Source organism: Coregonus clupeaformis, unplaced genomic scaffold (genome assembly GCF_020615455.1).
Source record: "Coregonus clupeaformis isolate EN_2021a unplaced genomic scaffold, ASM2061545v1 scaf0477, whole genome shotgun sequence".
In the NCBI taxonomy this organism is placed as follows: domain Eukaryota; kingdom Metazoa; phylum Chordata; class Actinopteri; order Salmoniformes; family Salmonidae; genus Coregonus; species Coregonus clupeaformis.
The window spans coordinates 227-288,584 of record NW_025533932.1 but is presented as its reverse complement, the minus strand read 5'-3'; the positions used below and the strand labels follow the sequence as shown (position 1 = coordinate 288,584).

The following is a 288,358-nucleotide window of genomic DNA, read 5'->3' as shown; positions in this document are numbered from 1 at the left end:
TTGTCGTTCTTTGTGAGTGAACATTTCTCAGTAGCAAATTATACGGCCCTCGCTGTATTTATCTACTGTTGGCCTACTCGGTCCAAGCCATGTTTGTACCGAGGCAAATACAATTTGACAGGACTGTGTTAAATGACAGCTGCCATTTTGGTTGCAGAATGCTTATCAAATGTTCAGGAATCGCTTGGGAAATTAATGATTCACATGTCGGGAATTTATTATTTTGAAGGAAAATTCAAGTCTTTTTTTGTGGAATCGATTTAAAGACTCAAGTATTATTATTTTCTTATTTTATAAACGTTTATAAACGTAGACTCCCGAGTGGCGCAGTGGTCTAAGGCACTGCATCGCAGTGCTAGCTGTGCCACTAGAGATCCTGGTTCGAATCCAGGCTCTGTCGTAGCCGGCCGCGACCGGGAGACCCATGGGGCGGCGCACAATTTGCCCAGCGTCGTCCAGGGTAGGGGAGGGAATGGCCGGCAGGGATGTAGCTCAGTTGGTAGAGCATGGTGTTTGCATCGCCAGGGTTGTGGGTTCGATTCCCACGGGGGGGGGGGGCAGTATGAAAAATAAAATAATGTATGCAACTGTAAGTCGCTCTAGATAAGAGCGTCTGCTAAATGACTAAAATGTAATGTAAATGTTGTAAAAAAAAATATATTAAAAAAAACACAAAACGAAACTTAAATTAGAAACTTTGCCTCCTACACTAACTGAAATAAAATAAATACCATGTTAAATTATTGAGCTGGCTAAACTCAGCTTGTTAGGACAGACTGACCAGAAAAGTTTAAATTACATATGATCTTGGAATTGATTCTGAAATCTGAATGAGATTCATCTTTCAAATGAAAAAAAAAATATGATTATGTCGTAAGCGTTTACCAAGTGGTAAAGGGTCCATTTGGCTGCGTTTACACAGGCAGCCCAATTCAGATCTTTTGCCCAGTTATTGGCAAAAGAGCCGATCTGAATGGTCAAAAGACCAATTAGTGGAAAGAAGAATCAGAATTGGGCTGCCTGTGTAAACGCAGCCATAGGGACCCATGTTGTAGCCCACATGGGTTTGTCCATGTCTTGGCAAAAGGTTAACCCAACTAGGTACCAGCTAAGATGACCATTTAGAGCCCTTGGATAAAGCAGAAATGTTGCACTAGATCAGTAGCCTAAATAATTTATGTTTTCTTTTCACAGCTACCTATGAACAGGCCTTGATCAATTTTAAAAAGGCAGAGGAGACTTCTGATCTGCAGACACTCAGACATGGATGAAGAAGAGTCAGGACCTGACAGTGGTAACACAGCAACAGCAGCACTGATTGAGGGGCTAATTTCCCTATGAATACTATCCCGGATGTGGAGGCGATGGCGCAAAAGTTACTCGACACAGCTTTTCTGAATGGAGTGTAAGGTGCTATGAAAGGGATGTTGATAAGTTACTTTCCTGAGGATGGCTCACCCCTCACAGTTCTGGGTGACTTTAACCTCCCTACGTCTGCCTTTGACTCATTTCTCTCTGCCTCCTTCTTTCTACTCCTTTCCTCTTTTGACCTCACCCTCTCACCGTCACCCCCTACTCACAAGGCAGGCAATACGCTTGACCTCATCTTTACTAGATGCTGTTCTTCTACTAATCTCACTGCAACTCCCCTCCAAGACTCCGACCACTACTTTGTATCCTTTTCTCTCTCGCTCTCCTCCAACACTACTCACTCTGCCCCTACTCAGATGGTAATGTGCCGTCGCAACCTTCGCTCTCTCTCTCCTCTTCCATCCTATCATCTCTTCCCTCTGCTAAATCCTTCTCCCTCCGATCTCCTGATTCTGCCTACTCAACCCTCCTCTCCTCCCTTTCTGCATCTTTTGACTCTCTATGTCCCCTATCCTCCTGGCCGGCTCGGTCCTCCCCTCCTGCTCCGTGGCTTGACGACTCATTGCGAGCTCACAGAAGAGGGCTCCGGGCAGCCGAGCGGAAATGGAGGAAAACTAGACTCCCTGCGGACCTGTCATCTTTTCACTCCCTCCTCTCTACATTCTCTTCCTCTGTTTCCGCTAGCAAAGCCACTTTCTACCACTCTAAATTTCAAGCCTCTGCCTCTAACCCTAGGAAGCTCTTTGCCACCTTCTCCTCCCTGCTGAATCCTCCTCCTCCTCCCCCTCCCTCCTCCCACTCTGTGGATGACTTCGATCAACCATTTTGAAAAGAAGGTTGACGACATCCGATCCTCATTTATTAAGTCAAATGACACCGCTGGTCCTGCTCACACTGCCCTACCCTATGCTTTGACTTCTTTCTCCCCTCTCTCTCCAGATGAAATCTTGCGACTTGTGACGGCCGGCCGCCCAACAACCTGCCTGCTTGACCCTATCCCCTCCTCTCTTCTCCAGACCATTTCCGGAGACCTTCTCCCTTACCTCACCTCACTCATCAACTCATCCTTGACCACTGGCCATGTCCCTTCCATCTTCAAGAGAGCGAGAGTTGCACCCCTCCTCAAAAAACCTACACTTGATCCCTCCGATGTCAACAACTACAGACCAGTATCCCTTCTTTCTTTTCTCTCCAAAACTCTTGAGCGTGCCGTCTCTAGCCAACTCTCCTGCTATCTCTCTCAGAATTACCTTCAAGACTGGTCATTCAACTGAGACTGCTCTTCTCTGTGTCGTGGAGGCTCTCCACACTGCTAAAGCTAACTCTCTCTCCTCTGCTCTTATCATTCTAGACCTATCCGCTGCCTTTGATACTGTGAACCATCAGATCCTCCTCTCCACCCTCTCCGAGTTGGGCATCTCCGGCGCTGCTCACTCTTGGATTGCGTCCTACCTGACAGGTCGCTCCTACCAGGTGGCGTGGCGAGAATCTGTCTCCACACCACATGCTCTCACCACTGGTGTCCCCCAGGGCTCAGTTCTAGGCCCTCTCCTATTCTCTCTATACACCAAGTCACTTGGCTCTGTCATATCCTCACATGGTCTCTCCTATCATTGCTACGCAGACGACACACAATTCATTTTCTCCTTTCCCCCTTCCGATAACCAGGTGGCGAATCGCATCTCTGCATGTCTGGCAGACATATCAGTGTGGATGTCGGATCACCGCCTCAAGCTGAACCTCGGCAAGACAGAGCTGCTCCTCCTCCCGGGGAAGGACTGCCCGCTCCATGATCTCGCCATCACGGTTGACAACTCCATTGTGTCCTCCTCCCAGAGTGCAAAGAGCCTTGGCGTGACCCTGGACAACACCCTGTCGTTCTCCGCTAACATCAAAGTGGTGAGCCGATCCTGCAGGTTCATGCTCTACAACATTCGTAGAGTACGACCCTACCTTACACAGAAAGCGGCACAGGTCCTAATCCAGGCACTTGTCATCTCCCGTCTGGATTACTGCAACTCGCTGTTGGCTGGGCTCCCTGCCTGTGCCATTAAACCCCTACAACTTATCCAGAACGCCTCAGCCCGTCTGGTGTTCGACCTTCCCAAGTTCTCTCATGTCACCCCGCTCCTCCGCACACTCCACTGGCTTCCAGTTGAGGCTCGCATCTACTACAAGACCATGGTGCTTGCCTACGGAGCTGTGAGGGGAACGGCACCTCCTTACCTTCAGGCTCTGATCAGAACCTACACCCAAACGAGGGCACTACGTTCATCCACCTCTGGCCTGCTAGCTCCCCTACCTCTACAGAAGCACAGTTCCCGCTCAGCCCAGTCAAAGCTATTTGCTGCTCTGGCACCCCAATGGTGGAACAAGCTTCCCCACGACGCCAGGACAGCGGAGTCACTGACCACCTTCCGGAGACACTTGAATCCCTACCTCTTTAAAGAATACCTGGAATAGTATAAAGTCATCCTTCTACCCCCCCCCCCCCACCCCCCCATAAAAAAAAGAAGAAAAAAAGTGGTTGTCCCACTTGCTATCATAAGTTTAATGCACCAATTTCTAAGTCGCTCTGGATAAGAGCGTCTGCTAAATGATGTAAATGTAAATGTTTTACAAAAAAAAAACAATTGTAGTATTTTATTAGTCCATTGTTAATACAATACAAAAAATTGTGTATGTAAGCAATCACATTTTCATGATAGCAAACTTTCAGTACAGTGCAAAAAGTGTGATGATGCAAATGACCAAAATGATCATTGCATATGATTTGCATCATCATCACACTTTTTGCTTTGTACTGCAGTGTTTCCCAATCCTGGTCCTGGGGACCCAAAAGGTTGCACATTTTTGTTTTTGCCCTAACACTCACACACTTGATTCAACTGAGCAACTCATCATCAAGCCTTTGAATTGAATAAGGTATGTGAGTGCGGCAAAAACAAAAATGTGCACCCCAAGGGACCAGGCTTGAGGAAAACTGCTGTACTGAATGTCCTCTAGCTTGAGAACTTCACTGCTGACATGCACATTTCTGGGATTGTATACAGGGTGAGGAAACCAATGTGTACATTTTGTAATTTGATTGAACTATCGCTTTACTCAGAGTTCCTGCATTGCATTTGATCTGAGTATGTGCTATAAATAAATATTTATATATTTTATAAAGAACTGCTTTTGTCATCTCTTAAGAAAGCGTGCTTGGGCAGCAGCATCTGGGGCCTACATGGAGACTGAGAACAATCCCAGGTGGACAGCCCAATTGAAAATCACATTCACAGCCTACCTATTGCCCATATACTGTAGGTCTCACTACACACCCATCCTTTACCCAGATGTAACCCATTTGGGTAAACCACTTGGGCAACTTATGAAGCTTAACATTAACCCACATAAAGCCCAGCATGGCAACCACATATGGGGCCAACATGGATAATAAGGACAAAACTTTGTGGGTCCTAAGTGGTAATCCTATTTGGGGCCCACATGTTAAAACCATTCTTCAACCCATGTAGGATTAAAACTTGTGGCCCCTGTGGGTAAAAGCACATTTGGCCACTGGAGTCCCTCAAGAAGCCCAAAATGAACCCACATATAGCCCAACATGGCAACCACATGTGGAGCCAACGTGGATACTGAGGACAAAACTCTGTGGGTCATAAGTGGTTATCCTATTTTGGGCCCACATGTTAAAACCGTTCTTTAACCCATGTAGGCTAAAAACTTGGGGCCCCTGTGGGTAAGAACACATTTGCCCACTGGGGTCCCTCAAGAATCCCAAAATGGCAACCACATGTGGGGCCAACTTTCTGGGTCTCTGTTGGGTTTCCTTCATGGGGCCTGTGGAACAGCCCTTCGACGAGAAGGTGTCCATATGTTTTTGGCCATGTAGTGAATGTAACAGAGCCCCCACTGGGATAACGTTCTAATGAGAGTACTGCCACCATGTGGGGATAAACTGAAATAGCACAACATCCTTTTAATTCAAAAGGCTTTATTGGCATGGGAAACATGTTTACATTGCCAAAGCAAGTGAAATAGATAATAAATAAAAGTGAAATAAACAATCAAAAACGAACAGTAAACATTACACACAAAAGTTTCAAAATAGAGACATTTAAAATGTCATTATGCCTGTGTACAGTCTTATAACGATGTGCAAAAAGTTAAAGTACAAAAGGGAAAATAAATAAACATATGGGTTGTATTTACAATGGTGTTCTTCACTGGTTGCCCTTTTCTTGTGGCAACCGGTCACAAATGTTGCTGCTGTGATCGCACACTGTGGTATTTCACCCAATAGATAAGGGAGTTTATCAAAATTTGATTTGTTTTTTAATTCTTTGTGGGTCAGTGTAATCTGAGGGAAATACAGTGGCTAGCGAAAGTATTCACCACCAACCCCCCCCACTTGGCATTTTTCCTATTTTGTTGCCTTACAACCTGGAATTAAAATATATTTTTTGGGGGGTTTGTATCATTTGATTTACACAACATGCCTACCACTTTGAAGATGCAAAATATTTTTTGTGTGTGGAACAAACATGAAATAAGACAAAAAAACAGAACTTGAGCATGCATAACTATTCACCCCCCTTCACGGCAAAACTGCTCCAGCTCCTTCAAGTTGGATGGGTTCCGCTGGTGTATAGCAATCTTTAAGTCATACCACAGATTCTCAATTGGATTGAGGTCTGGGCTTTGACTAGGCCATTCCAATACATTTAAATGTTTCCCCTTAAACCACTCAAGTGTTGCTTTAGCAGTATACTTAGGGTCATTGTCTTGCTGGAAGGTGAACCTCTGTCCCAGTCTCAAATCTCTGGAAGACTGAAACAGAATTTCCCTATGTTTAGCGCCATCCATCATTCCTTCAATTCTGACCAGTTTCCAAGTCCCTGCCGATGAAAAACATCCCCACAGCATGATGCTGCCACCACCATGCTTCACTATGGGAATGGTGTTCTCGTGGTGATGAGAGGTGTTGGGTTTGCGCCAGACATTGCGTTTTCCTTGATGGCCAAAAAGCTTAATTTTAGTCTCATCTGACCAGAGTACCTTCTTCCATATGTTTGGGGAGTCTCCCACATGCCTTTTGGCGAACACCAAACGTGTTTGTTTATTTTTTTCTTTAAGCAATGGCTTTTTTCTGGCCACACTTCCGTAAATCCCAGCTCTGTGGAGTGTACGGCTTAAAGTAGTCCTATGGACAGATACTCCAATCTCCGCTGTGGATCTTTGCAGCTCCTTCAGGGTTATCTTTGGTATCTTTGTTGCCTCTCTGATTAATGCCCTCCTTGCCTGGTCTGTGAGTTTTGGTGGGCGGCCCTCTCTTGGCAGGTTTGTTGTGGTGCCATATTCTTTCAATTTTTTCATAATGGATTTAATGGTGCTCTGTGGGATGTTCAAAGTTTCAGATATTTTTTTATAACCCAACCCTGATCTGTACTTCTCCACAACTTTGTCCCTGACCTGTTTGGAGAGCTCCTTGGTCTTCATGGTGCCGCTTGCTTGGTGGTGCCCCTTGCTTGGTGGTGTTGCAGACTCTGGGGCCTTTCAGAACAGGTGTATATATACTGAGATCATGTGACAGATCATGTGACACTAAGATTGCACACAGGTGGACTTTATTTAACTAATTATGTGACTTCTGAAGGTAATTGGTTGCACCAGATCTTATTTAGGGGCTTCATAGCAAAGGGGGTGAATACATATGCACGCACCACTTTGAGCAGTTTGAGCTACTCCAGGAAGTGACATTGCAGTCTAGCTCAGTGCTGCCCCTCTTATTGAGAAACTCCAGTTGAAGTTCAACCGGGGTACTGCAGGCTGCCATTGGCAAGTCAATTATCCTCATATCTTCTTCTGTGTGATGTTTAAATAATCGGTTCAAGGACATACATCTGGTGTAGTAGAAGCAATTATTGGTACCATGATTGTCTTGGACACATGTTTTTATTTACACGAAGATTGACCACGAAGATTGCCGTTTTTCCATTCACTATAATGGGGGGATCCTGTTTTCATGAAAACAATGCCTGCAGTACCGCGGTTGGCCTTGAACTTCCATGGCTTCAATGATAGGCGGCAGTCGTTCTCCACTTAGGCGGTAGTTCTATGAGGGAACCACCAGTGGGCGTACTAGGCTTCTAAATAAAACAGAGGCTTTGAGCCCAGTTCTGTTTCCCCCTTCTCCTCCCCCCTAATGGATTGGGGAAAAAAGTAATAAATAATGCTTTCCAGCCAACATTTCACTGTTTTTATTTTATTTTGTATCTTTATCTTTAACTCTGCATTGTTGGAAAAGGACATGTAGGTATTTCATTGTTAGTCTACACCTGTTGAAGGATTGTATACTTCAGAGAGAAGAGGAAGAAACCGAACTGACCTGGACCTCTGACAATATATTTCAAGGCAGAAAATTACTTAAGTATATGGTTTCTTTAGAACTACAGTACCAGGTAGAAAGGAAAACCAGCAATACTTCAGCTTAAGGGCTAGTATATAAATACACCTGGACTAGGAACTTATCAGACTAAGCTACAGTTGTTTACAAGCATTTCGAGACACCCGCAATAACATCTGCTAAATATGTGTATGTGACCGATAAAATTTGATTTTTTCCTCTTCCTCCTGTGGCCTTGGTTGAAACGTCTGCCTGTTCACATCCCAAGCTCTGAGGCCATCGTCCTCCCACCACTCTCTCTTCCCCCAACAAATACTGTACTTTCCATAATATTTTGGCAGGGTTAGATACAGTATGTTATCATAAGTTATGAGAAAGAGATGTTGGGGGAGATGGAGCGAGAGGGGGTCCATATTTTCCAATAACTGCTAGGGAGGGATTTCTGTAGAGAGAGGGAGAGGGGTGGGGGGGTCCGTTGATGTCCCATGAGTTTAAATACTTCTGAGGTTTAATGTAGATCCAATTTGGTTACATCTAACCTCAACTAGGGAGGGAGGATAGAGAGAGAGGGTGTGAGAAAAGGAGCAAGAGAAAAAGAGAGAGAGAGGCAACTGCATTTTACACTCAAAGCGTGGGAAATGTTTTGTTGCGTGTCCCTAGCGGAAAGGGAAAACTGTGCTATCCCCTGACCTTGGTCTCCATGGGGTTTAGATGCTCTATCCTCTGTGGATCACAGAGAGACCCAGAGAGACCATCTCATAGGCCATTTCTCTGTTATGTCATTCAACTCATCATAAGACACAAAAAACGCTCAAATATCCTCAAATATGTATGTATGACTTCCTACTGAGTGCCTGTTCGTCACAGATATGTTCCATATAAGCCCACTCACAACATCAACAATGCAAAAACCTACAAAAACAGTCTATACTTAATTCAAGAAAATGTGTATTTATTTTTTTCAAAATTGAAATTCCTATGTTAACCTGAACCTGTTGGCTAACCATATCTCATTCCACAGGCTCAGTGTTAGATGAAGAGTGGCAGGTGCCTGGACTGCTGTGACCTCAGCAAAGCTTTGACTTGGCCTCTCCTCTCTAAGATCAACTAACACTCTGACTGAGTCTCCACTTTCATGTTCTCTGCTATTCATCCCCTCCTCTTTACTCTGTACCTGCGTGTGAAATCCATTCTGCGCTCCCCTGAGAACATTCTCTTCCCTCTCTGAATCGAGGCACCCTTGATGTGGAACACAGTGATGAATATGAAGTCAGAAACAGACTGATGCTTTCTGGGCGATTGCACAAACCCAGCAGCAGGTTATTTGTTGTTGTTTAGCTCTCCAACATCAATCTCAGTGTTCTTTGCACGTTGCTCAATGTTTAGGATTTAGAAAAATAACTGTCAGGCTTAATCTGCTCAATTCTGATACCAGGGAATATTTCTACACAATAGGTCTTGGTAATCAAGACCATATATTGAGAGGAAAATCTGGCTTTCTTGCTTTGCTAGCTATAGTACAGTACATCTTTATAATAGGGAGAATAGCGAGAGACTACATGAAGTGTTTTCAAGTCTTGTAGCCCAAACAAAGGGTGAAGTCTCTCCTGTGAAAATATGATTTTGCTCAATACCTCAGATCTCATCTGATGTACCATAGTCCAAAAAGTATGCAGTTCTGGCCCACACAGTTTATTTAGTCAAATCTCTGTTAGATGTGTTCCTCTGTGTAAACCCCTCCTCCCTCTCCATGTCAGCCAGCCAAACACTATAGATTACAGTGAGGTCCATAGGCTACAGGGTATTTATAATTCCCACAAAGGGGCTGTTACACAAGCATCACTCAGCCTTTCGTTCCCCTCGCCATCTCCAAGATCACACAAGTGGTCACCTCAGACTGCAGCCATTTTCCATAATAACTTCAGTGTCAAGTTTGGATTGGCCGTTTTCTGTTGCGCCTCTTAAAAGCTTAGGGTAAGCAGTCTGATCTGCCTACTTCTTCTGCTAAACCAAACACATCAAGACTTCAGGCCCAGATTGAATGTTTTGCCATAATCATCCTCATTATTATGTGGCGAGACATTGGCTTCATCAGTGGAAGTCTTCTGATTATCATTAGTGCATTTTGTCCTTGATAACAACACACAGAAAATAAGTGATATCAGGAGGTGCCATTCCTGTTTCTTACCCTGTATGCTTGGTTTTTGGTTCTTGCTCATGATTGCTACTACAATCAACAGCATTAGTGCCTACCAAATATACAGTAACTATACACTCGCTTATACATTATGCCTGTGGAACAAAGTTCATATTTATCCTACTGACAAAGTGCTCCACAGTACAAATCAATTAGTGCCTAATGGCATCTATAAACTACTTACAGTGCATTCGGAAAGTATTCAGACCCCTTGACTTTTTCCACATTTTGTTACGTTACAGCCTTATTCTAAAATGGATTAAATTGTTTTTATTCCTCATCAATCTACACACAATACCCCATAATGACAAATCAAAAACAGGTTTTTAGAAAATACGGAAATATAACATTTACATAAGTATTCAGACCCTTTACTCATTACTTTGTTGAAGCACCTTTAGCAGTGATTACAGCCTCGAGTATTCTTGGGTATGACGCTACAAGCTTGGCACACCTGTATTTGGGGAGTTTCTCCCATTTTTCTCTGCAGATCCTCTCAAGCTTTGTCAGGTTGGATGGGGAGCGTCGCTGCACAGCTATTTTCAGGTCTCTCCAGAGATGTTCGATCGTGTTCAAGTCCAGGCTCTGACTTGGCCACTCAAGGACATTCAGAGACTTGTGTGTGTAGATTGATGAGGGAAAAAAATTATTTCATCAATTTTAGAATAAGTCTGTAACGTAACAAAATGTGGAAAAAGTCAAGGGGTCTGAATACTTTCCAAATGCACTGTATATCTCTATAACAATGCTCTTATAATAGAGCCACTTAAAATGCTTTAGACTTACACCGTCCTTTAATGTGTGGTGTAAACTAATTTTTCTCTCAATGAGGATTCATTTATTTCTCTAAGGAGAGGAATGATAATTAATATATCTATTTATCTCCTGTTCTGTATTTAGCTCCGGCTACAGTTGCAGAATGGAAAAGAGAGAGAGGCATTCGCAAATCATTTCTGCAATTCTTTTCTTCCCCTTCTCCGGAAAATACTTTGCAAATAAACCTCCTTTATCTAAGCAATTAATGGTGCTGTGGGAAAAGCCATTTAATTTCCTCTTTCTTCTGGCCTGTGATAGCATACCGGAGAAACAGGACACCTTTATAGGAATCCACCCAAGCCTGCCTAGCCTGTGTCCTGGATCAAGTCCAGTCCAGTTTGGGACAGTTTGGAAGTGTGGAGATCACTGGTGTAGCACACACCCACACGCTTTGGGGGCCCCAACCCCCATCCTCTTTTTTTTCTGGTTGGTGTCCCCCCGGAGATCAGGCCCCGTAGATAGTATATGAACATGTCATAAGCCATGATTTTGTAATACAATTTTTTATTACAGGAAATGAACTCTAAAACAACAACATTTTCACTCAGCCTCATCGCAAAATGTGTAGAATATCATGAGATTAGCTATAAAACTAACTAACTAACTAACCAAGGAGGAAGTAAAACGTCAGAGGGCCAGTCTTAGAGCCACACTAAGGCATTCAAGGAGTCATAAAAAGACCGGAAATTACAGCAGGATTGGTGCTCTGTGGTATTTCTGGAGAAATGTCAACGTGAGATTACACTCGCCTTCCTGTTTTGTCAAACACTCTTGCACTGTTATATTCAGATTTCCCAGGAAACCAGTGATTATGGCAAATACCACGGCTTATTGCACTTAAACGACCAAATAACAACATGACTATTAATATTAAGTGGAGATTTTTGGAAAAGGGTCTTGGTTTAGAGAGATTATAGCTGGACAACTTGTTATTTCTTCAGATCTCTTAGAAGTGAGGTGAGTTTAGAAATAATTATATAGTTCTATAAATATTCACGCAGGTGTTCTGCCTACTCTTTGATGTGTGATTGTGATGGCATTCCAAATATTGTACGAAGATTAAAGTCAGATTTCATCCAAACTGCAATCAATAACGCGGTTATATAACATATGATGACCTCATTCACATGATGTAACCGAAGTTTAGATCCCCTGCTGCCAATATTACAGTTATTGAATCATCATCTTAGTGATAGAGCATAACGTGAGGGTTGAAATACTTGGCCTCGCTTTATATTACAAGACCATGTATTTGCTAGTTTAACTAACTACCATGTAGTATGTAGTTACTATGTAATTACACCGTTTGAATCACCACTTATTCATTGTGACCAAATCGTTTTTAACGCATCATTACCATTTTACAGAATCCTGTCTAATTGCCCTCCATATAAGCCCATACTGTATGTGGAATGACAACTAACACAATGACATCCCAACCAGTGGGGTTGCATGGCAGTGTTTTCCCTTGGCAGACCTTTCTTTGGGTCATTACATCCCTAAGCTGAGCATAGAGCATATGTCCATGGAACAAACAAACTGCCCGGCTGCCAACTGGTCTATGTTTATTTGAACTGCATTATAACGATCGTCTCTGGCCTTAGTACATATCCGTCAAGTACTTTTATTTACACTTGGTGAACTTGGGCTTCCAGTAAAGTCTGTAATTAAAAAACAACGTTTTTGTGGTTTTGTATGCTTATATGGTCTCTGATCCGTTACCACTGATGTTGCTGCCTAGAGCACACAAACACTTTCCAAACAAGCTGGCTTTTGATGAGCTGCCACTAACAGAGAACATTTGTTTCTTTTTTTCTCTTCCCCCATCTGCCTGACACAGTGCTGCTGTTCTACTGAGGTGGGGAAAAGTGGTGAAAACGTATTGTTCACCATGTCATCAAGATAAGCCAAGCTGCTTGGCGCCACTTTATGGTCCACTTGAGAACATGCTAGATTACATTTTGTTATCAACAATACTGAACCAATTTCCCTCTCTCCAGTTTCCCTTTCTACTAAATAATGTCTGTCAACAGTCCAATCTGTCACTGTTGATGTCTGGAGGTCTATAGATTAGATCGATAGCCTACATGTTCTATAGACAACATAGCACACAAGGAGCAAAGACAAGTTAGCAAGTCTCAACGAATCTGGTCAAAATAAAGTTCTATGGCCTTTGTTAATGTAACTCAGGGTAAAACGTTATCAAGAAAGTTTTATATTTCAGTAGAACAATGTTAAGCCCCTTGTTTATGTAACTGATGTGGTCCTGGTTTGTTTGGGACAGGAACGGCACCTTCTCCTCCTATTCAGGAAACTGGCATCTGTTTTCTGTGTGCTCTCCAAATATCCCTCCCTGCCAAGCAGCCTGGTCTCTATAGCATGGCTACTGGCTGTAAATCACGTTCCATCATTGTTTTAGTCCCTAGCTTGGATCCTATTCAGCAGTAGTGGAAAAAGTACCCAATTGTCATACTTGAGTAAAAGTAAAGATAATTTAATAGAAAATGACTCAAGGAAAAGTGAAAGTCACCCAGTAAAATCATACTTGAGGAAAAGTCTAAAAGTATTTGGTTTTAAATATACTTAAGTATCAAAAGTAAAAGTATAAATTATTTCAAATTCCTTATATTAAGCAAACCAGACAGCACCATTTTCTTGTTTTTTTAAATTTACGGATAGCCAGGGGCACGCTCCAACACTCAGACATAATTTACAAACGAAGCATGTGAGTCCGCCAGATCAGAGGCAGTAGGGATGACCAGGGATGTTCTCTTGATAAGTGTGTGAATTAGGCAATTTTCCTGTCCTGCTAAGCATTCAAAATGTGACAAGTACTTTTGGGTGCCAGAGAAAATGTATGGAGTAAAAAGTACATAATTTTCTTTAGGAATGTAGTGAAGTAAAAGTTTTCAAAAATATAAATAGTAAAGTAAAGTACAGATACCCCAAAAAAACTACTTAAGTAGTACTTTCAAGTATTTTTACTTAAGTATTTTACAACAAATGTTCTCCAGCATCTCTGAGCCAAATTAAGGGTTCTCTTTTTTTCATTGTACCCAGAATGTTCTTCAGACAGTAGAAGGATCAGACTGTATGTAATGGCATGTTTGTTTACTTGTTCTTTGAGTATCATGAGTGTGTAATTGCAATTTTCCATGTTCTTCTCAGAGGATTCCTCACATCAGATTTGGAGGGATTGTTTACTTTCAATGTACTGTAAACATACAGATGAAGCGTAAATGGTACCAAGGGACTGATTTACTGCATTATGGTCATTTGTTCAAAGCAACTACCGGTTAGCATATATTGAATATATGTTGGACTTGTGGCAATCTAACCTCTAAAATGCCAGCACCATGATCCAACCAACCATGCTAATGTCAGCCATGGTTATTGTGTGAGAAGTTGTCACAAGTTACATTGCATAAGCTTTATCAGATCAGTGTTTTTGACACAGTCAGTCATATATAGAGGTCTATAGAGCCTGTCTCCATTCCTGATTTCTGTAACCGTTAGCTTACCTGTGAAATATTGACATGAACTCAGAAACACTAGGGCCAGCTCTGACTGCATGTGTGGGCATGGATGTGGGTATGCAGACCCGAGAGCCACTGCGGCCTCTCATGGTGAGTTCAGCTTTTTGGTGGCCCCCACCCCCATCAAAGTTGCCCATCCCTGGTCTAGAGGGTGTATTGCATGTGTTAACTTCATGCAGGAGAGAGCCAGCCATAACGATACCCACGGACAGACAGGCAGACAGAGAGGGAGAGAGAGACAAGATAGTGAGAAGAACCTCTCCAAGCTCTTAGAGTTCATAGACTGATGATCTGTCATAGTGTGAATCAATCTGAATTATTATACACTGAGTGTACAAAACATTGGGAACCTGCTCATTCAATGACACTAACCAGGTTTCCATCCAACCTTTTCATGCGAGTAAAGTATGTCGGATAAAAACACTTAATGACAGGCCTGATGGAAACATAATATTTTTCGGTAAACTTTCCAAATGTCGATAAAAGAGTGGGCACACTCGCTATTTTATAGGTATAACTGTCGTAACGAATGAGATACCAAAATATTCTGGACATTCCTTTTTTTCCAGAACTTGGGCTGTTGTTGCAACGCATGCACTATCACAACAGCTGTTCATCACTTGACTGTCATTTGGAAAATTCCTTCCTGGATCAGATGGTGATGTGTTAAAATATCACTGTGTAACTAATCACCAGGACATCAAATGCGCATCCAACAAGTATTAAGCATAATTATTGAATCACCACGTTAATGACAGTAATGATTGAGGTTTTAAGTATCAAGGTGAGTCTTTAGGTTAGAGGCATTCCATTTTGCAATCGCAAACATAATTTTGGATTTGTGTGCCCATGAAACTGTTTTTACCCCATAACATAAAGAGACACGAAATGTTATGTAGTTACACTGCATTTCTGATATCTCTATACAAAAAAACTGTCAGACAGCTACAGCGGCTTGGCATTTTTCCTATTTTGTTGCCTTACAACCTGGAATTAAAATTGATTTTTTGGCGGTTTGTATCATTTGATTTACACAACATGCCTACGACTTTGAAGATGCAAAATATTTTTTTCTGTGAAACAAACAATAAATAATAATAAGAAAAAATACAGAACTTGAGCTTGCATAACTATTCACCCCCGTTGTGGTGCCATATTCTTTCAATTTTTTTAATAATGGATTTAATGTTGCTCTGTGGGATGTTCAAAGTTTCGGATATTTTTTTATAACCCAACCCTGATCCGTACTTCTCCACAACTTTGTCCCTGACCTGTTTGGAGAGCTCCTTGGTCTTCATGGTGCCGCTTGCTTGGTGGTGCCCCTTGCTTAGTGGTGTTGCAGACTCTGGGACCTTTCAGAACAGGTGTATATATACTGAGATCATGTGACACTTAGATTGCACACAGGTGGACTTTATTTAACTAATTATGTGACTTCTGAAGGTAATTGGTTGCACCAGATCTTATTTTGGGGCTTCATAGCAAAGGGGGTGAATACATATGCACGCACCACGTTTCCGTTATTTATTTTTTAGCATTTTTTGAAACAAGTTATTTTTTTCATTTCACTTCACCAATTTGGACTATTTTGTGTATGTCCATTACATGAAATCCAAATAAAAATCCATTTCAATTACAGGTTGTAATGCAACAAAATAGGAAAAATGCCAAGGGGGATGCATACTTTTGCAAGGCACTGTAGATCCAGGATTCTTACAGGGTTCAAGTTCAATGTCAAATTTAACTGATTAATGCATAATATATGACATAACGACAACTTACACTGCCATAAATGCAAGGACAGAAAAGTAATGTTTTATGTCACATGATTATGGACAAATCCATTTAGACACCAACCATGCATGATAAAGGCTTAAATCAACTCATTAATTTTATTGAATATAGCTAAGATCCCCTCTTATATCTTAATGTAATGACACGAAAAACATTTGCAGATTATTATCAATGACTTATCAACAACTGTAACACGTTTTCCAGTGTAGGAAATCATCACTGGTACCCTAGTTTATAGAATTACACATACAGTATATATATATACACAAATAGGCTGTTTGAAAAGATTTGAATGCTAAGCAACCTGCATACACATTGTTTGAAGTACAATAGACCAACATAGCTACTGTAGTAGGTCAAAGCTGTGTGCTGGAAAACCTTGGAAAAGCATGGGTGGAGTAGGCATTGTCATGCTCGTTAATTACCTTTCTTTTTTTGGGCTCCAGACCAATGCCTACTTCTCACTTAAAACATTGTTTTGTGTTTTTAATTTCCATGGTTTTTACACCGGAAGGTGATTATACAAATTATACAACATTTCCACGTGCAAAAGGTGTCTTTCCTAAATGTAGTTTCTGCTTCAAATGATGTAAAAAAATAAAAATAAAAGTGTTTTGTCTAACATAATTTATTGTCCAGGGCCCGGTTTCCCAAAAGCATCCTAAAGCTATGTTCATCGTTACAAACTTGTTAAGGCACATTGTTAAATCCCAGAGCTGTTTCCCAAAACCATCATTACTAAAGTAGCACTTCAAAACACTCGTAATTTTCCAACTACTTAAGACCACCCATAGAATAGCTAACTGGGTCTTTAGATGCTTTTTTGTCCTTACGCGTCAATTTATACACAGAAGATCTCCGCTAAACATAAACATCTTGATTTTATCTGTCAATCTGTGACCACTGATAACTTCAGAACGAAGTTGACTACAATCCAAAGTTGCCAATGTCTGCAATTGTTATAAACAAGCAAAGGGTAAAAATATGCTTCAAATGAAAACCGAGATGACTGCATTAAAAGATAAATAGAGTAGGCTATATAGGCCTATATATTTAAATCATATTGAAATCAATTTAATGTTCAATCAACAACATGTGCACAATAATGTGCCAAATATTAAATTTAGTGCATAGCCTAAGCATTAGAATAAGCCACCTCAATATTTGCAGCCATAGGTAATAATTTATTTATAGGAGCTGATCCGTCGTCAGTAAGATAAGATTTGAATGGCAGCACTGATCCTTGAGCAGCACTGCCTTTCTTTCAATCCTATCAGTATCGACACATGCTCTAACTATGCACTTATTGAAAGTTCTCCCTACGTGGTGTTGTGGGAAAAGCATGTGAGTTCCTCGGTCATTATAGAAACGATACATCCTTAAAACACTCGTAAGCTTAAATTACATCACTATCGGGAAACCGGGCCCAGGCAATTAATTCATGGGCATGGCTGTTTACATTTATGCAAAACATATGGATTCTCCCTTTAAAGAGGAGAGGGGGGTGAATATCAACAGCTGCTTTAAATTAAACACATACCAGTTCCTGTAAGTGACTTTTAAAGTACTGAAGAAGTTGGCTGAGTGAGCATTTGGAAAGAAATCCTACCCAAAATCTGGGGGAGGCCCCCCAGAACCCACTCCAGTTTTTTACTTGTTGATGGCTACTTCCCACTAAGGGAACCTACGGTGAGGTCTTTTGGACCTCTTTTTTTTTTACATATTTTTTTGGTCCTGTCCTGACCGGCCGTCTTTTTTTTGTGTATTTCTTTGGTGCAGTCTGGACTGTCCTTGATTTCAAAGTCCACGGACGGGACTCCCTAAAAACATGCCACTTCGATACAAGTTACTTTTCGTAGCAGGTTAGGAGAGCATTTTCGAAACATAGATGTCTGTGTTTGGTTTAGATTTGGTCCGGTGCGAATTTTAGTTCAACGTCCACAAACGTCCCGATGGTACCAAATCTGAACCAATCATAGACATCTATGTTTCACAAGTTTGGACAGCACAGTACAGTAGAGTAGTGGTTCTCAAACCTCTCCATGGGGACCCCAGGCAGTTCCACATAATTGATCTATTCCAGAGATAGCACACCTGAAACATCTGGGGGTCCCAGAGGAGAGGTTTGAGAACCACTGTAGTAGAGTACATCAGAGTGCAGTACATTATAGTACAGTAAAAAAAAGTAGAGAAAGTATTTTCAACATTCATTCAGAACTGAAAATGAACCTGATTTCCATAGCTAAATATACCTAGCTAGCTAGCTTCCTTTGCTTGTAACTTGCTTCTCATCCGACTGGTGTTAGCTAGCTAGCTAGCTACAGCTGCTGTTGCACTGCAACCAAGTGGCTGGTCCCGGTTTTAGAACTCTGAGATTCTGCTGAAAAGATGTTAGCATTGTCAGAAATACTCCAAAAAGGTAGCGCATCGTTGGTTCTTAATGGGCAGAAATGAGCATTTTAGAGCGATAAATTATAAATTGTATAAAAAATGTTGCACCTACAAATGTAGAAAATGTCCAATGGTCCCTTTATGGACGCTATAGTCTCGTTTTAATCCAACATCTAGAAGTTGAGCTAGGTAGACGCAGAAAATACTCTGAAAACTCAATTGCTAACAGCCCTTTAAAAAAATCCAGAATGTGGTTTTTGGTAACGGCTGAACGGCTCATGACGAGAGGTGGGGAGTGTGTTGTGTACCTCCAATCAAGTTGATTTGCAAATTTCCATAAAGCTTGGTGTCATATTCGCTTAAATATGATGGTAGGGAGAATTGAATTTAACATTGAGCTTCAACCAATGCCTAAACTATTATGGGGGCTAATAATGTACAGTGGGGAATTTTTTTTTTTTTTTAATTTTTTTTTTTTTAAATCAAATCAAATTTTATTGGTCACATGCGCCGAATACAACAGGTGCAGACATTACAGTGAAATGCTTACTTACAGCCCTTAACCAACAGTGCATTTATTTTAAACAAAAAAAGTAAGAATAAAACAACAACAAAAAAGTGTTGAGAAAAAAAGAGCAGAAGTAAAATAAAGTGACAGTAGGGAGGCTATATATACAGGGGGGTACCGTTGCAGAGTCAATGTGCGGGGGCACCGGCTAGTTGAGGTAGTTGAGGTAATATGTACATGTGGGTAGAGTTAAAGTGACTATGCATAAATACTTAACAGAGTAGCAGCAGCGTAAAAAAGGATGGGGTGGGGGGGCAGTGCAAATAGTCCGGGTAGCCATGATTAGCTGTTCAGGAGTCTTATGGCTTGGGGGTAGAAGCTGTTGAGAAGTCTTTTGCACCTAGACTTGGCACTCCGGTACCGCTTACCGTGCGGTAGCAGAGAGAACAGTCTATGACTAGGGTGGCTGGAGTCTTTGACAATTTTGAGGGCCTTCCTCTGACACCGCCTGGTATAGAGGTCCTGGATGGCAGGAAGCTTTGCCCCAGTGATGTACTGGGCCGTACGCACCACCCTCTGTAGTGCCTTGCGGTCGGAGGCCAAGCAGTTGCCATACCAGGCGGTGATGCAACCAGTCAGGATGCTCTCGATGGTGCAGCTGTAGAATCTGAGGACCCATGCCAAATCTTTTTAGTCTCCTGAGGGGGAATAGGCTTTGTCGTGCCCTCTTCACGACTGTCTTGGTGTGTTTGGACCATGATAGTTCGTTGGTGATGTGGACACCAAGGAACTTGAAGCTCTCAACCTGTTCCACTACAGCCCCGTCGATGAGAATGGGGGCGTGCTCAGTCCTCTTTTTTTTCCTGTAGTCCACAATCATCTCCTTTGTCTTGGTCACGTTGAGGGAGAGGTTGTTGTCCTGGCACCACACGGCCAGATCTCTGACCTCCTCCCTATAGGCTGTCTCATCGTTGTCGGTGATCAGGCCTACCACTGTTGTGTCGTCGGCAAACTTAATGATGGTGTTGGAGTCGTGCCTGGCCATGCAGTCATGGGTGAACAGAGAGTACAGGAGGGGACTGAGCACGCACCCCTGAGGGGCCCCCCATGTTGAGGATCAGTGTGGCAGATGTGTTGTTACCTACCCTTACCACCTGGGGGCGGCCCGTCAGGAAGTCCAGGATCCAGTTGCAGAGGGAGGTGTTTAGTCCCAGGATCCTTAGCTTAGTGATGAGCTTAGAGGGCACTATGGTGTTGAATGCTGAGCTGTAGTCAATGAATAGCATTCTCACGTAGGTGTTCCTCTTGTCCAGGTGGGAAAGGGCAGTGTGGAGTGCGATAGAGATTGCATCATCTGTGGATCTGTTGGGGCGGTATGCAAATTGGAGTGGGTCTAGGGTTTCTGGGATAATGCTGTTGATGTGAGCCATGACCAGTCTTTCAAAGCACTTCATGGCTACAGACGTCAGTGCTACGGGTCGGTAGTCATTTAGGCAGGTTATCTTAGAGTCCTTGGGCACGGGGACTATGGTGGTCTGCTTGAAACATGTTGGTATTACAGACTCAGTCAGGGACATGTTGAAAATGTCAGTGAAGACACTTGCCAGTTGGTCAGCACATGCTCGGAGTACACGTCCTGGTAATCCGTCTGGCCCTGCGGCCTTGTGAATGTTGACCTGCTTAAAAGTCTTACTCACATCGGCTACGGAGAGCGTGATCACATAGTCATCCGGAACAGCTGGTGCTCTCATGCATGCTTCAGTGTTGCTTGCCTCGAGCGAGCATAGAAGTGGTTTAGCTCGTCTGGTAGGCTTGTGTCACTGGGCAGCTCGCGGCTGTGCTTCCCTTTGTAGTCTGTAATAGTTTTCAAGCCCTGCCACATCCGACGAGCGTCAGAGCCAGTGTAGTATGATTCAATCTTAGACCTGTATTGACTCTTTGCCTATTTGATGGTTCGTCGGAGGTCATAGCGGGATTTCTTATAAGCGTCCGGGTTAGAGTCCCGTTCCTTGAAAGCGGCAGCTCTACCCTTTAGCTCAGTGCGGATGTTTCCTGTAATCCATGGCTTCTGGTTGGGGTATGTACGTACGGTCACTGTGGAGACGACATCATCGATGCACTTATTGATGAAGCCAGTGACTGATGTGGTGTACTCCTCAATGCTGTCTGAAGAATCCCGGAACATGTTCCAGTCTGTGCTAGCAAAACAGTCCTGTAGCTTAGCATCTGCGTCATCTGACCACTTTTTTATTAACCGAGTCACTGGTGCTTCCTGCTTTAGTTTTTGCTTATAAGCAGGAATCAGGAGGATAGAGTTATGGTCAGATTTGCCAAATGGAGGGCGAGGGAGAGCTTTGTATGCGTCTCTGTGTGTGGAGTAAAGGTGGTCTAGAGTTTTTTCCCCTCTGGTTGCACATTTAACATGCTGGTAGAAATTAGGTAGAACGGATTTAAGTTTCCCTGCATTAAAGTCCCCGGCCACTAGGAGCGCTGCATCTGGATGAGCGTTTTCCTGTTGATTAATGGCCTTGTACAACTCATTCAGTGCAATCTTAATGCCAGCATTGGTTTGTGGTGGTAAATAGACAGCTATGAAAAATATAGATGAAAACTCTCTTGGTAAATAGTGTGGTCTACAGCTTATCATAAGATACTCTACCTCAGGCGAGCAAAACCTCGAGACTTCCTTAGTATTTGATTTTGTGCACCAGCTGTTGTTTACAAATATACACAGACCGCCACCTCTTGTCTTACCAGAGTCAGCCGTTCTGTCCTGCCGATGTAGCGTATAGCCTGCTAGCTGAATGTTATCATTGTTGTCGTTCAGCCACGACTCCGTGAAACATAAGATATTACAGTTTTTAATGTCCCGTTGGTAGGATAACCGTAATCTTAAATCGTCCATTTTATTTTCAAAAGATTGAACGTTGGCTAATAGGATTGATGGAAGAGGCAGTTTACTCGCTCGCCGTCGGATCCTTACAAGGCACCCCGATCTGCGTCCGCGATATCTCCGTCTCTTCCTCACGCGAATGACGGGGATTTGGGCCTTGTCGGGTGTCTGTATGATATCCTTCGCGGCCGCCTCGTTGAAGAAAAAATATTCGTCCAATCCGAGGTGAGTAATCGCTGTCCTGATATCCAGAAGCTCTTTTTGGTTATAAGAGACGATGGCAGAAACATTATGTACAAAATAAATTACAAATAACGCGGAAAAACACACATAATAGTACAATTGGTTAGAGGGCTGTAAAACTGCAGCCATCTTCTCCGGCGCTCTTCTTCTCAGCCACCAATTGTGCAAGTTCTCCCACTTAAAAAGATGAGAGAGGCCTGTAATTTTCATCATAGGTACACGTCAACTGTGACAGACAAATTGAGAGAAAAAAATCCAGAAAATCACATTGTAGGATTTTTAATGAATTTATTTGCAAATTATGGTGGAAAATAAGTATTTGGTCACCTACAAACAAGCAAGATTTCTGGCTCTCACAGACCTGTAACTTCTTCTTTAAGAGGCTCCTCTGTCCTCCACTCGTTACCTGTATTAATGGCACCTGTTTGAACTTGTTATCAGTATAAAAGACACCTGTCCACAACCTCAAACAGTCACACTCCAAACTCCACTCTGGCCAAGACCAAAGAGCTGTCAAAGGACACCAGAAACAAAATTGTAGACCTGCACCAGGCTGGGAAGACTGAATCTGTCACAAGCCGGGCTAGAAACTCCGGTCTCAGATGTGGAGAGCTGGGGGTACTACCCCTTAGCCACAGAGGAGGTGTTGTAGGACCCAAATGAAACACCCAAGGCAATACTCCAGGCAAGTAGATTTAATGTTCCAAAACAGGAGGCAAAACAAAACAACTCCACGAGGGGAGAAAAACAAACTAAAGATAACTTTGAACAACTTACTAGGACATACACGGTGGGACAAAGCAGGAGACACATAGTCAGGACGCAATAACCAAGTGAGAAACAAGGGGAAAACACACAGCTAAAATACACAAGGGGAAACAAGGCACAGGTGACCTGGATCAAGCTAATTAGGACACATGAGGAAGAACTAAGGCAGAGGGGAACACAGATGACCTCTAGAGGCCCGGAGACAAACAGGAGGCAGGAAGCTGACACACACGAGGAAGAACTAAGGCAGAGGGGGAACACAGATGACCTCTAGAGGCCCGGAGACAAACAGGAGGCAGGAAGCTGACAGGACCCCCTCCTCTAGGAACGACTCCTGACGTTCCTTCCAGAACACCCTGGCCCCAGGGTGCGAAAATCTCGGATCAAACCTGGGTCCAGGATGTCCCTGGCTGGAACCCAGGAGCGCTCCTCCGGCCCGTAGCCCTCCCAGTCCACCAGATACTGCAGAGAGTTCTGGACCCTCCGGGAGTCCAGTATCCGGCGGACTGTGTAGGCTGGCTGGCCGTCAATGATCCTGGGAGGTGGCGGGGGTCTGCGTGGGGGGGCAAAGGGAGAAGACAAGACAGGTTTAAGGAGTGAAACATGGAAAGTGGGGTTAACTCTAAGGGAGCGAGGGAGAACCAAACGATACGACACAGGGTTAACCTTTCTAGCAATGCGGAAAGGCCCGATGTATCTCTGGGAAAGCTTCCTGGATTCGACCCGGAGGGGCAGGTTCTTAGTGGCCAACCAAACTCTCTGACCAGCTCGGAAACTAGGGGCCGTCCGGCGGTGGCGATTAGCCTGACTTTGGTATCTCTGGGAGGTCCGAAGGAGGGCACGCCTGGCCTTCTTCCAGGTCCGCCTACAGCGTTGGACAAAGCGCTGGGCCGAGGGAACACCAACTTGCGCCTCCTCCTCTGGAAACAATGGAGGGTTGTAACCGAACTGGCATTCGAAGGGGGACAATCCGGTGGCTGAGGACTGGAGGGTGTTGTGGGCATATTCAGCCCAAATGATATAGGTGGCCCAAGACGTGGGATTACTGGCCGCCATACACCGCAGGGTGGTCTCCAGATCCTGATTAATCCGTTCCGTTTGGCCATTAGACTCTGGATGGAACTCCGACGATAGGCTGGCTGTGGCCCCAACAAGCCTGCAGAAGGCCCCCAAAACCGGGACGAGAATTGGGGACCTCGGTCAGAGACCACGTCCAGGGGAATACCAAATATCCGGAAGACATGGTTCATGAGGAGCTCAGCAGTCTCCTTAGCCGAGGGCAGCTTGGGCAGGGGAATAAACCGGGCAGCCTTAGAGAACCGGTCTACCACCACTAGGATGACGGTGTTGCCCTGGGATAGAGGAAGTCCCGTAACAAAGTCCAGAGAAAGGTGTGACCATGGCCTTCGAGGAACAGGTAAGGGATGGAGCAGTCCCTGGGGTCGCTGGCGTGTCGACTTTCCCTGGTTGCACACAGGGCAGGCCTCAACATAGACCTGCACGTCCTTCTTGATGGACGGCCACCAAAACCGCCGTCGGAGGAACTCCAGTGTGCGAGCACTGCCTGGATGGCATGTCAAGGGCGACTCATGACCCCACTGCAAGACGCGGCCCCGAACAGAGAGAGGGAACGTACAGGCGACCGGGCAGGACCACCGCCTGAATCGGGCTCCTGGACAAGAGCTTCTCGTACCCCTCTTTCTAGTTCCCACTGAAGAGGTGCGACGATCCTAGACCTCGGAATAATCGATGCCAAGGGCTTCTCTTGTAACTCGGGAGAATAGACTCGAGACAGAGCATCCGGCTTGACGTTCTTGGTGCCAGGTCGGTAAGTCAGGAGGAACTGGAATCGATTAAAGAAAAGGGACCATCGTGCTTGCCGAGGGTTCATCCGCTTAGCCTGTTGGAGATATTCCAGGTTCTTGTGGTCTGTGAGAACCTGGAAAGGGTGCTGAGCCCCCTCAAGCCAATGGCGCCACTCTTCCAATGCCAGTTTTACCGCAAGCAACTCTAGATCCCCCACGTGGTAGTTGCGCTCGGCCTCAGACAGGCGGCGAGACATAAAGGCACAAGGGTGTAATCTCCCATCCGCACCCCTCTGTGACAGGACGGCTCCCACCCCCACCTCTGAGGCGTCCACCTCCACCACGAAAGGTCTCTCTGGGTCAGGGGTCACCAGAATCGGAGCAGACGTGAAGCGGCGCTTGAGATCCTCGAAGGCCCCTGCTGCTTCCGGACCCCAGTGAATCTTGGTCCCTCCTCCCTTGGTAAGCGTCGTCAAGGGGGCTACCACCGAGCTGAAATTCTTAATGAACTTCCGATAGAAGTTAGAAAAGCCAATGAACCGTTGAACCTCCTTGACCGTGGCAGGTGTGGGCCAATCGTGGACCGCCTTGACCTTCTTGGGATCCATCTCTAGGTGCCCGGGAGTGACAATAAACCCGAGAAACTGAGTCTGAGAAACATGAAATTCACACTTCTCAGGCTTAACGTAGAGGTGATTGTCAAGGAGCCTCTGGAGAACCCTGCTAACATGCCCCTCATGCTCCTTCAGTGACCTCGAGAAGATGAGGATATCGTCCAGGTACACGAAGACGAACAGATTAAGCATATCCCGGAGAACATCATTAATCAGGGCTTGGAATACTGCGGGGGCATTGGTGAGCCCGAACGGCATCACCCGATATTCATAGTGCCCCGTGGGCGTGTTGAACGCCGTCTTCCATTCGTCTCCTTGCCGGATCCGCACGAGATGGTAAGCATTGCGGAGATCCAGCTTAGTAAAAATGGAAGCCCCTTGAAGCAGCTCAAAAGCAGTGGCCATGAGAGGAAGGGGGTATCGATTCCGAACCGTGATCTTGTTGAGTCCCCGGTAATCAATACAAGGCCTAAGACCCCCGTCTTTCTTTTCAACAAAAGAAGCCCGCCCCAGCCGGGGAAGTAGAGGCATAGATGAGGCCGGCTGCCAAGGACTCCTTAATGTAGGTGTCCATAGCTGCGTGCTCGGGGGAGGACAAGGAAAAGATCCGACCTCTAGGAGGGCAGCACCCAGGGAGTAGATCAATGGCACAGTCATACGTGCGATGAGGCGGTAAGGAAGTAGCCCGGGCCTTGCTGAACACTGCCTTGAACCGATGGTAAACACTGGGGACTCGGGAGACGTCAACAGACTCTTGAAACTGGGTACTAGGGGCTGAGGGACTCTGAAGCATGCAGGTGAGTTGGCAGGCGGGACCCCAGCTTAGAATGGTGCCCGTAGGCCAGTCGATCTGGGGATTATGTCTGCATAGCCAAGGGTGACCCAGGATAATAGGATACTCGGGAGAGTCAATGAGATAGAAGGTCTCCTCCTGCTGGTGTTGAGAGATGGTAAGTCGCAGGAACTGAGTCGCCTCGGTAACCTTTCCTGGTTCCAGAGGTCTGCCATCTAAGGCTGTAACTGCCTGGGGTTGAGGAAGTAGTTGGGTAGGGATCTTAAGTTCCTTAGCCAAGGTTACATCCAGGAAATCACCTGCGGCACCGGAATCGATCATAGCCTGGACCCGATGCTGGTGGCCCCCCCAGGACAGAGTGGCTGGAATAGCCAGGACAGCGTTAGTAGGAGGCGCTCTAACTCTCCCCATCACAGCCCTCCTGTAGCTGGGCGGGGACAGGCGTTTCCCGAAAGCTCGGGGCAAGTGGAGCGGAAGTGGCCGGCAACCCCGCAGTAGAGGCACCCGACGTTCCCTCATGCGACGTTCCCTTTCGTTGGGAGAAAGCCTGGAACGGCCTAACTGCATGCTCTCCGGGGAATCCTGGAGCAGTTCAGGAGCCGGGAAGCTCTGAATGACGGAGTCCAAACAGGAGAAACAGAGCTGCTCAGAGGAACTTGGGAATGAGACACCTGACGGCGAGCCGTTCTCCGCTCTCTTAGACGATTGTCCAGGCGGATGGCCAAGGCTATGAGGGACTCGAGATCACCAGCTGGTTCTCGGGTGGCTAACTCATCTTGAAGGGGCTCAGATAACCCTCCCTGAAAGCAGACCCTCAGCGCTTCATCATTCCATCCGCTCCTTGTTGCTATGGTCCGGAAATCAATGGCAAAATCTGCCGTGCTTCGGGGCCCCTGACGGAGAGACAGTAGGCGCTTGGAAGCCTCCCGCCCACTGACAGGATGATCGAACACCCGCTTGAACTCTTCTACAAATGCAGCGTGGGAGTCACAACAGGCCTCCTGGGACTGCCACACCGCAGAAGCCCAGGCGAGCGCCTTGTCTGAAAGAAGGGTAATGATGTAGGCAATCTTGGAACGGTCTGTGGGAAAACTTGAGGGTTGGAGCTCGAAGGTGAGGGAGCATTGGGTGAGGAAACCCTGGCAAGAGCTTGGATCCCCAGAAAAGGGCTTGGGAGGTGGTAGTCGGGGGCTCCGCCAACCGAGACGACCTGTCGTCACTGGGGGGTGACCTGGGGGAAGGGAGAGGACCAGGGAGGCGTTCAAAGAGCTGGCGGAGGGAACTCATCATTTCGGCCAGGAGTTGAGAATGACTAGCCATCAGCTCCTCTTGTCGGCTGAGAACGGCTTCATGGCGCTGGAAAGAAGCCTCATGTCGAGTGATCACCGCCAACAGGTCCGGGGAACTGAGTGTTTCTGGGTCCATGATTGACTTGGTTATTCTGTCACAAGCCGGGCTAGAAACTCCGGTCTCAGATGTGGAGAGCTGGGGGTACTACCCCTTAGCCACAGAGGAGGTGTTGTAGGACCCAAATGAAACACCCAAGGCAATACTCCAGGCAAGTAGATTTAATGTTCCAAAACAGGAGGCAAAACAAAACAACTCCACGAGGGAGAAAAACAAACTAAAGATAACTTTGAACAACTTACTAGGACATACACGGTGGGACAAAGCAGGAGACACATAGTCAGGACGCAATAACTAAGTGAGAAACAAGGGGAAAACACACAGCTAAAATACACAAGGGGGAACAAGGCACAGGTGACCTGGATCAAGCTAATTAGGACACATGAGGAAGAACTAAGGCAGAGGGGAACACAGATGACCTCTAGAGGCCCGGAGACAAACAGGAGGCAGGAAGCTGACACACACGAGGAAGAACTAAGGCAGAGGGGAACACAGATGACCTCTAGAGGCCCGGAGACAAACAGGAGGCAGGAAGCTGACAGAATCTGCAATAGGTAAGCAGCTTGGTTTGAAGAAATCAACTGTGGGAGCAATTATTAGGAAATGGAAGACTTACAAGACCACTGATAATCTCCCTCGATCTGGGGCTCCACGCAAGATCTCACCCCGTGGGGTCAAAATGATCACAAGAACGGTGAGCAAAAAACCCAGAACCACACGGGGGGGCCTAGTGAATGACCTGCAGAGAGCTGGGACCAAAGTAACAAAGCCTACCATCAGTAACACACTACGCCGCCAGGGACTCAAATCCTGCAGTGCGAGACGTGTCCCCCTGCTTAAGCCAGTACATGTCCAGGCCCGTCTGAAGTTTGCTAGAGTGCATTTAGATGATCCAGAAGAGGATTGGGAGAATGTCATATGGTCAGATGAAACCAAAATAGAACTTTTTGGTAAAAACTCAACTTGTTGTGTTTGGAGGACAAAGAATGCTGAGTTGCATCCAAAGAACACCATACCTACTGTGAAGCATGGGGGTGGAAACATCATGCTTTGGGGCTGTTTTTCTGCAAAGGAACCAGGACGACTGATCCGTGTAAAGGAAAGAATGAATGGGGCCATGTATCGTGAGATTTTGAGTGAAAACCTCCTTCCATCAGCAAGGGCATTGAAGATGAAACGTGGCTGGGTCTTTCAGCATGACAATGATCCCAAACACACCGCCCGGACAACGAAGGAGTGGCTTCGTAAGAAGCATTTCAAGGTCCTGGAGTGGCCTAGCCATTCTCCAGATCTCAACCCCATAGAAAATCTTTGGAGGGAGTTGAAAGTCCGTGTTGCCCAGCGACAGCCCCAAAATATCACTCCTCTAGAGGAGATCTACATGGAGGAATGGGCCAAAATACCAGCAACAGTGTGTGAAAACCTTGTGAAGACTTACAGAAAACGTTTGACCTGTGTCATTGCCAACAAAGGGTATATAACAAAGTATTGAGAAACTTTTGTTATTGACCAAATACTTATTTTCCACCATAATTTGCAAATAAATTCATAAAAAATCCTTCAATGTGATTTTCTGGATTTTTTTTCTCATTTTGTCTGTCATAGTTGACGTGTACCTATGATGAAAATTACAGGCCTCTCTCATCTTTTTAAGTGGGAGAACTTGCACAATTGGTGGCTGACTAAATACTTTTTTCCCCACTGTACATTTGATGGCTTCAAGTCCAACCCTCTGTCTACTGAGAGTAGTTCATGCCAGAGTTGGCATGGGAAAGTCAACCTCCAAAGTGAACAAGCCTTTTTTGCATTACTGTGCATTAGTAACCATGGCTATCAGCTATATGGCAATGGGAACTTAACATCCCATTGTTCAGAGGTCAGTCTACTTGCTAGTGCCAAAGAAAGCTGGAGAGCGTGTGTGTGGTCTCTATGTCTATGCATACCATTACTCGTCAATGGGGAAATGCAATCACTGTTTACCACTGACTTCTTGATTACAGCATGGTCAGTTACATTTGTCACACTGTCTAATCAACACAACGTTCCAAACAATTCAACACACAACTACTTTACATCGTTGTATTTGCATCAAATTATCAACTTCTTCTAACATGAGGCCCTAACATGAGTATGAAAAATGTATGCACTCACTAACTGTATGTCGCTCTGGATAAGAGCGTCTGCTAAATGACAAAACATTTAAATGTAAAAAATGTCCAGATCTCTTGTAATGAATTTGGACAAAAAATGACTGTCTCTATCTCCCATATGGATTATAAGGTTTGGTCTTTCACCTTGTTTTTTAAAATGGCTGTAGATGGGATATCTGTGACTGAACGTTTCCTATTTATAGCTAATGATGTTTGCTTTGTGTGATGGTTGAAAAGGCCAAGCATACACTGCTCAAATAGATCATGTTTATCTGAAAACATGTTTCTCCAGCTCCACTGGAGTTCGGGCCAGTCCTGGGACCCCTTGTTTGCAGTCTATACTTAAAGTTGAATTCACAACCATGTTTTGCTAATTGAGAAAGATAATCAAAGTAATGGTAACACTTTATTTGAAAGGTCCATAATAAACCATTTATAAGGCATTTACAAACAGTTTGCTCACCATTTATTAAATCATTACTCCGACATTTGTAAATGTTAGTAAGCTAGTTATTCACACATGTATATATATTTCCTTAAACATTCTGTTTTGTGTGATAAATGTTTTACCAGGTACTAAAGGAATGTCTACCAATGGCATGCCCATCTTTCATCTTTTTGTGAGAAATTACGATGATTACAGTTCCCTGTAGCTCAGTTGGTAGAGCATGGCGCTTGCAACGCCAGGGTTGTGGGTTCGTTTCCCACGGGGGGCCAGTATGAAAATGTATGCACTCACTAACTGTAAGTCGCTCTGGATAAGAGCGTCTGCTAAATGACTAATATAACATTTATAATGTATAGATAGAGCTCACTTTAGATTTGGCACTGCAAAAATACTTTACTAATGATCAGTAAACGGTTTATACATTAATTTTTTTATTTAACTAGGCAAGTCAGTTAAGAACACATTTTTATTTACGGCCTACACTGGCCAAACCCGGACGACGCTGGGCCAATTGTGCGCCGCCCTATGGGACTCCCAATCACGGCCGGTTGTGATACAGCCTGGAATCGAACCAGGGGGTCTGTAGAGACGCCTCAAGCACTGAAATGCAGTGCCTTAGACTGCTGCGCCACTCGGGAGCCCATAAATGTGGGAGTACTGATTAATAAATGGTGAACACACAATGTATAAGTGCCTTTGTTTATTAAGGACCCTTTAAATAAAGTTTTACCAAAGTAATCTTGATTTGTGTTAAAAGGGATACTTCAGTATTTATCTACTTCCCTAGAGTCAGATAAACTCATGGATACACTTTTACCAAAGTAATCTTGATTTGTGTTTAAAGGGATACTTCAGGATTTATCTACTTCCCCAGAGTCAGATGAACTCGTTGATACACTTTTCATGTCTCTGTGTTCAGTATGACGGAAGTTAGAGGTAATTCCGCGAGCCAATTCTAATAGAGTTAGCACAATGAATGGAAGTCTATGGGTATCTACTGCACTCTAAAAATTAGGAGTTCAACAAGGCTTCTTCTGAAATCCTCAAAGTTCTTCGAAGAACCTTAGGGTTCTTGGCACTGAAAATGGCCCCCAAAAGATTCTTCCAAGAACCCCATAGGAGGTGGGGTTCATCGAGGAACCTCCTTAGTTGGTGGGGGTTCTTGTAGGAACCTAACTGCCCAACTGAAACATTCCGATTTGAAAGGACAGCAGGTGCAGGCACTTAACTGAAAAATGTAAAGATCTCCACAATTTAAAGTGGGGTTTGTCCCTTATATGATCTAAATTGATATTGTTTAATTATGATACCATCTATCTTTTCATATTTGTGCCAATCTTTCTAAAACAGAAAATGGACACAATTCAATGGATATCAATCAACAAAGAGGTAAGAATATGTAGGCTATAAGAATATGTTGAAGACTAGCTGTATTGGATGCAGATGACTGAACTGCTCACTTTTGTGTCTGTGTCTGCAGGTATTCAGACGAGGAGGCATACAAAGGTATGTCAATTGGTATTGGTATGTTATGCAGATCACATTTACCATCCTCCTCCCTTACCTCTTCAATGAATATCCCATAGGCCTCTACAATATGGCAAGGTATGTGTATGAAAACCATTATAATTTTTTTTTTTTTTTTTCATTCACATTCACCACAAAAACAAAGGTATGTATTGTGTTGTGTGCATGTTTTGTTAATCATCTGTATAAGTACTATTTTTTGGATTCACAGACTTCACCCTCCCTACACTTCTGATGAATATAACACTGAAACCTGTTAGATCACCATGCACTGCAAAATCATTCTGGCTATGGATACGGAGAACATCAACACATCAACATCAACAAGCCAGAGGATATACACATTGGACTTGGGGCTCTGCTGGGAGTTTACCTCATATTTGGATATTTTTATTCTGCTTTGCCACTAAAATCATAATACACTGAGAACTAAAATGTTGTGTCATTGTTATGCATATTATTAATAATAATAATAATAATAATAATAGGGGATGGGGGGTAGTTCAAAAATCAACCCCAAATGGTTCTTCAAAAGGTTCTTCGAGGATCCATTAAAAGGGGTTATTTCAATTTGAAGAACCCCTGAAAGGATACTCGAGGAACCTTTTATTTTTAGTGTAGCATGGATTTTGTCAAATGAATTACTTGACACACCTGATCAATGGTTGAGTTCAGTGAAACTTTTTTATCTTTGTAAATGTAAGCATCTGATCCCAGATCTGTGGTTAGGGACTAACCTCCACTTCCAGCCATCCCAGTTCTAGCAGACCACTTCTCATCCAGCCGACCCTGACTCCTCTTCCTGCAGTCGCAGACATCCGTTTCATTGGCTCTTGTCCCAAAGCCAATAGGCTCTCTGTATATAAACTCCCCAAGAGTGCTGAAGGACAAAGTCAAAAAGAAAAAGGACTCTGAATCTTACGGTGGTGGACTCACTCAACAAAACATCTAAAAGGAAAACTTCACAAAATGTGTAAAGGATTAGCTGCGTTGCCCCAAACATGTCGGATAAGGTGAGATAACATAAGCATTATACTCTTCTGTTCCCTGAAAGGGTAATCTCTCCTATTCTTGCCTGAAATAAGACCAGAGAAATCACATTCACAACATTTCTCAGTTGATTTCTTAGTCAGAAAATGTTTGCTCTATATTCAAAATCAGATTTCTGTATTTTTCATTTTTTCTGAGCTCTTTTTAGTATGGTTGAAGTTATTGACAGACGCTGCATGGTAATCTAGATTGTGAATATAGTTTGCTCTTCATTGCAAAAGATGTTAGACAAATGGAAAGTTTAAAGTTGATTAAATACTTGATTAAACATTTTCAACTGTCCAAAATGTTACACGTTTCCAGTTGCTGAGATAAAGGTATGGTTTCATGATCTGATAAGATCTTAATACCTGAATGATAGCATTTTGCTGACTATATTCCCAACTGCAGCAGGGACATTTAGCCAAATGTAAAAGCAAAACAGAGGTACAGTATTTGCTCTTTGTCATCCTCTGGTCATGAACTTATTAAGCAGCATAAGTGGCCAAAAATAGAAAGCGGAATCAGTATGATATACTGCACTGCCCTGTTTCTGTGAAATGGGTTGATTAATTCAGTATTCATGCATATGATGTCGAACACTTAAACAACACATCCTAGATCTGAATGAATGAAATAATCTTTATAAATCTAAATACTTTTTTCTTTACATAGTTGAATGTGCTGACAACAAAATCACACAAAAATTATCAATGGAAATCAAATGTATCAACCCATGGAGGTCTGGATTTGGAGTCACCCTCAAAATTAAAGTAACTTTTATATTGAGTTATAGATTTCCTAAATCAGACTATTATTTTGAGAAGTCTTTTTATGATATAGTAGGAAGTTCATAAATAACCTATGGCAATAAAAGACTCAATGAAAATCTCTTAGGTGTTAAAATGGTTCTTAAGTTTAATTTTTTTAAATCCCTGATAATGCAGGGCTGTTTTTCCAACAGACATTCCCTGAAAGCCGCTCATTAGTAAAACAATTAGAACAGTTACCAGTTAATCAAAAACCCTGAATTTAACGATACAGTATATTATCCTTTTCATGGGGGATTTTTTTTAAATTACACATAGTTACTTGGAGATGTCCTAAAAAATTTATTATTATTAAAAGTTGCCTAGACCAATCCTAGACCAATGATAACACGTCTAAAAATTGTAACACATTTTTTTCTTCTTCATGTGGGTTATCCTGATTGAGAATGGCAATGCCCTGAACTCCTGGGCAAACACTTAATTGCAGCTCTGGTTAGAATAAATATTCTGTAGAAACCCATGGAAATGTGCGGTCTGTCATAGTTAGGGTTGTATAATTCCTGGAAACTTTCAATAAATTCCCAGGATTTCTGGAAATGAAGGATCCCGGAGTCAGGAGGGAATAAGCAGGAAATCTGGAATCCTCCTACCAGGATTTCTGGAAAACCAGGGAATTTATTGAAAGTTCCTGGAATTTTGCAACCCTACACTCTTAGAAAAATTGTGCTATCTAGAACCTAAAAGGGTTCTTTGGCAGTCCCCATAGGAGAACCCTTTGAAGAACCCTTTTTGGTTCCAGGTATAACCCTATTGGGTTCCATGTAGAACCCTTTTCCCAGAGGGTTCTACATGGAACCCAAAAGAGTTCTACTTGGAACCAAAAAGGATTCTACCTGGAACTAAAAAGGGTTCCTCCTATGGGGACAGCCAAAGAACCCTTTTGGAACCCTTTTTTCTAAGAGTGTAGATGTAGTTGGGTGTCATGCCCGGTCAGGAACAACAAGGTCTGTCTTGCTAACAAGTGGCTGCATGTGTGTCTGCATGTGTGGCTGTGGTTTTAGTTGAGCCCATCTATTGATCGCTGACTTCATGGATCGATTAAAGTAACAAAGAGGAATCAACTACATGAGGCTCACCACGTCATGAATTATTGATCAGACTTTGTTTTGTTTAGTTGTCTCTGCTGTTTTTCTAACCTGAGTAATGGGAGCAGTAGATAATGATAAAGGTGGGTATTCTATTCAAAGTATTTTTGGTTTACTCATTTAAATGTCCTCTTTGTATAAAACGTATTTTGATTATTGCCTTTTTGCAAATAGCAAGTAAAATTGCTATGTGTGTTATTGTGTCCACAACATAGTGTCCAGCTTTTTTTCTGTCTTTTCTACTCTCTTTTAGTTTGAGATGGCTTAGAAGTGGGTCTTTTGATTATTATGATTAATAGTTAGCATAATAGGCTGATTGAAGATTAAAATCAAAAGTCATATTATAAAAATTGCATCACCTTTTTTAGCCCTTTTACATTTCATGATTACATTATAGTGTAATCTAACTCCTGACACTGTGCCATTGAAAACAAAGGCTACATCACAGGACCTCTACTAATGGGTCTGATTAATCTGAGGATGGGGTTGTGTTATCCTGGGTTGGAAAGGGTACATTTAAGATCCAAAAAATGTATATGTAGGCCTAGTTTAAGATTAGTCCCTCCTTTTTGAGGTTTGGTATGTATTTTGCTCTGTTGCTGATTGCTGTTCAACTTGTATTGTATTGAACTTGATTGATTGGTTATAGCTATCTGTGTCTCACTTGGTTTTTCTGAATACAATCTTCATTAGCCAAAGTCATTACCAGGGTTGTTATACTGTTCTAATTCATGAATGTGTGCCATTTAAAACATTACAGCATCCTCCTTAATGGCCTTATTTCCTCATGTCTTGCCTTTCTTAGGGCTAAAGAGATCAAGTCTAAGTTGGGGGTTCTCCTCCAGAAGCCTGAGAATGGCATTGACCTGATCATCCCATACCCAGAGAAACCAGAGAAGAAGCCAGAGAAGCTTCAGAAGTGAGTAGCACAGACAGTCCTCGCACACACGGACATTAACAGGAACACATTCTCTCTCGCTTGCGTGTGTGAACACACCTTATCGCTACATGGTCTGTCAGTTACATCCCTGACTCAGATTCAATCAATTTTCAAGTGGTAATTTTACTTCAAGTGCTCCTCAAAGGAGTGAAACGTTTAGGCCTTACTCTACTTCAAACAGTGTCAAATAGACAATTGTAAATTGCTTCCATGATTTGATGCTTGGCTTTCCTCTCCAGATCTTACTTAGAGAGAGAGGGAGAGCTTGTCTCCGTGCCTGTGGAATGTCAGTATGCATGTTAGCCTCATATTTGATAGCCGTGCATGTGCAGAGACCACTGCATGTATCAGATGGAGAGTTCAAAGGTTGAGACATCTCCATCCCAGGCACTGGAACTGACAAGACCTAGATACTGGTTGTTTATCACTAAAATTAATATACTATACTATATGTGTTCAGTCTCTACAGTTATTCTACAGGGAAATAATTGATTGTATGTATGATTATGGAAAGTGAGTGTTGAAGGAGGAGGAGAGAGAGAACGAGGGGGAGAGAACATCCTGTGAATGTCACAGTGATCTTTATATATTAAATAGTCTCGAAATTGACCATAAAAGCATTGCATACTGCTGCTGTGTCTACCACTTAATTGCGTAACCTCTTACATAATGGATGTTTGCAAGCTATTTTCCCCACTAGCTCAGTAGAACAGTCATCAATAAAGATGAGATGCAGAGATGCTGCAGGGCTCTTTCTCATTAGTGTGCGTGTGTGTGTGTGTGTGTGTGTGTGTGTGTGTGTGTGTGTGTGTGTGTGTGTGTGTGTGTGTGTGTGTGTGTGTGTGTGTGTGTGTGTGTGTGTGTGTGTGTGTGTGTTAGGAAGAGGGCAATCGAGGACCTCAATGACCTTACAGGGAGCAGTAGTATTAAGAGGCTGTGAGTGACAAACTGCTGACCCTGGGGATAAAACACTCTGGGTGGGATTCTCTGAATCCAGCTGTTAATATGGCCTTCTGATAATGGACTGACTTGGTGAAGGTGAATAGGCAGGAAATATGTTCCAACCAAAGGCTAGTATTGTTTGGGCCTTTCAGAAAATAAGTTATTCTCCTTCTTTGGCTAGTAAGGACTGACCATGCTCATTTGCTTGTCTCTTGTTAAATCAAGGATATGGTGATTGACTATAATATGTGGGTGTTGTGTGACTGTAATATTGTGTTGGTGTGTTGTACAGGCCCATTCCTGAGGAGGCTTCTCAGTGGCGTGAGTCGCTGGACCATGTGCTGACCAACAGCTGTGAGTATGCCTAGATATACAGGAATGCACGCGCAAGCACTCTCACACACACCAAATAAGTCCTTACGAAAAGCCATGAGGTCTTGTGGAAAACTATATGTTTCTTCACCCCATCATATGAAAATGTACGAGTCATGCCAAATACAGAGCAGACAGACTAGAATAGGATTACAGTAACTCTGATGGTATTGTTTACAGTAACTTGGATGGTATTCACTCTCGTTATCCAGATCCAGAGAAGTAACATTTCATAATCCATCTGTGGACATAACGTCTATATTATGTAATAAATGACACCTGTGTCTAAAATTAAACTGCTGGAATATATGCCTTCCTCAAAGGCCTGGTCTAAATGTTCCAGAGTGGTGCATTCCTCCAGGCTGTGTGTGTGTGTGTGTGTGTGTGTGTGTGTGTGTGTGTGTGTGTGTGTGTGTGTGTGTGTGTGTGTGTGTGTGTGTGTGTGTGTTATGTGTGTGTGTGTGTGTGTGTGTGTGTGTGTGTGTGTGTGTGTGTGTGTGTGTGTGTGTGTGTGTGTGTGTGTGTGTGTGTGTGTGTGTGTGTGTGTGTGTGTGTGTGCACGCGAATGACCAGACACAGTGCTTCAGTCTGCTTGTTTATATTTGTGTCGGTAGAGATAATGAGCTCACATTCACACACTGGGAAGCATTATTTACTCAGTTGGTTAGAGTAATGATCTGCTGGTGGTGGTATGTAAACTGCTCTGCAGCACACAGAAGATTATTGATGTCGACACAACAGACAAAGCAAAATAATATAATATAATGCTCAGGGATGCTTCAATAAATGCAATCACTTCCCCATAAATGATAAGACGGTATTATGCCAGGAATCTCTCCTTACTCACAACATACAGTGCATTCGGTAAGTATTCAGACCCCTTGACTTTTTCCACATTTTATTACGTTACAGCCTTATTCTAGAATTGATTAAATTGTAATTTTTTTCCTCATCAATCTACAAACAATGCCCCATGATGACGAAGCAAAAACAGGTTTTTAGAATTTTTTGTAAATATATAAAAATGAAAAAAATGAAATATCACATTTACGTAAGTATTCAGACCCTTTACTCAGTACTTTGTTGAAGCACCTTTGGCAGCGATTACAGCCTCAAGTCTTCTTGGATGTGACGCTACAAGCGTGGCACACCTGTATTTGAGGAGTTTCTCCCATTCTTCTCTGCAGATCCTCTCAAGCTTTGTCAGGTTGGATGGGGAGCATCGCTACACAGCTATTTTCAGGTCTCTCCAGAGATGTTCAATCGGGTTCAAGTCCGGGCTCTGGCTGGGCCACTCAAGAACATTCAGAGACTTGTCCCGAAGCCACTCCTGTGTTGTCTTGGCAGTGTGCTTAGGGTTGCTGTCCTGTTGAAAGGTGAACCTTCGTCCCAGTCTGAGGTCCTGAGCACTCTGGAGCAGGTTTTCATCAAGGATCTCTCTGTTCTTTGCTCCGTCCATCGTTCCCTCGATCCTGACTAGTCTCCCAGTCCCTACCGCTCAAAAACATCCCCACAGCATGATGCTGCCACCGCCATGCTTCACCGTAGGGATGGTGCCAGGTTTCCTCCAGACGTGACGCTTGGCATTCAGGCCAAAGAGTTCAATCTTGGTTTCATCAGACCAGAGAATCTTGTTTCTCATGATCTGAGAGTCTTTAGGTGCCTTTTGGCAAACTCAAAGTGGGATGTCATGTGCGTTTTACTGAGGAGTGGCTTCCGTTTGGCCACTCTACCATAAAGGCCTGATTGGTGGAGTGCTGCAGAGATGGTGGTCCTTCGGGAAGGTTCTCCCATCTCCACAGAGGAACTCTGGAGCTCTGTCAGAGTGACTATCGGGTTCTTAGTCACCTCCCTGACCAAGGCCCTTCTTCCCCGATTGCTCAGTTTGGCCGGGCGGCCAGCTCTAGGAAGAGTCTTGGTGGTTCCAAACTTCTTCCATTTAAGAATGATGGAGGCCACTGTGTTCTTGGGGACCTTCAATGCTGCAGAAATTTTTTGGTACTCTTCCCCAGATCTGTGCCTCGACCCAATCCTGTCTCTGAGCTCTACCGACAATTCCTTCAACCTCATGGCTTGGTTTTTGCTCTGACATGCACTGTCAACTGTGGGACCTTATATAGACAGGTGTGTGCCTTTCCAAATAATTTCCAATCAATTGAATTTACCACAGGTGGACTCCAATCAAGTGTAGAAACATCTCAAGGATGATCAATGGAAACAGGATGCACCTGAGCTCAATTTCGAGTCTTATAGCAAAGGGTCTGAATACTTATGTATGTTTTTATACATTTTATATATATATATATATATACATCTGAAAAACTTTCTAAAAATCAGCTTTCGCTTTGTCATTATGGAGTATTGTGTGTAGATTGATGATGAAAAACATTTATTTAATCAATTTTAGAATAAGGCTGTGTAACGTAACAAAATGTGGAAAAACTCAAAGGGTCTGAATACTTTCCGAATGCACTCTACATCTGTAAATCATATACTCATCTGGGATCAGATATGTACAGTGCTTACGTACATAAATACATTATTTAGTGGGTTGTAATGTTACCACATGCTTTGATCTTAGTGTATGGTAGTAGCCTACACACACACACACACACACATCAGATTAACCCAGTGGTGCAACTCCTCTGAGCAGCCCCATCAATCTCCTCTCCAGTAAAACTCATAGCTTGTAGAGGCGCTATGAAGCTATGAGAGGTTAAGGCTGTTATTGTAACATCCCCAGACAGAGATCAGCTCAAAACTAAAGTGATTAATTACCCAGGAGCTGGAAACTGCTGTGCTCTGATTATTTCTCTAATGATGGACATTTGACATTAACATTACAGTTAATATGGATGTGGTTTCCCCCTGAGTATCCGCTCATGGGGTTTAAGCAGACAATCATATTCAGAACTTGTTCATAAAGGAACTTCATTTAATTCACAATTCACACTCAATCATAATATTGGCGTACTCGCGGGAAGGCCACGTATAACTATCGGAAGGCACCCGCGCGCACACACATAACTTTGACAAAACAGGTGCTCTGGTCCAAGGCAACTAACAACAGGAATGCCGGGAAGCTGTGAAATATCTAGCTAGCTAGCTACCTCCTCATTTGACTGAAGACTAAGCTACTACCTTGCATTCAGGCAACCTAGCTAGCTAGCTACATTGCAAACTCTTAGTTAATGTTAGCCCTCGTGGGATATCAGAAAATAGTTAGCTAGCTAGCTAGTGATTAGGTTAGCTTAGTCATCTAACTAGCTAGCTAAAGAAAAACATTTGGTATAACCACCAAGTCATGTAAAATGTGTCAAATAATTGATTTCCTCACATTAGCTAGCTAAATTGCTTTCTCAAACAGGTTTCCAATTATTGGATCCTCAGTTCCCCTGTTGCACCTCTGGCTCCAAAATCTAAATGAATGTTGGATCTTTGAACCACCACCTAAGTGTTCCATCATTTGCTAAATTGCGTTAATTTTAGTTTGTGACATTTGGAGGGTGTGGTTAACAAAAACTAAGAATTTCCAAATGTTTGTTTGAAAGTATTTTGCAGTTTGAGTTTAAAAAAAGAATTTGTTTGTTCAACAAAACTCATCTTGAAAATATTTATGGCCGCCATGCACGTCCTGTACATTTTAGTTTAGACATGAAGTGCTTCCTATGTGGCAACGATAAATGTACAGTTTCTTCTCACATTCAATGTAGGAATTCTACCTGGGACCCACAAGCCACAAATAACCTTTATTTTAAAGTGTAGACTAAAGCACATTTGACACAGATGAGGAGCTCCAAGAACTAAACCGCAAACAATCACATTTGATGGAAATAAATAAAGTGAAGTGGCTGGATCACTGTGCTGGTACTGAAGATCTCGTACAACGCTGTGTACTACTCCCTTCACAGAACAGCGCAAACTGGCTCTAACCAGAATAGAAAGAGGAGAGGGAGGCCCCGGTGCACAACTGAGCAAGAGGACAAATACATTAGAGTGTCTAGTTTGAGAAACAGACGCCTCACAGGTCCTCAACTTTTTTCACCTTTATTTAACCAGGTAAGCCAGTTAAGAACAAGTTCTCATTTACAACTACGACCTGGCCAAGATAAAGCAAAGCAGTGCGATAAAAACAACAACACAGAGTTACATATGGGGTAAACAAAACATAAAGTCAAAAATACAACAGAAAATATACAGTGGGGGAAAAAAGTATTTAGTCAGCAACCAATTGTGCAAGTTCTCCCACTTAAAAAGATGAGAGAGGCCTGTAATTTTCATCATAGGTACACGTCAACTATGACAGACAAAATGAGTAAAGAAAATCCTGAAAATCACATTGTAGGATTTTTTATGAATTTATTTGCAAATTATGGTGGAAAATAAGTATTTGGTCAATAACAAAAGTTTCTCAATACTTTGTTATATACCCTTTGTTGGCAATGACACAGGTCAAACGTTTTCTGTAAGTCTTCACAGGGTTTTCACACACTGTTGCTGGTATGTTGGCCCATTCCTCCATGCAGATCTCCTCTAGAGCAGTGATGTTTTGGGGCTGTCGCTGGGCAACACAGACTTTCAACTCCCTCCAAAGATTTTCTATGGGGTTGAGATCTGGAGACTGGCTAGGCCACTCCAGGACCTTGAAATGCTTCTTACGAAGCCACTCCTTCATTGCCGGGCGGTGTGTTTGGGATCATTGTCATGCTGAAAGACCCAGCCACATTTCATCTTCAATGCCCTTGCTGATGGAAGGAGGTTTTCACTCAAAATCTCACGATACATGGCCCCATTCATTCTTTCCTTTACACGGATCAGTCGTCCTGGTCCCTTTGCAGAAAAACAGCCCCAAAGCATGATGTTCTTTGGATGCAACTCAGCATTCTTTGTCCTCCAAACACGACGAGTTGAGTTTTTACCAAAAAGTTCTATTTTGGTTTCATCTGACCATATGGCATTCTCCCAATCCTCTTCTGGATCATCCAAATGCACTCTAGCAAACTTGAGACGGGCCTGGACATGTACTGGCTTAAGCAGGGGGACACGTCTGGCACTGCAGGATTTGAGTCCCTGGTGGCGTAGTGTGTTACTGATGGTAGGCTTTGTTACTTTGGTCCCAGCTCTCTGCAGGTCATTCACTAGGTCCCCCCGTGTGGTTCTGGGATTTTTGCTCACCGTTCTTGTGATCATTTTGACCCCACGGGGTGAGATCTTGCGTGGAGCCCCAGATCGAGGGAGATTATCAGTGGTCTTGTATGTCTTCCATTTCCTAATAATTGCTCCCACAGTTGATTTCTTCAAACCAAGTTGCTTACCTATTGCAGATTCAGTCTTCCCAGCCTGGTGCAGGTCTACAATTTTGTTTCTGGTGTCCTTTGACAGCTCTTTGGTCTTGGCCATAGTGGAGTTTGGAGTGTGACTGTTTGAGGTTGTGGACAGGTGTCTTTTATACTGATAACAAGTTCAAACAGGTGCCATTAATACAGGTAACGAGTGGAGGACAGAGGAGCCTCTTAAAGAAGAAGTTACAGGTCTGTGAGAGCCAGAAATCTTGCTTGTTTGTAGGTGACCAAATACTTATTTTCCACCATAATTTGCAAATAAATTCATGAAAAATCCTACAATGTGATTTTCTGGATTTTTTTCTCTCAATTTGTCTGTCATAGTTGACGTGTACTTATGATGAAAATTACAGGCCTCTCTCATCTTTTTAAGTGGGAGAACTTGCACAATTGGTGGCTGACTAAATACTTTTTTCCCCCACTGTATATACAGTGTGTGCGAATGGAGGTAAGGCAATAAATAGGCCATAGTGCGAAATAGTTACAATTTCGTATTAACACTGGAATGATAGATGTGCAAAAGATGATGTGCAAATAGAGATACTGGGGTGCAAATTAGCAAAATAAATAACAATATGGGGATGAGGTAGTTGGGTGGGCTAATTTCAGAAAGACTGTGTACAGGTGCAGTGATCGGTAAGCTGCTCTGACAACTGATGCTTAAAGTTAGTGAGGGAGATAAGAGTCTCCAGGTTCAGAGATTTTTGCAGTTTGTTCCAGTCATTGGCAGCAGAGAACTGGAAGGAATGGCGGCCAAAGGAGGTGTTGGCTTTGCCGATGACCAGTGAGATATATCTGCTGGAGCGCAGACTACGGGTGGGTGTTGCTATGGTGACCAGTGAGCTAAGATAAGACGGGGATTTGCCTAGCAGTGATTTATAGATGACCTGGAGCCAGTGGGTTTGGCGACGAATATGTAGTGAGGGCCAGCCAACAAGAGCGTACAGGTCACAATTGTGGGTAGTATATGGGGCTTTGGTGACAAAACGGATGGCACTGTGATAGACTACATCCAATTTGCTGAGTAGAGTGTTGGAGGCTATTTTGTAAATGACATCGCCGAAGTCAAGGATCGGTAGGATAGTCAGTTTTACGAGGGCATGTTTGGCAGCATGAGTGAAGGAGGCTTTGTTGCGAAATAGGAAGCCGATTCTAGATCTAACTTTTGATTGGAGATGCTTAATGTGAGTCTGGAAGGAGAGTTTACAGTCTAACCAGACACCTAGGTATTTGTAGTTGTCCACATACTCTAGGTCAGACCCGCCGAGAGTAGTGATTCTAGTCGGGTGGGCGGGTGCAAGCAGCGTTCGGTTGAAGAGCATGCATTTAGTTTTACTAGTGTTTAAGAGCAGTTGGAGGCTACGGATGGAGTGTTGTATGGCGTTGAAGCTCGTTTGGAGGTTTGTTAACACAGTGTCCAATGAAGGGCCAGATGTATACAAAATGGTGTCGTCCGCATAGAGGTGGATCCGAGCGTCACCAGCAGCAAGAGCGACATCATTGATATACACAGAGAATAGAGTCGGCCCGAGAATTGAACCCTGTGGCACCCCCATAGAGACGGCCAGAGGTCCAGACTACAGGCCCTCCGATTTGACACATTGAACTCTATCTGAGAAGTAGTTGGTGAACCAGGCGAGGCAGTCATTAGATAAACCAAGGCTATTTAGTCTGCCAATAAGAATGCGGTGGTTGACAGAGTCGAAAGCCTTGGCCAGGTCGATGAAGATGGCTGCGCAGTACTGTCTTTTATCGATCGCGTTTATAATATCGTTTAGGACCTTGAGCATGGCTGAGGTGCACCCATGACCAGCTCGGAAACCGGATTGCATAGCGGAGAAGGTACGGTGGGATTCGAAATGGTCGGTGATCTGTTTGTTAAATTGGCTTTCAAATACTTTCGAAAGGCAGGGCAGGATCGATAAAGGTCTATAACAGTTTGGAACTAGAGTGTCACCCCCTTTGAAGAGGGGGATGACCGTGGCAGCTTTCCAATCTCTGGGGATCTCAGACATTACGAAAGAGAGGTTGAACAGGCTAGTAATAGGGGTTGCGACAATTTCGGTGGCTAATTTTAGAAAGAAAGGGTCCAGATTGTCTAGCCCAGATGATTTGTAGGGGTTCAGATTTTGCAGCTCTTTCAGAACATCAGCAGTCTGAATTTGTGTGAAGAAGAAGCAGGGGGGGCATGGGCAAGTTGCAGCGGAGGGTGCAGAGCTGGTGTCCGGGGTAGTGGTAACCAGGTGGAAAGCATGGCCAGCCGTAGCAAAATGCTTGTTGAAATTCTCAATTCTTGTAGATTTATCGGTGGTGACAGTGTTTCCTAGCCTCAGTGCAGTGGGCAGTTGGGAGGAGGTGCTCTTATTTTCCATGGACTTTACAGTGTCCCAAAACTTTTTGGAATTAGTGCTACAGGATGCACATTTCTGTTTGAAAAAGCTAGCCTTTGCTTTCCTAACTGATTGTGCATATTTGTTCCTGACTTCCCTAAAAAGTTGCATATCGCGGGTGCTGTTCGATGCTAATGCAGTACGCCACAGGATATTTTTGTGCTGGTCAAGGGCAGTCAAGTCTCAGAAGAACCAGGGGCTTTATCTGTTCTTAGTTCTGAATTTTTTGAATGGGGCATGCTTATTTAAGATTGAGAGGAAAGCACTTTTAAAGAACAACCAGGCATCCTCTACTGACAGAATGAGGTCAATATCCATCCAGGATACCCGGGCCAGGTCAATTAGAAAGGCCTGCTCGCTAAAGTGTTTTAGGGAGCGTTTGACAGTGATGAGGGGTGGTCATTTGATCGCGGACCCATTACGGACGCAGGCAATAAGGCAGTGATCGCTGATATCCTGGTTGAAGACAGCGGAGGTGTATTTAGAGGGTAAATTTGTCAGGATGATATCTATGAGGGTGCCCATGTTTACAGATTTAGGGTTGTACCTGGTAGGTTCGTTGATAATTTGTGTGAGATTGAGGGCATCTAGTTTAGATTGTAGGTTGGCCGGGGTGTTAAGCATATTCCAGTTTAGGTCACCAAGCAGTACGAACTCTGAGGATAGATGGGGGGCAATCAGTTCACATATGGTGTCCAGGGCACAGCTCGGGGCTGAGGGGGGTCTGTAGCAAGCGGCAACAGTGAGAGACTTATTTCTGGAAAGGTGGATTTTTAGAAGTAGAAGCTCAAACTGTTTCGGCACAGACCTGGATAGTACGATATTGCTCTGCAGGCTATCTCTACAGTAGATTGCAACCCCAACCCCTTTGGCAGTTCTATCGAGACGGAAAATGTTGTAGTTGGGGATGGAAATGTCTGAATTTTTGGTGGCCTTCCTAAGCCAGGATTCAGACACTGCTAGAACATCAGGGTTGGCGGAGTGTGCTAACGCAGTGAATAACTCAAACTTAGGGAGGAGGCTTCGGATGTTAACGTGCAAGAAACCAAGGCTTTTACGATTACAGAAGTCAAGAAATGATAACGCCTGGGGAGTAGGAGTGATTCTGGGGGCTACAGGGCCTGGGTTAACCTCTACATCTGTCACGGATTCGGCCGAGGCTGCTCCTCCTCCTTGCTTGGGCAGGCTTCGGCGTTCGTCGTCCCCGGAGTACTAGCTGCCACCGTTGAATGTTATCGATGTTTGTTTGGTTTTGTCTTCCTTGTACACCTGTTTCCATTTAGTGTTCATTATGTCCCCTATAAGTTTCTCGTTTTGTTTGTAGTTAGTTGTGTGTAATTGTACGCCTGTCTGTTGGGGTTTGTTGGTTTTTGCATTCTCGTGTTCAAGAGTAGTTTCGCACTGTTTGCGCATCTCTTGTATTTAGTGTTTTACGCACAGTCTGCGTATCACTCGCCTCCGTCGTTTCAGGCTCTTTATTTTGTATTTGTCCTTTTCCTGACTAGTAAAGTCTGTTTGGATTAAGCTTCTGTGTCCTGCGCCTGACTCCACCACCACATCGACATCAGTACCACTGACAGAATTACACACCATTATGGAGTCAGCAGGAGCAGCAGCCGCACCCGAGTCGCTGGAGGATCAAGTCAGCGGTCAAGACGCCAGGATCCAGCAACTCGGATCCGCCCTGCATGAGGTGATCAACACTCTGCACCGATGGGAGACCGGAGGAGTGCCCACACCTCCTCCAACCTTACCACCACCATCGGTCAGTCCTCCCATCCCAGCTCTGGAATCCAGTGGGATTCGGCTCTCGCTCCCGAGGGCGTATGATGGCACCGCAGCCGGGTGTCAGGGGTTCCTCCTGCAGGTGGAACTATACCTGGCCACCATACACCCGGCGCCCTCGGGATACCAGAGCGTTTCCGCCCTCATCTCCTGTCTCTCCGGCAAGGCGTTGGAGTGGGCCAACGCCGAATGGAGGGGAATAGATGCCGCCACCATCACCTACGCGGAGTTCTCCCGCCGCTTCAGGGCAGTGTTCGACCATCCACCTGAGGGGAAAGCGGCGGGGTAGCGTCTATTCCACCGCCGACAGGGGAAGAGGAGCGCACAGGAGTTCGCCCTGGAATTCCGGACTCTAGCGGCGGATAAGGGGTGGAATGAGCGGGCCCTCATCGACCACTATCGATGCAGTCTACGGGAGGACGTTCGTCGAGAGCTGGCCTGCAGGGACACCAACCTATCTTTCGACCAGTTGGTGGACATGTCCATCCGTCTCGATACCCTGCTGGCCACCCGCGGACGTCCCGAGTTGGGGCCGTCCATTCCACCCTCCAGCACCTCCGAGCTGAGCCCTATGGAGCTCGGGGGTGCTGGCGCTAGAGAGAGGAGGAGAGGGAGCCCGAGGGGGGCCGTCCCCTGCACCAACTGTGGCCGTGGAGGGCACACTGCGGCTAGGTGCTGGGGAGGGTCTCCAGGGGGACGGGACAACAGGCCACGCACTGGGGAGTCATTTCAGGTGAGTAGGCGCCCCACTTACCCAGAGCTCTCTGTTGTTCACTTATGTATACCTGTAAGATTTCCTCAGGTTGCACCTCATTCCCAGCATAAGGCGCTAGTCGATTCAGGCGCAGCTGGGAATTTTGTTGATCGGAATTTTTGTGTAAGGTTAGGGATTCCCCTCCTTCCTGTTGATACTCCCTTCCCTGTCCATGCACTAGATAGCCGCCCGTTGGGATCGGGGTTGATTAGAGAGGTCACAGCACCACTTAAGATGAGTACGCAGGGGGTTCATGAGGAAACTATTCAGTTATATTTGATCGACTCTCCTGCGTATCCTCTGGTGCTGGGGCTTCCCTGGTTAATTACCCATAATCCCTCCATTTTGTGGCAACAGAGGGCTCTCAAGGAGTGGTCTGCCCAGTGTGTAGGGCGATGTCTAGGTGTTTCCGTGGGGGCGACCTCGGTGGAGAGTCCGAACCAAGTGCCCGCAATGCACATTCCCCCTGAGTATGAGGATTTAGCACTCGTGTTTAGCAAAACGAGGGCGACGCGGTTGCCTCCTCATAGACAGGGGGATTGTGCGATAGACCTCCAGACAGGAGCAGCGCTTCCGCGGAGCCATGTGTATCCTCTGTCTCAAGAGGAGAAGGTGGCTATGGAGACAAACACATATGGCCCTCCACTTCCCCTGCGTCCTCAAGTTTCTTTTTTGTGAAGAAGAAGGATGGAGGGTTGCGCCCGTGTATTGATTACCGTAGTCTCAATCAGATCACTGTGAAATACAGTTATCCACTCCCTCTGATTGCGAGTATGACGGAATCATTACACAGAGCGCGTTTCTTCACCAAACTGGATCTCAGGAGCGCCTACAACTTGGTGCGCATTAGGGAGGGAGATGAATGGAAGACAGCATTTAGTACCACCTCGGGTCATTATGAGTATCTCGTCATGCCATACGGGTTAATGAATGCTCCTTCAGTCTTCCAATCCTTTGTGGACGAGATCTTCCGGGACATGCATGTGCAAGGTGTGGTAGTGTACATTGACGACATTCTAGTGTACTCTTCTACACGAGCCGAGCATGTAGCCCTGGTGCGCCGAGTGTTGGGGAGGCTGTTGGAGCACGACTTGTATGTCAAGGCAGCGAAATGTCTGTTTTTCCAGGAGCCTGTCTCCTTTTTGGGTTATCGGTTGTCCGCGTCAGGGGTGAAGATGGAGGTTGACCGTGTGTCAGCCGTGCGTAATTGGCAAACCCCAACCACGGTTAAAGAGGTGCAGCAGTTTTGGGGTTTTGCCAATTACTACCGGAGGTTTATCTGGGGTTTTGGACAGGTGGCAGCTCCCATAACTTCCCTGCTGAAGGGGGGCCCGGTGCGTTTGCAGTGGTCAGCTGAGGCGGACAGGGCATTTGGGAGACTGAAGGACCTGTTCACTTCGGCTCCGGTGCTGGCGCATCCGGACCCCGCTTTACCATTCCAGGTAGAGGTGGACGCGTCAGAGGCCGGTATTGGGGCCGTACTGTCGCAACGGTCCGGCACGCCACCTAAACTCCGCCCCTGTGCTTTTTATTCCAAGAAGCTCAGCCCAGCGGAGTGAAATTATGACGTAGGGGACAGGGAGCTGTTAGCCGTGGTACAGGCCCTAAAGGTGTGGAGGCATTGGCTTGAGGGGGCTCAACACCCTTTTCTCATTTTGACTGACCACCGTAACCTGGAGTACATCCGGGCAGCTAGGAGATTGAACCCTCGTCAGGCTCGGTGGAACATGTTTCTAACCCGGTTCGTATTTAAAATAACTTACATCCCTGGGTCCCAGAACGGTAAGGCAGACGCCCTGTCCCGGCGGTATGACACAGAGGAGAGGTCCATTGAGCCCACTCCCATACTGCCAGAGTCTTGTCTGGTGGCACCGGTGGTGTGGGAGGTCGATGCGGAAATCGAGCGGGCGTTGCGTACCGACCCTAGTCCCCCAGAGTGTCCTGTGGGTCGGACGTACGTTCCGCTCAAGGTTCGGGATTGTCTGATTTATTGGGCTCATACGTCCCCCTCCTCTGGACATCCAGGTATTGGCCAGACAGTGCACTGCCTTAGCGCTAAGTACTGGTGGCCAACGTTAGCTAGGGATGTGAGGGTTTATGTCTCCTCCTGCTCGGTGTGCGCCCAGTGTAAGGCGCCTAGACACCTGCCCAGGGGGAAGTTACAACCCCTGCCCGTTCCACAACGGCCATGGTCTCACCTCTCGGTGGATTTTGTTACAGACCTTCCCCCATCTCAGGGGAATACCACTATACTGGTCATTGTGGATCGGTTCTCTAAGGCCTGTCGTCTCCTCCCAATGCCGGGTCTCCCTACTGCCCTACAAACTGCTGAGGCACTGTTCACCCACGTCTTTCGGCACTACGGGGTGCCCGAGGATATAGTGTCTGATCGAGGTCCCCAGTTCACCTCCAGAGTCTGGAGGGCGTTCATGGAGCGCTTGGGGGTCTCGGTGAGCCTTACCTCGGGGTACCACCCAGAGAGCAATGGGCAGGTAGAAAGAGTGAACCAGGATGTGGGTAGGTTTCTGAGATCTTATTGCCAGGGCCGGCCGGAGGAGTGGGCGAGGTATATCCCCTGGGCAGAGATGGCACAGAACTCTCTCCGCCACTCCTCCACCAACCTAACCCCTTTCCAGTGTGTGCTAGGGTATCAGCCGGTTCTGGCACCATGGCATCAGAGCCAGATCGAGGCTCCTGCGGTGGATGAGTGGGTGCGGCGCTCGGAGGAGACGTGGAACGCTGCACACGTCCATCTGCAGCGAGCCATCCGTCGACAAAAGGCGAGCGCCGATCTCCACCGCAGTGAGGGTCCTGGAGATCGAGTCTGGCTCTCGACTCGAAACCTGCCCCTCCGCCTGCCCTGCCGGAAGCTGGGTCGGCGGTTTGTGGGGCCATTTAAAGTCCTGAGGAGATTGAACGAGGTGTGTTACAGGTTACAACTGCCTATTGATTATCACATTAACCCCTCGTTCCATGTGTCTCTTCTCAGGCCGGTGGTAGCTGGTCCACTCCAGGACTGTGAGATAAGAGAGACTCCTCCACCCCCACTGGACATCGAGGGGGCTCCGGCGTACACAGTCCGGTCCATCTTGGATTCGAGACGTCGGATGGGGGGTCTCCAATATCTCGTGGAGTGGGAGGGGTACGGCCCGGAGGAACGGTGCTGGGTGCCGAGGAGGGACATCTTAGATCCATCCCTCCTGACTAAGTTCCACCGTGGTCATCCCACGCGCCCTGCTCCGCGTCCTCCTGGTCATCCCCGAGGCTGGGGTCGGCGCACGGCTGGAGCCGAGCGTCAAGGGGGGGGTACTGTCACGGATTCGGCCGAGGCTGCTCCTCCTCCTTGCTCGGGCAGGCTTCTGCGTTTGTCGTCCCCGGAGTACTAGCTGCCACCGTTGAATGTTATCGATGTTTGTTTGGTTTTGTCTTCCTTGTACACCTGTTTCCATTTAGTTTTCATTATGTCCCCTATAAGTTTCTCGTTTTGTTTGTAGTTAGTTGTGTGTAATTGTACGCCTGTCTGTTGGGGTTTGTTGGTTTTTGCATTCTCGTGTTCAAGAGTAGTTTCGCACTGTTTGCGCATCTCTTGTATTTAGTGTTTTACGCACGGTCTGCGTATCACTCGCCTCCGTCGTTTGAGGCTCTTTATTTTGTATTTGTCCTTTTCCTGACTAGTAAAGTCTGTTTGGATTAAGCTTCTGTGTCCTGCGCCTGACTCCACCACCACATCGACATCAGTACCACTGACAACATCACCAGAGGAACAGAGGAGGAGTAGAATAAGGATATTGCTAAAGGCTTTAAGTACTGGTCTTCTACTGCGTTGGGTACAGAGAAAAAAAGGGAAAGGTTTCCGGGCGTTGTAGAATAGATTCAGGGCATTATGCACAGAAAAGGATATGGAAGGATATGAGTACAGTGGAGGTAAACCTAAGCGTTGGGTAACGATGAAAGAGATAGCATCACTGGAGGCACCGATTGAGTCGGTCTCCACGTGTATGGGGGGTGGGACAAAGGAGCTATCTAAGGCAGGTTTAGCTGGGCTGGGGGATCTACAGTGAAATAGGACAATAAGAAATAACCAAAACAGCAATAAGCAAGGCATATTGACATGGGAGAGAGGCATAAAGCAATCACAGGTGTAATTCGAGAGAGCTAAGACAACAGCTGGTAATAGCGACAAAGTTTGGGCTGAGGCTAAACATAAACAGGATGCGGTACCGTAAAAAGGAACAGTCCAGCAGGCATCAGCTGTATAGCTGAGTTATCATAAGGTCCGGTGAACAGCAATAGGATAGTTCGGAGGTAGATTCAGGGGCTGCTATAGCACTAGCGAGCAAGAGGCCACGGCTAGCGTGTGCTAGCGGGCCGGGGCTAGCAGATGGATCTCCGTGGTCGACGTCGTAATGGGAAGCTTGTTGTAACCACATCAGACGATTTCATCGGCAGACCAGTCGTGTAGGATCGGCGGGGCTCCGTGTCAACACTAGGAGGTCCCGTCCGGTTAACAGAGAGGTAGATAGCCGGGAGATGGGCCTGGCTCAAGGCTAACTCAAGGCTGATTAGCCAACCACAAACGTCCATTTGGTTGCAGCTAGCTAGTAGTGATGAATCCGGTGTTAAAGGTTCAGTGATTCCGGCAGAAAAACCGATATGTCAGGGTCGATAACGCGCTGTGCAGACAGTGCAGACTGGCCAAATAATAGTCCAGGCTAGAGCTGGCTGGCAGGTAGGTAGTGCAGTACCCGCAAAACACCAGTCTCAACGTCAATAGTGAAGAGGCGACTCCGGGATGCTGACCTTCTAGGCAGAGTTCAAAAGAAAAAGCCATATCTCAGATTGCCCATCTTAATCTTTTCATTTTATTGGCCAGTCTGAGATATGTATTTTTCTTTGCACTGTTCTGTGAAGGGAGTAGTACACAGCATTGTACAAGATCTTCAGTTTCTTTGCAATTTCTCGCATGGAATAGACTTCATTTCTCAGAACAAGAATAGACTGACGAGTTTCAGAAGAAAGTTCTTTGTTTCTGGCCATTTTGAGCCTGTAATCGAATCCACAATTGCTGATGCTCCAGATACTCAACTAGTCTCAAGAAGGCCAGTTCTATTGCTTCTTTAATCAGCACAACCATTTTCAGCTGTGCTAACATAATTGCAAAATAGTTTTCTAATGATCAATTAGCCTTTTAAAATGATAAACTTGGATTAGCAAACACAACGTGTCATTGGAACACAGGACTGATGTTTGCTGATAATGGGCCTCTGTTCTCTCTCTCTTTCTCCATCTCTCTCTTCATCTCCAAGATGGCCTGGCCATGTTCCGTAGCTTCCTGCGCTCTGAGTTCAGTGAGGAGAACATTGAGTTCTGGGTGGCCTGCGAGGACTTCAAGAAGACCAAGTCTCCCATGAAGATGGCTGTGAAGGCCAAGAAGATCTATGAGGACTTCATCCAGACCGAGGGACCCAGAGAGGTGACAGAAAATGTGGCCAGCAAATCTGTGGTTGTATTTGTTGTGGAAGCCCAGACTTACCTTTGCCTTTCTGTCGCCCTCTCTCTCTCTCTCTCTCTCTCTCTCTCTCTCTCTCTCTCTCTCTCTCTCTCTCTCTCTCTCTCTCTCTCTCCCGCTCTCTCTCTCTCTCTCTCTCTCTCTCTCTCTCTCTCTCTCTCTCTCTCTCTCTCTCTCTCTCTCTCTCTCTCTCTCTCTCTCTCTCTCTCTCTCTCTCTCTCTCTCTCTCTCTCTCTCTCTCTCTCTCTCTCTCTCTCTCTCTCTCTGTCTCTCTGTCTCTCTCTCTCTCTCTCTCTCTGTCTCTCTCTCTTCCTCCCTCCAGGTGAACATTGATCATTACACCAAGGATGTGACCCTGAGGAACCTGGTTGATCTTTCCCCCGTGACCTTTGACCTGGCCCAGAAGAGAATTTATGCTCTGATGGAGAAGGACTCCTTCGGCCGCTTCCTGAGATCTGAGCAGTACCAGGAGCTGGTCAAATAAGGAGATGGTCGCAGAATAAGGGTCAATTCCAAACCAATTGGATATCATTTGAAGTGGTTGAAATTAGGCCTTTTTAAAATAATTTGATGGAATTGACCCAGGCGAGACTGCAGGTTTGATAACTAAGGACCATCATAAAGATTGATCTAATTCTAGACCAACTTGAATCCATATTTCAAATGACTTCTATATTTGTCTTATCTACCTGCAGCCAATCAAAATGTCACACGTCAATTCAAAATGTAAAGAGTGTAGAACATACAATGTGACAGTATTTGTTAAATGCTTGAGAGACAAACAAACCATCAATCAATTAAACAGTGATTTAAACAAATACATTGGAACATCACAATCTCTTGGGAAGATAAACCAAAGGTCATAAATATTGCAGAGAAAATCTCTCGCAATGATTTTGTCCCATCTTCTAAATAAAAAGGAAGATCCTAGACAGACAGATAGACAGACCATATTTGTACGTCATAGCTTTCCCAGGAAACAAACAGAAGTGGCTTTCAAAGTTTCAGGAGGGAACAATCTGACCTCTGCCTTGAGACTCTTAGTGACACATGCAGTACCCATCAAGTGTTCTAAATGGAGGGGAAATGGTGAGGGACTTGGCCACTCTAGCATTCACACAGCCAAGTGGTAAACAGTTTATAAACAACAGACATAGAAACCAAGTGTCTTGAGTAGCTGTGAGTTGGCTCCAACATGCTCTAAGGCCATCCTTGGGATCAGTGGTAGGCAGTTTGTTCAGTGGGTCACGGGCCACTGTTTTGTAAGTTGCTAAGATGGGAATACCAAGTAGGAGTGGATCTCAGAAAATAAAAGAACTCAGTATTTTCTCCAGGTAATTATTTTATACCCATTTGAACTTATTGAAAGTAGGCATAAATTCATTCCATCTTAGGTCATTTCAGCCAGTCATTTCACCTACAGATAGTCATGAAGCAAAGGAGATGAGGAAAGGACACATATGCAATACAACAACATTATAACGTTTAGGGACTTTACTACACTAACCAAAGGGAAATATATGCACTCCATTATTGACTAATCTTATCCAGTATTCCAGCTTTCAGCATTTTTGTCACTCACCATTCACTATAATAACTAGACTTCACAGCTTTCATAGTCGGAGAAGAAGATGGTTTTGAGGGTGGAGGAGGTATTTTGTTATGCAAAGGGTCTCTCAGTCCCATGTAGTATTAATATATAATTACCTTACAGTGTGTTTCTATAATGCTCTTGCATGTTTTTATGTATTTGAGGAGTGCAGCTGTCATAGCCATATCATTGAAGTACTATTACACAAATACTCAATACCTTAATAAGTCCTTATTGTTGCCCCATACAGCATAATTTGACTTGCTGCAACACTGCAGGTCAGGAGTTGACAATTATGGTCATTATAATTAACTGATTTTCCAATTTATGTTCATTTGAAGCTAAAGTGACAAAATGTTAGATCACATACTTTGTAATCACTTGACATCATATAGTAATTTAGAGTTTAGTAACAATACCAACACAAAAAAAACATGTTTCTAAAGTGGCATTGATAAGGGTATCCAGTTGCATAGATTGGCCAATCTACTGCTATTGCCCAAGATGTCATGCCTTCAGTGAAAACACTCAATGAAAACATCAGTAAGGACTTATGTGGTGCTAAATTAATATCTGACGCATAAAGCCTGTGCATGTATTATTTGTAGTCAACAACATAAAAGGCATCAATACATTAAATTCCTGAAGATGTATTTATTTTTCTATGTAAATACAGTATCTACCAGTATTTAGTAGTATTTGTGTTGATTAAGTTATTCACGACTACCCCACTGGAATGAATGGGTGTTGTGGCCAAGAGAGCACTTGGGTCCAGGAGTATCCAGGAGAGAACTGTGTCTTTTCATTGTCATAAAAGAGAAAACATCTGACTATCTATTGTCACTCTGTTTTTGTTATCCAATATTGGAGTATTTCTTACACTTTTTGTGATCACAAGTTTATCATTTACTGAAAACATCTCTCAACATAGTACCCAAGAGAAGGCCTACACAAGGATTACACAAGCGTATTTGTTTCTTATAAACACCAAGTGTTTGTGTGATGACATAAGGGATATTTATTACACTCATACATACAAATAACCATTTAAAACCCTAGAGGAGAGATGAGGATGATAAATCCCATTGAAAATAAACACCCACTATGAAATTGTCCAACAACAAAACACGCAGCTTCCTGAGGCAGAGTTAGCTAACGTCCTTACTCTTGACTTCTCTTTTTCCCACACGGAGAGAGAGAGTGTTTTTCTTCTTCAGAAAAAAGTGCGTCAGTCGGACCCGGGAGGAGTGCATCGTTCGCCGGCGAGCTAATGAAAATGTCAGATTAGCGAGGGGAAACAGAGAGGAAGCAGATGCACTCTGGGAGATACAGCCAACACAAACAGTGTTAAGTCCTAACATGTACACACTCCTTATTACGGTCACAGTTCCTAGAATCACTCGGAGAAGGGTTGTGATGGCCCCTTGGGGGCATCGGTGAACCTGATAAACATCTCGTTGGGTTTCTCTCTTTTCTTTTACATGTTCACTTCTTACACAGTAGCGGGTTCTGTCACGTGTTGACATTTACCCAAAGTTAGGTCATTGGAAAATATCAAGAATATCAGTCAGACATCTTGGTAAATCTTTATAATATAAATTTCATGAGCAAACCAACCCATTGTTTATAAGGAGTGTAAATACTATTAAAAGCCAGACCAGACAACATGACTTTATAATGTTAAGAAATAGCCGACATCTCTTTTTACTGCCTGGCCAAGCAACACCACTACCATTCCATGAACCATGCAGGCCCCCAGCCATATGTCCAAATATATACACAGAGGGTACACACAATGCTGGCCTGGAGATGACAACCCACACACCATGGACATGGGCAGATAGCACCTCAATGCTTCTTATGGTCATCTGTTATACTGTTATACCATGCAACATGAAGAGATGGGTGATTACGACAAAAGCTAGGATTACCGAAACCTGAATCCTGCTTTAATAAATTATGTATTTACAAACGTAAGAAAAAGAGCTTTGCCTTCTCTCCTCATTTGAACTTTTGAACTGCTCCTAGTCTCTTAGTCTCTAGAAGCACAAGCTGTCTCATCCTACAGCATACAGTGAGGAAACTTCTCAGCTGAATTTATTCATCTGTCAAGGAACATCACCATCAAGACTTGGGAAGAAAACTAAACTGTGCTTCCTAGGGTCGCTAAGTTTAGATCCCATTGATGGATAGTGACCATAAACCTCAATATAATTGTAACACTTTATTTGGATAGTCCATCTGTAGATGCTCTACAGACTATCTACAGACTATCAGTAACATTTCAACTAACTATCTACTAACCCTAGCCCAAACATTAACCCTTATCCTAACACTAAACTTAACCCTAACCGTAACCTTTGCAAGCAGTGGCTTATCAACAGATAGTTGGTTGATAGTATGACCATCTGTAGAGCGTCTACAGATGAACTATTCAAATAAAGTGTGACCAATATGATTGATGTTTACAATAGCTTTCTGAGAGCATAGTGAGCTTCTTACTCACTTGGCTCCACTTCAAAGACTAGAATGTTCTGTCCCTTTCACTGACATAGTCTGTAACATATGCAGGCACACACACACACACACACACACACACACACAGACACACACACACACACTGAGGTTATTCATACCTGATAACTCTGTGGCAATAACTCCAGAACTTTCTCATGAATGCTCTGAAAACAGTTCGGGTTTAAACACTGACAGTAAAATAGCAATGAATAATTTTATGAAAGATGAAAGACAGAACAAACAGCACATTTGAACTTCATTCTTATTAATTCAGATTCATATTGTCAAGAGCCAGGGGGCAAAGGAGCCGGGGGCAGGGGGGACATGTCCTCCCAGAGTAAGGCTCCAGAGCTGCAGGCCCCCAGAACTCCAGAGATGCAGAGCTGCAGCCTGGAGGAGTCAGTGTGATGACATTACTAACACCAGGCCCTCTCTGTTACTCTGTAACAGACCTGCATGGCTTCTGTCCTGCCTGCAGCTACAGAGACACAGAGAGGAGAGGAAACAGAGGGAAAGAGAACAGAGAGAGGAAGCGAGAACCGAGGGAGAGAAAGAGAAAGAGAGAGAGAATAATTGGGAAAAAAGAGAGAGAACAGAAGAGATAGGTTACCAATGACATAGAGATTATCCATGCATCCAGAGCCCCACGAAGCACTCTAGCATAGGGTTGTGGCGGTCATTAAATTTTGTCAGCAGGTGATTGTCAAGCAAATAACTGCCGGTCTCACAGTAATTGACCGTTAATTAACATAAACAAGTTTAGCATCTCCTGGCTTCCACGCATAGTCTACAAGCCACTGATGCAGACCTTTGGAACATCTACATTTAAAAAAGTATAATAAATCAATTTAATATAGCCTACACCATCACAATAAATCCATTATTTATTTTAGACAGGTCTAAAGAAACATGATATGAAGACAATGTATTCTATTTCAGACGAACAGAATAGCATACTCTGAGTTAGGCCCTGATATGGCTATGCCATATGGCTGTGGGCTACACTAGTTCATTTAGCAGACAAGATTTGCTTAGAATTCATTAGTATTCTTTTTTATTATTTTATAGTATAAAGAATACAATTGAACATAGCCTAATAAAATAGAAAGGATATTTTCTCCAAATGATTTCAAAGGAAATGCGCACATGCGGCTATTCTGTATTGAGAGGTTAACAAAGAAACTGGTCCTCTTATATGCTTAATTTAGAGTTAAATATGCATCTTTAGTTGTGATACAAACATTGGGCTATATGTTTTGATTTTTAATACATTCTAAGGCTGCATGATGGGACTCTAATGATGATTTGAAAAAAGTTGCATGAAAGACATGAGCATGTTTCTTGTTCAAGCTGCTTACACTTCGTCAGTCTCACATTCACAATATGACAAGCACTTGATAATATTCTCACCAGGCCTCGAATTTCCCGGCAGCGTCCCCCTTGTGTGGCCACAATGCCCCCTAAAAAAATCCATACCTTTGCGGCCAAAGTGGCCGTTGTGTACGGTGGCCGGGAAGTGCAAAGCAACATTACAAAGAATGAAACACTTTTACAAAGCTCGAGACAAATTTACATTTTGGAAAACAAATTTACATTTTGGAAAACAAATTTACATTTTGGAAAACAAATTTACATTTTATAAAACAAATTTACATTTTATAAAACACATTTACATTTTAGAAAACAAATTTACATTTTAGAAAACAAATTAACAAGACGCAAAACACTTTTACCAGTCCCGAAACAAATTTACAAATGACAGATTCGTCACGGAAAGGGAATGTACCATATACCGGAAGTGACGAGCGTGGTCTTTTCGTGTTTTTGTTGTGGAGTTTATAGCGTCAAAGAAGTTTATGGTGACCGCCCGAACATGGACTGCGGCCGAGGGATGTTTTGCCCGTTTTGTGGCAAACACATGAACAGCTTAACGCGGTTTTGCTTTACGTGTGGTCGGTGTTTGGAGTTTTTAAAGGACGCGGACCAGACGGAAACACCAGACATACTGCATCATTGCGTTCAATATTTTAACGAGGGTCACTCGTACGCTGTAATCGTGGACATGATGTCAAGTCTACACGGTGTAAACATCAGCTTGAGGACTCTTAAAAGTAAACTGAACGAAGCCGGGTTGTACCGCAGAAAGGATTATTCCTCGCCAAACGCCGTGAGTAACGCCATCAGATTTGAACTTCGTGGACCTGGACAACTACTCAATGGGACCTAACTATATGTGGCACGCAGATGGTTATGACAAACTTAAGCCATTCGGTTTGGCCATTTCGGGATGCATAGATGGATTTTCACGTAAAGTATTGTGGCTTCAATGTGGACCAACAAATAATAACCCAACAGTGATTGCTCACTATTTCATGTCATGTGTGCGAAACCTCGGTGTCATCCCCATGAGACTGAGGACTGATTGCGGCACTGAGAACGGCATAATGGCTGCAATTCAATGTACCCTACGCCACCATCACAGTGACTACTACTCTGGAGCGTCCAGCCACATGTACGGCTCATCTATAAATAACCAGCGTATTGAGTCCTGGTGGTCTATATTTAGAAAGGGAAGGTGAGTTGTCTTCATAAAGGGTCATTGCATCTTTTGGTCATTCGATTTTCTTCTCAGGAACGATTAATGAAAAACGAGCACAATAATTATCAATACAAATTTGTAAAGCAAATCCTGCCCGTCAGGAAAAGTAGCTGTTCCTGAAAAGCAAATCGAATGACCAAAAGATGCACAGACCATACATTTCATTATAACTAACCTTTATTATTTATAGTATAACTAAACATTTGTATCCATTTCTATAGGTCTCAGTTCTGGATGGAGTTATTTGCCGACCTTAGAGATGCCGGATACTTCAACGGGAGTCATGAGCATCAATGCCTATTGAGATATTGCTTTGGTGATGTTATTCAGAAGGACTTGGATGAGTGTGTGAGACTGTGGAACAGCCACAGGATTCGCCCTTCCAGAACAGCAGCATGTCCAGGAGGAGTGCCCAATGAACTCTACTACTTACCACACAGGTGATACATTGGTGATAATAAACAGATAAAAGCATTAATGTAACGTTTTAGCTTAAATGAAAATAAATGCAATTATGTATTCTATTTAACATAGGTTTGGCTCCAGAGACTGCGGATTTCAAAGTGAACAAGCTGAACTGGATGCCCTTCCTGAGGCTAGCCTGTCAATGACTCCTTGTGGGGACCCAAACATGCAGGAGTACTTGGACTTTGCCATGGAACACAATCAGTTACAGAAGCCAGACAACTGGGAGTCTGCATCCGAACTGTACATGAAACTAAAAGAAATGGCTCAGCTATGAAATGATCAAAAAAGGGAGGGTTTTTTGTAGTGGTGGAATACTGCTGTCTGTCTGAACACAATATTTATGAATCTGTCACCCAAAGCTTAATTGTTTTTAAGTGTGAAGTAAATTAATCAAAAATAGTAATCAGTATTTATTACACTTTTGTAGTATTGAGAGTAATGGATCTAAAACATTTTCAAAATGTTTACTGTGAGAAAAGAACATGCTCACATACAGTAACATTATAAAAACAACTTTGGCAACTGCACTTTAAAAGTGCACCTTTAATAGGGTTGGGCATCAAGAACCAATTCCTACTTGGAATAGTTAAAAATTACGATTCCATCGGAATTGTTTCTTTATTGGAATCGTTTTGGAGGATTGGGTTTCAAATCTGATCATGGGTTCCAAATTTAACATGCGCAAGTTTTGGTTTCTGTAGCGGCCAGGTGCTTGTTGTGTTGCAGCCATGGAGCACAGTAAGCGGTGCTCTAGTGTGGCTTTATTTTACATTGAAAAAGCCCCGTCAAACTGCAACCCACCTTTGAATCAAAATAAAACTTTCCTCTTATTTGTGAAATAAGCATGTGACCCGTTTCAACTCCACCACTCAAAGAATCGGAATCGAGAATCGATAAGAACCGGAATCAAAAGGAAGAATCGGAATTGGAATCAGAATTGTTAAAATCTAAATGATGCCCAACCCTAACCTTTAACAACAACAACTTTTTCAGAGTCTTAACTCTAGGGGTCATCCATCATATAGCTTAGAAACAGCCGAATCCTGGACTATTTTGAATTCCAAAGTCCATTTGTGACTTAAACAAAGTGTATGAGTCTAGGAGTGGTAATCTCAAGGAGTTTGAACATGTATTTGCCATTGGGAACGCAGAGTCCTCCAGGAACTCTATTTGAGGCAGTGGTTCCAAGCCAGATGGGGGAAGTGAAGACAGCCCAGTAGCAAACATCAAAACATCTTCCACAGACACAGCAGCCTGGCCTTCTGCAAAGAAAAACAATTCAGATACATCACTGCCATGTGTTTTCTTAACTAGTTATAAAAAACAAACTAACAAATCTTCACAATCAAGGAGATAGTCTGCCCAGTAGGCCATGGTTTGACTTTCTTTAAGTCTTCGATTACTCCCCGAAGGACTGATGTCATGTTTGAAGAGTCTCTCAAGTTCAAAAGCAGTGAGTCGCCTTTCAGAGTGGCACATGACAGGGGCCATCAAAGTAGGGTGTTGCTGTAGTGCAGTCAAAAACTCCAGGGTTGAAAGACCATCTCTGAATCTACAGAGTGAACACAAACATTGTTTCACTGCTGTGTAGTGCCAATTGAATTTAAAATTATCTAAAGAAAACTATTAAATATTCTCTTCTCTACAATTACTATCCACCTTAACATTGTTGAAAATTGATTTCAAAAACCCTATTTTTGCATTGCACATTAAACGTATAACACACAGAAACAAAAGACTGGAATGACACAGACGGATGGGTGGCTTGAGCACTCACACGATGCCTTCAGAAAGTCTACACACCCATTGCACTTTTTCACAACTTTGTTTCGTTATAGATTCAATTTAAAATAGTAATATTAATATTTTTCCTCATCAGCCTACACACAATACATCATAATGACAAAGCAAAAACAAGTTTTTAGAAATTGTAGCAAATTTAATAAAAATTAAAAACTGGAATATCACATTCGCACAAGTTAATTAACCATTTTCTCAGTACACTGTTGAAGCACCTTTGGAAGTAATTCCAGCCTGGATTCCTCGTGTATGAAGCTACAGGCTTTACACACAACATCACCACACTCTTTATATCTGATTTTCAGGGACATTTACAAGAGATACTAAAACCTCTCTGCATGTCAGGATCTTTATGAGAACTGAGGGCAGAAATAGATCCATATGTAAATGACACTGCTACAGTATGGAGCAGGTGGTTGGATAAACAGCAGCAAGTCATCAAGGGTTTGATGGGTAAAGTGAGCCTCAAACCATCACTCTGCTGCCAGATGTGCAGCAGAGGTGGATGGATCACTTTAAGGGGTAACTGGACTGATTTTCCTCTATGGAAGAGTTAGTCAGGAGGAGAAACCTAAGATCTAATTTCTGTTTTTGCTTTGTCATTATGATGTATTGTGTGTAGATTGATGAGGAAAAGGATTTAAATATATTTTAAATTGAATCTATAAAGGTGTGCAGACTTAATGAAGGCACTGTAGTTTGACACAGAATGAAGTGACATCACATATCCGTTGAAATACACTAAGGTACAAATTCTGATTAAGGACAAATTGATAACAGATATACATACTTGCATAAACCAAAGATGGGGACCATGAGGCATTTCAAACAAAAAATTCATACATAAATAAATAAAAATCTCATCACTACAAATATCATCTTACCTGTCAATTACAGATGAGTTGCGGTCAATGATATACCATTGGAGGTAGTCTGACACGATTTCTTTATTTTCTTCCACAGTAGCCACATGTCTCAGACAACCTGCTGTCTGTAACATTGTGCTGTGTCTCATCATACATTCCTGCAGAGCATCCAATGAAGCAGCATTCTCAATCTGAAAGACATGAAAATGGGCAAAAACACTCCAGTCAATAACTGTATGCACTGTATCTCCTTGCCTATTTTTTTAATAACGTACATAGCAAGGTGTAATCTTACACTATCAAAAACTAATAAATTAATTAAATATATTCCGCACGTGATATAGGAAGTAAACATTGTCTCAAAAACACTGCAGTAAGTATGAAAAACTCTGCCCTACCATACCCTTATGCTATTCTCACCTCTTGCAAATCTTTCCCTATTTCTTCATCAGTTATTAAATTATTTGTTGCTTTGAATGAAGGCTGGCCTGCAAGATAATGTACAAGATCTTCTGACAGGAAATGGGGTCTGTAACGATCCCGGCAGTCTGAGTCGGGTCCTGTCTGGTGACTAGTTTTTCTGTTCGTGATCTCCAGTTTCCCGAGGGTTCGGGAACGCTCCGGGGAGCTCTCTTGATTTCCGCACCTGCATCCCATCAGCAATCTGCACACCTGGTCCTGATCATCACCCTTCTTAGGCTCTGGCCTAACATCCAGTCCCTGCCGGATCGTTAGCCATGAACAGTACGTTTACCAGAGTATCAGTCTTTGAGCCTAGCGTTAGTTTTTGTTGTTTTTGCACCGTGTTGGTTTGTTGCTTACTTACCCCGTTTTGTTCCATCTGCAGTCACCCGTCCGGAACCTTCATCCAACCTCTGCCTGGTGGTCGGCGGCTGCCGACCCAGGATGGGATCAACCACTGCACCCCCAACAACTAATCAACGCCGCCCGCTCTGTTCCCGGATTATTCAGCATCACTCTTGAATTTGTAATAAACACTCACCTTCGTTTCAACTTACCTTGTCCTGGTCTGCTTCTGGGTTCTGGCTTAGCAACTCGTGACAGAACGATCCGGCCAGTAATGAACCCAGCGGACCTGGACTCTGTTCGCCATGCCATTACCCATCAGGAGAAGATGTTGGGCCATCATAGCACGGTACTACAGGAGATCGCGTTGTCAGTTCGGAACCTTTCTACCGGTCTGACGGAGGTCCAGAACCAACGCAAGTTTCCGGTGGAGGATCCACTACCGGTTTCACCCATCTCGCCTGCCGCTTCTGGAGCTGTGTCCTTCCGTGAGCCCAAGGTTCCGACGCCGGATAGATATGAGGGGGAGCTGGGAAGATGCCGTTCCTTCCTTATGCAGTGTGGATTAGTGTTCGATCTACAGCCCTACTCTTATGCCACAGACAAGGCTAGGATAGCCTTTGTGATTGCGTTGCTGCGTGGTCGAGCGCTGGAGTGGGCTTCAGCCGTTTGGGAACGACAAGACCCCTGCATGGCTTCATACCAGGGGTTCACGGCCGAGATGAGGAAGCTCTTCGACCATTCCGTCCGAGGAGGGGACGCAGCTAGGCGCCTGTTTTCGCTTCACCAAGGAACTCGCAGCGTGGCCGACTTCGTGATCGAGTTCAAGACGTTGGCTGTGGAGAGTGGGTGGAACGAGGAGTCTCTGCAAGCGGCCTTTTACCAGGGTCTGTCGGAGCAGCTCAAGGATGAGTTGATCTCCTATCCGGAGCCTAGTGACCTGGACAGCTTGGTAGCCTTGTCTATTCGGGTGGATAATCGAGTCCGAGAGCGAAGGAGGGAGAAGCAATGGGGTCCGTCCAATCGATCAGCTTCTCAGTTCCCAGTCGGGTCGGGTGGTGGACCAGAACACGTCGATCATTCTCCACCACAAAGGATTGGTGGAGAGGTCCTCTCTCCCGATTCTGAACCCATGCAAGTGGGGCGGCACGGGTTAACCAAGGAGGAGCGTCAACATAGACGTAAGACCAACTGCTGCCTCTACTGTGGTAGCTCGGGACATTACATCTCCACTTGTTCCCGGCGGTCGTCAAACTGCCCGGCTCGCTAAAGTTGGGAGGACTTTTAGCGAGCCAGTTTCAACCTCTCAGTACCTCTGTCAGACCCCGTTTCCCGGCTACCCTTGTGAACAGGAATCAGAGCTTAGCGATTAACGCTTTTATCGATTCAGGTGCCGATGGAAGCTTTCTTGATGCCGAGTTGGTGGAACAGCTGGGGCTTTCCAAGGAGCAATTGCCGGAAGCCATTGAAGCGACCACTCTGAACGGCAGTAGTCTGGCACGTATCACGATGAGGACTGAACCGGTTAAGATGCGGTTGTCGGGGAATCATTCTGAGATGATTTCATTCTTCATTCTGCCGTCTTCCCATGTTCCTCTGGTCCTTGGATACCCCTGGCTGAAGGAACACAATCCCACGTTCGATTGGGTGACGGGCAAGGTAACGAGTTGGAGCCTTGATTGTCATGCTAACTGTCTCAAGACTGCCTGCCCCCATTCGGTTCCCAGTCAGGTGATTGAGGCTAAACCCCCAGATTTGTCCCTGGTTCCCGAGACATATCACGATTTGGGGGAAGTTTTCAGTAAGCAGAGGGCTCTGTCACTCCCTCCCCACCGACCATATGATTGTGCCATCAACCTGTTCCCTGGAGCTGTCTACCCCAAGGGAAGGTTATACAGTATCTCCCGACCTGAACGTGAGGCTTTGGAGACCTACATCAAGGAGTCCCTAGCTGCTGGTCTCGTTCGTCCCTCGTCATCACCCCTGGGGGCAGGATTCTTCTTTGTGGGTAAGAAGGATGGCTCTCTTCGACCGTGTATTGATTATCGGGGGTTGAATGACATCACGGTCAAGAACAAGTATCCCCTGCCCTTGATGAGTTCTGCCTTCGACTCCTTACAGGGTGCTACGGTGTTCACCAAGCTAGACCTACGCAATGCGTATCACATGGTCCGGATCAGAGAGGGGGACGAGTGGTTGGACGGGTTTCAATACACCGATGGGTCACTTCGAGTATCAGGTGATGCCGTTTGGACTGACCAATGCTCCAGCGGTATTCCAGAGTATGGTGAAACGACGTCCTGAGAGATATGATCGGTCTCTTTGTGTTTGTTTACCTGGATGACATTCTGATCTTCTCGAAGGAACCTTCCGACCCACGTCCAGCATGTCCGGCAGGTTCTGCAGCGATTGTTGGAGAATCGCCTGTTCGTGAAGGCCGAGAAGTGCGAGTTTCACGCCCACACGACATCCTTTCTCGGGTACATCATCTCCAGGGGAGAGATTAGGATGGACCAGGAGAAGGTTAGAGCGGTTCTGGAATGGGCCCAGCCCGGTACGAGATTGCAGCTCCAGAGATTTTTGGGGTTTGCGAATTTCTACCGCAGATTCATCCGGGATTACAGCCGTGTGGCCGCTCCGTTAACTGCCTTGACTTCCAGTATCAGGACCTTCAAGTGGAATCCGGAGGCGGATCGAAGCGTTTCTGGATTTGAAGAGGCGATTCACCAACGCACCGATTCTCTCTCAACCGGACACGGCCCGTCAGTTCGTCGTTGAAGTGGACGCGTCTGATGTGGGAGTTGGCGCCATCCTGTCGCAGCGATGCTCCACGGACAGTAAACTCCATCCCTGCGCCTACTACTCTCGTCGCCTTTCGCCTGCGGAGAGGAATTACGATGTGGGTAACTGGGAGCTTCTCGCGGTGAAACTTGCCTTGGAGGAGTGGCGCCACTGGTTGGAGGGGGCGGAGCAACCGTTTATTGTCTGGACTGACCACAAGAATCTTGCTTACGTGCAATCGGCTAAACGTCTCAACTCCCGTCAGGCCAGGTGGGCGTTGTTTTTCGGACGATTCAAGTTTTCCCTGACGTTCCGACCTGGATCTAAGAACGGCAAGGCGGACGCCTTGTCCCGGATGTTCTCCAAGACGGAGGAGAGTGGGTCCAAGACCGAGACAATTCTCCCCCGGAACTGCGTCGTGGGAGCAGTTATGTGGAAGATTGAGGAGGAGGTGCTGGCGGCCCTTCGGACTCAGCCCGGTCCCGTAACGGTCCACCCGGTCGGTTGTTTGTGCCTGAGTCGGTTCGTCCTGCTGTCCTCAAATGGTCCCACGCCAGCAAGATGGCTTGTCACCCTGGCGTGGCTCGGACAATGGCGTTTCTTCGCAGACGTTTTTGGTGGCCTGCCATGGCCGAGGATACTCGGGGTTTTGTTGCTGCCTGTCCAGTGTGTGCGCAGAATAAGAGTACCAATCGGCCCAGCTCTGGACTACTTCACCCCCTTCCTATTCCCCGGCGACCATGGTCGCATCTGGCCCTGGACTTCGTCACTGGGTTGCCCGCTTCTGAGGGGAACACGGTCGTTCTGACTATCGTGGACAGATTCAGCAAGTTCGCCCACTTTGTGCCAATTGCCAAGCTTCCCTCTGCCTCGGAGACGTCCGAGATCCTGGTTAGGGAGGTTTTCAGGGTCCACGGTTTGCCCAGTGATATCGTTTCCGACCGTGGCCCTCAGTTTACCTCTGCTGTCTGGAAGTCCTTCTGTTTGGCCATTGGAGCTACAGTCAGTCTCACATCTGGTTTTCACCCCCAATCCAATGGTCAGGCGGAGAGAGCCAACCAGAAGATGGAATCCACGCTACGCTGTCTGGTCTCTTCCAACCCCACCTCCTGGGTCTCTCAGTTGCCTTGGGTTGAGTATGCCCACAATACTCTCCCTACATCTGCCACTGGGATGTCTCCCTTCCAGTGCCTGTATGGCTACCAACCTCCCCTGTTCCCTTCTCAGGAGAAGGAGCTCTCAGTGCCTTCTGTTCAGGCCCATATTCGTCGTTGCCACCGGACCTGGCATCGGGCCAGAAAGGCACTCCTTAGAGTTTCGGACCGGTATCAGCTCCAGGCGAATCGTCGCCGGATCCCGCTCCCACCTATACCATCGGAGATAGGGTTTGGTTGGCCACACGGGATCTTCCGTTACGGACTGAGTCTAGGAAGTTGTTACCGAAGTTCATTGGTCCGTTTGTGGTGGAGAAGGTGATCAATCCAGTGGCAGTTCGACTCAAACTACCGAGGACGCTCAGAGTCCATCCCACCTTTCATGTCTCCTGCCTCAAGCCTGTCTTCCTCAGTCCTCTGTTGCCTCCTCCGCCTCCTCCTCCTCCTCCTCGGATGATCGGAGGTGGTCCTGCCTACACGGTGCGTCGCATCATGGATTCCAGACGGCGGGGCCGGGGTTTCCAGTATCTCGTGGACTGGGAGGGGTATGGTCCTGAAGAGAGGAGTTGGATTCCGCGGCGACAGGTCCTAGATGCTGACCTCATCAGTGACTTCTACCGCCTCCATCCTGGCGCTCCGGGAGTCCGCCCGGTGGCGTTCGGTCGGAGGGGGGGTACTGTAACGATCCCGGCAGTCTGAGTCGGGTCCTGTCTGGTGACTAGTTTTTCTGTTCGTGATCTCCAGTTTCCCGAGGGTTCGGGAAACGCTCCGGGGAGCTCTCTTGATTTCCGCACCTGCATCCCATCAGCAATCTGCACACCTGGTCCTGATCATCACCCTTCTTAGGCTCTGGCCTAACATCCAGTCCCTGCCGGATCGTTAGCCATGAACAGTAGGTTTACCAGAGTATCAGTCTTTGAGCCTAGCGTTAGTTTTTGTTGTTTTTGCACCGTGTTGGTTTGTTGCTTACTTACCCCCGTTTTGTTCCATCTGCAGTCACCCGTCCGGAACCTTCATCCAACCTCTGCCTGGTGGTCGGCGGCTGCCGACCCAGGATGGGATCAACCACTGCACCCCCAACAACTAATCAACGCCGCCCGCTCTGTTCCCCGGATTATTCAGCATCACTCTTGAATTTGTAATAAACACTCACCTTCGTTTCAACTTACCTTGTCCTGGTCTGCTTCTGGGTTCTGGCTTAGCAACTCGTGACAGGGTCCTGGACCTCCATGCACAACTGACACAGCAATCATCTTTCCTGCCAAGTAGTATTCATCCTCCCTAACAGCTGTGAATGAATTCATATTGCAAAATTAAAACAATGCATTACTGTATATACTGTAATATGCAAGCATATGTCATGTGATATATCTGGTCAATGAGCATTAACCAACCATTAGTAGCCTATAGTACACATCCAACCAATATGCATACCCTTTGCATTGTAGACCAAGAACCGATGTCCTTCTGGTCCATCAAAAATGGGCCGGTCTTTTAGGTGTTTCATCAGTAGAGTTAAAAACTCTCGTCTTGGACCACCAGTGTCAATTCCCTCTTCCAGAACACCAGTATCATCAGTAAATTTCACCAGCATGTCACAGGTTTCAGAATATGTTGTACGCTTGAAACCTCTGACTGCCCCATCCCAAACATTATCCCTTGAGATGTAAAACCGGCTGACTTTTTTATGATCAATAGGAAGAGACAGGTTTGCTACGATGTCAGGTAATGCAATGTCCGTCTCCTCCCTGTAATGACAAAAAGTTAATTCATTTGTGGATATTCCAGATATACAAGAACTATTGTACAGTGAAAAAACTGGAGTGCTATAGTCAAAAGCATATTACATTGCTGTGTGTTGGAAATTCTTCACATTGACAGCAACCGGCTCTTCGTCCTCCTGCTCAACATTTGGTGAATACAGGTCTGTGTATTTACTGTTGGGAAATTGCCATTTCCATGTTAAAACATCTTACAAACAAAAATGTCTTCCCCATGTAATCAGTTCAATACATTTAAATTATGTCAGTCATTATCTTTTCTTTTTTTTTTTTACTTACCTGTAGCAAGACATTTTCTCTGGATTTGCTTCCGGTGGATCCAGATCCTCAGCATCAGATATTACTATCTGAAAAAAAGATTAAAATGTCTGAAACAACAACACTGAAAGCAAGAAATGTCATGCTGCCACACTCTGCCTTATTACCTGTCCAGGCTGAATTGTTGATTGTCCTGGTGCATCTCTGAAACATGATAAAACATATTAAAATGATTAGCTCCATGATAAAGGCTATAATGTAGCTTTGAGTAGCATGTAGTAGTAGAGGGAACAGAAAGATGTATTAAAAAAAAAGATTATTTTGAGAACATGTGGATAGGAGCGTTTCCTGGACTCAAATCTGAGTTAGTTTGAGTTTCTTTTTTAAAGGAAAAGGTATAAAATAAAAGAAAGCTCAAACTACTATTTTTTAACTATTAAAATGCTTGTATTGCAAGTGGCCAAGCCATACAGAACCAATTTAAAAGAACTTTAATGCGTTTTTGCATCTAGCCTTCGTCAGCGAGTCAAACAGATGAAATGAGAGACAATGGGTCTTTTCTAGTGTCCAAGGTGTTCTGGGCTAGAGTAGGTGTTGTAGACATCTTAAAACCAGTAGGTGTCCTTCAGGCCTACAATAGTCAAATCATGTAAACATTATGTATATGGATGTGTCCCATGTTTCCTATTGGTGGATTACCACTAGAAAAAACCCAGTGTCTCTCATTACATCTATTTGACTCCCTGACAAAGGCTAGATGCCGAAACGTGTTGGAGTTCTTTAAGTTGGTTCTGGATGACCGTGCCACTTCAGTAAAGGCCTATAGTACCTATGCAGGATCGACAGTGATGTGGGACATATGAATGGACAGTGGATACCCCCCACTTCATTCTCACGTGTTTTTTTTAATGGTTTGGTTAATTTTTGTTTATTCAACTGCAAGAGCAACTGTATTTCAGTGGGTTTATTCTGTAAAGCTCTGCTCACACAGGCAGCTGTGGGTCCTTTAGGTAGGGGAGCGAGGGGGCACCGCAGTCAGTTACAGAAACAGCTGATAGCATGTAGCAACGTTGAGCTTATGTGCAGCAATATAAATGTATGTATAATGTGTATGTGAATAAGTAGTGAAATATCTGCTAGTAGTTTTATCAGTTTTGTGAGTTAAATAAAAAAAAAGGTGAAATTGCACTTTACCTGGTAGTGAAAGCACTGTAGCCCAACAAAATATGAATTATTATTGCACGTGTGAAAATTCCTTTGTGTCCAAGTGTGCAACACCTACCTTTCATCGTCCAGCTTGTGTTTGGGAGTACTTCGATTTTGTGGTTCAAAAACCTGAGAGGAAACGGATAAAATGATCAACAACTTTCAACAGGTTCCATTATTTTTCCATTACCACATACAGTATATATCAATGCTGAATGGTTGTCTGTGTTACTGTATAATAGTTACTGCAAAATAATCAAAACAAGCCTTTTTCCACTAAAATATTGACCAGGACATTGATTTTATGCTTAAAATCCAATGTACATCTAATTAATAAATTATATGAAAATGAATAAATACAAACATACATAAACATTGTAAAAAAGAGAAATAACTGATGTACCAAAGCGTCAGCACGATTGAGTTCAGCTGTGCTCCTTGTTGTGATGACAATTTCAGAATCAGAGTCTGAGGTATCATCCACTGAAAAAAATAATTCAAACAACCATTATCTATCCTCCAGCAGAGTATCTAAATATGTAAAAATATTGAATCATGAGATCCACTAACCTCTTTTATAGTGTTTTTCTAGGCAAATGAAAAAAGTGATCCTGGAATATGCCTTTCCTATTTCCTTTTTATATTCTGCCAATTTGAATGGCCTTTCTGACCCAGGCACATGAACCACCTCTGAGCAGTCTGGATACAAAAGGACATAAGGTCCTTCGTGCATGTCCTTGTTAAATGTTGTCATTTTCTGGACAGCTTGTTTCAGTAGATCAGGTGCTGCTACCTCTGGGTCTGTAAATAACTGTAGTGTTTTCCCTCTTAGAGGTTTTAAATCAGTTCCACTTGGCACCATCAATCCTACGTTTATCTAGTAAAATAACAAAGATATAATTAATGTATACATAGGTAAAATAAATACACACAAATACATATAGAGCATTGCAAAATTGTATAGGACGGTCAGTACACCTTACCTGGACGTGTTTTCTTTCTTTAGGCCTATATCTTCCTTTTGGCCCATAGTTAAAAGACTGTCGTTCTTTTGATTTCGAGCTTCTGTACTCCATGAACTGTTTGTATGATGGGCATGGTTGTTCTGCAGAAATGGACAGAGTTCCGAAACAGAAAGTTAGAAGCCGCTCAAAAAATCATTAGCGTTACTGTCCTTAGATAGCTAGCGTTTTGGTTTTGCTAAACTTACTTTGCATAGCACTGTCCGGCTGTCGAGACGTCCCCTGTGTTTCCAATGTTTCCGTCTTGTCCGCGTCCTTTAAAAACTCCAAACACCGACCACACGTAAAGCAAAACCGCGTTAAGCTGTTCATGTGTTTGCCACAAAACGGGCAAAACATCCCTCGGCCGCAGTCCATGTTCGGGCGGTCACCATAAACTTCTTTGACGCCATAAACTCCACAACAAAAACACGAAAAGACCACGCTCGTCACTTCCGGTATATGGTACATTCCCTTTCCGTGACGAATCTGTCGTTTGTAAATTTGTTTCGGGACTGGTAAAAGTGTTTTGCGTCTTGTTAATTTGTTTTCTAAAATGTAAATTTGTTTTATAAAATGTAAATTTGTTTTATAAAATGTAAATTTGTTTTATAAAATGTAAATTTGTTTTCCAAAATGTAAATTTGTTTTCCAAAATGTAAATTTGTTTTCCAAAATGTAAATTTGTTTTATAAAATGTAAATTTGTTTTATAAAATGTAAATTTGTTTTCCAAAATGTAAATTTGTCTCGAGCTTTGTAAAAGTGTTTCATTCTTTGTAATGTTGCTTTGCACTTCCCGGCCACCGTAGTTGTGCCCTTAAGCTGAATATAATAATTATAATTCCCTTCTCCCGGCTGTCGTGCTCCGAAGCGCCTCTCACTCACATGGCTCTCTCAGATATCTCGATTCTTATTAGCCAATGCCCGTCACGTGATCGGGTCCTTCTCACAGGCATTTCAGCTAAGAAGTAGGCTACAAGTGAATGACGACAGACACATCGGGGACGCAACTGCGCGTGTCCCTCTTATCGAATTCCGAGGCGCATATTGAAGATGTTACAACTGTCCACATTTAGCCTACTTTTCGTCAGCTAACAAGATGAGTAGGCCTAACGAACAGCAAAAGCACTAGCCTATGTCAATCTACTATCTATCCCCCATAGTACAAAAGTTGACCAGAAAGTGCAAGAAGTGCAAGAAATACGTATTCAAAACATAGTCTGGGACCGTTGTAGGATGCGATAGATCCCAAATTAATACAACCACTCACATCAAAAAACCTTTTAAAAGCAATGAGGCTGATGCAACAGATCAGAACGTTTAGCTTAAAATGTTGATAAACTATTAGGCTATTTCTTCACATTATAAGCACAGCAATGTGCACAAGGCAGTAGTCTATAAGCATGAATGTTCCAAAATGCAATCAATTAGCAGGAAAACACTGTTCTCGAAAGTGACTGCAAATGTGATTATGCATGTAATGCTTTCTTATAAAGGTGCATTTTTATGGTGAAAATTATCTTCCCCAAACTTAAAACCCACGCGCAGCCTGTGTATGCCAGTTATTTGGCCACTTTAGTTGCGATACAAACCTTATCAAAACATATAGGCCTATGGGCTAGGCTACATGAGGTGTGCGACTATGATTAGAAAAAGCCGCAAAAAAAAAGGCTTGCGCTGTGTCTTGCCTTAATGCACAAGCTGGGCATCATTCACAAATAATAATACATAATTTACAAGTGATAGGCTAATATTGTCACCCATCAGACTATTCTTGATTTAATCTTGTCTTTACATTTGCTAAATAATATATGTGTGAAATTAGTTTTGATTTAGAATGGACCATTATAATGCACCTGTCTCGGAACAGGGGCATGGGGGGAAAAAATACATGTAATCTATGCACTTAAATAATGAATGGAGGACGCTTTTCCAGTGGTTCATTTTCATGCCATCCAGGTAGGCTATACTCCTGTTGTAAAGCGAAGCAATGTGCTTAACAATAGGAAAGTTGATAAATAAATCTAGTAGGCCGCATAGCCTATAGAAAGCTGATGGAATCCTCCTCTTTTTAATAGAGGCCATCAAAACTCTGTTTTCTCACACAATTGCATAGCGTAGCCTATAGAAATGTTGCGCAACATGAGCTTATGGGCTCTCATAAAGTGTTTGATTAGATTTTCGATTACATTTGCATTGATGTCAGAGTGTTTAGAGGGACAATAGAGTGCTGAGTACCAGGCAGTTAGCAAGTTTGGTAGGCTACTAATGACCATCAGCAGCATCAGAGCTTGGAGAAGCCTAATTACTGTGACTAAACAGTCAAGTGGAATTTGACTGCCATCATGACTCGTGACTGCCAGTGTGGCGGTAATACGATCACCGTAACAGCCCTACTCTGGCACATCCTCATTATTGGTGCATCTAATCAAACGAATGTCACAAACACAGACAAACACCCCTTCCATCCACCCACAAACAAACAAACGTCTACCCACCAGCGGTGTTGATAGGAAATTGTCCTAATGATTTTCGTCTAATATCTTCGACGGTCTGTTTTTATTCTCTTCCGTTGAGAAGAAGAGGTCAATGGTACTGCCACTGAATGTTAATAGAATATGATAGCAAGTTTGATCTTGGCTTGATTGTAGATACATTTTCAGGAGATATTGTACACAATGATCTGAGCATTTTCTGTAAAACAGATCTCCTCCCGATGATGATACTTTTTGTACAGCAGGTTTCTGGTCCTCCTGAAACATTGTTTACTACTTTTTGACCAAACTTGGTCACTTATCCACCCATTATTTTTCCCATTCCACTGCCACCCACAGGATACTTATGAGTTTTTTTTTACTTCTGAAAGTGGGTCAGTCATGTTTAGTTAGACCATTCTCACCTTATTTCTGTATGCAAAAAAAACATATCATCCAACTTGTATTGACACCCACGACTGGCACTACATTCGTTTTTTTTATTTAAATCTGTGTTAATGCTACGATTGTTTTGTGGGTTAGAGAGTCTGTTTGGGCTTGGCGATGCATCAGAGACTAATTGTGTGTTTAGTGTTCTAATGTTGATTATGTTATTGTATCTGGATCAGTGAACGCAGACCTGATAGACAGGTAGACACACACAGGTAGAACCCTTACAAAACAAAACACATGTCAAATTTGCAGTTTAACCTGTGGAAGAGCTGTTTTCACATGCTGACCTTAAACTTCACATGAAACCATATTTTCACATGTATTCAATTTAGAGTTCACATGTTAACACCACCTTTTCATATGTGAGGAGAATAAGATGTTTTCACCTCATATGTGAATTGCTGTTTCAAAACTTCCATATGAAATGAGGTTTCACATTTTCAAAACTTCCACTTGACAATCGGATATGCAGTTTCATATGTGAAAATCTTACTTTCACATGTGGAAACACATTAAAAAATATTATGTGCAGTTATACATGTGAAAGTGAAAATCTAATTTGCAGTTTCACCTGTAAGAAAACTCCACATTTACTCCAATGTTTGTAAACAAAGTAAATAAACAAACACTGTATAGTTTAAAAACATGGTTAAAACTATAATCTTTAAAACATGGAGGGTCAGTCCTTGCATCCATAGCGCAGTCTTTGCATTTCTGCAGCCCCATCCTTCAGCTTTTTACCGAAACTGTGGCGGGGAGCCTACTTTTTATTGTTTCATTTAAGGATTGCCGGAACAAACACCTTTAATAGAGTAATAGTGTTATTTTATGGTGCAATCCTCTAGTGAGTGAGTTTTATTTTGCAAAACTTCTGAAGTCAAGCACTAAATTCTTAGTATTACAAACTAAATAATTATATTGTAATTAAAATATAAACCCAAAAGTATTGATAGCAAAATGAGGAGCAGGGTAATAAATGACTACAACTTGCCTCAACCCAGCTAGCATGTTTGGTTCCTTGGAAGTTGTAGGAACGTGTATTTTTGGTTTCAGACTGGTTACGAGAATGAAGCCCTATGTTTCCTGACTGGTAAAACATGTTTTTTTAACATTCTGAGAACAGTAGCGAACCTCCTAGACTGTTCTGGGAATGTTTCTTTTTAGGTTGCAGGGAGATTTTACTCGAGTTCCTTGACAGTTTTCCTGGGAGTGTCACGATTTAAACTGAATATGAACCCAAATGCAGACAACTACACCGAGCCAGAGAAGGTTTAACAGGTTTATTTCAAAGTGAAATTGTCCAGGTTTCCAAAAATAGGGGAAGAGCAAGTCCAGGTCTACAGGCAGGGTAACAGATCCAGGGTTCTGAGCAGGAGTGGTACCGTAACGTCCTAGTGTCCGTGGTGAGTCCAAATGTGAGGTCCAGTAGTGGAAAGCAGGATGGTGGTGGCAGGAGTGAAGCGGAGGCAGGAGTCAGGTTCCAATAATCTGTGGCACAGGAGAAATATAAATAGAACAGGCCAAAAACACAAAGCGCGAAAACAAGCAGGTTGCGTCAGCAGCGAGACTAACATGGTCGTCTTGACTATGATCTGACGATGAGTGGCAAGTTTGACCGGGTCTTTAAGGCTGAGGTGATTATGGTGAATGAGCTGCAGCTGGAACCCTGACTCCCGCACACCAGACTTCACTCCTGCAATTAAGAACAGACAGAGGGGAGGGGGAGAGCCGAGAGAGAGAGCTACCTAGCAGCAGTAGGCCTAACAGGGAGATTTTATTAACGCTCTGAGAAGGGAAATTATAGTTTATTTTAAGGTAATTAAATAACAATCTGAGAACATTCTCTAAATCTTTTGTTACTGTCACACCCTGACTTATGGGACTCTTGAATGTTGAGTCAGGGTGTGGAGTTCTATGTTGTATATTCTATGTTTAGTTCTAGTTGTTCTACTTCTATGTTTGGCCGGGTGTAATTCCCAATCAGAGGCAGCTGTCACTCATTGTCTCTGATTGGGATCATACTTAAGTAGCCTGTTTGTTATCATTAGTTGTGGGATCTTGTTCCGTGTAGAGGCTTGTATTGTGTTTAGCCTGAGGACTTCACGTTACGTGGGTTTATCGTTATAATAAACATGTATTTCACGCTGCGCTTTGGTCTGACCCGTCCTTCAACGAACGTGACAGTTATGGTTATTAGTGAAAGTTTTATTAACACTAAGAAATACATTTAAAGATTATTTTGAGGTTTTTGAATAACTTCCTTAAATGTTTGACTGAATGTTCTAGCTTATTTTAGGTTAACTTTTTTGAACTCCAAGCACAGATAGGACAAATGGAAATTAATTTGCTTAGAAATTAATCATGCAAGCACATTTCTTTTTGATTGTGACACGGCATCAGTGAGATTCAAACCTTTGATCTTTTGTTCCCTATCCATGGAATTAGTCCACTGCGCCACCAGGATGGAGCTAGCATGCCATGTTTATTTTTTTTAAGCATACAAAGTTGTTCATTTTAGTCTATTCAAACAGACCCCATTTCAAAGGAAACAAGCACTCATTAAGATCAAGTGTGACCAATAAGTAGGCACTGAGCTTATTGATGTTAATGTGTGATGTTAATTTTTTTGAACATTCCAAGAATATTGGCAAGAACTGACATAAAGGAGAACCATAAATCTTCTGAATGTTCTGAGGACATCGCTTAAGTCCAGCGGCGATTTTAGTATGTAAATCTTGGTGGGGCAAACTCCCCCCAAAAACGGATTATGCATGCCAGCAAAGCCACTTCACAACACAACACTAAACAATACATTAATTGGACTATAACGGTGACATATTTATTGTACAAGATCTTCAGTTTCTTGGCAATTTCTCGCATGGAATAGCCTTCATTTCTCAGAACAAGAATAGACTGACGAGTTTCAGAAGAAAGTTCTTTGTTTCTGGCCATTTTGATCCTGTAATCGAACCCACAATTGCAGATGCTCCAGATACTCAACTAGTCTCAAGAAGGCCAGTTTTATTGCTTCTTTAATCAGCACAACAGTTTTCAGCTGTGCTAACATAATTGCAAAAGGGTTTTCTAATGATCAAGTAGCCTTTTAAAATGATAAACTTGGATTAGCAAACACAACGTGCCATTGGAACACAGGACTGATGGTTGCTGATAATGGGCCTCTGTATGCCTATGTAGATTTAAAACATTAACAATGTCTACACTGTATTTCTGATCAATTTGATGTTATTTTAATGGACAAAAAAAATTGCTTTTCTTTCAAAAACAAGGACATTTCTAAGTGACCCCAAACTTTTGAACGGTAGTGTAACTCTATGGCAGCACCCAAGGAGCTTGAATTTCCGAGCTCTCCCCTGTAGATTTTGAGGTGACATAGTGTCCCCATGAGTGAATGAACACTGAGCCAATCATGGCGCAACTAGAGAACATTACCAATCCCTACGCTCCGTATTTTCCCCTGGCTGCCCCACCACCACAGAAAGCACTGAGCTATGCTGAAATAACTGCATTTTGGAGCTGCCTTACTCAAGAAAGCAAAAAAAATACCATGTTTGTATGCGGCTTTATTAACTCACAGATTATTTATTTTTGTACATTGTTTGCAAACTGATATGTGACACTTATTAATGCCAAAATAACATCCAAAACAGGTATACAGGTGGGGCTCGAAACAGGTGGGGTTCTGAGGAAACCTGTGGGAAACATTATGCTGAAGTACTGAAATTCCCACAGAATTTACAATGGAAATGTACTTTTAATCCGTCTGTTTGCATATTTCAAGACATGGCATATGAGGTTGCCGTGAGATACCCGATGGGTTGGACGATACTTTTCTCGTCAATCATTTAAAAAATTACATATACAGTACCAGTCAAAAGTTTGGAAACACCTACTCATTCCAGGGTTTGTCTTTATTTTTACTATTTTCTACATTGTAGAATAATAGTGAAGACATCAAAACTATGAAATAACACCTATGGAATCATGTAGTAGCCAAAAAAGTGTTAAAGAAATAAATATATATTTTACATTTGAGATTCTTCAAATAGCCACCCTTTGCCTTGATGACAGTTTTGCACACTCTTGGCATTCTCTCAACCAGCTTCACCTGGAATGCTTTTCCAACAGTTTTGAAGGAGTTCCCACATATCCTGAGCACTTGTTGGCTGCTTTTCCTTCACTCTGCGGTCCGACTCATCCCAAACCATCTCAATTGGGTTGAGGTAGGGGGGTTGTGGAGGCCAAGTCATCTGATGCAGCACTCCATCCCTCTCCTTCTTGGTAAAATAGCCCTTACACAGCCTGGAGGTGTGTTGGGTCATTGTCCTGTTGAAAAACAAATGATAGTCCCACTAAGCCCAAACTAGATGGGATGGCTGTGGTAGCCATGCTGGTTAAGTGTGCCTTGAATTCTAAATAAATTACAGACAGTGTCACCAGCAAAGCACCCCCACACCATAACACCTCCTCCTCCATGCTTTACGGAGTAAAATACACATGCGGAGATCATCATCTCACAAAGACACGGTGGTTGGAACAAAAAATCTCAAATTTGGACTCCAGACTAAAGGACAAATTTCCACCGTTCTAATGTCCATTGCTTGTGGGTCTTGGCCCAAACAAGTCTCTTCTTATTATTGGTGTCCTTTAGTAATGGTTTCTTTGCAGCAATTCGACCATGAAGGCCTGATTCACACAGTCTCCTCTGAACAGCTGATGTTGAGATGTGTCTGTTACTTGAACTCTGTGAAGCATTTATTTGGGCTGCAATTTCTGAGGCTGGTAACTCTAATGAACTTATCCTCTGCAGCAGAGGTAACTCTGGGTCTTCCATTCCTGTGGCGGTCCTCATGAGAGCCAGTTTCATCATAGCGCTTGATGGTTTTTGCGACTGCACTTGAAGAAATTTCAAAGTTCTTGAAATGTTCCAGATTGACTGACCTTCATATCTTAAAGTAATGATGGACTGTAGTTTCTCTTTGCTTATTTGAGCTGTTCTTGCCATAATATGGACTTGGTCTTTCACCAAATAGGGCTATCTTCTGTATACCACCCCTACCTTGTCACAACACAACTGATTGGCTCAAACACATTAAAGAAGGAAAGAAATTCCACAAATTAACTTTTCACAAGGCACACCTGTTAATTGAAATGCATTCCAGGTGACTACCTCATGAAGCTGGTTGAGAGAATGCCAAGAGTGTGCAAAGCTGTCATCAAGGCAAAGGGTGGCTACTTTGAGGAATCTCAAATATTAAATATATTTAGATTTGTTTAACACTTTTTGGTTACTACATGATTCCATATGAATTATTTTATAGTTTTGATGTCTTCACTGTTATTCTACAAAGTAGAAAATAGTAAAAATAAAGAAAAACCCTTGAATGAGTAGGTGTGTCCAAACTTTTGACTGGTACTGTATATATATATATATATATATATATATATATATATATATATATATATATATTATAACCGCCAATCCCAGGAGGATTCAGGATCCCGCTTTCAATGATTGTAGACTGCCTGCTGCTGCTCTGCTAATCGTCAGATGGGGGGAGGAGTGGAGGTAGGGGGCACACGTGGGTAACTGGGGGGCGCTGCCTTGGGTAACTGATTAATAAAAATTAAAAAATAAACAGCATAATAAATATATGTGACTGGTCAATTTTGTGAGTCTGGCTGGGCCCAAGCCCATAGGGGGCCCAAGAGACAAAACAAATAAAAAAGTAAATTACATTATTATATATTTTTTTATCCAACCACAAGAGCTCGCTCTCAATGTTCAAATTACACCAGATAGCATAATTTACCACAGAAGATCAATGTTTTCAAGCACATCCAGTAGCGGTGCTTGGGTAGAATCGCTTGGGAATCCAAGCCAGAGAAAAAAGCCATTTTACAACCTCTGTGTTGTTATAATTGCGTTGTTTGCTCTATAACCTGTTAGTTCATATGCCTCGCCACTGTGATATATAGGCCGAAGGCCGAGACAATAAGAAGACACAGTGGCAGAATAAATTCAACCACAACTTTGTTTAATCACAAAACCGGAGAGCAACATCTGTCTGGTGCATTCCACAAAGCATATTGCATGTAACAAACAGTTACATGACCTAAAGTATGGTCAATCAAATTAATGTTTTTGACATTTTCGGACTACTAAACAACTCTTGATTTAGAACACAGGAGAGTTACCGCAAGTCGCTAAGAAAACAGGAGCTGCCTCCACTATTCCAGCACCATTTCAATTTCAACATTTCAACATCATCAAATCACCTATGCTTAGTCTAATACAGTGACAACTGAAAGCTTCCAAAAACAATTTAGTACAATCAACAAACTTTTTCACTCGGGGCCCCCCTTCCAGCATTGGGGAACATCCCGCACCCCCATGCACGCATGTGCACGCACCACGTCTATTTCTATGGGCACAAGCACTGTTCATGACAGAAACTGTTCACACCCCTCTTGTTGGTGGAGAGAATCTTGCAGGTTTAAAGCTTATTTCCTGCAATTCTACACATTTTGTCATGGGGTACAAAGAACATTATGCATTTTTAAAGCACATTTTCTTGCAATTCTATACATTCTCCCATGTCTAATGTGTATTTGAGTGACTAAAAAATTACAACAATATCTACGGGCAAAAAAACCTAAATCACTTTTTTTTTGCTGACATGGGCTAGTTGATCTGGACATTTCTGACAAGTTATAAATAGCTCTCTAAGGTATGCAATGACTAACATGACAAGAGGAACTGATGATGTACTACCCAATTTCGAAATTGCACCTTGTGTATTCTACTATTACATCTTTCAAAAGTAAGTTTAAAGCCGGACTGAGTTCCTTTAAAAAAAATGTACTTTTTTTGGGGGGGGATCCCGCGCCCCCCGTGCCATTACATGACCCCCCGCTGTGCTAGGCTACCTGGCTAAAATGCTTGCTCACTAGCTTAACTTTCTTTCATGGGCAACGATTAGCCAGCTAGTTAACATTAGCCTACTACATCTAGCTACATCCTCTCAGGCCAGAGGCACAAGGATGAATTTATGGTTGGATCAGAATCGCTGTTATAATCATTGGCTAGTACTGAAAATTAAGTAAAACCACAAGTCCAAATCCCTATCTCTGTCCGTGGCTAATTTAGGAAAGGGTGAATTTTAGCTAGCTAGCTAGCCACCGGAGGACAACAACACAACTTGATGCAACAATTCAAGTTTTTTTTTCTGTCAGTGACGTTTAGCTTGATGTGATGTGATAGGTGAGAAGCCAAATCCAAACTGGCTTCCCTTGACACTTTTTTTTGTTGCACTAGAAGGATTCACAGTTGAGCTCACTCAGTTTAACCCAATGCTGATTGGCTATTATTGTATTTAATAATTTTTATCAAGGGAGGTCAAATGCTCACTGGATTCCCTTGCATTCAATGCTATGGGTGGCAACAATATCATAGTCTTTTTGACCAGACAGCATCAGATAGATGGGCTACACATGTAGAGACAGAGGGGCGCTGTTTCGCTCGCTTAGATGCATTCTCCGGTGAGATACATTCAGCCTCTTGCTAATTGAAGGAAAATTATGACACACAGAGAGATGATAGATACTTTATTTTACATATATCTTTTCTTTTTTTAATGGTCAATGTTTTGGGGATGCCTGGCTTCCCTTGGCATCCATGAATACATGCCACTGAGCACATACAGGTAACTGACAAAATAAAGGAAACACCAACATAGCAACTTAAAAGGGTGTTTGGCCACCACAAGCTGCCAGAACAGCTTCAATACATCTTGACATAGATTCTACATATGGACCTAAATCATAACAGGAAAATATACCCTACATAATATATTATTTGCATCCTTCATTTCCTCAAGTGTTTCCTTTTTGTTTGTCAGTTACCGGTTGCCTACATTCGGGAAGGTCGCAATTTGGCCAGCATGCACGCCAAATATACAGCCATAGACATATAATCCATAGAAGGGTTTTGGAACCTCTTACACTGGCAATTTGACTATTAAACTTATGGATACACTAGCAATGGCTGCCAGTCTTGACTTGATTAACACGTGTGCCTTGTTAAAAGTTAATTTGTGGAATTTATTTTCTTCTTAATGCGTTTGAGCAAATCAGTTGTGTTGTGACAAGGTAGGGGTGGTATACAGAAGATAGCCCTATTTGGTAAAAGACCAAGTCCATATTATGGCAAGAACAGCTCAAATAAGCAAAGAGAAACGACAGTCCATCATTACTTTAACATTTACATTTACATTTTCGTCATTTAGCAGACGCCCTTATCCAGAGCGACTTACAAATTGGTGCATTCACCTTATGATAGCCAGTGGGACAACCACTTTACCATTTTTTTTTATTTTTTTTTTGGGGGTGGGGGTGGGGTAAGGGGGGGTAGAAGGATTACTTCATCCTATCCCAGGTATTCCTTAAAGAGGTGGGGTTTCAAGTGTCTCCGGAAGGTGGTGAGTGACTCCGCTGTCCTGGCGTCGTGAGGGAACAAGTTTAAGACATGAAGGTCAGTCAATACGGAACATTTCAAGAACTTTGAAAGTTTCTTCAAGTGCAGTCGCAGAAACCATCAAGCGCTATGATGAAACTGGCTCTCATGAGGACCGCCACAGGAATGGAAGACCCAGAGTTACCTCTGCTGCAGAGGATAAGTTCATTAGAGTTACCAGCCTCAGAAATGTCAGCCCAAATAAATGCTTCACAGAGTTCAAGTAAATGACACATCTCAACATCAACTGTTCAGAGGAGACTGTGTGAATCAGGCCTTCATGGTCGAATTGCTGCAAAGAAACCACTACTAAAGGACACCAATAAGAAGAAGAGACTTGTTTGTGCCAAGAAACACGAGCAATGGACATTAGACCGGTGGAAATGTGTCCTTTGGTCTGGAGTCCAAATGTGAGATTTTTGCTTCCAACTGCGTGGCTTTGTGAGACAAGGTGTGGGTGAACGGATGATCTCCGCATGTGTGTTTCTTCCCACCGTAAAGTATGGAGGAGGAGGTGTTATGGTGTGGGGGTGCTTTGCTGGTGACACTGTCTGTGATTTATTTAGAATTCAAGGCACACTTAACCAGCATGGCTACCACAGCATTCTGCAGCAATATGCCATCCCATCTGGTTTGGGCTTAGTGGGACTATCATTTGTTTTTCAACAGGACAATGACCCAACACACCTCCAGGCTGTGTAAGTGCTATTTGACCAAGAAGGAGATTGATGGAGTGCTCCATCAGATGACCTGGCCTCAACAATCCCCGACCTCAACCCAATTGAGATGTTTTGGGATGAGTCGGACCACAGAGTGAAGGAAAAGCAGCCAACAAGTGCTCATCATATGTGGGAACTCCTTCAAGACTGTTGGAAAACCATTCCAGGTGAAGATGGTTGAGAGAATGCCAAGAGTGTGAAAAGCTGTCAAAGGCAAAGGGTGGCTATTTGAAGGATATAATATAATATACTGTATGCTGTATAAACTTCCGTAAGTTATTTTTACAATTCTCTTTTTACCAGGGCTTCAGCCCCTGCATTAATCCGGCCCTGTGTGTGTGTGTGTGTGTGTGTGTGTGTGTGTGTGTGTTTGTGATTATGTTCTTCACGGACTGTTTGAAAGATAAGGTCTTTCACACACACATGCTCAGCATCTGCAGCTCCCTGTGTATACTGTATATGACAGGCCTCCACTTTTCATCGGCTAGATGCAAGTAGCTCAGCTGGTAGAGCATGGCGCTTGTAACGCCAAGGTAGTGGGTTCGATCCCCGGGACCACCCATACACAAAAATGTATGCACGCATGACTGTAAGCCGCTTTGGATAAAAGTGTCTGCTAAATGGCTTATTATTATGCAATGGAGGCTCACTCTCATTTTCAGTAAAGAGCTCAGAGTCAATATCAAACATCTATCAGATTGTTCAGTAAAAGTCTGTGCTCAAACCTTTTGATGTTTCTTGGAGCCAGACCTGGGTCAAATACTTGAGCTGCCCTATATTTACAGTAATTACCAATGGAATAGTTCCAAAAGAGCATACTCCAGCTAAATCAAGCTAAACTACCTTAAATATTTATAAGTATTTGAAAGTATCTGACATATGTATTGTACCCAGGTCATGTCGAGGCTGCCTGTGTAATCCCTTGTAATAGGTCTGTTAGACAGTATATTGGTGACCGGGTCTTCTCCTGCATCATCCAACAACCACCTGAGGCTACCAATTATACTGTACCTCTACATATCAGAACCAGACCCATTTTCCTCTGCTTTATCTATCCAGATCCATTCTCTTCAGTTAGCTACAGTGAGGAGAACAAGTATTTGATACACTGCTGATTTTGCAGGTTTTCCTACTTACAAAGCATGTAGAAGTCTGTAATTTTTATCATAGGTACACTTCAACTGTGAGAGACAGAATCTAAAACAAAAATCCAGAAAATCACATTGTATGATTTTTAAGTAATTAATTTGCATTTTATTGCATGACATGAGTATTTGATCACCTACCAACCAGTAACAATTCTGGCTCTCACAGACCTGTTAGTTTTTCTTTAAGAAGCCCTCCTGTTCTCCACTCATTACCTGTATTAACTGCACCTGTTTGAACTCGTTACCTGTATAAAAGACACCTGTCCACACACTCAATCAAACAGACTCCAACCTCTCCACAATGGCCAAGACCAGAGAGCTGTGTAAGGACATCAGGGATAAAATTGTAGACCTGCACAAGAATGGGATGGGCTACAGGACAATAGGCAAGCAGCTTGGTGAGAAGGCAACAACTGTTGGCGCAATTATTAGAAAATGGAAGAAGTTCAAGATGACGGTCAATCACCCTCGGTCTGGGGCTCCATGCAAGATCTCACCTCGTGGGGCATCAATGATCATGAGGAAGGTTAGGGATCAGCCCAGAACTACACGGCAGGACCTGGTCAATGGCCTGAAGAGAGCTGGGACCACAGTCTCAAAGAAAACCATTAGTAACACACTACGCCGTCATGGATTAAAATCCTGCAGCACACGCAAGGTCCCCATGCTCAAGCCAGCGCATGTCCAGGCCCGTCTGAAGTTTGCCAATGACCATCTGGATGATCCAGAGGAGGAATGGGAGAAGGTCATGTGGTCTGATGAGACAAAAATAGAGCTTTTTGGTCTAAACTCCACTCGCCGTGTTTGGAGGAAGAAGAAGGATGAGTACAACCCCAAGAACACCATCCCAACCGTGAAGCATGGAGGTGGAAACATCATTCTTTGGGGATGCTTTTCTGCAAAGGGGACAGGACGACTGCACCGTATTGAGGGGAGGATGGATGGGGCCATGTATCGCGAGATCTTGGCCAACAACCTCCTTCCCTCAGTAAGAGCATTGAAGATGGGTCGTGGCTGAGTCTTCCAGCATGACAACGACCCGAAACACACAGCCAGGGCAACTAAGGAGTGGCTCCGTAAGAAGCATCTCAAGGTCCTGGAGTGGCCTAGCCAGTCTCCAGACCTGAACCCAATAGAAAATCTTTGGAGGGAGCTGAAAGTCTGTATTGCCCAGCGACAGCCCCGAAAACCTGAAGGATCTGGAGAAGGTCTGTATGGAGGAGTGGGCCAAAATCCCTGCTGCAGTGTGTGCAAACCTGGTCAAGACCTACAGGAAACGTATGATCTCTGTAATTGCAAACAAAGGTTTCTGTACCAAATATTAAGTTCTGCTTTTCTGATGTATCAAATACTTATGTCATGCAATAAAATGCAAATTAATTACTTAAAAATCATACAATGTGATTTTCTGGATTTTTGTTTTAGATTCCGTCTCTCACAGTTGAAGTGTACCTATGATAAAAATTACAGACCTCTACATGCTTTGTAAGTAGGAAAACCTGCAAAATCGGCAGTGTATCAAATACTTGTTCTCCCCACTGTAGCTAAATCTGTACAGACACATTCCTTCTGCTACAGCCAGGTTGGCAGTGTGATCACACCAACTTGGCTAGACTAAATATTTGAACATATTTGCCCTTATTCTGTCAATTCAAGTTAGAATTTAGACTCACCAAGATAATATTTATGTAACATTGGATTAAAAGTGGGTACAGATTTGATCACTCTTTTGTTGTTGAGGATGAGCTTTGTGATTTACAGTGGGGAGAACAAGTATTTGATACACTGCCGATTTTTCAGGTTTTCCTACTTACAAAGCATGTAGAGGTCTGTAATTTTTATCATAGGTACACTTCAACTGTAGGTCTTGACCAGGTTTGCACACACTGCAGCAGGGATTTTGGCCCACTCCTCCATATAGACCTCCAGATCCTTCAGGTTTCGGGGCTGTCGCTGGGCAATACGGACTTTCAGCTCCCTCCAAAGATTTTCTATTGGGGTCAGGTCTGGAGACTGGCTAGGCCACTCCAGGACCTTGAGATGCTTCTTACGGAGCCACTCCTTAGTTGCCCTGGCTGTGTGTTTCGGGTCGTTGTCATGCTGGAAGACTCAGCCACGACCCATCTTCAATGCTCTTACTGAGGGAAGGAGGTTGTTGGCCAAGATCTCGCGATACATGGCCCCATCCATCCTCCCCTCAATACGGTGCAGTCGCCCTGTCCCCTTTGCAGAAAAGCATCCCCAAAGAATGATGTTTCCACCTCCATGCTTCACGGTTGGGATGGTGTTCTTGGGGTTGTACTCATCCTTCTTCTTCCTCCAAACACGGCGAGTGGAGTTTAGACCAAAAAGCTCTATTTTTGTCTCATCAGACCACATGACCTTCTCCCATTCCTCCTCTGGATCATCCAGATGGTCATTGGCAAACTTCAGACGGGCCTGGACATGCGCTGGCTTGAGCATGGGGACCTTGCGTGTGCTGCAGGATTTTAATCCATGACGGCGTAGTGTGTTACTAATGGTTTTCTTTGAGACTGTGGTCCCAGCTCTCTTCAGGCCATTGACCAGGTCCTGCCGTTAGTTCTGGGGCTGATCCCTAACCTTCCTCATGATCATTGATGCCCCACGAGGTGAGATCTTGCATGGAGCCCCAGACCGAGGGTGATTGACCGTCATCTTGAACTTCTTCCATTTTCTAATAATTGCGCCAACAGTTGTTGCCTTCTCACCAAGCTGCTTGCCTATTGTCCTGTAGCCCATCCCATTCTTGTGCAGGTCTACAATTTTATCCCTGATGTCCTTACACAGCTCTCTGGTCTTGGCCATTGTGGAGAGGTTGGAGTCTGTTTGATTGAGTGTGTGGACAGGTGTCTTTTATACAGGTAACGAGTTCAAACAGGTGCAGTTAATACAGGTAATGAGTTGAGAACAGGAGGGCTTCTTAAAGAAAAACTAACAGGTCTGTGAGAGCCGGAATTGTTACTGGTTGGTAGGTGATCAAATACTTATGTCATGCAATAAAATGCAAATTAATTACTTAAAAATCATACAATGTGATTTTCTGGATTTTTGTTTTAGATTCCGTCTCTCACAGTTGAAGTGTACCTATGATAAAAATTACAGACCTCTACATGCTTTGTAAGTAGGAAAACCTGCAAAATCGGCAGTGTATCAAATACTTGTTCTCCCCACTGTACATACATTTACTGAAACCCCACAGTAACACACAGTTATATTAACAGTATTACTCTTTTCATGTAGCCCACCTTTGGCCAGCTATAGCCTAACAACCAATCAAGCAATATTATGGAGATTGCATGGCTGTGTGCTCGATTTTATACACCTGTCAGCAACGGGTGTGGCTGAAATAGCCGAATCCACTAATTTGAAGGGGTGTCCATATACTTTTGGCCATGTAGTGTATCTTCACTGTGGCTCTGAATAAACAAGCTTTAATGGCCAAACAAATTACACTGTCTGTTGTTGGCACCAATGAGAGCTGTGCGAAAGGTAATATTAAACTTCCTTTTTTAAAATATGTCCACTGCTTCCACAAGTGCTTTCAGTGACACACAAATAACCTTTGAATCGATGTGATCTGCATCAGGCCATTGACGTAAGACCTTATCTTTCTAATTATGGCTTGTGATAGCACGGGTCAAGACCACGTATGGGAGAAGCAAAGAGTGAGTGAACCTAGTCTTCTGTACAGTTGCTTCTTCTATTTTTGCCCAACTCTTATGCCAAGTTGTATGTATGTAAATACTGTCTTTTCCACATTAAAGTTGCAGTCTGTGGTAATAAACTAGTAGGAATATTGTGTACTGGCGCATATCGTCTGTCACTAGCACTGTGTCCTCTACAGTGGGAGGTAAAAGCAATATTTATACTGAGAGCAGTCCATAGTTTAAAGTAGTTTAAACTGGTGTCTGTGTAACTCTCTGTCGTCCCGTTTCTCTGTTTATCAACAGATGAACTAATTAAATCTGAATTTTTTCAGTGGTGATGTATTCAGTTTATACAGGGCAATAGAATGTTGAAACCTATTGGAATACATGGTCGTAGGAAACTGCACATTGCCTTAAATAGAATAAGTACAGCTAGTGTGTTGAAATTAGCATATGTATGTTTTCGACACTGGTAAGTTTTACAATATTGGCCTTTCGTTCATTTGGGTAAATGTCTGAAAATAAGTAACCAACTCTGTGATACATTGTTTTATTCACAAATAAATTATGAATAAACATGAATAGGAAAATAAAATAAATATAAACATGATTATTACATTTTACAATAAATATTTAGCCATCATCATTGGAGGCGAGTAGGAGTCATGTTTAAACAAAACTTACAGAACCATATAATGATATCAATAGCATTATCAATAACCATATAATGATATCAATAGCATTACCAATAACCATATAATGATATCAATAGCATTACCAATAACAATATAACATAAATAATTTACAATAAGCAATACAGGGAGTTATTATCAAAATACAATACCAACAAAGCTATAATTTGAGCAGCTTTCATGTAATGAACACAAAGCTTACAGCCATGGATATTTAAGCTAAATGTTAATAATTTAATAAGAATATAGACATATGTGAAGGCCCGTTCTCATGTATTAAGCTACGGAAGAAGATTTCCAGCACTGGCAGGTGTGTTGTGTTTCTGTCCCAGTTCTGTAATGTACATGTGGGTAATTTGCTACCTTCATGCGGTGAAACGAAGCTGAGGGACAACATTCAAATTGTTCAGATGATGTCCATTCAGAAGCATGTCTGACTGTCTGTGGGGTTACTTCATAAGCACAACAGGAAAGGATCAGGTGAAGCAAGGAAAGTGTAACAGTCGCTGAATTGCTCAAATGGGAGTGTGTGCGTGTCAGTGTGTCTGTGTGTGTCTGTGTGTGTGTTAGGGGTGGATAGAGAAGTAATTCCAGATTGTTTCTCCCTGTGTTGTGAATCAAAACATCACCTGGTCATGACTTTGTTGGCAGGTTAACAGAGGGCAAGTGAGTTACACCTTAGCAGTGCACAAACTGGCCACAGGTAAAGTAAAGACAGAAAAACAGTGTCAAACAAAACATCAGTCAGGTGAAATAAGCTTTTAACACCAATCCAGCCTTAGTTATCTCCATTCAGAAACTATCATCTAAATGTATCACTCTGTTTGAGGAAGAGCATTTTCAAGCCGGAAAGCATTATTGGTGTTTAAGCATGACTTAGCTTTGAGCTCTTGATTAAAGCCAGACAGAGGGGACACAGGGAACTGACCAGAGTGAAATACCTAAATGCCTGTTTGAACCATTTGTTAGAGCTCTGGAAGATATTCAGTGGAAAGAAAGCAGACCCTCGCACAACAATGAAAATCAAGGAAAGCAGCATCCTTTCAGGAGCATATTTCTTCCTGAAAAATCACATCTCTGACAGTTTTCTCTCCCTCTCCAACCATCCCCTCGTCTCAAAAATAATCAATTTGTGATGCGTGTTGAAATAGTTATCTGGAACAATGGACGGAAAAAATAAAACCCCACCCACTCATAATAATCAGTTTTCTCTTCAAGACTACCTGCTTTTTCCCTCACAGATTGACAAAATTTGACACATTCTTCAATCTGTCCTTGTTTCTCTCTCTCTCCATCTCCATCTATGCACCACATCTGTTCTCAGAACAGCCTATTTTCCCTCCTTTCATCTTCAGCACACAGAGTGGGGTGGTAGTGGGCAACAGGGACAGATCCTGGATCAGTTTGGAGCAGAGGAACCGTCTGTATGAGTCTTTCTCCATCAGAGTGAATATCTTCTGCTGGGCGTTGTCGAAACAGGATAGGCCGGCAATAGACAGGTTCTGTCTGGTCTCCTCTCGCGTTGCTGAGTCCAGGTTCACCTGATAGGGAGAGGGAAAAATAGATACACACTGTATAAGTAATGCATTAAAACATGGATACTGTATCAACATAATGTGCCTTACAAATTGCTATACAAATCCAAAAGGACAATCCCAAAGGAAAAACAACAGGTGTTTTTAGGAAGGGGGGAATCATTGAAGCGGTAATCCACAGTTGAAACAATAACAAAGCGTTCTCCCCACCACTGTTTTGGTGAAAAAATGAGGGATGGGGATGGAGAAATGTAACCACTCTCAAATTCATAGACATCAAAATGATATGATGATATCAAAATTATAGTTTTAACCCGCTTTTGAGAGTGTCTCTCAGTTGGTATAGGTTGTGTTGCTCTTGCTTGGTTGACATAATATTTGCATATGTCCAGGCTGTCATTTTAAATAAGAATGTATTCTTAACTGTCTTGCCTGGTTAAATAATGAAAAATAAAAAAAGTTTTATGATCATGCCGTAAACATGCCAAATCTTATTTCCATTTGACCTCATTTGGAGAGTCTGCCTCGATGTACTGTTCGTAGATCTCTTTGGCATTTGCCGCCATCTTGTTTTGGGCAGACTTTTTGTATTCCTCACAAGTGTTCCAGAATTCCATGTTCTCCTGGCTGAACTCTGACTTCAGGAACGCAGTGAACATTGTACGACCACCTGATAGACAGACAGACAGACAGACAGACAGACAGACAGACAAAGAGAGAAAGAGGATAGGTTAGATTAGTCTCAGTTCCTCTTACTTAGCATGTGTAACATCCAGAGATATTTCCTGGGTGCTGGGTTGAGTGTTCGGGGGGGGGTTGAGAGAGAGAGAGAGAGAGAGAGAGAGAGAGAGAGAGAGAGAGAGAGAGCATCCCTCTGTAGGGAGTCAGTGGTGGAGGTCAAGGTTTACCTGGTTAAATAAAGGTGAAATAAAAATAAATAAAAGGCCTGGATGGTTCTCAGGAGATGTTGCTCCTGCTCTGTGTCGCAGCCTGGTCTCATAAACTAGACGTAACATAGTAGAAGTAAATCCGGAACACTCAAATTAGTATGATATGCTACGTTTGGTATGGTTACATAAGACAGATGGTTATTTAAGGCAAAAATGAATGTAGGGTCGTTGGTTGGGGTGGATGGGTAGCCATATAACGCTAACATCTAGCAACGCAAAGGTTGTGAGTTCAAATCTCATCATGGACAACTTTAGCATTTTAGCTAATTTGCAACTTTTCAACTATTTACTACTTTTGAGCTACTTTGCAACTACTTAGCATGTTAGCTAACCCTAACCCTAACCTTAACCCGTTAAGCTAACCCTTCCCCTAACCCTAACCTTAAACCTTTAACCTAACTCCTAAACTTAACCCTAACTCCTAACCCTAACCCCTAGCCTAGCTAACGTTAGCCAGCTAGCTAACGTTAGCGACCTAGCTAGAATTCATAACATATCATACGTTTTGCTAATTAGTAACATATCATACGAAATGGGTGCTGGACATATACAAATTAATACATACCATACGAAAGGTAACATATCATACTAAATGGAGTGTCCTGGATGTACGTACAGAATAATACGAAATGCTCTGAGACTAGGTTGGGTGTCCCCACAGACAGCCTGACACCACATGGACTGTCAGCACACACACACACACTAGTGATGCGTGGGTCAGCTGTTTGTTCACCAGCACCTGCCCGCAATTGCTAATAACCCATCCGCAACCACCCGACTATATGTGATAAAGTGAAAATCTGTGCCCCGCACCCGACCCTAACCCGCAAATATAGAAAATGGGTTGTAGAGTCAGAGATGGCAGAACGATTTATTGAAAGGGGGTGCAGGATTTTTTATCTGCTTATAATTTCCGACATTTTGGTAGGCTATATGTACATGCAGCTTCTCTTCTGTTATTACTTGTTATCCTAGAAGACTAAATAAACCCTTGCTCAACAGAATAATGTCATAAATCGATGGAATTAATGCTTCAATCTAGTTGACATGGTAAGTTCTCTTTCATCTTTGTGAAGCAAGATGCTGAAATAAATAAATTATAGCCTATTTCTCCACTCCTGTTCCGGATTCAAAATGTAAATTTGGTGTATCATTTTACTGCAAGAAATGCTTAATCCTGCAGAAGTTAGGCTAATATTATATAAGGATATGTGAGAGGTTATAGACCTACAGTCAGTGTCCAGATTTCAATTTGGCAACTATTCCATTTAGCCCATCTGAGCCTACAGTTCCCTTGACGTGCCATTCTGAAGTCCCCGACTTGTGACTGTGGAATTTGTATAGTGCCTCATAATCATCACACATAACACTGCTATCATCCTCTTTTCGGCACTGCTATCATCCTCTTTTCACCAAATCTATCCCAAACATTGCTGTTCAGTCCCTCCCTTCTGTTTATTTTCAAGTTAACTCTCCATTTCGCAGCATTTCTCTTATTTAATTCAATTTAACATTGTTCTTTTTGCCTCAGTCGATCGTCGTTAACTTTTTCTGCCCAAGTTCCCAAAAGCATTTGGCGATTGGTGTGTATTTGATGGGTACAGTTAGGCACTAATGCCAGATAAAAATAATGGAAAAATAAAACTTACAAAAAACAGAAAAAATTATGAAGAAAAATAACTTTTAAAAACCATGCATTGTTTTCTCTTTATTCAACCTGCCCACCACCCACCCGCCCTTCATCCACACAAGTTATGGTTCAACCTGCGCATCACACACACACACAAGGAGGGAGCAGAGCAGCAGGCGCCTAGGGGCTACCCAGCTTACCCTCCAGACACGTAGCACACGTCTGGAGGGTATGCTGGTAATAGGTCATGGTAGAGTTTTGTCAGAGATTCGGGAGTTCAGGAATTCTACACAAGGGGCAGTAGAGTGCTTCAATTAAATTCAAAATCAATACAACTTTTCAATTCAGTAAACCATCACATTTGAGCACATTTGAGCAAGATAAACTCCCCAATCCTACAGTATTCTAAAGATGTCTCTTCGGTTTGTGAGAAACTCACCTTCACAATTCATCAGGTCGTTGAAGGACAGCTTCCATTTCTCAACATCAGCAGGTGAACCTCTAAAACCAGAGAAAGAGCATAATTATTATACTGTACACCTGTATTACTGGGAGAAACAATAATATTTGAAATATTTCAGTACATCTGTTGTGTGATATCTCACAGTTCTTGACCTACATATTGCTGATGACCTGTATTTTAATGATAGCCTACCAGTAGATTTCATAATGTTCTTTACAACATGACATTGACAACTGTATTTTCCATGAGCATCAGCCATACCGGGTGCACCTCTTCGAGCTACTGAGTAACCATAATTTATTTACATTATTCACCTATTTGAGCTAATGAGTAACCAACCATTTTATAACATTATCAGGCAGATCGCTGAAGAGAGACTTCGAAATTGGACATCTATCCATGTTCTGAGGACATCGGGAAATGCCTTCAAAACCGGCCACTAGGGGCAACAGTGAGCGCTATTACCATCAAGTAGGCTTGGGGTTTTGCGCGGTTGTGAACAGAGTGGTGGATGGGCTTAATCCCATGACCCTGGACCCTTAACCATTCGGAATGAGTCCATAAACGTAATGTTTTAACCCTATCCAAAACCTTATACTTCCAAATTGAACGTTTGGAGCAACTTAGAAATGTTTGTTTGGAGAAACAGAATGATACTGAGCAGGAGGACCATAGCCGCGGGATGTAGGGGTGCTGAAGCTGATGCAGCACCCCCTGATAAATGTAAATAATGTTTCCAAAATTATATAATTACTCCTGTCTAAACACACTGAATTTGGGCAGCATACACGCAAAATATCGAACAGATTGTTGAGTTGCGGCCATAGAATATAATCCATAGCACCCAGCTAGCACATAACGTTCTGAGAACCATATGTTCTTAGAGCGTGGTTGTCCTATGGTTATATTGCATACAACCTTCCCATAACTTTTCCTACAGGTTTCCTCATGGTCCTATTTAAAGTAATGTTCTCAGAACATTCAGAGAACGTTAAGAAACAATGTTCTTCTTTGGGAATTTCAGTACTTCAGTATAATGCTTTCTACAGGTTTCCTCATGGTTCTTTTTAAAGTCATGTTCTCAGAATGTTCAGAGAATGTTGAGAAACAACATTCTTCTGTGGGAATTCCAGTACTTCAGCATAACGTTTTCTGCAGGTTTCCTCATGGTTCAATTTAAAGACCTCTTCTCAGAACATTAAGAAAACCTTCCATAAGAACCACAAGAAAACATTAGTAACGTTCAAAGAACGTTCTAATGTTATTTTAAAACAAATACATTCCATTATCAGCATCAACAAAACGATCTATCTTCTATCTTGTTAAATGTGTTCAGGTGTGTTGGTCGAGCCCACTAATTGGCTACACCTGATCTTAATGAATGCTTGTTTCCTTTGAAATAGGGTGTTTGAATAGACTAAAATGAATAGCCTTGTATGAGTTTAAAAAAACATGGCATGTTAGCTCCATCCTGGTGGCGCAGTGGACTAATCCCATGGTTAGAGAGCAGAAGATCATAGGTTGTCATGCCAGAATAAAAAAGACATGTGTTTGCATGATTAATGCCTAAGCAACTGAATTTCTATGTGTCCTATCTGTGCTTGGAGTTCAAAACAGTTAAAGTAGCAGTGTTATTAAAAGTCTTATTGAAACATGTTCTCAGAATGTTATTCAAATAACTAATAATTTGTGTTCTCAGAACGTTAATAAAACCTCCCAGGAAAACTTTCTGGGAACCATAGAAAAACTTTCTCAGAGCCTCCCTGTAATGTAAAAAATCACATTCTGTTCTCAGAACGTAAAATAAACGTTATGTTTTAACGGTCAGGAAACTTATGGCTTCGTTCCCAGAACCAATGGGAAATCAAAAAACGTACATTCCCACAACTTCCAAGGAACCAAATGTGCTAGCTGGAAAAGGGTTTTGGAACCTCACCCTGGTAATTTGACTGGTAAACTCATGGGTATGCTCAAAATGGCTGTCAGTCCTGACTTGAATGGGCACTTTCATTCTATGGATTCTATTTCTACTGATTTTATTTCTCTATGCGCTTTCAGTGTATAGCTAAAGGCTTTTAGCAAATTTCTAAATACAATCGCTGTCATGAGCACTCTCTCTCCCTGGTAGCAACATTAATTGCATTCAATTATCTTCCACTCTGCTCACCTCCCTCTCTCTACTCAGCCTAACTAGCTCCACCTGCCCTGCTCTGCTCTTGTTACCTGGCCAGCTGCACTGCATTTCCCACTCACCATCCTCACCTTGCCTCACTCTGTTCTAATTACTCTGCCAGCTGAACTGCATTTCCCCACTACCTCTCCCAGTATATCAAGCCCTGGTTTTCAGCCAAGCCCTGTCAGATCGTCTTCAAACCCGGACCAGTAACCTGCCTGTCTGCGCTCTGACTCCTGTTTGTGATACCGATCCTTTCTTGACTGCCTCCTTGTTCTACTGCCCCGTCTATCCCAACCTGCCTTCTGGACCTCGACTACTCTCCGATCTTCAGCCCCTCCGGTAACTCGTTTCTGCCTTCTGTCTCTCACCACGATATTTGCCCAGCCCTGATCTGTACTTCTGCCTGCCATTCATTTTGCTGTTGTGTGTGTGTGTTCCCCCAGGTCTCCGACCACCAGATGAGCGTGCCCAGACGTTTCACCACCCTCAGCCCGATACGCCGCTCCATCACTGGGGAACACACACACTAAGCACTTGGACTGGACATCCCCGGACATTTGGTGACCCCCGAGCACAGGTACCCACAGGAGGACCCTGAAAGACCCCTGACACCCCTGGGACTCCTCTTCCCGCCTGTAACCTTGAATAAAGAACTCTGAATTTGAACTTGCGCTCTTGGGTCCTCTTCTGTTCGTGACAGAACGATCTGACCATCATGGACCCAGCGCACTCCCCTGACCACGATGGAGGAAGAGCCAGAGAGGACTGCCCTACAGCGACTGGAACGCTCTGAGGGAGACATAAATCGGATGGCTGGCGACATCGCTTCCCTTCTCCAGCTATTCAACCAGCAGCAACAACAGTTCCAACTGCAGCAACAACAGCTAGCCCAAGCCCTGCAACTACTCTCAAGCCCGGCTACTCCACCTGCACCCCCCCCTGGTCCTTTTGTTCCTGTACCACCGATACTCCTTCATCCCTCCGCTGGAGGTCCCAATGCTGCAGGCCCGGCAGTGCTGCCACCAGATCCCCACGCTCCTGAACCAAGGATTGGGAACCCGGAACGTTTTGATGGCAACCAGAAGCAAGTAAGACCATTCTTGAGCAGCTGCCGAATCCAGTTTGCACTACAGCCCAGGACTTTCTCAACAGAGGGAGCCAAGGTGGGGTATGTCATCACACATCTCACCGGTCGAGCTCGGTTGTGGGGAACGGCGGAATTCGACCGGCAAACCCCAGCCTGTGCCTCCTTCAGTGCCTTTGAGGAGGAGATGTTAAAGGTCTTTGACCTAGGCTCGCCAACAGCCGAAGCGTCACAAGCTCTGCTCACCATCCGTCAGGGCAATCGGACAGTGGCAGACTTCTCCATTGACTTTCGTACCCTGGCCAGTCAAAGCTCGTTTAACCCAGAGGCACTGGTGCAAGCCTTCCTCCATAGCCTGGCGGACTATATCAAGGACGAGCTTGTTTCCCATGACCCGCCCTCAACGCTTGATGCCGCCATTGACCTTGCCGTTCGCATTGACCGCCGTATACAGACCCGGAGGAGGGAGAAGGGCCGTCTCAGTCAACCTGCCATCCGTACTCGGGTCGATACCGCTTCTGTCCAGCCCCTGCCTGTCAAGTCCCATAGCCAACTCAATCAGCCTGAGCCCATGGAGATTGGCCGTGCCTCTCTGACTCCCGAGGAGCGTCGGCGCCGTCTAAGCTCCAACCTTTGCCTCTACTGTGGTGGCGAGAATCACCGTGTCGCTACTTGTCCGGCAAAAGCCGCAGCTCACCAGGTGTAGGGGAGATCCGGGTGAGCTCAACAAGCCTTCAGTCTCCCTCCATCCGAAAGACCCTGCTTCATCTCCGCCTTCAGCTTTCTGACAAGACTCATACATTGGCCGCCCTTGTGGATTCCGGAGCCGAAGCAAACATCATGGACCCTGAGCTTGCACAGCAACTGGGCGTGAACCATCATCAACTGACACAACCCATTCCTGCACGAGCCCTGGATGGGCATCATCTTGGCACTGTCACTCATATCTCCGCCCCTGTGACAATCCTGCTGTCAGGAAACCACCAGGAGTCCATCCAGTTTCACCTCCTACACTCACCTGGCCAACCACTCATTCTTGGATACCCGTGGCTCCGTCAGCACAACCCCCACATCGACTGGGAGACAGGAACAGTCCGTGAGTGGGGGAAGGAGTTGTCACCAGACCTGTTTAAGGGGGGCCACCCTGCCCGTTCACCGGGAAGGATCTAGCGCTACCTCCGACATATCCAATGTTCCGGCCTGTTACCACAGCCTGAAAGAGGTGTTCAACAAATCCAAGGCGACATCTCTACCCCCACACAGACCCTATGACTGCGCGATTGATCTCCTGCCTGGCACAGCACCTCCCAAGGGTCGTCTGTATTCACTGTCAGCCCCGGAAAGAAAGGCCATGGAGGACTACATTAATGACTCTCTTGCCTCCGGGATAATTAGACCGTCGTCTTCCCCGCAGGAGCGGGATTCTTCTTTGTCGGCAAGAAGGACGGTTCTCTTCGTCCATGCATAGATTACCGGGTCTGAACGACATCACGGTTAAGAATCGCTACCCACTGCCCTTACTTTCGTCTGCCTTCGAACTGCTGCAGGGAGCCACTGTATTCACTAAGCTGGACCTTCGCAATGCCTACCATCTGGTGCGGATGAGGGAGGGAGACGAATGGAAGACAGCGTTCAACACACCAACCGGCCACTATGAATATCTCGTCATGCCCTTCGGCCTCACCAATGCCCCAGCAGTTTTTCAAGCCCTAGTGAATGATATCCTCAGGGACATGCTAAATACGTTCGTATTTGTGTACCTTGACGATATTTTAATATTCTCAAAGACTCTGTCAGAACACACGCACCACGTCCGGTTGGTCCTGCGCCGCCTGCTGGAGAACTCTCTTTTCGTGAAGGCAGAGAAGTGCGAGTTCCATGCCAAGACCGTTTCATTCCTGGGGTATGTGGTGACCGAGGGCAGCATTCAGATGGATCTCACGAAGGTGTCGGCTGTCACTTCCTGGCCAGTTCCTGAGTCTCGGAAGAAGTTGCAACAGTTCCTGGGCTTTGCCAACTTTTATAGGAGATTCATCAGAAACTATAGCACAGTGGCTGCACCCCTCACGGCGCTAACCAGCACTAAACAACCGTACCAATGGACATCAGCTGCTGATAAGGCCTTCAATATCCTCAAGACATGTTTCACTTCTGCTCCCATCCTCCAGATGCCAGATGCAGCAAGGCAGTTTGTGGTGGAGGTAGATGCTTCGGACGTGGGAGTGGGTGCAGTGCTTTCTCAAAGAGCAGCTGAGGATGGCAAGATGCACCCCTGTGCCTTCTACTCCCGTCGGCTAACCCCTGCCGAATGCAACTACGACATTGGGAACCGCGAGCTGTTGGCTGTCAAGCTCGCCCTTGAAGAATGGCGGCACTGGTTAGAGGGGTCAAAGGAACCATTCGTAGTGTGGACAGACCACAAGAACCTGGAGTATATCCAAACAGCCAGGAGGCTGAACTCCCGTCAACAGCGGTGGTCTCTGTTCTTTACGCGCTTCAATTTCACGCTCTCCTACCGCCCGGGATCTCGCAACATCAAACCTGATGCTCTTTCCCCGGATGTTTCAGAAGGACGAGACCACCGCCATGACAGCTCCCATTCTTCCCAGCCACTTGGTCGTAGCGGCCCTCACCTGGGAGATCGAGAAGCAGGTCATGGAGGCTCTTCGGGACCAGCCAGGTCCAAGCACCAGCGCCCCCAACCGTCTGTTTGTTCCAGCAAATCTCAGGTCACCTGTGATTCAGTGGGGGGCACGAATCCCGTCTGGCCTGTCATCCCGGCATCACTCGCACCCCTTCATCTGGTCCGCCAGCGGTTCTGGTGGCGGGGGATGAGACGGGATGTCCGAGAATTCATCCGAGCTTGTCCCACTTGTAACCGAAACAAGACTCCCAACCAGCCTCCTGCTGGGTTGCTGCAACCCTACTCATACCCAAGAGGCCCTGGTCCCACGTTTCACTGGACTTTGTTACGGGCCTTCCGCCCTCTGACGGACACACAGTCATCCTTACCATTGTTGACCGCTTTAGTAAGATGACCCACTTCGTGCCCCTTCCCAAACTACCCTCTGCTAAAGAGACCTCCCAGGTGGTCCTGGAACATGTGTTTCGTATCCATGGCCTACCCCAGGATATAGTGTCAGACCGGGGCCCGCAATTCTCAGCAACCTTTTGGAAGGAGTTCTGTCATCTCCTTGGGGCCACCGCCAGCCTATCGTCTGGATTCCACCCGCAGTCAAACGGCCAGACTGAACGCATGAACCAGGAGCTGGAGAAGGCACTGAGGTGTGTGGCTTCCCAAAATCCCCGGGCCTGGGCTCAACACCTGCTCTGGGTGGAATATGCCCATAATTCACTCACCAGTTCCTCCACCGGGCTCTCCCCCTTTCAGTGTGTCTACGGGTATCAACCTCCACTGTTTGCCAGCCAGGAGGCGGATGCCACCTGTCCGTCTGCTCTTGCGTATGCCCGCCGCTGCCGCCGCACTTGGGCCCAGGCTCGCACTGTGCTCCTGAAGTCTGGAACCAGCTACGCCGTCGGTGCCAACCGACGGAGGACCCCAGCACCTACTTACCGGGTTGGTCAGAAGGTCTGGCTGTCTGCCCGGGATCTGCCGCTGCGGGTTGTATCACGAAAGCTGGCCCCTCGCTTCATTGGTCCTTTTCCTGTGCAGAAAGTCATCAGTCCAACGGCGGTCCGACTTCAGTTGCCCGCTTCCATGCGGGTCCACCCCACCTTCCACGTCTCCAAGGTCAAGCCGGTCCATGAAAGTCCCCTGGTCCCTGCAGCTCCGGCGCCACCTCCTCCGCGCCTCGTAGATGGCGGTCCTGTCTTCACCGTCCGGCGGCTGCTCCGCTCTAGGCGAAGGGGTAGGGGTCTCCAGTACCTCGTTGATTGGGAGGGATATGGTCCAGAGGAGAGGACCTGGATCCCGGCCAGGAGGATAGTGGACCGGACCCTTATCACTGACTTCCACCGACTACATCCTGATCAGCCTGCAATCCGTAGGGGCCGTCCAAGAGGGGTTCCTAGCCGTCCGGCCCGCCCTGCTCCTGTCTCAGTGCCTGTCCTGTCTCCCGACCGTGACCCTCCAGCTCCTTCTGAGGATGAGGAGATTCACTCGGACCGCTCGGAGGAGTTCTGACCCGCCGCCTGCTCCCCTCCACCCTCCCGGCATGATGTTGTTCTTGGGACTTCTGGGGCCGTCCCTTGGAGGGGGGGTCCTGTCATGAGCACTCTCTCTCCCTGGTAGCAACATTAATTGCATTCAATTATCTTCCACTCTGCTCACCTCCCTCTCTCTACTCAGCCTAACTAGCTCCACCTGCCCTGCTCTGCTCTTGTTACCTGGCCAGCTGCACTGCATTTCCCACTCACCATCCTCACCTTGCCTCACTCTGTTCTAATTACTCTGCCAGCTGAACTGCATTTCCCCACTACCTCTCCCAGTATATCAAGCCCTGGTTTTCAGCCAAGCCCTGTCAGATCGTCTTCAAACCCGGACCAGTAACCTGCCTGTCTGCGCTCTGACTCCTGTTTGTGATACCGATCCTTTCTTGACTGCCTCCTTGTTCTACTGCCCCGTCTATCCCAACCTGCCTTCTGGACCTCGACTACTCTCCGATCTTCAGCCCCTCCGGTAACTCGTTTCTGCCTTCTGTCTCTCACCACGATATTTGCCCAGCCCTGATCTGTACTTCTGCCTGCCATTCATTTTGCTGTTGTGTGTGTGTGTTCCCCCAGGTCTCCGACCACCAGATGAGCGTGCCCAGACGTTTCACCACCCTCAGCCCGATACGCCGCTCCATCACTGGGGAACACACACACTAAGCACTTGGACTGGACATCCCCGGACATTTGGTGACCCCCGGAGCACAGGTACCCACAGGAGGACCCTGAAAGACCCCTGACACCCCTGGGACTCCTCTTCCCGCCTGTAACCTTGAATAAAGAACTCTGAATTTGAACTTGCGCTCTTGGGTCCTCTTCTGTTCGTGACAATCGCGGGAAAAAGGTTTGGAAAGCAAATGCCTACTGCTGAAAAGAGAAAACTAATTTGTCAGTAGAAGCTACCATTTTCTTTCTCAACAACTCGGACGAACAGTACTGTATTTTAAAGTGTGCTCTGGCTTATCTTGAGACCATCACAGGTGCGGTGAGAAGCCTAGGCTATGCATATTCATGTTATCTTCATCATTGGGTGAGTCAGTGCCACTGGAAAGTTGATTTAGTAGCCTACTGCAGTATATAATAGTTATATATTTCCTCCTAATATTGTACAATCTGTGTGTCGCCCTTCTTTTTATTGGCACTGGGCCAGGTCAAGACCAAGGTCCGGTTTCTCAAAAGCATTTTAAGGCTAAGTTCATCTTAGAACCGTAGGATCCTATTTTCAACAATGAACTTAGCCTAAGATGCGTTTTTATGTATCTGTTTGACAGTGTCAGGGTAGCCACAAATTTTGGTCATTGTGTAGTATTAAAAAGGATTCTGATAATGTCTCCTGTCATGTAGGCCTAAGATTTCCCCCCCATGTGTGTAAATCCTAAAAACGCTTCTGCTGAACTGTATGCCACTAGGCAAATGCCATGATAGAATGCGTTATTTTAAAGGGATTGTTTTTTAACTGAAAGTACCATTTACATTTTTTATTCCGAAGTCAAATGATATCACCTACATTGGCTACAATCAGATGATCAAAGTTTATCAATATTAATGCAAATTGTGAGGTTGCAATTAAGGGGTTGCATACATTTTTTCTCATCAGGGGGGCATTGATTAGATTTAGCGCTAATGAAATAAAACGTCAGGCTGGATGTTGTCTATGCTAACTAGTTTAGGGACAACAGATGCTAAACAGTTGCAAAAACTGGTTGAATCAATGTTGTTTCCACATCATTTCAACAACAAAAATAAATGTGATGACGTTGAATCAATGTTGAAAACTGATTGGATTTGCAGAAAGTCATTCAGGTAAGGGAATTTTGTCTTTTTTTCACCAACCTTTAACCTAAATACAAGGACATGGTGACATGTTATGTTGATTTCACGTTGAATTCACATCAGTTGACAACTTAACCTAATGTAAATCAAAACTAGACATTGAAATGACGTCTGTGCCCAGCGGGTAGACCTGCATTAAAACCTATTTACCCACGTGTTCAATGGTTATTGCCTTAAGAGCATTATTCCCCATGGTGTGATAAATTAATTTAATGGAGTCTGAAGGCTATTTTATCTATGATCTCTAGTGTGTTGTTCAATATTAAACTGAAAAAATATGTAAACGCAACATGCAACAATTTCAACGATTTTACTGAGTTACAGTTCATATAAGGAAATCAGTCAATTGCATTAATTCATTAGGCCCTAATCTATGGATTTCACATGACTGGGCAGGGGCACCCAGCCAATCAGAATGAGTTTTTCCCCACAAAAGGGCTTTGTTACAGACAGAAATACTCCTCAGTTTCATCAGCTGTCCGGGTGGCTGGTCTCAGACGATCCCGCAGGTGAAGAAGCCGGATGTGGAGGTCCTGGGCTGGTGTGGTTACACGTGGTCTGCGGTTGTGAGGCCGGTTGGACGTAATTCCAAATTCTCTAAAATGACGTTGGAGGTGACTTATGGTAGAGAAATGAACATTCAATTCTCTGGCAACAGCTCTGGTGGATATTCCTGCAGTCAGCATGCCAATTGCACGCTCCCTCAAAACTTGAGACATCTGTGGCATTGAGTTGTGTGACAAAACTGCACATTTTAGAGTGGCCTTTTACTATCCCTAGCACAAGGTGTGTAATGATCATGCTGTTTAATCAGCTTCTTGATATGCCACACCTGTCAGGTGGATGGATTATCTTGGCAAAGGAGAATTGCTCACTAACAGGGATGTAAACAAATTTGTGCACAACATTTTTGAGAAATAAGCTTTTTGTGCGTATGGAACATTTCTGGGATCTTTTATTTCAGCTCATGAAACATGGGACCAACACTTTACATGTAGCATTGATATTTTTGTTCAGTCTGTATGATATTGAGTATCAAGTGTTTATTTGCTGCTGTCATATAACAGGTATCCCTGGTAAAATAGATCCTTAATCTCAAAGAAATGTCCTTTATAAATAAATTATAAATCAATCAATCAATACATTCAAAGTGTCATTATTCTCCTGTACACTCACCTCTTGGCAGCGGTGGTCTTCTCTTTGACCGATTTCTGGTCTGGTGGAAACTCAGGCTTCTGGAGCAGAAAGCCAATCTTGTGTTTAATGTCTTTGGCACTGAGGGAGGAGAGAAAGTGGGTAGTGTTAGGCTACAGAATGTATTAAAACATCTCATTAAGACACAGTGGTGTGTCCTATTATATGTAATGCACTTATAGCAGAACCAAGATGCCTGGCACACAAGGCTCGTATACAACATACATTACTGTCTGAAAATATCCCATTGCAGCACAGACATTACATCTTTCAGTTAGAATCTCACATGTTGCATTACTTGTTTCAAATTTTAAACCAAGCATTTTCCAACTGTTACTGTTGCATGCATCCTCTTCCATACAAGTCAATACATGTTCCACACATGTTGATAGTGATCTACAACAACATGCTAACAAACTAGAATAACCATCTTACCTTTTCAAGCAGGTTGCAGGCAGTGTTGCTAATCCCTTACACATGTTGTATGCTTACTCAATCCAAATCTAGGATAATGATTTGCAGTGGTTTAGAGTGCAGAGGAGAAGTCTGTAATAGTATGACTGTTAGTCCTGTCAGTGTGTCAGTGGTATGCTGTGTCTTAGTGAAATCTCCTCCCACAGTTGGGGTTTTATACAACTACAGTGCTCACACACAGACAGAGAGCCAATCACAGCCCTCACTGGGCTAAGTATGCTCGATCAATTCTCTCAAAGGGGGAAAATAATATCAGCAGGGAGAAGAGCACTGACGTGAGTAACAGACTAAACTAAATATGCTTTTCACTGAATAAGAGAGGTGATTTCCATTGCCTTCCCTCTTTGGAATGATTTAGGATAATTATGTTATTGTAAAGAAGCCAAAGATATACAAATACTTTCTTTCTTTGCCAATAGTATTAGTCCAATATTGCTTTCGCCACCTTGGATCATCTTGTGCTCTTCTCAATGTTATGGATCAGTTGCTTGTGGATGGTGTTGACATAGTAGCCTATAGAGGCTCTCGCTTTGGTTGCATTGATTGAGTCAACAATGCATTGACTTACACATTTGTGCGTGCACCTGAGGCATAAGGACTAGGTATGAATTGGCTTGGATTGAACCTGTGTCGTTTGCACACCACTAGACTGTGTTAGCCTGCTGAGCTAAAGGTTAGGTATTAGTTCAGGGAGATCTTCAGGTCTCAGGCTAGGTTAATTCCTTATGCGAGCGTGGTTCACCAAACCACCTCTGTTACAAAGGGGTCCATTAAAATGGCATTGACGTCATCATCAACTCCCCTCATTTCAAACTCCACATCCCCAGAACATTCCCTGAGCCTCTCCTTTTATCAACGGCCCAAACTCAGCTTCCTTTGATCTACATGAAGGGTAGCAGAAACACACACATACTGTACCTCTGTGTACATGTTTAGCCGGCATAGGTATTTAAACTCTGGATGGCTGCCCAGAGCATAGCAGCGTGTGGAGGAAACGTAATGCAGTGAAACTGTTATGTGGCTGATTGCTGTAAACTGTTGTCTGATGGCATCATTCAGAATGAAAAGAGAACTGTTTGTTTGTGTAACTGAGGTGAGTTAGTTAAACTCACTCCTCAGGTTGAAATACCCTAGCCATCGAATTGCTAGCTTTTCGGTGGTGCAGCTGGCTAATGTGTTTCAAGAGGGCCGGTCACGTGCGTTTCAAAGACAAAAGCCACAAGCTCAAGACCCTGTCATGACTCTCCTTGGTGAGGATCAAAGGTGCCAGGTCAGCTTGGCAAATGGCTGACAGATACCCAGAAAATGCCCCTTTTTACCCGAGTGTATAAAAGATTGAGTTAAGAATTAACAGACCAGACCAGACGGACTCAAGCTGCAGCTTTTGTCTCCATTGGTTACGATCCTGAAAATCAACACGAGGTGAAGACGACAAAGTCGCCTCTCTAACAATATAATAGTATAATATGCCATTTAGCAGACGCTTTTATCCAAAGCGACTTACAGTCATGCGTGCATAAATTTTTACGTATGGGTGGTCCCGGGGATCGAACCCACTACCCTGGCGTTACAAGCGCCATGCTCTACCAATTGAGCTATAGAGGACCACAATCAATGTTACGGCTGAGTAGCTGTTCTAAGTACTGTATCTAAGAAGGTGAATTTAAGTGGGACCATCCTGTTACTCTCTTCAAACCATCGTCTACTACACTGCTCTAATCACCCCACTGGGGATCATCGACATGGCTGATTAGCTGTCCTCAGAAGACCACTTCCAGAACGAGTGAAAGTAAACAGACAACTAAGAAGAAGGACATTGGGACCTCTTGTGGACAATCAGAGCCTTACACCTGAGAACGAAGTAGAAGGCCCATCCGAAGGAGAAGGCCCAATCGAACCCTTTCCACAAAGGCCTGGGTCCAACAGAGATACACGACGAAGACCTTACTTCTTACCCAAAAGGGCTCCATCTTTTGTAACAAGTGTCATATTGTGTTAGTCCGCTAGGGACCTGTCGTCATCGTATTAAGTTTCTAATCAATAACCTATACTGTGTGTGTGTGTGTGTGTGTGTATCCTGTGTTATCATTTAGTTTGGTAGTAAATAAATAATCAAATCAATTTGTGTGGTATGGAATGATCAGCAAGACTCGGGTTTGTGCAGATTCAAGATGTCTGTGACATTCAGAATGAGACTGATATGAGGTAAATGATTAATAAGTTACTGTTATCGATATCTATATATTATTGAGTTTAATTCGGGAGATTGTAACTCGTTAAACAACTTCTCCCGTGGTGCCCCAAATTCCTAATGAGTTAATTGTTACATGATTCATTTAATCGAGTAACAATTAAACATAGTAGGTAATTATTTGATAAATAACAGTCATCACATAAATGAAAGTCACGTCACGACAACCCAGTGTGGGCTTGTGAGTAAGGAAGCAAAGCTGTTAAGGAACAACTTGATGCCAGTTACACTTGTTTTCTCAAAATGGCCATTAACAGAACACTAGCCTGCCTGAAGCATGTGTGTGCATGCATGCGCGTCTGTATGTGCGTATGTGCTTGTCTTCCTTCGTTTTTTTAAATAATCTGTCTGTAGAGCCAAATTGTTTCTATACTGCGGCCTTCTCAACTGTAGACATACCGGTTACTGTCAAAATAAAGCAAACACTTGGGTTAACAAGGGATACAAAGTACACTACATACAAAAGTATGTGGACACCTGATCGTCGAACATCTCATTCCAAGATCATGGGCATTCTTATGGAGTTGGTCCCCACTTTGCTGCTATAACAGCCTCCACTCTTCTGGAAAGGCTTTCCACTAGATGTTGGAACATTGCTGCTGGGACTTTCTTCCATTCAGCCACAAGAGCATTAGTGAGGTTGGGCACTGATGTTGGCGATTAGGCCTGGCTCGCAGTCGGCATTCCAATTCATCCCAAAGGGGTCAGATGGGATTTAGGTCAGGGTTCTGTGCAGGCCAATCAAGTTCTTCCACACCGATCTCGACAAACCATTTCTGTATGGACCTCGCTTTGTGCACGGGGGCATTGTCATGCTGAAACAGGAAAGGGCCTTCCCCAAACTGTTGCCACAAAGTTGGAAGCAGAGAATCATCTAGAATGTTATTGTATGCTGTAGCGTTAAGATTTCCTTCACTGGAACTAAGGGGCCTAGCCCGAACCATGAAAACAGCCCCAGATTATTCCTCCTCCACCAAACTTTACAGTTAGCACTATGCATTGGGTCAGGTAGCATTCTCCTGACATCCTCCAAACCTAGATTCGTCCGTCAGACTGCCAGCTGGTGAAGCGTGATTCATCACTCCAGAGAGCGCTTTTCCACTGCTCAAGAGTCCAATGGAGGTGAGCTTTACACCACTCCAACCGACGCGTGGTATTGCGCATGGTGATCTTATGCTTATGTGAGGCTGCTTGTGTGGTCTACCACTTCGCGGCTGAGCCGTTGTTGCTCCTAGACGTTTCCACTTCACAATAACAGCACTTACATTTGACCGGGGCAGCTCTAGCAAGGCAGAAATTTGACGAACTGACTTGTTGGAAAGGTGGCATCCTATGACCGTGCCACGTTTAAAGTCACTTAGCTCTTCAGTAAGGCCATTCTACTGACAATGTTTGTCTATGGAGATTGCATGGCTGTGTGCTCGATTTTATACATATTTCAGCAACGGGTGTGGCTGAAATAGCTGAATTCACTAATTTGAAGGGGTGTCCACATACTTTTGTATATATAGTGTATATGTTATGGCAGGGGTTCCCATCCCGTGCCCCCACATGCGCGCACGAGTGTCACGTATTTTTCTATGGGCACAAGCACTGTTCATGACACAAACGGTTCACAGCCCTCTTTTTGGCGGAGACTAAATTTGGCAGGTTTATTTCCTGCAATTCTACACATTTTGTCATGGGGTGCAGATAATATTTTGCTGTTTTGAAGCTCATTTTCTGGGCCCTGGGGCTTCAGCCCCGGTAAACTCCTGTATTAATCCGGCCCTGGAGAGGTGGTAATGACACTTTCCTCTAAGCCTGAACACATTGGACAGAAGAATAGTCATACAGTACATGGGTCAAGTGTACAATGTCCTGTATCTGTAGTTCTGACACGCACACACACACACACACACACACACACACACAGGTAAATTGGCAGCCCATTTCATCCCATGACTGAGATAAAGGGTGATAAACCCATCAGGTGATTGACCCATTACAGTATTCCCATCTGACTCACCAGGCAGGGTTAGTGCATTACCATAGAGGTGTGAGAGAGAGAGAGAGAGAGAGAGAGAGAGAGAGAGAGAGAGAGAGAGAGAGAGAGAGAGAGAGAGAGAGAGAGAGAGAGAGAGAGAGAGAGAGAGAGAGAGAGAGAGAGAGAGAGAGAGAGAGAGAGAGAGAGAGGATGGTTGGTGTGTGCGCCGGCAGCATTATGGTGTTATGCTGCTAAACCGTATTTTTGTATTTCTGATTCCAGGAGCGACTCTGCAAAGCCTTCATGATTGATGACAGACAGATATAGTGAGGGAAAAAAGTATTTGATCCACTGCTGATTTTGTACGTTTGCCCACTGAAAAAGAAATGATCAGTCTATACTTTTAATGGTAGGTTTATTTGAACAGTGAGAGACAGAATAACAACAAAAACATCCAGAAAAACGCATGTCAAAAATGTTATAAATTGATTTTGCATTTTAATGAGGGAAATAAGTATTTGACCCCCTCTCAATCAGAAGGATTTCTGGCTCCCAGGTGTCTTTTATACAGGTAACGAGCTGAGATTAGGAACACACTCTTAAAGGGAGTGCTCCTAATCTCAGTTTGTTACCTGTATAAAAGACCCCTGTCCACAGAAGCAATCAATCAATCAGATTCCAAACTCTCCACCATGGCCAAGACCAAAGAGCTCTCCAAGGATGTCAGGGACAAGATTGTAGACCTACACAAGGCTGGAATGGGCTACAGACCATCGCCAAGCAGCTTGGTGAGAAGGTGACAACAGTTGGTGCGATTATTCGCAAATGGAAGAAACACAAAATAACTGTCAATCTCCCTCGGCTTGGGGCTCCATGCAAGATCTCACCTTGTGGAGTTGCAATGATCATGAGAACGGTGAGGAATCAGCCCAGAACTACACGGGAGGATCTTGTCAATGATCTCAAGGCAGCTGGGACCATAGTCACCAAGAAAACAATTGGTAACACACCACGCCGTGAAGGACTGAAATCCTGCAGCGCCCGCAAGGTCCCCCTGCTCAAGAAAGCACATATACAGGGCCGTCTGAAGTTTGCCAATGAACATCTGAATGATTCAGAGGAGAACTGGGTGAAAGTGTTGTGGTCAGATGAGACCAAAATGGAGCTCTTTGGCATCAACTCAACTCACCGTGTTTGGAGGAGGAGGAATGCAGCCTATGACCCCAAGAACACCATCCCCACCGTCAAACATGGAGGTGGACACATTATGCTTTGGGGGTGTTTTTCTGCTAAGGGGACAGCACAACTTCACCACATCAAAGGGACGATGGACGGGGCCATGTACCGTCAAATCTTGGGTGAGAACCTCCTTCCCTCAGCCAGGGCATTGAAAATGGGTTGTGGATGGGTATTCCAGCATGACAATGACCCAAAACACACGGCCAAGGCAACAAAGGAGTGGCTCAAGAAGAAGCACATTAAGGTCCTGGAGTGGCCTAGCCAGTCTCCAGACCTTAATCCCATAGAAAATCTGTGGAGTGAGCTTAAGGTTCGAGTTGCCAAACGTCAGCCTCGAAACCTTAATGACTTGGAGAATATCTGCAAAAAGGAGTGGAACAAAATCCCTCCTGAGATGTGTGCAAACCTGGTGGCCAACTACAGAAATGTCTGACCTCTGTGATTGCCAACAAGGGTTTTGCCACCAAGTACTAAGTCATGTTTTGCAGAGGGGTCAAATACTTATTTCCCCCATTAAAATGCAAATCAATTTATAACATTTTTGACATGCGCTTTTCTGGATTTTTGTTGTTGTTATTCTGTCTCTCACTGTTCAAATAAACCTACCATTAAAATTGTAGACTGATCATTTCTTTGTCAGTGGGTAAACGTACAAAATCAGCAGGGGATCAAATACTTTTTTCCCTCACTGTAGATTGACAGGGACAGAAAGGTCAGTGTCAGAGGAAGGCCCTAAAAATTGTCAGACTCCAGCCACCCAAGTCATAGACTGTTCTCTCTGCTACCGCACGGCAAGCGGTACCAAAGTCTGGAACCAACAGGACCCTGAACAGTTTCTACCCTGAAGCCATAAGACTGCTAAATTGTTAGTTAAATTGTTAACCAAATAGCTACCCGGACTATCTGCATTGACTCTTTTTGTACTAACTTTTTTGACTCATCACATACGCTGCTGCTACTGTTTACTATCGGTCACTTTATTCCTAGTTATATGTACATATCTACCTCAACTACCTCGTACCCCGGCACATCGATTCGGTACTGGTACCCCTTCTATATAGCCAAGTTATCATTACTCATTATGTATCTATAATTACTTGTTTTACTTTTTTATTATTTCTCAATTTTCTTTCTCTGTTTATTATTGGGAAAGGCTCATAAGTAAGCCTGTAAGTAAGCATTTCACTGTTAGTCTACACAACGCATGTGACAAATAACATTTGATTGGATTTTATTGGATTTGTCTGTGTATGATCAGTCAGTATGATTTAGAGAAGCAGAGGAGACAGAGATGCCTGCTTTTCTGTGTCCACAGACTATAACTCATAATCACAACTGACACATCAAAACATTTATGCTACCCTGTTCTGCATCCTACATACTGTAGTCTGTGTGACTGATATTATTTTCAACTGACTGACTGACTGACTTCATCATTACACTTTCAAAACATGAAAGAATGAGAAAGAACGAAACCCCTGATTAGACTGTGGTGCTGACGTTACACACTTGGAACGCAAACGTTCTGACAAAACTATCAAGCAAGCCTTTCTTTGCTCAATCAACTGACCCGTAGACTGTTAGCTAGTCTGGAGTGGGGAGGGGGCATATGTGCACATTGTTTAGTAATCTTGTCAGTCATTGGTGGAGGTATTATCTACAGCTGTGAGGCTACGTGCTGTACAGCACAGGGCAGGAGATGGATATCAGACCAGATGCTGCTGAGTGACCGGCTTCTCCGCTTTCATCTGAGGCATGGTGGGGTGGGGCTGGGGAAAGGGGGTTGGATGGTGGCGAAGGTGGGTTGGAGGCTGAGGCTGGGGCCGGGGCTGGAGGTGTGGAGGGCTATGGAGGTGGGCTAGAGTCTGTAACATATACCTTGTATGGACAAACACCTGGCCGTAATCTATCAGGCTGAATCTTTTAGAAGGCTGTAGTCTATGGCCAGCCTCTAACACTGAGGTGTGTAATAATAGAGTTTATTAGGCTTCAGTCACTAGTTCCTCTCAGTGTTTGATGTTGATTGGGTTATTTCAGGACATGTTCCATACACACTGTTTATTTGCCTTAGTAGCACTGTGTAGCTCAAGATGGTTCAGTTGATGATACAACTTGATTACAAAATATGGTCACCCCCGCAAGTAGACTATTTATTTTAATTCAGTTCTATTTCAAATAAATTGTTGCATGGACTTTCCATTCAAGTTCGATTAATCCTGGGCTACAGCTCCCAATGACAAATGGATAATCACTTTTAAGAGTAGAACACACCAGATTTTTGGCCATTCTAAATTTTGCCGCCAAGTTTGGTCATTATTTTTAACCACATTCATCATAGCTTTTCATTAGCTACATTTCAGAGTTCATTTACAATTTGTATGACTTACTCTGTTTTCAACAGAAACATCCGAACATTCCTCATTGATAGTTAAACCTTTACATAAAATGTTGAATATAAATTACACAATCATATACTATTAACTACTACATCAATTAACGTACTGACGTGAATCATAAATAACCATTAAGGCCTTTCCTCAATGGATGGAAAATAAACATCTTATGCAAGAGAGCCACTGGGGTACGTGTCGCACATGAAGTCTCCTCCAGGAATAGTTTGACATGGTGTCTCTGTCGTGTAGGGGAGAGTGGGGTCAGTTGAGCCATTTTTTACATTCAGCATCACTCCATCAAGGGAAATATAGTATTCTTTCTAACAGAGATATCTACATATATTTCAGGCTGTTGTGTATCTGTGGAAATAATCAGAATTCATGTAAACAGTTTTTAAAACACCCAAAAGTGGGCTCTTGCACAACTTACACCAGGTATTTGGTCAGTTGAATTGCGGGACAGGGTAAGTTAAGCTGCTTACAAATGTCTGTTCTGAATTAAATATTACCACTACCTTTTTAAAACCGTGTCTTAAAATCTTCATTTCCGAAACACAATTTAACAATCAGAATAGCTTTTTGTCTTTTAATAATTTTAAGCATATTTTAAAACAGGCTTAACACCTAACACTTTGTACTTTTTTGATTTAACACTTTTAACAGGCCAGGCCCTGTTACCTCATATCCCACTTCAATTTGTTCAACTTGCCATTGACTCAACTTACCAGAGCAAACATTTTGACTATTTTAGCACACACAGCTAGCACATTCATGCTAGTTTTGGGACCTCATATTGAAGCTTATATAGACTAACTGATGTATAGAACAATCGTAAAATGATCTATTTTGGTTTAGATACAAGCATCATGAAACCTCTAACACAAATACATTTGACTTGATGAAAATCAGTTTGAGACCTAACTTGCATCTTCATTCAGAGCACTTCCTAAATTTGGTCAAATTGTTACTTTTGTGTTTGGTTTCATAGAAACAAGGGTGGCTCAATTTACCCCACTCTCTACTACCGTCTCTCCTTCGGGGAGAGGAAGCCTTAACCCACCCAATACATATATTTCCCTGGGGACACACAAGAGGACATGCACCGGGGATGGAAAATAAGATTGTGTGTCAGCTAAGACGTCATGTTCCTGAGGCCTCAAGGTAGGGACAGAGGCTGAAGCCACCGTTCATCGCAGAGATAGGTTGGGATGGGAAAGATGGGGCTTACCTTTTAGGGGGTGGGGGGGGGAGGGGGTATTAATGTCCAATTTCAAATTACAGTACATTGACATTTCACATTTGGAGTGACATATGGCCAGTGGCCTTGTCTGTTTTGCATGTTACGTGTCACATATCAGTTTGCAAACAATGTAAAAATATGTATATATTATTGAGTTAATAAAGCCGCACACAAACATGGTCTCTTTTTTGTTTTCTTGAATAAGGCAGCTCCAAAATGCAGGTGTTTCAGCCTAGCTCAGTGCTTTCTGTGGTGGTGGGGCAAGCCAGCAGAAAATAGGAGCGTTGCGCTGTGATTGGCTCAGTGTTCTGTCACTCATGGGGACACTACGTCACCGCCAAGTCTAAGTCCTTACTAAGAGTAGACATCGAAAATTCAAGCCCTTTGGTCCCTGCCATAGAGTTACATTAGAAGTGCCCTTCCAAGAAGGCTCAAGGTCATTGGCCACAGATAAAATTACGACAAATCATGTTATATGTACAGTAGCTTTGATTGGACTGATCATGTCAACATCTTACTTTCAAAATCTTAGCTAGCAGTCATCATCATGAATCAAGTCGACAATCTACTGGCAAATCCTTTTTAATCCTTGTCATATGAAGAGAAATAATGAAGAGAAACTATAGATAAAACGTATCGGTGCTCATCGGCCATTGGACATAAACAATACACAACAAGTTGGAAATCGCAAATTCAACAATGAGTGGTTTGGAAGGAATCGGTGACAGTGGCTAACTGCAAGCATTGCAACTGGGAAGTCGGGAATAAACGAGCTCAGACTGGGAAAATACGTTTTGAACGGTCATCCAACTCGGAATTGTAAATCCGGCCTCTTTCTCTTTCTTTGATGACAAAATTTGCCCATGAAGGACCGCCGCGCCACCTTCCTGTTCTAGTGAGCACATCACAACAAGGTGAGTCCAAAAATGTATTATATGCTGCTGCATAAATGATGTGTTATGCCAGGGAGATATGTATACTGTAGCTAAGAATGTAATACTAACTGCATGTTGTGTAATAAGCTGTTAGTAGGCCATGTGCCTCACCCTAATAATTTGGTCTATTTTCACCTCTTAATTTCGCCTACTTTTCTGACTCGGTGGTGCATATGTAGCCTATAACCTGTTTTTGATAAATGTAATCACTGAATATTGTAAGAGCTTTCATTGTCTACTTATATGCCCGCTTTATTAATCCTATGGTGCTGACATGGTGTACAGGGAGAACACTGTAAGAGCGGCCCATGTTCTGAATTCTGTCGCTGTACATTTCAAAAGTGCTGAACAAATAGTTATATTGACTACGTCCATCCTGGCTCGCTCATTAACCTCTTAAGGATTGTACCCTTTTTTTCAATTTTCGCCTTAAATGACATACCCAAATCGAACTGCCTGTAGCTCAGGACCTGAAGCAAGGATATGCATATTCTTGATACCATTTGAAAGTAAACACTTTGAAGTTAGTGGAAATATGAAATGAATGTAGGAGAATGTAACACATTAGATCAGGTAAAAGATAATACAAACAAAAAAACATGTGTTTTCTATTATTTATTTTTTTTCCATCATCTTTGAAATGCAAGAGAAAGGCCACAATATAATATTGCAGTTTAGGCTACTAGATGGGAGCAGTGTGTGTGCAAAGTTTCGGATTGATCCAGTGAAGCATTGTAATACTGGACTATTTTGTATCAAGTCTGCCCAAATGTGCTGAATTGGTCAATTGATACATCTTCAAGTACATAACTATAGAGAATATACATAAATGATATGGTAATACAAAATGTAAGTTTACACACTCCCAGGAATGTCATACATGATGGATCATTAGCTTATACACTAACTTTCACACATCTAGATGGCCGGGCGGGGTGGGTGTGGAGCCAGAGACAGCAGAGGTTCAAACTGTAGAACCCAGTCCCTACATTTGAATATAAAAATGGATTTTATCAAACAAAACTATGCTACATTTTACCTCTAGGACCCTTAGGATGACAAATCAGAGCAAGATTACTGAATGTAAGTACATTATTTACCTTCAGAGGTGAATGTATCAAACCAGTTGCCGTGCTACATTTTTTGTTGGTGTGCACTCTCCTCAAACAATGCATGGTCTTTTTTTCACTGTAATAGCTACTGTAAATTGGACAGTGCAGTTAGATTTACAAGAATGTAAGCTTTCTGCCCATATAAGACATGTCTATGTCCTGGAAAGTTTGCTGTTACTTACAACAGTCATGCTAATCACATTAGCGCACGTTAGCTCAACCGTAGACGGATTGCCTCTTATCCGCTTGTTGTCCCCTTATGCCATAGTTTGTACATCTCAATTGTCAGTAGAAACCACATTTGATTTAGTAAGTCAGCCATATCAGCTATGTTTTTTGTAAAGGCAGTAAATGAGGCTGATTGAACTGTTTCACTGCCAGACAAGGCTCCACTGATAGCCAGGTGTAGCAGTGGTAAGGTGTTGGGACTGCTGTTGGGACTCTGCTGTTGGGACAGCTTTATGTAGGCCCTAATAGTTTGTGGCCACCGTTTGTCACCGTTATAGTGTAATGAATGTATTGTTTAGTGTTGTGCTGTGTAGTGGCTTTGCTGGCATGCATCCCACATTATTTATTTTTTGCCCCACCAAGATTTACATGCTAAAATCGCCACTGCATATGGCTTATGTTATTTTTTTACATTTTAGTCATTTAGCAGACGCTCTTATCCAGAGCGACTTACAGTTAGTGAGTGCATACATTTTCATACTGGCCCCCCGTGGGAAACGAACCCACAACCCTGGCGTTGCAAGCACCATGCTCTACCAACTGAGCTACAGTATAGTCAGTTATTGAAAGATAGCTGTCACGGATCCCCCCGGTACTGCTGCTCATTCCGTTCACCAGTTCCGGAGGTCTACGTCACTGGCTTTCTAGGCGCCACTGACATGGATCATTACCACCAACCCCGGACTGTCTTGTCTCATTACGCACACCTGGTTCCCATTCCCCCTGATTAGTGTGTGTATATATGTGCCCTCTGTTCCCTATTGTCCTTGTCAACTATTGTCCCTTGTCCATTGGTCTCGTGAGTACCATGTATTGTGCTCTTGTTGTTTACGGGTCTCATCCCGTGTATTGTGTAGAGGTTACACCTCGCTCTTTGTTTTGGTTACATCCCTTTTGTATATATATACGTGTTTGTGTTGGGTGGAGTAATAAAACCCCAAATACGTATTCCTGCTCCTGTCTTCAAATCATTATACAACGTGACAATAGCTTAAAGTCTGGGTAGGGATGGGTGGGAGGTAACGCAATGGGTTTGTCTGTAAGAACACAAGGAGAGGGTAGAACAGCTTTGTTAGTCTTTTGTAGCCTTCAAATGTCACAGCTGAAATATGGTGATATCTAGGTACACAGAAACATAATGTTAATATAAAACAGTGGGACACATGGTAAATAAAGGGCAAACATACCCAAACTAAAATACTCCAAATGCTACAATGTTACACAATTAGCAAATAAGGGAAGTGCACCTATATGCACAACTTTAAGCAATATAAATCTACATAACAATATGAACAAAATACCTTGGCCGCCAAACCACACTCATGCAATACACAGTCAATAACACATCTCTAGTGGTCCATGCTGGTTTGGTTGAAAGAGGACTAATGACTGCAGGTGGGGCATTTAAAGGGTTATCTGTGATCTGGTTGATAAAGTTGAATGAGGTGTGTGGTGACTAATAGGGTGGCAGGCTCCCCTCCAGGGTAGAAGGGAAGTGGGAGGAGTTTTGTACAATTCTATTGTACATATGAGTTAGCTATGTTGTTTCTAGCAGCCACTCCCCATCAGACCTTTCTATTACGTGGCATATTTTGATCCACAATCGTCATACATACAACCTGCTAAACAGGTTCCATAAACCACTCCTTATCTGAATGAAGGTTTCAGAGAAAACAAAACTTAACTCAGACTCATTCCCACTCTACTACTTAACACAACATTGCCTCTACACTTGATGCATTTAACAGCCAACATGTATGTGTTCGTGAGAGTCTCATCTTTCGATGGTGGGTTCATATTCGTTTCTATCCCAAACCGTTCAGACTCAACAGATGTTTTTGTGAGAAGACAGATTTTCTGGACGTCTCCTGGTCTGACAAACACTGCTGTAGCTTTGCCACCTTCCACTGCAGATGCAGCAGCCCATGCAAAAAAAACAGATATCTCTAGCTTAACCAGACAGATTTTGATGGGGAATTTTTTATTATGCTAATTAATTGACAAGCGGGCACGTCAATCGATTCTAGGTGGTTAAGACTGTAGTGATATTAAATGTATTATTTTCATTATGACATAGTTATACAGAATAGAGATGATTATTGCTGTTAAGGCTGTTATTTTGTCTAAAAAAATAAACATTAAACTGAATGGTAACGTCAGAAGTCCATAATGGTTCCTAAGAATGAAAAATGTGTGCACTCACTAACTGTAAGTCGCTCTGGATAAGAGCGTCTGCTAAATGACTAAAAACGTAAGTGTGTCCCATTTCTCTGCTTGTCTTCTTTCTTTCACCTGCACTGACCTGAGAGTACTGGACAGGCAAAATATATATTGAACACAACTCTGAAGAGCTCTAGTGACACCCTGTGGTTAGGCTAAAACACATAGAATCTGGTGCTTTTATTGCTCTCTAGTAACGTGGAATCAGTGGATTTAAAATGTTTTAGTGTTTTATATTTCTCTACTCCTTCTACCCATTAAGGCTGCAACATACAATGTCAAAGACATTTTTATTCCAACCATGTCAGGGATGTCATGAAGTCTGTCCAGTTCCATGACTCGCCACATGAAAACAACCTCTCCACACGAGGGAGTTAATGAATCACTTTGTTCCTTAGCCCCCCGAGGACTCAAACATTTACCTGCAAATGCATTTTCATTCATCAAGCTATGTTTTCAGACAAAGTTCTAACAGTGTATAACCCTTTATAGCACCACCTACATGCAAAGAGTCAACTAAATGCATTGTGCACTTTAAATCACAATGTCCACGTTCCTTACACATAATATCTCTGGCTCCTGCTGGTGGGAGACCAACTCTGCAGCCTGCAGTGAAGGCATATCCAACACAATGAAGTTCTCAGGAGGACCATTCGTTCCCTCAACCCTTTTGACCGCCTCTGCGTATGAAATGTACTGGAGGACTCTGACTTTGGCAACCTCATTGTCTTTCACCCTTGACGGGCACTCCAAAGATGTAGCTACATGATTTCCAACACTTTACAGTTTCTTCATCACATTCACCATGACCTTCTTTTCCACATCTTCCACATCTCTGATTCTTCCGCCTGTAGACAGTTTCTATCCATGAATGATGCATTGCAGCATACAGTATCATGCCAAAGATATCAATACATATTTTCTCCAGCCATGTCAGAGACGTCATGAAGAAAGTCTCTCTAGTTCCAACCACTCCACCTGAGGGTGTTAACATTTACATTTACATTTTAGTCATTTAGCAGACGCTCTTATCCAGAGCGACTTACAGAAGCAATTAGGGTTAAGTGCCTTGCTCAAGGGCACATCGACAGATTTTTCACCTAGTCGGCTCGGGGATTAGAACCAGCGACCTTTCGGTTACTGGCACAACGCTCTTACCCACTAAGCTACCTGCCGCCCCGTTAATGAATCACTTTGTTGCGTAGCCCGCGAGGACTCAAACCTTTACCTGCAAATGTGTTTGCATTCATCAAGCTATGCTTTCAGACAAGGGTCTAACGGTGTATAACCCTCTATAGCACTCCTTTATAACACTCTACATGCATTTAGTTGACTCTACAAAAAGTCAACTAAATGCATTGTGAACTTTAAATCATGAACTGTGTCTTGAGAAAACTTTTTAAGTGAAACATCAATTTTTGACTTGCAGCCATTTTAAGTCCATTCTTACAAGCCACTCCCCATACCTTTCTATTACGTGGCATATTTTGATCCACAATCATCATACATACAAACTGCTAAACAGGTTCCATAAACCACTCCTTATCTGAATAAAGGTTTCAGAGAAAATGTAACTTAAGTCAGACTCACTCATCTCCACTTTACGACTCAACACAACATTGCCTCTACACTTGATGCATTTAATTGGATGGTCTGTACTCTTTACTTTAAAAAAAAAATAGAATTTGAACTCATTCCAAGAAAATGGCAGCTGCTAATATTTCTGTTGCTAGGGACCAATTCTGTTGTTCGATCTGTCTGGACATATTGAAAGATCCGGTGGCAATTCCCTGTGGACACAGCTACTGTATGGATTGTATTGAGGGCTGCTGGGATCAGGATGATCAGAGGGGAGTCTACAAATGTCCCCAGTGCAGACAGACCTTCTTCCCAAGGCCTGTTCTAAACAGAAACACAATGCTGGCTGAATTGGTGGAGAAATTGAAGACAGGACTCCAAGCTGCTCCTCCTGCTCACTATTATGCTGGACCTGAGGATGTGGAGTTTGACGTCTGCACTGGGAGAAAATCCAAAGCTGTCGAGTCCTGTCTTGTGTGTCTGGCTTCTTACTGTGAGACTCACCTCCAGCCTCACCGTGAATCTGCTGCCTTCAAGAAGCACAAGCTGGTCAAAGTCTCCACACAACTACAGCAGAAGATCTGCTCTCATCATGATAAACTGCTGGAGATTTACTGCCGTACCGATCAGCAGTGTATCTGCTATCTGTGTACAATGGATGAACATAAAGGTCATGATACAGTCTCAGCTGCAGCAGAAAGAAATGAGAAACAAAATCATGTGAAATTGAAACAGGAAACACTTCAACAGAAAATAAAAGATAAACTGGGGGAGATTAAGAAGTTCCAAAAAGCTATAATGTCACTTAAACATTCTGCACAGACAGCCGTGCTGGACAGTGAAAGGATCTTTATCGAGCTGATTCGCTCCATTGAGGGAAGGCGCTCTGAGGTGAAGGAGCTGATCAGAGCCCAGGAGAAGGTTGAAGTGAGTCGGGCTGAAGAACTCCTGGAGCGACTGGAGCAGGAAGTGGCTGAGCTATGGAGGAGAGACTCTGAGCTGGAGCAGCTCTCACACACAGAGAATCCCATAGATTTCCTCCAGAGGTACAAAGACCATTCCAACCCTCCTTTGTCTGAAGTACTGTCTACCACCACTATCAACCCAGGCTGTGACTTTGGGAGGGTGAAAAAATCTATGTTAGAATTGAAGATGCAACTGGAGAGCTACTGTAAGGAGGAAGTGGTGAAAATAACCCTTGCAGTGCAAGCTGTTCAAATGCTGCAGACAGTGAAGCTAAGCCCACAAGCTGTGAAAACTGTCCTTACATCGAAACATGCAAAACCAATCAAAGTTTCATTAAAGAAGTGTCATACCTGTGGTGCTGTTTCAAATTCTGGTATCTGTATAAGATGTTGGATAAACATACAACATTTAAGATGTCATGTTCCTTAGACCTCAGGGTAGGGATAGAGGCTGGAGCCACGTTAATCTCATCACTAATTTTTTTAATTACGTTGACTTATACTGTACTATGCATATTTGGTACTAACAACCACTCCCTATAACACGTTGTGATATGAACATGTTGTACACCAGTAATTTTGATGCGCAATGTCATATACAACCTTGTAAACATGGTTCTATTTAGTCCTTTTTCCTTTTCCCTCATGTGTGCTTTATTTTGAATTGATTTACTTAGAAGTGCTTTAATATTTATTTATTGCTAGCATCTGCTGTTTTGGTTTACTTCTTATTTGAGTGACTTCCTTTCCCTTCTTCTTCTTCTTCTTCATCTTCTATCACGACTCAGGATATGACCCAGATGCAGACACAGGAGGCGGATAGTTAGATTCTCCGAATATTTATTATAACAAAGGGGCAGGCAAAAGGCAGGTCGAGGGCAGGCAGAGGTTCGTAAACCAGGTCAGACAGGTACAGGATGGCAGAAAGGTCAGAACCGGGAAGACTAGAAAACAAAAACTAGAGAACAGGAGAAACGGGAAACACGCTGGTAAGACTTGACAAAACAAGACGAACTAGCAACAGACAAATGGAAAACGCAGGTACAAATACACAGGGAAAATGGGAGTCACCTGGTGGAGGGTGGAGACAAGCACAAGACAGGTGAAAAAGATCAGGGTGTGACATCTTCTTCTTCTTCTTCGATGAGGTTTAATGGCGGTTGGCATCCATCTAACCTTGAATAAAAACCCATCACCCTATTCCACTATCTAACCCTATCTGGTCCCTCCCCCTTGACCCATCTTCCTCTACTTTCTTCACTACATTAAATTATAAAGATCTCTAGTGACACCCTGTGGTTAGCCTAAAACACAGAGAATGTGGTGCTTTTATAACTTATCAAGTATCGTGGAATTACACCTTTTGTAGTATTTTATATTTCTCTACTCCTTCTACCCATTAAGGCTGCAACATACAATGTCAAAGTTATTCCAACCATGTAGGGATGTTATGAAGTCTATCCAGTTCCATGACTCACCAAATGAAAACAACCACTCCACACGGGGGTGTTAAATGCAAACACATTTGCATTCATCAAGCTATGCCTATAGACAAAGGTCTAACAGTGTATAACTCTCTACATTCACAAAGAGTAAACAAAACACATTGTGCACCCTAAAGTCATAACATACTTGCCAAACTGTCTTCACAACTTGCAGCCATTCTAAGTTGAGAGTGTTTTTCAGTTCAGTTCAACTCCCTTTAAAATGTAATGATTAACCTTGCCTCATTGTGAGTGCAGAGGCGGGTCTCTCCAATGTCTCTCCAATGTCTCTGAGTCAGCTGAATAGTGATACACTGCCTGATGTTTGATAAAGAGAGGCATGAAGAAAAGAGAGAGAGAGAGAGAGAGAGAGAGAGAGAGAGAGAGAGAGAGAGAGAGAGAGAGAGAGAGAGAGAGAGAGAGAGAGAGAGAGAGAGAGAGAGAGAGAGAGAGAGAGAGAGAGAGAGAGAGGAATCTGAAGTCAAATGTCTACTGTTTGCTGTTGATCTGGTGCTTCTGTCCCCAACCAAGGAGGGCTTACAGCAGCACCTAGCTCTTCTGCACAGATTCTGTCAGACCTGGGCCCTGACAGTAAACCTCAGTAAGACAAAAATAATGGTGTTCCAAAAAAGTTCCAGTTGCCAGGATCACAAATTCCATCTAGACACCATTGCCCTAGAGCACAAAAAATATATACATACCTTGGCCTAAACATCAGCGCCACAGGTAACTTCCTGATCTGAGAGACAAGGCAAGATGGACCTTCTATGCCATCAAAAGGAACATAAAATTCGACATACCAATTAGGATCTGGCTAAAAATACTTGAATCAGTTATAGAACCCATTGCCCTTTATGGTTGTGAGGTCTGGGGTCCGCTCACCAACCAATAATTCACAAATTGGAACAAACACCAAATTGAGACTCTGCATGCAGAATTCTGCAAAAATATCCTCTGTGTACAACATAAAACATAAAATAATGCATGTAGAGCAGAATTAGGCTGATACCCGCTAATTATCAAAATCCAGAAAAGAGCCGTTAAATTCTACAACCACCTAAAAGGAAGCGATTCCCGAACCTTCCATAACAAAGCCATCAGAGAGATGAACCTGGAGAAGAGTCCCCTAAGCAAGCTGGTCCTGGGGCTCTGTTCACAAACAAAAACAGATCCCACAGTGCCTCAGAACAGCAACACAATTAGACCCAACCAAATCATGAGAAAACTTCTTTTTTTTCCCCACCTTTATTTAACCAGGTAAGCCAGTTGAGAACAAGTTCTCATTTACAACTGCGACCTGGCCAAGATAAAGCAAAGCAGTGCGATAAAAACAACAACACAGAGTTACATATGGGGTAAAAAAAACACAAAGTCAAAAAATACAACAAAATACATACAGTGTGTACAAATGTATCAAGTTATGGAGGTAAGGCAATAAATAGGCTATAGTGCAAAATAATTACAATTAGTATTAACACTGGAATGATAGAGATGATGTGCAAATAGAGATACTGGGGTGCAAAAGAGCAAAATAAATAACAATATAGGGATGAGGTAGTTGGGTGGGCTAATTTCAGATGGGCTGTGTAGAGGTGCAGTGATCGGTAAGGTGCTCTGACAACTGATGCTTAAAGTTAGTGAGGGAGATAAGAGTCTCCTGTTTCAGAGATTTTTGCAATTCGTTCCAGTCATTGGCAGCAGAGAACTGGAAGGAATGGCGGCCAAAGGAGGTGTTGGCTTTGGGGATGACCTGAGATATACCTGCTGGAGCGCAGACTACGGGTGGGTGCTGCTATGGTGACCAATGAGCTAAGATAAGGCCTAGCAGTGATTTATAGATGGCCTGGAGCCAGTGAGTTTGACAACGACCATGTAGTGAGGACCAGCCAACAAGAGCGTACAGGTCACAGTGGTGGGTAGTGTATGGGGCTTTGGAGACAAAACGGATGGCACTGTGATAGACTACATCCAATTTGCTGAGTAGAGTGTTGGAGGCTATTTTGTAAATGACATCGCCGAAGTCAAGGATCGGTAGGATAGTCAGTTTTACAAGGGCATGTTTGGCAGCATGAGTGAAGGAGGCTTTGTTGCGAAATAGGAAGCCGATTCTAGATTTAACTTTGGATTGGAGATTCTTAATGTGAGTCTGGAAGGAGAGTTTACAGTCTAACCAGACACCTAGGTATTTGTAGTTGTCCACATACTCTAGGTCAGACCCGCCGAGAGTAGTGATTCTAGTCGGGTGGGCGGGTGCAAGCAGCGTTCAGTTGAAGAGCATGCATTTAGTTTTACTAGTGTTTAAGAGCAGTTGGAGGCTACGGAAGGAGTGTTGTATGGCGTTGAAGCTCGTTTGGAGGTTTGTTAACACAGTGTCCAATGAAGGGCCAGATGTATACAAAATGGTGTCGTCTGCGTAGAGGTGGATCTGAGAGTCACCAACAGCAAGAGCGACATCATTGATATACACGGAGAAAAGAGTCTGCCCAATAATTGAACCCTGTGGCACCCCCATAGAGACTGCCATAGGTCCAGACAACAGGCCATCCGATTTGACACATTGAACTCTATCTGAGAAGTAGTTGGTGAACCAGGCGAGGCAGTCATTTGAGAAACCAAGGCTATTTAGTCTGCCAACAAGAATGCGGTGGTTGACAGAGTCGAAAGCCTTGGCCAGGTCGATGAAGACAGCTGCACAGTACTGTCTATTATCGTAACATAAACATAAAGAGAATTACTTGACACATTGGAAAGAATTAACAAAAAAACAGAGCAAACTAGAATGCTATTTGGCCCTAAACAGCGAGTACACAGTGGCAGAATACCTGACCATTGTGACTGACCCAAAATTAAGGAAAGCTTTGACTATGTACAGACTCAGTGAGCATAGCCTTGCTATTGAGAAAGGCCACTGTAGGGAGACCTGGCTCTCAAGAGAAGACAGGCTATGTGCACACTGCCCACAAAATGAGGTGGAAATTGAGCTGTACTTTCTAACCTCCTGCAAAATGCATGGCCATATTAGAGACACATATTTCCCTCAGATTACAGAAATCCACAAAGAACTCGAAAACAAACCCAATTTTGATAAACTCCCTTCTCTACTGGGTGAAATACCACAGTGTGCCATCACAGCAGCAAGATTTGTGACCTGTTGCCACAATAAAATGGTAACCAGTGAAGAACAAACACCATTGTAAATACAACCCATATTTATGTTTATTTATTTTCCCATTTGTACTTTAACTATTTGCACATTGTTACAACACTGTAAATATACATAATATGACATTTGAAAAGTCTTTATTCTTTTGGAACTTCTGAGTGTAATTTTTACTGTTAATATTTATTGTTTATTTCACCTTTTTTTTACTATCTACTTCACTTGCTTTGGCAATGTTAACGTATGTTTCCCATGTCAATAAAGCCCTTAAATTGAATTGAAATTGAATTGAGAGAGAGAGATAGTAAGAGAATGAGGGAGAGAGAGCGAGAGAGAGAGATAGAGAGATAGAGAGAGAGCGAGATAGTAAGAGAGAGAGAGGGAGAGAGATAGAGAGAGGGAGAGATAGATAGATAGAGAGGCATTAGTGCTTTGAGTAGATGGCTGTCTATTGTCTGAGATAAAGAGTGTGCAGATCGAAGGTAAATCATCGTCAATCAGAGCATCCCTTTCTTTCGCCAGTCCCTCTCTCTTCTTCTTTCTCCCTCCTCTTTCTTTCTCTTTTCTCTCACTCCTCTGGGTAGACTCAGTATGTGAATGTCAGAGTAGAGTAGGTTGCAGTTGGAGGCAAAGACAGAGTTTAGAATGATGCTCACACAGAATTACAAAAACTACATTACAATCATCACGGCCTCAGATCACAAATATTATTTATTTTCTGTCTTGTTTTGTTTTACTGTTCGGGGTGAAAGAAAATGGCAGAAAGTAAAACACATAGTAGTAGTTGTAGAAAACATAATTACACCCATGGGCACATTTGCTGCTCTCCTTTGAAATAGAACACTTGGTACCATGCTGTGTGAGAGAATGAGTGCCTCTTGACCCTCCTCTACAGGTAGTGGACAGATAGTTATAGGCCTACACTATATTTATCTAGATGTACAGCAGCATATTATTTATGTGTGAAACAGCTTGCTGGATGGAGGGAGTATCCTGTATTGTACAGTATTGTAAACACATTATTCTAATACAGAACATTTACCATGTGTTAACTTGCATACGCATGCACACATACACACACACAAACTGAAAAAGACATACATGAACACACGGTTTAAGTAGTTCCTGGAGAGTGTTTACAGTATGAAAGCCCCCTGACCTTTAATGTTTATCAGAGGATGCCAGAGCTATGAAGGAAATGCTTTTCATGTTCAAAGCAAGGTGAGCGTTGCTTTATACTCTCTGCTAGAAATAGTCCCCATGAAGACCTCCTGTGGAGCGACTCCATCTTGTAGCACTGCACACGCAGGCCTAACTGAAAACACCTATTCATACCCCGAGGACCCCTCTTTCTCTGTGTAGATCCAAGTGGGCAGATGAGAAAGATAGAGTAGCTTTAATGGTGTGGTGAAGACATTTAGAGAGAGAGAGAGAGAGAGAGAGAGAGAGAGAGAGAGAGAGAGAGAGAGAGAGAGAGAGAGAGAGAGAGAGAGAGAGAGAGAGAGAGAGAGAGAGAGAGAGAGAGAGAGAGAGAGAGAGAGAGAGAGAGAGAGAATTTAGACTTATGTCTTGATAATACCTTTGTATTGTATGTCATAAATCTGTCTATGTACTGAGTGCTGTCTAGCGTTATCTCTGCAGTTCTTGCCCCACCTATGGGAGCAAGTAATATTACACCTACAATGTGAACCTTGAACCGGAGCCTCTCATTCGTCACATCAGAGTAAGGAGACAGAGAGAGAGAGAGAAAAGAACAGAGAGAGAGAGAGAGAGAGAGAGGAAGAGAAAGAGTATGTGTTTCTCAGTAATCAGGATGGAATATGTGCTTGAATGATCGCTCACCTTTGGAGTTAATTGACAATGTGAAAGACACGTCATTGCTCAGATCCTTTCCACATCTCTATTCAAAATATTCAAAAGCTTTATATTATTCCAAGGCACTTCCAAGTCTCCAAGTGATGCACTGCATGCAAACAAAGAAGTCACTGCATAAAAGCACCCCAGGTTAATCATCTGCAGGACCAGAAAGTCATGTGGTGTAGATGAGTCTCTGTGTTTCTTCCTGGTCTCTATCTGGATAATGTTCACGATTTTTAGACGATTTTGCCTTTTAACTGTCTATATTGGATGATATTTGATGTTTTACGCTCTCTTCATCCACCAAGTTAACTCAGTAAATCTCCAGCTTCCCCTCATTGAGACCAGTTATGTCTCTCTCTCTCTCTCTCTCTTGCTGATTCTCTTTCTGTCTCTCATCTTTTCCATGTACAATGTCCTTGGGATCTGGAAAGCAGCAAATGAAATGTAACATTATTTTAAACTGTCTGTTTTTTGTGTCCTTGGGAAATGGCACAATCGTTTTATTATTATTTTCTGTTTCTCTCTCCTCCTCTTCTCTCTCTCGCTGGTTGTCTCTGGGGAGTGGTCCATCCCCTGCTTGTGTCACTTGCCCCACATTCTTAAAGAAATGCCATGATTAATTCAGATTAAGAGGCCTCTGGGCTAGCTGTGTGTGTGTGTGTGTGTGTGTGTGTGTGTGTGTGTGTGTGTGTGTGTGTGTGTGTGTGTGTGTGTGTGGGGGGGATGCCACCGAAGACATCCCCAGCCTGCACAGCTAAACACACTAACACTAATAATATCACAGCACATTAAATACTGTAAATGATCCCAAGGTTATTACTTCATAGTCATTTTAGATGCATTAGTAAATGAATAACTACCTGAGGTAGGAATAATTGTGGCTGTATAATCAGCAGCAGCTGTAGTAGCCTAGTAGCAGAAATGGTCAGTGACGGCAGAATCATCAGAGATCCCTCTTCTAAAGAATCGGGAAGCATAATGACTGATCTCCAAAATCCACTTAATGATGAGCACACACAGATGGAAATGGAGACAAAAGACTAAAGGGAGATTATCCATGATGTTATTTTGAGAGAGAGCTAGTGAGACTTGGGCTGTTTCCAATCATCTAAAGTTGCTTCCTCTCCTTTCCCTCATCCACACTGACCTGAAAGCACAGGATAGGTGATAACAGATGGCCCTAGGCATCCCTGTATTATCCATATGATTTTCACCCAGGAGAGGAAGCGACTTTAGACTGTTAGGATTAACGCCTTTACTGCAATTATCTATTTCACTGCTTGGGACAACATGCTGATGATTAATGAGATGAGGAGATGAAGCCACTTAAGACTATTGAGATGCACCCTCAGACTAGTTAGTCAGTACAGTGACAGCCTTTAGCCTCTGCCAGTGAAGTGTTGAGAATGTGAATTAGTGCTGCTCCAATTCCCCACACATTTGAGACCTTGGGGAGCAGAGCGCTGCTTCTTACTGTAAGTTACAGTGCAGGTGACACAGAGGGACTCTGCATTATACAACACCAAACAGCATTTATGCACATCATGTGCAGAGCATGATGTCCAGAATATTGCCTGCATTGCATAATGAGTGCCTTATTACAGTCACTAGCTTAGGTGACCACTAGTCGGTAGTCTTGCTCTTTCTAAATCTCAAGCAGCTGTCTATCCATTGCTTTCTGCCTAAACAACATCACTATTCTACATAATCATAATTTAACTTCTAACGAAGATACCTGATCTAAAACATAGGATACATTGTTGGGTGAGAGAGAATTTACCCACACTTAGTTTGAGTTGGTTTAGTAATGCAATGCATAAACATACCAATGTGTTTTCGTTTTATACAAACAGGTGTTATAACACAGTTATACGTAGGCCTACAGCGTAACAGCATGCACCTACACTGCAATTAGGCCTACACTGTAGCCTCCTACATGCCTATGTAACTCACTAATCACTACCATGTAACTACATAGGTTTTAGGAAAGTTGGACCGAAAGAGCAACTATTCCTTCTCGTTGTGCCGCTAGTTGACATTCACCGCTTTCCTGGGGCTGAGTTTGAGCGTTTCTCCCCTCCTACTATTCCATGATGTAACTCTGTTCCAATGAAAACAGGTGGAATTCCCAGATTCCTCCAATCCCGATCTGCCTTGAGAATCCATGGGGAGAGTGAAGAGGCTGGCCATGGCGCTGTAGCGAAGTTCGACAGGGGAAATACGGCAGGACCAGAAAAACAAACAAAAAAGACTATTGTGTAAATTGTTTTTGGTTATAAGTGCTCTTACGTCGCTGGAAGTAACCTTGGGCTACTTATTTTTGGAAGTGAGTTGATTCGCAGGAGAGCAACGATTGTTTTTGTATCAGAACAGGAAGCCAGCCTACTTGCGTGAGCAATACATACAAAGTTACACCTCCTAGCCCACTGGACATGCTAGTGTGATACTCAGGTCTGGGACGACTCCAGTCGCTACGATGGAACACTGGAATTAAGGAATTTGGGACTCCTGATTTTGGGGAATATTTTAGCTGTCTGACAGCGTTTTGGATTAACAAGTAAATTCGTCTCCTTTCCGTGTGTTGTGAAAACGGATAGTCGGCAGTCATGCCAGCGAAAACAAAGTACAATCTAGTTGATGATGGCCATGATTTGAGAATTCCATTGCATAACGAGGAAGCATTCCAACATGGGATCAACTTCGAAGCCAAGGTGAGTTGTTTGTATATGTTATTATATTGAGATTATTTGCTAAACTATCATTAACTTTGGACAAACCAATGTTGTATTTTGCTTATTAAGGTTTTTTGAGTATTAGCCTAGGCTATATCCTAGGCTAATCCCCTTTCTACTTTTCCCTATTTAACGTTGTTAGTGTGGGTGTTTGAATATCGCAATAGTAAAAACAAATATGGTAACATTTCTATCATTGCTTTCTGTTTTGTTCCTAACCAGTACATCGGCAGTCTGGACGTGGCGCGGCCGAACAGCAGAGTGGAGATCGTAGCTGCAATGAGAAGAATACGGGTTAGTTGTGCCCTTCATCTAAAGAAGTTCCATTGCGAAACAATTCCATAATGCCCATGTAGGCTAGGCCATGCGATAAATCTTGCTGGATTTGTGGGCAAGAAAAACGTGAAAGAACTAAGCACAGATGCACTTATCACAGTGTTCCTATCTGGGTGGCCTGGCTGCTACCGCCTCCAGCGTCAATTAACCAGCCACTAGAAAGTATAACAAATAAATGACTCGGCTTGCAGGAGTACATTGGGTTAGTAAAGAAAAATATAAACATACATAAGTTATTACTCAGGTTTATAGGCTCCTGAAAAGTCTACAGGCCGCTTTTTCTTGTTCTCATGTGGTCCATGCGGTCGGACAGTGATCTGGGATGGCGCTCTTTGAAGTGAGGCAATGGGGTGGAAATGCTTTATAGAAACTGCTTTTGGCGGTCTTGCTCTCTTCATTGGTCCAATATTGTCCGATTATTAGCCTATGCTTATGTCAACAATGTCCATCTTAAAATATTGACCTCAATATTCACCACCATCCTCTGTTTCTTGCCTTATGACCATTTACTTGAGCTATGTCCTGTTTAATTTCTCCAGTTGTATAGCCTGTATAGCCTCTGCATGGTAATTCTGGCTGTTTGGTGAAGGTAGGCTATGTCATCACTGTTTTCCCAGTACAAGCAAAGGTTATAGGGTCAATATTTGCTCATGGCCCTGGCTTACAAGTTCCTGTAAGTACGTGTGCATTTTGAGTTTTATCTCTAGAAAGATTCCTGTGGAATATCACGTCTCTGGAGAAAGTTTTTATCTGTAGTGTTTTTCAAATATGTGGAATATCAGAGAGATGAGAGAGTTCTCCCATACTCCCACCACACAACAGGGCTTTGTATCATTGTTTGTTATTTTTAGACATTGTTACTCAGATGTGCTCTTCATTCCCTGTTGTTGCAGGCTTCTGATACTTGTCTAGCCCCCCCCCCCTACACACACACACACACACACACAAGGTGCAAATGATCCTATTAATTGTTTGAGAGCTGAGACCCCCTGCCCAGAGTGCGGACCCCTGCCGGGGCATAGCAGCAGCTGTTGTTGTTGGCAGCAGAAAAGGCTCTACCTCTTACAGTGTGAAAATAGTTAAAACAGGCCTGGTCAACACAAAGGCCGGAAACAGGCATCTGGGCCTGGTATGGAATCTCTGGACAGACTGTTGGTATGGACTTTAAACTTTCAAGTCACATTTTTATATTGCAGTGTCCTTATTACTGTGTAATTATTCCTGTTAAGTACAGTGTAAGCCTAATAAAAATAGTGTACTTTGTTCGTATTGAACAGTATGGTATTATCTTGTAGGCCTACTCATACTGAATGACTGAACTGATAGTAGGATCATTCAACTCCTTCCCGTATTGTACGTTGAACAGTATGGATGTCCACTTGTATAACAAAATCACAGAAGTCCACTGCTATGTGATTCCAAAGCACTGGTTACTATGTAACAATGTGGGTTCTAGATTACAATGTTATTACAAACTCAATCTAAACTATCAGTGTAGGGCTATAAGGGTTGTATGTATGTATAGCATATGGAGGATGTCAAATCAGATTTTATTGGTCACATACACATGTTTAGCAGATGTTATTGTGCGTGTAGCGAAATGCTTGTGCTTCTAGCTCCGACAGTGCAGTAATATCTAACAATTTCACAACATATACCCAATACACACAAATCTAAGTAAGGAATGGAATTAAGAATATATACATAAACTCAGCAAAAAAATAAACGTCCTCTCACTGTCAACTGTGTTTATTTTCAGCAAACTTAACATGTGTAAATATTTGTATGAACATAACAAGATTCAACAACTGAGACATAAACTGAACAAGTTCCACAGACATGTGACTAACAGAAATTGAATAATGTGTCCCTGAACAAAGGGGGGTCAAAAATGGCCCTAGCCCTCACCCTCCGATCCAACAGGTCCCAGACTTCGCTGGCCATGGAAGAACACTGACATTCCTGTCTTGCAGGAAATCACGCACAGAACAAGCAGTATGGCTGGTGGCATTGTCATGCTGGAGGGTCAGGATGAGCCTGCAGGAAGGGTACCACATGAGGGAGGAGGATGTCTTCCCTGTAACGCACAGCTTTGAGATTGCCTGCAATGAAAACAAGCTCAGTCCGATGATGCTGTGACACACCGCCCCAGACAATGACGGACCCTCCACCTCCAAATCGATCCCGCTCCAGAGTACAGGCCTCGGTGTAACGCTCATTCCTTCGACCATAAATGCAAATCCGACCATCACCCCTGGTGAGACAAAACCGCGACTCGTCATTGAAGAGCACTTTTTGCCAGTCCTGTTTGGTCCAGCGATGGTGGGTTTGTGCCCATAGGCGACGTTGTTGCCGGTGATGTCTGGTGAGGACCTGCCTTACAACAGGCCTACAAGCCCTCAGTCCAACCTCTCTCAGCCTATTGCGGACAGTCTGAGCACTGATGGAGGGATTGTGCGTTCCTGGTGTAACTGTCCCGCATGTGTGATGTTCGGATGTACCGATCCTGTGCAGGTGTTGTTACACGTGGTCTGCCACTGCAAGGACGATCAGCTGTCCGTCCTGTCTCCATGTAGAGCTGTCTTAGGCGTCTCACAGTAATTTATTGCCCTGGCCACATCTGCAGTCCTCATGCCTCCTTACAGCATGCCTAAGGCACGTTCACGCAGATGAGCAGGGACCCTGGGCATCTTTCTTTTGGTGTTTTTCAGTCAGAAGAAAGGCCTCTTTAGTGTCCTAAGCTTTCATAACTGTGACCTTAATTGCCTACCGTCTGTAAGCTGTTAGTGTCTTAACCCTCCCGTTGTCCGAGGGTCAAAATGACCCGCCACTGTGTTGAACCAGCTTTATTAAATGTTTATATTTTTGGGATCATTTGTGAGAAGGAGGCAGTGAGACTTTCTTTAAAGTCTCACTGCCTCCTTCTCACAAATGATCCAAAAAATATAAAAATTAAATAAAGTTGGTTCAACACAGTGGCGGGTCATTTTGACCCTAGGACAACGGGAGGGTTAAAGTGGCCAGTGATTTCAAGTCTACACTACCGGTCAAAAGTTTTAGAACACCTACTCATTCAAGGGTTTTTCTTTATTTTTTACTATTTTCTACATTGTAGAATAATAGTGAAGACATCAAAACTATGAAATAACACATATGGAATCATGAGGTAACAAAAAAGTGTTAAACAAATCAAAATATATTTTATATTTGAGATTCTTCAAATAGCCACTGTCACGCCCTGGCTCTGGGGACGCTTGTATGTTGAGCCAGGGTGTGAGTGTTCTTTATGTTGTTCTAGTTTTGTGTTTCTAGGGTATAGTTCTTGTATTGTGTTTCTATGTTGGCCAGAGTGGTTCTCAATCAGAGGCAACGAGTGTCAGCTGTTGCTGGTTGTCTCTGATTGGGAACCATATTTAAACAGTCTGTTTTTCCACAGTGTTTGTGGGATCTTGTTCCTGTGTAGGTTTGTGGTTTGCACCTTTGGACGTCACGTATCGATTTTGTTATTTTGTTCGTGTATCATTTAATAAAAGCATGTTCGCAAATAACGCTGCGCATTGGTCCTCTGTATCCGACGATCGTGACAGAAGATCCCACCAAAACTGGACCAAGCAGCGTGTCCAGGAGCCATCGCCAGGGGAATCTCTAGCGGATCTCCTTTGCAACCTCGACTGGGCCAAGCCAAGTGAAGAGCAGAGAGGTTGGACTTTGGAGCAGTGGGGTGAGAGTCTGGCGAGAGATATGGAGGCCTGGTCCACGGGGAGGAGAGACACCCAGAATTTTTAGGGGGGGGGCTCACGCCGTGGACGACGGGGCAGCAGGAGGCCGCGATAGAGCGGTCCAGCGGGTTGGCAGAGGAGGCCGCCAGGTTACGGGAGCCACTGGTCACAAAGGGAAAGGAAAGTGTAGAGGCACGGCGAGAGGTACTGGGGTGTGTTACCAGTCCGGTCCGTTCCTGATCCCCGCGTAGGGCCAGTGGTGTTTGTCCCCAGTACGGTCCGGCCTGTTCCTGTCCCTCGCACCGAGCCTGTGGTGCGCGTCGCCAGCCCAGTCCGGCCTGTTCCTGCTCCCCGCACCAAGCCAATGGTGCGCGTCGCCGGCCCGGCCTGTTCCTGCTCCCCGCACCAAGCCAATGGTGCGCGTCGCCAGCCTGGCCCGGCCAGTTCCTGCTCCCCGCACCAAGCCAGTGGTGCGCTTCGTCAGCCCGGCTCGGCCCATTCCTGCTCCCCGCACCAAGTCAGTGGTGCGCTTCGTCAGCCCGGTCCGGCCCGCTCCTGCTCCCCGCACCAAGTCAGGGGTGCGTTTCGTTCAGCCCGGCTCGGCCCGTTCCTGCTCCGTCAGTCCGGCACAGCCGTGCCTGTTCCACCGGTGCCTGGTTCGGCACGGGTCAGCTGCTTCACGCCGGAGCTAGAGCAATCCGCTCCACCAGTGTGCAGTCCAGCTCCGGTCAGCAGGGCCAGACCGGACCAGGGGTACTGTGGGGGTTTAGAGAGGGAGTGGGGATCATGCCCAGAGCCGGATCCGCCGCCAAGGCGGAGTGCCCACCCGGTCCCTCCCCTGTGGTGTTCTGTTGGCGCGGTCGGAGTCCGCGCCTTTGGGGGGGGGGTACTGTCACGCCCTGGCTCTGGGGACGCTTGTATGTTGAGCCAAGGTGTGAGTGTTCTTTATGTTGTTCTAGTTTTGTGTTTCTAGGGTATAGTTCTTGTATTGTGTTTCTATGTTGGCCAGAGTGGTTCTCAATCAGAGGCAACGAGTGTCAGCTGTTGCTGGTTGTCTCTGATTGGGAACCATATTTAAACAGTCTGTTTTTCCACAGTGTTTGTGGGATCTTGTTCCTGTGTAGGTTTGTGTTTTGCACCTTTGGACGTCACGTATCGATTTTGTTATTTTGTTTGTGTATCATTTAATAAAAGCATGTTCGCAAATAACGCTGAGCATTGGTCCTCTGTATCCGACGATCGTGACAGCCACCCTTTGCCTTGCGGACAGCTTTGCACACTCTTGGCATTCTCTCAACCAGCTTCACCTGGAATGCTTTTCCAACAGTCTTGAAGGAGTTCCCACATATGCTGAGCACTTGTTGGCTGCTTTTCCTTCACTCTGCGGTCCGACTCATCCCAAACCTTGTCAATTGGGTTGAGGTCGGGGGATTGTGGAAGCCAGGTCATCTGATGCAGCATTCCATCACTCTCCTTCTTGGTAAAATAGCCCTTACACAGCCTAGAGGTGTGTTGGGTCATTGTCCTGTTGAAAAACAAATGATGGTCCCGCTAAGCCCAAACCAGATGGGATGGCGTATCGCTGCAGAATGCTGTGGTAGCCATGCTGGTTAAGTGTGTCTTGATTTCTAAATAAATCACAGACAGTGTCACCAGCAAAGCACCCCCACACCATAACACTTCCTCCGTTCACCCACACCGTGTCTCACAAAGCCACGCAGTTGGAAGCAAAAATCTCACATTTGGACTCCAGACCAAAGGACACATTTCCACCGGTCTAATGTCCATGGCTCGTGTTTCTTGGCCCAAGCAAGTCTCATTGGTGTCCTTTAGTAGTGGTTTCTTTGCAGCAATTCGACCATGAAGGCCTGATTCACACAGTCTCCTCTGAACAGTTGATGTTGAGATGTGTCTGTTACTTGAGCTCTGTGTAGCATTTATTTGGGCTGCAATTTCTGAGGCTGGTAACTCTAATGAACTTATCCTCTGCAGCAGAGGTAACTCTGGGTCTTCCATTCCTGTGGCGGTCCTCATGAGAGCCAGTTTCATCATAGCGCTTCATGGTTTTTGAGACTGCACTTGAAGAAACTTTAAAAGTTCTAGAAATGTTCCGTATTGACTGACCTTCATGTCTTAAAGTAATGATGGACTGTCGTTTCTCTTTGTTTATTTATTTGAGCTGCCATAATATGGACTTGGTCTTTTACCAAATAGGGCTATCTTCTGTATATATACAGTGGGGAAAAAAGTATTTAGTCAGCCACCAATTGTGCAAGTTCTCCCACTTAAAAAGATGAGAGAGGCCTGTAATTTTCATCATAGGTACACGTCAACTATGACAGACAAAATGAGATTTTTTTTCTCCAGAAAATCACATTGTACGATTTTTTATGAATTTATTTGCAAATTATGGTGGAAAATAAGTATTTGGTCAATAACAAAAGTTTCTCAATACTTTGTTATATACCCTTTGTTGGCAATGACACAGGTCAAACGTTTTCTGTAAGTCTTCACAAGGTATTCACACACTGTTGCTGGTATTTTGGCACATTCCTCCATGCTGATCTCCTCTAGAGCAGTGATGTTACTGGGCTGTCGCTGGGCAACACGGACTTTCAACTCCCTCTAAAGATTTTATATGGGGTTGAGATCTGGAGACTGGCTAGGCCACTCCAGGACCTTGAAATGCTTCTTACGAAGCCACTCCTTCGTTGCCCGGGCGGTGTGTTTGGGATCACTGTCATGCTGAAAGACCCAGCCACGTTTCATCTTCAATGCCCTTGCTGATGGAAGGAGGTTTTCACTCAAAATCTCACGATACATGGCCCCATTCATTCTTTCCTTTACACGGATCAGTCGTCCTGGTCCCTTTGCAGAAAAACAGCCCCAAAGCATGATGTTTCCACCCCCATGCTTCACAGTAGGTATGGTGTTCTTTGGATGCAACTCAGCATTCTTTGTCCTCCAAACACGACGAGTTGAGTTTTTACCAAAAAGTTATATTTTGGTTTCATCTGACCATATGACATTCTCCCAATCCTCTTCTGGATCATCCAAATGCACTCTAGCAAACTTCAGATGGGCCTGGACATGTACTGGCTTAAGCAGGGGGACACGTCTGGCACTGCAGGATTTGAGTCCCTGGCGGCGTAGTGTGTTACTGATGGTAGCTTTGTTACTTTGGTCCCAGCTCTCTGCAGGTCATTCACTAGGTCCCCCCGTGTGGTTCTGGGATTTTTGCTCACCGTTCTTTTGATCATTTTGACCCCACGGGGTGAGATCTTGCGTGGAGCCCCAGATCGAGGGAGATTATCAGTGGTCTTGTATGTCTTCCATTTCCTAATAATTGCTCCCACAGTTGATTTCTTCAAACCAAGCTGCTTACCTATTGCAGATTCAGTCTTCCCAGCTTGGTGCAGGTCTACAATTTTGTTTCTGGTGTCCTTTGACAGCTCTTTGGTCTTGGCCATAGTGGAGTTTGGAGTGTGACTGTTTGAGGTTGTGGACAGGTGTCTTTTATACTGATAGCAAGTTCATACAGGTGCCATTAATACAGGTAACGAGTGGAGGACAGAGGAGCCTTTTAAAGAAGAAGTTACAGGTCTGTGAGAGCCAGAAATCTTGCTTGTTTGTAGGTGACCAAATACTTATTTTCCACCATAATTTGCAAATAAATTCATAAAAAATCCTACAATGTGATTTTCTGGAAAATAATGCTCAATTTGTCTGTCATAGTTGACGTGTACCTATGATGAAAATTACAGGCCTCTCTCATCTTTTTAAGTGGGATAACTTGCACAATTGGTGGCTGACTAAATACTTTTTTTTCCCCACTGTACCTTGTCACAACAAAACTGATTGGCTCAAGCGCATTAAGAAGGAAAGAAATTCCACAAATTAACTTTTCAAGAAGGCACACCTGTTAATTGAAATGCATTCCAGGTGACTACCTCATGAAGCTGGTTGAGAGAATGCCAAGTGTGCAAAGCTGTCATTAAGGCAAAGGGTGGCTATTTGAAGAATCTCAAATATAACACATGTTTTGATTTGTTTAACACTTTTTTGGTTATACATGATTCCATATGTGTTATTTCATAGTTTTGATGTCTTCACTATTATTCTACAATGTAGGATAGTAAAAATAAAGAAAAACTCTTGAATGAGTAGGTGTTCTAAAACTTTTGACCAGTAGTGTATGTCTATAGGCAGCAGCCTCGACTGTGCTAGTGCTATTTAACAGTCTGATGGCCTTGAGATAGAAGCTGTTTTTCAGTCGCTCGGTCCCAGCTTTGATGCACCTGTACTGACCTCGCCTTCTGGATGATAGCGGGGTGAACAGGCAGTGGCTCGGGTGGTTGATGTCCTTGATGATCTTTTTGGCCTTCCTGTGACATCGGGTGCTGTAGGTGTCCTGGAGGGCGGGTAGTTTGCCCCCGGTGTACTTGTGTAATTGTGCTAATTTGTCCAGAAGATACCCCCTAAAAGTTTTTATTTATTTTATTTTTTATTGTCACATAGACCGAATTTGCCCCTGAGGAGACGAATAAAGGTCAATATGTAGGCTTGTTGTAAAATAGCTGTGTTGGTTTGTCTCACTGTCAGCTTATCTCACTAGTATTGCAGCAAAAGATTGTTTCCCTGAGTCATGAGTCACTGCGGTTGCCAAGCAACTTGTTGATAGTGTGTGTGAGTCACCTATTAGAACTGCCATACCTGATAACCAATAAAAAAATTGAAAAGACAGAAATAAAATTGCCGCTGGCCAATTGTCCTTGAAAAGAAAATATCCTATTGCGAAATAATGCTTTTTAGCCTATTCATTGATGGAAATACATTTGATTGGTTTTGCTTATTGGTCTATAGGTTAATTTGCATAATTCAGTGGAATTAAATGGGCGCGTGTGTACAGTATATTCGTTATGTAGGCCTATCTTATTTATCACACGCGTACAGCATACAGATACAGAGCCATTGAGTGGATAAACTGTCAGACAGCGCGAGAGCTGCTGCTACAGCATCTCAAACAGCAAACATAGGCAACGGAAGGCTTCATCAGGGTGTCACACACCACTTTGCAATGACCTGGAGGCAGTATGCATTTTGAAAACATATAGTTCATTATTTGAGGGGGCCTTGCTCGGACTTTGCGGGGGGCCCCACAAAACTGCGCTACGCCACTGACGCACACACACATACGAATAATTAATTATTCTCTGAGGATTAAAGGAAATTTAATATGAGTGATTTACAGCAGAGCATTATGAGAAATCTTTGCTGGGAGATGAATAGTAGAAGGGGTAGAGAATCAGGCTCTATATCTTACCTTAGCCTCCCTGTATAGCCTCAGTACTGGAGCTGCAGCTCTTCATAGGAGAAGAGACCTTTGCAGTGTCTTAAAGGGATTAATTTCTCATTAATCTGCCTTAGCTGGGTTAATTGACGGTGCTCTGATAAACCAGCAGGGATGAAATGATTAGAGACAGACAAAGGATGAGAAGAGAGCTCCAATGCGCCAGAATACATCAATTGACTACAACTAGCTACTAATTCTGCTGTCTAGATGATGCCCTTTGAAACATCAGCAGTTTATCCATATGTGACCGACTGCCTCGATTCGGTCTTATGTAGCAAAATTTGAAATTGTGTTTTTTACATTGGATAAAAGTAGAGACTCAGAGCTACAAAATGGTATATCATACACTGCAGTTGAGGAACAATGGGAAAGTAATTCTGCTTTGAAAGTTGGAGTCACTCACCACCTTCCGGAGACATTTGAAACCCCACCTCTTTAAGGAATACCTGGGATAGGATAAAGTAATCCTTCTAACCCCCCCCCCCCCCCCAAATTGTAAAGTGGTTATCCCACTGGCTATAGGGTGAACGCACCAATTTGTGAGTCGCTCTGGCTAAGAGCGTCTGCTAAATGACGTTAATGTGCCCTTGAGCAAGGCACTTAACCCTAATTGCTCCTGTAAGTCGCTCTGGATAAGAGCGTCTGCTAAATGACTAAAATGTAAAATGTAATAAACCTTTAACCCACGGATTGTCGGATTGACCATGCAGTGCCTAGATGCACAATGCACTTCTCTCGCCAGAATGCGCTCTCTCCCGCCAATTTGTGCACATTTATTGTTTCATAACATCATTGTGTGAGATGTTGTGTTTGATTGTTCAATTCACCATTACATATATCACCAGTAGTACATTTACCATTAATTCCTATCATTTCTAACCTACAATGTTTGTTTGGTTACGGTAATTTCTGTTAATGCATTCAATATATTATTATTCCGTTTACCGTTCTCATTGTCGGAGTGGACACATTGTTTGCAGAGTGCACAACCTATGCAACACTTGTGAGGAACATATTTTGGTTTATTTCATTCCATTTACAAGTTTTGTCAATTCAATTTAGTCATTGTCTTTTGTTTGGAGCGCTTCTGTCAATCTTGAGTAAGGACGCACACCTGATTACACTTAGAAGTAGGCCTATAGGCCACCTGGCCTGCGTGCAAATGTAGGCATATAAATGTGCCCATTTGGGGATCTGATAGTAATTCTGATTGGCTTAACGCACCACCACTAATGAGCTGTTGGGCTTCTCAAAGCAATGTTTTCTTCTACTCAAACAGCAAACAAACAAAGTCTGTTTTTACATCCATTGAAAATGACAATAGTTCCTCAATGTATTTGAAAAATCTTTCCAGCTCTCTCCCTTTCAATAACCACTCAGCGTGAAAGGGAAAAATGTCATTCTCTGATCCAGGGGAAATTTCATAAAATAGGCCTACCTGATTACTTCTTACCAGTGCTTGACTTGGACTGAAATATGTTCCGGAACTCATTTTGGGTGCTGGTACTGTTTATATTTAGGTTCAGGAGCTCTACGATACTTTTGAGCTAATATTCTATAAGAGGAACAGGAGCTCAAATTTGAGGTGTCGGTACTCAGCTCTCCTGCCCAAGTCAAGCACTGCTTCTTATCCCTTGTGCAAATACAGCTGTGTCTGTCCCGAGCTCACTGGCACAGGAAACTCTGAGGGGCCCAGAATATTTTATACAATGTTGCAAGTTCGCTAGGGCAAGCTTCAGCTGGACCCAAGTTAATAGTTGATACAATGTTTCAAGTTAGTTGCAGACAGGCCATGCATAGCCAATGTGATTTATAGGATATTTATTTGTATCAGGATATTTTCTACCTGCAGGCTGCAATGTTTTTATTTGTTGGCTTTATACAGGCTATTTTTACATAGTTGGCAATGGCAAAAGACGTAACTTTTTAGGTTTGTATAATTTTAATTTTGATTTTGATAGAATTTTGATTAACCACATGACAATGATTTTGAGATATGAATACATTATTATAATTCAAATAAAACTGTACCACGAAAATGTGCATATGAAAATCATAACTGGCATGCAGATCAGTAGAAATGGTAAGATAACTTGGCATTCCACATGAGAAAGGTTGCCAACTCCTCGTGTAGCCTATTACCGGCAACTTCAGGAGAGTAATGGCAGAATCTGTGAAAGCTAGCAGGAGAGGGATGAGAATGGTTGGGTCAGGTGATTTTTTTTTCTGGTTATCTAGATCTCTGGCTCCCCCTTGAGTCATTTGTGTCTTGTTTCATCAAACAGTAAGCTTAAAGCATCAGACAAGCTCAATGCATATAGTTGATTTTATTAAAACACATAGGGTGTGTCTATATATGGAAAAATACACATAATATTTTTTTTGACCAATCGACTTTCGCTCTACCAATATTATTTTGGGTCGGCGACAGCCCTACTGTAAAGAGAAGGGCGGGCTGTACGTTGATCCTGCTACATATTGAACTTCCATCCTCTCAGTCCAGGGGCATAATGTATGCATTTATGGTTGGATCAGAATCGCCGTTATAATCATTGGCCAGTACGGAGAATTAAGTAAAACCACAAGTCCAAATCCCCATCTCCATCCATGGCTAATTTAGGAAAGGGCCAATTTTAGCTAGCTAGCCACCGGAGGACAACAATACAATGAGATGCAACAATTCAAGTTGTTTCTGTCAATGACGTATTTCTCTTGATGCGACGTGATAGGAGAGAAGCCAAATCCAAACTGGCTTCCCCATTTTTTTGGGGTGCACCAGGACTATTCACAGTTGAGCTCACTCAGTTTAGCTCAGTGCTGATTGGCTATTTCTTTTATACTTTTTTTATCGAGGGAGGTCAAATGCTCGCTGGTTTCCCTTACATTCAATGCTACGGGCGGCAACAATGTCATACTCTTTATGACCAGACAGCATCAGATAGATAGCCTACACGCTCGCTTGGATGCTTTCTCCGGTGAGATACAATCAGCCTCTTGTGAATTGAACGAAAATTGTGAAAACACAGAGAGACTAAATAAATTATTTTATATATATATACACTACCGTTCAAAAGTTTGGGGTCACTTAGAAATGTCCTTGTTTTCCATGAAAATGAGTTTGAATAGGAAATATAGCAAAATGATAGGAAATGTAGTCATTGACAAGGTTAGAAATAATGATTTTTAATTGAAATAATAATTGTGTCCTTCAAACTTTGCTTTCGTCAAAGAATCCTCCATTTGCAGCAATTACAGCCTTGCAGACCTTTGGCATTCTAGTTGTCAATTTGTTGAGGTAATCTGAAGAGATGTCACCCCATGCTTCCTGAAGCACCTCCCACAAGTTGGATTGGCTTGATGGGCACTTCTTACGTACTATACGGTCAAGCTGCTCCCACAACAGCTCAATAGGGTTGAGATCCGGTGAATGTGCTGGCCACTCCATTATAGACAGAATACCAGCTGACTGCTTCTTCCCTAAATAGCTCTTGCATAGTTTGGAGCTGTGCTTTGGGTCATTGTCCTGTTGTAGGAGGAAATTGGCTCCAATCAAGCGCCGTCAACAGGGTACGGCATGGCGTTGCAAAATGGAGTGATAGCCTTCCTTCTTCAAGATCCCTTTTACCCTGTACAAATCTCACACTTTACCACCACCAAAGCACCCCCAGACATTTTTTGTTGTTGACATTTTAGACCATCACATTGCCTCCACCATGCTTGACAGATGGCATCAAGCACTCCTCCAGCATCTTTTCATTTGATCTGCGTCTCACAAATGTTCTTCTTTGTGATCCGAACACCTCAAACTTCGATTCGTCTGTCCATAACACTTTTTTTCCAATCTTCCTCTGTCTAGTGTCTGTGTTCTTTTGCCCATCTGAATCTTCTATTTTTATTGGCCAGTCTGAGATATGGCTTTTTCTTTGCAACTCTGCCTAGAAGGTCAGCATCCCGGAGTCACCTTTTCACTGTTGACGTTGAGACTGGTGTTTTGCGGGTACTATTTAATGAAGCTGCCAGTTGAGGACCTGTGAGGCGTCTGTTTCTCAAACTGGACACTCTAATGTATTGGTCCTGTTGCTCAGTTGTTAACCGGGGCCTCCAACTCCTCTTTCTATTCTGGTAAGAGCCAGTTTTCGCATGGAATAGCCTTCATTTCTCAGAACAAGAATAGACTGATGCGTTTCAGAAGGAAGTTATTTGTTTCTGGCCATTTTGAGCCTGTAATCGAACCCACAATTGCTGATGCTCCAGATACTCAACTAGTCTCTAGAAGGCCAGTTTTATTGCTTCTTTAATCAGCACAACAGTTTTCAGCTGTGCTAACATAATTGCAAAAGGGTTTTCTAATGATCAATAAGCCTTTAAAATGATAAACTTGGATTAGCAAACACAACGTGCCATTGGAACACAGGACTGATGGTTGCTGATAATGGGCCTCTGTAGATATTCCATTAAAAATCTGCCGTTTCCAGCTACAATAGCCATTTACAACATTAACAATGTCTACACTGTATTTCTGATCAATTTGATGTTATTTTAATGGACAAAAAAAATGCTTTTCTTTCGAAAACAAGGACATTTCTAAGTGACCCCAAACTTTTGAACGGTAATGTATATATTTCTTAATTAATTGGGGAAGTCTGGCTTCCCTTGGCATCCATGAATACACGCCACTGATCACAAGTATCATCCGATCCAACTATCAACTGTCAATTTATGGATACGATTACGAATACGAGTATGGCCATGTCGGCACAACTCTACCAGACACACTTGTCTAAATTGATGGGACATGTGAAAGAAATGCTATAACCACCCCCCAGCCACATTTAGGTAAGTGGATGGGTCACTATTGTCTAGACATGTACACATGTTCATGAAATACAATAGATGGCCGTAATCACCCCCAGACACAGCGGGCTAACTTGATGGGTCATGTAATCATCTGGCGAAGTGGAGTCTTTTGTTTAGACATGTAGCTAGCTAACTAGCTAGCTAAACAATGAACCATAATCCCAACCCATACTACTAGTAATACAAACTGATTGTCATAGTTAGCCACATGAAATGCTGTTGTATGAATCTGCAGTTAGCTAAAGTGAACCAACTAGGTTCAATGTTAGCTAGCTAGCTAACATTTGGCTATAACTAGCAATGCAAATAGATTTCTGAGATACAAATAATATTACTACACAGATCATACACATAACGTTAGCTAGCAAGCCAGCAAGCTAACGTTCGCTAGCTAGCTAACAGAACGCTTTAACTTGCAATGAAAACAGCTTTCTGACAAAATTAAAAACGTGAAATATCTGAAAATGTAGCTTACCCATATACATGGATGAACACTTCACGGCAGCGTCTTTTCCATTTGGTTTGTAGCTAGCTACAGCTTGTTTGGCCCGTTGTTGTGTCAAGTCACTCCGTTTCACACTGACCATGTGCAGAAAGTAGTCCATCACAACTTTTTCTCACTGATCTTTGTCGATAGCGCCTGCTAAATTCTGGGCAGCAATGTTGTTGAGATCAGTAGCAACACTTTTGCGGTTTTCCATGGCTAACGTTATATCTTTCAAAAAAGCCGCGGTAGCAAGGATTATCTACATATACTGAACAGCTCATGTTATAGACAGAAGCCTGCTACATGGCAAACCAATCCGAACTCATCTCTCAGCATGTCCAGCCCATCCATTATCTCAGCCAATCATAGCTATCAGGAAGGTTCCTGTCTTTTTCTGTGGCTAAACCAACTAGGCTCGTAATTTAACAATTGTATTAGTATTTACCGATGGCATACAAGTTTATTATTAAGGCACATGAAAGTTCACATGTTCCAGAAAGCATTTCTGGCCAAAAATGCATTTTGATAAAATATATGTTCAAATGCCCCTCCTGTGAAGTAGTGACATGTGACATACGCCTAGTTTCTTGAAACGGGTCACATATGTTATCATTTATAAGCATGTTAAAACAGTATAGTAATGTTATCTATTATATATTTACATATGTCTGAAGATACAAATGTTTCTGTGAATTGTAGAGGTCAACTAGTGGTTGCCTAGCTCCCTCTTGACTGTATGTGCCGGCATACAGAGAATAGGGCATGGGTAGAGGTGTTGGTATATGTCATGGGTAGAGGGGTATGTTTGAGTATGGGTATGGGTTAGGGTGGGGCGGTATACAGTATTACCGGAAGTGCACACAAGGGGCCCTATTTCTTTATGAAAAATAATATATATATATATATATATATATATATACACTACCGGTCAAAAGTTTTAGAACACCTACTCATTCAAGGGTTTTTCTTAATTTTTACTATTTTCTACATTGTAGAATAATAGTGAAGATATCAAAGCTATGAAAAACACACATGGAATCATGTAGTAACCAAAAAAGTGTTCAAAATCAAAATATATTTTATATTTGAGATTCTTCAAATAGCCACCCTTTGCCTTGATGACAGCTTTGCACACTCTTGGCATTCTCTCAACCAGCTTCATGGGGTAGTCACCTGGAATGCATTTCAATTAACAGGTGTGCCTTCTTAAAAGTTAATTTGTGGAATTTCTTTCCTTCTTAATGCATTTGAGCCAATCAGTTGTGTTGTGACAAGGGTTGAAAGTTTCTTCAAGTGCAGTTGCAAAAACCATCAAGCGCTATGATGAAACTGGCTCTCATGAGGACCGTCACAGGAATGGAAGACCCAGAGTTACCTCTGCTGCAGAGGATAAGTTCATTGGCGTTACCAGCCTCAGAAATGGTAGCCCAAATAAATGCTTCACAGAGTTCAAGTAACAGACACATCTCAACATCAACTGTTCAGAGGAGACTGTGTTAGTCATGCCTTCATGGTCGAATTGCTGCAAAGAAACCACTACTAAAGGACACCAATAATAAGTCCAAATTGGAGATTTTTGGTTCCAACCGCCGTGTCTTTGTGAGATGCAGTGTGGGTGAACGGATGATCTCTGCATATGTATTTCCCACCGTAAAGCATGGAGGAGGAGGTGTTATGGTGTGGGGGTGCTTGGCTGGTGACACTGTCTGTGATTTATTTAGATTTCAAGGCACACTTAACCAGCATGGCTACCACTGCATTCTGCAGCGATACGCCATCCCATCTGGTTTGGGCTTAGTGGGACTATAATTAATTTTTCAACAGGACAATGACCCAACACACCACCAGGCTGTGTAAGGGCTATTTTACCAAGAAGGAGAGTGATGGAGTGCTGCATCAGATGACCTGGCCTCCACAATGGTTTGGGATGAGTCGGACCGCAGAGTGAAGGAAAAGCACCCAACAAGTGCTCAGCATATGTGGGAACTCCTTCAAGACTGTTGGAAAAGCATTCCTGGTGAAGCTGTTTGAGAGAAAGCCAAGAGTGTGCAAAGCAGTCATCAAGGCAAAGGGTGGCTACTTTGAAGAATCTAAAATCTAAAATATATTTTGATTTGTTTAACACTTTTTTGATTTTTGATTCCATATGTGTTATTTCATAGTTTGGATGTCTTCACTATTATTCTACAATGTAGAAAATAGTAAAAAATAAAGATAAACTCTTGAATGAGTAGGTGTTCTAAAACTTTTGACCGGTAGTGTATATATATATATATATATATATATATGATTTTATTGATGCACAAGACAATTTAGGCAACATGGATCTTGATCCAGAAGGGGATTATTTGTCTCTGCTGTAGCCAAGAAGCTTAATCTTGCCATCTAGCCACTTAGCTAGGAAGTTAGCAAACCAAATGCATAGGTGGATCTCTGAGCTGGATATAATTTAACATCTTAGACAGTTAACTTATAATTATAAGCAGTGGCGTAGCACGCACCCCCGTCAGTATGTCTAAATACACCGTCATACGGTATATGCGTTATATCACCCAAGCCTAGTATGGGTGTCGTGTGGGTATGGGCATCGTGGTGACTGCTACTCTAGCCCTTGTGTCCCCCACTCCACATTATCTCCAGTTCCCCTTGTAATCCTTTTGTCTCCAATTAACTACGGAGGATTCATTTAAACAGCATTACAGCCTCGTTAGAGAGAGAGAGAGATAGGAAGAGATACAGCGAAAGTTACAGACAAACATAGAGAGAGACGACTAGACAGAGAAAGTCGAGAGAGAACAGAGAGAAAGAGAGATTGTGCTTCAGTGATTCACTCTCAGCATCTCCTTTATCTGGCTCTTTAATTATCCTGCTGCCTGGTGTTTACCTGTGTCTGTGTGATTGACAGTAACGAGATGGGATTCAGGCGCCGGTCGAATTAAACAACCCTGGCTCCATTAATGGCCTGTCCTGTTCTCTGAGGGAGGGATGCTGTTGCTGCTGTGTGTTAAAGTCTTAATGTGATGCTACTGCTGCTCTCTGAAGCTATAGCCAGCCCTGCATCAGGGATCTACAGTGCATTCGGAAAGTATTCAGACCCCTTGACCTTTTCCACATTTATTTACGTTACAGCCTTATTCTAAAATGGGTCAAATATTTTTTTTTACTCATCAATCTACAGACAATACCCCATAATGACAAAGCGAAAACAGGTTTTTAGAAATGATTGCAAATGTATTAAAAATAAAAAACAGAAAAACTTTATTTACATAAGTATTCAGACCCTTTGCTATGAGACTCGAAATTGAGCTCAGGTGCATACTGTTTCCATTGATCATCCTTGAGATGTTTCTACAGCTGGATTGGAGTCCACCTGTGGTAATTTCAATTGATTGGACAGGATTTGGAAAGGAACACATCTGTGTATATAAGGTCCCACAGTTGACAGTGCATGTCAGAGCAAAAACCAAGCCATGAGTCGAAGGAATTGTCCGTAGAGCTCCAAGACACTATTGTGTATTGTGTCGAGTCACAGGTCTGGGGAAGGGTACCAAAATATTTCTGCAGCATTGAAGGTCCCCAAGAACACAGTGGCCTCCATCATTCTTAAATGGAAGAAGATTGGAACCAACAACACTCTTCCTAGAACTGGCCGCCCGGCCAAACTGAGCAATCAGGGGAGAAGGGCCTTGGTCAGGGAGGTGACCAAGAACCTGATGGTCACTCTGAATGAACTCTAGAGTTCCTCTGTGGAGATGGGAGAACCTTCCAGAAGGACAACCATCTCTGCAGCACTCCACCAATCATGAGAAACACTCTCTGGTCTGATGAAACCAAGATTTAACTCTTTGGCCTGAATGCCAAGCGTCACGTCTGGAGGAAACCTGGCACCATCTCTACAGTGAAGCATGGTGGTGGCAGCATCATGCTGTGGGGATGTTTTTCAGCGGCAGGGACTGGGAGACTAGTCAGGATTGAGGGAAAGATGAACGGAGCAAAGTACAGAGCGATCCTTAATGAAAACCTGCTCCAGAGCACTCAGGACCTCATACTGGGGCGAAGGTTCACCTTCCAACAGGACACAGACCCTAAGCACACAGCCAAGACAACGCAGAAGTGGCTTTGTGACAAGTCTTGTTTCAATGGCGCCAGAGGGAATGGCTGCCGTTTTACCGGCTCCTAACCAATTGTGCTATTTTGTGTGTTTTTTTGCATTGTTTGTAACTTATTTGAGGTCCAAAAGGCTACTTAACAGCTTCTACCCTCAAGCCATAAGACTGCTGAACAATTAATCAAATGGTCACCCGGACTATTTGCATTGACACCCCCCGCTCTTTGGTTTTACACTTCTGCTACTCGCTGTTTATTATCTATGCGTAGTCACTTTACCCCTACCTACATGTATAAATTACCTCGACTAAACTGTACCCCCACACATTGACTCGGTACCGGGACCCCTGTATATAGCCTCATTATTGTTATTTTATAGTGTAATGTTTTTTACTTTCGTTTATTTAGTAAATATTTTCTTAACTCTATTTTTTTTTTTACTCCATTGTTGGTTGAAGTCGGAAGTTTACATACACCTTAGCCAAATACATTTAAACTCAGTTTTTCACAATTCCTGACATTTAATCCTAGTAAAAATTCCCTTTCTTAGGTCAGTTAGGATCACCACTTTATTTTAAGAATGTGAAATGTCAGAATAATAGTAGAGAGAATTATTTATTTCAGCTTTTATTTCTTACATCACATTCCCAGTGGGTCAGAAGTTTACATACACTCAATTAGTATTTGGTAGCATTGCCTTTAAATTGTTTAACTTGGGTCAAACGTTTCAGGTAGCCTTCCACAAGCTTCCCACAATAAGTTGGGTGAATTCTGGCCCATTCCTCCTGACAGAGCTGGTGTTACTGAGTCAGGTTTGTAGGCCTCCTTGCTCGCACACACTTTTTCAGTTCTGCCCACAAATGATCTATAGGATTGAGGTCAGGGCTTTGTGATGGCCACTCCAATACCTTGACTTTGTTGTCCTTAAGCCATTTTGCCACAACTTTGGAAGTATGCTTGGGGTCATTGTCCATTTGGAAGATCAATTCAATCAGTACGTTCATCTCTACGAGACAGAACGCGTCTCCTTCCTGAGCGGTATGACGGCTGCGTGGTCCCATGGTGTTTATACTTGCGTACTATTGTTTGTACAGATGAACGCGGTACCTTCAGGCGTTTGGAAATTGCTCCCAAATTATTTTCTGAGGTCTTGGCTGATTTATTTTGATTTTCCCATGATATCAAGCAAAGAGGCACTGAGTTTGAAGGTAGGTCTTAAAGTAAATCCACAGGTACACCTCCAATTGACTCAAATTATGTCAATTAGCCTATCAGAAGCTTCTAAAGCCATGACATCATATTCTGGAATTTTCCAAGCTGTTGAAAGGCACAGTCAACTTAGTGTATGTAAACTTCTGACCCACTGGAATTGTGATACAGTCTGTAAACAATTGTTGGAAAGTAGATGTCCTAACCGACTTGCCAAAACTATAGTTTGTTAACAAGAAATTTGTGGAGTTGTTGAAAAACTAGTTTTAATGAATCCAACCTAAGTGTATGTAAACTTCCGACTTCAACTGTAAGTAAGCATTTCACGGTAAGGTCTACACCTGTTGTATTCGGCGCATGTGTCATTTTTTGGGACTTTATTTTATTTGAATGTCCTTGAGTGGCCCTGCCAAAGCCTGGACTTGAACCTGATCGAACATCTCTGGAGAGACCTGAAAATAGCTGTGCAGCGACGCTCCCCATCCAACCTGACAGAGCTTGAGAGGATCTGCAGAGAAGAATGGGAGAAACTCCCCAAATACAGGTGTGCCAAGCTTGTAGCGTCATACCCAAGAAGACTCAGGGCTGTAATCGCTGCCAAAAGTGCTTCTACTAAGTACTGAGTAAAGGGCTGAATACTTATGTAAATGTTTTTTGTTTTTTTTTGCAAACATTTGTAAAAACCTGTTTTTGCCTTGTCATTATGGGGTATTGTGTGTAGATTGATGATGAAAAATAACAATTTAATCAATTTTAGCAGAAGGCTGTAACATAACAAAATGTGGAAAAAGTCAAGGGGTCTGAACACTTTCCGAATGCATACAACACTGTCCTGGAAAACTGCTGTGTGTGCCAGCCCAGCTCTAACACACTACTAACACACAACATACCTATAGCCTTCTTACATGTGTAATGATGACAAGCCTCCTTGCAGGGAGACTGGGTTGGCTGACAGTAGCTGTGTATCAGTGGAGGACCATTCTACTCAGTGAATTTAATCAAAATTAAAATAGTGAAACATTAAATAAGTTATCCTTTTTAGATAAAACTATACTAAATATATTAACGTCACCAAATAACTGATTAAAACACACTGTTTTGCAATGGTTTACAGTAGCCTCAACAGCACCTTCTAGGGTAGGCCCATTGTGTAGCCGGAGGACAGCTATATTCTGTCCTCCTCTGGGTACATTGACTTCAATACAAAACCTAGGAGGCTCATGGTTCTCACCCCCTTTCATAGACTTACACAGTAATTATGATGAATTCCGTAGGACATCCTCCAACCTATCATAGCAACAATGCTGTAAGTAGGAGATATGCATCTTTCAAATTATTTGCCACGGAAATAAAGCGCTTCGCATGTCATCGTCGTTAACAGTTGGAAAAATGGCAGAGTGAGACAGGGAAGCGACTGCAGTGAAGTCCTGTATGGCAATACTTTGTGAAGTTAAATGAGAAGGTGATGAAATGCAAACTTTGCGAGGTGGAATTGCGCTACAGTGACAGTATGGGTGGAATGCTGAAACGGAGGCACTGTGAGACTCAAACCGTTGCTGGCAGCAGTGCGATAAGGGACAGAGTGAGAAAATCACAGCGCTGATTACAGAAATTATTGCAGTTGATATGCAGCTTCAATACCCTAATGGCATATCTAGAACCAGACTACAAGATGCCATGTCGAAAAAACGTGACGGCCCTGATGGAGAAATTGTACAATGTTTCAAAGCGCAAGCTCTCAAACACCATATGTGGCATTAGCAACAGATTGTTGGACGTCTATGAACACGCTGTCATACATCACTGCAACAAGTCCCATGTACTGACAACTGAGAACATGGAGGAGAGGCACAAAACAGAGATCCTATAACGGCATTAATACCATCGTTGCTGAGTGGGTTGGGGACAGCAGTAAGGTTAGCACCGTCTAGCTGGTAGGTAGCCAGGACAGCGGTACATTAAACTGCATTGCCCCCTAGCGGTCATACGTGACCACATCTGCATTTTTTTGTTAATGTCATTCACGTTAAAACATTTAAACAACAGAAAAATTGCAGTTTAAACGTTAAGAAAAATGTAACATTTGTCACATCCCTACTACTAATACGTTAGTTCTAGTAGCTACTTTAAAACTTCAATTAAACGCAGAGTCTCAAATAGCCGCCTGTCCCTTTTAATAGCCGGGCAACGGCACACATTTCAGCAAATAAACGGCTGTTTCAAATAAACGGTGGGTCTAAATGAATTGTGTACGAAGTTTAATGTTTGATTTGTTACATTGAATAATTTAGTAATGAACTGTAATGAAAGTGAACTGCGTGTGCGGGTGCGGGTGATCAGGGGTGTATTCATTCCGCCGATTCTGTTGCAAAACTTTTCTTAAACGGAAGCAAACGGAATGAAACAGGGATGGACCTACCTGAATTTGTCCAATATCTAGCTGTTTGGACTTATGATTACAACCCAGATCAGCTAGATGCAGGCAAGAGTGTGCAAGGTGCTATTGAACGTGTCACTGTCTGTCACATTGATGACTCCAATTTGTCTCTCGACCTGTGCACCTACTTTATAAACTTTAATTTGGGTCATGATGGGTATAGGGCAAATTCAAGGATCATGTAGTAGCCTAAACCTATCGATGTTACATTGAGCTGAGTGAATGGAATATGAATGACAGTCATACAATATGCTGTAATCAGAAATAAGGCCATGCTCATAAAAAATAATCGTCCTCCCTAATCTTAAATGGCACCGACCACCACTGCTGTGTATGAATAGCTCAGTAGCTTTAATGGAAACTTTCATCAGTGTGGCTAAACTGTAGTGCCTTAGGGAGTATTGCTGTTGGGATGAGTGATAGCTAGCTAGCCAAGTGTTGTACCAGACACTTGACTCACACAGAGGGGCTGTGGGGCTGTACAGTCATTGATGTGGAGCAGTTAAATATGCAAAAGGCTCAGCTGAGTGTCCCTCTCCCATCTGTTCTCTCTGGCCAGACTTTCTGTCAGTGGGACTCCTGGCCAGCGGCCCGCATGCTGTGCCTGCCCTCTCTCTATTCTCCCCAAAGAGCCTCTCACACACTCAAAGACCCAGTTTGTGTGTGTGTGTGTATGTGTACTCTCACTATCGGCAGCAGCAATGTGCCCTCAGCAGCACTGACCCAGAGTGTGGAAACAGAGCCAAGACATAGTCGGACCCCTTCACTCGTTTCCCAGAGAGACTGACAGCTCTAAATCAAACCATACCCTCCCTCTCTCTCCTTTTCTCCCAACCTCCCTTTCTTCTCTCCTGCACTCTCATTTTCTCCTTTCCTGTCTATCGCTCTCTCAGCTTTTCTCCCTGACTCTCTCCCTCTCTCTCTCCTTCCCACCGTCCCTCCTCCGTTGAGCGAGTAATTTCACCCCCCCCTTCTCATCAGGCGATATGGCCTAAAAATCATATCTAAAATGTTTTCATGTTTTCTCTAAATAGGCTTTGTTGTACAATTGATGGTCAAATACACTGCATTTCAAACAGTCAGCATAAGCTAATGAATTCAGGGATTGTGAAATTATACCTAGGCGAAATATAAGCCTTCTACAACCATAAAACCTACTAATAATGTAATTATTTTATCAAAATAGTTTTACCTGCTTTTTTTGTTGCAATAATCACTGATCTGGCTTTCAAGTCTGTCTATGAAAATGCCATTTTTGTTGCAAATGTAACCAGAACCATGCATAATGCACATTCACTAATAATGACTAACTTCTTGTAGCAGGCATTATAGAAAATTAACACAGGTCTCATAAACTATCTCTAAAGCACAAGCCCACGTGCTAGTGAGTAGCCAGCTAATCTTTATAGGAATCTTTATATTTCAAGTTTAGCCAACTTGGATCTATTTTCTAACTAACCAAGCAGAACAATTGAATTGCTATAAACACACCCTTCTTTCCATCTACAACTGTTTGAACAGCATGCTAGCCTGCCCACTTTGTTCAGATGTTGAAATCAAGACACCTACCGTATTTCTCAGAATGAGAACAAGTTGCCAATTCTTTATATAATTGTGTTTTATGCTTATTGCACATTTATAAAACACAGACTAGATAGCTAGTACAACAGTCTTTGCTTAAAACGCTGCTAGTGGGACGTGGTACCGCAATGCCGTAATGCGACAAACTGAGCATGAATTTTCCAAAATCAATGTTCATTGATACTCCCATTTTAGTAGTGTCTGCTCTGCGATTTTAGTCGTTGAGACATAAAGGGTATTGTTAGATAACTCCTCTATTACAGTAAAATAATGTCTCAATGTGTTTCTGTGTCCATATGACCGATTCTGTTTGACCAAACCTCAAATGCAAATAGCGAGTTGAAACCGCTTGTCAGAGTATAAGAAGTCATCTCTCATCGTTGTTGTGTGAGTGGCACAGGGAGGGTCTTGGTGTGTGTGTAAACAGAGAGGTAGAGGCAAAGCGAGTGTTTTCACTCTCGCCAAAATCTGTCCAAAATAAGCCCAATGCGTTTCTATGGGCTTATTTTGGACCTAAGCTTGTCGCCTGCCTTCCCATTGTTAGGCCAGAGACATGAGCAACTCGTCATTATATACAGTGCATTCGGAAAGTATTCAGACCCCTTGACTTTTTCCACATTTTGTTATGTTACAGCCTTATTCTAAAATAGATTAAATTGTTTTTTCTCCTCATCAATCTACACACAATACCCAATAATGCAAAAACAGGTTTTTAGACATTTTCGCAAATGTATAAAAAATTGAAAACTGAAATATTACATTTACATAAGTATTCAGACCCTTTACTCAGTACTTGGTTGAAGCACCTTTGGCAGCGATTACAGCCTAGAGTCTTCTTTGGTATGACACTACAAGCTTGGCACACTTGTATTTGGAGAGTTTCTCTTATTCTTCTCTGCAGATCCTCTCAAGCTCTGTCAGGTTGGATGGGGAGCGTCGCTGCACAGCTATTTTCAGGTCTCTCCAGAGATGTTCATTCAGGTTCAAGTCCGGGCTCTGGCTAGGTCACTCAAGGACATTCAGAGACTTGTCCCGAAGCCACTCCTGCGTCATCTTGGCTGTGTGCTTAGGGTCGTTGTTCTGTTGGAAGGTGAACCTTCGCCCCAGTCTGAGGAGCAGGTTTTCATCAAGGATTTCTCTGTACTTTGCTCCGTTCATCTTTCCCTTGATCCTGACTAGTCTTCCAGCCGCCCGAAAAACATCCCCATAGCATGATGCTGCCACCACCATGCTTCTCTGTAGGGATGGTGCCTGGTTTCCTCCAGACGTGACGCTTGGCATTCAGGCCATATTCTTCCATCTTGGTTTCATCAGACCAGATAATCTTGTTTCTCATGGTCTGAGAGTCCTTTAGGTGCCTTTTGGCAAACTCCAAGCAGGCTGTCATGTGCCTTTTACTGAGGAGTGGCTTCCGTCTGGCCACTCTAGCATAAAGGCCTGATTGGTGGAGTGCTGGAGAGATGGTTGTCCTTCTAGAAGGTTCTCCCATCTCCACAGAGGAACTCTGGAGCTCTGTCAGAGTGACCATCGTGTTTTTGGTCACCTCCCTGACCAAGGCCCTTCTCCCCCGATTGCTCAGTTTGGCCGGGCGGCCAGCTCTATGAAGAGTCTTGGTGGTTCCAAACTTCTTCCATTTAAGATTGATGGAGGCCACTGTGTTCTTGGGATCCTTCAATGCTGCAGACATTTTTTGGTACCCTTCCCCAGATCTGTGACTCGACACAATCCCGTCTCTGAGCTCTATAGACAATTCCTTTGACCTCATGCACTGTCAACTGTGGGACCTTATATAGACAGGTGTGTGCCTTTCCAAATCCTGTCCAATCAATTGAATTTACCACAGGTAGACTCCAATCAAGTTGTAGAAACATCTCAAGGATGATCAATGGAAACAGGATGCACCTGAGCTAAATTTCGAGTCTCATAGCAAAGGGTCGGAATACTTATGTTACTATTTAAGTTGTGTTTTTTTATACATTTGCAAAGATTTGTCATTATGGGGTATTGTGTGTAGATTGATGAGGATTATTATTTTCTAAATCAATTTTAGAATAAGGCTGTAACTTAACAAAATGTGGAAAAAGTGAAGGGGTCTGAATACTTTTGCGAATGCACTGTACAGATATGTGGTGTAAATGGGAAGGAGCGAAGGAGACTAGATCAAAAAGACAACATGAGAACAAGCTTATAAAAACATTTACAAAAAAAACTTTAATCTTGCGATATAGGCATTAGAATTAATCTAATTAAATCCAAATATTGCCCAGCCCTAAGTGAAACCTTTGCTGATTCACTGTGTCTCTTAGAAGCAGCGCTGCCTTTTGTCAGGCTATGCTGTAACTAATGGAGATGCTGCTCTAATTTCAGACCCCTTTTTAATTAACACCTGCAGCGCCTATACAAATATAACTCCTTTCCCTGGTGTGGGGGGGGGGGGGTTCTTCCAAGATTTTAATCCCAGGAACATTAAATAACTGGGAGATAAATATCCCGGAGCCAAACCCGTGGTGCTCTGCTGCTCCAGGAGCCACAGAGAGGTTAATAATGATCTGTAGGCAAGAAATCACGTAATAAATTAAAAGGTACAAATGTTCTGTTTTGAGCCTGGGAATATATATGGGTGGTAAATGAAAGTAAATCTGCTAACCTGCTGCTGTTTTTTGCTAATATGAGCAGCCTCTCTGTTTCCACGGCTAGAGGAGTGATGGACTTGGAGGAGTGCTGTCTGGTGTACTTAAAGGACTCACACACACACACAAACACACACACACACACACACACACCTGCTATCTGTGCATTAAGGATATGTTTTACTGCCTATTGGCAGGGCTATCATGGGAATTACTCACTCAGAAGGCATTGGCCTAAGCTTAGTGTACTGTACATGAATAAAGATATCAGCAGAGATCCCACTGTTTCCTACTTAGACAATGACAAACTCATCTAGCAGCCTTAAAGTGGGTTGTCAGCAGACTGGGGTGTGTTTCCATTAGGGGTGTCCCCGACAAAAAAATTATTGGTCGACCAAGAGTCGTCTGTTCTTTTGACCAATCGATTGGCTGAAATTTTTAAACATATATTTTTCTTTATATATAGCTAAATAACTAAAGAGGGAGCCAGAGATCAATATAGCCTAACCAGAAGAAAAAAAACATGTTCCCGACCCTGCTGGCTTTCGCAGCCGTTACGCTCCTGAAGTTGCCGGTAATAGGCTACACCAGCGGTTGGCAACCTTTTCCATTTGGAGTGCCAAGTTATCGTACCATTTCTATTGATCTGCGTGCCAGTTATGATTTTCAGATGCACATTTTCTTGAAACAGATTCATTTAATTTATAATAAATTATTCATATCTCAAAATCAATGTCATGTGGTTAATCAAAATTCTGTCTAAATGAAAATGATACAAATCTAAAAGTAACTTATATTGCTATTGCCAACTATGTAAAAATAGCCTGCATAAAGCCAACAAATAAAAACATTGCAGCCTGCAGGTAGAAAATATCGAGATGAAAATAAATATCCTATGAATCACATTGGCTACGCATGGCCTGTCTGAAAGGAACTTGAAACATTGTATCAACTATTAACTTGGTCCGGCTGAAGCTTGTGCTAGCAAACTTGCAACATTGTATAAAATATTCTGGGCCCCTCAGAGTTTCCTGTGCCAGTGAGCTCGGGACAGGCACAGCTGTATTTGCACAAGGGATAAGAAGCAGTGCTTGACTTGGGCAGGAGATCACCAGAGCTGAGTACCGACACCTCAAATTTGAGCTCCTGTTCCTCTTATAGAATATTAGCTCAAAAGTATCGTGGAGCTCCTGAACCTAAATATAAACAGTACCAGCACCCAAAATGAGTTCCGGAACTTATTTCAGTCCAAGTCAAGCACTGGTAAGAAGTAATCAGGTAGGCCTATTTTATGACATTTCCCCTGCATCAGAGAATGAAATTTTTCCCTTTCACGCTGAGTGGTTATCGAAAGGGAGAGAGCTGGAAAGATTTTTCAAATACATTAACTATTGTCATTTTCAATGGATGTAAAAACAGACTTTGTTTGTTTGCTGTTTGAGGTGAAGAAAAATTACTTTGAGAAGGTCCACAGTGATGGTGAGTTAAGACAATCAGAAATAGTATCAGATCCCCAAATAGGCACATTTATAGGCCTACATTTGCACGCAGGCCAGTTAGCCTACTTCTATGCGTAATCAGGTACGTGTCCTTCCTCAAGATTGAGCGCTCCAAACAAAAGACAATTAATAAATTGACAACTCGTGAATGGAATGAAATAAACCGAAACTTTTTTCTCACAAGTGTAGCCTAGGTTGTCCACTCCTACAATGACAACGGTAAGACTGTAATAATAATAATTATAATAATAATATATGGAATGCATTAACAGAAATTACCGTAACCAAACAAACATTGTAGATGATAAATGATGGTAATGAAGGGTAAATGTACTACTGGTGATACTGGTGTGCCATTCCCGCGGCCTTCGCAATGGATTAGTCCACTCAGACAGGCGTGAATCAGACAGGTGTCTCGTGGGCCATCATTTTTTAAATATATATTTTCCACTGCTCCACTAAAGAAATATTGGTCAACCAACAGCCTATCGACCAAACAGTCGACGAGTCGACTAAATGGGGTCAGCCATAGTTTCCATCCCTCCACACACACTCTTAATCTTGTCACAGGGTAATGTAGCCCAGATGTTGCAGGCATCCTTACACCTCTGCTGGTATTTCATTTAGAAAGGTAGAAAAGGTGGCTTCTTTATTGCAGAGGTAATGGCTTTCTTCCCAGCAAAATGTCAGTTGAGAAATCCCCATGACTGTACATTTCATCCTGGCTTCTAGGCTGATTACACTGGTGAATCACTGTCATGATCCTGTACCAATGCAGATCAGCTGGTAGCGTTACCACTACCTTGAGAACAGAATATCTTCTGCATCGGAGATTGAATGGGTCAGTGTTTTATCCCAGAATGGATGGCTTACATTAACACACGCACACACACACTTACACATGAACACACACACACACCCAGGTACCAGGGATAATGTTAATGTAGTCATGGCCACCTATCCCCCTGACCTTGGCTCTCCTCTCATCTGTCAACTCCTCTTCGGCTGCATCTCAATACTACTAATGGCTCTTCCTCTCCTCGTCTCCTTTCCTACATTTGCACTAATGTTCAACACCTACTTTCAGCTATCCAGGGTTGACAGTCTCATACTCCCTAGGTGACCCCATCATGATGTTCCTATTACTCTGCAGCTGACCCCACACTACTGATATACTGCTTCCACAGCCTCAATGCTCTTACTTTCTCTTCCTCTTTCTCAGTCCCTCCCTCCATCCCTCCGTCCCTCCCTCCATCTCTGTAAGTGGTGGTGCAGGACCCAGGGCCAGACATTTATTTACTGTCGTTTTTCACCCTGACTGACAGGTCATCATCCATCGTGCCGTGTGTCAAAACAGTGAAGTGATCCAGCTACACACGGCTGATTTTCTCACATTTACCGAGAGGAGAGAGCAGACCTCATTTGTTCTAGTTTAGCTGAGTCAATTTGCATAGAGCCTATCCATCACCTGAGGTCCTACCTAACCTCTCTCTCGCTTGCTCTCTCCCTCTGTCTCTCTCACATATACACCTCTCTCTCCTCTCTTACCCCTCTCCCTCCTCTTGGACCTCTCTCTCTCTCTCTCTCTCTCTCACACTTCTCCCCCATCTCTCTCTCTCTGCTGGGTCTCTGCAGGTGTTTCTACATGATTGACGTTCAGAGTGTAGTCAGGGCTACTTGGCAGAGAGTGAGGCAGCGAGAGGCCTTCTGTCAGGTTGATGCTTTACTGCCAGATCTGCATTATAAAAACATTGAGACCTCTCAGAATGTATGTCCACTTCCAGCTGATTTATAGACTGGTCTTTTCAAGTCCCCATCATCGGTGTTGTCGACAGAGCTGTGTGGAGCTGACACTGCAGCTGTGCTGATGCATTTGATCCATAACTAGCAGAGCACCCAACACGCTCTTTGGGTTTTGCATATATGCAAGGAGAGGTCCGTCGCAGAGCAGTGGAGTTATAGGAGATGTAAAACAGATCTGAGCTGCCAGCCATGCAGGCCAGGCCAGACACAAACAATGCACTGCCACTATGTCTGACTCAGACGGCAGAGCATTTTAATTCCAGGAAATTATGTTTTTCATTAGTATGCCTCTTATTGGACACAAATAGCTGAATATCAATTTCTTTAATATGGTGATTGGACATATGTAATTAACTGATCCCGTTCTGTTTTTACAGCCTCTATCTATCGCTGTCTGTTGGGCACCACATTATGGTCTGAGAGAGATGTGGAGAGGCTCTTTTCTTAGCAATTAAGCCGTAATAGCAAGCTTAGGCAAGAAAGCACAGCAATGAATTTGTATTTCCCGATCAATTCTTTTGTATTTCCCGATAAAAAATTTTTTTATAGACTAACAAACAACAGTGTAAGACGTAACAATGTTCAATGATTTCATTGAAGCACCTCAATAAGTTAGACCTAAGGCAAGAGGCAACTATGACTCCCTGTGGAAATGTTCTTCCAAAAAGGATTCATATTGACCCAGTTATTGGGATCAATAACATGTTTTTCCTCACCAGGTGATATCTCTCTTCTTTCACAAACAGATTTAGAATGCAATGGGCATGTATGAACAAAGCATGTTTGCAGGCTGTCAGACTCACAGAAAGGGTCATTCATTCATAACATTTTAAGTCTGTGGAGTAGGCCTAACTTATCTTTTTAAATCTTTTTAAAAAATGATCATTGCAACTCCACGAGGTGAGATCTTGTATGGAGCCCCAGGCTGAGGGAGATTGACAGGTCTTTTGTGTTTCTTCCATTTGCGAATAATCGCACCAACTGTTGTCACCTTCTCACCAAGCTGTGCTCCTTAATCTCAGCTCGTTACCTGTATAAAAGACACCTGGGAGCCAGAAATCTTTCAGATTGAGAGGGGGTCAAATACTTATTTCCCTCATTAAAATGCAAATCAATTTATAACATTTTTGACATGCGTTTTTCTGGATTTTTTTGTTGTTATTCTGTCTCTCACTGTTCAAATAAACCTACCATTAAAAGTATAGACTGATCATGTCTTTGTCAGTGGGCAAACATACAAAATCAGCAGGGGATCAAATACTTTTTTCCCTCACTGTAGGTTTCCATCCAATTGGCAACAGAGTTTCACGTGAGGATTCTAAAATCCGCATAAAAACAATATGGGCATTTTCCCACCAGAGATGTTTCCATCAAATGAACTTATTGCAGATAAAAGGCTGTGCGTGATTACATAGTTAACATAAAAACAACTTCTGTGGTTAAATTCCCATGTACCTAATAAAAGTTAAATGGCATTGCATTTTCAACTCTACTGAGTTTTGCCACAAAAAAAATTGTGTTATGTAGCGAATGTGCCCACTCTGGTATTGGCACGTGCACTCTAGCCTACAGTTCGCAATTACAATGCAGGTATAACCTACTACATGATGAGATTATTATGGACAAAAGAGAGAGATTATTTTTATTTGTCAGTAGCCAAGCATCGATCGTCATGTCACCAGAATAAGACCCTCAATATTTATTGGAATGGAGCATCAAGCTAATCACCGTGCACTTTCACCACCCTATGAAGTTCATCATAACTTATTTAGTCTGTAGCCTAATAAACTGCATGCTTTCCCAACGAGTCGTGTTGGAAGGACCACACAATATGTTATCTTGTGACTCCAAGTTTACTACGATATGATGGTTATTATATCTATATTTGCGCATAAAAGCATCTCCACCGTTATTTCTTTATTTCTCGCATAATTAATTGTATCGACACAAAAAGATCCCACCTTGTCTATCGTATTTTGTGAAAACACTGAGCTCGGCACTGGCATGGGAATGTGAGAGTGTAAATACCAGCATGGACAGATAGAAATCAATGTGTGCCCTGGCCTTTAGTATAGCCACTGATATGTACATAACAAGTTCCCTAGTGGAGAGAATCTCACACACACACACATACATATCACGGGATGAAAAAGGTGTGTGTGTTTTGGGGTAGACCTTGGAGAATGGGGATGTGGAATGTCAACAGACCCTCTCCACATCACCTCCTCCTGCCGCCCCATCTCTACGGCATTCTGGAAGGCTATTTTATTGTCTGTATGCGCGCGTGCGTGTGTGTGTGTGTGTGTGTTTGAGTCATCCTCAGGAAGGGTTTTTATTTAGGGGAAATAGGAGAGCAATGCCTATATCCAGTGTTACAGATGGGCCTTTCTGCTTTATCACAATTCAGACACACAGTCAATGAGTCAGTCAGACACACACACACACAGAGAAAAAATAAGGAAAGGAACAAGTTTAACGAATCATACAGACCAGGAAGGAAGGAGTGGAATGAAGGACTGTATGACCTCATCCTCCAAAGATAGCCCTACAAGACTGCAAACATATAACTTTACTGTTGCATGCATTGTACTGAGGCATTACTTTTCTAGTTCTATCTTGAAAAAATGTCTGGTGTGTTCTGGAACTTTCCCCTAAGAGCTTTCTCATGCTACAGTGTGTGACTCCTCCCTGTCCATTGAAGTCTGCTTAATGCTTAATCTGCCATCTTAGAGGAACTCAGTGTAATTAGTCCCAAAGAGGATCACCTTCCTTCCGGCCACTAGACATTCATGTCATACAGACAAGCTGCTAGCCCTGTCTGACCCAGCTATGACAAGGTTCTGGGAACTAACTCTTTCTGTCTCGCTCTCTCGCTCTGTCTCTCACATATTGTTTTGTGTCTCTTACATATTCAAAACCCATTGATTGCAAAGTTTAACAAACCATATACTTACAGTGCATTCAGAAAGTATTCAGACCCCTTGACTTTTTCCACATTTTGTTACGTTACAGCCTTATTCTAAAATGGATTAAATTGTTTATCTTCCTCATCAATCTACACACAATACCCCATAATGACAAAGCAAAAACAGGTTTGTAGAATTTTTTGCAAATGTATAAAAAATAAAAAACAGAAATACCGTGTTTACATTAGTATTCAGACCCTTTGCTATGAGACTCAATTTGAGCTCAGGTGCATCCTGTTTCCATTGATCATCCTTGAGATGTTTCAACAACTTGATTGGAGTCCACCTGTGGTAAATTCAATTGATTGGACATGATTAGGAAAGGCACACACCTGTCTATATAAGGTCCCACAGTTGACAGTGCATGTCAGAGCAAAAACAAAGATGAACGGAGCAAAGTACAGAGAGATCCTTGATGAAAACCTGCTCCAGAGCGCTCAGGACCTCAGACTGAGGCGAAGGTTCATCTTCCAACAGGACAACGACCCTAAGCACACAGCCAAGACAACGAAGGAGTGGCTTCGGGACAAGTCTCAATGTCCTTGAGTGGCCCAGCCAAAGCCTGGACTTGAACCCTATCGACCATCTCTGGAGAGACCTGAAAATAGCTGTGCAGCGACGCTCCCCATTCAACCTGACAGAGCTTGAGAGGATCTGCAGAGAAGAATGGGAGAAACTCCCCAAATACAGGCGTGCCAAGCTTGTAATGTAATATCCAAGCAGACTCAAGGCTGTAATCGCTGCCGAAGGTGCTTCATCAAAGTACTGAGTAAAAGTCTGAATACTTATGAAAATGTGATATTTCAGTGTTATTTTTTATTGTTTATGCAAAAAGCCTGTTGCCTGTTTTGTCATTTTGGGGTATTGTGTGTAGATTGATGAGGGGAAAACTATTTAATCAATTTTAGAATAAGGCGGTAACGTAACAAACTGTGGAAAAAGTCAAGGGGTCTGAATACTTTCCGAATGCACTGTAATTAATATACAAAATTGTTATCAGTAAAAATACTATAACTCATTGGTAGGTCTACCTTTACTTGTTACATCTGTGAACTTTCATAATCCTCCCTCATGAGGGAGAGAAATTAGAAAATATCTTAAACATATGTGGGTTTTTGGTAACAGAATAACAAGAAACTAGGCGATATATCTGAAACTTACAGAAGGCAATTATTTTCTACAAAACTAAATATTAATGTTAATATTAGTTGGCAGGGGCCTTTACCTCAACATGATTGTGTTTTTATGTATTTCTAATACCTTTTAAGACTTTTTCTAGTATATGTTTTTTAAGACCCCTTTTCCATCTCTTTTAACAAAAATGTAAACATTTACTTATTCCTAATTTTTAGGATGGAAAAAGCTTGAATAATGTGTCTATGCCTTAATTTCCCCAAAATATAGAGCTTTCATTTGACACCAAATTTGATATACTCCTATAAACTTCACATTAGTTTATTTCCAAAACACTATATCCACCAATTTTTCACATATGTGTTTATGGCAGTGGTTCTCAAACCTCTCCTCGGGACCCCCAGCAGTTTCACAATTTTGTTGTAGCCCTGAACTAGCTCACCTGATTCACCAAGTCAAGGGCTTGATGATTAGCTGACGAGTTGAATCAGGTGTGCTAGCTCTGGAACAGATCAAATATATGGAATGGCTGGGGGTCCCTGAGGAGAGGTTTTAGAACCACTGGTTTATGGGTACCTTCGTGTGTGTGTAAAATATTACATACGTAGGATCTTAATTTGAGCCAGTTTGCTACAGCAGGAAAATAATCCTGCAGCAACAGGAAATATGAATTATTATGTGGATTATAATGAATTGACTTTTTTTGTAGGGGTTGATACATTTTTTGTTGGGGCAAATTAAGTCTGACATTTTAAAGTGGAAATTAAAAACTTTAGGAGCCTTTGTAGCCCTTTCCTGCAGTCAAATGACCAAATTGCCCTCTAGTGGCCAAGGGTGGAATGTTATTAATATTTTTCATAATTTCATAATAAATAAACATTATTTCAAAAACCCAGCCAAAAATCCGGTGTTTCTATGTCAAACGGTTTTGTTATATTTCAGTCTTCTGTGATGTATATAAAGTATTATATTGGGATGCAAACTCAAAATTGAATACATTTCAACTCTATATCTGACATGGTACGTGTGTCTTCATTTGTTTAAGCCCATAATCATGTGTGTGAGGTGTATACTTTTGTTTCAAAGTAGATTGGTTTAAAACTACCAAGAAATTCTCTGTGTGACCCTGATTTAGCCCACTGCAGTAAATTACACGACAACTTATACACTACAACTTCGCATTTCCTGCTGTGCAGGAACATTTTCAGCAACAAAAGAGGGATCAAATTAAGATCCTACATCTGTACTTTTCTCAGATGTTTTATTCATACATTTTAGATCTGTATGAAAATGTGGAATGGACTGTTCATATCCTGTATATTTTACTGTGATATGGGGTTGTCTCACCTAAGATGAATGCACTTACTGTAAGTCACTCTGGATAAGAGCATCTGCTAAATGACTAAAATGTGAAATGTAAATGTTTTACACATCTCATATTACTGTATTTAATTATAAATATTAATGTCACAAATTTATCATTTGTACATTTTATAAAAAATATACACTACCGTTCAAAAGTTTGGGGTCACTTAAAATGTCCTTGTTTTAGAAAGAAAAACAATTTTTTTGTCCATTAAAATAACATCAAATTGATCAGAAATACAGTGTAGACATTGTTAATGTTGTAAATGGCTATTGTAGCTGGAAACGGCTGATTTTTAATGCAATATCTACATAGGCGTACAGAGGCCCATTATCAGCAACCATCAGTCCTGTGTTCCAATGGCACGTTGTGTTCGCTGATCATTAGAAAACCCTTTTGCAATTATGTTAGCACAGCTGAAAACAGTTGTGCTGATTAAAGAAGCAATAAAACTGGCCTTCTTGTGACTAGTTGAGTATCTGGAGCATCAGCAATTGTGGGTTCGATTACAGGCTCAAAATGGCCAGAAACAAAGTCAGTCTATTCTTGTTCTGAGAAATGAAGGATGTTCCATGCAAGAAATTGCCAAGAAACTGAAGATCTCGTACAACGCTGTGTACTACTCCCTTCACAGAACAGCGGAAACTGTCTCTAACCAGAATAGAAAGAGGAGTGGGAGGCCCCGGTGCAGAACTGAGCAAGAGGACAAATACATTAGATTGTCCAGTTTGAGAAACAGACGCCTCACAGGTCCTCAACTGGCAGCTTCATTAAATAGTACCCGCAAAACACCAGTCTCAACGTCAACAGTGAAAAGGTGACTCCGGAATGCTGACCTTCTAGGCAGAGTTGCAAAGAAAAAGCCATATCTCAGACTGGCCAATAAAAAGAAAAGATTAAGATGGGCAGTCTGAGATATGGCTTATTCTTTGCAACTCTGCCTAGAAGGTCAGCATTCTGTGAAGGGAGTAGTACACAGCGTTGTACGAGATCTTCAACTAGTCTCAAGAAGTCCAGTTTTATTGCTTCTTTAATCAGCACAACAGTTTTCAGCTGTGCTAACATAATTGCAAAAGGGTTTTCTAATGATCAATTAGTATTTTAAAATGATAAACTTGGATTAGCAAACACAACGTGCCATTGGAACACAGGACTGATGGTTGCTGATAATGGGCCTCTGTACGCCTATGTAGACATTCCATTAAAAATCAGCCGTTTCCAGCTACAATAGCCATTTACAACATTAACAATGTCTACACTGTATTTCTGATCAATTTGATGTTATTTTAATGGACATAAAAATTGCTTTTCTTTCGAAAACAAGGACATTTCTAAGTGACCCCAAACTTTTGAACGGTAGTGTAGTTGTTTGTTACATTTCACTGTGTCAAACCTACCAGTACTACTTATTTATCTGACAGTGAGGCGGATATATAGCATTTAGCAAAAACGTGATTATTTGACTCTGAAATTAAACCATCAAGGGATAGATTTGAAAAAAATTTGATGTCCGTCATGTACAACCCCATGCCATGATTAGATAGTGAAAAAACACAACAATCTCTTTCATCATTTCTTTAAACAATAAAAGCTAATTTCTGAAAATTGATATATAGCATTTTAGAATAAAAAAAGCTTCACATGTTGGTGCTCATGGGTCCTTTTACATGGAAATGACCTGTGACCAAAGTGAAGTACTTGTTTGGTACTCTTAAGTATTCTTCCAATACTCTAGAACATTGTCTACTATTTAACCTCTAAATCTCCACTTACGCCATACCTCAGTATACCGTTAGTCCAGGACCATTATTCCCCTCATTCATAACAGGAAGGGTTTAACGAGGCAGCTCACACAATGGTGTGAAACTGCAAAAATACCGAAACACATAAACCATTTTTAGTTAAATGTCAAAGTGCCCCTCTTCCCCTTATTCCTTTATTTCCTTTCTCTTTTCCATTCCCTACTCCCCTTCCCCATTGTTCATGCAGTAATGGATCGTGGATTGGCAGTAGCAGTAGAGTAGTAGACAGCAGAAGATAAGCACAGCCCTCGATTATAGTGGTTTTTGAAAGAGGGAGGGTGTATGTGTATATGTGTGTGCATTCGATCCTTGTGGTATTGGGTGGAGGGAGGCAGAAGCCTATCGCATTGCTTCGCTAGTAATATGGCCTCCCCATTAGATTGTGATTGATCTCTAATAGAATAGGATGAGCCTGTGACCGGTGGCATCCCGTAGTATTATTAATTCCCTCATCTCTCTCTGCTTGCCATACGCTATCCGCTCCAATAACACTGTTTATACACATAATTATTTACACTTTCACTGGTGACGCTGAGAATGCCAATCGCCTCCCCACTAACCAGAGCCACGACCTTCTCTATGATTGGATATGTCCGAGGAATAAGAATCAGGAGGGAAGTGGGCCGGCAGCTATATTGTATATACGATTTAGGAAGTTGAATGAACTTGTTCTCGTCTCTCCAGAGTGAACCATTGCTCATGTCCCTCATAGATACTCCAATGCTTCTCAGTGTTAACTGGTTTTAAAATGTTTACCTGGCTGGCCCACAAGATACACTAGCATACAAAGTATGTGGACACCCCTTCAAATTAGTGGACTTGGCAATTTCAGCCACACCCGTTGCTGACAGGTATATACAATAAAGCACACAGCCATGCAATCTCCATAGACAAACATTGGCAGTAGAATGGCTCAGTGACTTTCAACGTGGCACCGTCATAGGATGCCACCTTTCCAACAAGTCAGTTTGTCAATTTTCTGCCCTGTTAGACCTGCCCCGGGTCAACTGTAAGTGCTGTTATTGTGAAGTGGAAATGTCTAAGAGCAACAACGGCTCAGCCGCGAAGTGGTACGCCACACAAGCTCACAGAACGGGACCACCGAGTGCTGAAGCACGTAAAAATTCTCTGTCCTTGGTTGCAACACTCACTAACGAGTTCCAAACTGTCTCTGGAAGCAACGTCAGCACAAGAACTGTTCGTCAGGAGCTTCATGAAATGGGCTTCCATGGCCGAGCAGGAGTGGTGTAAAGCTCGCCGCCATTGGACTCTGGAGTAGTGGAAAAGCTTTCTCTGGAGTGATGAATAACGCTTCACCATCTGGCAGTCCGACGGAAGAATCTGGGTTTGGCAGATGCCAGGAGAAAGCTACCTGCCTGAATGTATAGTGACAACTGTAAAGTTAGGTGGAGGAGGAATAATGGTCTGGGGCTGTTTATCATGGTTTGGGCTAGGCCCCTTAGTTCCAGTGAAGGGATATCTTAACGCTACAGCATACAATGACATTCTAGACGATTCTGTGCTTCCAACTTTGTGGCAACAGTTTGGGGAAGGCTCTTTCCTGTTTCAGCGTGACAATGCCCCCGTGCACAAAGCGAGGTCCATACAACAATGCTTTGTCGAGATCAGTGTGGAAGAACTTGATTGGCCTGCATAGAGCCCTGACCTCAACCCCATCGAACACCTTTGGGATGAATTGGAACGCCGACTGCGAGCCGGGCCTAATCGCTCAACATCAGTGCCCGACCTCACTAATGCTCTTGTCGCTGAATGGAAGCAAGTCCCAGCAGCAATGTTGCAACACCTAGTGGAAAGCCTTCCCAGAAGAGTGGAGGCTGTTATAGCAGCAAAAGGGGGACCAACTCCATAAGAATGCCCATCAAATTTGATTTGATTTGATGATTTTGGAATGAGATGTTCGACGAGCCTGCCTCACATCCAATTCTGTTTAGAGCTTGGGCAGTAGACGGATGGTGCCACTACACATTGATCTAAGGTCAGTTTTGAGTTAACGCTCCTTAACTCTTTTGGGTAAGCTGATCCTACATCTCTACAAACAACCAACAGCTACCCAAAACTAAGTCAACCAGTTTGAAGCCATGTATCTTGGGCCTCTATACTATAGATCAATTAATCTAGTGTTTTTGGTCTGGCTTCCTCTGCTTCTGCATGCCTGCCAGGTCTTTGAACCTCTCCTTTCAGAGGATTACTACTGGATGATTATTTCACAGCAGAGCTAGTCAGTGGAGTGAAGTTACTAGCGCAGATAGAAGTGTAATCTATCATGTCTCTTCAGAATTAGGGCCTCAGCAGAATGCCTGCTTTCATCCTATTACACAGAATCAGAATCCGTGATTTCAGAATCCCCAGGCCATTGATACAGCTAGAACTACATGAAAAGCTACCAAGTTCATCCAAAGATCCCCAATATTACAGTTACGGTATATAGTCATAACTATGGAGGCATATTTGTTCAACATGGGTTGAATTAGGGTCTGGCTGACACTTAGTTCAAAGCGCTATGGACAATTCCACAGTAACAGAGTGATGCTGAGACTCACTTTACCAATTATTGCAAACCATACAACTTTATGCACAATGACTACTTCTAAGAATTTCCACAGTTTTTAAAACAAAAACACATTTACTTGAAGAAAGTTTGGTAACAGAATGATGGTTTGTGCTGTTTGTGGCGTTATTCTGTTACCAAACTTTGCATCTGAACTGTTCTTCAAGTAAATGTGTTTTTATAAAATGTTCTGTGGAAATTCTTAAAAGTAGTCCTTGTGCATAGAGTTGTGTTGTTTTTTAAATTTAGCAATCATTGGTTTTTGTTTGGCATACATTTTAAAGTGACCAATTTTAGTCTCAGCATCACTCTGTTACCGTAGAATTGCCCCTATGTAAACGCAACGTATAGCCTATTAATCTTCATCATCAATGTCCTTTTGTCCAGCATTTCCCTCTTTTATGAAGTGTATAATGACAGCATTGTGACCAGTGTTGTTGTTGTGTAATACAGCCAGTGCCTTTGATACTGCGTTCGGTTGTGGTCCGCCAGCAGATCTGTCTCAGAGCTGAGATGTGACCCAGTGTGATCTCTGTCTATGTGTTATCATTGATGGCCTGGGTAATGGCAGGGCTGGGCTATGACATGTCTAGTCAGGCACTCCAAATAATTCACCATCAACCCATTTAGAGTGTAATAATTGGATGATGATTACAGTGTTTAATCATGCTCTGTGCCCAGCAAAACACTGGCTGTTTAAACCCAGCTCTGTGGTCATAGCACACAATGGCTGCAGTTAACAGAAGCATATCTGACAGACTGAGAGCTCGCACAGTCACTATGTGATCTGGGATGTCAGGAGTAGTGTTTGAAAGTGTTGATAAAGCCAATAGCCAGACTCATCCTTCTTAGGTGATGGTACGTCAGAGTGAATCAGTGACGAATGTACAGACAGAGCTACGAAAGAGCTCTCTCTCTCTCTCTCTCTCTCTCTCACACACACACACACACTCCATCCATCTCCATCTCTCTTGATTTATCTCTCTCAATTGTAGAAGAACTGTGAAACAAGGGTGCATCACTCACAGAGAGACGTGTGTAGAACTGTGCTGAACTACACTCATTCATAGATAAAGAAGAGCAGAACATGAACATCTCTCACCCACGGAGAGGTAGACAGTGCATTTGGAAAGTATTCAGACTCCTTGACTTTTTCCACATTTTGTTTTGTTACAGCCTTATTCTAAAATTGATTACATTAATTTTTACTCATAAATCTACACACAATACCCCATAATGACAAAGCGAAAACAGGTTTTTCGATTTTTTTGCAAATTTATAAAAATAAAAACAGAAATAACTTATTTACATAAGTATTCAGACCCCTTGCTATGAGACTCGAAATTGAGCTCAGGTGCGTCCTGTTTCCAATGATCATGCTTGAGATGTTTCTACAACTTGATTGGAGTCCACCTGTGGTAAATTCAATTGATTGGACATGATTTGGAAAGGCACACCTGTCTATATAAGGTCCCACAGTTGACAATGCATGTCAGAGCAAAAACCAAGCCATCGAGACAGGATTGTGTCGAGGCACAGATCTGGGGAAGGGTACCAAAAAAATTCTGCAGTATTGAAGGTCCCCAAGAACACAGTGGCCTCCATCAATCTTAAATGGAAAAAGTTTGGAACCGCCAACACTCTTCCTAGAGCTGGCCGCCAGGGCCATACTGATCAATTGGGGGAGGAGGGCTTTGGTCAGGGAGGTGACCAAGAACCTGATGGTTACTCTGACTTAGCTCCAGAGTTCCTCTGTGGAGATGGGAGAACCTTCCAGAAGGACAACCATCTATGCAGCACTCCACCAATCAGGCCTTTATGGTAGAGTGGCCAGACGGAAGCCACTCCTCAGTAAAAGACACATGACAGCCCGCTTGGAGTTTGCCAAAAGGCACCTAAAGGACTCTCATACCATGAGAAACAAGATTATCTGGTCTGATGAAACCAAGATTGAACTCTTTGGCCTGAACGCCAAGCGTCACGTCTGGAGGAAACCTGGCACCATACCTACGGTGAAGCACAGTGGTGGCAGCATCATGCTGTGGGGATATTTTTCAGCAGCAGGGACTGGGAGACTAGTCAGGATCGAGGGAAAGATTAACAGAGCAAAGTACAGAGAGATCCTTGATGATAACCTGCTCCAAAGTGCTCAGGACCTCAGACTGGGGTGAAGGTTCCTTCCAACAGGACAACGACCCTAAGCACACAGCCAAGACAACGCAGGAGTGGCTTCGGGACAAGTCTCTGAATGTCCTTGAGTTGCTCAGTCAGAGCCCGGACTTGAACCCGATCGAACATCTCTGGAGACACCTGAAAATAGCTGTGCGGCGACGCTCCCCATCCAACCTGACAGAGCTTGAGAGGATCTACAGAGAAGAATGGGAGAAACTCCCCAAATGCAGGTGTGCCAACAAAGTACTGAGTAGAGGGTCTGAATACTTATGTAAATGTAATATTTCCGTTTTTAAAAACCTGTTTTTGCTTTGTCAATATGGGGTATTGTGTGTAGATTGATGAGGGGAAAAAACTATTTAATACATTTTAGAATAAGGCTGTAATGTAACAAAATGTGGAAAAAGTCAAGGAGTCTGAATACTTTACGAATGCACTGTAGCTGGTGTCTGGGAAGCCTGTCAGTCCTCGGTGTTCCTCTTTTACCACAACCAGGGGGTAGTATCAAATAAAATTTTATTTGTCACATGCGCCGAATACAACAGGTGTAGACCTTACCGTGAAATGCTTACTTACAAGCCCTTAACCAACAATGCAGTTCAAGAAATAGAGTTAAGACAATATTTACTAAATAAACTAAAGAAAGAATTACAATTAAAAGTAACACAATAAAATAACAATAACAAGGCTATATACAGGGGGTATCGGTACCAAGGCAATGTGCTGGGGTACAGGTTAGTCAAGGTAATTTGTACATGTAGGTAGGGGTAAAGTGAAGTAGAGGTGTTATATGAGGAATGAGCCTGTGTGCTGCATATAAAGTGCTCAGACATGATATCAGTTTGGTGGTTATCAGTGTGGTGTATGTTGAGTAGTCTATGTTATTGTTGAGATGTGTGCCCCATATTTTTGTATTCAGTTGTTGTGTTAGCCTGAATATCGCCCATCTGGGCTGTGTGCCTTGTTCCCTGGGGTGTTTAATGCATTTCTCCAGTCACTGTAATGGCTGGAAGAGGCTGTCTTCTGAGACAATCAGCCGGCAGTTATCTCTACATGTGGCTAAATGAAATCCAATAGGAGGAGTGGTGATATGAAGAGATGAGCAGAATCTGATCTATCCTGTCAGGGATTGGAGATTGGAGGTGTGTGTGCGTGTGCGCGTGCGTGCGTGAGAGGGTCTGGATGCTGGGGGCCTCTTGATCAGAGTTATGACTCCACAGTGTGTTTGTGGTAATAGAGGCTCACTCTCTCCTTGGCTCTAATGTGTTAAGATAGATGCCTTGTTATTTCAGAGACAAAGAGGGGCTCTTCAGGGCCCATGAGTGGTTTGAAGAATATAATTACTAAGGGAGTTTCTTATCCCCCTCTCTTAAGAGTATACACATGCTTGCACTATAAAATGAAAAGGTTCCTGGAGTATCCTTCAGGGGTTCTTCAAATTGAAACTGTGGGGGAACCCCTATAAGTTATTCAAAGAACCCTTTAAAAGGGTTCTTCAAAGAACCCCTTTTGATGGATCCTCAAATAACCTTTTGAAGAGCCTTTTGGGGTTCATTTTTGAACTACCTCCCTCCCCTATTATTATTATTATTAATAATACGCATAACAATAACACAATATTTTAGTTGTCAGTGTTCATTATGATTTTAGAGGCAAAGCAGAATTTGAAAATAAAAATATGAGGTAAACTCCCAGCAGAGCCCCAAGTCCAATGGGTACATCCTCTGGCGTGTTGATGTTAATGTCTTGATGTTCTCCGTATCCATAGCCAGAATGATTTTGCAGTGCATGGTGATCGAACAGGTTTCCTGTTATATTCATAAGAGGTGTAGGGAGGGTGAAGTCTGTGAATCCCAAAAGTTGTAATTATACAGATGATTAACAAAACATGCACACGACAGTATTCATACCTTGGTTTTTGTGGTAAATGTGAATGAAATAACTGTTTTGATAATGGTTTTCATACACATACCTTGTCCATAATGTAGAGACCTATGGGATATTCATTGAAGAGGTAAGGGAGGAGGATGGTAAATGTGATCTGCATAACATATCAGTACCAATTGACATACCTTTGTATGCCTCGTCTGTATACCTGCAGACACAGACACAAAAGTAAGCAGTTCAGTCATCTGCACCCAATACAGCTAGCCTTCAACATATTCTTATAGCCTACATATTCTTACCTCTTTGTTGATTGATTTCCATTGAATTGTGTCCATTTTCTGTTTTAGAAAGATTTGTGCAAATATGAAAAGATAGATGGTATCATCATAAAACAATATGAATTTAGATCATACAAGGGACAAACCTTACCTTAAATTGAGGAGATCTTAAAATATTTCAGTAAAGTGCCTGCACCTGCTCTCCTTTCAAATTCAAATCCAAATGTTTCAGTTGGGCAGTTAGGTCCCCACCAACTAAGGAGGTTCCTCGATGAACCCCACCTCCTATGGGGTTCTTGGCAATTTTCCCTAAGGTTCTTCTCAGAACTTTGAGGATCTTAGAAGAACCCTTGTTGAACCTCTAATGTTTTGAGTGTGGAGATGAACGTGGATCAGAGGGAAATTACTTTAATTCCCCAAAGAGGCACAGTTGTATCCTTTTGACTCATAGAGCATGTGATACACTTCTTGATCATGTTAGTTGAAGCAGATATCATTATCATTATTGATACACCTAGAAATAACTGGCTCTGAAATTAATCAAATCTAGTTTGCCTCGCATGTTTATCAAGCCAGAGGGGCAGTTAGCTACCAGAATATACGCTGTTTTCATTGGAAAATATATTGGGATGTGATTGTGTCTGACTGGATAGTGGATATGGTTGGGTAATCTGTCTTTCCACACCAGGAGAACGGACCTGGGGAAGTGGCAGGTGAGGTTAGAATATTTGCATAAGAGAAGGGGTCCTGTTTCTTGTGTACACAGAATAATTCTTAAAAGATAGCTCCACCATTTCCTGGTTGTAAAAATTTGAATAGTTCGCCTAATTTCAGTTTATGTGAAAAAACAAGCAATTATAGTGTAGAAAATCATTGTACCATCTAAACCGCTGTAAAAATGTATTTTCCATAACCAAAAATATTGTATTTTCAGCTGTTTGAAGCTTGTGTACAAAACCGAAAGTAAAACATGAAAAACACTAAACTTAAGAACAGGAAGCATAGAAATATTGCACATAGAAAATATCTACCGCTTCTTAGACTTGCTTTCAATGAGAATGACAGATCTATAACTCACATTTCCTTTTTTATTATTATTATATATATATATATATATATATATATATATTTATTTATTTATTTATTAATTTTTTACCCCCTTTTTCTCCCCAATTTTGTGATATTACAATCTTGTCTCATCGCTGCAACTCCCCAACAGGCTCGGGAGAGGCGAAGGTCGAGTCATGCGTCCTCCGAAACATGACCCACCGAACCGCGCTTCTTAACACCCGCTCACTTAACCCGGAAGCCAGCCACAACGTTCAACTGACGACCGAAGTCGCTAGAGCACGATGAACCACGTAAAGCCCCTCCGGCCAAACCCTCACCTAACCTGGACGACGCTGGGCCAATTGTGCGCCGCCCTATGGGACTCCCGGTCACGGTTGTAGTGATGCTGCAACACTGCGATGCAGTGCCATAGACCGCTGTGCCACTCAGGAGGCCTTATAATTCACATTTTCAACATGTCCCTGACTGAGTCTGTAATACCAACATGTTTCAAACAGACCACCATAGTCCCCGTGCCCAAGGACACTAAGATAACCTGCCTAAATGACTACCGACCCGTAGCACTGACATTTGTAGCCATGAAGTGCTTTGAAAGGCTGGTCATGGCTCACATCAACACCATTATCCCAGAAACCCTAGACCCACTCCAATTTGTATACCGCCCCAACAGATCCACAGATGATGCAATCTCTATTGCACTCCACCCTGCCCTTTCCCACCTGGACAAGAGGAACACCTACGTGAGAATGCTATTCATTGACTACAGCTCAACATTCAACACCATAGTGCCCTCAAAGCTCATCACTAAGCTAAGGATCCTGGGACTAAACACCTCCCTCTGCAACTGGATCCTGGAATTCCTGACGGGCCGCCCCCAGGTGGTAAGGGTAGGTAACAACACATCTGCCACACTGATCCTCAACACGGGGGCCCCTCAGGGGTGCGTGCTCAGTCCCCTCCTGTACTCCCTGTTCACCTATGACTGCATGGCCAGGCACGACTCCAACACCATCATTCAGTTTGCAGACGACACAACAGTGGTAGGCCTGATCACCGACAACGATGAGACAGCCTATAGGGAGGAGGTCAGAGACCTGGCCGTGTGGTGCCAGGATAACAACCTCTCCCTCAACGTGACCAAGACAAAGGAGATGATTGTGGACTACAGTAAAAAAAAGAGGACTGAGCACGCCCCCATTCTCATCGACGGGGCTGTAGTGGAACAGGTTGAGAGCTTCAAGTTCCTTGGTGTCCTCATCACCAACGAACTATCATGGTCCAAACACACCAAGACAGTCGTGAAGAGGGCACGACAAAGCCTATTCCCCCTCAGGAGACTGAAAAGATTTGGCATGGGTCCTCAGATCCTCAAAAAATTATACAGCTGCACCATCGAGAGCATCCTGACTGGTTGCATCACCGCCTGGTATGGCAACTGTTCGGCCTCCGACTGCAAGGCACTACAGAGGGTAGTGCGTACGGCCCAGTACATCACTGGGGCCAAGCTTCCTGCCATCCAGGACCTCTATACCAGGCGGTGTCAGAGGAAGGCCCTCAAAATTGTCAAAGACTCCAGCCACCCTAGTCATAGACTGTTCTCTCTGCTACCGCACGGCAAGCGGTACCGGAGTGCCAAGTCTAGGTCCAAAAGACTTCTCAACAGCTTCTACCCACAAGCCATAAGACTCTTGAACAGCTAATCATGGCTACCCAGACTATTTGCACTGCCCCCCCACCCCCACCCCCCACCCCATCTTTTTACGCTCCTGCTACTCTATTAATTATTTATGCATAGTCACTTTAACTCTACCCACATGTACATAATACTTCAACTACCTCAACTAGCCGGTGCCCCCGCACATTGACTCTGCACCGGTACCCCCCTGTATATATAGCCTCCCTACTTTTTTTTTTTTTTTACTTCTGCACTTTTTTTCTCAACACTTTTTTATTGTTGTTTTATTTTACTTTTTTATTAAAAATAAATGCACTGTTGGTTAAGGGCTGTAAGTAAGCATTTCACTGTAATGTCTGCACCTGTTGTATTCAGCGCATGTGGCCAATAAAATTTTACTTGATTTGATTTGAAGAGAGGGCCGCCCACCAAGTCACGGACCAGGCAAGGAGGGCATTAATCAGAGAGGCAACAAAGAGACCGAAGATAACCCTGAAAAAGCTGCAAAGCTCCACAGTGGAGATTGGAGTATCTGTCCATAGGACCACTTTAAGCCGTACACTCGACAGAGCTGGGCTTTACGGAAGAGTGGCCAGAAAAAAGCAATTGCTTAAAGAAAAAAATAAGCAAACACGTTTGGTGTTCGCCGAAATGCATGTGGGAGACTCCCCAAACATATGTAAGAAGGTACTCTGGTCACATGAGACTAAAATTGAGCTTTTTGGCCATCAAGGAAAACGCTATGTCTGGCGCAAACCCAACACCTCTCATCACCCTGGGAACACCATCCCCACAGTGAAGCATGGTGGTGGCAGCATCATGCTGTGGGGATGTTTTTCATCGGCAGGGACTGGGAAACTGGTCAGAATTTAAGGAATGATGGATGGCGCTAAATACAGGGAAATTCTTGAACCTGTTTCAGTCTTCCAGAGATTTGAGACTGGGACGGAGGTTCACCTTCCAGCAGGACAATGACCCTAAGCATACTGCTAAAGCAACACTTGAGTGGTTTAAGGGGAAACATTTAAATGTCTTGGAATGGCCTAGTCAAAGCCCAGACCTCAATCCAATTGAGAATCTGTGGTATGACTTAAAGATTGCTGTACACCAGCGGAACCCATCCAACTTGAAGGAGCTGGAGCAGTTTTGCCTTGAAGAATGGGCAAAAATCCCAGTGGCTAGATGTGCCAAGCTTATAGAGACATACACCAAGAGACTTGCAGCTGTAATTGCTGCAAAAGGTGGCTCTACAAAGTATTGACTTTGGGGTGTTGAATAGTTATGCACGCTCAAGTTTTCAGTTTTTTTGTCTTATTTCTTGTTTGTTTCACAATAACAAATATTTTGTATCTTCAAAGTGGTAGGCATGTTGTGTAAATCAAATTATACAAACCCCCAAAAAATCAATTTTAATTCCAGGTTGTAAGTCAACAAAATAGGAAAAATGCCAAGGGGGGTGAATACTTTCGCAAGCAACTGTGTATATATATTTGCGAGAAAAAAACATATGGGGGATTGGAAGTGATGCAGACAATTACATTGATGGAAGTTACAATCTATCTGCAATATTAAAACTGAATAACCCCCCCTCCAAAAAAAATCTGCTAATTCAGATCTCTAACTCTTTGCAAACTCTTTTAGTGGAGTTGGAGCTGGATCCATCCATCAACCAGCCCCAGTCAGGGGGATCAGAAGTAATGTCCTCTTAATAATGTCGCACTAATAATATTTTATGACTGGTTATTAACTAAGTTCATTTATCATCAGAAGCCCCAGGGCTGGGAACCATGAGATGGGGTGCCACTGCAAAGCAGGTACTCACTGATGGAACTCAGAACTAATGTGAGAAGTAGGAAGGAAGGGAGTTACTAAGTTTTATCTCACAAATTAATTAAGTTTAAGTTGCATAGAACTCCATCATTTGACTGTCAGGTGATAGCAAGGTAGCACAAAGGTATGGCATGTGTATTTAACGTTTTTTAATTCTGTAGGAAAGTGTATGCAAGCTAGTTGCCGTGCTTGTGCCTGTGTGTGTGTGTGCCTTATGTGTGTGTGCAGGGGCACACTATGTCTGACAGGGATAACAGAACCAAACATGACCAGTGTAGAGGATCTGTTCCTGCCAGCCGCTCTGTCACAGAGCTGTACCCTGGAATGCAGATGGACTACAGCTACTTCTCTCTGTGCAGAGAAAAGTGATTGATAGGAAAATTGAGTTAATTGTGATGCGTCATCCATTACTGTGAGAATGAATGGTATTCCTGATAGATTTGCATGTACAGTATATAGCTATTTTTATCTAAGTGTTCAACCACCTTCCCACCACTAAACTCTAAACCACTTTAACTCTACCCACATGTACATATTACTTCAACTACCTCAACTAGCCGTCTGCCCCCGCACATTGACTCTGCACCGGTACCCCCCGTATATAGCCTCCCTACTGTTATTTTATTTTACTTCTGCTCTTTTTTTCTCAACACTTTTTTGTTTTATTCTAGTTTTTTATTAAAAATAAATGCACTGTTGGTTAAGGGCTGTAAGTAAGCATTTCACTGTAATGTCTGCACCTGTTGTATTCGGCGCATGTGGCCAATAACATTTTATTTTATTTTATTTTATTTAAAATGGAGCTAGCAGACAGGTTGAAATATGACAGTCTATCCTCCCTTTAGAAAAAAATATACTACAGTGGCCTTGACTGAAAAATATCAGTTTCTACCATCCAGGCCAATATTAATACAGTTGTATTATGTTGTACTGAGACCTGACTAAGGCTGTAGGATTGTGGACTGAATGACTGGTAACTCTGTAAGCTTCTCTATCTGTCACGTTGGCAGAGCTCTATCTCCTCTGTGTCCTATCAATCAGACAGACAGAAAGACAACATGTTCCACATTGCTCCCTCAGTGGAAGTTCTACAGAGTGTTTGTTGCCAATGTCTGCTAGACATGAACACACACACAAGAAAGATACATATTTTTGTTAAAGTTGGATTACACCGGGGCTACAGCACCCAAAGATGCACATCTACCTTACACTTTCCTGTTTAGAGTTTCCATATTTTTCCAATCACAGCTGCCAGATTTGTCAGTCACACAGGGGAAGATCCTCCTCGCCTGTCGCCCCTGTGCCCCTACTGTTCTTCATATTATGCAAATAGGGATCAGAGATTCCAATAGGTTCTGGAATGTTACGAAAATGGAAACAGCAGGAGTGTTACCAAGGTAACCTCTGACAAATCAGAGTAGGGTAACAGCTGGAGGTAGAGGAAGAAAATTGAGAGTTTAGAGAGAGTTAGATACATTTGCAGACAGATAGACAGTACCTGTTACTAAAGCCCCCCACAGGAAAGGGAAACTGACCTTGTACTGTATGGAATTGGATGTCAGATAAATTGGGTGTCAGATAAAAACATCAGTATCTCCCAGACGTGGGAGTCAGAGAGAGAGAGAGAGAGAGAACATTGTCTATCCCATGGCCTTGCATACATGGAGGAATCCAGTGAATGCTGTCAGCTTTGATGCATTTCTCATAGAGAGTCTGAGCTTTGAAGGCTCTCCAATTACAGGGATTTCTGCACTGTCAGCCTGCCTGTCTGCCCTGTCTCAGGTCCACGGTTATAGTGCTGCCAGAGGTGTGTGTCTAGTTTTTCTTGTTGCTTGCGATTATATTAGGGGTAAGAATTGTTGAAAAGGAGTGTCCAGTAGGTGTCCAGTAGTTCTGAATACTTCCTTTAGCTGCCTAGTGTAACTGTTCTGGGAGACAGGCCGAAAGGTTTAGGGCACAGTGACAAGGTACCAAGCGGAGATAGGCCTACACACTTCTCGAGGGCATAACTGCTCTGGCCATGCGAGAGACCAGGCTTTGGCTACAAAACACCCGCAATAGAAGGCTGTTTGAAGTTGCCATCTTGTTTTGGTTATCCTCTATCTGGACATCCATTCTCAGAAAAAGCAGTCTCTTAAAAGTTGAGACACTTTGAAACTCCCCGATCTGTTCATATTTAGAGATGTGTGATTTACTTTGTACTAGTCAGTGTCAGAGTAGGCGCTGAAAAGCCTTTTCTTCAACTTCAAATCCACTAGTGTTGACACAACTGGTCAGCATGCACTGCAGTAGAACTCTGATGAGTCAGTCAATGTAGTCAGTGTTCCAGTTCTAGAATGCTGGTTCCTGCTACTGTAGCTAGCCTGCCCGCGGCGCTAGCGCCTCTGAGGGAGCTTTCTTAGCTCCTTCAGCTCTCTCAGACTTTTGATCAAAGCAACGTGTCAGTCAGATTCAGGCTCTCTCCAGCTATGTGCTGAGTAAACAGGGCCGAAACTAGCCCCACATTCCTGTTTCCACGCCTCCCACTTTGAGCCTATGGCTGCTGAGCGCTCTGCTCCACGGGGGAGAGCAGAGACAGATTTGGAGGAGAAGCGGGACAGCCTGAATGATTGTTCGCTAACGTCAGTGCTTGATTTGGGCAGGAGCTCACTGGATCTGAGTACCTGCTCCTCAAATGTTCTACTGCCTGAGCTCCTGTTCCTCTTATAGAATATTAGCTCCTGCACATACACTACCGTTCAAAAGTTTGGGGTCACTTACAAATGTCCTTCTTTTCGAAAGAAAAGCAATTTTTATGTCCATTAAAATAACATCAAATTGATCAGAAATACAGTGCAGACATTGTTAATGTTGTAAATGGCTATAGGAGCTGGAAACGGCTGATTAATGGAATATCTACATAGGCGTACAGAGGCCCATTATCAGCAACGATCAGTCCTGTGTTCCAATGGCACGTTGTGTTTGCTAATCCAAGTTTATAATTTTAAAAGGCTAATTGATCATTAGAAACCCTTTTGTAATTATGTTAGCACAGCTGAAAACTGTTGTCCTGATTAAAGAAACTGGCAGCTTCATTAAATATTACCCGCAACACACCAGTCTCAACGTCAACAGTGAAGAGGCGATTCCGGGATGCTGACCTTCTAGGCAGAGTTGCAAAGAAAAAGCCATATCTCAGACTGGCCAATAAAAATAAAAGATTAAGATGGGCAGTCTGAGATATGGCTTTTGGACCTGTGAGGTGTCTTTTTCTCAAACTAGACACTCTAATGTATTTGTCCTCTTGCTCAGTTGTGCACCGGGTCTTCCCACTCTTTCTATTCTGGTTAGAGCCAGTTTGCGCTGTTCTGTGAAGGGAGTAGTACACAGCGTTGTACAAGATCTTCAGTTTCTTGGCAATTTCTCACATGGAATAGCCTTAATTTCTCAGAACAAGAATAGACTGACGAGTTTCAGAAGAAAGTTATTTGTTTCTGGCCATTTTGAGCCTGTAATCGAACCCACAATTGCTGATGCTCCAGATACTCAACTAGTCTCAAGAAGGCCAGTTTTATTGCTTCTTTAATCAGCGCAACAGTTTTCAGCTGTGCTAACATAATTGCAAAAGGGTTTTCTAATGATCAATAAGCCTTTTTAAATGATAAAATTGGATTAGCAAACACAACGTGCCATTGGAACACAGGACTGATGGTTGCTGATAATAATCCTCTGTACGCCTATGTAGATATTCCATTAAAAATCAGCCGTTTCCAGCTACAATAGCCATTTACAACATTAACAATGTCTACACTGTATTTCTGATCAATTTGATGTTATTTTAATGGACAAACAAAATTGAAAACAAGGACATTTCTAAGTGACCCCAAACTTTTGAACGGTAGTGTAAATGTAAACAGTATCGGCACCCAAAATGAGTACCGGCACCTATTTCAATCCAAGTCAAGCACTGGCTAACGTGATCAGTTGTGAGATAATTAATACATAGACTTTGTGTTGTATGAGACAGGGAGGGTTCTTAAACCCTGAAAGCTACAGCGGAATGACTGAAATGTAGATAGTTTCCTCTCTCTGAGGAGAGATTCAAGAATTATGCCGTCCTTCACTTTTAAGGAATTTCTCATTTGCACAGAGAGGATTTGTTCTCTGTTTCTGCTATGTTTTTCATCAAGGGACAACAACGAGATAAATAATGGAAGAGAAGCACATTATATGCGCTCAACTAATGAAAATCGCACAGGATGATATGAATCACTAAGGAACAGTTGGTGAATGTAAATTGCTTTGTAAATGGCTTTTGCTACAACTGTTTTGCATGTGAGATTTCATCACATTTAGCCTACATTACAGCAACACCTGCCTTGTCTCTAGTTCTGTTTCCTTATGTTTTTTAATTAGAGTGGCTAAATACTGGAAGAGAGTGATTGACAAACCAGGCCTGCCATTCAAAATGAAGGAGATCTCAGATTAGCGTTAGCAATAAAGATGTGTGTCGTGTCATATATGTGAAATCTAACACAGCCCGTCATTTAACAACAACTAGGACAGACAATGGACAGACATTTTCTCTCTCTCTCTCTCTAAGGGATCTTTTCTTTACAGACACAATGCATGAAGAGCATCTCTCCAATAAAACACCTCTCCTCTTTTCGTCTCTCCCTCTCTCACTCTCTCTTAGTCTGCCAATTACCACCACCCTTCTCTCGGAGCAGTGTCAACCAGATTCACCCTCCTCTCATATCAATGTCTTATTCCCATTCAGACTGGAGCTTTCAGGACAAATACTGTCTGTCATACTCGCGCCTGAAAGACAGAATGCTTGCCTTTTCTCTACCACAGAAAAACTCTAATCTGGTTTGAGCGAGGGATTCAGCTCTCCCTCAATGCAGTGGGGGTGTGCTGCATAAGAAATCACATTTTGGCCTGACGGACTGCAACCTGTGCTCCTCCTCCAAAAACAACAGAGCAGCATTTGAATGTGGGTGTGGCGTATAGCGGCTGTCATATGTCTGATGGGGCCAGGCAGACCAACGGAGAGAATGGATTGCAATACTGCTAGTGTTGGGTGTTGAAATGGCCCACTGAAATGTTTATGAACTGGCATTTTAGAGAGCGAAAGTTTATTTAACCTTTATTTTGACAGGGAGTCAATGCTGAGACCACATAAGCCCTGTTTAGAATAACAATACACATCAAAATACAATAAACACATGAAACTACACATTCATATACACATTCAAATACATGTAATTATACACACAACAATACACGAAAAGCAAAACACAATCATAAAAAACAGACACATTCTTCAGTAAAAAGGTCCCTAACAATCTCTGAAATGACCAAGAGGCATCAATTCCTCCAATGTTTAAGTGTATTGTAGATCATTCCACACGTAAGGTGCAAGGAAATGAAAAGCTGATTTACTTAACTCTCTGGACACCAAAGGAGTCTCCAGAGGTAACCAACCTTGTGAACAAGTTTGATGACTTATCATTTTAAATCTTAATAGAAAGGAATGAGAGAAAAAATAGATTTTTACTTTTTAGCCCTATTGGCAGACGAGCAACTAATTGCTCACTGAATCGTAATATTCAAATGTATTCTGCATTTGGATATTTTCAAAAAAGTTTGTATTTATTTATTTAGTTCTGTCAAGTGGAATATTCCATTAAAGCTATGACACAGACCTGTCAGAAGGGTGCTCACTCAGTCAGACAGTTAGATAGAAGTTGAGTCGAGGAAAGTTCTGGGAGGTAAATAATCGCCTATTGTAGAGAAGTCTCAGCTCTCAGCCCCTCTCAGTGTTAAACAGTTTGACAGTCTGCTGTTAGCACTCAGTCAACACTCACAGTCAGAATGATTTTGACAGTGGGGTAATCTGCTGGTATTTAACTGAAATGGAAACGTCTTGACTATTGACATGACAGTTACCCATACCACTCAATCTGTCTGCCCAGAAACTCTTCAGGATCCATCGGACCAGGTGTAGAGGAAAATGGTCCAGAGGAGAAGCGGCAGAGAGAAATAAATAACTTCTCATTCATGGAACTGTTCTCTAAAGAAAATGTGGGACAGGAGTACCGATACAGACAGAAAACGGACGATTAAAACTCTTCAGAAGTCTGAACTTTCTCCAACTTTCGGTCTGCTAGTTTAAATGGGAGATTCCCCAAAAGATTCCCCACAAATACTCCTCATAGTCAGAATAAATTAAGTCAACCATCCTATAACAGCAGCCAAAGCCGCATCCCAGTCCACAGAGGCTCTTGGCAGCTGGAATTGCCTTCCCAATAACCCTTCATTGTGAGGTTAAGACCATAATGGTTATGCTGCCCCTGAGAAAACCCTTTTAGCCGACAGTTCCTGTGTCGTCTGGCCTACATTATGACTATGGAATGCCTCTCAATCCCCACTGGCTCCCCTCTTGCTCCCCTCTCGATCTCCTCTCTCTCAAACCACTTTCCTTCACCTCTCTCCCCTCTCCCGCTGAAAAACGACCAGGGTGTGTCCTTTAAACAACCCAGAGCGTCTGGGCCACCGTGTGTGCGTGCGTACGTGTGTGTGTGTCCTTTAAACAATAGACACAATGGTGCCTGGCCTACTACATAACCCCTCTGTGAAAACAGTCATCTATGCAGCACAGCGCTGTTTGTGTTTTATAGCACAGCAGCAGTTGATAAGGTAGCAGGAGAGAGCAGGCCATTGGTGTCTCTTTAACCACAAGGACAGGGCCGCTACACACTGTGAAAACACAAGGATGTACCTCACTGTGTTTGTGTTTTACAGTGATGGCAGAGCCAGAGATAGTTCCCTGTAGTCCTCTCAGAGCTGTCCCTCTCCATTGTGTGGTTGACTCAGGCAGTGTTTGGGTTTCACAGAGAGAACTCCCTCAGGGTGGATAAACCATGGTCGGGGTAAACATATCTTATCCTGTCTCGTACTTCCTCTAAGCATACTCTGGGTTTTCCTGCATGAGTGTGTGTGTGATGGTGATAAAGTGGGCTGGTGGTTTGCCAAGCTAATAAAAAGGCAATTTCCATGATTCTAGAGGGAATTGGAATGATGTGGTCATCATTCAGATTTCTACATTCTGTTTCTAATGCTTTTACTGTTAGCTATAATAGAGAGCAGAAATATGGACTATACTCAGGTCTCCAACTGGCTTTATGACAGAGGGGGACAGATAGAGATAAACAGAGAGAGAAAGAGAGAGTGAGAGAGACACACACACATAGGGATAAGGACTATCCAAGATGAGGGGTCGTGCAGTGTTGTTTGGATAGAGTGGGCATTCTGACGCTATTTCCATCACCATCAGAGAGCTGAGAAGAGAGGGGAGATACATACAGGTGGTGTAGAAGTCATCACTGCTGATGAGATTTAGAGGCTTTATGCCACAGTGAACTTGTCCTCGATGCTGTTCCCTAGCTGTGAGAATGGCGGCTGAAACAATGTCATATCCTCCTCCTGTTTGTCTGTCTTATTGATGCACCTCTCTCTCTCTCTCTCTCTCTCTCTCTCTCTCTCTCTCTCTCTCTCTCTCTCTCTCTCTCTCTCTCTCTCTCTCTCTCTCTCTCTCTCTCTCTCTCTCTCTCTCTCTCTGTAGATTAAATGTTATTTGGGAGATGGAGCAGGCGAGATCTCAGTGTCATATTTGTTGATTAAAAGAGGTGTTGTGCTTTTCCAGGCAAATGGAACTGCTCCCCCTCCAATTGCCTTTTCCACTTTTAAATTGCAGAGCCAGTCCGGTAACTGTCTTATTGTAACTCTCCGATGAGTCTGTGTGAGAGACTTATAACAACTAAACCCAGAACAGGAGCCGAGCAGACACACTCTTCAACTGTTTCCCCACTTCACATTGACTGCACGCCGAGTCCTATAGCTCAGAGACATAGAGAGAGAAAAATATTTGTTCCTGTTCCACAGCCACACGAGCACACACAAATGAATGTAGAATAGATGATACTGTACTTAGAATGGGGTCTTTTAACCAAAGCCTTTCAGCTGGGAGTCTCAAGCCCCTTTAGAATGACTGTTGTTCTTTAATCAAAGCTACTTCATGCAGTTAATGTTATTTAAAGGCGCGTGAACTAATAAGACTCTTGTATGTATATGACTGTGTGGTTATCATATCATAATGGACTCCTACTCCTCTGTTCACTGTAATTACATTCCACTGAAGCTAACGCACCTTGTCAACACTGGAGAGTTTTCACTGTGTAATTGGTTGCCTCTGTGTGTGTGTGTGTGTGTGTGTGTGTGTGTGTGTGTGTTCATTACTGAGTCAAGGGATTTAATCTGTGCGGAGATCAGATAAATTGAGGAATAAGAGAGAATTGTGTGTGCGCAAGGTATCTTTGTAACAACAATGAGTTCCTGTCTTTCATACAATGATTCATCAGTTTCTGTTCTAACTGACAAAAATATAACTGACAAATATCTTTACATTTTACATTTTAGTCATTTAGCAGACACTCTCATTTGTTATAACTGAATTGTCCACTCCTAGCATTCATTTTAGACACACTCATAGACTCATAAGTTGATGAGCCTCTGACTCACTTGGCTGCCACCAGAACTCTCTCGTCTTAAATATTCTCTGTTTCTGCATTTCTGTGTTCTGCTGACTAGCCCTGTCATTAGGCTGGGTAATAAAGCAGTAGATATGGGGTAATGACCTTCATTAGCTGTAGGATGAGAGAACGAACCCCCCCCCCCCTCCCAAACCTCACTAGAATAAAGGCCACCCACGTTAAGAAGATATTCTGTAAACTGCTCCATCTGTGAGAGAAAGAGAGGGAGAGACAGGGCGAGAGAGAGATATTAAGTAAAAGAGAGTGGGAGTGAGAGAGAGAGAGGCAGAGAGAGAGACAGGGTGAGAGCGAGACAGGACGAGAGAGAGACAGATTGGGAGAGAGACAGCGAGAGAGAGAGAGACAGGGCGAGAGAGAGAGAGGGAGAGAGTCTCTTTAAACTAAACCCCAGAACTCCATCATCCAGCTGAGGTCAAACCACTCTCATTATCCTTATAGATTGGCCCTGGAAGTACTCTATCTCAAAATGGATTCCAAATTGGGTTTGTCTTGTGTTCTGACACAGAACCCTGTTCTGCTCCAACCAGACTAGATAACTGTATTCAATCACATTCTCTTTCCCATGGTCAATAGAAAGAGAATAAAAAAGTAAAGCGCGAGAGGGGAAGGCCGGCATCACCTCAGTAATGGAATAGACCACGAAGCCAGGCTGGAGCCAAGACAGGACACTGTGGGCACTTTTTCTTTGTTGCCCCCTCTCCCTTCCCTCTCTTTCCCTTTCTCTCTTCATTGTACTTTCACTCTTTCTTTCTCTCTCTATATCTCCCTGCATCCCACTCTCTCACATATTTTCATACTGTCTGATAAAATACATAAAATACTGTGAAATGACCAGTAAAAAGTTATTTTAATTTAGGAAATATGTTCCAAAGTATTCCCACACATAATAGAGAGAGATATGTGATTGTATACAAATGTAAGCAAGGTTTGGAATTATTATGTTTTAGTCAAATATATCAGTTTGGGCTTCTTGCAGTCAATTTGCAGTCTAATAATTATTAAGAATAAATCGACCAGTGGCTGAATCTAGTTGATGATCCCTGGTGTACACTGTATTCCCGATAGTGTGTTTATTCTGCTCTACCCATCAGTACATTCCTCTCTTCCCTGTAACGTAGAGATGGAATGTAGTTTCTGTACTGTGCTGTAACAGACAGACAGCTACGGTATCTGTGGTGTGATTACTGCCATGGGCAAGCTCTTTAATGCTCCTAATAGGATGAGGGGAATGAGACATCTTCTTTCTACTGGCTGCTAATGTAGCAACCCAAACACTCCCCATTGTTTCACATTTAGATGAAACCACTCTCTATTTCAAAGACTAGATGAGAAGATGGAGGCCTTTTATAGATCGATAGCATTCAATATCTTCTGCCTCCACCTCTGGTGATGCACTGTTACAGACTGTACTCTCTCACACTCTGACTGCTCCTAGCTTTAATTCACACATTGCTTTGTTGTGGTTGTACAACTGTGACCGCTGAATGAGAACTGCTTTTAAAATAAAATATTTTACTGGGTATTGAATGAGCCATAGGCCAGTGGGTTTCTATTCTATATTCCCATAGATTTTATTTTTCATTGGGAGAGGCGTGGTGAATGTGTGCTGTTCTAGCTGAGTGAATAAGACATGTTTCTAGTGGGATGAGAGAGATATCACTCTCTGTCTCTCTATGTCCCTCTCTCTCCATTGGCCAATGTCTTAGGTCCTTAGTGAGATATGAGAGAGAGAGAGACAGAGAGAGAGAGCGAGAGAGAGAGAGAGAGAGAGAAAGACAGAGGGCAAGAGTAAGAACATGGTAGATAAACAGAGAGAGAGAGAATAACAGAGAGAGGGGTCTAATGATGACATGGTAATGGCCCTCTCTAGATGAATGCTTCTGGAGGAAATCTTGATATTCTAACGAGTCGCTATGGAAACCACTCGCCGTCCTCTCATGGCTCCGGTAGACATTGACACAGGGCATCTCTGAGTGGGAATTGATGGCCTATGGCCTCTCTCTTCAAACGACAAAACACAAACTGCTTATAGTAATATCAATTAAAGTGATTTGGGATCTAATGGTCCCCCGTGACTTGTCTTACAACACAGTCGGCCAATCTCAAATCGACTCCTAGTCCCTAGACACTTGAGATCTTGAATGATAGGAAAATGGCTGAAGGGTAAGATGGAGCTATTACCTTATTACTTATCTAATCTACTCAGATCTCCACAAGTGCATGGGGGCTAGAAAGGCTTCCTGTAATGTGGGCACTAGGTTGTGTTTAACCCCCTAAAGTGGATTCGTCAATCTAAGTTAAATAACCAAAAAATTTCCATCAAAATGTGAGTTCAAGCTACAGATATTTGTTTTTTTGCATTGGATGCGTCTCAATCCCCTGCATCCGCCAGTGGCTCACTTCCGCATCTGCGGTGAAAGGTGGCAGAGCTAGAGAGCGGTGTTTGTCAGCGCATGAGACATCCCAAAAATCGGCCTTCTCACGAAAACGTCTGTAGCATCCGAGTGGTTTGACCTACAAACTACGATGGTGTTCTCCGTTTTGCTCTACATCCCCCACAAGTGTCAGGACACTCGTCTGAAGTCGGTACCGTTGATGTGCCAACGTCTGTTTGGTAGCGTCCAAACTGTTTGGGCTACAAACTAATGGGACTCCACTGTGGAAAGGGGAGATTCTCACGAACACGATGGTGTTCTTCGTTTTGCTCTATGACCCACACAAGTGTCACAGGACTCGTCTGAAGGTAACGGGTACCAGTTTTAAAAAACAAATGGAAGTAAGATATGAAGGTAGTTTTGTGCCTACTGCAAAAAAGGGGTTAAATATCAGAAAAAATCATATATATATTTCCTGAGTTTTTTTATATATCTCCTAGATTTAGTACAGACACGTCAAAACCTTGTTTTTTATTATTTGTTTTTTTACTGTCCTTTTTGCCATTTATGAATGTGTTATTCAATGCGTTTCTATGGGCTTTAATAGGAATGTCCAAAATGTGGTATCTCCTACTCGATACCATCACAATACTCGATACCAAAACGAATGGCACTTGATCCAGACAGATTATCTCAGCTACTGCTCTGTTCAGTTTTTGGGCATCTTTTTAGCATTTTTTATGTCAACGTTTTAATAAATTATACAATCATACAATCAATTTGAATTAGTTTTTACCAATCTAACTACATAACAACCTAATGGTAATAATTTATATTGATAAACTGGGTAAATCAAAATGTAGCCTAGGCCTATTCAAAATACAGGTGAATGCATATTCAATAGGAGTGTGTGCATGCATTGAGCTTGTTTTGGCTGATTTCATGGGGCTACAGATGACAAAGAATCTGTTTTCCTTCCATTTGGGACATATTTTATTGGACTGATCAACAATATTTGCATAGAAGTAGCTTATTAATGACATCATTCATGAGGCAAGGGGGGACGGAGCCCCATTCACACACACAGTAAGTTTGCTGAGGCAATAGATAATCTTTGGAAGAGACATGAGAGAGAGACCGATTATGTGAATGAATAAAGCTTTGGTGGCAATCAGATTTGAAATCAACGTATTTTGCATTATGGTTAGAATATTATCACAAACAAAGTACTTGGGTAGTGAATTGATGTTAGCTTCAGCTGTAAGCTAGCAAGGGAAAGTTAGCCTACAAAGTTGGAAGCTACCGGTATCTTCTTGCATTGTAATGTGTTCTAGCCTGTATGGACATTGTTTTGCAAACAGTAATGAACAGTTTCAACATTTCTACATGCCGTGTCGCATTATCAAATCAAATCAAACAACCGGTGTAGACTAACAGTGAAATGCTTACTTACGGGCCCTTCCCAACAATGTAGAGAAGAGAAAAAAATAAGAGAAATAGTAGAAGAAAAAAATATATATTAATAATAACACATGGAATAAATAGCTAAATAATAACACAAGGAATAACTACAAAATGAGTACCGAGTCGATGTGCAGGGGTACGAGGTAATTGAGGTAGATATGTACATATACAGTTGAAGTCGGAAGTTTACATACAGTGGGGGAAAAAAGTATTTAGTCAGCCACCAATTGTGCAAGTTCTCCCACTTAAAAAGATGAGAGAGGCCTGTAATTTTCATCATAGGTACACGTCAACTATGACAGACAAATTGAGAAAAAAAATCCAGAAAATCACATTGTAGGATTTTTTAATGAATTTATTTGCAAATTATGGTGGAAAATAAGTATTTGGTCAATAACAAAAGTTTCTCAATACTTTGTTATATACCCTTTGTTGGCAATGACACAGGTCAAACGTTTTCTGTAAATCTTCACAAGGTTTTCACACACTGTTGCTGGTATTTTGGCCCATTCCTCCATGCAGATCTCCTCTAGAGCAGTGATGTTTTGGGGCTGTCGCTGGGCAACACAGACTTTCAACTCCCTCCAAAGATGTTCTATGGGGTTGAGATCTGGAGACTGGCTAGGCCACTCCAGGACCTTGAAATGCTTCTTACGAAGCCACTCCGTCGTTGCCCGGGCGGTGTGTTTGGGATCATTGTCATGCTGAAAGACCCAGCCACGTTTCATCTTCAATGCCCTTGCTGATGGAAGGAGGTTTTCACTAAAAATCTCACGATACATGGCCCCATTCATTCTTTCCTTTACACGGATCAGTCGCCTGGTCCCTTTGCAGAAAAACAGGCCCAAAGCAAGATGTTTCCACCCCCATGCTTCACAGTAGGTATGGTGTTCTTTGGATGCAACTCAGCATTCTTTGTCCTCCAAACACAACGAGTTGAGTTTTTACCAAAAAGTTATATTTTTTGGTTTCATCTGACCATATGACATTCTCCCAATCCTCTTCTGGATCATCCAAATGCACTCTAGCAAACTTCAAACGGGCCTGAACATGTACTGGCTTAAGCAGGGGGACACGTCTGGCACTGCAGGATTTTAGTCCCTGGCGGCGTAGTGTGTTACTGATGGTAGGCTTTGTTACTTTGGTCCCAGCTCTCTGCAGGTCATTCACTAGGTCCCCCCGTGTGGTTCTGGGATTTTTGCTCACCGTTCTTGTGATCATTTTGACTTCCACGGGGTGAGATCTTGCGTGGAGCCCCAGATCGAGGGAGATTATCAGTGGTCTTGTATGTCTTCCATTTCCTAATAATTGCTCCCACAGTTTATTTCTTCAAACCAAGCTGCTTACCTATTGCAGATTCAGTCTTCCCCAGCTTGGTGCAGGTCTACAATTTTGTTTCTGGTGTCCTTTGACAGCTCTTTGGTCTTGGCCATAGTGGAGTTTGGAGTGTGACTGTTTGAGGTTGTGGACAGGTGTCTTTTATACTGATAACAAGTTCAAACAGGTGCCATTAATACAGGTAACGAGTGGAGGACAGAGGAGCCTCTTAAAGAAGAAGTTACAGGTCTGTGAGAGCCAGAAATCTTGCTTGATTGTAGGTGACCAAATACTTATTTTCCACCATAATTTGCAAATAAATTCATAAAAAATCCTACAATGTGATTTTCTGGATTTTTTTCCCTCAATTTGTCTGTCATAGTTGACGTGTACCTATGATGCAAATTACAGGCCTCTCTCATCTTTTTAAGTGGGAGAACTTGCACAATTGATGGCTGACTAAATACTTTTTTTCCCCACTGTACACCTTAGCCAAATACATTTAAACTCAGTTTTTCACAATTCCTGACATTTAATCCTAGTAAAAATTCCCTGTCTTAGGTCAGTTAGGATCACCTCTTTATTTTAAGAATGTGAAATGTCAGAATAATAGTAGAGAGAATGATTAAATGTAGCTTTTTATTTCTTTCATCACATTCCCAGTGGGTCAGAAGTTTACATACACTCAATTAGTATTTGGTAGTATTGCCTTTAAATTGTTTAACTTGGGTCAAACGTTTTGGGTAGCCTTTCACAAGCTTCCCACAATAAGTTGGGTGAAGTTTGGCCTATTCCTCCTGACAGAGCTGGTGTAACTGAGTCAGGTTTGTAGGCCTCCTTGCTCGCCCACGCTTTTTCAGTTCTGCCCACAAATTTTCTATAGGACTGAGGTCAGGGCTTTGTGATGGCCACTCCAATACCTTGACTTTGTTGTCCTTAAGCCATTTTGCCACAACTTTTGAAGTATGCTTTGGGTCATTGTCCATTTGGAAGACCCATTTGCGACCAAGCTTTTAACTTCCTGACTGATGTCTTGAGATGTTGCTTCAATATATCCACATAATTTTCCTTCCTCATGATGCCATCTATTTTGTGAAGTGCACCAGTCCCTCCTGCAGCAATGCACCCCCACAGCATTATGGTGCCACCCCTGTGCTTCACGGTTGGGATGGTGTTCTTCGGCTTGCAAGCGTCCCCCCTTTTTCCTCCAAACATAACGATGGTCATTATGGCTAAACAGTTATATTTTTGTTTCATCAGACCAGAGGACATTTCTCCAAAAATAACGATCTTTGTCTCCATGTGCAGTTGCAAACCGCATTCTGGCTTTTTTATGGCGGTTTTGGAGCAGTGGCTTCTTCCTTGCTGAGCGGCCTTTCAGTTTATTTAGATATCGGACTCATTTTACTGTGGATATTGTCACGACTTCCACCGAGGCTGCCTCCCCTCCTTGTTCGGGCAGGCTTCGGCGTTCGTCGTCACCGGCTTACTAACCACTGCCGCCCCAATTATCATCATCACATTTGTCTTGTCTTGTCAATCACACACACCTGGTTCTAATCTCCTCATTAGTCCCTGATTGTTTGAATGTGAGAGTAGTGTAGCTCGGTGGAGCTACTCGTACCATTTTGTTCCCAGGGTAGATAGTTTCCCCTGTGCCTGTTTCGTTTGTCGCTATTCCAGCGTATTTTGTGTAACGAAGGAATAAACTCTGTATTTGGTAAATACCCTCCTGCGCCTGACTCCTTCCATCACACTCATCACAGGTATAGATACTTTTGTACCCGTTTCCTCCAGCATCTTCACAAGGTCCTTTGCTGTCGTTCTGGGATTGATTTGTACTTTTTGCACCAAAGTAGATTCATCTCTAGGAGACAGAACGCGTCTCCCTTAGCGGTATGACGGCTGCGTTGTCCCATGGTGTTTATACTTGCGTACTGTTGTTTGTACAGATGAACGTGGTACCTTCAGGCATTTGAAAATTGCTCCCAAGGATGAACCAGACTTGTGGAGGTCTACAATTCTTTTTCTGAGGTCCTGGCTGATTCCTTTTGATTTTCCCATGATGTCAAGCAAAGAAGCACTGAGTTTGAAGGTAGGCCTTGAAATACATCCACAGGTACACCTCCAATTGACTCAAAATATGTCAATTAGCCTATCAGAAGCTACTAAAGCCATGACATCATTTTCTGGAATTTTCCAAGCTGTTTAAAGGCACAGTCAACTTAGTGTATGTAAACTTCTGACCCACTGGAATTGTGATACAGTGAATTATAAGTGAAATAATCTGTCTTTAAACAATTGTTGGACAAATTACGTGTCATGCACAAAGTAGATGTCCTAACCGACTTGCCAAAACTATCGTTTGTTAACAAGAAATGTGTGGAGTGGTTGAAAAACGAGTTTTAATGACTCCAACCTAAGTGTATGTAAACTTCTGTCTTCAACTGTAGGTAGGGATAAAGTGTGCTCACTTCTGTGCAGCATGAGTGGGGAGCTAACATGATGCAGCTCAGGTGCAGGCTATAAGGGGGACATCGGCTGCACTGATAGACAGACTTGATCCGTGAGACACATTTGACACAAGTACCGAAAGTAACAAAGATTCAAGTACTGAACCGCTTTTCATGTTTTAGTATCAAAAAAGTATCTACGTTTTGGTATACCATGCAACACTACAAGACATCTAGCTGGCTGACTGCCTGGAAGACACCTTTTGCAGAGGTTTACTGTCTGATGATGTGTGTGCCTGCGTGTGTACGTACGTACGTGCATGTGAGAGATGCATCCAAACTCGTTGAAAAGGTTTATTATTATGACAGTCATCAATGGATGGCCCGGTCTCATTGTTGGATGAGATTAATGGTATTTGTATGTGTGTGAAAATAGCCTTTGAGACTGAAGATGGCATTATGTTTGTCTGATGGTGTTGTTATTGCTATGATGGATTACAGAGCAAACGGCTGGGGCCGATGTTCAGGAAATAATTACCTGCTTATCTGGCAATATGGAGGCTAAATGTTAAATGGATCACATGCTGAGACACACACAATACAGTCCTTACATGACAAGTCTTTCTTGTCATGTAAGGATTCGTATTCTAATCCCTGTCTTCTTTACAATATCTAATTTTCTAAATGGCAGCACAAACATTAATGGCCTGTGCTTTTTTTTTTTAGCAGGGAGCCATTGCGGTGTTCACTGTCATAATTAGGTCCGTTTATTTGGTCGTTTCATGTGTTGTTGAACATCCTATCATCAGTATTAGATGTAGATTGGAAATTGAAAATGAATGTGCTGTGGCGCCTCTTCACTAGCCTGCCAGACCAGACTAGTTGATGTGATTGACTGTGAGATGGAGCAGGATCATGAGGGATAGACAGGCCTATTAAAAGATAAGTGCTATTTGTCACATTACGCCGCATAGATGCATATACTGTATGTGCCAGCTGTCCATTGAGAGCCATTAGATAGATGCAGTAATCTATAAAGAGGTCACTCACATCAAACACATATGCACACACACACACGTCGCACAGAAGGTCACGGTACTGTACTGTCTATCTATCCCAGCTGTCTGTGTTATCCACTGACCTGGTAACAGGGTTAGCAAAGGATGAGATTCCTGGCAAGCCTCAGAGCAGCCAGTGATATACCAAAGACATTCGTAATACTCTCCTGGAATTAATACTCTCCTCCAGAGATTGGAGCTGTGCTCAGAATCCTGACTGCTGCATGAAATAAAATATGTCATTCTGTTACCAGGGAATTGCCCTGCACTGAACAGGCCAGGCAGACCAACATGATCTCATAGTTTCCCTTCGAAGTTCGACATATTATGGATGGTACAGGGTTAATTCCGCATGTTTACAAGGTTAAAACAGAAACAACTCAATGGTAACAGTTTAGGCCCTCATTCTGAGAGGTTAAGGTTACGGCTATGGTTCGGGGAAGGCTTAAAACGATGCACTAGGTATCTTCAGTATTAATAATGTTCTCACAGCTTGCTAGATCGTTGTGAACTGCCGTAGTGAAGTGGTCTAAGCAGCACGCTCCGGATCCGAGCCTAATGAGTTCATTAGCCGAGAAAGGCATATAGTATATCGACGTTCTCAGGACCTTTTCAAATATTAGAAATTGCTGTCTATTTCTAGTGACCAGCCTGGGCAGACACCTCACCCAGACACAGATAAACATTTAATGGACTTTTAAAACCTGGCCAGTATGGATCAGCTGGTGTGGATTGTGCTGAATACTTGAATGTGCCTAGAGACTGAGATTTGGGGTTTTCTAAGCTGAACGTAAAATGCACATGGCACCTGTGTCCTGTCTGCATCAGGTATCAGGGCGTCAGTCCAGGGCCAACACATGAGACAGGTGGCCAGTCTGGCCACACACACCGCAGGCATTCGGACACACACACAAACAGTTACATGCACTCAATCACACACACACACACACACACCTAGCTGTGTCTGTCTGGGCAAGGTGCAGGTCGCTACAGAGCAGACAGGAGAGGACACACACACACACAGACATCACACACACACACACACCCAGCCTAGTCAGTCACCTCCCACAGAGCAGGCATCCGACCAGAGGAACATTAAAGGGATATATTAAAGACATGAAGACAGCAGGTTCACATTGATTCATGCTGCTGCTAGGCCCATATTTGGTTATGACAGAGTTATTATTCCCAGTCAAGTTGTGAAAATGTAAATCCCTATGGCTGTGTAGGTGTGGTGTGTGATATACAGTGGGGGAAAAAAGTATTTAGTCAGCCACCAATTGTGCAAGTTCTCCCACTTAAAAAGATGAGAGAGGCCTGTAATTTTCATCATAGGTACACGTCAACTATGACAGACAAAATGAGAAAAAAAAATCCAGAAAATCACATTGTAGGATTTTTTATGAATTTATTGGCATATGATGGTGGAAAATAAGTATTTGGTCAATAACAAAAGTTTCTCAATACTTTGTTATATACCCTTTGTTGGCAATGACACAGGTCAAACGTTTTCTGTAAGTCTTCACAAGGTTTTCACACACTGTTGCTGGTATTTTGGCCCATTCCTCCATGCAGATCTCCTCTAGAGCAGTGATGTTTTGGGGCTGTCGCTGGGCAACACAGACTTTCAACTCCCTCCAAAGATTTTCTATGGGGTTGAGATCTGGAGACTGACTAGGCCACTCCAGGACCTTGAAATGCTTCTTACGAAGCCACTCCTTCGTTGCCCGGGCGGTGTGTTTGGGATCATTGTCATGCTGAAAGACCCAGCCACGTTTCATCTTCAATGCCCTTGCTGATGGAAGGAGGGTTTCACTCAAAATCTCACGATACATGGCCCCATTCATTCTTTCCTTTACACGGATCAGTCGTCCTGGTCCCTTTGCAGAAAAACAGCCCCAAAGCATGATGTTTCCAACCCCATGCTTCACAGTAGGTATGGTGTTCTTTGGATGCACTCAGCATTCTTTGTCCTCCAAACATGATGAGTTGAGTTTTTACCAAAAAGTTATATTTTGGTTTCATCTGACCATATGACATTCTCCCAATCCTCTTCTGGATCATCCAAATGCACTTCAGACGGGCCTGGACATGTACTGGCTTAAGCAGGGGGACACGTCTCGCACTGCAGGATTTGAGTCCCTGGCGGCGTAGTGTGTTACTGATGGTTGGCTTTGTTACTTTGGTCCCAGCTCTCTGCAGGTCATTCACTAGGTCCCCCCGTGTGGTTCTGGGATTTTTGCTCACCGTTCTTGTGATCATTTTGACCCCACGGGGTGAGATCTTGCGTGGAGCCCCAGATCGAGGGAGATTATCAGTGGTCTTGTATGTCTTCCATTTCCTAATAATTGCTCCAACAGTTGATTTCTTCAAACCAAGCTGCTTACCTATTGCAGATTCAGTCTTCCCAGCCTGGTGCAGGTCTACAATTTTGTTTTTGGTGTCCTTTGACAGCTCTTTGGTCTTGGCCATTGTGAAGTTTGGAGTGTGACTGTTTGAGGTTGTGGACAGGTGTCTTTTATACTGATAACAAGTTCAAACAGGTGCCATTAATACAGGTAACGAGTGGAGGACAGAGGAGCCTCTTAAAGAAGAAGTTACAGTTCTGTGAGAGCCAGAAATCTTGCTTGTTTGTAGGTGACCAAATACTTATTTTCCACCATAATTTGCAAATAAATTCATTAAAAATCCTACAATGGGATTTTCTGGAATTTTTTTTCTCAATTTGTCTGTCATAGTTGACGTGTACCTATGATGAAAATTACAGGCCTCTCTCATCTTTTTAAGTGGGAGAACTTGCACAATTGGTGGCTGACTAAATACTTTTTTTCCCCACTGTATGTGTGATGCTTTTGAAGAGCAGAAAGCTTTCATATGCTTAACGCTGATTTATCAGACACCAGCAGGGATAAGGCTAATCGACTTTAAAGATGTAGGGAAGCTAGCCAAAGCCTTAAAACCTCTAGCTACCCTGCTAGCTAATGCCTTCAAGTGGCTACCCTAGTAGCTAATGCCTTTGAGATCTCAGCCTTTTAGTTTAAGTTTTTTGCTAAATGGAAAGACACACTCATACACACTCACACCCTTTCCCTGGATAAATTAAATTCAAATGAATGTAAAATACTAATGACGCCTCTATCAATCCTAACCAATTAGCACATATTTCTGCTCAGTATACAGTCAAAAGTTTGGACACACCTACTCATTCCAGGGTTTTTCTTTATTTTTTATATTTTCTAAATTGTATGATAATAGTGAAGACATCAAAACTATGAAATAACACATATGGAATCATGTAGTAACCAAAAGAAAGTGTTAAACAAATCAAAATATATTTTATATTTGAGATTCTTCAAATAGCCACCCTTTGCCTTGATGACAGCTTTGCACATTCTTGGCATTCTCTCAACCAGCTTCATGAGGTAGTCACCTGGAATGCATTTCAATTAACAGGTGTGCCTTCTTAAAAGTTAATTTGTGAAATTTCTTTCCCTCTTAATGCATTTGAGCCAATCAGTTGTGTTGTGACAAGGTAGGGGAGGTATACAGAAGATAGGCCTGTTGGGTAAAAGACCAAGTCCATATTATGGCAAGAACAGCTCGAATCAGCAAAGAGAAACAACAGTCCATCATTACCTTAAGACATGAAGGTCAGTCAATGCGGACATTTTCAAGAACTTTGAAAGTTTCTTCAAGTGCAGTCGCAAAAACCATCAAGCGCTATGATGAAACTGGCTCTCATGAGGAAAGGAAGACCCAGAGTTACCTCTGCTGCAGAGGATAAGTTCATTAGTTACCAGCCTCAGAAATTGCAGTCCAAATAAATGCTTCACAGAGTTCAAGTAACAGACACATCTCAACATCAACTGTTGAGATGACAACTATCTAAAATAATATATTGTGTCCTCAATTAAACCCTAATAACTTCACTTCTCTTCACTTTATCAACATGAAACTTGCACATAAAGTGTTTTGAATTGTTACATGTAGCCTACATGAGGGAGGATGTATATGCTTCCAGCACCCCATTTCATTGCAGCTTGCAGCTATATTTTCTTTTATTTGGGCGGCAGTGTTTCATTTAATTTTCACTTTAAATGCTTTCACTGGTAAAACGTTATATTGTTACTAATGTTAATAAATCTTTCTTTCCGCAATTTAAATTCAAAGTCTTAATATATTCTTACTATTGTTCATCAATCATTCTTTCCACAGTATGAATTCAAAGTGAAGAACATCAAGAAGAAGAAGGTCAACATCATCGTCTCAGTGGATGGAGTGAAGGTGGCGCTCAGAAAAAAGTTAAAAGTGAGTATTTGATTTCTCTTTTATAACCTGTTATTATCTCTCGCCCTGTTTCTTTCCATTTGAACTGTCTGGAGCTCAGGGGCAGGGAGTAGAGTGGATGGGTGTTGTGTTGTTTCTAACCTCCCCAGTCAAACTGCGCACTCAGCCATTGCTGAGCAATGTCATATCCTGGGGTTGTGAGTGGAGGAGTGAGTGGGATTCATATCCTGTCACCAGCAGTGAGGGAGTGATGAGTGAATCTGTGCCCTGCTAAATATTGCTCCAGACAGGGTAGAGTGGAGTGACTCTGTGCCCTGCTAAATAACGTTCCAGACAGGGTAGAGTGGAGGAGAGGAGTGAATCTGTGCCCTGCTAAATAACGTTCCAGACAGGGTAGAGTGGAGGAGAGGAGTGAATCTGTGCCCTGCTAAATAACGTTCCAGACAGGGTAGAGTGGAGGAGAGGAGTGAATCTGTGCCCTGCTAAATAACGTTCCAGACAGGGTAGAGTGGAGGAGAGGAGTGAATCTGTGCCCTGCTAAATAACGTTCCAGACAGGGTAGAGTGGAGGAGAGGAGTAAATCCGTCCTATGCTAAATACACCCCACCAATCCTGTTTTGCTCCATATAATTTTTATAAAGCTTTCTTTATGGCAGTTTTACAGTGATTTGGGTTTACTATAAACCTTGACAGTAGTTAGACTGGGTTTACCTTGAGTGACCTCTCTCCTGTCTCTCAGTTTACTACAATTCACTATTAATGTCAGTCCCTATTAAAGCTAGAAGTACACTCATAACCCCAGGTATGCAAACAAGCCTAAAGAAGCCACTGGTATTCAGCAGATGTCTCCTACTCTTCTTCCTGTCTCGACCCACCATTGTCTGGAGTCCTGTATGGAGATCTTCTTTCTCTATCTCTCTCTACTCTCTCTCCCCTTTCTCTCCTCTCTCTATTCAGTTTTTTTGTACTGAGAGGACAGTACTAATGCACTAGACATGGCTCAAGGCAGCGACTGAAGGCTGAAGGCTACACTTAAGCTCTATAGGAACCTGTAATGCATTTAGCCTTTAACCTTTAACAATGGTGCGGAGGGCGAAGGGTGTAGGGATGCTACAGAGAGAATGTATGTGGCCGGTTATACATATCCCCTAGCTGCATTAGCTTCTCCCTCCCTCCCTCCCTCCACACTGATTACAGTCAGGCCTTAATTGAGTTGTTCTTAGTGGTCCTCTAGGGCACGCCTCTTCATTAGATCACGCTAAAGGGCAACTAATGAATGTGTGTGTGTGTGTGTGTGTGCGCATGCTTGTGTTCACTTTTTCCCACTCTAAATGCCAATGGATACTTCCATGTCCGCGAGGATCCGTCAGCCTATTATGCAGCTGTCTATAGCTGCTGTCCATTGGTCGATCGCTCATAAAACCTCATCCACACATCCCAACCAACACAGATCTGTGGATGAGGCTTTATTTATGCAGTCAGTGGAGTGGGAGAATGGGTATGGAGAAATAACAATCCATGAACACCAACTGCCAGACAGTCTTATATCAGAGTGATTCCAGTGCAGATCCCATACAGTGGGGAAAAAAAGTATTTAGTCAGCCACCAATTGTGCAAGTTCTCCCACTTAAAAAGATGAGAGAGGCCTGTAATTTTCATCATAGGTACACGTCAACTATGACAGACAAAATGAGGGAAAAAATTCCAGAAAATCACATTGTAGGATTTTTAATGAATTTATTTGCAAATTATGGTGGAAAATAAGTATTTGGTCAATAACAAAAGTTTCTCAATACTTTGTTATATACCCTTTGTTGGCAATGACACAGGTCAAACCTTTTCTGATAGTCTTCACAAGGTTTTCACACACTGTTGCTGGTATTTTGGCCCATTCCTCCATGCAGATCTCCTCTAGAGCAGTGATGTTTTGGGGCTGTCGCTGGGCAACACAGACTTTCAACTCCCTCCAAAGCTTTTCTATGGGGTTGAGATCTGGAGACTGGCTAGGCCACTCCAGGACCTTGAAATGCTTCTTACGAAGCCACTCCTTCGTTGCCCGGGCGGTGTGTTTGGGATCATTATCATGCTGAAAGACCCAGGCACGTTTCATAATATAATAATAATAAATATAATATGCCATTTAGCAGACGCTTTTATCCAAAGCGACTTACAGTCATGCGTGCTGTAATGCCCTTGCTGATGGAATGCCCTTCAATGCCCTTGCTGATGGAAGGAGGTTTTCACTCAAAATCTCACGATACATGGCCCCATTCATTCTTTCCTTTACACGGATCAGTCGTCCTGGTCCCTTTGCAGAAAAACAGCCCCAAAACATGATGTTTCCACCCCCATGCTTCACAGTAGGTATGGTGTTCTTTGGATGCAACTCAGCATTCTTTGTCCTCCAAACACAACGAGTTGAGTTTTTACCAAAAAGTTATATTTTGGTTTCATCTGACATTCTCCCAATCCTCTTCTGGATCATCCAAATGCACTCTAGCAAACTTCAGACGGGCCTGGACATGTACTGGCTTAAGCAGGGGAACACGTCTCGCACTGCAGGATTTGAGTCCCTGGCGGCGTAGTGTGTTACTGATGGTAGGCTTTGTTACTTTGGTCCCAGCTCTCTGCAGGTCATTCACTAGGTCCCCCCGTGTGGTTCTGGGATTTTGCTCACCCATCTTGTGATCATTTTGACCCCACGGGGTGAGATCTTGCGTGGAGCCCCAGATCGAGGGGAGATTATCAGTGGTCTTGTATGTCTTCCATTTCCTAATAATTGCTCCCACAGTTTATTTCTTCAAACCAAGCTGCTTACCTATTGCAGATTCAGTCTTCCCAGCCTGGTGCAGGTCTACAATTTTGTTTCTGGTGTCCTTTGACAGCTCTTTGGTCTTGGCCATAGTGGAGTTTGGAGTGTGACTGTTTGAGGTTGTGGACAGGTGTCTTTTATACTGATAACAAGTTCAAAGAGGTGCCATTTATACAGGTAACGAGTGGAGGACAGAGGAGCCTCTTAAAGAAGAAGTTACAGGTCTGTGAGAGTGCTTGTTTGTAGGTGACCAAATACTTATTTTCCGCCATAATTTGCAAATAAATTCATAAAAAATCCTACAATGTGATTTTCTGGATTTTTTTTTCTCAATTTGTCTGTCATAGTTGACATGTACCTATGATGAAAATTACAGGCCTCTCTCATCTTTTTAAGTGGGAGAACTTGCACAATTGGTGGCTGACTAAATACTTTTTTCCCCCACTGTATATGGGACTCTATGGGATGCAATGGAGGAAGACGAGAACAGAGAAAGGAGGAAGAAGGCAGTGGTGTAAAGTACTTCAGTAAAAACGTTCACGTTTACTCCACTACATTCCTAAAGAAAATATATACTTTTTACTCCCATACATTTTCCCTAACACCAAGAAGTACTTGTTACATTTTGAATGCTTAGGCAGGACAGAATGATGGTCCAATTTATGCACCTATGAATAATAACGTTTTGTCATCCCTACTGTCTCTTATCTGGTTGACTCTATAAACACAAATACTGCGTTTGTAAATGATGTCTGAGTGTTGGAGTGTGCCTCTGTCTGTCCATAAAATATATAGTGGCGCAGTGGTCTAAGGCACTGCATCGCAGTGCTAGCTGTGCCACTAGAGATCCTGGTTCGAATCCAGGCTCTGTCGTAGCCGGCCGCGACCGGGAGACCCATGGGGCGGCGCACAATTGGCCCAGTGTCGTCCAGGGTAGGGGAGGGAATGGCCGGCAGGGATGTAGCTCAGTTGATAGAGCATGGCGTTTGCAACGCCAGGGTTGTGGGTTCGATTCCCACAGGGGGTATGAAAAAATAATAATGAATGCACTAACTAACTGTAAGTTGCTCTGGATAAGAGCGTCTGCTAAATGACGTAAATGTAAATATATATATATATATATATATTGACACATCCAGCCTAAAGCGGGATGTTAACAAAATACTTACTAATTGGAGCATGTCTTTAAGTACATTTAAAACCAGAAACTTTTAGACTTTTACTCAAGTAGTGTTTTACTGGGTGACTTTTATTTGAGTCATTTTCTATTAAGGTATCTTTACTTTTACTCAAGTATGACAATTGAGTACTTATTCCACCACTGGAAGAAGGGAATATGGAGAGGAGGAAAGAATATGGGGAGGCAGACAAAGGGAATAGAGAGAGGAGGAAAGAGCAGAATAGACGTAGTGATCGCTAGACTGTGAATGATAATTTACCTTGATAACCCCAGTAAAAGAAAGAGGCAAACACGCCTCGTACCTTGGTCAGTCCCCCTAAGCAGACAGTAAATGCCCCTGCCAGACCCAGAATCTCTGGTTGAATTGTTCTAAACAGCTGGAGTGAACTGAACACAGCGCAGCACAGCAGTGGTGTTTGTGTTGTTATTATGAGCTGTACAGTGAATGAAAGGTGTTGTGGTTTGAATGGGGCTATATGGCTCTGTCTGCTTTGTCTCTCAGCCTGCTCTCTGGCCAAGAATGAAATGTCAACACGTCCAGAGACCGCCTCATTTACATCTCACCGAATGGAGGGATGAAAGGAGGTATGAAAAGTGAGATGTTTGAGTGGAAATTGTGAAACAAAAATCAATAGGAGGAATAATTCCAATCGCTCTCCTGTTGACATTTATATTGTCTCAGTAAACTGGGACGAAGCTCAATGTAGAAAGAAAGAGAGATAATGAGAATGAAAGAGGGAGAGAGAGAGAGCGAGAGAGAGAAGACAGAGAGGGAGACAAAGCTAGGGAAAATTAGAGAAAGAGTACAAGTGAGAGAAAGAGAGAGCGTGAAAGAGTCTAGAGAGAGAGATAGAGAGAGAGAGCAAGTGAAAAAGAGCAGCCAAAGCAAGACTGAGTGAGAAAGATGGGAAGAAAGGAAAAACGACAGAGAGCAAAATATCTAAATGGAACTTCACAGCTAGATAATTGCTTTATTCACGGTGTAGATTGTGGATCGGTTGGTTCTATTGAATCAATATCTCCAGTCCTTGGGCCCAACATCCAGCCCAGCCTAGGTCAAAGTTCATTACTGTGGCAATCAGAGACACGGTGGTGAATGGCAGTAGCTAGCGGGGACAGCCTCATTTTAAAGTGTCTGGCATGAACGTACTACACAGAGGTCCTGATCTCCTCTCACACCGTCTTAGCATCTCTCACACACTCCTTACACACACAAACCTCTGGCTGACAATCTTCGACACACTCTTCACTGAACAATTGATTCTGTCTTTCCACAGAAGAAGGAGTGGACGTGGGATGAGAGTAAGATGATGGTGATGCAGGATCCCATTTACAGGTAACATTTCACACTTCACCACCATCTTACAGCAGTTAATGTGTCCCATCAGAGAGCAGGCCAGGTCAGGGCGGGACCTGAATGGTTTCCATAGTGACAGCTGGTGTCGTAGCATCTCATTGGCTCCAGATGGGCTGGGTCAGTCCACTCTGACCCTGGGACACCCACACGTGTACACACACACACACACCCTGCAGCTCTTCTGGGGGGTTCAGACCGGTCCAAGATGTGACCATGGAGGGGGGAGAGAGTTTTAATTTCACGAACGATTGGCCACAGCTAATTCCTTGTGTTATACTAAAAGGTTTAATAGCCTAGCGGTGTTGTACAGTATACAATTATATGCTGTGTGTGTGTGTGTGTATGTATGTGTGTCTATGTGTGTGTTAGGCTGGTTTAGATATGGTTGATGGTAATTAATGGCCCAGTGCCCAGAATGAGCAGTTAAACGCTGCTGGGTTAATTGGCTGACTATAGTGGTTTAGTGATGGTGAGTATGCATCTGTAGACGCTTTATTGATTTTAATGATTCATCACACACTCACACACACAGGACTTTGGTGATGGAGATTGTCCAGTGAATCCATTATTGATTTTAATGACTGAATCTGTGTATAAAATATGGTGTATGATCTAATTAAAAGTTTAATGGTTCAAGGTCAATAATCAGTTTATTCTGAGCCATTTGAAAATGTCCAATAATATAGTGTATGACATACCTGCAGTATTGACTCATTGAAGCAGCACATAACAGGATCGTTCCAGCAATTTGGTGCCTTTTGAGAAGTGTAACTTTGTCCCAAAAACTTTTGGATTTCACCTCATTTTAACATTCTGTTATAAAGAGCACATTACATTTACATTTTAGTCATTTAGCAGACGCTCTTATCCAGAGCGACTTACAGTTAGTGCATACATAATTATTTTTTTTATACTGGCCCCCCATGGGAATCGAACCCACAACCCTGGCGTTGCAAACGCCATGCTCTACCAACTGAGCTACATCCCTGCCGGTCATTCCCTCCCCTACCCTGGACGACGCTGAGCCAATTGTGCGCCGCCCCATGCACATGATCAACTTAAGTTTTCTCATCTCAAGAGATAAAAAATTAAATGGCTATAGTAAGTGACTATGAAGTGCCAAATAAAGTAACAGGGTTGACCGTAACAGGTTTGACGATTTCATCTTAAATCAGACATGAATCTCGTTGTGACAGGGGAATGGAAGCTTGTGTGCAACAGGGAGAGGCAATCGAATGCAAGCTTCACAAAAAAAGTGAACATTGAAAAAAATAAAGAGAAATCTAGCTTGTCTATCTATGGGTAACAGGTTTGACTTGTTATGCTCGATCGACTCAGTTTTCCACCACAAAAAAAACAGAAAATTGCCAGCTCACCTGCTTTCACGCTGGGATTTGACTATTAGATGTTAAATGTTTATTTTGAAAACAATTATTTAAAAAGGAATAGTTTCACCATATTAAAAAGAGTTCAGTTCACGTAACAGGTTTGACCTTAAAATGGGGGACAGACGTAAATGAATCACTAATCACATGAAATTAGTAATAGTCTTCAGAAATGACTGTCAAAGCAACAAAATAACTATGGCATTACAATGATGGTGAAAACTTAGATACATTTTGGGGTTAAGTATGTTAAAATCTTCCAAGAAGTCACAGAGGGGGCACGGAGGGACATGTCAAAATGCTGAATTTTGGCACTTTAGCAAGTCTTTATTCATATTAAAAATGTAAAATAATAAATAAAATAAATCTCCATGTGGTCTATATTAAAGGGAACTTCCCACTGGGCACACAGTGTCATTTCAACATGGATAATTGGGTAATATTTGGTTGAGACATTGATCAATGAGATTACAACCTATATTCACCCACTCAAAAAGACAGCCAAAAATTAGTTGAATTTCCAATGTGTTATCACTGTGCTTTCAACCATCTAAAAGCACAGCAAAGTTCAAATGGGAATAAAATGTCAGATATTTTGTTTATTTATAGAACAGATTCATGTGTTATCACTGTGCTTCATATAATAACAGAACCAAATGACCTGGATTGCAGTTGAGATTGCATTAAAAGTACATGGTGCCAGTGATCAATGGCGTTCAAGATTCTGCACAGATTATTACAGCAATTGTGAAGAACTTCACAGACCTGTCACGACCTATGCATGCTATCTTGAACATGCATGCTTTATATGATTACATAAGAAGAAATGTATAGTGACTAGGGCTCTCAAACAATTAAAATAATTTAGAGTGAATGACATTAGTTAATCGTGATTAATCCAAATTATCACATTTTCTCAAATTTTACCCCAAAATGTCACCATAAACAACACAAAAGTCACTGTAACATACAGCTAGCTATTAATGCTCCATATGTTTCAGTAGGCCTACTCCCTCTTATCAATGTTCTTGAAGTTTAACACCTCTCTCTCTCTCATACTGTTAAAGCTTCAGGCATTCTAAATTAGTGTGAATATATGAAAAAAGAACCATCTCTATGGATACAAAGAGCTTTTAACCTTTTACTGCAGTGGGCTAAATCAGGGTCACACAGAGTGATTGTTGGTAGTCTTAAACAAATATACTTTGAGACCATATAAAGTTGAAATGTTTTCAATTTTGAGTTTGTATTCCAATATTACACTTTATATACATCACAGAAGACTTAAATATAACAAAACCGTTTGACATAGAAACACCGGATTTTCGGATGTTTAAAAAAAATTGTTTATTAATTTGGAAATTATGAAAAATATTAATAACATTCCACCCATGAAGCCACTAGCCATTTGACTGCAGGAAAGGGCTACACTTGTCCAACGATATTATGAAAACACTGTAATCATCGGTTACATCTGTACTGCTTGTCCAACGATATTATGAAAACACTAATCATCGGTTACATCTGTACTGTTCAGATAACTTTACACACATAGGCCTACACACTCTCCCTCCCTCCCACACCCTCTCTTTCTCACTTACTCCCGATCTCACACACACACACACACACACACACACACACACACACACACACACACACACACACACACACACACACACACACACACACACACACACACACACACACATACATACATACATCCCACTCTAGCATATGCAGCCTACCTTTGATGCATCTCTTTGAGTAGCCTATTCCTTTTCAGTTCTACCTGTGTCATCCGAATTTGTGCATAGCCTAGTCAGTGGTCAAGTTATCAGGTTGCTAGCTAGCTAGGTAACATGACTAGCTAGCTAAACAATGTTGTTAGTTAACAAACCAAAAAATAACAGCTCCCAAGTAGTTTCAAATGGCTCATGACATGAGCACGAATCCGCGGCAGAAAAAAACAACATAGCTCCGGTAATATTGGGCATAACTTTTACATGATTTTGGCTAGAGGCACGCAATCTTCAGCGATGTAAAGGCGCAAGCATTGACTGTAGCTGTGTTCCGTGTTGTGCTCTGCGCTTAAAAGGGTCCGTGCGGAAACACTTGCGCTTAAAAGGTTCCATGGGGTGAAGAAATGGAGAAGCGATGAACGGTGTAAAACAAAATTACGCCGATGAACATGTCACGCGTTAAAGCATTAATTACGCGTTAACTTCAACAGCTCTAATAGTTAAATTAACCTCAAAATGTGGCCATGGATTTTAAGTTTGATTGTTAAATTCGTTGTTAAAATAGCTTTAACTATTACTATATTACAAAAGTAATATTGAATTTTGTTTTGTTGACAACACAACCAAATATCAACATTTAAAGGAGAAGTATCTACTGCTTGGATAGTTCCATCTGAGCCACTGGTTTAATCCCATTCTTTAACTTTTATTATTGGTTGAGTTGGAGACGTGAATCCAACATATAATTTGTTAACTTGTCAACAAGTTAATAGGTTATATATTGTATTTCAAATGTGATATTTAATTGTGTTTGGTTGTCAACGCCACCAGAAATCAACATTTGAAGGAAATGTATTTTCTGCTTAGATAGTTACATCTGTGCTATTGACTTAGTCTGGCTTTAATTCCAGTTTGTCTACAAATGAATAATCGATATGTTGGATTCACATCTCTATTTCAACCAAAAATCTATGTTAAAGAATAGTACTATATCAAATCAAATCAAACTTTAAATGCACTTTATATAAAGTTTGATTTGATTTAGTCCTATTCTTTAACTTAGAGGCAAATCCAACACAACACATCACTGAGTACCGCTCATATTTTCAAGCATGGTGGTGGCTGCATCATGTTACGGGTATGCTTGTCATTGGCAAGGACTAGGATGTTTTTTAGGATACAAATAAATGGAATACAGCTATAAGCACAGGCAAAATCCTAGAGGAAAACCTGGTTCCGTCTACTTTCCAACAGACACTGGGAGACAAATTCACCTTTCAGCAAGATAATAACCTAAAACACAAGGCCAAATCAACACTGGAGTTGCTTACCAAGATGACATTAAATGATCCTGAGTGGGCTAGTTACAGTTTTGACTTAAATTGGCTTGAAAATATACAGCAAGACTTTAAAATGGCTTTCTAGCAATTATCAACAATCAACTTGACAGAGCTTGATTAATTTTAAAAAGAATAATGGGCAAATAGTGTACAATCCAGGTGTGCAAAGCTCTTAGAGACTTACCCAAAAAGACTCACAGCTGTAATCACTGCCAAAAGGTGCTTCTACAAAGTATTGACGCAGGGGTGTGAATACTTATGTAAATGAGATATTTCTGTATTTCATTTTCAATAAATTAGCAACATTTTCTAAAAACATGTTTTCATTTTATTTTCTTATCATTATGGGGTATTGTGTGTAGATGAATTCAGGTTGTAACGCAACAAAATGTGGAATAAGTCAAGGGGTATGAATACTTTCTGAAGGTACTAAAGGTTGATATTTGGTTGCGTTGACAACCAAACACTATTAAATATCACTGAATATCATTACATTTCAAATCAACCAGAGCTTGAAACCCTAGGCCTATTGTATTGTCAATTTTTTGTTGTATTCTGGATTGATTTGAAACAATAGATGTTGATGACTTTGCAAATGCTACCTGAACAAAAATATAAATGCAACATGTAAAGTGTTGGTCCCATGTTTCATGAGCTGAAATAAAATATCCCAGAAATGTTCCATACGCACAAAAACCTTATTTCTCTTTTTTTGTTTACATCCCTGTTAGTGAGCATTTCTAATTTTCCAAGATAATCCTTCCACCTGACAGGTGTGGCATATCAAGAAGCTGATTAAACAACATGATCATTACAAAGGTGCACCTTGTGCTGGGGACAATAAAAGGCCACTCTAAAATGTGAATTTTTGTCACACAACACAATGCCACAGATGTCTCAAGTTTTGAGGGAGCGTGCAATTGGCATGCTGGCTGCAGGAATGCTACCAGATAATTTAATGCTAATTTCTCTACCATAAGCCACCTCCAATGTCGTTTTAGAGAATTTGGCAGTACGTCCAACCGGCCACACAACCGCAGACCACGTGTATTGCGTCATGTGGGCGAGCGGTTTGCTGATGTCAACGTTGTGAACAGAGTGCCCCATGGTGGCAGTGGGGTTATGGTATGGGCAGGCATAAGCTACGAACAATGAACACAATTGCATTTTATCAATGGCAATTTGAATGCACAGAGATACCGTGATGAGGTCCTGAGGCCCATTGGTGTGCCATTCATTCGCTGCCATCACCTCATGTTTCAGCATGATAATGCACAGCCCCACACAATTCCTGGAAGCTAAAAATATCCCAGTTCTTCATGGCCTGCATACTCACCAGACAAGTCACCCATTAAGCATGTTTGGGATGCTCAGGAGCGATGTGTACGACAGCGTGTTCCAGTTCGCGCCAATATCCAACAACTTCGCACAGCCATTGAAGAGGAGTGGGACAACATTCCACAGGCCACAATCAACAGCCTGATCAACTCTATGCGAAGGAGATGTGTTGCACTGCATGAGGCAAATGGTGGTCACACCAGATACTGACTGGTTTTCTGATCCACGCCCCTACCTTTTTATAAAGGTATCTGTGAGCAACAGATGCATATCTGTATTCCCAGTCATGTGAAATCCATAGATTATGACCTAATGAATTTATTTCAATTGACTGATTTCTTTATATGAACTGTAACTCAGTAAAATCTTTGAAATTGTTGCATGTTGCGTTTATATTTTTGTTCAGTATAGTTGGAGGGGCAAGGAGGTACAGTAGGGCGGGCCAAGGCCCCTAAGGCCTGCCCATAATGCCAGCCCTGCCCCTTTAGCTCAAATACCTTGTGAAGGAGAATTTCTTATGACCTTGTAGGAAGTTCCTCCGTGTGCTGCGGCAGCCAGCAGTGTCTTGGCAGCGGGGTGTGGGTGTCTTTCAGCTGGGATAATAAGAGGCTGTGGTATTAGTCCAAATCACAGGATTACCTCTGAGGAAATGTACCAGGCCGTACCTGGCTGGAGATTGGTGTATGTGTGTGTGTGTGTGTGTGTGTGTGTGTGTGTGTGTGTGTGTGTGTGTGTGTGTGTGTGTGTGTGTGTGTGTGTGTGTGTGTGTGTGTGTGTGTGTGTGTGTGTGTGTGTGTGTGTGTGTGTGCACGCGCATGTGTGTATGACAAAAGTGCAGAGAGGGGGCTCAAGTTTCGATGAGGTCTGGGTTGCCAGGCAGCAGATTCAGGCCCCTGAACACACATACACACACGCATGCATGCACGCACACACACACACACACACTTACGGAGCAATGCAGCAGAGGGATTTGGAGGCTCAGACAGATTTGATGAGAAATGAGATAAATACAGTGCAGTGTCTGAAGCATTAATCACTTATACACACACACACACACACACACATACACACAGACTGTAAAACCAAAGGAGGGTGAATGAAAAAGCTAGCAAGGAACATTTGTATTCAAGTACTGTAAATCAGTAGAGTAATACTGGTGGCTCTACCATGACATATATTGAGTTGCACTCCCCTCTTTTGCCGTCAGAACAGCCTACATTGATCGGGGCATGGACTCTACAAGTTGTCAAAAGCGTTCCACAGGGATGCTGGCCCGTGTTGGCTCCAATGCTTCCCACAGTTGTGTTAAGTTGGCTGGATGTACTTTGGGTGGTGGACCAGTCTTGATAAACACGGGAAACTGTTGACTGTGAAAAACCCAGCAGCGTTGCAGTTCTTGACACAAACCGGTGCGGCTGGCACCTACTACCATACCCTGTTCAAAGGCACTTACATTTTTTGTGTTGTCCATTCACCCTCTGAATGGCACACATACACAATCCATGTCTCAATTGTCTCAAGGCTTTAAAATTATTATACAACTTGTCTGATGGTTGCTCATAATGGGCCTCTGTACGCCTATGTACAGTGAGGGAAAAAGTATTTGATCCCCTGTTGATTTTGTACGTTTGCCCACTGACAAAGAAATTATCAGTCTATAATTTTAATGGTAGGTTTATTTGAACAGTGAGAGACAGAATAACAACAAAAAAATCCAGAAAAACGCATGTTAAAAATGTTATAAATTGATTTGCATTTTAATATGGGAAATAAGTATTTGACTCCCTCTCAATCAGAAAGATTTCTGGCTCCCAGGTGTCTTTTATACAGGTAACGAGCTGAGATTAGGAGCACACTCTTAAAGGGAGTGCTCCTAATCTCAGTTTGTTACCTGTATAAAAGACACCTGTCCACAGAAGCAATCAATCAATCAGATTCCAAACTCTCCACCATGGCCAAGACCAAAGAGCTCTCCAAGGATGTCAGGGGACAAGATTGTAGACCTACACAAGGCTGGAATGGGCTACAAGACCATCGCCAAGCAGCTTGGTGAGAAGGTGACAACAGTTGGTGCGATTATTCGCAAATGGAAGAAACACAAAATAACTGTAAATCTCCCTCAGCCTGGGGCTCCATGCAAGATCTCACCTCGTGGAGTTGCAATGATCATGAGAACGGTGAGGAATCAGCCCAGAACTACACAGGAGGATCTTGTCAATGATCTCAAGGCAGCTGGGACCATAGTCACCAAGAAAACAATTGGTAACACACTACGCCGTGAAGGACTGAAATCCTGCAGCGCCCGCAAGGTCCCCCTGCTCAAGAAAGCACATATACAGGCCCGTCTGAAGTTTGCCAATGAACATCTGAATGATTCAGAGGAGAACTGGGTGAAAGTGTTGTGGTCAGATGAGACCAAAATCGAGCTCTTTGGCATCAACTCAACTCGCCGTGTTTGGAGGAGGAGGAATGCTGCCTATGACCCCAAGAACACCATCCCCACCGTCAAACATGGAGGTGGAAACATTATGCTTTGGGGGTGTTTTTCTGCTAAGGGGACAGGACAACATCACCGCATCAAAGGGACGATGGACGACGCCATGTACCGTCAAATCTTGGGTGAGAACCTCCTTCCCTCAGCCAGAGCATTGAAAATGGGTCGTGGATGGGTATTCCAGCATGACAATGACCCAAAACACACGGCCAAGGCAACAAAGGAGTGGCTCAAGAAGAAGCACATTAAGGTCCTGGAGTGGCCTAGCCAGTCTCCAGACCTTAATCCCATAGAAAATATGTGGAGGGAGCTGAAGGTTCGAGTTGCCAAACGTCAGCCTCGAAACCTTAATGACTTGGAGAAGATCTGCAAAGAGGAGTGGGACAAAATCCCTCCTGAGATGTGTGCAAACCTGGTGGCCAACTACAAGAAACGTCTGACCTCTGTGATTGCCAACAAGGGTTTTGCCACCAAGTACTAAGTCATGTTTTGCAGAGGGGTCAAATACTTATTTCCCTCATTAAAATGCAAATCAATTTATAAAATTTTTGACATGCGTTTTTCTGGATTTTTTTGTTGTTATTCTGTCTCTCACTGTTCAAATAAACCTACCATTACAATTATAGACTGATCATGTCTTTGTCAGTGGGCAAACATACAAAATCAACAGGGGATCAAATACCTTTTTCCCTCACTGTAGATATTCCATTAAAAATCATCCGTTTCCAGCTACTATAGCCATTTAAAACATTAACAATGTCTACACTGTATTTCTGATCAATTTGATGTTATTTGAATGGACAAAAAAAATGCTTTACTTTCGAAAACAAGGACATTTCTAAGTGACCCCAAACTTTTGAACGGTGGTGTATGTCTCTTTCCATTCATCAAATTGTGGGTGCAAAGTGCACTGTTGGGGTTTGGTTCCTAAATTATTTTGTGAGGGGACAAATGTGTGGGGGTAGCCTACACGACAAGTGATTGTTTGACAATCAGATGAAAACATCATGACTGGTTGTGTTTATGCCACATTAAAAGGTTTAGGTGGCTTGTCCATAAGGCTCGGGGAAGCTAAGCTTTCCCTAAAGCCAATTGAATTAGATTGCAAACATTATATAGCCTAATTAGCTTACTCCTGTCTATACAGAAATAAATAAAATCCTTCAAAATAGGCTACTACACCAGAAAGCATGATTTGGCCACAGAGGATCATTAGCTTCTTAAAAAACAGCTGTGGATTGTTTTAAATCGCATAGCCTAGAGTCTGAAGGGCCCGCAATTTTGGCAGCGCGTGCTGCAAATACCAAATAGACGATTGTTGCGATTGTCTGTGAAAAGTAGAGAGACCCAGCCAGGTATATCGCAATTTTTAAATATACAATTGCGGAAAAACTATTTGGAAAGCAAATGGCTTTTGCTGTAAAGAAATTACAATGAAAATACTTCAATCTGTCTTAACTTAGTTGAGTGAACAGTAGCCTATCTTTTTTTTTTTTTTTTTTTTTTTTACATTACATTCCATGTGAACAAGATTAAAGTTGAAACTCTACATTATTCACATTATTATGACGGGCACAAGTTTCTTTTTTTTGTAACCAAACTTTTATTTCGTTATAAACAAAAAAAATAATCTGAGGGGGTTACAGATACAAAAACAATCAAATAATTGCATACCAAGATAACCCCAACCCATTACCCCCCTCAGTCCCCACCCGCCCGCATCCTCCCTCCACACCCAGAAACCATGTTTCCCAACCCGCCTAGCCCCCCCCCCCAGCTTATCAGTCCCCCTCCCATTCATCCATCCCCTGAGTGTCCCCTTACATCCCCCCCCGCCCCCCGCCCCCCTCAAAACGACCAGAGGTGGTTGCCATCTTAGAGGCCTAAACATTTTTCGCAGCAGTGCTGCCTGTCAGCAGTAATCGGATAGTCTTCCTATGTCTTTCCCTCTTTGTGAATTTGTAGATATTCTGCCGGTTAAAGCAACTGGGAAATTAGTCCATCTAATGAGGTTGGATTTAATTGTTTTAATCGTTCTGTTAAAGTGTCTAATGTTTACCAAATGTTTAAAATAGGAAATTATTGGGATTACATAAGTAGAAAGTCCTTCATTGGGGTCTTGAGAGGCAGTAGGGCTGATATGATTACATACATTTTATAACTTGAGATGAAGCTGAATTTATCTATGATATTCAATGCGTTTGGGAGTGATTGAGATACATTGTCTATACAGTGGGGAGAACAAGTATTTGATACACTGCCGCTTTTGCAGGTTTTCCTACTTACAAAGCATGTAGAGGTCTGTAATTCTCTCTCTCTCTCTCTCTCTCTCTCTCTCTCTCTCTCTCTCTCTCTCTCTCTCTCTCTCTGCATTAGCAGTGCTCCATGGATGACCTTGGAGTCGCTCTCAAAGAACTGATCACTTTACAGCCAGTCTCATCTACAGAAGCTGTCTGGGGATTTGGGACTAGAGACTAGAGGCTTGGGGTGTCATGTCTGACACACAGACTCTTTATCTGACTATTTTACTCACTGGAGATCAGAGAGAGATAATGCGGTTGAGCAGCAGGGGAAAATGGAGCTCCACACACACGCCAACAGAAACACACACACACACAATTTACTGTAAGTCGTGGCGCTTTGCGGGATCTCTAGAGATCATGTGACCTTCATCTGATATCAGTCGATGTAAGGAGAGATATGAGAGATAAGGGAAGAGCTATGTAATAGGATATGATAAGGTCTGTGGGGGGACCAAAAGTCTAAGACTGGCCACCTCTGGTCTATACGTTGTTATGTGTATTACAGAGGATGTGAGCGGAGTGGAGCTGGAGTGGAGCAAGGATCGGAGCGTGCATAATTTGTCCACGAGCTATGGCCATGCTCTGCCCAGCATTTTTCCTTTTCTTCTTCATTGTTCTCTTAATTAGGCCTATTCTGTTGTATGTATTTAGGCTACCCCACCACTAATGGTCCCGTGTGGCTCAGTTGGTAGAGCATGGCACTTGCAACGAGAGCGTTATGGGTTTGATTCCCACAGGGGACCAGTATGGAGAAAGAAATGTATGCACTCACTACTATAAGTATTGTTGGATAAGAGTGTTTGCTAAATTACATAAATGTAATGTGTTGAAATGAGTCGACCAAGAAATAGGTCACACAGCCTGTGTAGTTGACGGCAAGACAATGAATGCAGCAGCACCAAAGACAGTTTGGTTTCTATATAGGCTATTGTTTAAAAAAGAGGAGTCTAAGTTTGTAACAGTGCTGAAGTTGTCTATCAACTGTAAAATCTGAGCACAACAGAGCCAGTTACAACTGAAGTATCTGACCATCAATAGATTAGAGAAAAAGCTTCTTCTTTTTTTACACAGTGGCCTATAACCTAGGTACAGTGCATTCTGAAAGTTTTCAGACCCCTTGACCTTTTCCACATTTTCTTACATTACAGCCTTATTCTAAAATGGATTAAATTATTATTTTTTCCTCATCAATCTACACACAATACTCCATAATGACAAAGCAAAAACAGGTTTTTAGAAATTCTTGCAAATGTATTAAAAATAAAAAACAGAAATACCTTATTTACATAAGTATTCAGACCCTTTGCTATGAGACTCGAAATGTATCTCAGGTGCATCCTGTTTCCATTGATCATCCTTGAGATGTTTCTACAACTTGATTGGAGTCCACCTGTGGTAAATTCAATTGATTGGACATGATTTGGAAAGGCACACACCTATCTATATAAGGTCCCACAGTTGACAGTGCATGTCAGAGCAAAAACCAAGACGTGAGGTCGAAGGAATTGTCCGTAGAGCTCCGAGACAGGATTGTGTCGAGGCACAGATATGGGGAAGGGTACCAAAAAATGTCTACAGCTTTGAAGGTCCCCAAGAACACAGTGGCCTCCATCATTCTTAAATGGAAGAAGTTTGGAACCACCAAGACTCTTCCTAGAACTGGCAGCCTGGCCAAACTGAGCAATCGGGGGAGAAGGGCCTTGGTCAGGGAGGTGACCAAGAACCCGATGGTCACTCTGACAGAGCTCCAGAGTTCCTCTGTGGAGATGGGAGAACCTTCCAGAAGGACAACCATCTCTGCAGCACTCCACCAATCAGGCCTTTATGGTAGAGTGGCCAGACAGAAGCCACTCCTCAGTAAAAGGTACATGACAGCCTGCTTGGAGTTTGCCAAAAGGCACCTAAAGACTCTCAGACCATGAGAAACAAGATTATCTGGTCTGATGAAACCAATATTGAACTCTTTGGCCTGAATGCCAAGCATCACTTCTGGAGGAAACCTGGCACCATCCCTACGGTGAAGCATGGTGGTGGCAGCATCATGCTTTGGGGATTGTTTTAAGCGGCAGGGACTGGGAGACTAGTCAGGATCGAGGGAAAGATGAACGGAGCAAAGTACAGAGAGATCCTTGATGAAAACCTGCTCCAGAGTGCTCAAGACCACAGACTGGGGCCAAGGTTCACCTTCCAACAGGACAACGACCCTAAGTACACAGCCAAGACAACGCAGGAGTGGCTTTGGGACAAGTCTCGGAATGTCCTTGAGTGGACCAGCCAGAGCCCGGACTTGAACCCGATCAAACATCCTTGGAGAGACCTGAAAGTAGCTGTGCAGCGACAATCCCTATCCAACCTGACAGAGCTTGAGAGGATATGCAGAGAAGAATGGGAGAAACTCCCCAAATACAGGTGTGCCAAGCTTGTAGCGTCATACCCAAGAAGACTTGAGGCTGTAATCGCTGCCAACGGTGCTTCAACAAAGTACTGAGTAAAGGGTCTGAATACTTACAGTGAGGGAAAAAGGTATTTGATCCCCTGCTGATTTTGTACGTTTTCCCACTGACAAAGAAATGATAAGTCTATAATTTTAATGGTAGGTTTATTTGAACAGTGAGAGACAGAATAACAACAACAAAATCCAGAAAAACGCATGTCAAAAATGTTATAAATTGATTTGCATTTTAATGAGGGAAATAAGTATTTGACCCCCTCTCAATCAGAAAGATTTCTGGCTCCCAGGTGTCTTTTATACAGGTAACGAGCTGAGATTAGGAGCACAGCTTGGTGAGAAGGTGACAACAGTTGGTGCGATTATTCGCAAATGGAAGAAACACAAAAGGCCTGTCAATCTCCCTCAGCCTGGGGCTCCATGCAAGATCTCACCTTGTGGAGTTGCAATGATCATGAGAACGGTGAGGAATCAGCCCAGAACTACACGGGAGGATCTTGTCAATGATCTCAAGGCAGCTGGGACCATAGTCACCAAGAAAACAATTGGTAACACACTACGCCGTGAAGGACTGAAATCCTGCATTGCCTGCAAGGTCCCCCTGCTCAAGAAAGCACATATACATGCCCATCTGAAGTTTGCCAATGAACATCTGAATGATTCAGAGGAGAACTGGGTGAAAGTGTTGTGGTTAGATGAGACCAAAATCGAGCTCTTTGGCATTAACTCAACTCGCCGTGTTTGGAGGAGGAGGAATGCTGCCTATGACCCCAAGAACACCATCCCCACCGTCAAACATGGAGGTGGAAACATTATGCTTTTGGGGTGTTTTTCTGCTAAGGGGACAGGACAACTTCACCGCATCAAAGGGACGATGGACGGGGCCTTTTACCGTCAAATCTTGGGTGAGAACCTCCTTCCCTCAGCCAGGGCATTGAAAATGGGTCGTGGATGGGTATTCCAGCATGACAATGACCCAAAACACACAGCCAAGGCAACAAAGGAGTGGCTCAAGAAGAAGCACATTAAAATAATAAATAATAAATAATATGCCATTTAGCAGACGCTTTTATCCAAAGCGACTTACAGTCATGCGTGCATACATTATTTTTTTGTGTATGGGTGGTCCCGGGGATCGAACCCACTACCTTGGCGTTACAAGCGCCGTGCTCTGTAGCTGAGCTACAGAGGACCACAATTAAGGTCCTGGAGTAGCCTAGCCAGTCTCCAGACCTTAATTCCATAGAAAATTTGTGGAGGGAGCTGAAGGTTCGAGTTGCCAAACGTCAGCCTCGAAACCTTAATGACTTGGAGAAGATCTGCAAAGAGGAGTGGGACAAAATCCCTCCTGAGATGTGTGCAAACCTGGTGGCCAACTACAAGAAATGTCTGACCTCTGATTGCCAACAAGGGTTTTGCCACCAAGTACTAAGTCATGTTTTGCAGAGGGGTCAAATACTTATTTCCCTCATTAAAATGCAAATCAATTTATAAAATTTTGGACGTGCGTTTTTCTGTATTTTTTTGTTATTCTGTCTCTCACTGTTCAAATAAACCTACCATTACAATTATAGACTGATCATTTCTTTGTCAGTGGGCAAACGTACAAAATCAGCAGGGGATCAAATACTTTTTTCCCTCACTGTATGTAAATGTGAAATTTCAGTTCATTTTTGTTTTGTTTTATTTTTTTGCAAAAAAATCTAAAAAACTGTTTTTGCTTCGTCATTATGGGGTATTGTGTGTAGATTGATGAGGGAAAAAATCTATGTAATCTATTTTAGGATATGGTTGTAATGTAACAAAATGTGGGAAAAGTCAAGGGGTCTGAATATTTTCTGAATGCACTGTAAGTCCTTCTTTAATAGCGTATGACATGTTGTTGTGGTGCGTGATTTAGAAGGAGTCAGGTGCAGGGTAGGGTAAATCACAGAATAAATTGTTTATTCCGTAACACAGCGGTACGCAGCAATGCGTAAAACACTCCAGTGCGGAAATACGGCGCACTGGAAAACAACAAGGCACACGGGTGAATGTCCCGGCGATACAAAACACAAAAGAGCTCCACCGAGCTATAATAAGCTCCACAATAAACAATCACACACAAAGACAAGGGGGCAGAGGGAACACTTATACAGATACTGATGAGGGGATATGAACCAAGTGTGTGTAATAAACAAGACAAAACAAATGGAATGATGAGATGAGGAGCGACAGTGGCTAGAAGGCCGGTGACGACAAACGCCGAAGCCTGCCCAAACAAGGAGAGGAGGCAGCTTTGGAGGAAGTTGTGACAGTTGTTGAAATGTTGAAACTTCTTACAATAGCCTACTTCAAAACCAAATGGTACATAGTCAGAAAAGTAGATGGAGTGTTTGTTAAATAATCTTTTAGCGGGATTTCCAACTCTCAACTCTGCTCACAAACTCTGGTTCTGGGGCACAACTTTCACTGGGGACAGGGGGGACATGACCGCCCCACATTCTAAAATTGCATTTTTGTCCCCCCAAGTCTTATCATTGCAAAAAGAGGCATCGGCGTGCTTAGAATAATGCTGACGAATCAGAGTGGTCGGATAGGCTGTTCGGCGGTTTCAGACACTGGATTTAGGACCGTGCGGACACTACAGAGAGTGCGGACAGGCTGTGTGAAGGCAAAGCTTCTGAAAGGCTGCCTAATAGGACCAGCATGGTGCTGCTGTCTGCAGCTGCTGTCTGTGTGTATTGCGCTTTTTCTCAGAGTTGTAAAAGCAAGCAGAAACTGGCTACTCTTTAGTTGACTGATGTAGCTGGCAAGGTAACTGCTGTTTGACTTAACAGAAAAAAAGTAGTTATTCCCAGTGCTGAGCTTGTAGTGTAACTGACATGTAACGTTAGCTAATCATGTTTCATCCCCTCTTGACTGAAGTTCTGTCTGAAGAGAATAAACTAGCTTGCTAGCTAGTAGCTACCACAGTCAGTTCAGCTCTAGCCTCTAGCAATCTGTCAGATAGCAGTGTCTAACAGCTGTTGTGTGTATGGAAATGTTTGGTAGCCTTTTTGTCCCGTTTCAACAGAAGTAAATTAACTTGGAAAGTTTTTGCCAGTTGATGTACCATTAGAGCTAGCCAAAAACGTTAGCTAGCTAGCTCACTAACTTTGCCTATTATTTTTGCTCAATCACACTAGACTTGAATCAAACGATGAAACCAGCGGCCAAATGATTGAAGATCAATATTCAGAAATTTTTTGACAGCCCAAATTGAGTTTTTATTAGAGTCAGTATAGCAATATAACGTTATTGATCTGTCAGTTTTCCTTGCTAATTCCCTACTTTTCACACTGACACAGTATAAACAGCTCTACAGGCTACACTGTAATGGTGCACAGTCAGATACTACTTGAGTAAAAGTCTAAATGTATTTGGTTTAAAATATACTTAAGTATCATAAGTAAATGTAATTGCTAAAATATACTTAAGTATCAAAAGTAAAAGTATAAATCATTTTAAATTCCTTTTATTAAGCAAACCAGACGGCACCATTTTCTTGTTTTTTTAATTTACAGAGAGCCAGGGGCACGCTCCAACACTCACATTGTTTAGTGAGTCCGCCAGATCAGAGGCAGTAGGGATGACCAGAGATGTTCTCTTGATAAGTGTGTGAATTAGACCATTTTCCTGTCCTGCTACGCATTCAAAATGTAACAAGTACTTTTGGGTGTCTGGGAAAATGTATGGATAAAAAGTACATAATTTCCTTTAGGAATGTAGTGAAGTAAAAGTTGTCAAAAATATAAATAGTAAAGTAAAGTACAGAAACCCCCCAAAAACTAAAGTAGTACTTTCAAGTATTTTTACTTAAGTACTTTACACCACTGATAACAATCAGTGAATAGATACAAAGTTCCTTCTTGTCTTGAGGGGTAGGCTACAGTCTGGGATATGGGAATAATGGTCATTTCAATTATTCAAACATTCTATTCTTGGATAATATCATGTATAAATGTACAGCAAGGTCATTCTTTGTCATGCCTCATCTGAGCAGGATCAGATGGTGACATGGGTCTCAGCAGGGTCAGGCAGCCAGGGAAGACCAGTCTGTGACGGCGCTGAGGTGAACTTTTGTAGATAGAACACTTTATTCTCTCTGTGCAGCAAACACTGGACAAGCCAGAAGCTTCAAAGATTGAATCTATTTTAAGGCAGTCTGACAAACCTCTAAAGTTGATTTCTAAACTGTATCAAGGGTTGATAGAGGCTTTTCCCAATGACACAAAACATTCCAAACAAAAATGTGAGGAAGACCTGTGAGACACTATAGGTGATGAATAAATACAGATACACTATATATACAAAACATTGGCAGTAGAATGGACTTACTGAAGAGCTCGTGACTTTCAACGTGGCACCATCATAGGATGCCACCTTTCCAACAAGTCAGTTCATCAAATTTCTGCCCTGCTAGAGCTGCCCTGGTCAACTGTAAGTGCTGTTATTGTGAAGTGGAAACGTCTAGGAGCAACAACGGCTCAGCTGCGAAGTGGTAGGCCACACAAGCTCACAGAACAGGACCGCTGAGTGCTGAAGCGCATAGCGCGTCTGTCCTCGGTTGCAACACTCACTGCCTAGTTACAAATTGTCTCTGGAAGCAACGTCAGCACAATAACTGTTAGTCGGGAGCTTCATGAAATGGGTTTCCATGGCCGAGCAGCCGCACACAAGCTTAAGATCACCATGCGCAATGCCAATCGTCGGATGAAGTGGTGTAAAGCTCGCCGCCATTGGACTCTGGAGTAGTGGGAAAGCATTCTCTGGACTGATGAATCATGCTTCACCATCTGGCAGTCAGACGGACGAACCTGGGTTTGGTGGATGCCAGGAGAACACTACCTGCCCCAATGCATAGTGCCAACTGTAAAGTTTGGTGGAGGAGTAATAATGGTCTGGGGCTGTTTTTCATGGTTCGGACTAGGCCCCTTAGTTCGAGTGAAAATAAATCTTAATGCTACAGCATACAATGACATTCCAGACGATTTTGTGGCAACAGTTTGGGGAAGGCCCTTTCCTGTTTCAGCATGACAATGCCCCCATGAACAAAGCGAGATCCATACAGAAATTGTTTGTTGAGATCGGTGTGGAAGAACTTGTCTGGCCTGCAAGTCCCCTCAGCAATGTTCCAACATCTAGTGGAAAGCCTTCCCAGGAGAGTGGAGGCTGTAATAGCAGCAAAGGGGGGACCAACTCCATATTAAAGCCCATGATTTTGGAATGAGATGTCCGACGAGCAGGTGTCCACACACTTTTGGTCATGTAGTGTATGTTTGAATGCCCAGTCATGTTCATATGATATCAGACATAAATTACTGCAGTTTAAGACCATCCATAGAACATGAAACTGAATAACATGCACTCAGAAATGTAATTCCTCTGCTGGAGGTGTAAAACACAAAAGAGGACATATTTACATATGTTGTAATCTTGTGAATTCTGGCTGAATTCTGGCATAGAGTATGTCCTTTTATCTCAGCATGTCTACAGATTCTCCCTTCTCCCTGTTTTTATTTGCTTGGAAATGTTGATACTGGAGACTGTTATCAGAAGAAACTGTGTAAACCAGCATTTATAGCGGCTAAGAAATGCATTGCCATTAATTGGAAGGTTGGTTATCCTCCCACTATGTCACAATGGATGGCAGAAATGTCAAGTTATGTATCACTAGCGTTTATGTATTACAAGATTAAGGGTATACTGTGCAACTGTCATACGGTCTGGGTGCCTTATATGGAATACTGTATGACAAAAGGGGTCTGTATTGAAAACATGAGATTTTTTTGGGTTGAGCAGTCACAAATATATATTTGTTTTCATGGCACACGAGACACCTGTCTGATTTGCGCCTGTCTCAGTGGACTAATCCATTGAGGAGGCCGCAGGGATTCTACTGTCCAAGAATATGGGGATTGTGGCTCAGATGCACAAGGCATGTCTCTCTCCAGAATGCGCTCTCTCACGCCACTTTGTGGGTATTCATTGTTTCATAACTTAATTGTGTGCATTGTTTGTTGTGTCTATCAATTCCCCATTACATATATCACCAGTAGTAGCCTACATTTACCGTTAATTCCCATCATTTCTAATCTGCAATGTTTGTTTGGTAACGGTAATTTTGGTTAATGCATTTAATATATTATTATTACAGTCATTTACTGTTCTCATTGTCAGAGTGAACATGTGTTTTGCAGAACTCACAACCTATGCTACACTTGTTAGAAACAAGTTTTTGTTTATTTAATTCCATTTATGAGTTTATTCATCATCTTTTGTTTGAAACGCTCCTGTCAATGTTGAGTAAGGACACGCACCTGATTACGAATATATTATAGTAGTAGGACTAGTCTACCTGGCCTGCGCGCAAATGTAGGCCTATTAATGTGCCCATTTGGGGATGTCTGATAGTATTTCTGATTGTCTTAACTCACCACCACTACTGAGCTGTGGCGCTTCAAAGTAATTTTTCTTCACCTTAAATAGCAAGTAAACAAAGTCTGTTTTTAGAATCAATTAAATGACAATAGTTCCTCAAAGTATTTGAAAAGTATTTCCAGCTCTCTCCCTTTCAATAATCCCTCGGCATGAAAGGGAAAAATATAATGTTCTGATCCAGTGGAAACGTCATAAAATACCTGATTACTTCTTATCCCTTGCATAAATAGCCTACAGCTGTGTCTGTCCCGAGCTCACTGGCTGGGAAACTCTGAGGGCCCAGAATATTTTATACAATGTTTCAAGTTTGTTGCAGAAGGGCCATGCATAGCCAATGTGATTTATAGGATATATATATATATTTTTTTTATGTGTTGGCTTTATTTAGTAAAACGCATGTAAAAAATGTTATGAATTGATTTGCATTTTAATGAGGGAAATAAGTATTTGACCCCTCTGCAAAACATTACTTAGTACTTGGTGGCAAAACCCTTGTTGGCAATCACAGAGGTCAGACGTTTCTTGTAGTTGGCCACCAGGTTTGCACACATCTCAGGAGGGATTTTGTCCCACTCCTCTTCGCAGATCATCTCCAAGTCATTAATGTTTTGAGGCTGACGTTTGGCAACTCAAACCTTCAGCTCCCTCCACAGATGTTCTATGGGATTAAGGTCTGGAGACTGGCTAGGCCACTCCAGGACCTTAATGTGCTTCTTCTTGAGCCACTCCTTTGTTGCCTTGGCCGTGTGTTTTGGGTCATTGTCATGCTGGAATACCCATCCACGACCCATTTTCAATGCTCTGGCTGAGGGAAGGAGGTTCTCACCCAAGATTTGAGGGTACATGGCTTCGTCCATCGTCCCTTTGATGCGGTGATGTTGTCCTGTCCCCTTAGCAGAAAAACACCCCAAAAGCATAATGTTTCCACCTCCATGTTTGACGGTGGGGATGGTGTTCTTGGGGTCATAGGCAGCATTCCTCCTCCTCCAAACACGGCGAGTTGAGTTGATGCCAAATAGCTCCATTTTGGTCTCATCTGACCACAACACTTTCACCCAGTTCTCCTCTGAATCATTCAGATGTTCATTGGCAAACTTCAGACGGGCCTGTATATGTGCTTTCTTGAGCAGGGGGACCTTGCGGGCGCTGCAGGATTTCAGTCCTTCACGGCGTAGTGTGTTACCAATTGTTTTCTTGGTGACTATGGTCCCAGCTGCCTTGAGATCATTGACAAGATCCTCCCGTGTAGTTCTGGGCTGATTCCTCACCGTTCTCATGATCATTGCAACTCCACGAGGTGAGATCTTGCATGGAGCCCCAGGCCGAGGGAGATTGACAGTTATTTTGTGTTTCTTCCATTTGCGAATAATCGCACCAAGCTGCTTGGCGATGATCTTGTAGCCCATTCCAGCCTTGTGTAGGTCTACAATCTTGTCCCTGACATCCTTGGAGAGCTCTTTGGTCTTGGCCATGGTGGAGAGTTTGGAATCTGATTGATTGATTGCTTCTGTGGACAGGTGTCTTTTATACAGGTAACAAACTGAGATTAGGAGCACTCCCTTTAAGAGTGTGCTCCTAATCTCAGTTTGTTACCTCTATAAAAGACACCTGGGAGCCAGAAATCTTTCTGATTGAGAGGGGGTCAAATACTTATTTCCCTCATTAAAATGCAAATCAATTTATAACATTTTTGACATGCATTTTTCTGGATTTTTTGTTGTTGTTATTTTGTCTCTCACTGTTCAAATAAACCTACCATTAAAATTATAGACTGAATATTTATTTGTTAGTTGGCAAACGTACAAAATCAGCAGGGGATGTAATCCCTCGTTCTCTCTTTTTACTCCCTCTCATCCTCTCCACTCCCTTCGACACTCCCTCCCTCCCTTGGGAGCCTACCCACTGGGCACAGACGTCAATTCAACATCTATTCCACGTTGGTTCAAAATAATTTCATTTAAATTACTTGGAAACAACATTGATTCAACCAGTGTGTGCCCAGTGGGTTTTCTCTCCCTCCTATCTTCCTGTCTTTTTGTGGTGTGGATGTATGTGAGTAAGGTTTGTTTTGATGGGTGTGGAAATGTCTTCTGTACGGGTCAGAGTGATCCCTCACAAAACAAGCATTCATAGCACAAACCATACACAGACAGACAGACAGACAGACAGACAGACATACAGACAGATATATAGACAGACACACACACACAGATATGCATAGCCATTCTACACTAAGAGCAAAAGTTTAAAAGCAGATATTCTTAGCTGTTCTGAAGTTAGAGCACTACAGTAGTTTACGCTTACGCTCCACTGACAGTGTATGGAGTCAGATTTTGCGCTGACACTGTTGGACTCCATGGCCAGATGTACTCCACATACTTATGTACTTTCACCTCTTATCTTCACAGGGGACAAAATAGACTGAAACAAAGCTAAAACAACAGTCTTCAATTTTAGTTCACACTCAACTTTTATGTTGTTGTTGTAGGGCTGGGCAATATGGCCAAAATATCATACCACTGTATTTTTTAAATGTTGCTTTATGAGTAGTGCGCGACCCTAGGGTGGCAACACATACATTCTAAGTGATTTCATTGGGGCTTTCTCCATTCTGATTGTTTTATATTGTTCAATTCAACTTCAACCAAAAATAATTTCCAGCATTTTCTGCACTCATTTAAGATTATTTCCACACTGCCACATAGGGCTGCACGATATTGGCAAAACATCTAGGCCCTATTTTTAACCAAATGTTGCAATTGCGATTTGACTTGCGATTTAGATCAAAACACTTGGGTGAACTGTTGGAATCTTGGAAATAAAATGTTTATTCTAATTTTATAATATAAATAATAGTGGGCACTTTGGATACAGTGTTTGACATGACAACGAATGAAAATGCCAGGGAGGAGTTATTGTGACAGGGTAGAAACCAAAAGTGTTGGTCAGTGTTTCCTAATGGACCCTATAATCTTTGGCTACATTAAATGATTCTTCATGTAGCCAACATATTCATGCTTTGCCTATTCTTCTTTGATTTAGAAGATACTGTTACAACCAACATTCTACTTTAGGCCTACACCATCACTGGTATCAGGCTAGCTAGCTACGTTTGCTCTGATTCAGTACATTTATTAGCTAGCCAGCTAACTAGCGATTAGCATTAGCAGCTAACACGATTTAGCCAAAACCTGAAGAAAAGACAAACTACCTGTTTGCAGATGTAAGAAACACAAACTAATAGTGTACTTATAGAACACTTGTGGATTTATATTAAGAAGCAAGGTGGAAACAACATAGTTGTCATTGATACCGGTATATTGTCATCAATACCAGTATATAGTAAAATACGGTATACCGCCCAGCCCAATGTTGTCCTAAGCTTTAGATATTATTCCTCAGAGGAAAAGACCGGTTAAAACAGGTTGTAATATCCTGTGTGTAAGAGATTGTGATGACCTCACAGTGTGGTCTGTCTGTGGTTATTGTCATATCTTGTAATGAATGCTAAGAGATCATAATGCTGATGGCTGCCATCTTTCCTATATCTATCTATCTATTCATTGTTTTTATTAGTTTATTCCTGTAAGGCACATTGCGTGGCATTCCATGTCTGAAGTGTGCTGTATAAATAAAGCTTGATTTGATTTTATATCTGGCAGGATAGATGGGAAAATATTGATCAAATGTTGTTACTGTAACTTACTGTATTTATCTTACTCTCTCTTTCGCTCTCTCTCCTTTCTTTCTCTCAGAGCATGCGTGGGTGTGTGTGTGCGTGCATCATTTAATGACAGAGTGCTGTGGCCTGCGGTGCCTCTTAGCATCTGATTTATCGGCAGCATATTTCATAGCAGATATTAATCAGAGTAAACAAAGGCCAGGCTAAAACAAATCACATAAATTACTGTGACATTACAGTGCCTTGCAAAAGTATTCATTCCTCTTGGCATTTTACCTATTTTGTTGCATTACAACCTGTAATTTAAATGCATTTTTATTTGGATTTCATGTAATGGACATACACAAAATAGTCCAAATTGGTGAAGTGAAATGAAAAAAATTACTTGTTTCAAAAAATTCTAAAAAATAAATAACGGAAAAGTGGTGCGTGCATATGTATTCACCCCCTTTGCTATGAAGCCCCTAAATAAGATCTGATGCAACCAATTACCTTCAGAAGTCACATAATTAGTTAAATAAAGTCCACCTGTGTGCAATCTAAGTGTCACATGATCTGTCACATGATCTCAGTATATATACACCTGTTCTGAAAGGCCCCAGAGTCTGCAACACCACTAAGCAAATGTCACCACCAATCACCATGAAGAACAAGGAGCTCTCCAAACAGGTCAGGGACAGAGTTGTGGGAAGTACAGATCAGGGTTGGGTTATAAAAAAATATCTGAAACTTTGAACATCCCACAGAGCACCATTAAATCCATTATTAAAAAATTGATAGAATATGGCACCACAACATACCTGCCAAGAGAGGGCCGCCCACCAAAACTCACGGACCAGGCAAGGAGGGCATTAATCAGAGGCAACAAAGACACCAAAGATAACCCTGAAGGAGCTGCAAAGCTCCACAGCGGAGATTGGAGTATCTGTCCATAGGGCCACTTTAAGCCGTACACTCCACAGAGCTGGGCTTTACGGAAGAGTGGCCAGAAGAAAGCCATTGCTTAAAGAAAAAAATATGCAAAAACGTTTGGTGTTCGCCAAAAGGCATGTGGGAGACTCCCCAAACATATGGAAGAAGGTACTCTGGTCAGATGAGACTAAAATTGAGCTTTTTGGCCATCAAGGAAAACGCTATGTCTGGCGCAAACCCAACACCTCTCATCACCTCGAGAACACCATCCCCACAGTGAAGCATGGTGGTGGCAGCATCATGCTGTGGGGATGTTTTTCATCGGCAGGGACTGGGAAACTGGTCAGAATTGAAGGAATGATGGATGATGCTAAATACAGGGAAATTCTTGAGGGAAACCTGTTTCAGTCTTCCAGAGATTTGAGACTGGGACGGAGGTTGGAGCAGTTTTGCCTTGAAGAATGGGAAAAAATCCCAGTGACTAGATGTGCCAAGCTTATAGAGACATACCCCCAAGAGACTTGCAGCTGTAATGTCACGCCCTGGCTCGGGGGACTCTCGTATGTTGAGCCAGGGTGTTAGTTTCTATGTTTTTGTTGTGGGTCTAGGTTACTTATTTCTATGTTGGTTTGAGTGACTCCCAATCAGAGGCAACGAGTGTCAGCTGGTTGTCTCTGATTGGGAGCCATATTTAAACAGTCGGGTTTTCATTCGTGTTTGTGGGTTTTTGTTTCGAGTCTGTTTATGGTAACCGTGAACTGTCACGTATCGTTCGTTGTTTTGTTCGTGTTGCCTTCAGTGAGAATAAATATGTTTGCATTCAACGCTGCGCATTGGTCCACTCTGTTAGACGATCTTGACAGAAAAACCCACCTCTACTGGACCAAGCAGCGAGTCGAGGAGCCATCGCCAGGGAAATCGCTGGCAGATCTCCGTGGCAGCTTCGACTGGGTCAAGCCCATTGAGGAGCTGAGTGACGAGGGTTGGAGACAGAGGAGCGAGAGGTGGGCGAGAACGATGGAGGCCTGGCCCACGGGGAGGAGAGACCCCCAGAAAATTTTTAGGGGGGGGCTCACGACGTCGGGGCAGCAGGAGGCCGCTATGGAGCGGTCCAGCGGGGTTGCAGAGGAGGCCGCCAGGTTACGGGGGCCACTGGTAGAAGAGGGGATGGAAGGTGTAGAGGCACGGCGAGAGGTACTGGGGTGTGTTACCAGTCCGGTCCGGCCCGTTCCAGATCCCGGTGTAGGGCCAGTGGTGTGTGTCCCTAGTACGGTCCGGTCTGTTCCTGCTCCCCGCACCAAGTCTGTGGTGCGTCTCGTCAGCCCGGCTCTGCCCGTTCCTGCTCTCCGCACCAGGTCTGTGGTGCGCGTCGCCAGCCCAGTCCGGCCCATTCCTGCTCCCCGCATCAAGTCTGTGGTGCGTCTCGTCAGCCCGGCTCTGCCCGTTCCTGCTCCCCGCACCAGGTCTGTGGTGCGCGTCGCCAGCCCAGTCCGGCCCATTCCTGCTCCCCGCATCAAGTCTGTGGTGCGTCTCGTCAGCCCGGCTCTGCCCGTTCCTGCTCCCCGCACCAGGTCTGTGGTGCGCGTCGCCAGCCCAGTCCGGCCCATTCCTGCTCCCCGCACCAAGCCTGTGGTGCGTCTCGTCAGCCCGGCTCTGCCCGTTCCTGCTCTCCGCACCAGGTCTGTGGTGCGCGTCGCCAGCCCAGTCCGGCCCATTCCTGCTCCCAGCACCAAGTCTGTGGTGCGTTTCGTCAGCCCTGTCCGGCCCGCTCCTGCTCCCCACACCAAGCCAGTGGTGTGCGTCGTCAGTTCAGCACGGCCCGTGCCTGTTCCCCACACCAAGCCAGTGGTGTGCGTCGTCGGTCCGGCACGGCACGTGCCTGTTCCACTGGTGCCTGGTCCGGCGCCGGTCAGATGCGTTACGCCGGAGCTAGAGCAATCCGCTCCACCAGTGTGCAGTCCAGCTCCGGTCAGCAGGACCAGACCGGACCAGGGGTACTTTGGGGGGTTAGAGAGCGAGTGGAGATCATGCCCGGAGCCGGATCCGCCGCCTAGGCGGAGTGCCCACCCGGTCCCTCCCCTGTTGTGTTTCGTTGGCGCGGTCGGAGTCCGCGCCTTTAGGGGGGGGTACTGTCACGCCCTGGCTCGGGGGACTCTCGTATGTTGAGCCAGGGTGTTAGTTTCTATGTTTTTGTTGTGGGTCTAGGTTACTTATTTCTATGTTGGTTTGAGTGACTCCCAATCAGAGGCAACGAGTGTCAGCTGGTTGTCTCTGATTGGGAGCCATATTTAAACAGTCAGGTTTTCATTCGTGTTTGTGGGTTTTTGTTTCGAGTCTGTTTATGGTAACCGTGAACTGTCACGTATCGTTCGTTGTTTTGTTCGTGTTGCCTTCAGTGAGAATAAATATGTTTGCATTCAACGCTGCGCATTGGTCCACTCTGTTAGACGATCTTGACATGTAATTGCTGCAAAAGGTGGCTCTACAAAGTATTGACTTTGGGGGGGGTGAATAGTTATGCCTGCAAAGTGGTAGGCATGTTGTGTAAATCAAATGATACAAACCCCCCCCCCAAATCAATTTTAATTCCAGGCTGTAAGGCAACAAAATAGGAAAATGCCAAGGGGGGTGAATACTTTCGCAAGCCACTGTATATCAACCTGTCTCATACTGGGCTATCACGGTATTAAAAGTGGTGTGTGTGTGTGTGTGTGTGTTTGTATGTGCGCGTGTGTGAGGGTGGGTGGCTGTGTGTGTGCTTATGTGTATTAAAAGTGATATGGCCTCAGCAAAATATGTTTTTGTCATCCTCTACGAAGCGCTGGGTCGAGCAAAGCAGGTGTCAAAAGTTAAAAGGGTCTTGAACTAATTACTAAATGTTTTTAAGGCGTGTGTGTGTGTAGGGGGGTTGAAGTGGATGACTGCTTTAATTAGGTGGGCAGGGGAGTACCCTGTCCAATGTTCTATCTCCTTCCATCTCCTCCTCACTCCCTCTCTCCCTTCATCTCTCTTGTTGATACACACCCCACTGAAACACTCTGAAGTTTTAATTTACCCGTCAGGCACCAGTGCATCCCTCTCTAACACACAAACACACACACACACACACACACTCACTGTAAGGCTGGTGTTTTTCTATGCTTTATATAGACATATCTAGTGTTCCTTTGTCTGGTGACAGCTGTTATATCTAGATCCATCTGCTGCTGTTGGTATTGGTGTGTAGACTGTAGAGGTTTTTGAGGCAGAGTTTGACACAGTGTTGATATATCTGGTGTTTGGTGTTGATATACATGTACATGTATCTGTCTGTCGTTTAAATAGATCCCAGAGATTTCTCAGACCAGCGAGCTCACACATTCTGGCAACAGATAAAATCTTAGCCTTAACCCCCCTTCCTTAAAACTTTTGGGCAGGCACTTTTTGGCAGTAGATATCCTCCCTCTCCTCTCCACCTCTACATGAAAGGCAGTGTCTTGGTAGGAGATCGATGTGTATCAGATCAGCTGAAGAAGACAGATAATGAACACTTTTATCTTTAAAAGGTCCAATGCAGCCGTGTCAATCTTAATATCAAATCAATTCTGGGTAACAATTAAGTACTTTGCTGTGATTGTTTTGAATTAAAATGGTCAAAAAGAAACAAAAATAGCTCTTTAGCAAAGAGCAATTTCTCAAGCAAGAATTTTGCTAGGACTGTCTGGGAGTGGTCTGAGGGGACAAATTGGACGAGCCTAATGGGAGGGATATGTAACCTGAAAACTAGCTGTTATTGGCAGACAGAGAGGTTTGAAAATCTCTTTGTTATTGGTCTATTAACTTATAACCTACCTGGTGATGTCGCCAGGCAGGCCAAAACTCCATCCCACCAAAACAGGCAGAAATTTCATGAATTTCTTTCAAATTGCTCTTACAATAAAAGGGCATTATCATCCTTTTCACAATTGCACAGTATTATTCCAACCTCATAGTGTGGAAATATATTCATAAAACACAGAAAAATCACATTTTTGACTGCAATGGGCCTTTCATCTTCTGGACCCCAGATGAGAATTATATTTCACGGTCTAATAGAGGACCAACCTTGATGTGTTGTCTGACTGTGTGTGTGTGTGTGTGTGTGTGCGTGCGTACCCTGTCTTTGTCACACTCTCTGTGCTAATCACCTCACCAGCTACCTACATCACCATGGGCATGGCGAGGCATAGGCCCTATTCCCACTACGAGAGATGAAGGAGAGTCTGAGGAGATTTCTACTTTTCAATTCACATTACATCCTTGCCTTACCTTTCATTGTGGCTGGCAACGCGACATTCTTGGTCCGCAGCTCAAATTGACCATAAATATCACAGTAGCCACTAGCCAGTAAGCACAAACTAGTTAACAATCCGAGCAACGTTTCTTCTAAAACCTATTACACTATTGACCTAATGGGTCCCGCTTTAAATTACCTGCAGCTTATAAAGGCTTCATAAAGCCTTCATAAACACTACATAAATGTGTTACAAATCATCTATAACCGTATGTCATGCTTTATAAAGGGTTCATAAATGTGGCATACCTGTGTGACATATAACCACCAAAGTCAAATGTGACATAACCCGCTATGTCAAATATGACATAAACATGTGCTTTATAAAGGGTGGCATAAACACCGCTAAATAAAGGCCTTATAAATCATATTAAATTGAGGCTCCACAAAGCATTTATAACCCTGTCATGCATCTTGGTAGTGCATTGCAATGCCAGGATATTGGGTTCGATTCCCAAGACCACCCATACGTAAAAATGTATTCACTCGTGACTGTAAGTCGCTTTGGATAAAAGCGTCTGCTAAATTTTCTATATTATATTATATTTCACTAAAACATTTCTAGGTTGGCCCAACCTCTTTCCCTCTTGGGTGCATAGTCAATATTGGACCTGACCTCAACTTCCCCCTAAATGCAAAAAACAGCAAAAAACATTGGTAGGGCCTTTTCAAATCTATTTACATTTTTTGAGTACTTCTGTTTTTTTCCCAAATGCCATTTTCTTGTTTTTGTTTTTCCAGGTTTCGGATTTACCCCATTTATTTCTGGTTTACCCAACACTTTTATAATAGAAAAACAACAATTAGATGTTCTGTGTTCGTAGCAATGATTACACCACATCAGGGGATTACTTTTGAGGTCTGGGAAAATCTAAGAAATGTAGATTTTTTTGTATAGTTGCCCTTTAATTCAGTGAGCATGCCCTGCACTGTTGTTTGGTTAGCGAGTTTTCTGTAGTGCAGTAAGCGCACGTGATGTGATTCGGCCACCAATGAAATGTGTGGAGTGGAAGTCCAGCAACACTCCGTAGTATTCAGAGCCCATGAAATGACACCATACAGTGCATTTGGAAAGTATTCAGACCCCTTGACTTTTTCCACATTTTGTTACGTTACAGCCTTATTCTAAAATGGATTGAATACATTTGTTCTCATCAATCTACACACAATACCCCATAATGACAAAGCGAAAACAGGTTTTTAGAATAGTTTGGAAATGTATTACAAATAAAAAACAGAAATACCTTATTTACATAAGTATTCAGACCCTTTGCTATGAGACAAATTGAGCTCAGGTGCATCCTGTTTCCATTGATCATCCTTGAGATGTTTCTACAACTTGATTGGAGTCCACCTGTGGTAAATTCAATTGATAGGACATGATTTGGAAAGGCACACCTGTCTATATAATGTCCCACAGTTGACAGTGCATGTCAGAGCAAAAACCAAGCCATGAGGTCGAAGGAATTGTCCGTAGAGCTCGAGGAACAGATCTGGGGAAGGGTACCAAAACAATTCTGCAGCATTGAAGGTCCCAAGAACACAGTGGCCTCCATCATTCTTAAATGGAAGAAGTTTGGAACCACCAAGACTCTTCCTAGAGCTGGCCGCCCGGCCAAACTGAGCAATCGGGGGAGAAGGGCCTTGGTCAGGGAGGTGACCAAGAACCCGATGGTCACTCTGACAGAGCTCTAGAGTTCCTCCGTAGAGATGGGAGAACCTTCCAGAAGGACAACCATCTCTACAGCCCCACCAATCAGGCCTTTATGGTAGAGTGGCCAGACGGAAGCCACTCCTCAGTAAAAGGAACATGACAGCCCGCTTGGAGTTTGCCAAAAGGCACCTAACGACTCTCAGACCATGATAAACAAGATTCTCTGAACTGATGAAACCAAGATTGAACTCTTTGGCATGAATTCCAAGTGTCACGTCTGGAGGAGACCTGGCACCATCCCTACGGTGAAGCATGGTGGTGGCAGCATCATGCTGTGGGGGTGTTTTTCAGCGGCAGGGACTGGGAGACTAGTTAGGATCGAGACAAAGATGAATGTAGCAAGGTACAGAGAGATCCTTGATGAAAACCTGCTACAGAGTGCTCAGGACCTCAGACTGGGACGAAGGTTTACCTTCCAACCGGACAATGACCCAAAGCACACAGCCAAGACAACGCAGGAGTGGCTTCGGGACAAGGCTCTGAATGTCCTTGAGTGGCCCAGCCAGAGCCCGGACTTCAACCCGATCACACATCTCTGGAGAGACCTGAAAATAGCTTTGCAGCGACGCTCCCCATCCAACCTGACAGAGCTTGAGAGGATCTGCAAAGAAGAATGGGAGAAACTCCCCAAATACAGGTGTGCCAAGCTTGTAGTTTCATAACCAAGAAGACTCGAGGCTGTAATCGCTGCCAAAGGTGCTTAAACAAAGTACTGAGTAAAGGGTCTGAATAATTATTTAAATAAATCTATTTCTGTTTTTATTTTGTAATACATTTGCAAACATTTATAAAAACCTGTTTTTGCTTTGTCATTATGGGGTATACATTTTAGAATAAGGTTGTAACGTAACAAAATGTGGGAAAGGTTAAGGGGTACGAATACTTTCCGAATGCACTGTATACCATGAAATAACAGATATGGAATCATGTAGTAACCAAAAAAGTGTTAAACAAATCAAAATATATCACTCTCCTTCTTGGTCAAATAGCCCTTACACAGCCTGGAGGTGTGTTGGGTCATTGTCCTGTTGAAAAACAAATGATAGTCCCACTAAGCGCAAACCAGATGGGATGGCGTATCGCTGCAGAATGCTGTGGTAGCCATGCTGGTTAAGTGTGCCTTGAATTCTAAATGAAACACTGACAGTGTCACAAGCAACGCACCCCCACATCATCACACCTTCTCCTCCATACTTCACGGTGGGAACCACACATGCAGAGATCATCCGTTAACATACTCTGCGTCTCACAAAGACACGGCGGTTGGAACCAAAAATCTCACATTTGGACTCATCAGACCACGTGTAACCACGCCAGCCCAGGACCTCCACATCCGGCTTCTTCACCTGCGGGATGGTCTGAGATGAGACACCCGGACAGCTGATGAAACTGTAGGTTTGCACAACCAAAGAATTTCTGCACAAACTGTCAGAAACGGACTCAGGGAAGCTCATCTGACTGCAGTTCGACGTCATAACCGACTTCAGTGGGCAAATGTTCACCTTCGATGGCCACTTGCACGCTGGAGAAATGTGCTCTTCGCGGATTAATCCCAGTTTTAACTGTACCGGGCGGATGGCAGACAGCTTGTATGGCGTCATGTGGGCGAGCAGTTTGCTGATGTCACCGTTGTGAACAGAGTACCCCATGGAGGCGGTGGGGTTATGGTATGAACACAATTGCATTTTATCAATGGCAATTTGAATGCACTGAGATACCGTGACGAGATCCTGAGGCCCATTGTCGTGAAATTCATCCACTGCCATCACGTCATGTGTCAGCATGATAATGCATGACCCCATGACGCAAGGATCTGTACACAATTCCTGGAAGCTGAAAATGTCCCAGTTCTTCCATGGCCTGCATACTCACCAGACATGTCACCCATTGAGCATGTTTGGGATGCTCTGGATCGACGTGTACGACAGCATTTTCCAGTTCCCTCCAATATCCAGCAACTTCGCACAGCTATTGAAGAGGAGTGGGACAACATTCCACAGGCCACAATCAACAGCCTGATCAACTCTATGCGAAGGAGATATTTTGTGCTGCATGAGGCAAATGGTGGTCACACCAGATACTGACTGGTTTTCTGATCCACGCCGCTACCTTTAAAAAAAAGTATCTATGACAAGCAGATGCATATCTGTATTCCCAGTAATGGGAAATCCACAGTAAAATCTTTTAAATTGATGCATGTTGCATTTATATTTTTGTTCAGTGTATATTGTATTATACAAGGGCGCATTTGGAAATTAGACCTAGGTCTCAATATGTCTTCCCTGTTAAAATAAAGGTTAAATAGAAATAAAAAAGGTAATATTTTCTAATGTTATGGCAGCCCATTGTAGCAGGATTACTTTTGATCTATCTCATTCACCCTTTGCGAGATAAGAGACAGATCAGTGCAGGCGGAATCGATCTGATGTAAGACAATGATGGACTTCATTATATAAGGTAAAAGCAAATTGCGACTGATAATGTTGATAATTCCCTGGGGAGTTGCTTCTTGCCTGGACATCAGTGGCTCAGTGCAGTCAAGCAAAAACAAAAAAACACTGTCGAGATTTAAAGCTATGGCGACAATTTCAGAATGTAACAGGCTGTTACTACAATTTCAAGTAAAAACTCAATAAAACAAGTCCAAAAATAAGGAAAATGTCTGTACATTTCAGCTGTTTCATAAACATTGCTCTGCTATAAAAAAAAAATGTACTGAAAGAGTGTTGGCTCAACGAGACAATTCTGTTTACGCTGCCCTGCTTAGCAACTGTCGGGAGAGTGTCGTGTGTTACTACCTCCGGAGGAAGTGACAAATTCGCAAGTTTACATTGCCGTAATACACTGAGTGTACAAAACATTAGAAACACCTGCTCTTTCCATGACGTAGACTGACCAGGTGAAAGCTATGATCCCTTATTGATGTCACTTGCTAAATCCACCTCAATCAGTGTAGATGAAGGGGAGGAGACAGGTTAAAGAAGGATTTTTAAGCCTTGACAATTGAGACATGTATTGTGTATGTGTGCCATTCAGAGGGTGAATGGGCAAGACAAAATATTGAAGTGCCTTTGAACGGGGAATGGTATTAGGTGCCAGGTGCACCAGTTTGAGTGTGTCAAGGACTGCAACGCTGCTGGGTTTTTCACGCTCTCGTGTGTAGAATCATCCACCACCCAAAACACATCCAGACAACTTGGCACAACTGTGGGAAGGATTGGAGTCAACATGTTCCAGCATCTCTGTGGAACGCTTTCAACACCTTGTAGAGTCCATGCCCCGATGAATTGAGGCTGTTCTGAGGGAAAAGGGGGGTTCAACTCAATATTAGGAAGGTGTTCCTAATGTTTTGTACACTCAGTATATGTGTAGCGGAGGGTATTTTTGCGAAAGGTCTAGTAAGTGTGAAGAACCTCATAGTGTAGAGTAGGCAGGGACATAATGCACTGCAGCCACCAAGAGGTCATTGGACATCAGCTAAGCCGCTGGCGTGACACGCACACACACACACACAGTTCTTAATTAAAGGTGGTGGGGTTTTTTTCTCTCACCGCAGTAGGTGTCCTCTGTTTTGTCTTGGCGGGGTGTACGTGTGATTGTGTGTGTGTTCGTGTGTGTGTGTTCGTGTATGATAATGTGTAATAGGGGTGTTCTTGTGTGATAATGTGTAATAATGTGTGTGTGATGTCTCCTACCTCTGAGCTTATTGACGTCTAAAGAGCAATTAGAACAATTTTCCACTTGAATTCTAGTTTACACGACAGTGTTACGGGTCGGTGTTACACGGAGTACAATAGGAACCTCAAAGCAGAGAATGGCATTCTTTGGCTGGGCTAGCTTTGTTGAATAAAACAGATAAATGCCACGATGTAAACAGCCTGTAGTCTCAATACAAAACAATATAGTACACTTCTGTTTGGCATAGTAGCTATTTTGTTTTTAATTAGTCAGCTGTCATCCATTGACGTCAATTGGAGGTTTGCGTGAGAGGTTGAGTTACACAAACAGATTTTGAGTTAGGGTTCAGCCTTGAGTGTCCCTCCTCTATGGTTATGTTTGGTTGTGTATCTATTTCCTCTGTCCTGTAGGATCTTCTATGTGTCTCATGACTCCCAGGACCTGAAGATCTTCAGCTACATCGCCAGAGACGGACAGAGTAACATCTTCCGTTGTAACGTCTTCAAGTCCAAGAAGAAGGTGAGAGTCTCTCTCGCTCTCTCTCTCTCTCTCTCTCTCTCTCTCTCCTCTCCCCCCTCTATTCTCCCTCTATTCTCCCGGACTCTCTAAAGTTTTATGTTTTGGTGCCGCTAGGGCAGTTCAGACAGATTGTTCATTACTTTTTTTACTGAGGAATGTTTGTTTTTCATGATCGTGTTTTTTAAGTTACTTTTCATAAATTAATTGTAAATATTGTATGTTTTTATTGCATTGGAATTGTAAAAATTGTGAATTTGTATGATTGTGTGCAGGGCTCCCTTGTAAAAGAGGCCTTGGTCTCAATGGGATTTCCCTTTTGAAATACATTTTAATAAATACAAATAAAATTCCTCCCTCCCTCCTCTCTAGCTGTCCTCCTGTGGACAGTTTAAAGCAAGTGGCATAGCTTTGGGCATCCCATCACCCAGGAGACTGAGCCAGCGGTTGGCTAACAGATTCTATTTGACCATGCAAATACTCACCAATCTGGCTACATTTTCCAAATTAATAAATCAGATAATTCATCCTCAAAGACAGAACTCTAGAATATGATAAGGGGAGAAAATAATCAAATTCTTAGTCCTTCCCCTTGTCATTGTGCAGAACAGTCACTGTTGCACCCCAGCCCTGTCTGTTATAATGACTGTCTGAGAAACTGCTGAGCCATAATGGCTGTTAATTGACAGGCTGAATTGGAGGGAAACACCTTGACTCAGAACAAAGGCTTGGCAGTTAGAGAGACAGAGAGAGTCATTATGACACAGTAACATTATGGGGCTGTTCCACTGCTGGTTCTTTATCTGCGTTTACGACTCTAACGATGCTAGAACTGCTGGTACTTAATCTGGATTTACAACTCTAGCCAGACTAATGATGCTAACTATGCTAGTACTGCTGCTCCTTAATCTGGGCTAATGACTTTAACAAGGCTAATGATGCTAACGATGTTAGTGCTGCTGGTCCTTAATCTGGGCTACACACTTAGAAATTTTTTTCCTTATAGAACCAAAAAGGGTTATATCGCTTGCGTCACATATGGAACCCCTAAAAGTTCTATATAGAACCCTTTTATAGGGTTCTTTGATCAGAACCCTTGAGGTTCTTCTTCACTGAACCAACATGGTTCCATATAGAACCCTGCATGGTGCCATTAATTAATTATAGCTACTACTATGAATAGTAATATTGTTAGCTAAGAATATAATTTCATAAACAATTAAATAATGGACAAAATAATACCGGCATAATTTTTAGAATGTATTGTCATTGTAGAGTCACTGACCACCTTCCGGAGACACTTGAAACCCTACCTCTTTAAGGAATACCTGGAATAGTATAAAAGTAATCCCCCCCCCATAAAAAAAAGTATATATATACAGTGGGGGAAAAAGGTATTTAGTCAGCCACCAATTGTGCAAGTTCTCCCACTTAAAAAGATGAGAGAGGCCTGTAATTTTCATCATAGGTACATGTCAACTATGACAGACAAATTGAGGAAAAAAATTCCAGAAAATCACATTGTAGGATTTTTTATGAATTTATTTGCAAATTATGGTGGAAAATAAGTATTTGGTCACCTACAAACAAGCAAGATTTCTGGCTCTCACAGACCTGTAACTTCTTCTTTAAGAGGCTCCTCTGTCCTCCACTCGTTACCTGTATTAATGGCACCTGTTTGAACTTGTTATCAGTATAAAAGACACCTGTCCACAACCTCAAACAGTCACACTCCAAACTCCACTATGGCCAAGACCAAAGAGCTGTCAAAGGACACCAGAAACAAAATTGTAGACCTGCACCAGGCTGGGAAGACTGAATCTGCAATAGGTAAGCAGCTTGGTTTGAAGAAATCAACTGTGGGAGCAATTATTAGGAAATGGAAGACATACAAGACCACTGATAATCTCCCTCGATCTGGGGCTCCACACAAGATCTCACCCCGTGGGGTAAAAATGATCACAAGGACGGTGAGCAAAAATCCCAGAACCACACAGGGGGACCTAGTGAATGACCTGCAGAGAGCTGGGACCAAAGTAACAAAGCCTACCATCAGTAACACACTACGCCGCCAGGGACTCAAATCCTGCAGTGCAGACGTGTCCCCCTGCTTAAGCCAGTACATGTCCAGGCCCGTCTAAAGTTTGCTAGAGTGCATTTGGATGATCCAGAAGAGGATTGGGAGAATGTCATATGGTCAGATGAAACCAAAATATAACTTTTTGGTAAAAACTCAACTCGTCGTGTTTGGAGGACAAAGAATGCTGAGTTGCATCCAAAGAACACCATACCTACTGTGAAGCATGGGGGTGGAAACATCATGCTTTGGGGCTGTTTTTCTGCAAAGGGACCAGGACGACTGATCCGTGTAAAGGAAAGAATGAATGGGGCCATGTATCGTGAGATTTTGAGTGAAAACCTCCTTCCATCAGCAAGGGCATTGAAGATGAAACGTGGCTGAGTCTTTCAGCTTGACAATGATCCCAAACACACCGCCCGGGCAACGGAGGAGTGGCTTCGTAAGAAGCATTTCAAGGTCCTGGAGTGGCCTAGCCAGTCTCCAGATCTCAACCCCATAGAACATCTTTGGAGGGAGTTGAAAGTCTGTGTTGCCCAGCGACAGCCCCAAAACATCACTGCTCTAGAGGAGATCTGCATGGAGGAAGGGGCCAAAATACCAGCAACAGTTTGTGAAAACCTTGTGAAGACTTACAGAAAACGTTTGACCTGTGTCATTGCCAACAAAGGGTATATAACAAAGTATTGAGAAACTTTTGTTATTGACCAAATACTTATTTTCCACCATAATTTGCAAATAAATTCATTAAAAATCCTACAATGTGATTTTCTGGATTTATTTTCCTCATTTTGTCTGTCATAGTTGACGTGTACCTATGATGAAAATTACAGGCCTCTCATCTTTTTAAGTGGGAGAACTTGCACAATTGGTGGCTGACTAAATACTTTTTTTCCCCCACTGTATATGTATATATATATATATATATATATATATATATATTGGGTGGTTGTCTCACTAGCTATCATAAGTTGAATGCACCAATTTGTAAGTCGCTCTGGATAAGAGCGTCTGCTAAATGACTTAAATGTAAATGTAAATGTATATGCAAACATAGTTTGGAAATATGCACTGGTGGCCAGCAGAGGCATCTCTTTGTTTGAATGATGGATCACGTCAACTATGGCTGACTTCAATACAATACAACTTTGTCCATTAGTTACAGCGAACAACAAAAATGTGTCTTCTGCTCCGTTCTCAACCCCCCAAACAGCAGACCTCACACATACAGTTGAGACTAACACAGGTTCAAGCTGCAGTGCAGCACCCCTGGATAGAGAGCATGTTGTGGGGTTACGTACCTTGCTCAAGGGCCCAACAGTAGGGGAATGTTTTGAGGATATGAACCCAGCAGCCCTCCAGTTGTCAGATCAATTCCGCCCATTTTTTCCGGCGACTGGCCCAGGATTCGAACCGGCCACCTTGCGGCCACAAGTCCAATACCGACCTTGTGCCATTCTGGGATATTCGGTAATACCGGTACTGAACACAAGGGGCACTGTTTTCAAACCTCACTGATACTCTGTAATCCGAAGGTTAGTAATGCTAACAAGTACATGTAAAATCCCATAGAGAATGCTAACTAAATGCTAACGAGCACATTGCGAAGTATAGAAGTAACTCAAAACTGCTACTCAAAGTTTGCTGCTCGTACAAAACAAATATTAGCCAGCAAGGCTCTTGATCCAGAAGGGGATTCTCTGCTGTTACCAAGTGAATGCTTGGTTTTGGAAGAAGCTAACCACTTAGCTAGATAACTAACTAACTACTAAATTAGCAAACCAAATGCACAACTGCAGCGCATTTAGCACATTTTAGACAGTTAACTTAATAGTTATAAGAAGGCTAGCTGGCAAACATTTAGTTGTGAATTCCATACTATAATTAGATCGCCTGGCAAATGCTGCACAACAGTGAGTGACTCACAAGGCTCTGGTCTCTCTTCATTGTGTGCTTGTGAAAAACACCACATGACACGTGACTGCGGACTACCGTAAGCTTCATAATAATGTGACAGGTGAAATTAAAAACGCAATGTTCTTTATCTCCTAACGTATTGCACAAGTTGACTGCAGGTATTTACTTAAAAAGTAACTACAAATATTGAAATGTATTAAAAAAACTTCAAATACATATTTTCAACGATATTGACGGTATGTGGCTTTTTCCAAATACCCCTGTATACGGTTTATACGGTATACCGCCCAAGCCTAGTTGTCATGCTGGAATGGAAGTTGGTTTTTGAATCGGAATGGCAGTTACATTTTGAATTGACCAAAAGGTTCTATATCGAACCCCTTTTTTATCTAAGAGTGAATACTTTTATTAAACACAGTATTTCCTCTTGCTTCTAGCTAGCATTTAGTTTGCAACAGCACAGATTTGTATGAACCTTGCTGTTTGCCACTTACACCTCAGCAACAGTGTTGCAAAATATGAATCCGATCTTCCCCCTGCCATAGAGAGCTAACGGTCTTGGACGTCAGCTAGACATTTTTTCTGAACAGGCGAAATCATGCAGCAGCATAATTAATATGGATATAAATGTCAATGCATGTCAAAGGGGTGCTGAAGGTGGGTGTGGTGCATGAATCAAGCGCAGGACGCAGAAGCTCAGTCCAAAAGACTTTAGTGCAATATTCACGTAGAAAATAAGCACAATAAGCCCGAAGGCGAAATCACGGCGCACACAGGCGTCAAACAAACGGCGCACTAACATGTGCGAAAAACCCTCTCCAAAACACTGGAGGGAAGTACGTAGCTCCAACACGAAAACAGAAGAGCAATCACACACAAAGACAAACACAACCAACGAGAACTAAATAGGACACTAACGAGGACTAACAAGACACAGGTGTACAACATAAAGACAAAACCAAACGAACATGAAACATAGATTGGTGGCAGCTAGTACTCCGGGGACGACGACCGCCGAAGCCTGCCCGAACCAGGAGGAGGAGCAGCCTCGGCCGAAACCGTGACAATGCAAAGCAGCTGAAACAAATTAAAAGGGAGCATTACCTGTCATTTCAGAGTTTGATGTGACTGGGTTAGCTTTTATTAACTGTTGTTTTCTACAATCCCCATTACACCCCTGGGGTAGGAAATAGGGATAGAACCCTCAAGGTTATTTGCCTTCATTGGGTATATACAGTACCAGTCAAAAGTTTGGACATACCTACTCATTCAAGGGTTTTTATTTATTTTTACTATTTTCTACATTGTAGAATAATAGTGAAGACATCAAAACTATGAAATAACACATATGGAATCATGTAGTAACCAAAAAAGTGTTAAACAAATCAAAATATATTTTAGATTTTAGATTCTTCAAAGTAGCCACCCTTTACCTTGATGACAGCTTTGCACACTCTTGGCATTCTCTCAACCAGCTTCATGAGGAATGCTTTTCAAACAGTCTTGAAGGTGTTCCCACATATGCTGAGCACTTGTTGGCTGCTTTTCTTTCACTCTGCGGTCCAACTCATCCCAAACCATCTCAATTGAGTTGAGGTCGGGTGATTGTGGAGGCCAGGTCATCAGATGCAGCACTCCATCACTCTCCTTCTTGGTCAAATAGCCCTTACACAGCCTGGAGGTGTGTTTTGGGTCATTGTCCTGTTGAAAAACAAATGATAGTCCCACTAAGCGCATACCAGATGGGATGGCGTATCGCTGCAGAATGCTGAGGTAGCCATGCTTGTTAAGTGTGCCTTGAATTCTAAATAAATCACAGACAGTGTCACCAGCAAAGCACCCCCACACCTCCTCCTCCATGCTTCATGGTGGGAACCACACATGCGGAGATCATCCGTTCACCTACTCTGCGTCTCACAAAGACACGGCGGTTGGAACCAAAAATCTCACATTTGGACTCATCAGATCAAAGGACAGATTTCCACCGGTCTAATGTCCATTGCTCATGTTTCTTGGCCCAAGCAAGTCTCTTCTTCTTATTGGTGTCCTTTAGTAGTCGTTTCTTTGCAGCAATTCGACCATGAAGGCCTGATTCACATAGTCTCCTCTGAACAGTTGATGTTGAGGTGTGTCTGTTACTTGAACTCTGTGAAGCATTTATTTGGGCTGCAATCTGAAGTGCAGTTAACTCTAATGAACTCATCCTCTGCAGCAAAGGTAACTCTGGGTCTTCCTTTCCTGTGGCGGTCCTCATGAGAGCCAGTTTCATCATAGCGCTTGATGGTTTTTGCGACTGCACTTGAAGAAACTTTCAAAGTTCTTGAAAATGTCCATATTGACTGACCTTCATGTCTTAAAGTAATGATGGACTGTCGTTTCTCTTAGCTTATTTGAGCTGTTCTTTCCATGATATGGACTTGGTCTTTTACCAAATAGGGCTATCTTCTGTATACCACCCCTACCTTGTCACAACACAACTGATTGGCTGAAACGCATTAAGAAATTCCACAAATTAACTTTTAACAAGGCACAATTGTTAATTGAAATGCATTCCAGGTGACTACCTCATGAAGCTGGTTGAGAGAATGCCAAGAGTGTGCAAAGCTGTCATCAAGGCAAAAGGTGGCTACTTTGAATAATCTCAAAATATACTATATATTTTGATTTGTTTAACACTTTTTTGGTTACTACATGATTCCACATGTGTTATTTCATAGTTTTGATGTCTTCATTATTATTCTACAATGTAGAAAATAGTAAAAATAAATAAAAACCCTGGAATGAGTAGGTGTGTCCAATCATTTGACCGGTACTGTATATATATAACCTTTTTTAGTAAAAGGTTATTTAATCTCGACTAAAGAACCAAAAGGTTCTATATAGAACCCCAAATAACCCTTTTTTTCTAAGAGTGTACCGACTCTAAAAAGGCTACCGATGCTAGTGCTGCTCCTGCTATTGATTATACAATCCTGGGGCAAGGACAAGGCCGTGTGAATTCAACTGTGTGTGTGGGGAGGAGTGTGTGCGCGCGCAAGGCAGTGTGTGAATGGACATTTCCTCTCTCTCTCTCTGCTCGGCTGAATAGAGAGCTAATCGTTCAGTCTCCAATGCTACCAATGTCACACACACTCCCGTCACAATCCATCACTGTCTAATCCAAGGGTGTCAAACATACGGGGGGGGCGCAATATACTTACAAATTACAAAACACAAATCGAAACGGTGTATAAATTATAATGGACGTAGATTCATACAGTTTCTTGACTTTGTACAGCTCGTTTATAATCACCGATAAGAAAGCTAGACAGCATTGAAAATTCCAAAGACTATGGATAGAATACTTTTATTTGCACATTTTGACGGTGAGGAAATATAACACGTTTTCAGTCCGGCCCTCCGGACCTCTTTGAAGACCGAATGCGGCCAAAATGAGTTTGACACCCTTGTTCTAATCCATCATATACATTAACGTCATTTAGCAGACGCTCTTATCCAGAGCGATTTACAGTACTGAGTGCATACATTTTCATACTGGTCCCCCGTGGGAATCGAACCCACAACCTTAGCATTGCAAGTGCCACACTCTACCAACTGAGCCACCTGGGACCACAGACACATACGCACCACACATGTACACACACACACATACACACGCATCCTGTCCAGTCATTCTGATTGTGGTGTGATAAAGTGTTCTTGGCTGCTCTCTGATAACCTCTCATTATCACCCCCAGTACTCCTCCAACTATTTTAAAAGCATCTGGAGAATAGGAATGCTCTATCTCTCTTTCTCTGGTCCGAGAACAGTATATTTAATTAAAAGACAGAGACAAGTCATCCACAGTAGCTCATCAAAGACCATTGAATAACCTCTCTCTCTCTCTCTCTCTCTCTCTCTCTCTCTCTCTCTCTCTCTCTCTCTCTCTCTCTCTCTCTCTCTCTCTCTCTCTCTCTCTCTCTCTCTCTCTCTCTCTCTCTCTCTCTCTCTCTCTCTCTCTCTCTCTCTCTCTCTCTCTCTCTCTCTCTCTCTCTCTCTCTCTCTCTCTCTCTCTCTCTCTCTCTCTCTCTCTCTCTCTCTCTCTCTCTCTCTCTCTCTCGCTCTCGCTCTCTCTCTGTCTCTCGCTCTCTCTCTCTCTCTCTCTCTCTCTCTCTCTCTCTCTCTCTCTCTCTCTCTCTCTCTCTCTCTCTCTCTCTCTCTCTCTCTCTCTCTCTCTCTCTCTCTCTCTCTCTCTCTCTCTCTCTCTCTCTCTCTCTCTCTCTCTCTCTCTCTCTCTCTCTCTCTCTCTCTCTCTCTCTCTCTCTCTCTCTCTCTCTCTCTCTCTCTCTCTCTCTCTCTCTCCAGTCCCAGGCCATGCGTATCGTGCGGACGGTGGGCCAGGCATTCGAGGTGTGTCATAAACTCAGCTTGCAACACACACACCAGAACGCAGATGGACAGGAGGACGCAGACAGTGACAAGACCTGCAACGAGGAGTCCACGCTCTCAGGTGAATACCCACACACCAACACACTCCTGATTGAGTGTAAGAGGCCATTTGAGAGGATAGCATCACAGATGAGTCAGTCTATAGAGAGAGACTGTGACTGTGGAACAGAACAGTGGTGGGATGACTCTGGCTCCAGTGACTGCTGGGTCCTTTCATATGGAGATGAGCCCACAGTACCCACGCGCTACGCTCACACACACACACACTGTCTGCATTGACCCCCTCCTTTGCACCAAATATTTTGACTCATCACAGTTATTCCTCGTGTTATTATCTTTCTATTATTTTTATATTGTTTTCTGCATTGTTGGGAAGAGCCCGTAAGTAAGCATTTCATTGTTAGTCTACACCTGTTGTTTATGAAGCATGTGACAAATACAATTTGATTTGATTTGACACGCACACACACACACATGAGAGCTGATCCCTGCTCTCTCTGTCTCTCCCAATAGTGTAAGCCTCAGGAGCCTCTGAGCACAGCCAATGGGCTTATCTGGAGTGTTAATTGTCAGAGCTGGGAGAACAAGAGAACCACAGGAGAACACCTTAATGAAGCTCCTCTCCTCCTGCCCCCTCTCTTTTTTTAGCAACTTTCAACAAAATACCTCTGAGTCCTCTCCCCTCCGCTCTCATCTTTTTATCTTTCTCTACCTCTTTTGGTGTAGCAACTTTCAAAAAAATACCTCTGAGTCCTCTCCACTCCTCCCTCATATTTTTATCTTTCTCTACCTCTTGTGGTGTAGCAACTTTTTTTCTAACAACAAAGTCTGTTACTCCATTGGCCGTCCTTCTGTGGTGTTTCCTTGACGATGTGTTGGTGTGTTTGTTCTCTCAGCCCGGGAGTTAACAGGAGCGGAGAAGTCGGCGGTTGCTGTGGAGACAGACATCGATGCGGAGGAGGCTCCCTTACCATTACCGGACAGTACGGTTGAGGAGTTTAACCGCGGCGTCACTGACCTGGACGGAGTGGATGCTACCGCCAACACTGACCACACACACCTCAACAACATCGACAATGACAAGAAGGTATGGCTGTGTGTGTATGTGTTTTGGGGGTGAGGTTGGGGTGTGTTTGAAGGGGAGAGAGGGGTGCAAGCCAAGCGGGATGAAAGTTCCATATATGCAGTATTCTAACTAAGGGCTGGAATGAGAGAACACAGTAATTGCTTGTTAGACCAGTTAATACAATACCATTGGTCTATCTACTGTATAGATTGCTTACACCAGGGAATACAATACCATTGGTCAATCTATAGATTGCTTGGACCAGGGAATACAATACCATTGGTCTATCTATAGATTGCTTGGACCAGAGAATACAATATATTGTGGCCTGTCTAAAGGGGCTTGAGGAGGCGGAAAACAATATTGTTTGGCCCTTGTATAGGTTGATATGTACAGTGACACTTCTTTTGTGAGTCAGGGAGAACCCACACACACACACAGCATTGTCTGATGTTACGACAGATTGAGTTATATTGGGTAAAATTGCTATTCTTGGATCGAAGACTGAATAATTGTTTCCTCTATCTCTAGACTGCTTGGACAGGGTGGAAACATGATGTAGTTTACATGTAACATAAACATTCCATTTAATTATGTACATGTCAGTAGTTATAACTTAGTTAACATGTAGTTACCATGTAATTAACGTGGCGTTTACATGTAGTTAGCGCCACACTCACAACTATAAACATAAGCCCATAATTAGCTTTGCTACAGCATGCTTACATCAAGTATGTAGTTTTTTCTAGCTAGTATCTTCTAGTAGTCAGATAGCTTGTAGTTATTATAGAGAGGGTAAATGGAGGTCTGTGAGGTGAAGTCTATCCTTGAATTCCATTAACCTTTTCATGCCTGAGTTCCAAATATCTCTAACGGTCACCCCAGAATAAGTTTTTGTATGCGTGTGATGTCAGAATGCACTCACTGTTCCAAAATGTGATTGTTACGCAACAGGACAGTTAACCCACACTGCCCTCAAACCAAGGCTCGCTGCCTGATAATTATCTAACAGTTTGAATTGAGGTGTGTTCCGCCTCCTCATTAATTCACATAAGAAGTAGCCCATTTTACTGTTGCGGAAGATTTATGTTTGAGGCTTTACTGAGCCGGACAAACTTCTCTCTTCGACGAGAGCCCAAGCATTTCCCCAGTTTTTCCCCAGACCATGTATGCAGACATTTGCACATCTCTAGTCGGAACAGGCCTTGCACTAACTTTTTCCCCCTGGCACATTTTCTGGCTGGCGCCCACATTGCCTTCATTGTTGTTTTCCTTACTAATAATAACTTTGGACATGTGTGCGTTCCTTTCAAAGTAAGTGCCTTATTTTCTGTATATTGTGTTGTCGTTTCTACTGTAGCATACCGTATGTACACTACATGACCAAAAGTATGTTGAACATCTCATTCAAAAATCATGGGCATTAATATGGAGTTGGTCCCCCATTTGCTGCTATAACAGGCTCCACTCTTCTGGGAAGGCTTTCCACTAGATGTTGGAACATTGCTGTGATTTGCTTCCATTCAGCCACAAGAGCATTAGTGAATCATGAAAAACAGCCCCAGACCATTATTCCTCCTCCAACAAACTTTACAGTTGGCACTATGCATTGGGGCAGGTAGCGTTTTCCTGGCATCCACCAAACCCAGATTAGTCCGTCGGACTGCCAGATGGTGAAGCGTGATTCATCACTCCAGAGAACGCGTTTCCACTGCTCCAGAGTCCAATGGTGGCGAGCTTTACACCACTCTAGCTGACGCTTGGCATTGCGCATGGTGATCTTAGGCTTGTGTGCGGCTGCTCGGCCATGGAAACCCATTTCCATGGCCGACGAACAGTTCTTGTGCTGACATTGCTTCAAGAGGCAGTTTGGAACTCGGTAGTGAGTGTTGCAACCGAGGACAGACGATTTTTACGCTCTACGTGCTTCAGCACTCTGCGGTCCCGTTCTGTGAGCTTGTCCCCCATCATAGTAATATTTCCTGCATCATATCCCCCCAAGATACCTTGCCCCATTTCTATCCCCAATGGACTTGAAAACCCTTCACAAATTAAATTAACCCCCCCAAACCCCCCTAAAATGGCTTCATCCATATCTGGCAACCTTGTTTAGCTTTCACGCAACGGTTAGGCTAGGCAGTAGGCTTGTATTTGGGGTGATGATCTGTGAGGCGATAACATTTTATTTGCTTTGTGATTTGTCAAAAACTGTAAACGACTTGGAAAGTCATGTGCTCCGGTTCTTGTAACAAGTACATCGAAGATTTCTAATATGTTAAAAAGTGGCCAAACTAAGTTCATATTTTTCAGGCAATGGGCGCAGCCATCTTTGACTTTGACTTTGTTTATTTGCGTCTTATAGTGAATGGCATTCTGGGATTAGGGAGTTTTCGCTTGTCAAACATAAACAAACATAGCTGCCATCATAAATAATTGAGTTGCTGTTAGCTTAGCCGACATGCATTTCTTTTCTCAACAATATTACATTTCTCCCTTGTGCTCACCAGAGATGTGGTACATTGTAAACAAGTCTAGCTGTTAGGTCACTAACTTATGTTTTTGTCAGCCAACCTGTTAATTAGACTGGTTTATGGAATGAGTTTGGCTGTGTATGTGTTCCGTGTGATGCTTGGATGATGAAGTTCGCATTTATCTTTTACAATAAAAGGTGAAATTGAGGAATAAAGTTGGGAAGACCTTTATTTCCCATCAGTACAAAACATTGTTTAGATGCTTTTCAGACAACAATGCTGTTTAGACACGTTTGTTGCATCATACGTTCTGTTGCTACTGTTCCAATCACATATTTACGATGGTACGCTGCAGTGACCACTCAACAATGATTACAAATATGTGATCGTACGCATCAAAGGGTTAAAGATTATGTTATGTTATGGAACGGCGTGTTCTATATGGATCAGAATGGAACCAACATGGTGTGAAATCACTACAACAACAGAGGGTTAGGAAAGGCCTTGCTCACCCCCTTGAGTCAGTGTGTGTGTGCGCGTGTGAATGTGTGTGTGCACATGATGGATTAGATAGAGATGGATTGGGACGGGAGTGTGTGACATTGGTAGTAGAGGTGTGGTGTGTGTGTATGTGTGTATGTATGTGTGTGTGTGTGTGTGTGTGTGTGTGTGTGTGTGTGTGTGTGTGTGTGTGTGTGTGTGTGTGTGTGTGTGTGTGTGTGTGTGTGTGTGTGTGTGTGTGTGTGTGTGTGTGTGTGTGTGTGTGTGTGTGTGTGTGTGTAGGGGGGAGGGGGAGGGTTGTGTATACCTCATCCACTGTGGGTTTTCTGGAAGCTCATGAAAGGAAAGGAGATAAAGAGCTTAAGGTCTATTTTCTCCTGTCAGGTCTCATTCATCTGACGATGCCTTTTACTTCCAACCGCTCCTTGGTCACAGGCACAAATCAATCCAACGACATCATGTGAACAACTTGCAAGACACCAAGGCTAGTGTTGTGGATTAAAGGCACAGTCCGTAGGTTCTCTGTCCCCTGGGCCAACAAGGTGAAATAGAAACTTACATTTGAGTCAAAAAAGGATATTCATATGATAGGTAAGATATACAAAACCTTGGTTGAAAGTTGGTTGCAATTTCAATTTAATCATCCAAAAACGACAGAACAAATAATTCAACAAATATTGTGGTTAAACTCAAACATACTAATTGATAAAAAAAAACAAATTTTTTGGAGAGAAAAAAATATATATTTATAGTCTTCGTAAATGATATCATAGGTAGAACTGGTGGAGTTATGTCGCACATGCAGCTAACAAAAAACATATGGAAATGTCTGCTCTACCCAAAATTACAACCAAATAATTGCAGCATTACCGCAAAAATGGAAGAGGAAAGTGGAAGGGGGAAAAGTAAGGAACTTGTTTGTCGGCCCTGCATTAAAGACCATAATTGGTTAAAGAAAATTGTGATAAATAAAAAAGTATACCAGTTTCATTTGAGGACCAAAGGATTGGCAGCTGTCCCATATAGATTGCAAAATAGTTGGGAAGAGATTTTTGACGTACCGATTCCATGGCAAATGGTTTATGAACTGATGCGCAAAACAACACCGGATTGAAAACGTATAATTTTTCAATTTAAATTATTATAAAATTTATTGCAACCAGTAGAATGTTATTTATATGGGGGATACAATCTTCCCAGCTCTGCAGATTTTTGCTGTGAAGAGACAGAATCATTCGATCAATTGTTTTGGTAGTGTCCATTTCTAGATAGTTTTTGGTCCAGGAATGGCTGAAGGATTGCAATATTTACAGTGGGTAAAAAAAGTATTTAGTCAGCCACCAATTGTGCAAGTTCTCCCACTTAAAAAGATGAGAGAGGCCTGTAATTTTCATCATAGGTACACGTCAACTATGACAGACAAAATGAGATTTTTTTCTCTCCAGAAAATCACATTGTAGGATTTTTAATGAATTTATTTGCAAATTATGGTGGAAAATAAGTATTTGGTCAATAACAAAAGTTTCTCAATACTTTGTTATATACCCTTTGTTGGCAATGACACAGGTCAAACGTTTTCTGTAAGTCTTCACAAGGTTTTCACACACTGTTGCAGGTATTTTGGCCCATTCCTCTATGCAGCTCTCCTCTAGAGCAGTGATGTTTTGGGGCTGTCGCTGGGCAACACGGACTTTCAACTCCCTCCAAAGATTTTCTATGGGGTTGAGATCTGGAGACTGGCTAGGCCACTCCAGGACCTTGAAATGCTTCTTACGAAGCCACTCCTTCGTTGCCCGGGCAGTGTGTTTGGGATCATTGTCATGCTGAAAGACCCAGCCACGTTTCATCTTCAATGCCCTTGCTGATGGAAGGAGGTTTTCACTCAAAATCTCACGATACATGGCCCCATTCATTCTTTCCTTTACACGGATCAGTCGTCCTGGTCCCTTTGCAGAAAAACAGCCCCAAAGCATGATGTTTCCACCCCCATGCTTCACAGTAGGTATGGTGTTCTTTGGATGCAACTCAGCATTCTTTGTCCTCCAAACACGACTGAGTTGAGTTTTTACCAAAAAGTTCTATTTTGGTTTCATCTGACCATATGACATTCTCCCAATCCTCTTCTGGATCATCCAAATGCACTCTAGCAAACTTCAGACGGGCCTGGACATGTACTGGCTTAAGCAGGGGGACACGTCTGGCACTGCAGGATTTGAGTCCCTGGCGGCGTAGTGTGTTACTGATGGTAGGCTTTGTTACTTTGGTCCCAGCTCTCTGCAGGTCATTCACTAGGTCCCCCCGTGTGGTTCTGGGATTTTTGCTCACCGTTCTTGTGATAATTTTTACCCCACGGGGTGAGATCTTGCGTGGAGCCCCAGATCGAGGGAGATTATCAGTGGTCTTGTATGTCTTCCATTTCCTAATAATTGCTCCCACAGTTGATTTCTTCAAACCAAGCTGCTTACCTATTGCAGATTCAGTCTTTCCAGCCTGGTGCAGGTCTACAATTTTGTTTCTGGTGTCCTTTGACAGCTCTTTGGTCTTGGCCATAGAGGTGTTTGGAGTGTGACTGTTTGAGGTTGTGGACAGGTGTCTTTTATACTGATAACAAGTTCAAACAGGTGCCATTAATACAGGTAACGAGTGGAGGACAGAGGAGCCTCTTAAAGAAGAAGTTACAGGTCTGTGAGAGCCAGAAATCTTGCTTGTTTGTAGGTGACCAAATATTATTTTCCGCCATAATTTGCAAATAAATTCATAAAAAATCCTACAACGTGATTTTCTGGAATTTTTTTCCTCAATTTGTCTGTCATAGTTGACGTGTACCTATGATGAAAATTACAGGCCTCTCTCATCTTTTTAAGTGGGAGAACTTGCACAATTGGTGGCTGACTAAATACTTTTTCCCCCCACTGTATATATATATATATATTTGCGGGAAAAAAACAAAAGGGGGATTGGAAGTGATGCAGACAATTACATTGATGGAAGTTACAATCTACCTGCAATATTAAAGCTGATGTACCCCGTAAAAAAATTGATATTCAAAACCTTGCAGAGAGCCTATCCAACTGACAATCTCTTAGAAAAAAAATGGAAACTATTGGAACCAAGACTTAAAAATAACTGATATTGGCACAAGATGGAGGGAATGTTGGAACATAACAAACAGAATTACAGTTAACGTAAAATGTACTGTTAATCCAGTATAAACGAATGTATCGAATTTATTACACAAGAGACAATATTCACAAATTCTACAGCACAACGGCAGAGTCTTGTCTTAAGTGTAAAACTAACAATGACTCAATAATCCATGCCTTCTGGGAGTGCTATAAAGTCCAAAAGTTATGGGCGGAGTTAGAAGGTTGGCTGTCCGAAGTATTACAATGTACAGTGCATTCGGAAAGTATTCAGACCTCTTGACTTTTTCCACATTTTGTTACGTTACAGCCTTATTCTAAAATGGATTAAATAAAAAAAATCCTCAACAATCTACACACAATACCCCATTATAACAATGTGAAAACAGGTTTTTAGAAATGTTCGCAAATTTATTAAACGTAAAAACAGAAATACCTTATTTACATAAGTATTCAGACCCTTTGCTATGAGACTCGAAATTGAGCTCAGGTGCATCCTGTTTCCATTGATCGTCCTTGAGATGTTTCTACAACTTGATTGGAGTCCACCTGTGGTAAATTCAATTGATTGATGATTTGGAAAGGCACACCTGTCTATATAAGGTCCCACAGTTGACAGTGCATGTCAGAGATAAACCAAGCCACGAGATCACAGGAATTGTCTGTAGAGCTCTGAGACAGGATTGTGTCAAGGCACAGATCTGGGGAAGGGTACCAAAACATTTCTGCAGCATTGAAGGTCCCCAAGAACACAGTGGCCTCCATCATTCTTAAATGGAAGAAGTTTGGAACTACCAAGACTCTTCCTAGAGCTGGCCGCCTGGCCAAACTGAGCAATCGGGGGAGAAGGGCCTTGGTCAGGGAGGTGACCAAGAACCCAATGGTCACTCTGACAGAGCTCTACAGATCCTCTGTGGAGATGGGAGAACCTTCCAGAAGGACAACCATCTCTGCAGCACTCCACCAATCAGGCCTTTATGGTAGAGTGGCCAGACAGAAGCCACTCCTCAGTAAAAGACACATGACAGCCTGCTTGGAGTTTGCCAAAAGGCACCTAAAGACTCTCAGACCATGAGAAACAACATTATCTGGTCTGATGAAACCAAGATTGAACTCTTTGACCTGAATGCCAAGCGTCACATCTGGAGGAAACCTGGCACCATCCATAAGGTGAAGCATGGTGGTGGCAGCATCATGCTGTGGGGGTGTTTTTCAGCGGCAGGGACTGAGAGACTAGTCAGGATCGAGGCAAAGATGAATGGAGCAAAGTACAGAGAGATCCTTGATGAAAACCTGCTCCAGAGCGCTCAGGACCTCAGACTGGGGGAAGGTTCACCTTCCAACAGGACAACAACCCTAAGCACACAGCCAAGACAATGCAGGAGTGGCTTTGGGACAAGTGTCTGAATGTCCTTGAGTGGCCCAGCCAGAGCCCGGACTTGAACCCGATCAAACATCTCTGGAGAGACCTGAAAATAGCTTTGCAGGGACGCTCCCCATCCAACCTGACAGAGCTTGAGAGGATCTGCAGAGAAGAATGGGAGAAACTCCCCAAATACAGGTGTGCCAAGCTTGTAGCGTCATACCCAAGAGGACTCAAGGCAGTAATCGCTGCCAAAGGTGCTTCAGCAAAGTGCTGAGTAAAGGGTCTGAATACTTATGTAAATGTGATATTCCAATTTTCTATTTTTAATAAATTAACATTTTGGGGTATTGTGTGTAATTTGATGAGCAAAATAAAACAATTTTAGCATTTTTAGAATAAGGCTGTAACATAGCAAAATGTGGAGAAAGTCAATGGGTCCGAATACTTTCCGAATGCACTGTAAATGTACTTTGCCTGCATATTTCAAGACATGGCATATGAGGGTGCAGTGAGATACCCGATGGGTTGGACGATACTTTTCTCGTCAATCATCTTGAGAAAACGTATTCTTAAAAACTGGAAATCAACCAATCAACGCAATGGAAAAGTCAAATGCTTTATTAATGAAATGTTGAAAATGCGTGGGTTGACGGAGAGAAACAAAATGGTCCAGTTTGAGGCCTATTGGACTAGGTTTTGTTGGGTTGTTTAGATTATACTACTGGTGTCCCTGAACTCTGCTCTGCTTTGCTCTGCTGTTATCTGGATGTGAGTTGTAGAACAAACAGCTTCGAGGTGTGCAGTCTTTTTCTACTCAACTCTTATCCTCCCCTCTCCTGTTCAGATGCCTGCAGGTGTGTTTGAATGTTTGAAAGAAAACATTTGTTTTAATGGCGCATACTGTTTACGCTGCCCAACAGATGACCTCGGAAACTATCTTCAGCAGGAGACTGGGATGCTACTGCTTGCTCTCTTTCTCTCTCTCTCTTTTTCTCTCTCTCTCTCTTTTTCTCTCTCTCTCTCTAACATGCTCTCTTTCTCTCTCTCTCTCACTCTCTCTCTAACATGCTCTCTCTCACTCACTCTCTCTCTCAGTTTTGCTCTCTCTCTTCTCCTCTGTATCAGTAAATAATTCAAAGTGCCAACTTTCCAAGGCGTATTGTTGTTTTCACCACATGGCTGAAGAATCAGGAAGATGGCATGTTAAGTGTTCAGTGGTGTGTGTATGTGTGAATAAATTATGACAGTATGTGTTTTTCAGCAGTGTCTAACCCGAACAACTTCAGAACAACAACCACTTAGCCTGATATCCATTAACTACCCAAACACAACACTGAAACATTAACGATATACATGTATCAATAGTTTGAATGTGCTGCTAACTGCTAAAATGCTGTTTTAGCCTCTCCTCTCCGACTAGTTGTCATTTGCCAAACCCTGTGATAGAAATCATCTGTCATGAATGATGTCTTCACTGATTGGATCAGCTCTTCACTTACAGAAACTCTCTCTCCCTGTTGCGCCGCATGGAATTGCTATAGTAACACTGGAGTCATTCAGTCTGCTCATTTAAACACTGTGTCCTTGAAGACTCACTGTATCAGCTACCGTAAACATGGCCACAGGCACAGACAGTTCTGAGGGAAGGGACCTCTTAGCATTAAGATTAGAATGCATACTCCTCTGCTGCACGCACGCGAACACACACACACACACACACACACACACCCACCCACACTTCTCCCCTCCCTCCATTACCCCAGGTCTAGAGGCATTGACCTGGCTGTGCTTAGTCGTACTGAGCAGGCCATTAATATCAGTCATCAATAGTAACGTCACAGACACAGACAGACACAGTGCTTTATTTATGAACACAGAATACCCACAGAATACAGATACAAATCTGTATATCGCACCACTGTATATGCTGGGTTTTTAACGCTCAACCGTTTCAAGAGTGTATCAAGAATGGTCCACCACCCAAATGACATCCAGCCATCTTGACACAACTGTGGGAAGCATTGGAGTCAACATGGGCCAGCATCCCTGTGGAACGCTTTCGATACCTTGTAGAGTCCATGGCCCGACAAATTGAGGCTGTTCTGAGGGCAAAAGGGGGGGTGCACCACATATTAGGAAGGTGTTCCTAATGTTTGGTATACTCAGTGTATATCACAACACTCAGACGAAATTCTTAAAGATACTGCAGTAATTCTACAATAAGATGCACTTAGGGTAGTCTTATTATGGCAGTGACTGTTTAAGTTTCATTGTGTGTGTGTGTGGTTTGGTTTTCCTATCCTTGTGGAGACCAGAAGTCCTCACAAGGATAGTAAAACAAGGACAATTCAAACAACTGGGGTCGCAGGTCCCCACAAGGAAAAAGACTACTTTAGGCTTAGGGGTTAGGTTTAGGGTTAGGGTTACAATTAGGGTTAGAATTAGGGGTTAGGGTTAGGAGAGGATTAGGTTTAGTTTTAGGGTTTGGGGTTAAGGGTTAAGGTTAGGGTTAGGATTTTGAATGGGAATACATTTTTGGTTCCCCACAAGGATAGTAAAGCAAACGTTTGTGGGTGGGGGTTAAATGAAGCTCATGGAAGAATATACAATAGTTAGTGTGTGATTTATTTGTGGCTGTTCTGCCTGTCATCTCAGCTGTATTACATAATCAGTACTCCTGCCTTCTCATTCCCCATGCAGGCCTCTCCGCTTGGTGCTCTCCATCACAACAACCCTACACACACACACACACACACACACACACACACACACACACACACACACACACACAGCACACAGATATTTCTAATCCTGTCTAGATTGTGCCTCCAGAGAGCAACTGTACTTAGTTGGCAACAGTGCTGATGTAGCAGAGATGGTTTGTGTTTTACTAGGCTTTAGTTCCGCAGGCTAACACAGTCTTGTAGCATTCAGGTGACCGTGTTTAAAACTAGTCGGTCATAGACTCGTGGGGAGAGAGATAGATGCACTCAGTGGGAGAGAGATAGATGGCTGTAACTGAGTGTGCATAAACTGGTACAAGGCGTGGTTATTTTGCGTGTTGGAAAATATTTCCTGTATCCAGAGGTCTCTTCCTGTCCTGGATGGTTGCCAGGATACAGGAGGGAGTGACACTTCAGAGGTCCTTTGTTGTTGACTTCCTCCCCCGTTCCTCCCTGTTCCAAAATAGCCTGTAGCTCCTAGCGCTCTGTGTGGATGAGCTTCCCTTATCCACATCACACACACCACTGGCATCCCTCACCCAACCCCTAATCCACTCCTACCTAGTCCCCACTACATTACCCCCTAGCCCCTGCTACTCTGCCCTATGCATTCACCTCCCAACACACACACACACACACACACTCTCTCACTCACTCTCTCTCTCACACTCTCTCTCTCTCAGACACACAGCTCTGAGTGTGTTATTGGTGCTGTGGGTGGATCCAGGTTGTCAGAAGGACAGGATAGATAGTAGCTAGTGTAATCACTGCTAAAGGACGAGAGAGCCAGCCTTCCTTCTCTATCTCAGGGGTCCATTACTTCCTGTCTCGTTCTTCTCCCCCCCGTCATTGGGCTGTGTTGCTGAGTGGATGTGGTGGCAGAGAGATGGATGGGCAGATTACTGCGGCTGCAAAGGACGTCTGAGGGGACTGGGTGGAGTAAACACACACACACACACACTGCCTTATACACACTGCCAGCTGCTGTTACAACACTAGACCCAGACCCCTGACGGGGTGTGTGTGTGTGCGTGTGCGTGTGTGCGTGTGTGTACTCAAAGGCAGAGGGCCACAGCACTTAAGGGCTCTCAGGGCATCCATAGTCAGGGAGGGAGACTTGGAATGGAACATGCAGTGCACACTCTGAAGGGAAGGAGATGAGTGCACTTCACAGTGTTCTCTGAAAGGAAGGAGTGGAGACTTGGAAGGGAACATGTAGTTTACGACTGTCTCGTATCAGGGCATCTGATTTCCCCTTTGAAGGGGCAGAAGTGTCCTACAGACGCTGCAGAGAGGGTGGAAGGGAGCGGGGAGTGAGTGTGTAGCATCTACAGCATGTTGAATTCTTAATGGATATTGCCTTGTAACGTTGTGACATTGAAGTGTGAACTTAGAGACATTGGTCATGTAAAAAAATTATGAGGGGTATTTGGGAAGTGTTTTGTTTTTGTTGATCTAAACATAAAAGTACTTGTAGTTGTAATTCTGTTCAGAACACGAACTTGAGACCCCATTTTCTTCTACTCGTTTGTTTACTTGTCTGAATAAAAAATGCAAATGCTGTTTCCATCCAAATTGGGACCAGATTGCTGTAAACACATTTGGCATTCACTGCATAAGGATTGTTGTTTTCTCTGTCTGTTGAGTTAAACACACTTGGAAGGCTGTGGATCAGACACAGTTAGGGAATCTAATCTTTATTCAGTATGCCTGTTAGTGTGTTGTCGTTAGCTCGTTAGAAGTGCTTGGTATATGTGTGTGTACGTGCGTGTCTGTCTGTCTCTTGGTGCCTGCGGGGCATAGCACAGCCTCAGGCAAAATGATGCTGGGTTTTATTCCACACATTGGTCTCTCTGCTGTTCTCAGTGTGTATGGTCCAGAGTGCTTTGACTGAAAGTGTTGATATTTCACTACTAACCAACAGAGGCCGGAGGGCCATTGTTCAAAAACCACAAGTTTAATGTATTTCTCCCCAAGGCGTAGACCAAGTCAAAACACCCTGAAATCACGATGAATAACAACAATTCACTCGCTAGCCCTCTGCTTTCTTCAAATATACAGTAAAAATCTACTGTTTGTTTCTTCAAAGGAAGGAGTAAAGGTGCTATCTCTGACAACAACGGTCTTGAATAACCTCTACTGTGTCTTTGTTAGTGAAGCTTTTAAACTACCCATCGTACTATATGTGTACAGAAGACTCAGTGGAGCATGACTCGTCACAAAGCTCTGCTTGACTGAGAGGGATGGATGGACACCTTTATGGAAACTGACAGGAAGTGTCTCTCTCTGTCTCTCTACCACTCTCTGTCTCTCTCCTTACCATTCTCCCTCTCTCTCTCTCTCCCTACCACTCTCTCTTTCATTCTCTCTTTCTCTCCTGACCACTCTCTCTCTCTTTCTCGTTCTCTCTTTCCATTTCTCTCCCTCTCCCCATATTCCCTACCAACGTAATGTCTCAGTTTAGTTCTTCCGACCAATACAGACAGCCTTTCTCTCTCGTTCTCTCTCTCAATTCAATTTTCAATTTAAGGGCTTTATTGGCATGGGAAACATACGTTAACATTGCCAAAGCAAGTGAAATAGATAATAAACAAAAGTGAAATAAACAATAGAAAATGTACAGTAAACATTACACTCACAAAAGTTCCAAAAGAATAAAGACATTTCAAATGTCATATTATGTCTATATACAGTGTTATAATGATGTGCAAATAGTACAAGTACAAAAAGGAAAATAAATTAACAGAAATATAGGTTGTATTTACAATTGTCACGATCGTCGTATACAGAGGAGGACCAAGGCGCAGCGTTGCAGGCAAACATACTCTTTATTAGAGACACGATCAAAAACAACAAAACGATAACGTGACAGTTCACGGTCTAACACAAACAGACTAGAAACAAGATCCCACAACATTTGTGGGCAAATAGCCTCTATAAATATGGGTCCCAATCAGAGACAACCAGCCACAGCTGACACTCGTTGCCTCTGATTGGGAACCACTCTGGCCAACACAGAAATACAACCTATAGAATATCCACACCCTGGCTCAACATATAGAGTCCCAGAGCCAGGGTGTGACAGTACCCCCCCCTAAAGGCGCGGACTGCGACCGCGCCTAAACGTACACACACCAGGGGAGGGCTGGGTGGGCATTCCTCCTCGGAGGCGGTTCCGGCTCCGGGCTTGACCACCACCCTTCCACCATCCCCCGTGGCGCCCCTGGTCCGGTCTGGCCCCGCTGGCTGGAGCTGGACCGGACATCGTAGAAGCGGACTGCTTTGGCTCCGGTGTGGAGCAGCTGACCGGTACCTTACCAGGCACCGGTGACCCAGGCACGGGTTGTGCTGGACTGACGACGCGCACCCCCTGGCTTGGTGCGTGGAGCCGAACGGGCCGGACCGGGCTGACGACTCGCACCCCTGGCTTGGTGCGTGAGTAGGAACGGGCGGACCGGGCTGACGATGCGCACCCCTGGCTTGGTGCGTGGAGTAGGAACGGGCCGGACCGGGCTGACGATCGCACCCCTGGCTTGGTGCGTGGAGTAGAACGGGCCGGACCGGGCTGACGATGCGCACCCCTGGCTTGGTGTGTGAGTAGGAACGGGCCGGACCGGGCTGACGTGCGCACTCCCTGGCTTGGTGCGAGGAGCAGGGACAGGCCGGACCGGGCTGGCGACGCACACCGTAGGCTTGGTGCGTGGAGCAGGGACAGGCCGGACCGGGCTGGCGACGCACACCGTAGGCTTGGTGCGTGGAGCAGGGACAGGCCGGACCGGGCTGGCGACGCACACCGTAGGCTTGGTGCGTGGAGCAGGGACAGGCCGGACCGGGCTGGCGACGCACACCGTAGGCTTGGTGCGTGGAGCAGGGACAGGCCGGACCGGGCTGGCGACGCACACCGTAGGCTTGGTGCGTGGAGCAGGGACAGGCCGGACCGGGCTGTGGAGACGGATAGGAGACCTGGAGTGAAGAGCTGCCACAACCCGTCCTGGCTGAATGCCTACCTTCACACACTCTGTGTGAGGCATCAGCACAGGACGTACAGGGCTGTGTACCCGTACTGGCATAACAGCACGTGACACTGGCGCAGGATATCCGGGACCGAGGAGAGGCACTGGAGGCCACGAGCGCTGAGCCGGCACACTCCGTCCTGGCTGCATGCCCACCTTCGCACAACACGTGCGGGGTGCTCGCACAGGACGTACCGGACTATGCCGGACCACTGCGTGGCACAGTGCGCAGCTCCGCATACCACGGAACCTGCCCAGTCTCATGCTGCCATGCCTGAGTACGGGAGTTGGCTCTGCTCTCCATCCAGGCTCCGCCAACCTGCCTTCTGGCCCCCAAAACCCGGTGGCCTCTCTCCTAATCTCCCAATTCGCCCTGTGGCAGCCTCCTGCTGCCCAGTCGCCCATGCCGTGTGCCCCCCCCTAAAAAATTCTTGGGGGTGCCTCTCGCCCGTCCGACCACGGCCCGGTTGACGCCGCTTCTCCACTCCTGCCTGGGTCTCCCCCTTCATCGCCTTCCGGTACCGGACGGCCTCCTCCTTCGTAATCTGCCCCCAGCCGAGGAGGACATCCACCAGCGTTACCTCCTGCGTGTGTTCCTGGACACGCTGCTTGGTCCTGGTTTGGTGGGATCTTCTGTCACGATAGTCGTATACAGAGGAGGACCAAGGCGCAGCGTTGCAGGCAAACATACTTTTTATTAGAGACACGATCAAAAACAACAAAACGATAACGTGACAGTTCACGGTCTAACACAAACAGACTAGAAACAAGATCCCACAACATTTGTGGGCAAATAGCCTCTATAAATATGGCTCCCAATCAGAGACAACCAGCCACAGCTGACACTCGTTGCCTCTGATTGGGAACCACTCTGGCCAACACAGAAATACAACCTATAGAATATCCACACCCTGGCTCAACATATAGAGTCCCAGAGCCAGGGTGTGACAACAATGGTGTTTGTTCTTCACTGGTTGCCCTTTTCTTGTGGCAACAGGTCACAAATCTTGCTGCTGTGATGGCACACTGTGGTATTTCACCCAATAGATATGAGAGTTTATCCTAATTGGATTTGTTTTCAAATTATTTGTGGGTCTGTGTAATCTGAGGGAAGTATGTGTCTCTAATATGGTCATACATTTGTCAGGAAGTTAGGAAGTGCAGCTCAGTTTCCACCTCATTTTGTGGGCAGTGTGCACATAGCCTGTCTTCTCTTGAGAGCCAGGTCTGCCTACGGCGGCCTTTCTCAATAGCAAGGCTATGATCACTAAGTCTGTACATAGTCAAAGCTTTCCTTAATTTTGGGTCAGTCACAGTGGTCAGGTATTCTGCCACTGTGTACTCTCTGTTTAGGGCCAAATAGCGTTCTAGTTTGCTCTGTTTTTTTGTAAATTATTTCCAATGTGTCAAGTAATTATTTTTTTGTTTTCTCATGATTTGGTTGAGTCTAATTGTGTTGCTGTCCTGGGGCTCTGTGGGGTCAGTTTGTGTTTGTGAACAGAGCCTCAGGGCCAGCTTGCTTAAGGGACTCTAATCTAGGTTAATCTCTCTGTAGGTGATGGCTTTGTTATGGAAGGGTTGGGAATAGCTTCTTTTTAGGTGGTTGTAGAATTTAACGGCTATTTTCTGGATTATGATAATTAGCGGGTATCTGCCTAATTCTGCTCTGCATGCATTATTTGGTGTTTTACATTGTACACAGAGGATCTTTTTGCAGAATTCTGCAAAAAGAGTCTCAATTTGTTGTTTGTCCCATTTTGTGAATTCTTGGTTGGTGAGCGGACCCCAGACCTCACAACCATAAAGGACAATGGGTTCTATAACTGATTGAAGTATTTTTAGCAAGATCCTAATTGGTACAGTTGAAGTCGGAAGTTTACATACACTTAGGTTGGAGTCATTAAAATTCGTTTTTCAACCACTCCACAAATGTCTTGTTAACAAACTATAGTTTTGGCAAGTCGGTTAGGACATCTACTTTGTGCATAACACAAGTAATTTTTACAACAATTGTTTACAGACAGATTATTTCACTTATAATTCACTGTATCACAATTCCAGTGAGTCAGAAGTTTACATACACTAAGTTGACTGTGCCTTTAAACAGCTTGGATAATTCCAGAAAATGATGTCATGGCGTTAGAAGCTTCTGATAGGTTAATTGACATCATTTGAGTCAATTGGAGGTGTACCTGTGGATGTATTTCAAGGCCTACCTTCAAACTCAGTGCCTCTTTGCTTGACATCATGGGAAAATCAAAAGAAATCAGCCAAGACCTCAGAAAAAAACTTGGGAGCAATTTCCAAACGCCTGAAGATACCGCGTTCATCTGTACAAACAATAGTACGGAAGTATAAACACCATGGGACCACGCAGCCGTCATACCGCTCAGGAAGGAGACGCGTTCTGTCTCCTAGAGATGAACGTACTTTGGTGTGAAAAGTGCAAATCAATCCCAGAACAACAGCAAAGGACCTTGTGAAGATGCTGGAGGAAACAGGTACAAAAGTATCTATATCCACAGTAAAACGAGTCCTATATCGACATAACCTGAAAGGCCACTCAGCAAAGAAGAAGCCACTGCTCCAAAACCGCAATAAAAAAGCCAGACTACGGTTTCCAACTGCATATGGGTCGTACCTTTTTGGAGAAATGTCCTCTGGTCTGATGAAACAAAAATAGAACTGTTTGGCCATAATGACCATCGTTATGTTTGGAGGAAAAAGGTGGGTTCTTGCAAGCCGAAGAACACCATCCCAACCGTGAAGCACGGGGGTGGCAGCATCATGCTGTGGGGGTGCTTTGCTACAGGAGACACTGGTGCACTGCACAAAATAGATGGCATCATGAGGAAGGAAAATGATGTGGAGATATTGAAGCAACATCTCAAAACATCAGTCAGGAAGTTATAGCTTGGTTGCAAACGGGTCTTCCAAATGGACAATGACCCCAAGCATACTTCCAAAGTTGTGGCAAAATGGCTTAAGGACAACAAAGTCAAGGTATTGGAGTGGCCATCACAAAGCCCTGACCTCAATCCTATAGAAAATGTGTGGGCAGAACTGAAAAAGCGTGTGCGAGCAAGGAGGCCTACAAACCTGACTCAGTTACACCAGCTCTGTCAGGAGGAATGGGCCAAAATTCACCCAACTTATTGTTGGAAGCTTGTGGAAGGCTACCCGAAACGTTAAGTTAAACAATTGAAAGGCAATGCTACCAAATACTAATTGAGTGTGTGTGAACTTCTGACCCACTGGGAATGTGATAAAATAAATAAAAGCTGCAAAAATCTCTGAAGCTGGAGACACTTATCTCCCTCACTAACTTTAAGCATCAGTTGTCAGAGCACCTTAACGATCACTGCACCTGTACACAGCCCTTCTGAAATTAGCCCACCCAACTATCTCATCCCCATATTGTTATTTATTTTGCTCATTTGCACCCCAGTATCTCTATTTGCACATCATCTCTTGCACATCTATCATTCCAGTGTTAATACTAATTGTAATGATTTTGCACTATAGCCTATTTATTGCCTTACCTCCATAACTTGCTACATTTGCACACACTGTATATATATTTTCTGTTGTATTTTTGACTTTATGTTTTGTTTTACCCCATATGTAACTCTGTGTTGTTGTTTTTATCGCACTGCTTTGCTTTATCTTGGACAGGTCGCAGTTGTAAATGAGAACTTGTTCTCAACTGGCTTACCTGGTCAAATAAAGGTTAAATAAAATAAAAAATATATATATATATCTTACTGAGATTTCTCTCTCTCTCTCTCTCGCCTTCCCAGCGCCCCTAACCATTACACATGTATTATATTAACTCCCTCTTCACTCCAACTACCATTATATCACTGACAGTTCTCTATGCAAAGGTACTTAGTAGATAAAATAAATAAAACAGTCTGTCTTTGAGCTGACTGCCAAGGTATTCTTTTCATGTTCAAACTACTACAATTATTCTGATGAGATGGCAGGTTTACCACTCTCTGAAATTACTGTTTTAGTCACCATGGTTACAGCTATGGGAGACCTGGTCTCTTTAAAGGATATATTTTCCACCAAACTGTGTATTGTGTGTACCTCACTATGTTCTACAGAGATTGATGTTGTAGTGTCGCTTTGACAATGTCTGTCTGAAGGAAACCAATATTTAACCAGAGTTGAAGTAAACGTACAAGGATGTGTACTGCACTTGATGAAATCACTACACGCATGCACATACACACACAAAGACAAACACAAACACACATACACACACACACATACACACACACACACACACACACACACACACACAAACACACATACATAAACACACATACACACACACACACAGTGTCCTAGTTCCACTGTTCATCATTAAGACGTGAGAGTAAACAGCCTGTCTGGTAATGTCCCCATTAACCTGTAGATCAGACAGCGACACACCGTCACTCATCCACTGGCCCAGTGGGGGTACAAACCTTGAGTTGTCTCTCTTTATTTCCCACACTAATCAATCTCTATCAATCAAACTCTCTCTCTCTCTCTTTATTTCCCACACTAATCAATCTCTATCAATCAATCAAACTCTCTCTCTCTCTGTCTCTCTCTGTCTCTCTCTCTCTCTCTCTCTCTCTCAACCCGAGGTTGACGGTTCGAATCCCAGTGCTGGCAGGGATTGACCTGGCAACTGGAGGGTTGCTGGCATCAATATCTGTTGCCACCTACCGCTGATGTTCACTTGAGCAAGGAGCTAAACCCCCTAAAATAATTGCTTATTGGGCGCTGCTTTGTGGCTGCCCTGTGATCCAACCTAATGTGTGTGTGTGTGTATCGGGGGGTTGGATAAAAGCAGAAGACACATTTCTATCTCGCGTGGACTAATAAAGTATATCTTATGTATTCTTCTCAGTAAAAGCATCTTCTCAGTCTAGGCAATTATCTCTGTCTGACACAGTGACAGATTGAATTTGCTCTTCAAGGAAAAACAATATAGTCCTCCAGTCCTTTGACAGATACAAGCTGCTATTGTTCATCTTTTCAATTCATTATTGTGTGAATGCTATTCCAGTAGTGACTTATTGGGTTGTCTGTTTGTGTCTGGGTGGATGCGTGAGTGAGCATGAGTTTTCCTTTTCTCTTAGGGCCTGTTCAGCCATGCCTCTGTTTTACCTCAAGCTCTGCTTATCACCGGGGGAAATGTACACTCGCACTGCCAAAGGACACATTCTGAATATGAACATCAATATGTCACTTTCTCTGACTTTCTCTCTCTCTCTTTGTTTGTCTTTCTCCATATCCTCCTTACATCTTCCATCCTCTCTCTCCTTGTATTGATGTCTCCCTCTCTCAAAATCAATCCATCATTAACCCACTCCTCTCCTCCATGGCAGGTTCCAGAGGAGGCCTCTCTGCTGCTGGCGTCCCCCAGGATGCTGCTGCCGTCATCGGGTATTCTGCCTCCCAGCACCCCCCTGTCAGTCCACCACCAGATCCAACTGCTACAGCAACAACTACAGCAACAACAGCAACAGACACATGTAGCTGTGGCACAGGTAGGACTGAGACACACACACACACACACACACGTTTGTGTATGTTAACAGATGGTGTTTGTAGTACTGTGGATGGGTGAGGAGGTCTTGTTGTTTGAACTACAGTGAGATGGTCATTACCATAACAAATGGTGTTTTAACCTTGCCCCGGTGTACTGTGTGTTTGTGTGTGGTTCCCTCCTAGCTACCATCTTGTTTGTCTGCGAGCTCTTCACTTTGCTAATATTAACCTTTATGAATCATGTCAACCTTATCTTGTGTGACTTTAACACTAGCTCTCCTACACACACAAACGAACACACACACACACACACACACACACACACACACACACACACACACACACACAGTACACGTAATACCAATTACTCACAGCAGAAAAGAGGATTAATGTATGTACTGTACATCAGTATTAACAAAACATGATTAATACAACATGCATGTTGAACCACTGTCACCTTTACAGTGTATCACTGTAGATACAGGAAAATAGAAAGGTTACAGTTGGGTTACTATTGAATAAAGTCAGATTTGTTTTCAGTGACCTAGTCAGGACGCTTAGGTCATACACTCCCTCACACTCCATCTGTGTGGAATTAACACACACACACACACACAAACACACACACACACAGGTTCACACTGTCAGCCAGTTAGCGAAGCTCCCCCTATTTTCCCCCTATTTACACACAACTATATGAACACACACACACTTACACAACACAAAACCCACACACTGTCAGCGAGTTAGCAACAAGCCTGGAGACCAAAGGCCGCAATTTCACAACTGAGCTCCCTTTATTTACCTCAAACTGCTTGAACACACATACACACACACATACTCACTACCTGTCCTAACTGAAGCAGTTGAACCCAAAGTGTCCCTTGCTGTTGATCGCTGATGTGTTTCAATATTCCAGGAGGCCTGATGTAGCTGTCCTGTCATTGCCTGTACTGAAGTTGTATAACTGAGGTCACACTCTTCCTCTGAGGGCCTATACACAGAGGTCAAACAGTAGGCATAAACTACATAACAGTTCCCATTACTGTATGGATAGTTTACGTACACACACACATAAAGTGCACACACACTCTCTCACACACGGACCACACAGAAAATCAAGGCAGTCCCTCTGCCGTTTTCCCGTGAGTGACGGCAGTGTCACTTTTGATGTGATGTCACACACGCACACTCTTATGTCACCCTCTACTTAATCTGAGGCCTGTGATGTTAGTTTATTTATCTCTCCAGCAGCGTTTTGGGCCGTGGTTCCCTGGGGAAAGCCCTGCCTTGTCAGATCAAACCACAGACACAATGTTTTTGATGTTGAAAGAGATAATTTTACAAATACAAGACATGGACATGGAAATAACCCAAACACACACACACACACACATTTCACACAGCTCAACGCTAGACGGGGACAGGGGAATAACCAACCTCCCTCCCTCTCCTCCCTTCCAGCCGATGTAGGCCTATTAAGTAATGATTAGTCCGGCCTCCTCCTGTTGTTATTGGCTAATTGCTGTTTGTATTGTCTTGCTGGTGAAAGTGTAAGGCTTTACACTCGTGGGCCATGAGAGCATTAGAGGCAGTCCAACTGAGCTTAAGGAGTCTTGGCTCTTATCCTGCTTATCTGTCTGTCCAAACCCCAGCTCACTGCACAGGCATGGATAAACCCATCAGTTCTGCTGCCTGCCTGCCGTGCCGTGTGGCATTAAGACTTTGCCCACAGCTAGTTTCAACTGGTCCTTGATGAGTAAGGAAAATAAAAAACCCACTCCGAGGTTAAAAAGAAGACAATAATAAGCTGTGTAAAACACAACATTTGGAAAGTAAGTGAATCAAATCAAATCAAATTGTATTGGTCACATGCGCCGAATACAACAGGTGCAGACATCACAGTGAAATGCTTACTTACAGCCCTTAACCAACAGTGCATTTATTTTTAACAAAAAAAGTAAAAAATAAAACAACAACAAAGAAAGTGTTGAGAAAAAAAGAGCATAAAATAACAGTAGGGAGGCTATATATACAGGGGGGTACCGGTGCAGAGTCAATGTGCGGGGGCACCGGCTAGTTGAGGTAGTTGAAGTAATATGTACATGTGGGTAGAGTTAAAGTGACTATGCATAAATAATTAACAGAGTAGCAGCAGCGTAAAAAGGATGGGGTGGGGGGCAGTGCAAATAGTCCGGGTAGCCATGATTAGCTGTTCAGAGTCTTATGGCTTGGGGGTAGAAGCTGTTGAGAAGTCTTTGGACCTAGACTTGGCACTCGGTGCCGCTTACCCGTGCGGTAGCAGAGAGAACAGTCTATGACTAGGGTGGCTGGAGTCTTTGACAATTTTGAGGGCCTTCCTCTGACACCGCCTGGTCTAGAGGTCCTGGATGGCAGGAAGCTTGGCCCCAGTGATGTACTGGGCCGTACGCACTACCCTCTGTAGTGCCTTGCGGTCGGAGGCCAAGCAGTTGCCATACCAGGCGGTGATGCAACCAGTCAGGATGCTCTCGATGGTGCAGCTGTATAATTTTTGAGGATCTGAGGACCCATGCCAAATCTTTTCAGTCTCCTGAGGGGGAATAGGCTTTGTCGTGCCCTCTTCCACGACTGTCTTGGTGTGTTTGGACCATGATAGTTCGTTGGTGATGTGGACACCAAGGAACTTGAAGCTCTCAACCTGTTCCACTACAGCCCCGTCGATGAGAATGGGGCGTGCTCAGTCCTCTTTTTTTTCCTGTAGTCCACAATCATCTCCCTTTGTCTTGGTCACGTTGAGGGAGAGGTTGTTGTCCTGGCACCACACGGCCAGGTCTCTGACCTCCTCCCTATAGGCTTTCTCATCGTTGTCGGTGATCAGGCCTACCACTGTTGTGTCGTTGGCAAACTTAATGATGGTGTTGGAGTCGGTGCCTGGCCATGCAGTCATGGGTGAACAGAGAGTACAGGAGGGGGACTGAGCACGCACTCCCTGAGGGGCCCCCGTGTTGAGGATCAGTGTGGCAGATGTGTTGTTACCTACCCGCTTACCACCTGGGGGCGGCCCGTCAGGAATTCCAGGATCCAGTTGCAGAGGGAGGTGTTTAGTCCCAGGATCCTTAGCTTAGTGATGAGCTTAGAGGGCACTATGGTGTTGAATGCTGAGCTGTAGTCAATGAAAAGCATTCTCACGTAGGTGTTCCTCTTGTCCAGGTGGGAAAGGGCAGTGTGGAGTGCAATAGAGATTGCATCATCTGTGGATCTGTTGGGGCGGTATGCAAATTGGAGTGGGTCTAGGGTTTCTGGGATAATGCTGTTGATGTGAGCCATGACCAGCCTTTCAAAGCACTTCATGGCTACAGACGTCAGTGCTACGGGTCGGTAGTCATTTAGGCAGGTTATCTTAGAGTCCTTGGGCACAGGGACTATGGTGGTCTGCTTGAAACATGTTGGTATTACAGACTCAGTCAGGGACATGTTGAAAATGTCAGTGAAGACACTTGCCAGTTGGTCAGCACATGCTCGGAGTACACGTCCTGGTAATCCGTCTGGCCCTGCGGCCTTGTGAATGTTGACCTGCTTAAAAGTCTTACTCACATCGGCTACGGAGAGCGTGATCACATAGTCATCCGGAACAGCTGGTGCTCTCATGCATGCTTCAGTGTTGCTTGCCTCGAAGCGAGCATAGAAGTGGTTTAGCTCGTCTGGTAGGCTTGTGTCACTGGGCAGCTCGCGGCTGTGCTTCCCTTTGTAGTCTGTAATAGTTTTCAAGCCCTGCCACATCCGACGAGCGTCAGAGCCAGTGAAGCAGAGGAGGATGTGACTGCCTTGTGGAAGTCTAGTTCTGAAGGCCAGAGTGTGTGTGTGTGCGTGTGTGCATGTGTGTGTGCGCATGTGCCTGTGTGTGTGTGTCTGTACTTTCTTGCGTGTGTGTGAGACTGGGTACCCGGTTAGCTGGACCTGATTGAAAGCACCCCTCTAACCCCTGTCTGCCAGTCCAGTCAGTCAATCGCCCTGAGAGGGTGATGATGTCACTATTGACTTTGTGCAACAGACAGTCAGGAAGAAAATATTTGATCTCCGCCAATCAGGTGTCAAGGTGGGTCAAGCATATAACTTCTCTTTAGTCTCAGAGGGAGGGCCAGGAGAGCGAATAGCGATCGGCCCAGTTAGGTTGGTACAACGCCAACTCTCTGAGACTGAAAGGACTTCTAACCAAAGTGCTGACGGTAGCTGAGAAGTTAGAAGTTAGCCGCTCCGTGAAAACTCACACTTATCACAATCATTTAGAGTTGAAAGGAGAGAAGAAGAGGAAAGGATGAGAGAGGGAGAGGAGGAGAGAATAATTATTAACTTAATCAGTGAAGTGTGAATACTTGTGTTTAATGAGACTCTTACACTGCAGAGCAGAACCTACACTGAACTCAAATATAAACGCAGCATGTAAAGTGTTGGTCCCATATTTCATGAGAGGAAATAAAAGATCCCAGAAATTTTCCAAACGCACAAAAAGCTTATTTCTCTCAGATTTTGTTCACAAATGTGTTTACATCCCTGCTAGTAAGCATTTCTCCTTTGCCAAGATAATCCTTCCATGTGACAGGTGTGGCCTATCAAGAAGCTGATTTAACAGCATGATCATTACACTGGAGCATCTTGTGCTGGGGGACAATAAAAGGCCACTCTAAAATGTGCAGTTTTGTCACACAACAGAATGCCACAAATGGCATGCTGACTGCAGGAATGTCCACCAGAGCTATTGCCAGATAATACAGTGGGGAGAACAAGTATTTGATACACTGCCGATTTTGCAGGTTTTCCTACTTACAAAGCATGTAGAGGTCTGTACATTTTTATCATAGGTACACTTCAACTGTGAGAGATGGAATCTAAAACAAAATCCAGAAAATCATATTGTATGATTTTAAGTAATTAATTTGCATTTTATTGCATGACATAAGTATTTGATCACCTACCAACCAGTAAGAATTCCGGCTCTCACAGACCTGTTAGTTTTTCTTTAAGAAGCCCTCCTGTTCACCACTCATTACCTGTATTAACTGCACCTGTTTGAACTCGTTACCTGTATAAAAGACACCTGTCCACACACTCAATCAAACAGACTCCAACCTCTCCACAATGGCCAAGACCAGAGAGCTGTGTAAGGACATCAGGGATAAAATTGTAGACCTGCACAAGGCTGGGATGGGCTACAGGACAATAGGCAAGCAGCTTGGTGAGAAGGCAACAACTGTTAATGCAATTATTAGAAAATGGAAGAAGTTCAAGATGACGGTCAATCACCCTCGGTCTGGGGCTCCTGCAAGATCTCACCCGTGGGGCATCAATGATCATGAGGAAGGTGAGGGATCAGCCCAGAACTACACGGCAGGACCTGGTCAATGACCTGAAGAGAGCTGGGACCACAGTCTCAAAGAAAACCATTAGTAACACACTACGCCGTCATGGATTAAAATCTGCAGCGCACGCAAGGTCCCCCTGCTCAAGCCAGCGCATGTCCAGGCCTGTCTGATGTTTGCCAATGACCATCTGGATGATCCAGAGGAGGAATGGGAGAAGGTCATGTGGTATGATGAGACAAAAATAGAGCTTTTGGTCTAAACTCCACTCGCCGTGTTTGGAGGAAGAAGAAGGATGAGTACAACCCCAAGAACACCATCCCAACCGTGAAGCATGGAGGTGGAAACATCATTCTTTGGGAATGCTTTTCTGCAAAGGGGACAGGGACGACTGCACCGTATTGAGGGAGGATGGATGGGGCCATCTATTGCGAGATCTTGGCCAACAACCTCCTTCCCTCAGTAAGAGCATTGAAGATGGGTCGTGGCTGGGTCTTCCAGCATGACAACGACCCGAAACACACAGCCAGGGCAACTAAGGAGTGGCTCCGTAAGAAGCATCTCAAGGTCCTGGAGTGGCCTAGCCAGTCTCCAGACCTGAACCCAATAGAAAATCTTTGGAGGGAGCTGAAAGTCCGTATGCCCAGCGACAGCCCTGAAACCTGAAGGATCTGGAGAAGGGTCTGTGTTGAGGAGTGGCCAAAATCCCTGCTGCAGTGTGTGCAAACCTGGTCAAGACCTACAGGAAACGTATGATCTCTGTAATTGCAAACAAAGGTTTCTGTACCAAATATTAAGTTCTGCTTTTCTGATGTATCAAATACTTATGTCATCAATAAAATGCAAATTATTTACTTAAAAATCATACAATGTGATTTTCTGGATTTTTTTAGATTCCGTCTCTCACAGTTGAAGTGTACCTATGATAAAAATTACAGACCTCTACATGCTTTTGTAAGTAGGGAAAACCTGAAAAATCGGCTGTGTATCAAATACTTGTTCTCCCCCACTGTATATGTTAATTTATCTACCATAAGCCACCTCCATCATCTTTTTTAGAGAATTTGGCAGTACGTCCAACCAGCCACACAACCGCAGACCATGTGTATGGCCACGTGTGGTGAGGGTTTGCTGATGTCAACGTTGGAACAGAGTGCCCCATGGTGGCGGTGGGGTTACGGTATGGGTAGGCATAAGCTAAGGACAACGAACACAATTGCATGTTATTGATGGCAATTTGAATGCACAGAGATACCGTGACGAGATCCTGAAGCCCATTTCGTGCCATTCATCCGCCGCCATCACCTCATATTTTCGCATGATAATGCACGCCCCATGTCGCAAGGATCTGTACACAATTCTTGGAAGCTGAAAATGTCCCGGTTCTTCCATGGCCTGCATACTCACCAGACATGTCACCCATTGAGCACGTTTGGGATGCTCTGGATCAACGTGTACAACAGCATGTTCCAGTTCCCTGCCAATATCCTGCAACTTTGCACAGCCATTGAAGAGCAGTGGGACAACATTCCACATACCATAATCAACAGTCTGACCGAACTCGATGCAAAGAGAGGTTTCGCACTGCATGAGGCAAATGGTGGTCACAGATACTGACTGGTTTTTCTGATCCACGGCCCTACTTTTTTTTAAAGGTATCTTTGACCAACATATGCATATCTGTATTCCCAGTCATGTGAAATCCATAGATTAGGGCCTAATTTATTTAAATTGACTGATTTCCTTACATGAACTGTAACTCAGTAAAATGGGCTCCCGAGTGGCGCAGCGGTCTAAGGCACTGCATCTCAGTGCTTGAGGCGTCACTACAGACCCCCTGGTTTGATTCCAGGCTGTATCACAACCGGCCGTGATTGGGAGTCCCATAGGGGCAGCGCACAATTGGCCCAGCGTTGTCCGGGTTTGGCGGTGTAGGCCATCATTCGGTAAATACGAATTTGTTCTTAACTGACTTGCCTAGTTAAATAAAGATAAAATAAATAAAAATTGTTGCATTTATATTTTTGTTCAGTATAATTCATACCCTGCTGGAAGTTAGCTCACACACACACACACACACACACACACACACACACACACACACACACACACACACACACACACACACACACACACACACACACACACACACACACACTCTGCCTCTCTCTGCCTGGCTGCATAAACTACATGAGGATAATCCTGAACTGGGTGGTAATAGAGTTGTACATCCTCTGGTTCTTGTAGGAACGTCCACCTCAACACTAAGTGGTTGATTGAGAAGGAACGTTTTAGGGTGGAGGGATTTTTCCCAAACCCTTTTCAACGGGTGCACTTAGGCTGTTTGCTAATCCAGACTTGCAGGTGTCACTAAAGTTCAACTACGTTTTAGTCTGTTACAGTTCATTAGAGACTGTAATTATTCGAGCCATCTATGCTGCATTATTTCTGTACCTCACTGCCTCCAGTCCCAGAAATGATTACCTGTGGAATCCCGTGTCACAAACCCAAACTCTGCTTCAAAGCATTTAATTACTGTTTCTTTGATTAAATTTGCAGAAAATGCTGTAAGGTGTTGATAAGAACATGTCTGTCTATCTCCCTCTCTGCATTCATCTCTATCTCTCAATTATCTCACACACAGAGACACATACAATCTCTCTGTGCTCTGTGTTATTATTCAGGCTGCATTCACCATCACCACAGAGCAGCGTTTTGCAGCGTGTCTCACAGGACTTCAGTGTCACGTCTTGGACAAATGTGACATCTTCCTTCTCCAAGACCTGTCGGATTAAACTCAGTTTAGCTTTCACACTTTTATCAGTACAGCATGTCTTCTTCTCAGAGTCACGAACCTCGGCCCCCATATCTCATGTTGTGTCCTGGCAGTGCTTGGTGTACGTACGGCAGTATATTACCCTGACAGCGCCTTAGACTGTCTGGATTTACAGATGAACTCTGAGGGTGATGTACTAATGGAGGCTAGATCACTGCCATTTGTCGCTAATGGAGTGATGATGGAATCTGATCCTGTCTTTTACCCTCTCTCAAAACAATCAATCAATCAAATGTTATTTATGAAGCCCTTTTTACATCAGAAGATGTCAAAAGTGCTATACAGAAACCCAGCCTAAAACCCCAAACAGCAATAATGCAGATGAGAGCGCGATGGCTAGGGAGAAACTCCCTAGAAAGGCAGAAAAACCTAGGAAGAAACCAGAGAGGAACCAGGCTCTGAGGTGGCAAGTCCCCTTTCTGGCTGTGCCGGGTGGAGATTATAACAGTACATTGCCATTCAGGCTAGATCTTCTCCAAGATGTTCCAACGTTCATTGATGACTGGCAGGGATCAAATACAATCACAGTGGTTGAAAGAGGTTGCAAGGCAGGTCAGTAACACTCAGGAGTAAATGTCACTGGCTTTTTCATAGCCGGGCATTTAGAGGTTGAACAGTGAGGTGCGGTAGAGAGAGAGTCGATGTCAGAGGTCCGGGACAAGGCAGCATCGTTCGTGAACAGTCTGGGCCCATAGCCGTAGGCAGAAGAGTGGAACCTGGTGGACAGGTGACTGGGGACAGCAAGGAGTCACCAGGCCAGGTAGTTCGAGGCATGGTTCCTAGGGGCTCCAAGGTCCTCGGGATGGGAGGAGAGAGGGAGAGAGAGAGAATTAGAGGGAGCATACTTAAATTCACACAGGACACTGGGATAAGACAGGAGAATAACACCAGATATAACAGACTGACGCTAGCCCCTGCACATAGACTACTGCAGCATAGATACTGAGGCTGAGACGGGGTGTCGGGAGACACTGTGGCCCCGGTCCGACGATAGCACCCGGACAGGGCCAACCAGGCAGGATAATAACCCCACCCACTTAGCCAAAGCACAGCCCCACACACCACCAGAGGATATCAACAGACCACCAACCTACTACCCTGAGACAAGGCTGAGTATAGCCCACGAAGATCTCATCCACTGCACAGGCTTGAGGGACAACAACTTCGGACAGGAAGATCACCGTCAGTGACTCCGAACCCACTCATGATGCACCTCTAGGAGGGCATGGAAAGCACCAGTAGACCCAGTGACTCGGCCCCGTAATAGGGTCAGAGAGGAGAATCCCAATGGAGAGCAGGAACCGCCAGGCAGAGACAGCAAGAGCGGTTTGTCGCCTCAAGTGACTTTTCCGTTCACCTTCGCACCCCTGGGCCAGACTACACTCAATCATAGGACCTACTGAAGAGATTAGTCCTGTAAAGACTAAAGGCTCTCGAGACTGAGTCTGTCTCTCACATAGGCAGACCATTCAAAAAATTAGCTCTATGGAGAAAGCCCTGCCTCCAGCTGTTTGCTTAGAAATTCTAGGGACAATAAGGAGGCCTGCGTCTTGTGAGCCATAGCGTCGATGTAGGTGTGCTAATAGGTAGGACCAACTCTGAGATAAGGTAGGAGCAAGCCTATAAGCTTTTGCAGGTTAGCAGTAAAACCTTGAAATCAGCCCTAGCCTTAATCAGGAAGCCCGGGAGTAGAGAGGCACTGGAGTACAGATCAAATTTTGCTGGTTAGTCAAGATTCTGTAGCCGTGTTTGCACTAACTAAAGTTTATTTAGTGCTTTTATCCAGCAGTATGGAGAGTAGAGCATTGAAGTATCTCTAATCTAGAAGGACAAAAGCATGGATTAGCTTTTTATGTAACATTTCTGGACAAAAATATGATTTTTGCAACTGTTACGAAGAGATAAAAGCTGCCTTGAAATATTCCTTGATATGTTCATTAAAGAGAGATCAGGTCCAGAGTCGCTGCAGGTCCTTCGTTTCTTTGAGCGACTGTACAACCATCAACATATAATTGTCAGATCCAAACAGAAGATCACTTTGTTTCTTGGGACCTAGAACTAGTATCTCACCGAAACGCATCAATTGATTTGTTCAGAGGACCAAACCATCCACAGAGACTAACTTATATCTTTCCGACAGATAAGATCTAAACCAGGCAAGAACTTGTCCATGTAGACCAATTTAAAGTTTCCAATCTCTCCAAAAGAATGTGGTGATCGATGGTGTCAAAACCAGCACTTAAGGGGTATAGGAGCACGAGGACAGATGTAGAGCCTTGGTCTAACGTTATCCTCGTTACCACCCTTCCCGAGTGCGGTCTCAAATTATATTGATGGGGTCTAAAACAGAACTCAGGCGTTATTGTGACATTTTTTGTCTTCAGGAAGGCAGTGAGTTGATGCTCATGCAACATTTTCAAAAAATTGAGAGAAATGGGAGATTCTATAAGCTAATAGTTTTTACATTTTCTGGGTCAAGGTTTGGCTATTTTCAAGAGACGCTTCTACTTTGAGCTTTTGTGCACGTTCCATTGGATAGGGACCATTTATTGATGTTCAACATGGGAGGCCACAGCTGGATGTAGCTCTTTCGGTAGTTTAGTTGGAATAGGTCCAGTCATCAGCTTCGAAGATTTAGAAGCCATTACTATTTTCATGAATGTGTCCAAGAGATACAGGGGATTGAACTTGAGTGTCCCTCCATTGATCTGAGGTCCCAGCAGTTTTGTGTGCAGACTTCCAGGACAACAGTTGAAAATACGATTCGTAAGTGAGTCCATGAATTCCGCTTTCTGTCTGTCATGATCTTTTTGTCGGGTTAAAGTTCGGGTGAATTCATCACTGCTGAAGTGAAAGGCATCCTCTCTTGGGAATGTGCTTTTAGTTCAGCTTTGCGGCAATTATCAATATACAATTTTGGATTGTTCGTATTCTCTCAATTAGGTTGGACAATAGGGATGATCCAGCGTGTTGTAGGGAATCTTCAATATTGCTCTGTACTTTGTTTCAGAAGCTAGCAGAAACTTTCAGTTTGGTGGCGCACCATTCACGGTTCAATTTTCTGAATCTTGCCCAGGCCTCTGGTCTTTCTGAGTACCGCGGAGCTAGTTTCTTGTGACAAATGTTTTTTTTTTTAGGGGTGCCACTGCATCAAGGTCATACGGTTAAGATGTGATCCTCAGTTCAAGGTAAGTCCAACTGATTTTTGTACTCCAATGTCCCTGATAGTTGGAGGAGTCTGGAAGGGCCTCTAGGAATCTTTGGGTTGTCGAGAATTTACAGCATGGCGCAGATGGTCCTTGTTTGAAATCGACATATTTGTGCCCGAGTTGTAAACATCAAGATGTGATAATAGTCCAGGTTACGAGGGAAAAAAAAAACATACCCGATCCAGTATTACTATCCACGGGACAAAAACTAGATCCAGGTATCGACTGTGGCAATGAGTAGGTCCGAGACATGTTCAGACCAAAACCATTGATGTGATGATAGCTCTGCCGCGAAGTGGGTCTGTGGACTTTTCCATATGGAATATTAAAAAGTCACCAAAAATTAGAATATTATCTGCCAAGTGACTACAAGGTCCGATAGGAATTCATGGAACTTTGTTAGAACTCTTCTACAGCCCAGAGCACTGTAAACAGTAGCTATAAAAAGTGATTGTGAGGCTGCATAGATTTCGCTATTACAGAAGCTCAAAAGACGAAACATGTCATTTTTGGGAGGGGGTACATTTATACATTTGCTATCGTGAATGTTGTAACTACCTCTTTGCAGCACAAGGATGCGGGGATATGGTCACTAGTGTAACTAAAGGAGAGGCCTCATTTAATACAGTAATGAATCAGGATGCCATGTGGGTGGGCTAATATAAATGATTATGATCAGCTGATTGATTTTATTACCATAACTGCTTGCCAAATCGAGGATCTAACATTAGGTAGCCCTATTTTGCAGAGTGTGAGAATCATCACAATCTCTTTCAATGTGTAAGGAACGGAGGAGGTTCTTTATTCCCAGTAAGATTACTAAACACCACCGCCAAGTTTAGTTTGCTCACTTCAGATCAGGCAAGACACTGCCGGTCTCAATGGGGATTAGCCGAGCTAGACTACACTGACTGTGCTAGTGGCAGACTCACTGGCTTTAGGCCGGCCGTAAAAGCCTGTTGGCTCCTGCACCCTATTCTCCTTGTCAGGAGCTGGGGTTAGGAGCCCTGTCTGTATTGGTAAGATAAGATGAGAGCACCCCTCCAGCTTAGAGTGAGTCTCTGTTTTACCGGTCAAGGGGTGGATGGGGTGAGGATGAGAAGCTAGGAGAGAGGAGAGTAAGGGGGAGATGGGGAAGAGACCAAAGGGAGAGTGCACTGTTGAAGAGGGGGGGGGTGGGGTTGAAGAGTGGCTCCATCTTTGTCTCATGGTTCGGAGCTGGGCTTGCCAGACCAAAGTCCTCAGTGTTTTCCCCATTCCATCACCATCAACTGTTTGTCTTCACAGTTATCACATCAACCAATGATGACCGACAGCTCATCATCTCTGCTTAAACTGAAATCAACGTTTCTTGGTCGCGCAACAGATCTTTCAGGTGTTATGCGTTAGCAGCGAACCGCTATCGTTTCAACAGTTTGCAACAATATCTATATACTAATAATATACATAATTCTAAACCACAGAAATAAAAGATATGTTAAACACATCAGAATTGAGCATATCAAGACTGAAAGCAATGTCAGAGAATCGAATATAAATACTGTATTGAATAGAAAAGTGTTGTACAGAAGCAGTAGTCATCTACGATGGCCATGACTAGAATAGAGGTATATACAGTTGAAGTAAAGTTTACATACCACCTAGGTTGGAGTAATTAAAACTGTTATTCCAACCACTACTACAACATCTTGTTCAACAAACTATAAGTCTTGTGCAAGTTATGAGACATCTACTTTGTGCATGACTTTACAAGTATTTTTCCAGCAATTGTTTACAGACAGATTATTTCACTTATAGTTCCTGTATCCTATTCAGTGTCGAAGTTTACATACCTCAAATGACTGTGCCTCCAAACATTGCGAAAAAATTTGTCAGCCTTTAGAAGCTTCGATAGGCTAATTGACATCAATTTGAGTCAATTGGAGGTGTACCTGTGGATGTATTTCAGCGCTTCACCTTCAAACTTCAGTGCCTTTTTGCTTGTACTCATCATTGCAGAAATCAAAATCAATCAGCCAATACCTCAAGAAAAAATGCCAAGTACACGTTCATCTCGTTCAACCAATAGCTTGCCCGATATCAACCACCATGGATCACGCCGCGATCATACCGCTCAGAAGGCAACGTTCGCCATCTCAGAGATGAACGTACTTTTAGTCAGTGAAAAGTGCAAATCAATCCCAGAACAACAGCAAAGGACCTTGTGAAGATGCTGGAGGAAATAAAGTTTTCTAAAGTATCTATATCCACAATGCAATTCAGTCTCATCATCGACATCAACCGAAAGGCCGCTCAGAAGGAAGAAGCCACTGCTCCAAAGCTTCGCCATACAAAAAGCCAGACTGCGGTTTACGCAACTGCACACAGGAAAGACTGTTATTTCTTTTGGAGAAAGTACAATCCTGGTCTGATTAAACCAAAAAATGAACTGTTTGGCCATAATGACCATCGTTATGTTTGGAGAAAAGGACGCCTTGCCAAGTGAAGAACACCCTCTCAACCGTGAAGCTCACGGGGTGCTTGTATCATGCTGTGAAGTGCTTTGCTGCAGAGGGACTGGTGCACTGCACAAAATAGATGGCATCATGAGGAAGGAAAATTATGTGGATGGTATTGAAGCAACATTCAAGACACAGGGTCAGGAAGTTAAAGCTTGGTCCTTCAAATGTGACGACCCCCCTGCCATACTTCCCAAAGTTGTGGCAAAATGGCTTCAGGACAACAAAGTTCAAAGGTATTGGTGTGTAAGCAACAAAGACCTCATTCCTCATAAGAAAATGTCTGTAGGCTGAGACCTGAAAAAAGCGTAATGTGTGTTAGGATCCTCTATCTTAGCTCAGTAAAAACCAACTGAATCCCAAGGTCAGTTAATTCCCAACTTATTGCAGGCCTGTGGAAGGGCTACCCAAAACGCTTCACCCAAGTTAAACAATTTAAAGCAATGCTACCAATACTAATTGAGTGTATGTAAACTTCCTGACCCACTGGGAATGTGATGAAATAAATAAAAGCTGAAATAAATCATTCTCTGAACGCTCAAGTGTGAAGGGTGAGGATCAAAGCCCAGAACTCTCGACAGGACCTGGTCAATGACCTGAAGAGAAGCTGGAATTGTCTCCAAAAGAAAACCGTGTGTAACACTAAGTCATTGGCCATTAAAATCCAGCGCACGCTATGTCCCCTGCTCCGAAGCCGAAACAAGGCTCGTCTTGAAGTTTGCCAATGACCCTTCTGGTTGATCCAGAGGAGGAATGCAGAAGATCATGTGGTCTCGATGAGACAAAAATAGAGGCTTTTTGGTCTAAACTCCACTCGCCGTGTTTGGAGGAAGAAGAAGGGAAGTGGTAACCCCAAGAACACCATCCCAACCGTGGAAGCAGTAGGTGGGAAACACTCATTCTCTTTAGAGATGCTTTTCTGCAAGGGGGACAGGACGACTGCACCAGTATTGAGGGGGAGGATGGATGTGGGCCGCGTATCGCGAGATCTGGCCAATAACCTCCTTCCTCAGTAAGCGCACTGAAGGTGGGTTTGGCAGGTCTTTCTATGCACATGACCACAACACACTGTTAGGCAAATCAAGCGAGGCTCGTAGAAGCATCTCAAGGTCCTGGAGAGTGGCTCAGCCAGTTCTCCAGACCTGGAAACCCAATAGAACATCTTTGGGAGGGAGCTGAAAGTCCTTCATTGCCAGCCGGCTCACCCCCGGAAACCTGGGAAGGATCTGGAGAAGGGGTGTATGGAGGGAGTGAGCCCAAAATCCCTGTGCAGGTGTGCAACCCTGGTCAAGACCTACAGGAACTATACCATTTCTGTTATTGCAAAAACAAAGGATTCTGTACCAAATATTAAGTTCTGCTTTTCCTCGATCAAATTAACATCATCATTGCAATAAAAATGCAAATTAATTATACTTAAAAATCATACAATGCCTTTTTAGGATTTTTGTTTTGGATTCGTCTCCACAGTTGAAGTAGTACCTATGATAAAATTACAGACCTCCATGCTTTGTAAGTAGGGAAAACCTGCAAAATCGGCAGTGTATCAAATACTTGTTCTCCCACTGTAGGTCCTGGATGCAGGAAGCTTGGCCTGAGTGATGTGGTGGGCCATATGCACTGCCACTCTGTAGAGCCTTCTGCGGTCCGGATCCAAGCAGTTGACCATACCAGGCGTACGATGCAACTCAGGATGCTCTCGATGGTGCAGCTGTATAACTTTTTGAGGATCTAGGGACCCATGCCAAATATTTTCAGTCTCCTTAGGAAAGGCTTGCTGTGCCCTCTTCCGCGACTGTCTTGGTGTGTTTGGACCATGATAGTTTGTTGGTGAGTGTGATACACAAGGAACTGAAACTCTCAACCCGTTCCACTACAGCCCCACGCATGGTATGTGCTGGAGTGTTCGGCCCTCTTTTCCCTGTAAAAATCCACGATCAGTCTGTCTTGCTCACTTGAGAGAGGTTGTGTCCTGTTTGCCTGCCAGGTCTCGACCTCTCCCTATGGCTGTGATCAGCCTGGCCACTGTTGTGTCGTCAGCAAACTTAATGATAGAAGTTGTTCTCAGTCTCTCATCCTCTGATGCAATCTGCTATCTCCACTTTCTAGATGATATGGGGGTGTACAGGCCGTGGCTCGGTGGCGTTTAGTCCTTGATGATCATCTTGGCCGTCCTGCAACACCAGGTGCTGTAGTTTTCCTGGAGGGCAGGCTATTGTGCCCCGGTAATGCTCTGGAAGCCCTTCCACCACCATCTGAGCCCCACCTGGTTCATGGGCGGCATTTCAGATTCTGTCTGGTGTTACATCCTGACAAGAATGTCTCGACAGTGTGCATCTGTAGAGAAGATTGTCAGAGGTTTTTGTTAAAAGGACGAAGCCAAATGTGATTTTCCAAAAATCACCAAATCAAATCAAATTTTATTTGTCACAGTGCTGCTTGAATACAACAGTTGCAGACATTACAGTTAAAATGCTTCACTTACAATAGTAACCAACTGTGTTTAAAACAACTAAACAAAAGTAAGAATAAAACAACAATAAATAAGTGTTGAGAAAAAAGAGCAGAAGTAAAATAAAGTGACAGTGGGGGAGGCTATGTATATACAGTAAAAATAAAGTGACAGTAGGGAGGCTATATATGTGGGGGGAACGATCATAGTCAGTCAATGTGAAGGCACCGGCTAGTTGAGTGTAGTTGAGGTAGTATGTACATGGGGTGAGTTAAAGTGACTATGCATAAATACTTTAACAGAGTAGCGCATTGGGGATGGGGGTGGGGGCAGTGCAATCGGGTAGCCATGATTAGCTGTTCACTTATTCTGAGTACAAAGAAGCTGTTAGAAGTCTTTGGACCCTAGACTTGGCACTCCGGTACCGCTTGCCTGCGTATGTAGCGAGAGAGAACAGTCCGACTCAAAAGGGTGCTGAGTCTTTGACATTTACGAGGCCTTCACTCGGCTTCCGCCTGATAGTAGAGGTCCTGGATGGCAGAGCTTTGCCCCAGTGATGTACTGGGCGTCGCACTACCCTCTTAGTGCCTTGCGGTCAGAGGCCAAGCAGTTGCCATACCGAGGCGGTGTGACAACCGGAGTCAAGGATTCTCTTGCGAGGTGCTCGGGAAATTTTTGGAGTGGATCTGAGGACCCATGCCAAATCTTTTTAGTCTCCTGAGAGGAATAGCGCCGTGCCCTCTTCCACGACTGTCTTGGGTATTTTGGACATGATAGTTCATTGGTGATGTGGACACCAAGAACTTGGAAGCTCTCAACCTGTTCCCTACAGCCCTGGTCTGATGAGAAATGGGGGAGTTCAGTCCCTCTTTTTTCTTAGTCCACAATCATCTCCTTTTGTCTTGGTCACTGTTGAGGAAAGATTGTTTCCTGACACCACACGGCCAGATCTCTGACCTCCTCCCCTATAGGCTGTCTCACGCCGTTAAAATCGGTGATCAGCCCACCTGGTTTGTGTCGTCACGGCAAACTTAATGATGGTGTTGGTGTGCCCTGGCCATGCAGTCATGGGTGAACAGAGAAGTACAGGGGAGGGACCTGAGCACGCACCCCCTGAGCTTTGGCGTGTGGATCAGTCAGAATGTATGTTGCACGCTCACCCACTACCTGGGACGGCCGTCCTGCTAGGTCCAGGATCCAGTTTGCAGAGGAGGTAAGTTTAGTCCCAGGATCACTTGTGCTTGATGAGCTTAGGGCACTATGTGGTGTTGAATGTGAGCTGTAGTCGAGGACCAGCATTCTCACGTGGGTGTTCCTCTTGTCCAGGGGAAGGCAGTGAGTGGTTGATAGAGATTGCATCATCTGTGGGATCTGTTAAAGCGTATGCAAATTGGGAGTGGGTCTAGGGGTTTCTGGGTTACAGTGCTGTTGATGTGAGCCATGCGACCAGTCTTTCAAGTAGAACTTCGCACAGGGCAGTGAATCAGATTCTGGTCGTAGTCATTTAGGCAGTTATCTTAGAGTTCTTGGCACTGGGGACTAGTGTGGTGGTCTGGAACATGTTGGTAATGCAGACTCAGTCAGGGTCTGGTTGAAAATGTCAGTAGAAGACACTTGCCAGTCTGGTCAGCACATGCCGGAGTACACGTTCCTGTTAATCCGTCTGGCCCCTGGGCGGCCTTGTGAATTAGTTGGACCGGTTGGGGTAAGTCTTACCACATCCGCTCAAAGGAGAGCTTTGATCACATGTAGTGTCCGAAATAGCTGGTTGCTCTCATGCATGCTTCAGGTGTTGCTTGCCGAAGGCCCGGCATAAGTGTTTGCTCGTCTGGTAGGCTTGTGTCACTAGCAGCCCGCAGCTGTCTTCCTTGTAGTCTGTAATAGTGTTCAAGCCTTCCACAAGATCCGGCGCGCGTCAGAGCCAGTTAGTATGATTCAATCTTAGACCTGTATGACTCCTGTTTGATGGTTTGCGGAGGTCATAGCGGATTTCTTATAAAGCGTCCGGGTTGAGTCCTGCCTTGAAAGCGGCAGCTCTACCCACTGAGCTCAGTGCGGATGTTTCCTGTAATCCCTTTGGTGTAAGTCGTGTCAATCTCTCACTTGGTCCTCGTGGGGACGACATCTCGATGCACTTATTGATGAAGCCAGTGACGATGTGGTGTACTCCTCAATGCTGTCGAAGAATCCGAACATGTTCCAGTGCCAGCGCTGTAAAACAAATCACTGTAGCTTAGCATCTCGCGTCATCATTCACCTTTCTATTCATGGCGATCATAGTGCACCAGCGAGTTTTTCACTTATAAGCGAGTCAGGAGGATGAGTTATGGTCAGATTTGCCAAAATGGAGGCGAGGCTGAGAAGCTGCTGTAAGTCTCTGTGTGTGGGAGTAAAAAGTTAGGTCTAGCGAGTTTTCTCCCCTCTGGTTGCATTTAACATGCTGGTAGAAATGAGTGCAGAATGATTTAAGTTTCCACCATTAAAGTCAAGCTACTAGGGCGCTGCATCTGATTAGCGTTTTCCTGTAATTCAATACGCTTTTATACACTCTATTTCCAAATTGCAATCTTCAATGCCAGCATTGGTTTGGTGGTGGTCAGACAGCTGAAAATATGAGTAGAAACTCTCTTGGTAAATGTTGTGGTCTACAGTCATAAGATACTCTACCTCCGAAGCAGCAAAATACTCAGACTTTTAGATCTTGATTTCAGTTCCAGCTGTTGTTTACAAATATACACAGA

The 288,358-nt window shown here is 43.4% G+C and overlaps 6 protein-coding genes across 7 annotated transcripts; 4 read left to right on the top strand and 2 right to left on the bottom strand.

The window, feature by feature from the left end:
* The first annotated feature begins 32,477 nt into the window (after positions 1 to 32,477).
* LOC121533935 (regulator of G-protein signaling 5-like) lies at positions 32,478 to 54,878 on the top strand. Its single transcript, XM_041840299.2, has 5 exons — positions 32,478 to 32,683; positions 35,420 to 35,533; positions 36,789 to 36,850; positions 52,446 to 52,612; positions 52,971 to 54,878. The coding sequence occupies exons 1-5, from the start codon at positions 32,640 to 32,642 to the stop codon at positions 53,130 to 53,132; spliced, it is 549 nt and encodes a 182-aa protein (XP_041696233.2). The 5' UTR covers positions 32,478 to 32,639; the 3' UTR covers positions 53,133 to 54,878.
* A 3,582-nt stretch (positions 54,879 to 58,460) lies between these two features.
* On the top strand, positions 58,461 to 60,226 carry LOC121533937. The gene is made up of 3 exons (XM_041840301.2): positions 58,461 to 59,331; positions 59,577 to 59,795; positions 59,890 to 60,226. Exons 1-3 carry the CDS (start codon positions 58,973 to 58,975, stop codon positions 60,095 to 60,097), a joined length of 786 nt encoding a protein of 261 aa, XP_041696235.1. The 5' UTR covers positions 58,461 to 58,972; the 3' UTR covers positions 60,098 to 60,226.
* Positions 60,221 to 72,009, bottom strand: LOC121533936. 2 transcript variants are annotated; one of them, XM_045215592.1, is made up of 14 exons: positions 71,687 to 72,009; positions 71,460 to 71,581; positions 71,047 to 71,353; positions 70,880 to 70,959; positions 70,553 to 70,605; positions 69,438 to 69,474; positions 69,292 to 69,359; positions 69,079 to 69,168; positions 68,666 to 68,979; positions 68,448 to 68,519; positions 62,910 to 63,016; positions 62,508 to 62,680; positions 61,161 to 61,375; positions 60,221 to 61,085 (listed from the first exon to the last, which is right to left on the bottom strand). In XM_045215592.1, the coding sequence occupies exons 1-14, from the start codon at positions 71,946 to 71,948 to the stop codon at positions 60,850 to 60,852; spliced, it is 2,136 nt and encodes a 711-aa protein (XP_045071527.1). In that variant the 5' UTR covers positions 71,949 to 72,009; the 3' UTR covers positions 60,221 to 60,849. The 2 variants fall into 2 exon arrangements, with proteins under 2 accessions (XP_045071527.1, XP_045071528.1); XM_045215593.1 differs by lacking the exon at positions 62,910 to 63,016 and having other exon boundaries at positions 68,401 to 68,519; positions 71,687 to 72,008.
* Positions 72,010 to 89,048: 17,039 nt separating this feature from the next.
* LOC121532827 (regulator of G-protein signaling 4) lies at positions 89,049 to 104,783 on the bottom strand. Its single transcript, XM_041838621.2, has 5 exons — positions 104,637 to 104,783; positions 104,184 to 104,282; positions 93,721 to 93,782; positions 91,208 to 91,371; positions 89,049 to 90,707 (listed from the first exon to the last, which is right to left on the bottom strand). Exons 1-5 carry the CDS (start codon positions 104,678 to 104,680, stop codon positions 90,468 to 90,470), a joined length of 609 nt encoding a protein of 202 aa, XP_041694555.1. The 5' UTR covers positions 104,681 to 104,783; the 3' UTR covers positions 89,049 to 90,467.
* A 15,180-nt stretch (positions 104,784 to 119,963) lies between these two features.
* LOC121532976 (tripartite motif-containing protein 29-like) lies at positions 119,964 to 126,826 on the top strand. Its single transcript, XM_041838751.1, has 2 exons — positions 119,964 to 121,067; positions 126,809 to 126,826. Exons 1-2 carry the CDS (start codon positions 119,964 to 119,966, stop codon positions 126,824 to 126,826), a joined length of 1,122 nt encoding a protein of 373 aa, XP_041694685.1.
* Positions 126,827 to 129,455: 2,629 nt separating this feature from the next.
* On the top strand, positions 129,456 to 269,483 carry LOC121533938 (carboxyl-terminal PDZ ligand of neuronal nitric oxide synthase protein). The gene is made up of 8 exons (XM_045215591.1): positions 129,456 to 130,017; positions 130,261 to 130,332; positions 200,283 to 200,375; positions 205,624 to 205,682; positions 239,922 to 240,030; positions 248,367 to 248,511; positions 249,347 to 249,537; positions 269,121 to 269,483. The coding sequence occupies exons 1-8, from the start codon at positions 129,913 to 129,915 to the stop codon at positions 269,328 to 269,330; spliced, it is 984 nt and encodes a 327-aa protein (XP_045071526.1). The 5' UTR covers positions 129,456 to 129,912; the 3' UTR covers positions 269,331 to 269,483.
* The last annotated feature ends 18,875 nt before the right edge of the window (positions 269,484 to 288,358 follow it).

Bases quoted from the DNA above. Each gene is read 5' to 3' on its own strand.
- LOC121533935 (XM_041840299.2), top strand. From the start codon at position 32,640: ATGTGTAAAGGATTAGCTGCGTTGCCCCAAACATGTCGGATAAG. The intron at 36,851-52,445 runs GTGAGTATGCCT...TTCATCTCCAAG, and splicing joins CCATGTGCTGACCAACAGCT to ATGGCCTGGCCATGTTCCGT. The intron at 52,613-52,970 runs GTGACAGAAAAT...TCCTCCCTCCAG, and splicing joins AGACCGAGGGACCCAGAGAG to GTGAACATTGATCATTACAC.
- LOC121533937 (XM_041840301.2), top strand. From the start codon at position 58,973: ATGGGACCTAACTATATGTGGCACGCAGATGGTTATGACAAACTTAAG. The intron at 59,332-59,576 runs GTGAGTTGTCTT...CCATTTCTATAG, and splicing joins TCTATATTTAGAAAGGGAAG to GTCTCAGTTCTGGATGGAGT. The intron at 59,796-59,889 runs GTGATACATTGG...TATTTAACATAG, and splicing joins CTCTACTACTTACCACACAG to GTTTGGCTCCAGAGACTGCG.
- LOC121533936 (XM_045215592.1), bottom strand. From the start codon at position 71,948: ATGTACCATATACCGGAAGTGACGAGCGTGGTCTTTTCGTGTTTTTGT. The intron at 68,520-68,665 runs GTATGCATATTG...ATTCATTCACAG, and splicing joins CTTGGTCTACAATGCAAAGG to CTGTTAGGGAGGATGAATAC. The intron at 62,681-62,909 runs GTGAGAATAGCA...CATGTCTTTCAG, and splicing joins TAGGGAAAGATTTGCAAGAG to ATTGAGAATGCTGCTTCATT.
- LOC121532827 (XM_041838621.2), bottom strand. From the start codon at position 104,680: ATGTGTAAGGGATTAGCAACACTGCCTGCAACCTGCTTGAAAAG. The intron at 104,283-104,636 runs GTAAGATGGTTA...CTCCTCCCTCAG, and splicing joins CCTGCAACCTGCTTGAAAAG to TGCCAAAGACATTAAACACA. The intron at 93,783-104,183 runs GTGAGTGTACAG...CTCTGGTTTTAG, and splicing joins AAGACCACCGCTGCCAAGAG to AGGTTCACCTGCTGATGTTG.
- LOC121532976 (XM_041838751.1), top strand. From the start codon at position 119,964: ATGGCAGCTGCTAATATTTCTGTTGCTAGGGACCAATTCTGTTGTTCG.
- LOC121533938 (XM_045215591.1), top strand. From the start codon at position 129,913: ATGCCAGCGAAAACAAAGTACAATCTAGTTGATGATGGCCATGATTTG. The intron at 130,018-130,260 runs GTGAGTTGTTTG...GTTCCTAACCAG, and splicing joins GGATCAACTTCGAAGCCAAG to TACATCGGCAGTCTGGACGT. The intron at 200,376-205,623 runs GTGAGTATTTGA...GTCTTTCCACAG, and splicing joins CGCTCAGAAAAAAGTTAAAA to AAGAAGGAGTGGACGTGGGA.